Raw genomic sequence first — 282,052 nt, 5'->3', positions numbered from 1 at the left:
GCCAGATCTCATTACAGACGGTTGGGAGCCACCATGTGGTTGCTGGGAATTGAACTCAGGACCTCTGGAACCGCTGAGCCATCTCTCCAGCCCCAAGACATTTAATTTCTTATACTTTATTTTATTATTTAATTTTTTATGAATATCATTTCATACATACAATACAATAAGATACATCTAATGTTATTTAATTTTTAATTAAACAAGATTTACTTTTTTTCCCACATCACGACCACAGTTTCCCCTCCCTCCTCTCCTCCCATTTCCTCCCTCCAACCTCACTTGTTCCCACCCCTCAATCCACTGCTCCTCTGTCACCATCCAGGAAAGGGCAGATCTTCTGAGTATCAATAAAACATGGCCTATCAAGTTGCAGTAAGACTAAGCACCTCCCCCTGTATCAAGGCTGGGCAAAGTGACCCAGTATGAGGAGTAGGGTCCCAAAAGCCAGTAAAAGAGTTGGAGACAGCCCCTGTCTCCGCTGTTAGGAGTCCCATAAGAGGACCAAGCTGCACAACTGTAACATATGTGCAGAGTGCCTAGGTCAGTCCCATGTGGCTCTCTGGTTGCCGGTTCAGTCTCTGCGAGCCCCTAGGAGCCCAGGTTAGTCGACAGTGTGAGCCTTCCCATGGTCCTGGACCCCTCTGGCTCCTACACACTCCTTACTCCTCCTCCTTCACAGGATTTCAAATTCCCATTTGCCTGTGGGTCTCAGCATCTGCCTCCAGCAGGCGCTGGATGAAGCCTCTCTGATGACAATTGGACCAGGCACCAAGCTGGTCACAGGAGACAGCCAGTTCAGGCCGCTTATCCATGAGTGCTAGGAGTCTAACCTGGGATCCTCCCCCGAGCCAGGCTTCCACCTGACTGAAAGTGCCTTTCCCCCAGCAGTTCCCCTTAGTATTCTTCCCCTCTACTCCCCCACGCCCACCCCAACCTGATCGCTCATATTCCCATCCCCATCCACCCTCAGTCTACTCACAAAATCTTTTCTATCTCCCCTTCCCAGGAAGATCTGGGATGTGCACCCTTAAACCCTCCTTGTTACCTATTCTCTCTGAGTCTGTAGAATGTAATACAGTTGTCCTTTACTTTACAGCTAATATCCACTTATGAGTGAGTGCATACCATGTTGTCTTTCTGGGTCTGGGTTATCTCACTCAGGATAATTTTTTTCTAGTTCCATCCATTTGCCTTCGAATTTCATGATGTCACTGTTTTTTTTTTTACTGTTGAATAGTATTCCATTGTGTATATGTACCACATTTTCTTTTTCCATTCCTCAGTTGAGAGACATCTAAGTTGTACCCAGTTTCTGGCTATTACAAATAAAGCTGCTTTGAACATAGTTGAGCTCATGTCCTTGAGGTATGATTGAGCATCCTTTGGATATATGCCCAGAAGTGGTATAGCTGGGTCTAGTGGTAGATTGATTCCCAGTTTTCTAAGAATCTGCCATATTGATTTCCAAAGTGTCGGTACAAGTTTGCATTCCCACCAGCAATGGAGGAGTGTTCCCCTTGCTCCATGTCCTCTCCAGTATGATCTGTCACTTGTGTTTTTGATATTGGCCATTCTGACAGGTGCAAGATGGAATCTCAGAGTCATTTTGACTTGTATCTCCCTGATGGATTAGGATGTTGAACATCTCCTGAAGTGTTTCTTGGCCATTTGAGATTCTTCTGTTGAAAATTCTGTTTAGATCTGTACCCCATTTTTTTTTTTTATTTTTTATTTTTTTTTTGTATTTTATTTTTTTTGTGATATATATTTTTTATTTTACAATACCATTCAGTTCTACATATCAGCCATGGGTTCCCCTATTCTCCCCCCTCCCACGCCCTCCCCTTACCCCCAGCCCACCCTCCATTCCCATCTCCTCCAGGACAAGTCCTCCCCCGAGGACTGTGATCGACTTGGTAGACTCAGTCCAGGGAGGTCCAGTCCCTTCCTCCCAGACTGAGCCAGGTGTCCCTGCATAAGTTCCTTGTACCCCATTTTTTAATTGGACTATTTGGTTTGTTGATGTCTAGTTTCTTGAGTTCCTTATATATTTTAGAAATCAGCCTCCTATCAGATGTGGGGCTGGTGAAGATCTTTTCCCATTCTGTAGGCTGCCATTTTGTCCTATTGATGGTATCCTTTTCAGTTTCATGAGGTCCCATTTATTAAGTGTTGATCTTAGTGTCTATGCTATTGGTGTCCTGTTCAGGAAGTGGTCTCTCTCCTATGCCGATGCTTTCAAGGTTACTTCCCACTTTCTCTTCTATCAGGTTCACTGTATCTGGATTTATGTTGAGATTTTTGATCCTCCCTCCCTCCCTCCCCCCTCCCTCCTCTCTGGGCTCTAGTGTCCACCATTCTGGTCTCTGGTAGTTTCATTTTCTACACCATACAAGTAGTTTCTTAAAATGTTTGGAAAATGTTAAGAGGCAGATACACTGCAAACCATTCAGCCCAATGCAATACTCCCCCTTCAGGTTTTTCCTCAGATAATGTTTATACAATTATGCTTATAATATTTAGGCATATCTATCTCAGGGTATTTTTTTAGAGTAAAATTAAGGTATATTTTCTAGATTAAAGCCTAAAGTCCTTAATTACATTTTGTGTTTCTGGGTGTGGTAGTGGAAATCAAACCTAAGACATCAAAAATGGTAGGTAAGTGCTCTATCAAACAGGTATATCCCTGGAGCTTCATAACTATAATCCTGATGGCTGGCAATATCCCACAGTGTGCATGTAGGTACTACAATTTATTAGGTTCTATAGTGAATTGTCAATTGCCATGATATTTTTCAGAGACTAGTTAGGTGGTCAGCCATTAAGACCTTGTGAAATGTCTAGATATTAAATGGCCACAGCCACAGCCAGCTCTGTATGAGGGCAGGCTTGACTGGGAAGATGTGGGCCCATCTCAGTGGAGTCCTTGATTATAATCACATGGTAGCTTTTGAAGGAACAGCCCACTAATTTTCAAATGGCTTCGTGTCAGTTCTCTATTTTGGCCTTTGGAGGATTCTGTCCAGGACCATCCTGTGTACTGTTCTTTCTTGACAGCATATTGCCTCCAGTAAATACCAGCTCATCGGGCTGACTGGGCCTCACTCTTTGGAGTTGCATTCCTTGCCCTATATTCTTGGGTAACTCTTCCTAGGCTTGCTACATTCTCCTGAGAAAACCAGCAAGCACTTCAGAACAAATCCATTGAGAAAATATTTATTGAGTTCCCACCATGTGCTTAGGATTGTTTTAGTAGTGGGAGACAGCGCTGAGCAGGTCACGCAAGATCCAGATCATGCCACCTACATGTATGTCCTCACGTTGGAGAGCCTGAGAATAGCTACAGTACTATTGTGATATCAAAAATAAAGCACTCAGCAGCAAGTGACTAGCAGCAGAGCAGGGCGGGCAGGTGGATTGTTAACATTTGAGTGCAAATCTTCAGGATGAGAAGAATGTTCCAAAAAGAACAAATTACTAAGCGTAAAGGTCGGTAGGCACAAGTTTCATTGGTTCTAGAAACGTAAACCCCCGGTGTCCGGTGGGCAGAAAGCAGATGAAGAGATCACGATGTCAGGGGTTAATGGTGAAGTCAGGGCTCTCTGGTCCAGATGCTGCGGAAGCAGTGTTAGCTTCCTTCTGAGGTCCAGGGAAAGCTACCAGAGGGCTTCAACCCGAGAGGCAATTTCATCTATGTGTGGTACATACTTGGGAGGTTGGCGGAGGATGCCTCCCGGTAACAGAAAAACAAATATGGCAGCTTTAGCTGTGGCCTGATGAGGGGTGGTAGAAATTAGCAGATTCTGGACTCTTGGGAAAGTAGAGCCTACAAGACTCAGTGATACGTTGACTGTGAAATAAGCAGTCACAGATATTGCTTAGGGTTTTGTTTTGGTTTTTTTTTGTTTGGTTTTGTTTTGTTTTCGCCTTTGTAACTGCAGGGCCCCATTACTCAGGTGGGAGACACTAGGGTAGAAATAGCTTGGGGTCAAGGGACTCGAGATTTCTGTCTTAGACATTTTCTGTTCAGAGAATTGAGCCCAGGACCTTGCACATGCTAGACCATGGTGTCCTACAACTGAGCTATACCCCTAGTCCTTGTCCTAGACATTTGCAATTTGAGAAACTCCCTCTCCCTCCCAAGTGGCCTGTACTGCACTACCATAACCAGTTTATGTGGTGCTGAAGGTCAAGCCCAGGGTTTCTTCCCATGCTAGGCAAGCTTTCTGCCAACTGACCTACATCACCAGCCCCCAAATGCAAACGGCTTTTAAAGCCATGGCACAGGGTGAGATTTGCGATGGACTGGCCAAGGATAGAGGAGGCAGAATTCTGCACTCTCCTGGTGTCTACCATCAGACACTCGGCTGCAGAAAAATCATCACAAGAGACTGAAGGCTGAATGCGGTAGCACATACCTACAGTCCCGCCACTTGGGAGGCAGAAGCAGGAATGTTGGGAGTTGAAGGTCAGCCTCTGTCTATACCAAGACCTGTCCCAAACTAAAGCCAACAAACATGCACACGTAGAATGAAAAGACACAAACAACAAAGTTGGAATGAACCAATGAGGAAGTGTGTTGGGAGCCAAGAGGTCTTTTCTCCAAGCATTCCATCGCACACTGCTGTCTTCCTGGTGCAGAGGAGGTGGTCCAGAAATACTTTTAGAAAGCTACAACTCCAGGGCTCACACCTTCCCTATCACCCAGCAGGTGCTTGGGTGGCTGGCTGCTGTCCTAAGATGCTCCCGGCTTCCTACTATCTCTGACATCAAAGTACATATCTGCACCTGACTCCAGAGGCAACACCCCAGCTCCCACCCTGCAGGTTCACACCCCGTGGTCCACAGCTCACACCCTTCCCTCCTGGCAGGACCTGCCCAGCTCTGGGCCACCTACGCACAGTGAGGCAAGCTCATTCCACCACTTTTTCCGGATTCTGCCTTCCTGGAGCCCAAGTCTGTTCTCCACACCTTGCCGGCATGTCAATATCCAGCTCAGGGCTCAGTCACTCTATTAATGTCCGTTTTGGTACCTGACGGAGTTTTCTTCGGGACCATCCCTCTGGGTTACATCAGGTCACTGAAGCCCGATGGGTCCCTTCCTCCTCACCCTTCTGTCCATTCCATCACCGTATCTAGTAGGTTCTTCTCAGACAGTCTTGAATCCCTTCACTTCTCAGGACCCTGGACCCTGGCCTGAGCCATCATTTTGTTCTCTACCTGAGCCACTTCAACTCCTCCTGTGTTCCCCGTCCTGTCAAGCCTATGCACCCCCCAAGCCAGAATACTTTCACAGCATCTCTCTGCTTAGTACCTCAAAATGGCATCCATCCCTTATGATAAAAATGCAAAATTTTTTTTTTTTTTTACCACGGCTTTCCAGGTCATGTGTGAACCACCTTCCGGATTACTCACTCTGCCTCAGACACAGGTGTAGAGCTGCCTGCCAGGCTTTCCTGCCTCTCAACTCATGTGATGAACCCTTTGTCATGTGATGTACCCTTTGTCTGGGAGGCTCTTGTCTGAAACCCACACACAGCTAAGCGCTAACCTTCTCTTAGCTGCTGCATCAGGACTACCTGCTCTGGGAGGCCCCGATTCCTCCCCCAGTCCTTCCTGTTTTGGTCTTTCATGGCACCCTGCTCTCCTGCTTACTGCTTCCACAGCTGCTACTGATAATGCTTGGTGTTTATATCTAGTGAATCCACGTCACTGGGAGACGCAGCAGCTATCACATTAATTTTTATATCTGGACTCCATAAATACATAGTCCTAAGCGCTGGCAAGGCATTCAAATATCTTTGTCATCAATGACTGAAGCGTTCCCTAAGGTCTAGAGCCCACCTGAGCTTTACATTTCTTGCCCTTCAAGTTCTCTTACAATTATTTTTTTTTTAAACTAAGACATCTTTTTTTTAAGATTATTTATTTATTATGTATACAGAAGAGGGTGCCAGATCTCATTACAGGTGGTTGTGAGCCACCATGTGGGTGCTGGGAATTGAACTCAGGACCTTTGGAAGAGCAGTCAGTGCTCTTAACCTCTGAGCCATCTCTCCAGCCCCAATTAGTTTGTTTTTATTGATTTGTCCTGTAGAAAAATAATAATAAAGCCATCAATAGCTACATGCTACTAAGATTTGTTATAGGCAGATTCTGTATGGTAGTCATGCAACAAGTGGGTGTGTGTGAGCGAGAGACAGACAGAGACACAGAGAGACACACATGGAGACACAGAACATTACAACTAGCCTGTGAAATGAAAATTATTGACCTAGTTTTGCACATGGAAAAAATGAATCAGGGAAAAATGATTGCCTAATGCTACCTAGCTGGACTCCACGTGTGCTCTCCTTTAGGTGAGGACACCTCTTCTTGGTGAGGGTTTTGCCTCTCCAGCCATCTGCGGTTGTTTGTCGTTGCTGCAGGCTTTGGTGAGAGGTAACCTTGGGTTTGTTTTTCGGTGCCCTCCACCTCCACACTGCAGGTGCTCCCTAGACACCATTTGTGACACTGGTGAAGGTGTGTCTACCGGCAGGTGAGAGCCGCTGGGCAAAGGCTTCCATGTTTCTGCCAAGGTTGTTTGAGAGATGAGTTCTAGAGCTAACTCTGAGAAAGGTAAGTGGTCACCCCCAGATCCTCACTTACAGGGGCCCAAAGGCCTACCTTCCCCAAGGAACTCCCTCTCTGGGCTAGCTTGGCCCTGCCCTGTCCTGTCCTTCCTAACTGGTGAAATTGCTACAATTACCATTTGTCACATGAGGGATCCAAGATTAGCCTGGCTTTCAGAAGGCCTCTCCCACAGGTGCCATGGGCAGCTTTAAGGATTACAGTTGTCTTCAGAATCTGGGGCATGGCAAGAGAGTAACAGAACTCCAGAGCTGAAATAGATGGTCTAGATCAAAGGTCAGCCTTCTATACAGTGTCCAGATAAAGGTCAGCCTCCTATACATCGTCTAGATCAAAGGTCAGCCTCCTATACATTGTCCAGACAAAGGCCAGCCTCCTATACATCGTCTAGATCAAAGGTCAGCCTCCTATACATTGTCCAGATAAAGGCCAGCATCCTATACAGTGTACAGATAAAGGCCAGCCTTCTATACATCGTCTAGATCAAAAGTCAGCCTCCTATGCAGTGTCTAGATAAAGGCCAGCCTCCTATACATCATCTAGATAAAGGTCAGCCTCTTATACATTGTCCAGATAAAGGTCAGCCTCCTATACCTTGTTCAGATAAAGGTCAGCCTCCTATACATTGTCCAGATAAAGGTCAGCCTCCTGTCCAGGTAAAGGTCAGCCTCCTGTCCAGATAAAGGCCAGCCTCTTATACCTTGTCCAGATAAAGGTCAGCCTCCTTGCCCAGCACAGGAGTCTTCTCAGGGTTTTCTAGGCAGATTCCCTCTACACAGTTCCCAGATGGTTTGTCTGAGTATTGCTTGTTTTTGTTTTCAGGACTAAACTTCAGGCCTCTTGCACGCTAGGCAGGCTCTCTACCACTGAGCTTTCCCGAGACCTCTTCTCACTTTTATTTTCAAACAGTTTGACTAAATTTCCCAGGCTGGTTTTGAACTGGCCCTGTAGCTCAGATGGGCCTTGAACTTATCTGCCTACCTCAGTCTCTTAGATGTCTGGGATGCAGGCCTGTACCACCAGGTGTAAAAAAGGGTGGACATTTGTAAGAGAAGGAGAACTCAGATGGTAGATAATGGGTCAGTTGCTTCCTTCCTTGGGTGGAGCCACCTGATCTCACCCATGCCCCTCTCAAAGGATGAGACAGTCTTCCCATGGACTTCCTTTTTTTTTTGATTTTTCGATACAGGGTTTCTCCATGTAGTTTTTGGTGCCTGTCCTGGATCTTGCTCTGTAGACCAGGCTGGCCTCAAACTCACAGAGATCCGCCTGGCTCTGCCTCCTGAGTGCTGGGATTAAAGGTATGCACCACTGCCGCCCGGCCCCTGTATACTTTTTACAGGATTGACATATATAAATATGTGGCTTGGTGGCTTGGAATATGGTAGGCGTGAGAAAAAAAAAATAAGTAATCTTGAAAGGGCCCCAATTTCTAAATATATCATTTTTTGCTTCATTTATTTAGCATATAATAATTTTAATCTAATTTGTTTTGTTTTTCTGTTCATATATTTCCAATGTGGACATTATAACATTATTTTAAAAGTTTACTAAAAAAATAAAATAAAATAAAGATTACTGGTGATCTTCTCATCCAGGGAGGACTCATGAACTGTCAGTGCGTTTTCTTCTAGTCTTTTTCCTAGGCACATACCTTCATAGAAATCAATGTTGCTTTTGCATACACATATTAATTATGTAATATTAGATTTGTTTGGAAAACTAATTCTCCCTATTATTTCCCTCTGTTACTAAGAAGTAATATACGATTGAGGTATATTATTAGGTATATAAAATTAAATTTCTGGTTTTGAGACAGAGTCTTTCTATTTAGTTCTTTCTGGCCTGGTACTTGCTCTGTAGCCCAGGCTGGCCTCAAATTCATGTTAATCATCCTACCTCAACTTCCTAAGTACTGAGTTTACAAGTGTGTGCCAGGACATCCAGCCAGATTTTTAATTTCTGATGTTAATAATATTGCTTAAAGCCCCAGAAAATGTGCCATTAATATGCAAATTACAACAAGGCCTCTTTCTTCTGGCCAAGCTGCAGAAAATCCAACATGGTAGAGATGCCATGGGTGTACTGAGTGGGGCTGACTGCTGCTCTATCCATCTGCAACTAAGTTAGAACCAGGCAGACAAAACAAACACAAAAAGGTCAGGAGAGTAACGCTAAATTCAGCACCTTTGAGAGTGTGTGTAAGACTTCATATTCAACCAGTTCCTAGGAATAGAATTCCTGGGTCTAAAGTTGTGCAAGCTTTACATGTTAAGATGAGCAGGGCTGGGCAGTGATGGCACACGCCGTTGATCCCAGCACTTGGGAGGCAGATGCTGGTGGAGCTGTGTGAGTTTGAGGCCAGCCTGGGCTACATAGTGAGAACTTGTCTCAAAAAAAAAAAAAAAAAAAAAGGAAAGAGAGAGAGAGAGAGAGAGAGAGAGAGAGAGAGAGAGATCACGGAATCACCTGCAAATGTCTGCCCTCTCTCCGCTGGAGCAGTAATGCTTTGCCCAGTCTCCTCACCATCCCCACCCCAATCCTATCAACTTCTCCTTGCCAAGCTGACAGACGGAAAACGACATTCATTTTTTAAATTCTTCATTATTAGCAATACAGTCTTAAGAATTTCTTGGATGATCCATTTATTCCCAAACTTTTTGAACGTGATTCTCTAAGCAGAGCTTTTAAGTATCTTAGTGCCTGGGTCATACGTCCCACCAATAAATAAATACCTCAGAATATCAGGAAGCCAAGCAGAAAGCATTTTCTTTTAAGAGCTCCAGACCATTCCAGTAGGCAGAAAATCTTTCTTTAGTCTTTCTATGGGGTGCATGTGTGTTGGGGGAGGAGAGTGATGCATGTCAGGGTACAAAATTATAAGTGTGTGTACTCATGGACGTCAGAGGGGAACCCTGGGTAATATCTCAGGTGCCCTCCACTGTCTTTTTGAGCCAGGATCTCTCTCTCATTGGCTTGGAAATCATGAACTAGATTAGGTTGGCTGGCCAGGGAGCCCCAGGTATCCACCCGTCTCCACCCGCCCAGGCTGGGTAACATGTGCCCCTAGCACAGCCAGCTTTTTTGGTTTTGTTCTTTAGTGTGGGTTCTGGGGATTGAACTCAAGTCCTTATGTCTGTAAGGCAAGCACTGGACTGACTGACGGAACTATCCACCCCTTCTTTTCAGTCTGTTTGTTTGCTTTTTAGTATTTGTTTCAAAGAGATTTTTATTTGCTGGGAAAATCATCATAAATTTTGCCTTTTTTGTCTTTGCTTGTTTGCTTTCTTTTGAGACAGGGTCTAACTGTGTAGCCCAGGCTTGCCTCAAATTTATAGAGCGTTACCTGCCTCCATAGGATTACAGGAGTATGCCACCATACCCAGTCTCTTGACAAATATTTATAGAACTTAGTCTTATTCTGTATGGTTGTCTTAACATAAAGAAGCTTAGTATGTATATGTATATGGTCAGAATTATCTACTTATTTCCCTTTATTGTGTCCCAGATTTACTTTTTACTTTTTGTTTTGTTTTTCGAGACAGGGTTTCTCTGTGTAGCCCTGGCTGTCCTGGAGCTCACTCTCTAGACCAGGCTGGTCTCGAACTCACAGAGATCTACCTGTTTCTGCCTCCCAAATGCTGGGATTAAAAGTATGCGCCACCATCACCTGACTACTTCTTACATTTTTAAATAAATACTTTTTACACTTTAGTGTGGGAAGGTGGCTAGGTGATGGTTCCATGGCTCCAATGTGGAGGTCAGAGGAAACTTCCAGGCTGTTCTCTCCTTCCACCAAGTGGGTTCCCAATATCAAATTCAGGTCTTCAGGCTTGGAAGCATCTGGAGAAATGGTTTGATAAGACAATCCAGGTTCGATTCCCAGCACCAACATGATGGCTTACAACAGTTTGCAACTCCAGTTCCAGGTGATTCAAAGCCATCTTCTGACCTCCTGGGGCACCAGGCACACAAGTGTTTTACACACACATGCAGGTAAAAAAAATTCATACACAACACATGAAATAACAAAATAAATAAATCTAAAACAAAAGTTTTAAACTTTATTTTGTATTTTTCACCGATTTAAAAATATTTCAATAATTTATTTTTATTTTACATGCATTGGTGTTTTGCCTGTATGTGTGTCTGTTGGATCCCTTGGAACTAGAATTGTAGACAGCAGTGAGCTGCCACATGGGTGCTGAGAATTGGACCCAGGACCTCTGGAAGAGCAGCCAGTGCTCTTGACTGCTAAGCCATCTCTCCAGACCCTCCCTCCCTCCCCCGCCCCTTTTCTGTTGTTGTTGAGATAGAGTCTCATATAGCCTAGGCTGGTCTCAAACTCACTGTGTAGCCAAGAATGACCTTGAACTTCTGACCCCTGGGATTATAGGTATGTGCTACCATACCTAGCTTCATCAGTTTCATATCTGACTTCCTCATAAATGATAATTAAAATAATAATCAGCTGAAGAGTGAGATATGGTTTTAACTTATTTGTCTTCAAGTAGCAAAATGGGAACAGTGGTTATTTTTTCAATATAGTTTATCATATAAGCCATTATTTCCCTACTGGGGAAGCCATTGTTTTCCTGTGTAAATTTCCTGCATAGATACCAGTAAGATGGCTTTCTGACTCCTGAGGCTTTAGATACTATAGCTTTAAAATGCATTTATTAGAATAAATAGAATTATTATTAGAATTAATTTTTATCCTTAATTGTATGTATTTTAAAAGTTCACTGAATTTTTTTCTACATTTTCACTCTTCTACATATATTTTAGAATCTTTTGGATCAGTATTCCCCAAAGTTAGAAATATGATCATGTTAAACATATGGATTGATTTAGGAAGATGTTACAGTATTTTTTTTTCTTCAAGTATATGATGTCTCTATTTACCAAGTGTTGTGTCTGTGAGGAGCTTTATAGCCTTCTATGGAGTTTCTGTACATTTTTTATAGTTTGGATGGAATATTCTCTCTCTTTCTCTCTCTCTCTCTCTCTCTCTCTCTCTCTCTCTCTCTCTCTCTCTCTCTCTCTCTCTCTCTCTCTCTTTCTCCAGAGTCTTTTGTGTCCTTAGCAGGCCTGGAACTCACCATGTAGACCAAGATGGCCTTGAACTCAGAGATTTCATAGCCTCTGCTTCCCAACTGCTAGATTAAAGACATGCACCACCATGCCCAGCCTCAGAGGACATTTTTTCTCTTGTGGCTACTATTTTTATGGGAAAATTCAGAATGTTCACTTATTTTTATAAGCATCCATCTTTATTATACCATCACTAGTAAATGTTTTAGATTATGTGTCACTCATTACCATGGACATGAATAAGCCAGATTTGTACTTACCAAGGCATGTGACTCTCTCAAGCAGAGTGAGTGGAGAAGAAAATGTGTTTGTAGAAGATTGCACACTCAGCATTCCTGTTGGTGGTGGTTGTGGGACAGGATCTCACAGAGCCTGGGCTGTCCTTGAACTCTCTGTGGAGCTGAAGATGGCCTCAAACCCTCAATCTTCCTTTCTCTTATCTCTCAAGTGCTAAACTTACAGACATGGGACCCCACATTCCACCGTGGAATGCACAGTCTTAAAGGTTATCAGTTGTAGACCAATTAAAATACTCAAAATGCTACCTACCAACTGTAGCTTGGAAATCCACTCGTATGCAGAGAAAGAGTGAGGAGTTGGACATCAGGGCTGCAGCAGGTCGGGCTTTTCCTGGGAGGACACAGGGAATGTTGGCAAGTGGCTCCTTCCCCTGGGGGCTTCTGTTCTGTTCCAGGGTTATTTCTCAGGTGGGTAGTGGATTGTCCCCTGGGTGTTCGCTTGGTTGTTCTTTATCAACTTTCCATATCATTAAGGCTTAATACATTTTGAAAAGGAGGAACTCAGATTAGAGGATACGCAGGTAAGGCACGCTTTTCTAGGGGCAGAAAGGCAAGTCAGCTTCTGCTTCTTCTCCCTGACCTCTCCCTGACCTTTCCCTGACCACGCTCGGACCTCTCCCTGGCTTCTCTCCAGCTTCTTCCTGCCTGAAACCTTCAGAGTAGAAGGCATCCTGAAGCCCAATGTCGAGATCACTTGTGAACCCTTTTGGAACTTTGATTTCGTGTAATCAATATACATTTTATTCAACATGTAATAATTATCCGTACTCCTGGGGCATTTGGAAATCCTTATCTGACTGTCACAAGCCGGGACTTCATTTCCTGTGGCTTTGCTGCCCCCGGTGCCTTCTTTGTCCTGTCTGCTGATCCTGCCTCAGCCTGTCCTTTGCCCTTAACTCAACTACATCTTCCTGTGAGAGAGGCTAGCTGATCTCACACACATACACACACACACACACACACACACACACACACACACACACACACACACACACACACGTAAAATGGCGCCACCCTGTCTTCATTTCTCACCGTCCTTCCCACAGAAGCCAAAGGGAAGACCTGCCACAGAAGGGGGCAGGTGAGCGTAGCCGAACTGCTTCCACACAAGAGGCAGAGTAATTGAAGCCAAATTTGTGCAAGCTGAAACAAAAAGTGCCCCTGTGCTGTCCCTGCACCTGTGGCTTTACCCCTTGACTCCAGAGTCAGCAGCAAGGGCTGCTGGAGTGCCCTTGGTCATGATGCTCTTCCTGAAGAGCGCCTGCCCCTGGCTTTAGCTTAGCACAGCCTGGAGCCCAAGGTCACCAGAGATGGAGTCAGGAAGGCTGGGCAGGGACTGACGGGTTTGCACCAGGTGGCACCCACCGTCCTACAAGGTGTCACTGTGTTACTAGAGCCAGCTCAGCCGCTCTTCCATATCCTCGCCAATGAACTTGAACCTTAAGCCACAGGAAAATCCCCAGAGTGGTTCCTTCCCCAGGACCATTTATGAGGCTGACATCATCCCAAGTCTGGCTGGACCAGTGGAGCCAAGTCTTGTGTGGACAGTTAGAAACGAGCCTTTCCGGTCATACTCTAAGCCCCACATGCTAGTCACTCTTGTCTAGTCTTGTATGATGGGCTTATTCACCTGTGATACTGCAGAAGCCTTTTCTTTCCAAGGTCTGCATCCAGGGAAGAACAGGAGCAACCTCTGCATAAACCGAGGACATGACTGCCCCAGGGTATCTCGGAGGGGAAGGTTTTTATTGTAGCTATGAAGGAAGAACAGCCAGAGGCATCTGGAAAAGTCCAGAGCAGAGAGAGAAAGGAGTAGACTGAACGTGGCCAGCAGACTGGACCAGGCCATGAGAGAAGAGAGAGGAGATAAGGAGAGGGGAAGACAAGAGTGAGGGAGACCCGAGAGAGGGGGGCAAGAAAGAGGGGACCGAGAGAAGACAAAAGAGAGCACGTGACCAAAATGGTAGGAAAAGGGAAGGAAAGCCCATGAGCTGGAGAAGTTTAGGGTAGAGGCCAGGGTGAGAAACACTGAGAAGAGCCACAGGTAATTTTGATACCAAGGAAGCCTGGAGGCCAGCATGCACTTTGGTTAGGTACCACAGATAGCCATTTGTCCCAAGTTTCAGACTTGACAGCCTCCAGGTGCACACAGACATACAGAGAAATGATCACACCCAGACAAGCACACAAAACAGATGCACATGTGTGCACAAAGAGGCACACAGACATACGGACAAGCACACAAAACAGGTGTACAGAGACACAAATAGACTCACACTCACGCACACTGACAGACATACACATATAGATTTGCAGACACAGACACACATAGAACTATACACAGACACATACACCACACAAATACATATATACACTCCCACAGATATAGATACATAGTCACATACTCAGACCATGCTCACATACACAGACAGAGAAATACATGAATACATTCATATAACACACACACACACCACCACCACCACCACCACCACACATGTCACCACATGGTGTCCCTGTCTTAGAAACACCCTACCAATCTCTATCTTATCCCAGTCTATGCTAGTGCCCAAGCATGGCATGGCCCAACTGGGCACCAAGGAGCAAGCCAGACCCCAAGTCCAGCAAAAGGAGAGGTGTTTTAAAAATGATAAGCGGCGCTGTTACAGGGCAAAAAGGTCATGAGACACAACAAAGCCCAGTATCAGAGCTTTATTGGGGGAGGGAGGACGGACAAAAGAACCAGGCCTGGGGAAGAAGCATGTGCAGAGAGGAGAGAGAGAGAGAGAGAGAGAGAGAGAGAGAGAGAGAGAGAGAGAGAGAGAGAGAGAGAGAGAGAGAAACATGTTTTTAATTATTACCTGAGATAAGCTTTATCAGAGACATATAATTTTAAGACTTGTTTCCTTTATTAGTTTAGCACCCAGGAGACACAGATGATCACTTGCTGAGAGCATTTAACAGTAATAGATTGTTATATTAAAGTCTGTTTTTTTTGCAGTGCCCAGACCCTTTTTGGTCTGGGGGTGTAAATATCTTTTAACTGTTACTGTTCTTTACCACCTGGGTATATCTGATGGCCCAGCTCTATGGTGATCCTGTAACAATTAGCTGAATAGTTAATTAGAAGAGGGAACCAGGAAGAGAAAAGCTTGTGGGGTGAGACCTCATTCTTCTGGAATTGGTGACAAGGCAGTGGATCCTGAGGTCCTCTGGGACTTGAGAGAGCAGGGCCCTGTCTGTGTCCCTGTGCATGAGGAGGAGAAGCACTGCTGACAGTCTGGAGTGAGGCACATGGAGGGAGCAAATGAAATGAAAGCTCCTACCTTAGCCGGAAACTCTCTTCCCATTGGGTACCCCTGAAAGTACAATTAAGTCTGGTAAAGTGGGTAAGGCTGTCCCCCTCCCCCGACAATAGGGAAATGAGAAGGAGAGGTGGGGCCCCAAAACTCCCTCAGGGCTGAGTAAGTGGCTCGTTTTCCAACAGGAAGGAAACGGATCATCCTGTGCTGCATCCTGGGTTTCCTGCGAGCCTGTGGCCAAGCCTAGGAGGTCTCCTGGAGGTCTTAGTTTGATGTCCCCATGCCCTTGGGTGCACGGGGCAGTCAGCTGATTATCTCTGGGGTTCTGGACTGACCTAGTCTAAGAGAAGTCTGGGGATTGGAGCCCACAGCTCCTGCTCCCGGCCGGTACTCTGCCCAGCAAACCACACTGCCTTTCTAAACATTTGCCTATGCCTGCATGTGTTTTGGTTGGCCTTGAGTATCTTCCTCCATATTTTTCCACTTTTTTTTTTTTTTTATAAAAGGTCATACTATGTAGCTCTAACTTGTCTAGAACTCACTATGTAGACCAGGATGACCTTGAACTCACAGAGATCTTCCTGCCTCTGCCTCCCAAGTGCAGGGGATAAAGGCCTGTGCTAGCACTCCTACTTGGCTAGCCCACCTTAATTTTTTAGGCAGGATCCCTCATTGAACGTGGAACTTTTGACTAGGCTGCCTGGCCAGCTGGCCCCTGGGATCCACCTGGCTTTGTCCCACAGTGGTGGGGTTTCAGGTGCCCCCCACCACATCTGGCTTCAAAGCTGTTCATTCTTAAATACTATCTGCTCAAAACCCTGCTAGGAGTCACACTGCCAACGCCAGGGGGATCCAGACTTTTGCTCTCTAGCTGAGTCTTTAATGTCCTCTCTAAACCCTGCCTTTGTTGATGCCCCCTCACCTCTCTACTGACAGGGCTGCTACCCTTCCTTCAAGGGCAAGGTCACATGCTTCCCCTTCCGGGAAGCCTCTCTGGCCCTATTGGCCAAACTCTCTGAGAGCAGTTTTGAACTCTCATATATGGCCCAATCACCCTGACACCTTTGTGTCACTTTTCAATCCCACCCTTGGTGCAGGGGTGACGCCTCTGTGTCCTGATGTCCCTGCATTATGGATCACAGCACTCAACAGTCATCCATCACAGAGTTGGGATTAGTTCATTTTCATGCTGCTGTGACAAAGCCCTGGCAACAGTGACTTCAGGAAGGGTTTATTTGGCTCACGGTTTGAGGGCACAATCCCTCATATTGGGGAAGGTGTGGCCCTAGGATCCTGAGGCAGCTGGTCACAATATGTCCGTGGTCTGGAAGCGGAGAGAAGTGAGTGTTGGTGCTCAGTTCCCTGTCTCTGTTTTATTCAGTCTGGGACTCCAGCTCGTGGAATAGCTCTGTCCATATTCAGGGTGGGTCCTCCATCCTCAGTTACACCTCTCTGGAAACACCCTCACAGACATGTCCAGAGGTGTGTCTCCTAGGTGGTTCCAAAAGCAGACAAGTTGATTTAAAAAAAAAAAATTGACCACCATAGCCAGCCATGTGCCAACTACACCCTTTGTATCACCGAGCCTTGACAACCATTTTATGAGGGAGTTTTATTTGTGTCCCTCAGATGAAGAAATCTGACAGTAGGTAGACAGACTCACTCAAGTTCAGGTGGCTTGTATGTGACAAAAGCCAGAGCTTTCATCAAGACAGTGACAAGGCTGCCATCACCATGGAGACAGTGATGGAGTTGACACAATGTACAAAAGACTCCTAGCAATCTTGCCTCATCAACAAGAGAGTAAAGAGCAATAAATAAATAAATAAATAAATAAATAAATAAATAAATAAATAAATAAATAAATAAATAAAATAAAGCCAATTATCTAATTGAGATGAGGTGACAAGTTTTATTAGCAGAGACTTTCACAAGACTGAGAAATGTTGCTCTGCAGCCACAAGCTCTTTGCAGGGTGTTGAGTAGGCCTTTACTGCCTTGTAAAGACAAAGGAGGCAGGAAAATATTTGTGAGCCACATGCACTGCTGACACTAAGAAAATAAATCTGGGGGTGGAGGGGTGGGGTTAAGCAACAAGTGTGAGGATCTGAGTTCAAACCCAGGTACTCACGTGAAGCTGGGCATGGCCGCAAATGTCTTCAATCTCAGGGCTTCTGCAGGAAGATGAGAGATAAAGACAAGAGAATCCCTGGAAGCTCCAGAGCCACCCAGCCTGGCGTGTGCAGCAGTGAATGAGAGACCATGTCCCAGTCAAGACTGAAGGCAAAGAGCAACCACTGAAGTTGTCCTCTGACCTCTGTACCTGTGACACCTACACACACACACTCAGAAGAGAACACACACACTCAGAAGAGAACACACATACACACAATCAAAAGAGAACACACACACATACACACACTCAAAAGAGGACACACACATACACACACTCAAAAGAGAACACACACATACACATACACACACTCAAAAGAGAACACACACATACACACACACACACTAAAAAGAGACACAAACACAAACAAGCAATTGTAAAAAGAAAATTTAGGAAGCTGGGCATGGTGGTGCATGTCTTTAACCCCAGAATTTGAGAGGCAGAGGATCTCTGTGAGTTCAAGGTCAGCCTGGTCTACATAGTGAGTTTCAGAAGAGCTGGTCACCATGCCTGGCTCAACACATTAACTTTGATGGTTGACATTTTCAAATCTCTCACGACCTGAAGAGATGATAACACTTCGTCTTACTTTATGCCGTGAGAACTGCCTGTGATCGTTGTGTGTCTTAGGACCCAAAGGCTTGTATATCAAGGGAATGAAGGAGCATTGGAAAAGCCTTAGACAGCCAACCCAGGACCTGTGGTCTGGGCCTGGAGCTTCGTACCAGAGCAGTGCAGGTGGTCAAGACAGACTGACCTGTGTCATACTTCTGTCACCTGCCATGGTGATCCTGAGGGAGCCATTGATCCTCTCTGGATCCCTGTCAGTCTTTAAGAGGAGCTGATGACAGCATCTTCTCCACAGGAAATATAAACATTGGACCAGTCTCCATCACCCTGTAAATGATACATGTGAACCACCTTGTCTCGCTGACGTCTGTGCTGGGCCTTGTATTCCCGTGCCCTAAACTGTTGGCTTGAGGCATTTCCGATTAACAGCAAGACAAGCAATGGCCCTGAAAAGAGCTATGCTCAAGAGGAAAGTAAAAAAGGAAATAAACAAGGCCCAGGAGGAGGAAACAGAAAGATTGTACATTTGAGTGAGACAGTTGAATGATGGCCAATGTTGGTGGCCATGTGGAGACAGAGGTATCATTGTGTTACCCTGCGGAAGAGGAGACTGGTACTGTGGTTGACCTGGGACTGTTAGTCAAAGTAAATGTTGGTATAGCAATGTTAGTTCCAACATACACCCCAGGGGAGCCTCTTACAGGCCAGGGGGAAATGTGCCTCGTGGTCTTATCTATAGCCCAGTCTCCAGTGTTACAAACAGTAAAAATAGAAGCGGGAGGGATGGCTCAGTGTTTACGAGCACTTCTTGCTCATGCAGAGGACTTAGGTTCAGTTCCCAGCACCCACATGGTACTGCACAACCCTCTGTAATACAGTTCCCCAGGATCTGATGCCTTCTTCTGACACTCACATACACACGCACGCGCACACACACACACACACACACACACACACACACACACACACACACACACACACCAATCCCACACAAAAGAAAATGAGTAAGTTTGATAAAATATTTTAAGAAGAAAACAATGAAGATATACATAAGGACATTTGGTGTACAGCATCTTAAACTGTGGGCTGCAACCCCATATAGGGACACTGTATATGGAAGTCACAAAAATTTGGCAATAGTAGAAATCTAAATGAATTTGGTTTGGGATTAGGACAGAAATTCCAACAATTTCTTAAATATGCCAACATATGCCTGTCATTTTGTACTACGTAATTTTGAGAAGTGGCATGGCCTAGGAGGCATTGCTGATTAGAAAATAAAACATCAGTCTGTTGATTTCTTTCCTATTGATTTTCAAAGCAAAAAATTCATGATTTCGAGCATCTCTTCCAATACCTGCTCACTTTTTGGATTTCTCCTTCTGAAGGTTACAGATTCAAGTCTTTGAAATTTTTTTATGTTGACATCTTTTTTTAAAGATTTATTTTTATTTGTGTGGGGTGTGTGGGTGTGGGTGTAACATGTGTGTGGGTGTCCTCAGAGGTCAGAAGGTGGTGACAGATCCCTACTGGAAGTGGTGAATTGCCCAGCATAGGTATTGAGAACAGCAAGTGCTTAACTACTGTGACCCTCCATCTTCACCAAGGTCATCTTTTTCTTGTGAATTTCTTTGTGTATTAGATATTAACCATCTGGTGATGTGAAAATGCATTGCACATACATTCTGTCAGTTAACGTTTTCTGCTGCATGGAAATGTTTGATCTTTTTCTTCTTTGTTGGTGGTTTTTGTTGTTTCAGTCTCATGTAGTCCAGGCTAGCCTTGAATTTCAACTGTATCTAGGGACAACTCTGAACTTCAGATCCTCTGGCCTCTACCTCCCGAGTGGTAAGATTACAACATTTGGTACCATGCCTGGCTTAAAATGTTCAAATCTTATTCAGTCTAATTTAGAAGTGTTTTTTTTTATGGTTAATGGTTTCAAAATGTTAAAAAACAAAAACAAAAACAAAAAAAAAAAAACAAACTTCTTCTCCAGGGTCTAGAGGTGTCTGTCTGTCTCACTGTGGACACATTCTTAGTATGTATGAGGCTCAGTGCTCAATCTCCAGCCCCAATGAAAAGAACTGGGAAAGAAATCTTTTTGCGTTGCTAGAACACATGTACTGTCTTCTAGTTTGATATTTGATGTTCCATGTGTCGGTTTTATTTATCTTTTTGTGTAGCACTAAGTGAAGTACTCTTATTTTATTTCTGTGTAAACCTCCATGTTTGCATATCATCTGTTAGAAAGTTTGTGTTTTCCCTGTTGATCTTCATTGCCAAGTGTGTAAACTTGTGTGTATGCGTGTATAATTGTGTGTGACACACATACGTGTGCACCTCCCAGTATTGAGATTATTGGCATGTGTTTCTATGCTTGGCCTTTTATAATGATGTATTTTTTTTTTGCTTTTTAAAAAATTATGTATATATGTGTATGTCTATATGTGAGTTTGTGCAGGCTCCCAGAAAAAAGGTGAAGGACCCCTAAAGCTGGAATTATAGGTGGCTGGAAGCTGTGCTGGGAACCAAACGTGGGTCCTCTGTGAGAATAATACATTTCCGTCACCACTGAGCCATTCCTCTGGCCCTGTAAGGACATTTCATCATATATCAAGCTCCCTTAAATGACAGAGGTTTTCAGCTGGGGGGGGGGGTGGCGCACACCTTTAATCCCAGCACTTGGGAGGCAGAGGGAGGTGGATCTCTGTGAGTTCCAGGCCAGCCTGGGCTACAGAGTGAGTTCCAGGAAAAAGCTCCAAAGCTACACAGAGAAACCCTGTCTCAAAAAACAAACAAACAAAAAAAGACAAAGGTTTTGCTAGGCATGGTGGCACATATCTTTAATACCAGCACTTGGGAGGCAGAGGCAGGAGGATCTTTGTGAGTTTGAGGCCAGCCTGATCTACATAGAGAGTTCTAAGACAGTCAAGACTAAATACAGAGACCCTGTCTCAAAAAACAAAAACGAAACAACAACAAAAGACAAAGGTTTTTCTCCGATCCTTTTGTTTTGTTTCCACTGATCCTATTCTTGGTTCAACAATATTCCATTTGTATAAGTGTGGCTTTGTAACTGACCTTAGCATCAGCAGAGCAAGGCTCGCCTCTTCAACATTAGTATCTAAAGGTATTTATTGGGAAGAGAAAATTGGACCAGCGCTGACAGCATCTTTTTCTTTACTGAAGTTTTTCATTTCCACCCATCAAGTCAGGTACGATTTCCCTATTTACTTCTAGATTTTGAACCTTGTTTTGGAAGATCCTTCCCGCCTCAATATTATAGGAATATATTTTAAATCATCTATAGGTTTAATGGTCAGCTAGTTCGCCTCTCTGGGATTTATTTTGTCATTAGGTAGGCTGGCTCTAACTTTCCTCCAAACAGTGAACACCGCCCCCATAATGAATAGTCTATCCTTTTACCACTGATGCAAAAACGCATCTTTTATTGTACAGTAAAATTCCATATGTGCAGAGAGATGCTCCTAGGCTTGGCTTCCTTTATGGAAGGTGCTGGACTTGAGAGGTTGGGAGACAGCAGATGCATTTGAAAAAGAGAAAGGTTGATGGCCAGTCACCAAGCTTCAGCCTGGGGTGCAGGTGACATCAGATAAGATAAGAAGGCAGGGGCAGGCCCCTGAAGCCACGTGAAACGCACAGGTGAGGATCGTTTGGTTGAGATGGAGCGTGGCCAGCTGTGCTAAGAACATATAGATATACACTTGTCCATAGAGGGCCCCCAGGCCAAGAGGCTTCTCATGAGAGGCAACTCTTGGCCAACTCATCTATAGGAGCAGAGGACAGACCCTGAGGATCAGCTGAGAACAGTAGCCCTAACTGTAGCTACAGTTTTCCTGCCTTGCCCACAGTCAGGACAAATCTCTCTCACCGCCAGTCCCGCAGCCGCTCAGACCCAACCAAGTAAACACAGAGACTTATATTGCTTACAAACTGTATGGCCGTGGCAGGCTTCTTGCTAACCGTTCTTCTATCTTAAATTAACCCATTTCTATTAATCTATAAGTTGCCACATGGCTCGTGGCTTACCGGTATCTTAACATCTTCTCATGGCGGCGGCTGGCAGCATCTCTCTGCCTCAGCCTTCCACTTCCCAGAATTCTCCTCTCTCCTTGTCCTGCCTATACTTCCTGCCTGGCTACTGGCCAATCAGCACTTTATTTATGCAGAGGGATAGCCACAGAACCTAAGCTGGCCACTAAGGAGATTTGAGGCTCTCTGCTCACTGGGGAGGCGGGGAAGCCAGCTGGAAAGGAGCGGGATCCCTTCGTCTGTTTCCAGCATCACCTCCATGGAAGGAGACTATGGGAGGAACAGCTGGGGGATCTAGCCTGGAGTGGCTGGTGTGCCCCACAGCAGAGTCCTAGTCAGGGTTTCCTGAGCTGGTTTGGAGACTTGCTGGGTAAGAGCTGGGGTTAGCCAGACTTCACTCTGTCACAGGGTCCTAGGTAACAGTTCCTCTTTGCCTTGCATTCCTGACACATCTATGCTCACTTCCACCTTCTCCAGAGTCCTCAGAAGGGACGACTGACCACTGAATTCAGTTCCACCCTGAATGACCTCTTGTCTCCTTCCAGAACCTTCCTGGGTAGTCAGCTCAGAAGTTGACACGCAGCAGGCAACAGTGACTTTTTATGCCTCTGTCCACGCAGTGGGAGGTTATAGGCTCCACCTAGGTCAGAAGTTCGAGGAGGAGCGTAGAGGAAGAAACTTCCACCACAGCTTGCCTTAGTTTCTATTCAACTGGTTTAATCCAACTGAAAGTAAAGGCGTTGCTCTTGAGGCACTGGCAGATGATGAGGAAATTGCCAGAATGGATGGGGTGGCTGCAGTGTGCATGGGGATGGGACATATAGACGGGTGTCTGTAGCCAGAAGAGGACCAAATGCTAAACATGAAAAAGGTCTTGGAGTGGTGGGTCGGCCCTCAGCAGACCTCACTGGAAAGGATGGAGGGGCAGAGGAAATGGAGTCAGGAAGACTCCCTTGCTTTGTGGACTGCAAGGTACTGTGGTCAGGTTGCCACCGCACCTCCCGATCCTCTTCCTACTGTCCTGTCCTCTATTTTCTGATGTCCTGACTATTTCCCTCTGCTAAGTGGTTCCTACATCACTTTCCAATCACTCCTCTGCTTCAACATCAACCAAACTTTCCTTCTAAAAGTCCAACTCTGACCATATTGTTCTCCTGGTCAGAAACCCTGATGGCTCCCTATTGCCTGGAGACTAAGTCTAAATGTAAACTGCAGCCTTTGAGAGGCCGCTCCAAAGCCATGGTTTATAGAATGCTGTCACACAGCTAAGAACCGGCTTGGGGGAGCAGAGGAGGTGACAGGCCCTACTTTCCTTCCAGGTTTGTCCTTCCCGGCTCCTACATCCTCCCGTGTCCCCATCTCTTCCGCCCTCCTATATGAGATAATATACGGGAGATACCGCGTAACTCATGTAAGTCATTTGCATACCTAAGCATACCCTGCCCTTGTTCCTTCTGTTCCTGCCTCCTAGGGTGCCTTCCCTCCCATCATAGCTGTTGAAATCCTATTCTATAAGGCCCACTTCAGATGTTACCTCCTCCATGAAGCCTTCTTGGACCCGTGCTGTTCCTCCCTGTGTCCCCCAGCCAGTTACTAGCTAGTTGTATGTCACAACTGAGAACCACGGGGTTTCCCAAACATGGAGGATTTATGTTGATTCTTCTAGGACCCTTGCCAACCTAAAGAGATCTGGACCTTAGAACTGCTCAGGGCTTAGAGTATTTGGCTCCCCAGCCAGACTGTCTGAAACTTTTAGGCCTGGGGTTTCTCTGTTTAGTACCATGTATACAGCAAGTGCTCACTAGGAGCATGAACTTAGTTGAATTTGTGAAGTCTATTAAAGGATATGGGCATCGTATTTGCATTCATGACAGTGGGGTTTATGACAAGAGAAGCTTCAAGGCCATCGGGCTAAATAAAGGGCCTGTCCTCTCTGGGGAGCCAGGCAACCCAAAAGATACTGCCGACCACCTCCCACAAGTTCCTGTGTTCAGGTCTCACCTGTAGTTCCAAAATACATCCTATCTACGGGCCAGAAAAGCCGGTTGTTGGGCCTCCGGCAAGAGCCCAGACAGGAAACTCCCAGTGAGAATTCGGGCAAGCCAGAGGTGAGCCAACACCGGCAGAGAGAGATAAGAATCATGGAGGCGGGGCAAGGCATCCTCCAAGCTGTGTCGTGGAGACTAGCAGGGGCTGGTGCTCTCTCCTCACAGGCTGCCCAGGAGGCTGGTAGAGGTCACGGCCCTGGACCCTCCCTCTTCTCAGCATGGCTGGGGCAAGTGTTTTCTTTCTTCACCCTCTAATGTAAAGACCTGAATGTTGGCCCTTGTATCTTGAGAAGTTTCTGCCCACAGCTCCCGGAACATCAAGCCATGGTCCTGAGGCAGAGCATCTATTCACCTCCCAGAGGAGCAGCCATGCAGCCATCTGCATGAATTGGAGAGACAGGGCTTTCCTGCATCTTGGCAGAAACATGCCAAAATCCTAGAATGTTCCTTCTACCATCCTGTGCCCATAACCTGGTCATTCTGAGCAACTGGCGTTCAGGCTGCTGACCCCAGTGACCAGAGCCCTGACTGGATTCTGCATTTTCAAGATCTGAAGACCTCGGTGGTTCCTTTGGTCCTGAGACCTAGGCTCAGGCAGCACAAATGTCTACCCACTTTAACCCCTCCCTGAGCCGTCTCAGCCACTGCCCAGGGGCGGCCAGGAGGGTGGAGCTCTGAGTCAGAGTATAAGTTCCCAATTTTACCGTCCAGCTGGAGAGCCGCCACGATGCTTCAGAACCAGATGCCTGCTTGGGTTTCCCACTCCCTTCCAGACTCATGCCAAACAGAAGATGGCAGGTATTTGGCCTCCTGTGCCTTGAAGGTGAGAGTACAGTGATAGTGTTGGGGAGGCTTGGCCAGAGGCAGAGGGCCAGTGAAACATGCCCAGGAGATGAAGAGTCTGGGGCCAAAGGAAGCAGCCAGGTCCCAGGGAGGCTGGTGGGCATTGTAGACTAGAGCGGTTGTCTTAGGATCCTCTACCTAGCACCTGGTAAAGGTGCTTTACCCAGTCTGGATGAGGGCTCCTGGCTAGGAATGGAACAGCTGAATATACGCAGAAGCTTTACCAGCCGGCATGCAGAGACCTGGGGCCATTTAGGGCCAGCCAAGCCAGCATCCAGGATAGACAGCATCTAGTACTGCCAGAGAGAATCCACATGTGGCCTGTCTTGGTAGTGACTGGTTATTAACCCCGTGGGCATCCTAAACTTCTGTGCTTTGTGAGTGTGTGGCATGGGCTATTTTGAAGTATGAGAATTGATGATATTGCCAGTTTATTGCTATCAGTTGCCCCTCTGGGTGTGTAGTCAAGGACCATAGACCTAGACTAACTCTCAAAGTCTCTCAGGGAAATCCCTGGGTCTGGCAAGGTGTTACTTCTTGAGAACCAATCTGCCTTGGTTTTCCTGTCTGGGCAATGGGAAGATGCCCTCCATCTCTCTGTTGGCTATAGACACACTGTGGAGAGGACTATCAGTAGCAAAGTAGTGCCCTTCGCCAGCCCTTGCTAAACCACTTAAGGGACTGAATGAAACCCCAAGAAGGTTTTGTCCCTTTAGAGTGGGAGATGGAGCCACTGGTCAGTCTCCAAAGAGCCTAGGTAGGAGCTCGCTGTGGCTCTGGGACAGTCTGCCTTGCTGTTCTGAAGAGGACTGACATTGCCTCCTGGTTTTCCCCCAGAAGGCTTGGGTATCTAGAAGGGCTTCTAATCAGCACTTGTTCTTTGCTGACCCTCCAGAAATTTGGGCTAGGACAGATCTACCACAGATAGGACAGAGTTTACCTTGAAGAGGAGGAGTGAGGCAGCCAAGACTCAGAGTGGGGGCTCCAGGAGACAGACAGACAGACAGACAGACACACACACACACACACACACACACACACACACACACACACACACACACACACAAGCTATGCTGTTCCTGTTGGGTCCTAGATGGTCTATGTCTCTCAGCTGTATTTCTTGCCCTGACCACTCACCTAACATGAGTAATAAGCAAAACAACTGTGGGGATCCCTCTCATGTGACCCTCCTCCCCCAGTATGGGATGTTGCTCAGATCTGCTGAAACCTGTTCTGGAGTTTCAGATATCACTATCTGGATGGTCTGCTGGGAAGGAGGGACCATGTAGACCGGAAGCTATCACCGGCTTCTCAGAGCTCTGATACAATGTTTCAGGGAACCAAGAACTACACCCAGCTGTGAGGAGATGAGCTGGCCTCACCTGTGTAGCTTACCCTCAGATGCCCCAGGGAAGGGAGCTGCCATCCTCTCTCCAGGCATTCGGGCAATGGTTTAGTGAGGGGATGCCTAGCCTGGATAGGCACTGGACCCATCACTTCTGAAACTTTGTGGTCAGATTCTCCTTAGGCCCTGTCATCCAGAACCTTCTGGTAGAGATGAGGGGAAGCTGTCTGTAATGTAACTAACTAGCTTTGGACTGATTAGAAAGAGGTGGGCCCTTGGATCTGGGGAGAACCCCAATAGGGGGAGCTGAGGGTCTTATGGTTGCCTCTGACATTAAACTGCTTGGTCATGGCCATTCTTTATGGACAGCCAGAGCCACTCTCCAGCTGGAAAGCAAGCAAACCAGCCTGGCGAGGTGGTAGGTTCGCACTGAGTCCTGGGTCCTACCTAGCTTCATCATCTCTGGCTGTGCAAGCCTGGGTGATGTGTAACTTCCCTAAACCTGTCTGTGCTTCTGAAAGTCAAGGATTATGTCTTCCTTGGAGGCTGGCCAGAGGGCTAAGTAAGACCCTCTACAAGGCACCTAGTTCTAGGGCAGGGGCAAGCACTGGGTTGGCATACCAGATGACAGCAATATATTTCCCCCTTCGTCACCCCCCTAAGAGTCCTATCTATGAAATTAGGGAGAGGGGCAGCATTAAACTGTGTAACAGGCAATCCATAGCTCTCCTTCTTCCCCTTGTGAGCTGGCAATGTTTCATGTCTTGAGTAACTCTCAGGAGGAAAGTGGAATCCTGACAAGATCAAGCCAGAGGTCAAAGCCAGGGAGGAAGCCTGGACTGTGCATGTCTACAGCCTGAGCATCCTGGTTCCCTATCCCATATGGCTTCCCAGAAAGTTGCCGTCCATCCGTCTTCCCTGGCACAGCTGTGCTGATTGTTCCAGAGGCTGAATGAACCTCTGTACTGTTTGTCCCAAAGTTCCTGCTTTGACCTCCAAGCCCCTGAGTGCTCCCTGCTCCTCACCCAGGGCTTGCCAAGTTTCCTCTGAGCTGAAGGAGTAAGCCTGTCTTTACCCCAGGGATGTAGCCCCAAAGCACCTGGTGATGTGTGGAGTTAAATATTTTGACTTTCACCCTTATACCCAGTCCCAGGCAGGGGTGGCTTGTCCAAGTTTCTAAGGTTTTGGCTGGTGTACCAGGGCTCCTTAATCTGACCAGTTTCTGGTTCCCATTAGCATATTCCTATCAGCATATCAACTCAGAAACTGTACTGAGTTCTATGGCATCTATAAAAAAAAGTTTGTTTTTATTTTATTTGTAGGACTGTTTTGTATGTTGGTGTATGCATGTACAACAACTGCATGTATGTTGGTGTACCATATGCATGCCATCCTCTAGAAGGCCAGAAACAGGTGTCAGCTCCCTTGGAACTAGGGTTGCCGACAGCTGTGAGCTGCCATGTGGGTGCTGGGATCAAACTTGGGTCCTCTGGAAGAACAGCCAGTGCTCTTAGCCACTGAGCCATCTCTCCAGCCCCTCTATTATGTCTTCTTACTGTAGATCAGCTTCCTCTGGGGCTGTGAATGTTTGGTCATCTAATACCATTTGTGATAATCTTGTAACAGGAGGAGCAAAAGATGTACTTCTTTACCAAACAAAGGTGTGTGTGTGTGTGTGTGTGTGTGTGTGTGTGTGTGTGTGTGTGTGTCCCTGTTTTGCTTCCTGATTCCTGAGATCACAGGCTTTCATCACCCACCCCTGGGGGACTTCCAAAGTCATACACCTGGCTCTGTGAATGCACCTAGACACAGGCCTAAGCCCAGAAGTCTCATGTTCTTTCTCTGCATCTCTCAAACCCCTCCAGCGTTCCACCTCGGTGCTACTGAGATGTAAGAAGACATAAAAACTCCCTTTGAGGGGCTTTGGAGTTGGGGCTCTCCTAAAATTCTTTTGAGCCAGAAGGAATTTCTAGGTGAAATCTGAAGTTCAAGGTAGACCACAAGGTGCCCTCAGTGTCTATTAGTAAAAAAAAGTCTTCAAGGCCCCTGATGGTTGTATAGGTGTTCTGGGTGTTCACAAAGAGAATGACCGTGCGGTTTGTCTATACAAACATAGCCAGTAAGAGCACAGCCAGTAAAAGACTGCCAAGTTTGGGGGTTAGGAGAGGGCTCCATGAGAATTCAGCATGGAAAACAGGAATGGCCAGGAAAATTAGTCTTGAGGGAAAATCAAGGCAGTGGACTTGAGAGCAAGAAGCATCTCAAGGGAGAGTTGACAGTGGGTATGAACCCGGGACTAAGAATCAGAGGTGAATTCAAACTCTGACCCACGGAGAGCTGTGGGTCAAGGGACTCGGTCCCAGGTTCCCCATCTGCGACGCAAAGCGAGTGATAACTGCCTTGTTAGGTTACTAGCTGTAGCGCAGGACACTGCAGGATGCTGTGGGCTGTAGACTGAGGGGTGCCCCTGTTAGGGACCTCCATTGTGATGTGGCCAGCCTTGTAATGCAGGAAAGAACTTCAGGACAAATCGGCATGAAGCTGAGCTGGAAAAAGAGGAAGAGAGGGGGAGGACGAGAAAGACTTGAGATACTTTAAGTGCAAGAATTGAAAGAAAAATGTTCCTAAATGGTTGGGTGGCGCATGGCTATAATCCCAGCACTTGGGAGGTGGAGTCGGGGCAGGAAGACCAGTTCAAAGCTAGCCTGAGCTACATAGGAAGTTCAAGGTCAACTGGGGTTACATGAGATCATGTCTTGAAACACCAATTAATACTCTCTAGTGATTATGCACACACATAATGTAGAAATGGTTTGTGGCTTTTAAAGTGATGTTGCTTAAAGGATGTAATTTACAGGTTCAAAGACTCCAAAAAGTTTAAAACTTAGGTTAAAAAAAATGAGCTGGTTTACTTCTTTTCTTTGTTTTAAACAATGTCCTGTTACAAATAAAATTGTAAGACTTATGAGGTTCAGCGTTAGGGGCAAGAGGAGTAATAACTGATGTTTAATAACTGATGTTATTAAATCCAAAAACTGCTCACCTCCATTTCAGTTTTAAGCAAGCCTGGTCCATGGTAGATTTTTTTGTTTGGTTGTTTTGTTTCATTTTGTTAACACTCTTGTTTGAGATGTCTTTGGGGGACACTAATTCCATGTAGGCAAATCTCTACTGATTTTGTCAGTTGTAGTCAGACATAAACCAGATTCCGGAGCAAAGGGCCTCTTTTCTTTTCCCATGTCCCTTGAATTTTCCTCGTCTCTCTATCCTGCCTCAAGGTGGTAGTAAAACTTAGGCACAAAAATCCATAGAGAGCTGGATGGACATGGAGGTACGTGTCTGTAACCCCAGCATTAAGAAGGTAGAGGTGCCCGGCGGTGGTGGCGACGCACGCCTTTAATCCCAGCACTTGGGAGGCAGAGGCAGGCGGATCTCTGTGAGTTTGAGGCCAGCCTGGGCTACCAAGTGAGTTCCAGAAAAGGTGCAAAGCTACATAGAGAAACCCTGTCTCGAAAAACCAAACAAAAAAAGAAAGAAAGAAAGAAAGAAAGAAAGAAAGAAAGAAAGAAAGAAAGAAAGAAAGAAAGAAAGAAAGAAAGAAAGAAAAGAAAAAAGAAAGAAGGTAGAGGCAAGAGTTCAAGGCTAGCCTGGGCTACATAGCATCTTGCCTCAAAGAAGCTGTCATGGTCATCATCATCATCATCATCATCATCATCATCATCATCATCATCCCACCATGACCTCAACACAGCACCTCCCCGCTGTGGTAGCCCCATGGTCACTGCTGTGTTGGTATTGTAGGAGAGAGTGACAGAGGAGGAAGAAACAGCCACCCTCCCTGGCAGACACTGGAGGTAGAAGACAGGAGAGAATAGCTCCCACCAGGACTCTGGGTGCCCTCTGAGGAAGTGAGGAGTAGGGCAAGGCTTGCCAGGACCATACACTCCTTCTGAAAGGTGATGCTTGCCTCCACACTCAGCCAGTCCAGGACCATACACTCCTTCTGAAAGGTGATGCTTGCCTCCACACTCAGCCAGTCCAGGACCATACACTCCTTCTGAAAGGTGATGCTTGCCTCCACACTCAGCCAGTCCAGGACCATACACTCCTTCTGAAAGGTGATGCTTGCCTCCACACTCAGCCAGTCCATGACCTGCTCTGCCCTGGACAGGATGAGAAGTGAAGAGCTCATTTCCTAGAAAGGTCCTGCCACAGGCCACAGACCACAGGCCACAGGCCACAAAGAGTTAGTATTGTGTTTAATCTTCAGTCCAACTCACAGGGCTCACATCAGAACGCTGTTTGAGCAAGGTATTGGCCCCGAAGACTTCAGAGTACTCACAGAAGGGATCCTTGGACCCACATGCAACTTTAGGGTGGACTCTTGTTCTGTTCCCACAGTGGCAGGGGACCTGTGTTAGTGAGAATATGTGTCCTTGAAGATCAGCCATTCACAGGCAGAGGGAAGAATGAAACAATCTAAAAACCTGGGGTAGGGATCCTTGAATAGATAGAGGCAGACTAGGAAGAGAGACATGGTCCTTCCATGTGATGCAGGGACACGTGGAGAGTGGGGAAACATGGTTTGGGGACATCTGAGAAGCAAAAAGTAACAGGATGGAAAAGGACAAGAGAGGACCCGCAGCTAATAAGCAACTCACAGAGGACAAAGACAGCTGGCTGCTAAGAGAAGTGGGTCTGGCCTCAGGAAGCCACACGCTGGCTTCGGGTGGGTGGGATTTGAGATGAGGGCAGGGCTCTCAGGAAGTAATTAGAGCAAGAGCAAGACAGCTTCAGATGAGCATCGGGTGAGCAGCTCAGGGTGTGCCCCCAGTTCCAGCTACTGGGCTAAAGTGCTGAGCAAGAGGCAGAAACCTGAGGGCTCCAGTCCCTGGGGTTAGCAATCCTGAGAGAGGTATCTGACAGCCATCAGTCATCATGCTGAAGATTATCCACACTTTTGTCATTGTGAAAGACAAGCCACCACACATGAGCCAAAACATCACAGACATCTATAAGAAGGCACGGTGAAATGAAAGGCAGATGATGCCTTACTGGGAGAGAAGTACAATGTCCAGGAGTCCATGGAAGGGTTACTCTGAGGAAGGGGCCTGCCAGGCGAGGGAGAGACAAACACCCTGAGCCGCAACTATGACCCGGGGTGGTAAGCTCCTGGCATGATATGCCCGGGCTTCATAGATGTCTACCACCCCTCCTAGTCATACTGTGCCTACTACCTTCTGAGCAAGCGGCCATGTTGGGTGGGCAAGGGGAAATTTCATATCTGTGTGGCTGGAATAAGAAATTATTCATTGGGCAGGAGAATGGAAACAGAGAGTCTCTGGACTCCTTTAATATTTCTTCTGTGCTTGGGTCAGTACACTCACTGTCTCACAAACATTTATTATTGTACGCACATATCAGCAGAGAGGTAAAGAGATGAAAGGGCAGCACGTCTCAGCTCTAGAGACTTCCATGTAGGAGACAGAAATGAGCCAAACTAAACAATGACAGAACAGTATGGAGGTTGCAGTGAGGTGGGCCGGGAGACAGGTGTGGAGAGGTCTCCCCAGCAGCACTGGCCTCGAGGTGGTACTTGATGGGTGACTCCACTTCCTTTTTAATCCACAGGAGGGGCCGTCTCCATGCCATCTGTTGACAGTGAGGGTCATCGGCATGAAAAATGTCCGGCAGGCTGATATGCGTAAGTATCTTCCCCGCTCCGCCCCCCTGTTTTGGGGGTCCGGATAGAGAAAGACCTGGCTGCAGCCAGTCAGGCGTATCTCTGTGTATGGAATTCCATAGACCCTGAGCCATTGCTGAGTAGCACCAGTGAGTCTAGGAGCTGCTGTGGCCTAGTAGCAGAAGCCCTCTAGCGTCATAGAACTGTCCACCAGCTCCTCTGAGAGCCGTTTCTCAGGACACCAAACCGGAGCCGTTTCTCAGGACACCAAACCGGACTCTTGAGCCACAACAGAGTCGGTAGCATCCAGAGCTGCAGCCCAGCCTCCGCCATGTGGTTGGATATTGAAACCACTGGGCAGGGACTCCTGGTAGACCAGCTTCCCCTCCATCTGTCTCCTGCTGCATCTCCAGGCCACAGGAGCTCAGGGAGCCTCTGCTTTGAGAGGAAATGAAGCCCTTGGACTGGGCCAGAAAGGCCCTTCGTGTCTGTTATGGTGTGGTGTTTAAGAAATCAGTTCTCACCTCGTATGGACCTCTGCTTGCTTGTAGGGAGAGAAAGCTCTATGCCAAGGTGCGCATCTGTGGGAGCTGCAAAGACCAAAAAGGAGCATTGAGGTCCTAGGGTCTGAGTGGCCAGGTTATGAGCATCTGGGGGCCTGGTAGCCTGGGCTGAGGAAGAGCAGCTACAAGAAGGGACTCTGTCTTTGGAGCACCTGCTGTGGGCTGGCCACCAGGTATCCAAACACAGTTCAGTTCTCCCCACACCTGAGTGATCATCACGGGAGGCCCACTTTGTAGATGAGGGGTTCATGATTGCCTGAGCTAGAATTAGGGTTTGATTCTAGGCCTAGAGGGCTGGTGAGGAGAGGGGACCCTCTAGGGTAGTGGTTCTCAACCTCCCTAGTGCTGTGACCCTTTAGCACAGTCCCTCATGTTGTGGTGCCTCCCAACCGTAAAATTATTTCGCTGCTATTTCATAACTGTAATTTTGCTACTGTTATGAATCATAATGCAAATGTCTAATGTGCAGGATAAATGATATGATGTACGATATGACCCACAACTGAAAACCACTGTTCCCTAAGGGGAGGATGCTGTGGTCAGATCATAGACAATCAGAAGATAGATAGAGAAGGAATCTGCTGCATGATTTCCTGGGGATTGCATGACTTCCGGATACCCATGTGCCAGTCATGCTGGAGAGCAGATTGGAGGGAGAGCAGGTGTGGAGGAGTGACAGCCCTGTGGTCCCAGAGACTGCCGAGTGACAGACACGATTCAGCCTGAGCCTACAGAGCGTGAAGCATTCGGGGCCCGTGCCAGTGAGAACCGTGCCAGCAAGCATTAAGTTCGGCTTGTGCCAGCCAAGGGACCCACTACAGAGTGAGGGATCCTTAGACACCTGGGGACTTTCTCAGTACACTGTGACCTAAGGAGCCAAGAAGTGTGCCCAGGACTAGACCATCCAGCGTTCCCGCTCATCCCAGAACGGGTCTCTCACTCTATTTCTTCCTGGCAGAGGTCCCCTCTCCCCTCAGCCCTGCTCCCACACACCTTCTTCCTTCAGCTTCTCCAGAGGTGTGTCTGTTCCAGCCCCATCACCAGCACAGTCACCCAGGATGCTCATTCTCAGTTTTCATGCCTGCACCTGTATGCAAGACCTCCCATTGTCCAAGGCCCTTTCTTCCGTCATGTCCCTGCCACGCCTGTCCCCTGGAGGCTGGCAAGCAGTGAGGCAGCCTACGATCCGGCTCTACCAGTCTCTTTCCCCCTTCACCGCGTGCCCCTTGGCACACAGGCAGACTCTGGGGTTCTCTCCGAGATCCCCTGGTTTGTGTTTTTCTCGCCTCCCCTAAGGGACAAAAGGCAGATAGGGCATCTGATGGTGCTGGCAAGGTCACATTGCGTCTGGACTCCACAGTTGTCTCAGGCTAGGCTATGGTACTACCTTCTAGGGTTCAGTGGGGATTATCCTGACCACTCTTGCTCGGAATGACTGCCTTCTAGCTTAAATCCAAAAACGAATGGTTTAGACATCTAGCTCATGTCTGTTTTTCTGGAGATGTCAAGAGGCTGGTAGCAGGAAGTATTCGGAGGTTCAGGGATGACACCCCACTTGCCAAGAGCTGAAGAGTACCTGTCCCAGGCCAGAAGGCAGGCACTCCTAGAAACCCTCAGCCACCTGGTGTCTCCTGTGGTAAAAAACAAGTTGAAACCCCAACCAGTACCCCAGGGCCATCAGGCAGGTACCTCAAGAGATATTGGGGTATCTGCTGGTAACCACACAGGAATGTTCTGAGCATCTGCAAAGATAATTAAGTCATCTCTGCCACCTACAATTCAAGGAAGGGAACATGTCATTCACATGACCAAGCCCTCTGTCACTTCCTGGGAAACAGGGGCTAGAACCTGCTTTTGCCTAGGAAATCCCAGGCCTTGAAATTCCCAGCTTAGTCACCTCTTCCGTGTGGCCCGTGTGGCAGTGTTCTGACAGTTAGCTAATGTGCCTGCCTCAGACTGTCTGTCCCCTGTCACTCCTCTCTCCCCGCCCTTTGCGCTGTGCGCTCCTTGTTCCCAGCCTTTAAAGTACTGGGTAGAGGAAGCTTTCTGATGAACCCTAGAGTGTGGGCATCTGACCACCCGATCGACCTTGTCCCTTCCAGGAATGTTTTGTTGTTGCTGCTACTGTCTGTTTGCTTGTTAGTTTGTTAGACGAGTCTCACTGTGGAACTGAGACTGGCCTTGAACTCTGGTTCCTCCTGCATCTGCCCTCCCAGTGCTGGGGTTCCAGGCCTGCAGCAGCATGTCCTAACTTGGTTTCTGTTGCTGTGACAAAATACTGACCCAAAGCAACTCGGGGAGGAAAGGGTTGTCATCTTACAGAGTTCAGTCCTTCGCTGGGGGAGCCAGGGCAGGAACTCCAGGCAGGAACGGGGCAGCAGGAACCGGAGCAGAGGCCATGGAGTGGTGTTGCTTACTAGACTGCTTGCCCTGGCTTGCTCAGCTTGCTTTCCTGTAAAACCCAGGACCACCTGTCCAGGGGTAGTGCCGCTCATAGTGGGCTGGACCCTCCCATGCCAGTCATTAATCAAGAAAACACCCCCACAGACTTGCCTACAGTCCAATCTGATGAGGCAATTCCTCATTGAGGTCCCTCTTCCCAGATATGTCTAGTTTTGTTTCAAATTAGCTAAAACTAAACAACATTCACCACTATTATAACTGGAGTTTTCTCTCCGGGTCCCACCAAGCCCTGGCAGTCCCTTAGCTCACTTGTAAAATAAACATACAGATGCTTATATTATTTAAACTGATTGGCCATTAGCTCAGGCCTATCATTGTCTAGCTCTTACTCTTATATTTAGCCCATTTCTATTAATCTATACTTTGCCATGTCCCTGGCTTATTGGTACCTTACATCTTCCTTGTCCTGGCGGTGGCTCCAACAGTCTCTCCCTCTGCCTTCCTGTTCCCTCAATTCTCCTCTCTGTTAGTCCTGCCTATACTTTCTGTCTGGCTACTGGCCAATCAGTGTTTATTTATACAGAGTGATACCCACAGCACTTCCCCTTTTCTTCCTCTTCAAAAAGGAAGGTTTTAACTTTAACATAGTAAAATTACATATAACAAAACAATTATTGAGCAAGAATTACAGTTACAATATTAAAGAAAATATCCTATCTATCTTATATTTGTGAGTTTAAGGTTTTATATCTAACTTATCTTTTATCATAACTAAGGAAAATTGTAACTATCTAGCTTCAACTACATCAAAGACCTTACCTGAGAAACGGGAGGATGCAAGCAACTTTCAGGAGTTTTGCAGGGTAGCCAGAGACAGCTGACAGCCTGGACAGTCACCTCATGTTCCTTTGTAAAGTTGGAGCATCTGTCTTCAGCCCACAGGCCTAGAGTCTCTCAGTCATTTTTCTCTGTGTCCTGTAGAATGTCTGGCAGTTTTTTCTGTGAAGCAGGAACCTGAAGGACCATTTTGTCAAGCAAAGTTCAGTGGTCATCTTTCCACGGGTCCTGCATGTCCAGTCAATCAAGCAGTCCAGGCAAGAACAGTTTCTTGCCCAAATGGCTATTTTTGCCAAGGTGAAGATAAACTCCATATGGAGTGTCTTCAATGCCCATCCTCCTCTCTGAAGTAAATCCGGTGCTGTCAGAAGCAGATGTCTCACTGTCCAGAAAGTCTAAATTTTTAAAAATCTTTTAAATGCCATATTTTGTAGGTCTTTGAAGTTTTTGAAGATTACTTATCTATATGAAATATATTTATGTATACCTAGAAGACTTAACTAACCTGGCTATAAATATGATTATCATAAATGACTAATTATTAATATATTTAATTATCCATTCTAATCTAAATGAGTTACATAAACATAATACCTCAAACGAGAATAAAAATATATATACAGTATAACAAAATTAAGTTTAAATTTGTATCAATAAACTAAAATCTATACCAATGTAAAACATTTTAAACATAAACTAAAATCTACACCAAATGTAAAACATTTTAAACAAGTTGTTGCTCTTTAATAGTAGGTTCATTAATCTACCCTTTTATCCTATCATATCTATATCTTATATATTTATATCATATTCCCTTTTCTTCTTTAGAAAGAGATTGTATTTATAATCAACCTGTTTTAAATAAAAATATTGGGTTTTTTCTGTCCCACACCAGAGGGCTCTTTTGATATGGAACAAAAGAATCTTTTAACCTTTTATTTTAGGAATATGTTTGGGTTTAGAGAAGGAATGAGCCAACTCCATCTCCAAAGCCAGCATGGTATATTTGGAAATTTGGGCGTAGCTTCTCTTACTACTTCCTGCTGGAGGGGGGTACTGTATCTTATGGGGACACAAAGAAAATTTTAGGAGTAGTCTGTGAGAGTGTATCGTCTGAGCCAGTTGCCTTGAAACGGTTCTGGATGTTGGATCATCTGGGCCATGGTGTCATCGGAGACCTTTCAGGTGGTCTTGGCTGGTCAAACCTGATGTATCTTAATCTGGAACAAATCCATAGCCTCTGGCTTTCTGTGGAAACAAAAGCAGAGCCTCCTTTCCAAAGCAACATATCCTTACATCCAAATTTTGAAGTCAAGGTACCTTTAAAATATACATATTGGTTTAACTCAACATCTTTTACGATCAAATGTTTTTCTGCAGTTAAAAATCCCAAAGACAACACAATCCAGATTCTCTGTGTAATATTCATCTTTACGTGGCTTATTTTTATGTTAATTTTACTGTCTCTTTAAAGACTTTATTTTTTAAAACTATATATTTGCTTACATAACTGTATATATCACCTTTTTTGTCTCTTTCAAGCCTACGTATATTTTACACACATTGTAAACTATCCCTTCTGAATCTGTCTTATTGTGAATCTATTGCTTTAAACTGCAGCATTTATAAGACTGAAACGGTGCTATGGCTGCTGGCTCTGCCCACCTCAGCTTCCCAACATGGCGGTGATATGTTTACCGCCAGCTCTGGGAGCCATCATGGGTCTATGCTTTTATCCAAGCAGTGTGTAGCCCAGAAACCTCTTTTTTTTTTTATACTAGCAAAGGCTAAATCCACCACACAGCAGTGTAAAGTGCTGCTTACAGATGCCTCATTCCCACCATACTGCTGGTCAAACGCAAATGCCAGGAACCCGCCAGTAGCTCAAACCTATATTTTGCAGTGTCTAGCTGCCTGTATGAGACATGAAGCAGGAACTTGGTTTTGGCTCTGTTTAGAATTGCTTATTAAATATTCTCAGGTTTAAGGTAGAAACACAAGCCATTGGGCGCCATTTGTAGCTGGAGTTTTCTCTCCAGGGCCTGCCAAGCCCCGGCAGTCCAACAGCCCACTTATAAAATAAACACACAGATGTTTACATTATTTAAACTGTTTGGCTAATGGCTCAGGCTTCTAGCTATCTAGTTCTTACATCTTAAATTAATCCATTTCTATAAATCTATACCTTGCCACATGGCTCGTGGCTTACTGGCATCTTCACATGCTGCTTGTCATGGTGGCAGCTGGCAGTGTCTCCCTCCACCTTCCTGTTCTCTCAATTCTCCTCTCTATTAGTCCTGCCTATACTTCCTGCCTGGCTACTGGCCAGTCAGTGTTTATTTATACAGAGCGATATCCACAGCAACTATTCCTGGAAAGAATATTTTTTATCTTCACTTGAAATGTAAGCCGAAACACTGAGATACTATTTAATGGACTCAGTAAGAAATTTTTAGGCATGGGTTGACAAAAGAGGAGAAGTTTTAGAGAGACAAAGGCCTCTACAGGGTCCTTTAAGTCATACGTGCCGAGTGGCCTGACAGAACCAATAGGAAGGGCAGAATCCCATTGTACAGAAAGCAGAATTGAGAAGAGTGTTCCAGGCCCAAGGGGAAGGGCTTGGGACCAGGAAAAGTGAAGGGATGGATCCAAGAGGACCAAGAAGGTCTCTGGTGAGTCTCCCTTAAGGAGAGCAATTACACACACTGACTTGCCCACCTGATCCGCTCAGGATCTCTACAGCAGGAAGTTGTTATCCATCCATTTAAAAGTTGTCTAGTGAGTGCCTGCTCTGTCCAAAGGTTGTAGGTCCTGGCCTTCTCAGTGCTCACAGTGTGGTGAAGACAGTGACTGGACCTGCCCTGCTGGTACAGCAGAGCAAGTGCCCTCTCAGGAGTGGCACAGCCAAGGGGTACCTGGCAGGAGCTGGGCACTCAGAGGAAGGGTGCAGAGAAGATTCTAAAACCTTCTAAAGGGCTAGTGAGGAGAAGGGTGGGTTACAGTAGAAAAGAAGGAGCTGGGTGCTGGTGGAGCACACCTTTAATCCCAGCACTCGGGAGGCAGAGGCAGGAGGATCTTTGTGAGTTCGAAGCCAGCCTGGTCTACAGAGCGAGATCCAGGACAGGCAGCAAAACTACACAGAGAAACCCTGTTTCTAAAAAAAAAAAAAAAAAAAAAAAAAAAAAAAAAAAAAAAAAAAAAAGATCTGATGCCCTCTTCTGGACTCTACAAATTACTGCATGCACATTTTGCCATTTTGCATATCGCGTGCAGACAAGCACACATGCACATAAATGAAAGGAAGGAAGGGAAGAAGATGAAAAGGAAAGAGAAAGAAAGAGGGAGGGAGGGAGGGAGGGAGGGAGGGAGGGAGGGAGGGAGGGAGGGAGGAAAGAGCTGTCTGGCACAAGGAGCAGTAGGTTCAGGCCTGAAGTGAGACACACAACCCTTTGGAGACCTAAGAGTGACTAAGCTTGTCCTGGAGTCAGAGTGAGTGTGGATGGGTGTCAGCATGCGTGTGTAGGTGTATGAGTGTGAGCGTGAGTGTGTGCGTAAGCATATGCAGGCAGGGTGGGGAGTCAGGGAGGGTGGAGAGATGAGGCTAAAGCTGAGGAAACAGGAAGGAGAGTCATGATGGCTAAGGATGGGACTCCTAGCCAGGTGGGAGCCATTAAACTGGGTAGTGACAAAGTCATGTTTCAGAAGCCCCTGCTCTTATGAGGAAAGGCTGGCAACATAGGAGACAGAGAACCCGGTGGGGAAGCTGCAGAGATGATGGTGATCTGCACCCACGTAGTGCAGTGCAGATAGGAACTGAGTGTGAGAATCAGGCTCCTGAGTCAGTGGGAGAGAACGAGGTGGGCCTGGAGGGGACAGGCTTTGGATCTCACCAAATGGTGAGATCATCATTTTCTTCTCAAGAAAGTCAAGGTTTTGTCTTTCTGTGTGGATTAAGTCATGGTTAGGACAGGTACGGATGCCATCCTCTTACCTTTACTCGGTGGGAGGAGGGCTGGGAGTGTCTTTTCACCAAATGGTGAGCTATCAGAGACTAACTGTGACCAGAAGCCAGAAGACATGATGCAAAATGGGGTCACAGACACTGCAGAGGTCCTGGTGCAGCGACAACATGGGCTTCAGTCCCCCCCCCCAGGGGGTGTCTGCTTCCACTCACACAGCAATTACTAGTGAAAATTATGAACTAGTTCGAGTCCCAGCCTACCCAGCCTCACCACCGACAGGACTTCTGACGGTGGAAACCATCAACTTTCACTAAATTCTACAGATGTGGTTTGCACCCTAAGACTTACCCCAGCAAAGACAGTCCTGGTACCTCTTCCTCCCTCCTCCCAAGGATAATGGCATGAGGAAGCCACTTAGAGGAGGGGTGCAGAGAAGATTCTAAAACCTGTCCTTAGTCCTGTCTATTCTGCTACTCCTACCAGAAGAGTTACACTAGCTTCCATTTTGGAAAGCCTTATAGGAGTCAAAGCTGTTTCCCTTCCCCAGGACACATGGAGCAATATCAAACTTGGTTTGTTCATTTAAAGTGAAAGAAGGCACTTGGCCACAAATCTGAGGGTTCCCTGGATTGTACACCTCATGCCAGGAGACCAGTACCGTGTGGAGAACCCACTGAGGGCAGCTGCTTTAAATCATATGGAGACATGGCCCGTGCTCAATGTTTCATCTGAACCCCTTCCCACAATGGCCCTTTCGGCTGACTTGTGGAAAGCTATGCTTCTCCTCTCCACGGCTTCTCAGCTCAGCTCTACTTGGGTTCCCTTGGTGCTAAGACCACAGGTAAAGTGGACCTTTGGAGCAGGTCTTCTAGGCATTTCCCTGACATCTGGAGCACTGTGTAGCTTATCTTGTTCCAAATCAACAGGCATAGATTAGTCAGGGTTCTCTAGAGGAACAGAACTGATGTAATAAATATTAAAAGGGGATTTATTAGAGGGCCACACAGCATGTGATCTGAGTAGTCCCACAGTGGCTTTCTTGTGATGGGAAAGTCTGAGAATTCAGTAGTTAGTTGTTCAGTCCATGAGGTTAGCTGTGTCATAGTCCCAATCTAGTGCTGTAGGTCTGGAGTATTTCTGGAGAGACACTGGTCTTTAGTATATATTGGAATCCCAAAGAAATTGGTTCCAATATTGGTGTAGGAATGCGGTCTTGTCAGTGAGGATGAGGGCAAGCAGGCAAGAAGCAAGTTTCCTTCTTCTATGTCATTTTATATGGGCTGCCACCAGAAGATGTGGCCCAGAGCTAGGGTGGGTCTTCCTGCTTCAAATAATCTGATTAAGAAAATTCCTCACAGGAATGGTCCAAAGCTTGGGTTTTAGTTGATCCTAAATTAGTCAAATTGACAACCAAGATTAACCATCAAAGTGTTTGCTCAGAGCCTGGGGTACTTCCACTTTAGGTGACTCTTGTCCATGACAAGGTCAGCAAGACCTGTCCCCATCCCATGTAATGTCTAGCCCTCGGTCTGTGTCGTTCTACAACCAAGTCAGAGAGGTTGACCTTTGCATCGGGAAAAGATTAGCAACTGAGAGGAGGTCCTGCTCTAGGAGAGATTTGTCTGAGGTTCTTTTGACTTCCGTCTCCATCTCCTCTCCTTTCTCTTCTACCACTGTTGTCCTTGGACAGTGAGTCAGACAGACTGTTTTGTTACCCTCTGGCTGCCGACTGCCTCTCGGGAGAAGCTGAGGACCAGAACCATCTCCAACTGCCGACACCCAGAGTGGGATGAAAGCTTCACCTTTCAGGTCCAGACTCAAGTAAAGGTGAGCCGCAGAGGACCACACCTGTGTGTCCTGCCCACGTGTCTGCTCCTCTCTCCGCCACCTGTCCCTCCCCGACCCTGGGTCCCTCCTAAGGCTGTTTGTCTTCCTACATGTCCTACCAACCTGTCTTCCCACTCACCCACTACTTCCCTCTTCCTATGTGTGTTCCTCTCTGAGTCTGCTAATCCTTTTACCTTCTGACTTCCCCGTCCTCATAATTGTTGTTGGTCCTATCTCTTGTTCAGGAAAAAAAAAAAAATGTGTTTTCAGTACCTTCCAGAGCATTCTCCCTGCAGGAGAATATACAGTAGGGAAAGTCATTCTATTGACCAGGTCCAACCTGATCTAATTTCAGCCAGAGGGTTTCCTCTTAAATCTATTCTTAATTGCTTTAGTACTTTTCTCTTATTTCTATTTCCTCAGGTGTGCGCTCTTTCACTCATTAAGCCATTATTTCATGATGTTGTTTTTCTTCAGATATATGGTGGGTCTAAGTCATAGTCACATTTCTTATAGAATTCTCCTTGACCATCTTGAGTTGAGGCAGACTTGAGACAAAATTAGCCCGGTGATGAAGGCATCAATCCTGAGACAGTGGAGGCTTGACACTCCAGATAACTATAGTTCTAATCCTTGAAGAGTCCTTTTAGTTTTCAAGAGGGTTGTGATCATTATGGTTCTTAAAAAAATACCTTTAAAAAAAATACCTTTTCACAAGTTGTGGTGGATCACATCTATCATCTCAACACTCAGGAGGTTGAGACAGGAGGATTTCAAGTTTGAAGTCAGCCTGAGCGGCACAGTGAGACCTTATCTCAATAACATAAAGTACGATTCCTTTTCTATTGTGTACATGAGTTTGGTGAGGGAGGAAGATTTCCATGTGGATGTAGTGTGCCATCTTGAAATTAGTGTTTAATTTTTTGTTTTGCAGTTACTGGGTTGCTCTGGTACATATGTAAGTTTCTAGAAATTATAAGACCAACAGATCCTATATAGTTGAAGATGCCCAGAACCACACTTATATCCACTAGATAGAAATCTAGGAGGCGAACCTTGCCTTGAGTCACAGCTCCCGGGATCAGAGGTTAAGAGCCTTAGAAACTAGCCCATGCCACCTGAGGCCTTTGAGTACAGACCACTTGCCACTTGGAGAGCTGCTTTGGGATTGCGCATGAGATCTTATTAGGGGCTGCTGGATTAAAGAATAGAATTCACACAACTCACCCCAATCCCCCCAGTCACTGGTACCACAATAGCCTGTGCTGCACACTTCCCTTGGAGTACCAAATCTTAATTTCCTGGGCCTGCCTTTTCTAGCTCTCTGCAGCTCCCAGGTGTCCCCTGTCTTGTAGGACCTTGCTTAGCTCTTCATCCTTCCCCAGGTGAAATGAAAACCCTCTCTATTTTCCCCAGGCTTTTCAAGCTTTTCAAGGGACCAAAGTCTCCTGAAACCAGAGCAGAGGGGTGGCAGTCTCTAGAGAGCTGGAGAGCAGGGGAAAGATGCTTCCTCCCTACAAACATCTCTGGTATCCAAGCAGAAGAGTCTGTGCCCTGCTTCTGCAGACTTCTTTCTCTGCTAGGACTGAGGTCCTGTCCCCTGTCCTGGGAGTGGGTCACTGCAGCCATGGTAACCAGGTTTCCACTCTTCCCTCTCCTCTAGAATGTACTAGAACTGAGCGTCTGTGATGAAGACACGATGACACCCAACGACCATCTCTTGACAGTTCTCTACGACCTCTCCAAGCTCTGCCTTCGGAATAAAACCCACGTGAAATTTCCACTCAACCCAGAGGTGGGTGCAGATCGCAGACCCCCGAGCCTCTAACTTCATGGGGAATAGCCACTTACTACCTTGCTGCCCTTGCATGGGCTCTTCTCTGAGCACATACACAAGCTGGGAAAAGGACATGCTTCTAGTTCAAATCCTAGCACTCCCTTGCATGGAAACTTCTTAACTCCCCTCATTTCCCACTCTCCATCCGTGCAATAGTGGCAATAGCCCTCCAAGCAGGACTGCTGTGAGGCTTCAATGAGAAAGAGCAATGAAGACACCTAGCAGTGAGTGTTGGCGATACCAAATAGAAATGTGGGCTCCATTTCCGTTTTCTTACCCCCAAGTCCTATTTCTGGAACGCCCTCGAGGTAGAGAGGGCAAGTCAGAGAAGTTCAGAACTGCACAGAACCAAGGTATTCTAGATTCAACCATCCAACAAATACCTGGGTGCTTGGGGGTGAGGTGAGGTTCTGGGCTCTGGGCATACATCAGAGGGCAAGCATCTCTACCTTTGCTCTGTGTATTCGGATGGGGAAACTGAGGCCCAGTGAAGCTATGGTTCACCCCCAGTTACACAAGAGGTATGGAAGCAGAGGTAAGGGAACAGGCCTGCCTTGACAAAGCGGGGCTCTCTAAAGGCACCAGCTCAGAGCTCCCTTGCCCAAGCCCTGAGCCCCATGGGAAGACAGGCAAGCAGTGGAGAACCGTGAGCTGAAACAGAGAACCAACACTCTGGGACAGAAGAACGCATGTTCAGGGCCAGGTGTCACATCCACACCTGAGTCCCCTGCGTTACCAGCGCTGTACCTGGTGTCAGGGACTGAGACAAAGAGAGGTGGAGAGGGCAGGAAGAGCTGGGAGCAGCCATTCCTTCTCTGTGGGCCCATGGGCAGGGCATGCGGGTCTGCAGGGTTTGGAGAGGGAGGTGTGCGGACAGGGGTCGAAGAGAGAGGTGTGCGGACATGGCCGACAGCCTCCTTCCCCTCTCTCTCCTCAGGGCATGGAAGAACTGGAAGTAGAGTTCCTGCTCTCAGAGAAGTAAGTAGCATCAGCCCCGTGTGTCAGCGAAGATCCTTGATTCAGAGCTGTGTCTGCCTGCTGACCCCCCTCCCCCCCCCCCCCCGCCGCCCGTCCCAGACTCACAGCTCTCTCTGTGCTGCCCCCCCCCCGTCCCAGCCTCACTGCTCCCTCTGTGCTGCGCCCCCACCCCTGTCCCCCGTCCCAGCCTCACTGCTGGCACGTGTGCTGGTTTTCTCCATGTGTGCCGGGGCTCTTGGGAGCTTGTAAAGGGTGTAGGTGCCCAGGCCCTAACACTATTCTAGTTCCACTGACGCCAGTATTCTTTTAAAGATTTATGGGGTTGGGCATATAGCTCAGTTGGTAGAATATTTGCCTAGCATGGACAAAGTCCTGGGTTCAATCCCTAGTACTGTATAAATCAAGTATGGTAGCACACACTTGAGACCTCTCTCTCTCTCTCTCTCTCTCTCTCTCTCTCTCTCTCTCTCTCTCTCTCTCTCTCTCTCTCTCTCACACACACACACACACACACACACACACACACACACACTTCAGTGCTTGCCTCAAGTCCACAGTATTTCCAACAGGAGCTTCCTAGAGAATTCCTACCACCACCGTATGGGGGCAGGATAAGGGTTCTCCTCTTTGACCCAGAACTGTCAGAACAGAACAAACATAACCCTGGCCAGAACAGAAGAGGTGGGCGACAAACCCAAACCTGGAGGTTGGAGAAATGGCTTGATGGTTTAGAACACTTGTTGCTCTTCCAGGGGACCTGGATTCAATTCCTAGCATTCACATGGTGGCTCACAACCACCTGTGACTCTACTTCCAGAGGACCTGATGCCCCCTCTGACCTCTCCTGGCACTGCATGCATACGATATTCATACTTAGGTACATCCTGCATACATGCAAAAAGCCCATACACATAAAATAACAAAATAATTTAAATTTAAAAGCCAACCCTATTTGCAAAATGTATACATTAATTAAAGCACAGAAGCTTTGTTGGTATGAAGCGTATTTGTGTCTGTTCTAGGTGAAGGGCTGCAGTCTTACTGACCTCTAACCCGTGCATCTATTTTTCCCTGGACATTCTGTTTTAAATGTACATCAATTTCCTCCTCGACAACCTACAGCTCTAGATCTAAATTGGAACAGGTCACAGAGGCTGGCTTATGGCTCTGATCCCCCTGCCTCTGCATCTCGGGTGTCATTTATGGATAGATGCTACCAAGTCTGCTTCAAACCTAGTTTTTCAAGCAGATGTTTCTCATGATAACTGAAAAGGATCTGCTATTTTATGACTGATATGATTTACAGCTTTTGTCGCCTTCATAAGAAACCAGCCAAGAATATTGTTACTGACTGAGAGCTCTCTTATTTTTCAGTCTCTCTTCACCAGAGATGCTCATCACCAATGGCGTGCTTGTGGTAATTATCCTTCTGGGCTCTGGTCACTCCAGAGGCCACATGTGGCCGCTGCTCTCAGCAGAGAGGGTATTGGGCGCAGCTTGGAGCCTTGTCCTTATGCTGAGCCCAGGGAGAATTAGACTAAAAGGTTAACTAAATAAGGTGCACCCAGGGGTGGGGCTACACTCTGGATCAAGGCAAGAAGTATGAGGGTATCACCCTTGCCCAGCACCCTACATCCCCAAAAGATCACCCCTTTCCTAGACTTAGTCACTTAAAACTCCAATACCTCTGCAAGCATGATTTCATTACTAAAATTATTTCTTAGGCCAGGTATGACAGCACATGCTTTTAACAGCTCTCAGGAGGCAGAGACAGGCGGATCTCTATGAGTTTGAAACCAGCCTGGTCTACCTAGTGAGACCCTGCCTCAGAAAAAAAAAAAACAACAAAAACAAAAACAAACAAACAAAAAACTGTTTTAACTGAATGTACCCAATGTCCCAAGAAACCTCTCTCTTAAAAAGCAGTGTTTGGAATGTGTGGCAAAGGCCTTTACCCAGCCTCTGCTTCTTGGAGGTTATTTCATTCCAAGTTCTTATTTTCAAGGCTGAACACTGCTTTAGGTCAGCCCCGAAGCTCCTGTAAGCGTGAGTCCCAGTAAACTGTGATGTGTGCCCTGGCGTTGTCTCCCGCCTCTTGGAGTGAGGCACTGTGCCTTGATTGGGTTCAGAAAACGTCTGCAGCATGCTCAGTACCCAGCATGCTCAGCAGAAGCCCTAGGTTAACCAACACTGAATTCATCATCTGTGTCTTTGCCTCTTCGAACTGGAAGAGAGAGGCGTGGCTTGTGCTTCGAGTCCCAGTGATCCTCTTTGCTTTGTCACAGTCACGCCAAGTCTCTTGCCTGGAGGTCCACGCAGAACCCAGGAGGCCGAGGAAGAGGAAGAAAAGTGAGTTTCCCTGCTCTATCTAATGGCAGGTTTGGGCATGGGGGCGGGAGGAAGACGGCTTCCCAGCAGAGTCGAGGTCAATTTGGAGTTCAGGGAACCAGGTCAACTCAACCTAGTCTGGGCTGTCCTGGGTTGGGGAAGTAAAGTCAAAACTCTCAGAATCGTTGTGTTCTCAGACACCTAATCTCTTGCGCTGTCTCTGTGAAGAGTGTTCTTCCAGGGACCCAGATGGAAGTCCTCAGGTCTGCCCAGTGTCCTGGGGCCCGGGGCTCAGGGCTGCCCTGTGTACTCAGGGAATGGCAGCGCCTGGGGCAGGTGGACACCGCAGCTGCGGGGGGCCTCAAGCCAGACCTTCCCAGCAGCTCTCAATGCACAGCATTTTCCAGTTGAAAGAGTCCTAGCCACACACACCGCTGTCCACCACTCCCCACCTCTCTGATGCTGGACTTCCAGCTGTTCACAGGAGAGCGCTTGGCCCCACAGACACAGGCCCGAAGGGACTTGGAGGGGCTTCTGCTCCCATCAGACTGTCCGATGGGGGTCTGTTTTCTCTAGAGTGGGCTGGTGACTTTGACTTTGGAGGAGAGGGGCGCTCTTCTAACAAAGCAGAACCAAGAGGTCTAATCTTCACTCAACATCTTAGAGGGCTTTCTGGAGAGCATATCTGTCGGTATCCTCCGCCGGCCTTGTTAAAATACAGATTTCAGGGCCCTGTCTGAGGCATTTTAATGAGTGTCTGGTGATTGTGAACCCCTCCTGGCACTTTAAGATAGGATGTTTTTTTAATTTTTAAATATATTTTATCTGATGTGTCTGAGTGTTTGTTTGTTTGTTTGTTTTTTTCTGTGTGTATTTATGTACACCAAGTCCATTGGAGCCCCTGGAACTGGATTTAAATAGTTGTGAGCCACTGTGTGGGTGCTGGGAACCGTACCAGGGTCTTTGAAAGAGCAATAAGTGCTCTTAACCACTGAGCCAAGATAGGATTTTTGCTGGGCTAAATCGGAAGCAGAGACAAGAATCTTCTCACGGGTCTAACTGTATCTTCTTTCTCAGATAAAGACCTCCTGGTGATGGTGACAGACTCCTTTGAGAATACCCAGTGCGTCCCACCCTGCCTGGAGCCCTGCAGTGGGGATCCGGCCTGTTTCCACTACCCTAAGTACTTCCAGCCCCAGCTGCAAGCGGAGGCACCTGAGAGATATTGGAACTGTGGGGTAGGATGCAGCCACAGACGGAAGGAAGGGCGGGGGAGGGAAGCTGGGCTGGAAGGGCTCACGGAGCAGCCACTCGGCCCCTCACAGAGCCCACTCATCCTTCCAGCTTTGCTGCTGTGGAACACGCAGGAGCGGCCCTGTCTGCCAGCCCCTCGACGGCCTTTCTGATGGCCAGGCAGTGACCCTGCCTGTGGTGAGCACCTGGGTCTGGGAAGGGGTCCCAGAGCTGTCTAGCTCCTGCAGGAGGGAGAAGAGAAGAGCCCAAAGACACATGGGGAAGGTTGCACGTGGGGTCTCTCAGGCAACATGGAATGGCCTTGTAGGCTCCGGTGGGAACCGGGAAACATGTGGAGCCTGAGTGAAGGGGGTGAAATGGTAGTATCCAGAAGTGGGATGTGGGAGGGGAACATGCACGTACGTGTGTGAGCATGTGTGTGTAGATTGTTGTGACCATGCATGTGTGCTGACTCCAGCCCGTGAGTGAGTCATGTAGTAAGTCTCCACCTCTTTGGGTGGGCTTCTTTGCTCTCAGTGGCTGTCTCTAACAGGCATTTCCCCCTTTTCTCCTCAGGGGGAGAACTATGAATTGCACATGAAGTCCACGCCTTGGTAAGTACCCTTTTCTGTCCTACCCCTAACTCAGAGGAGCTGGGATGACTTGGTGTCTCGCTGTAGCTTGATTTGATTTTCTTCAGTGGCTAATGAGGTTGAGCATCTATTCCGGAATGACTTGGCCATTAGTAGATCATCCTTGAAACATCTTTATCCAAATCCTTTTTGGGTGTTTTGAGTGGGTTCTGTCTTGTTATTAACTTAATGAGAGTTCTTTGTATATTCTGAATGCAAGTATTTTGTTTTTACCCCTGTTCTGTGGGATCTCTTTGTATTTTCTCTGTGTATGGGGATGTTATTTTATATTGTGTGTGAGTGTTTGTTTACACATATGTATGTATGCCATGCATAGCTAGTGCCTACAGGGATCAGAAGAGGGCATTGGGGACCCCCGAAACCGGAGTCACGGATGGTTGTGAACCACCATGTAGGTACTGGGAACTGAATCCAGGTTGTAACTGCTGAACCTTATCTTCCAGCTCCTCTTTCCATTTTCTTTCTTTTTTAAAATTTTCTTTTATTTTTCAAGACAGGCTTTCTCTGTGTAGCCTTGGCTGTCCTAGATCTTGCTCTGTAGACCAGGCTGGCCTCGAACTCACAGAGATCTGCCTGGCTCTGCCTCCTGAGTGCTGGGATTAAAGGCGTGTGCCACCACTGCCCGGCCTTCTTTGCATTTTCTTGGTGGTGTCCTTTGGAAAAACAAAAACAAAAACAAAGGTTTTTAGTTTTGATAAAAATCTATTTTCTTTTTTGTCATTTGTATTTTTGATGCCAACTCTAAGAAATAATGCCTAATCCAAAATCATGAAAATTTGCTCCCATGTTTTCTTCTAAGCTGTCTTTAGTTTTAGCTCTCGTGTGTAGGTTATAACTGATTTTTGTGTACTGTACGTTTTACCTGGGGATAGCCAACTGCTCCAGCATCATTATTGAAAAGACTTTTCTCTTCCCTGTTAAATTTCAGCTTTGTTGAAAAATCAAGTGACTATATTTTTTATAATTTTTATTTTATGTGTATGAGTGTTTTTCTTGCACATAAGCCTGTGTGCCACATATGTGCAGTGCTAGCAGAAGCCAAGAGGGTATCCTATCCCCTGGAACTGGAGTTACAGACAGTTGTAAGATGCCATGTGGGTGCTGGGAATTGAACTCAGGACCTCTGGAAGAGCAGCCAGAGCTCTAAACCTCTGGGCCGTCTCTCCAGCCCCTTGTCTGTAATTTTTATTTATAGTTTGATTTGTTACTTTTCATTAGAAAAGTTACTTAATCTCACTTGGTCTCAGTTTTCCTCATCTGCAATTCAGGTTGTTCTTTGAATCCTATGAATTAATGCATGTGAAATACCAGTAATCTAGATGGTGAATGGGATTCTCAGCAAAAGTCCACCATTGCTACTATTATTATTCATTCCCATGACTGCCAGAAGAAGTTATTTCCTCATAGGAAGAGAGGTGCTGGGAGAGCCCAGGCTGTGCCTTCAAGGACACTCAGCTTTGTTAGTAAGCTAAGAGAGGCCAGAAACTCACACACACACACACACACACACACACACACACACATACATACATACATACATACACACACACACACACACACACACACACACACACACACACACACACACACATACACACCGGAGTCTTAAGGGAGCTGGGCCTCAGAGGATTTAGGAATACGGGTAATAAAAAGGAGGGTGGTTCTATGAAGGTAAAGACCCTAACCAAGGTTCAGAAGTCAAGCTCTGAGAATCCAGTGAGTCTCTTTCAGTAGGTAGCTTGAGGTGAGCTTGGACAGATCTGGCCGGGTCTTATATGCCAGGCCCGGACTTGATTAAAAAAAAAAAAAAAAAAGAGGCAAACTTGAGGTATGACATGGTAGCTCGTGCCTCATCTGCCTTGAAGAACTGTGGGCTGACACAGTGGGATCGGTGTGAGAGGCCTTGAAGAACTGTGGGCTGACACAGTGGGGTCGGTGTGAGAGGCTTTGTCGGTTGCACAAATACCAGGAGAATGGTGATTCTGTGGGCAGGAAGGGCTCAGAAGGAGCAGGGAGCCCCACAGGAACAGAGGGCGAGTTTGTGGGGCTCAGGGGAGTCCACAGTCTTTAGTCCTATCCAAGGGGGTTTACCAAAGGGATCTAAAGGACCCTTGTCACTCATATCCAGCTTTGGGATAGAGAAGGTGCCTAGGGAAACCTTTTGGAACTTTCCAGATCCTGCTGAGGAGGCAGGAGGTTCAGAGAGGCCCAGTAGTCGTCTTCAGACAAGTACCAGCTTATCGTGAGCCAGCTAAGGTTCAGGGGCTTTGTGCCTGATGTCTTATTAGGTACTGAAGGTTCTTCTAGCCAGTAAGTGTTTTGCAGATGAGAATGTAAATGCCCAAGGTCGAAGAAGAAATAAATGGCAGAAGTGGGCCCCAAAGCCACATCTGCCAATTGAAGGTGGTGGTTACAGGGTCCCCTTTCCCACAGCCCTAACTCGCTGGATGTGCGGCTCGGATTCAACCTGTGCCAGGAAGAGGTGGAGTTTCTGCAGAGGCGGAGGGTGGTGGTGGCCAAGGCACTAAGTCAGGTGCTGCAACTGGAGGAGAGCCTGCGTGAGGATGAGGTGGGTACGCAGGGCCACTGCCTGGCCTGAGGGTCACTCTGGGCTACACGGGTCCCCCAACTCCATGTTCTACTCTATCCCAGGGTGACTGCTCTACCACCTGGATTTCTGCGTTTGCTCCAGCTAGTGAGGGGGTAGTTCCAGGACACTGATGCTTGTGATTCAGTTGTGTGTTCACCAGGGTAGGGGTGGGGGCTCCTGGGGCTGCGCGCGCGCGCGCACACACACACACACACACACACACACACACACACACACACACACACACACACACACGAGGGGGCTGGAGAGAGGGAGATGAAGAGAAAGACTAAGCTGTCTTACTGACACAGCATGGAGATGGTATTCTCACCCAGCCAGGAGACATTTTCAAGTTCCAGCACCTCAGGCACCCAGCCCAGCCTTCACCCGTTTGCTCTTTCTTCCCTCATGTGCACATGTTCCCATCCCCACCGGAAACGACAGCTGAAGGAAGCTGAAGAGAAGCCTCTTTCCCTGGAGGCAGCCATAGCACCTCTGAACCTCCATCTGTTAGTCCGGGGAACAGGTTAGCCCCCGAGCACCTTGCTTCTGAAGCTAACGAGAATGTAGGCTGAGACAGGACCAGGACTGGGACAGGACTTCAGCTCTAGGAAAGATCTTACAGTCCCCACTAGATGGAGATAGGAAGCCTCCCTTAAGCCCATGTTACTCCCCGCATCAGAAATGTGGGTGGTTGTTGTTGCTTTCTCTTACTCTCACAAATACTGCATAGACTGAGCATGTATCATGTGCCAGTTCAGGGACCAGTGCCCCAACATCACTGCCAGGTATAGTTGTCAGTCAGTCGTCATCCATGAGCCACACATATTCCCCTCAGCCTCAGTCTTAACATCTATTAACAAGGAGCTGGGTTGAGTGCTCAGAACTCTTTTACTCTTTTATTTATTTATTTGTTTGTTTGTTTGTTTGTTTGTTTTTTTGAGACAGGGTTTCTCTGTGTAGCCCTGGCTGTCCTGGAACTCACTCTGTAGACCAGGCTGGCCTCGAACTCACAGAGATCCACCTGCCATGAGATCACTCCATGTCCTGGTCTGGGGAGGAGCCCTTTCCAGCAGTCTGTTCTGTGCCTACAGGTACCACTGATAGCCATCATGGCCACAGGAGGTGGCACAAGATCTATGGTTGCCCTGTATGGCCACCTGCTGGGACTGCAGAAGCTGAACCTTTTGGACTGTTCTACTTACATCACCGGCTTGTCAGGTGCAACCTGGTAAGGAACTGGGCACCCTTGTTGGTGGAGCCCAGAGGAAGTAGCAAATGGGTGTGGCCTGGGATCCGGTAGAGCTCTGAACTTTCCCATCCCAAGTAAAAGTGATTCATGATGCCTGGAAAGCTCGGCCATGCCCAGCTGTGGGAGCTGGGACATTCAGTTTAATTCCTTATACTCAGTTGCTGGATCTGGAAAGTTGGGTTGACAGTAGGCTTGGCCTTTCCCAGTGTTAAGCACATTGGCCATTATTGGCTATGTCCTTGGGGCTGTGACAGCAGCCCAGAAAAACATGGTGGCCAGCGATGAGTGAACCTGGTGTTGCCATCCGTCCTGGTGAGATGCAGCTACCCTCTTAGGGATGGGCCCAGTCCCTCAGGATGGGTGGAGCTAGCCCAATTGCTCTGGCTTGCTTCCCTGCAGACACTCAATATTATCCTTTCTCTGTATCTCTGTCCTGTCAGACCCCCTCAAGCGGCAGAAAGGAACAAGCAGAGCTTGCACAGGGCTGCCTCCTCCCATTCTGCTGCGACAGAAAAGAAGTGGGCACTGGGCCCCCCAAAAGGAAGCCAAGGAAAGTCAGCCTTAACAGTCGGCATAGCACCAGGAGCCAAAAAAAAATATGTTCGTTTATATTTAAATCATAAGGAATAAAGGAGCTTGTAGGTCAATGGAAGTATTTCCATGAATGTCATTAACACAATTATCTTTATATGACATAGTCATAGCATAGCCTTTTTAGTATTTTTTATAGTGGAAGTGGTTCACTAAAATCATCAAGCAGCCCTGTGACCACAGGAAGCCTCTTAGCCAGAGCTACACCTTACTCTGTCAGGGACTGAGCCCTGTTGTGACTTTTCTCTTGATGGAGCTCCAGGTAGCTGTTATCAGAGGGACTGGATGTGAACTTGTCCTGGGAAACCCCTTGGCTCACATCTACTCATCAGATGCCTTGGCTAGATGGGCCAGGAGGTTATCAGGGCTGCCCTCTGCACCACGCACAGCTGTCCATCAACATCCAGGAGGGAGTGGTTATAGGATATCCAGGGGGATATCACTGTCTGCTGATGTTCAAGCCCCTTGTGTACATGACATGGTATCTGCATAATGAAGCCCACACTGTCCTAACAGGTACCTTAAGTTGTGTAGCACCGAATCCAATGGAGTCTCTGTGTAAGTAGATACTTAGTTCTGTCTCAGTAATGACAGTCCATAGAGGCTCAGTAAACAGGAAGGAATTTCTGAATAATTTCCTTCTGCAGTTGCTTAGGTTTCTAGATGAAGAAGCTGCAGGTCCACCCATAACTTCCCTCCTGTGATTTTACAGACAGAGAAGCAGAAGCGCTTGCCCCAGGTGTCAGGAGGCCTGGGATTGGAATTCAGTCCAGGGCCCATGTTCAATGGCAGCTCTCAGCAACAAAGAAAACCGCAGCACTAGAGAAGCTCTCAGCTATTAAAAGCACATAACTGCTCCTGCAGAGCATCCAACTTCAGTTCCCATGTCAGGCAGCTCACAAGGGCCTGGAGTCCAGTTCTAGGGGGAGCCAATGCCTCATACAATTTTTTTTAAGATTTATTTATTCATTATGTGTACAACATTCTGCCTGCTTGTATGCCTGCACTCCAGAAGAGGGCGCCAGATCTCATTATGGATGGTTGTGAGCCACCATGTGGTTGCTGAACTCAAGACCTCTGGAACAGCAGCAGTCTGTGCTCCTAACCTCTGAGCCATCTCTCCAGCCTAGTCTCATATAATTCTTATAAATAATAATTATTATACCTGACATGGTGGCCCAGCACTCAGGAGGCAGAGACAAGTGGACTTCCATGAATTCAAGGCCAGCCTGGTCTATATAGCAAGTTCTAAACTACCCAGGGCTACATAGTGAGACCTCCATCTCAAACAAAATAAGTAATGATAATAAAATAAAATATGTTTAAAATGATAACTTGCTTCAGCAGGCCTGGTGGGGGCAGGGTGTTTTCTTGGACTGCTGTGTGTAGGCAGAACAGAGAGAGAAAGCTTCAGGCCCAGCCAGAATGTTAGGGGGAAAGGCTCACAGGTCCCCTGTACTAGAGAAAACATGGGGAACATACCTTTTAAAACAAAGATTAGCAAGCTGAGGGTGGTGGTGCCTGCCTGTTACATCAACACTCAGGAGATACAGGCAAGAAGATCAGGAGTTCAAGGCCAGTCTCAGCTACATACTGAGTTGAAGGCCAGCCTGATCTACATGAGACCCTGTTAATAAATGAAAAATAATAAGTAAATAAAGCACTAAATGAGTTAGGGTAGCTTTTTGAAAGTACAAAAATAACAGAGAAAACTTCATGGAGGGCAGGATGCTATTTGTAGAAGAAATCTGACCATCTTCCATCTCCTTTGGAACCAGTCCTGAGAAGGAAGAGGCTCCTGTTTGTATCATTAGGATCCTTAGGCAAATCCCCCCTGCCACCAGGGAGCCCTCTGGAACAGAATAAAGAGGGGCCCTTCCCTATGTTGACATACAGAAGTTTGGTCCAGGCCGGCAGAGTCAGAGAGATTCAGAACCCAGCTAAGGGGATCCCTGACCTGGAGAGAAGGGGGTTGGCATTGCTCAGGGTCATGGCCTGGATTTTTTTTAAGTTTTTTTAAAATTGTGTGTGTGTGTGTGTGTGTGTGTGTGTGTGTGTGTGTGTGTGTGTGTGTGTATGCACATGCCCACATGGAGGACAACTTGCAGGAGTTGGTTCCTTCTTCTCAGCACGTAGGTCCCAGGGATCAAACTCAGATGGTCAGGCTTGTCGGCAAGCACCTTTACCTTCAGAGCCATCTTACTGGCCCCAAACCCGGCCTTTGAACTCAGTCCAGGGCCCCTGTTCAAAGGCTGCTCCCAAACAGCTATAAAGTTAATGCACTTCAGCAGAGCCATGTCCCAGCTGGGCTTCCTTGGAGCAGGCAGGAAACAGAGAGGACCTTGGGCCCAGCCCTGCTGCCCACCCACCATAGTCCATAGAGATAGGTTAAGAAGAATAAGAGGGGCTGGAGAGATGGCTCAGAGGTTAAGAGCACTGACTGCTCTTCCAGAGGTCCTGAGTTCAATTCCCAGCAACCACATGGTGGCTCACAACCATCTATAATAAGATCTGGTGCCCTCCTCTGGTGTGCAGGGATATATACATACAAACAGAACACTGTATACGTAATAAATAAATAAATCTTAAAAAAAAAAAGAAGAAAAAGAGGAAGTGGAGAATGAGAAAGGGGGAGACAGATGTGGAGGAAGAGCAAGGAGAGGAAATAAATCATCTCAAAGATTATTTATGCACATGGGTGTTTTGTCTGCATGGTTGTCTGTGTGCCATGTGCGTGGCTGGTGCCTGCAGGAGCCGAGAGAGGCGTCGGATTCCCTAGATTTGGAGTTACTGATGGTTGTAAGCTGTTGTGTAGGTACCGGAGATTGAATCTGGGTCCTCTGGAAGAGCAGCCAATGCTTTTGACCCCTGAAGCCCAGGAAGTAAATCTTTAATTAGCATCCAAATCATGGGGATGAATATGGTACAACAGAAAGTGTCCAGGATCTGGAGTCAGCCATTCCAGGGACCAAGCGTTGTCCTCAGCCTTGTCTCACATGGTTCTAGTGTTTCACACAATGGTAACTTTGTGACTTTTTTTTTTTTTAAAAGAACTGTATGAGCTGGGTACATCAATCACAATTCTCACCGCTTCAGTTAAGGAAACAGAGGCAAAGAGTACTTAAGTAGTTTGTCTAAGACCACATAGCATGTGAGTGGTAGAGCCTGGTTTTGAACCCTGGAATATGCAGGCCCAGAATCCTAATCTCAACCAACAGGGGATTCCTGATGTACAATAGGGAGCCATCAATTATGAGAAGTGATGTTTGCCCTGCCTCTCACTACAAGGCCCTTCTCATACTGTCTCCTCCAGGCCCTCTGCCAGGCTGGGGACTCCCCATGATCTTCTGTCCTGTCTGGACATGGGGTTGATCAGATCAGGGCTGGGGTAGCTCTGTTAGCTGTGTGTGTCTCTCTCTCCAGGACTATGGCTACCTTGTACAGTGATGCTGAGTGGTCCTCCAAAAACCTGCAGCCTGCTGTCTTTGAGGCCCGGAGACATGTGGTCAAAGACAAGATGCCCGCCCTCTACCCGGATCAGCTCTGCAAATGGCAAAAGGAACTCCGCCAGCACAGCCAGGAGGGCTACAAGACCACTTTTACAGACTTCTGGGGCAAGCTGATTGAGTACAGTCTAGGAGATAAGGTGAGTGTGCAGCCTCTCCCGGGTTCCACCTGCCTAGACAGATATCAAGTCACATTCTTTCTTCCTCAGAGAGTCTGAACCTCCATGGCCAAAGATGCTAGGTTAGGCTTGCAGGTACATCTCAGGCTGGAAGAATCATGGGGTGTCCAAATACATATTAGAGGAAGATGGTGAGGTCATCTTTCACATCCTTTTCAGAGGACTGAGACTCCCATGTTGGGCCAATCTGGGTGCCCCCCTGCATAGATGGAGCATAGCTTCTGAAGCCATATCAGAACATCTGTGGGAGAATATTGGTTGTAGTATTAAGGCAACTCTACGTAGTTAAAAGGGAGGTTTATTTTGTGGGGTAACTTACAAGTAAAGGGATAGGTTACAGGGTCTGGGAAAGGTGTAGCGCAGTCCAGCGGTGTTCTCTGGAGAGCTCTGCTCGGTCTACACCAGCGTCCAGGATCCAGGAACCAAGCTAACTGGCACATCCGGATCTCAGGTCTTAAGGGCTCCTGTCTCAGCCCTGGCTTGTAGGCGTGACAGTTACTGAAGCCTCAATGGGGGTAGTACTTCCAGATCAAAGCTGGAATAGCTACCCACTACAGGAGAATATGAGAAAGAAGCTGGGCAAAGCTATAGAGCTGTCAATCATACTTCTAGTCTGACCCCACATGGAGGACAGAAAAGCCAAATAAAGCATGCACTGTGTGAGTGCTGTATGGCCTAGGAAGGCTCACAGCAAGGACTTCGTGGGTCCTTTAGTCAAAGCTATGTGCTGTATTCTGTGTTTCCTGGATAAGTCTGCCTTGGCATCTCATCACTAGGCCCAAGGAGATGTGGCCCCAGCATAGACAACCATAAATTTCAGGGAGCAGCAGCCAGGGCCGTTCAGTATTGTTCTTGGTCACTGGAGGTCTGCAGGGTTCATGTTCATGGCCACTAAAAGGAAAGAGACCTGGCAAGGTTCCTTCTCATTCTAAGAGTCAATAGCTAAGTGATACATGTCCCCCCAAAAGCCTGCCTGTGTGGGGTACAGCTGATGCCAGCTGTGTGGGATGTGGTAGAGGGGAGTGGGGAGTCCCTAAGAGATGTGATCCTGTACATCAGGGTGAATTCAGCCAATACCCAGATCTGTCACAGCAGGCTTTAGAAAAGACCCACCTCTGGTTGTTGCTTGGCTCCAAAGCAAGTCTCCCACTTGCCTCCATCCAGGCCACCAGATCTTGGCCCACTTCCAAAGGTGTCTTGGAGGCTCTGAATTCAAACCAGAACTTCCCAGAAGGAAGATGGACAGCATAATATCTTCCAACATGTTCCCTCGGTTAGGTAATCAGATATTGTGGGCTGGGGAAATAGCTTAATGAATCAAATGCTAAGTGCCCAAACTTGAAGACTGGTGTTCAGATCCCCAGAACCCACGTAAAAGCCAGGCAGACATAGAACTCCCTGTCATACCAGCACTTGGGAGGCAGAGACAGCAGCCCTGGTGCAAACTGGCTAGATAGAAATCGTTAAGTTCCAGATTCAGGGAGAGACCCTTAATAAACAAAGTGAGAAGCAATGGGGGAACCATATGACATCACACACACGTACATACACACACACATACACGCATGTACACAAGTCCCCACACACACATGCAAACATGGATAAGTATATGTGTGCATACCACATATACACACACATCAAAAAGAAAAGGGAATGAAGCGGGGCGGTGGTGGCGCACGCCTTTAATCCCAGCACTCGGGAGGCAGCGGCAGGCGGATTTCTGTGAGTTCAAGGCCAGCCTGGTCTACCAAGTGAGTTTCAGGAAAGGCACAAAGCTACACTAAGAAACCCTGTCTCGAAAAAAACCAAAAAAAAAAAAAAAAAAAAAAAAAAAGAAAAAAGAAAAAAGAAAGAAAGAAAAGGGAATGAGACATTTGGAGCATTCAACAATAACGATTCATTTTTGTTGTTGTTTTAAGATAAAGTCTCTTATTATATAGCCCAGGCTAGCCTGGGACTCACACTGTAGCTCCAGGCTGGCCTTGAACTTGTGGTAATTTTCCAGCTTCAGCCTTCCCAGTGCTGGGATTATCTCCCTGTGCTACCACACTGGGCCAGCTCTTACTCCTCTTTCGTTTGTTTAACTTAAAGAAGGTTATTTAGGTTTATTTTTTGTGTATGCGTGTTTTACCTCCTTGTGTGTATGTGCACCGCACGAGTACCTGGTGTCCACAGGGGTCAGAAGAGGAGCCCACAGATGTCCTCAGCGGGACCAACAAGTGCTCCTACCGGCTGAGCCGCCTCTCCAGCCCCCTCTCATTCTTTTAACTAATCACCCCCTGCACGCCAGGCAGGAGCGATGCTGGCCACGAGGATTCTGAGAGGAATACGATGTGGCCTGCCTTTGAAAACCCCTCTCTAGCCTGACCCCATGATGAAGCACGGGTCGGGGGCAGAGGTTAAGGGTCTTGGCTTCTGGATTCAGATAAAAGGGATTTGGGATTCTTGGCCTGCTCTGCAGGACCAGTATATCCACTGTTCCTTAGTGGGAATTCCACCAGGAAGTAAGTAACATTTTTAAGTTCAAAGCTGAGCATGGTAGCACATACCATAACCAGTGAGGCAGAGGATTGCCTCAAATTCAAGGCCAGCCAGAGCTACCTATAAAGACCCCATTTCAAGCCAGGCGTGGTGGCGCACGCCTTTAATCTCAGCACTTGGGAGGCAAAGGCAGGCGGACCTCTGTGAGTTTGAGGCAGGCCTGGTCTACATGTAGAGCAAGTTCTGGGACAGCCAGGCTATTTAGAGAGACCCTGACTCAAAAATAAACAAACAAAAGGACCCCATCTCAAAAAAGAGAAAAAATATATTTTTGAGGCGGATTCTCATTATGTGTCCTTGACTGCCTAGAACTCACGATATAGACCATGCTGGCTCAAATTCACCTCATGTGTTCTTGTGTTTCATCTCCACGCATGTACCTGGTGCCCACAGAGGTCAGGAGAGGGGCTTGGATTCACCTGCCTCTGCCCCCTACATGATGGGACTAAAAGCACGCAATACCACAACTGGCACCAAGAAATGTTTTGAGCAATAATAATAAACAGCAACCCACATGATGAGAAGAAAACGCCAAAGCGTTCTGGGCTAGAAGTCCGAGCGTGTTGCGGATCTGGAGTGCAGAAGAACTAGGGCAGAGGAAGAGAAGAAGCAAGGCTAGGAAGCTCTGAGGAGGCCTCTGCTCTTGCACTCTGGCTATGGCAGGAGCCTCTTACCCTCCAGCCCCCTTAACAGTAATATCTGGCTAGGCCCTTTCCTGAGTCTGTGGCTTTGTTTCTAGAATATTCAACTCTGTAGTGCCCAGATCTCTGGGTCCAGTTGTGATAAACACCCCGTTTTGCTTCAAAGAAGGCCTAAGGGATGTTGGGCGGCACACACGTTTGCCACGCCGCCCAGGTTCTGGAGTCAGTGCGCAGGGTAACCACGGTCCTCTGGGACCTCAGCTCTGCCCCATCTGCACTGACTGATGCCCTTTGGGACAGTGAGTGGCCCAGGCAGGGCTTGCCACACTGGTTCCACAACACAGGACTCTGAGGACTTGGGGCTTGCCCAGACTGTCACCTGGTTTTAGGTTTCTAAGCCTCCAGTTGAGAAAGGGGGTGGGAGAGGAAAGGGAAAAAAGAGAGAGGAGAGAGGGAGAGAGACTTGCTTCTTAAATTTTAAGAGAGCCCAACACACCAAGTTAATAAGACAGAAATTCCTGGCGCTGCTCGGGTTCCAGTGGTGAGTGGGAAGTAATGGCGATAAAAGGGGACCGTGGTGGCTTTTCTTACCGTTACCATATCCTCTAGCCCCTGAGGTGTGAGAATCTTGAGACCCCAAGAGACAGCCTTCAATTACAGAGCCAGCCCCACCCCACTTACAGCCTGTGTTGCCAGACAGCCCAAGATGACGTTATATATTCTCCAAGCGCATCTGAGAGTTGGCATCTGGAGTCACTGCCGCTTATACAGCTGCCCGGGGTGGGGTGGGGGTGGGGGGCTCTGGAGTCTGGATGTGGGTTCAGATAGCTCTCTCGTTCTTCACTGACTGCTTGCCAGCCACCTCTCCTAACCACTGGTGTCCCTACAGAAATATGACTGCAAACTGTCAGAGCAGCGTGCTGCTTTGTGCCGGGGGCAGAACCCTCTGCCCATCTACCTCACCATCAATGTCAAGGATGATGTAAGCAACCAGGATTTCAGAGGTAACACCGGCGGCTAGTGACTGGGGCGGGGTGGGGGTGGGGGACTTCTTGGCGGGTACAACACACACTTTGTCAATCTCCACATCAAGAAATAGTGCCCCACAGCTGAAGAACTCTCCTTCGTGAATGGGGCTGATTTCCCATGTTCCTTAGCTTGCTGGGGCTTATCTGATGGGTCCGTGGGAAATGGGTGAAGGATGAGACCCTAATTTTGTTTTTGTTTTTAGGCTGCCCAAAAGGGGAGCCTAGAAGGTTTAGTTTTTGTCCCTGTTTTTCCAGCTTTAAGGAGCAAGCCTAACAGCAGCAAATGCCCCCTTGTGTCCCACATCGGAATTGCGGCTTGCAATTCCAAGCTCCCCATGGCCCTGGAGCCAGCACTGGAGGGCTGGGGGAAGAAGGGCTGTGTTTATAGCTCCCCAACCTGAGACTGATATTGCTCCCTGTGTACAGAATGGTTCGAGTTCTCCCCCTACGAGGTGGGCATGCAGAAGTACGGGGCCTTCATTCCTACCGAACTATTTGGCTCTGAGTTCTTCATGGGGCGGCTGATGAAGAGGCTCCCTGAGCCAGAGATGTGCTACATGCTAGGTAACTCTCTAGGATACTCAGCCCCAGAGCTGGCCAGGCCGACCTTTGACAGGGCAATGACAGGGAGAATCTTGTCCCAGCGCTGATTGCCTTGGTTAGCCTTGAACTCTCGAACTTCCTGGTTCTGCCACCTCACATTAATCCAGGAGGGACTCCTGAACCTACTTCCGGTTTGTGACTGCCCTAATCTTCCTGCAGCCCTTTAGGCCCAGAGAGACATCAGTAAAGGGACCCTCCAGGACTCTCCCAGCACCCTGGTCTCCTGTGGTCTGTCTAGATCTAGAAGCAGCCTGGGTGTGGAAGGCTGTTAGAAAACCACGGTCCTGCCTTTCTCCCTGTCTGCCTCCAGGCAGCAGTGTGCCTGCGTCCAAGGAAGCCTCAGCCCCTCAGATCCCAGGCAGAGGGAGACCCCAGCAGAAAAGGCAGAGCCACTGGGAAAGCCTAGCACAGCTCCCTGGTCTTTGCTCCCTGGTTCCTCAGAAGCCAAGTCACTGAGTACAGAGGTCCACTGTGACATCCAGTCTTTGTTCTTCGCTTCAGAGTCTCATCTGGAAACAAAAACAAAAACAAAAACAAAAACCTCAGAAAATAAGTCTATCTTTATGGCTTCAAGAACAGCTATTTGCCAGGCGGTGGTGGCACACACCTTTAATCCCAGCACTCGGGAGGCTGAGCCAGGCGGATCTCTGTGAGTTCGAGGCCAGCCTGGGCTACAGAGAGAGCTCCAGGACAGACACCAAAACTACACAAAGAAACCCTGTCTCTAAAAAACAAACAAACAAAAACAAAAAAAGAAAGAAAAACAGCTATTTAAACTTCTTTTATTTAAACAGGATGTCTATATCCCACTTACCCCAAAGCAACCCATTCCAGAAAGTCTAACTCGAGTCCCATTTCTTCTACGAAGTCTACACAGAAGCCCATCGCTGTTGTTGGTTATTTTTTATTATTATTATTCTTTACTCTTTTGGGGAGCCCACCACCCAGCTCCCAAATAAATAAATCACATGAAGGCTTACTCTTTCTTAATGCCTGGCCTTAGCTTGGCTTGTTCTTGCCAGCTTTTCTTAACTTTAAATTACCCTGTCTACCTTCTGCCTCTGGGCTTTTTCCTTTTCTTACTTCTGTATAACTTAACTTTCACTCTCACTCTGTGGCTGGCTGGGTGGCTGGGTGGCTGGGTGGCTGGCCCCTAGAGTCCTCCTGTCTCTCTGTCTCCCTGTGTCCCCCACTCCCTTCCTCCCTCCCCCCTTCTCCTGCCCTTGCCCTTGCCCTCACCCTCACCCCCACCACCACTCTTAGATCTCTCCTTCCATTTGTTCTCTCTGCCTGCCAGCCCCGCCTATCCTTTCTCCTGCCTCACTATTGGCCGCTCAGCTCTTTGTTAGACCATCAGGTGTTTTACACAGGCACAGTAACACAGCTTCACAGAGTTAAACAAATGCAACATAAGCGAATGCAACGGATCTTTGCATCATTAAACAAACGTTCCACAGCATAAACAAATGTAACATCCACAACATACAGCATACAGTTCTTTCTCCCCCCTGAGGCCCTGGTCTAGAGCCCATGTGGTTCTGAAACCTGTAGTTCAACTTGAACCCTGGTTCCTCACTTGTTAGCTGTGTGAAGTTGCCTAAACTGCCTAATTCCTCTGGACCTGTTTTGTCAGGTCCATGTGAGAAATTTAAATAGAGAATATAATTGTTAGTATTGGCTTGTTATGATAGAGTCTCACTCTGTAGCCCAGGTAGGCCCAACGCTTATGATATAGCCTAGACTAGTTCCAAATTCTTGTCAATCCTTTGCCTCAGCCTTCCTACTGGGATTATAGATGTGAACCACCACATCTGGTTTTATTAATATTATTATTTCTTAGTATCATTATATAAATTTTTATATAACCTTATAGTATTATTATATAAATTTTCCATTAAAAAATAAGAGCTAGCTTTGTGTATATCAAGGCTTACTGAATGCCAGACACTGTCTTAAGTGCTTTCTCAGTGTGAGCTGATGCAAAGCTTCGAACTGGGTTTGAACTCAAAGCCTGCCCTTGCTGGCTGTCAGCCCCCTGCTGTGGCTGTCTTGAGCACCCTCCTGCTCCCTGCACTGAGGGAAGGGACAAAAAGACTGGCCCCATCAGACATTGCCTGGAACTGCTCAGTGGGAGACAGAAATCCAAGTCCGTCCCTCCCGCAAGCAGTCTGGCCTGGAGTAGGCATCGAGGCTAAGGCAGGACAAGTGGGATCTGGGTGTGGGGGCAGGGAGCCTGGGGAGAGTTGCTCATGGCTTCTCTGCTTCTCTAGGTTTGTGGAGTAGCATCTTCTCCCTGAACCTGCTTGACGCCTGGAATTTGTCCCACACCTCCGAGGAGTTTTTCTACAGGTGGACAAGGGAGAAACTGCATGATATCGGTGGGTGACAGCCTGGTTCCCCCTCTTGGGTAGTGGATCTATCTTGTATGGATCATGAACTAAGGACTGGTTGCCTGTCGCTGTTTCTACATCATCCCTGGGATCCAGACAAGGGAAGGCAGTTGGGCTACAGCATTTTCCTTCACTGGTGGCAGTGGGGGTGGGGGGGGTGGGCAGAGTGGCTACATGTGGTACTTATGCCGGGGCCCAGAAGGATACCTCCAACATTCGGAGAGCTGATGGTCCTAGGGATCTGTAAGCACAGAGAAAAAACAAAACTTCTGGGCTCACCATCCTCCCTGGAGCCTTCCTTTCTGGGTATCCTCTCTCTCCCTCTCCATGTCCTCCCCACCCTTGTCTCATACCTCTGTCCTGAGTCCTCTTGGGTTCAGAACCAGGGCTTGGACAAAGAAGGCATGAACTGCACTTAAAGTGGTTCACTGTCATGGGTCAAGCAGTCAGGCGCTACCCCAACTTCTGTAACCTGCCCTCCATCCATCCCTTCCCCCCTGCAGAAGATGATCCTCTCCTGCCTGAAATCCCCAAATGTGATGCTAACCCCTTGGAGACCACAGTCGTGATCCCAGCATCATGGCTGTCCAACACCTTCCGAGAAATCCTCACGCACAGGCCCCAGGTGTCTGAGTTCCACAACTTCCTGTACGGGATGCAGCTGCACACTGACTACTTGCAGAACAAACAGTTCTCTATGTGGAAAGGTACGCCCACTTGGGTGCTCCTCCGGGGCTGGCTCTGTTGGGGGGAAGAAGAAATCGGTATTGAAGTTGCCATAGAGAAAGATGGTCTCCTCCGGTCACGTTAATGGGTCGAGCTGGCTTGTGGGGAAGGCAGGGCTCGTCCACTTAAGGCTGAGGGCTTGAATGCATTCGGCTCTGCCAGCAGGGGGCAATGGAGGCATTAGTTAACTGACTAACCGAATTATGGGGCAGCAGTCGCAGCTGCAGAAGTTGGCCCCGTTGTACAAATGGAGAGATGTGAGCTCTTCTGGCAATACCTTTGGGGAACACCTATCACTGTGAGTGGTGCCCCCATTGTAGCTGAGCAAGTACAGCCTAGCTCAGCCTCACAGCCCCAGGCCTTAAACCATACTCTCATAGCTTTGATTATGTATGCCTCTCCTTGCTAAGGCTTTAGGGACAAGGTCTAGCGTGCCTCCTCTCCCACCACATGGATTAATCTTTGATGTTTTATTTGGCCACAGCCTGCAAAGTCTGAACTGTTATTCTTGTCCTTGCTGTCTGGAGCCCTGGGTCCATGGGTATCCCTAGTTGATAGGATGTTAAGCCCCTGCTTCTCCACAAGCTCTACAGTGGTCATGGCAGGCTGTGTGCATAACCCACAGAAGACTTGCTAGAGCCTCAAGAGCACGCTGCTATGTGTCAGCCCACCCAGAGATGTAGGACTCCGTGTCCTAGAGAGAATGTGGGAGGCTAGAGGCCCAGGCTGAAGAGAGCAAGCTCCAGGCAGGGTATTCTGGCCATATCAGTGCCTCCACCCGACCCGTAACTGACGTCAGGGCCCCAGGTACGATGTTAACTAGAAGGCTTGACTTTCAGACACAGTGCTGGACACCTTCCCAAACCAGCTGACACAGTTTACGAAACACCTGAACCTGCTGGACACCGCGTTCTTTGTCAACTCCAGCTACGCGCCCCTCCTTAGGCCAGAGAGGAAAATCGACCTCATCATCCACCTCAATTACTGTGCGGGATCCCAGACCAAGGCAAGTATAGCAGCGGCAGCGCCGGCCGCAGCTGCTCCCGAGCCGCCACAGAGCCAGTGGCCGGACCTTAGAGACCGGTGCAGCTGTCACGTGGGAGGATGTGCTCCGCTGGCACACTCTGAGGCTGCATGAGGGGAGCGTAAGTCGTGCAGCAGGATGCAGGGCCGGAGGACCAAACCTCACCAGCAACCAGCTGGCTCTCACATGCTGGGACTGGGGAGTTTGTTTGAACTCAATGATGGCAGTTTTATTATTGCTTTTAAGCATCTGATGCACTTGGCCATTTTTTTCAGCTGAAAACAATCTTGATGAATTTATAATAATATCTTGTTTTCCAAATAATCTCAGTGTCCATGTAATCACAGGGCCTCCATATGATTAAACAAGTGACCAGTGGTGGTATTATTATTATTATTATTATTATTATTATTATTATTATTTGTTTTCTCTTTAAGGGAAAACTCTGGTTTTCAGTTTTTCTTTGTTTATTTTAGATTGGGGGGGGGGTGACTTTGATACAATCCCATCCTGAAGCCAGGGAAAGAAAAGGAATTATAGACAGATGGCTGGTGTAAAAGCAATAATCATGTCCCAGGTTTGTCAATAAACAACAGTGTGCTTCCCTCCCCAGGCTCTCACCTGGTCCTTGCACCAGCTCTCTGTGGTAGACAGGACAGCTGCTGTTCTCCCGAGGTCACAGAGGAGGGGACCTAGACTAAGTAGCTAGCTGGAGGGGCATGCAAATAAACCAGTTGTGGGACTCAGGGCTCTTTGTGACTTTAAAGGTATTTTTCCAAAGTCCAGCCCTTGGACACTGTCACCTCCAAAATCTCTGAGTGGCAGTCAGGACTCCAGGCAGCCAGGCCCCAGCGTCCGTCCATCAATCTCACAGAGGCCACCCGTGTGTCCCCAGGTCTTTGGGTGAAGTGGCCGCAGCAGGGATTCTGTGTTTTCATTCAGGGAAGGAGCTTTCGTCTGTATGGGCACCAGCCTGCTCCCTGGGCCTTTTGTCCTGACCTGGCTTTCTTCTAAAAATACCACGCATTGGCAAAGCAGTTTGGGACCAGGGTTAGCTAGGAAAGATCAGGAAAACAGACCCAGGAACTCTGTGTGGCTCACCTACACCCAGTTCCAGTGCTCAAAGTGTCCTCCCATGACGTTACAGCCCCTGAAACAAACCTGTGAGTACTGTACGGAGCAGAACATCCCCTTCCCCAGCTACTCCATCCAGGAGGATGACAAAAGTCTCAAGGAGTGCTACCTGATGGAGAACCCCCAGGAGCCTGACGCCCCCATTGTGGCTTACTTCCCACTCATCAGTGACACCTTCCAGAAGTACAAGGCTCCAGGTAAAGCTCCCTCTATGGTGTGCTCCCAGCCTCTGCTGGAAACAGACAAAAGACCATTTTTAGACATGTAGAATCTTCTGATGACCCCAAAGGGGAGGCCTGGCTTAGTCCTAGTCTGAACCCAGAGAATTCCCTCCATCCTCCCCCATGAACTTACAACATGGTCTCCTGCTCTTTTAGTCATTTAACCATTTACTGATACCCAGCTATGTGGAATCCTGAAATGGATAAACTCTGTGTGTGTGTGTGTGTGTGTGTGTGTGTGTGTGTGTGTGTGTGTGTGTGTGTGTGTGTGTGTGTATGTGTGTGTGCCCATGTGAGTATGCATGCATATAAGTGTATTTGTATATGCAAACATGTCCTTACAACCTACCATAATAAGGATCTATAGCAAATTCTTCTGCCCCAAGGTGTGGAGCGGAGTCCTGAGGAGCTGGAACTGGGCCAGCTGAACATCTATGGCCCCAAATCTCCCTATGCCACCAAGGAGCTGACATACACAGAGGCCAATTTCGACAAGTTGGTGAAGCTCTCGGAGTATAACGTCCTCAATAACAAAGACACGCTCATGCAGGCTCTAAGACTGGCAGTGGAGAAGAAACGCACGAAGAGCCAGTGTCCCTCCTAGGCCTGGGGGAGCCCTGTTCATCCCGTGTCTGCTGCTGTCGTCAGGAGCGTCCGCCCACAAAGCCTGACCTCACCCACCTGCTCTCCGGCCAGGGCTTCAGGCAGCTTGGCCTGGGCTTTTGAGTGAAACATTACAAAAGGACAAGGAAGAGAGAGAAAGGGAAGGAGGAGTCTGTCGGGTTTTATACCCCGGGAGTTTCTCTCCACTTCCCAGCCTGGAAGGTGCCATGTGCGCAGGCTCCCACCCAGTCTCAAGTGTAGAATGTCAATGCGTGGCCACACCGAGTGGCTGGTTCCCAAGAGACCTCACCCTTAGAGCTGCAGGCAGAAGTCCCCTAAGCCTCCCTCCTCCCATGACCAGAGAAATGCCCGGGAAGACCGAGATCTGCTCTTAAGTTCCTCCGGAAAATGCTTTGTAAATTTAAGGTGATTGCATCCTTGGAATTTTTGTTGTCAATAGTATTTTGTGGTTTATTTTTATTTTTATATTTTACTGTGATGAAGAGAGTATTAGTAGAAAGCCTGGTCTCTGCCACATACGAAGTCAAACAGATGACCAACCCATGTCATTGATACCTCTTCAGCTGCCAGAGCCCTGGGCTGGTGTGCATCTGCCCCTGACCAGGACCAGGTCTAAGCACCTAGCTCCAGTGAAACCAGGCCCTGCCAACAATGCCGCAGAAACCCACAGAATAAGGATGTAGGATGCTGTTCAGGGAGGCCTGGGCATGTAAGCCCATTAAGCCCAGGCTGTAAGCAAGGGGCACCAGGTACCAGTCCAGTGCATGAAGCTGATATCTCTCTGGCTTCCCGGTGGAGTTAATCATTTCTAAGTATGGATCCTCTTATTTATCACAGAAAATGCCACAGCCGGTTTCTCTAAGTTCTTATACAGTGACTCGGAGAAAAAGGTTAGGAAGGACAGCCACACAATGGCAACTTAGGACTCTGAGGAAGACCTCAGCTTTGGAGGGGAGTCTCTGGGGGACCCCTGAACCCAGAGACACCCAGATCCAGGCTTCACGAAAGGACAGAATGGGAGCCCCTGGGGTGAGCAAGTGGAAGCTGAAGGGCAGCTAGGCATGCGGCCTGAATGGAACCCAGCGTGCCTGGGAGACAAGGCCCTCTTTCTGAGCCACATGATCCCTCCACAGTCCTTGGTTGTTGAGAGATGAATGGCACCCAAGATTTTCGTGTGTCTGTTTTAAATGGGCTCCTGTTTCCATCACTGCTATTCAGAGTGTGACTGGGGCCGGCTGTAAACCCAGCGCCACACTGACAGGAACCTGTACTGTGAAGAGCCTGGTACCCCCCTCTCCTGGCCCCAGGTGACTCCTGTGTGAGTCATGCGGGGAAGAATGGATTCACTGCACGTTTCCATCAGCTTGGAGAGCAGGAACCCACAGACTCCTTTGAGGTGTTGATAAGCTAGGCTTCCTGGCCTGCAGAGCTGGTCCCTACCCGCGTGATGCCAATGTGAGTGGGCCGCCCCTCACCTCCTCTAGCCCCACAGGAGGAGCTGGTTGCCTTAGCCTTTCCCTGCCTCATGCAGGGAGCATGAATGATCAGAGAGGGCTGGAACAGGACCTGCTCTTTGCCAGGAGACGGCAGCCGTGCCTTGGACTCGCCGTAGCCTGTGACGTGTGTAAGATCACTGTACCGTTTGAGCACAGAATAAAGTGGTCACGAGGGCGAATGTTGGTCCATTTGCTTTCATTGTCTGGCGCTCCCCAGCACTTCTGACCCGGACCCCAGCCTCTCTGACCCGGACCCCAGCCTCTCCCTGCCCTCACTTCTGCCCTCATCCTGCAGGTCTTCCTTCTCCCCGGCAGTAACTAGAGGGGGCCTGGTCCACCTGAGCCTCTTCGGGGAGCTGTGTTGCTGCTCCTCGGGTGGCCGCGCTTGGGTGAGGCCTCCCCTGTTTTTATGAAGCCTCATCAGCTGGGGAAGTATACCTGGAGCAGGCCAGGGTGCTTCAGGCCAGGGTGCTTCAGGCCAGGGTGCTTCAGGCCAGGGTGCTTCAGGCCAGGGTGCTTCCAGCTGGGTGCTCGGCAGGAAGAACGGAAGGAAGCCAGGTGACAGCCTGCACCAGAGGGTAGCGCGTGCTTGGGCACAGCCTGCATCAGTGGTGAGCAGGCTGGAAAGCGGCCCACCCTCACTCCCGGCGCCTGAGGAGTCTCCCCCAAGCTCTAGCACATTGGTTAGAGTCAGGCTGGGGTGCCTAGCTTCAGCACAGAAAGACTCAGGACGACCTGGAACTGTGAGCACAGCTGGTGTTTTCACGAAGGAGATTTTAACACGGGAGGTCCAGGGAAGGAAAGAAGACACACCCCCGTGGGAGCCTGGGCTCCTGGAGGGAGAGAGAGCAAACTCTCTTAGCACCGGCCATGCACACAGCTCATTGGCTCTCGAGTCACATCTCAAAAGGCTGCCGAGAACCCCCTTTTCCTTCTCCCTCCCCAGCCTCTTTTGAGATGAGACCTGAGGTGGCCCCAGAGGTGCCCAGGATAAAATTATAATCTGGTAAGGTAAAACCAGAAGCCAGGGCCAGCCAGATGATTCAACAGGTAAAGCCAAGTCAACCACACCAAACCAAACCTCGCACAAGCCTGGCCACCTGAGTTCAGTCCCCAGAACCCACATGAAGGTGTGGAAGTGTGGACTGTGGCACACGGCACATACACACAAATGTGTCATGCACACTAACGTGTTTCTATTCCATTAAGAGGATGGGGTGTAGGGGAGGGGGCACCCAGAAGCCACTAGGGTTAACAAGGAGTTGAATGTGCGTCTTTCCTTTGTAAATGGGGTTTCTGGTGAGATTCCATGAAAACTGCAGGTTTGTGGCTGGGAAGGGAGCAAGGTCTTAAGCAGTTGTTAATTGTGTTGGAATTCTTGCTCTGAGGCTGATTAGAGGCTTCAACTTGATGATCCTCACAGCCTCTGTACACAAGGGTACAGCAGGTGCAAACAGCAGGAGCAAAGAGGCCAGGCTAATGATCCCCTCCCTCCTGGTTTCCACTCAGGAAGAGGGAGTCCCTCTGTGGCTCCTCCTGCTCTCCTGGCCGCTGGTGTTCTATGAGGTCCTGTACCTCTGCTCCTCCCCCACCCCACCCCACCCTCTCCGGGCAACTCCATACTCTTCTTAGCAATCTCAGCTCCACCCACGTAATGGCTGCTTCTTTTTCAACAACTCAGCACTTGAGTACCAGCTAAGCTAAGGCAACTCTCCCTTCTTAACAAAGGCATTTTAAGTCTCTCTGCTAACGTCGTTTTTACTCTATAACCTAAAGATCTAAAATTAAGCCGCTCAAACAAAGCTGAAGCTCTTCGCTTCTCAGAAATCTGGGCCTCTTTCAGCTCTCCATGCCATCCTTAAGACTGCCTTTCGGCTACCATCACCACCCGTGCCCCACCCATCATGCCTGTCTTCTGAGCAGCAGGGAAGATCAGGGGTCTTGGGACTTTTGGACTATGACGTTACCAAATCAGGCCTAGCCTGTTTGCGTCTGAACGTCTTTTCTTTGAAAAAGAACTCAACTCTTATCTAAAGAGAGGAATTACCAGTTGTTCCAGTTCTGGTTTTCTACTCTCTAACTTTGTAGCCTATAGCCTAGCCTGGAACTTACAATGTAGCCCAGGCTGCCCTTAAACTCATAGCAATTCTTTGCCCCAGGATCCCAAGCACTAAGATTATAGGCATGTGCCAGCACACCCAGCCCTTTCCAGTTATCTATTTCTCTGAGTGAGGACATAAAATAACCACTGTGTGACTAGGGTCGGAGTCTGTTGGCTTAAGGATCAGGAAGGCAGATCAAGGACAGTTTCTCCACTCCGTGTTTGAGGCCTCATCATGAGTGACTTGAGGAGAAGACTGACGGCTTGCATCTGAAAAGAAGAACCCACTTCAAGATGGCTTCTTGGGCCAGTGTAGCTAGAGTTTTCCTGCCTTGCCCACAGTCAGGACAAATCTTTGTCACCCACCAGTCCCACAGCCGCTCAGACCCAACCAAGTAAACACAGAGACTTATATTGCTTACAAACTGTGTGGCCGTGGCAGGCTTCTTGCTAACTATTCTTATAGCTTAAATTAATCCATTTCCACAAATCTATACCCTGCCACACAGCTCGTGGCTTACCGGCATCTTTTCATGCTGCTTGTCAGGGTGGCGGCTGGCAGTGACTCCTTCTGCCTTCCTGTTCTCTCTTTTCTCCTCTCTGTTAGTCCCGCCTATACTTCCTGCCTAGCCACGGGCCAATCCGTGTTTTATTTACTAACCAATCAGAGCAACACATTTGTCAACAGCCCATCCCACAGCACAGCCAAGTGCAGACCATCTCAGACACCTGCACTCAGGCCCGTGGTCCTAATCATCCTCTGTGCAGACCTGTTGGGTAAAGCCACGAGGAACCCGAGAACGGGCTCCCACAGGACATACAGAACATCCCCCATCAGGCCAGTGAGCTGGTTCAGTGGGCAAAGCGCTTCTCATGTAAGCCTGACTGCCTGAGTTCAATCCCCATAACCCACATAAAGGTGAAAAGAGGGCTGACTCCAGAGAGTTGTCCTCTGACTGCCACAACATGCCAGGGCAGCCATGAACATACATGCATACATCATGCACATACACAATAATGTAAGTGAATAAATAGATTTAATAAGTTTTTTTTTCAGTTAATCTGGGTGTTTTTTTTTTTAAGATTATATTATAATGACATAATTTCTCCTTCCATTTCCTCCCACATACCTTTTCTTGCTCTCTTTCAAATTCATGGCTTCTTCATTTTTTTTCACTCACTTCCCTGACCTGTGTTAGGAAGTCCAGGAAGGTTGGACAGACTCACCGAGCTGTCAATCAGAGCACCTTCCCGTGATCTTCCCTGTGGCCAGTCTCCTGGGTGAGGTTGAGATGGTGGCATCTGCTGGTCTGTATGACTAGGAACAGAGCACAGAGCTGTGCTTCCACAGAAATCTATTGGGGGAAGTCATCACAAGTCAGGCCAGGGACCAGATAACTCACCTCCAAATAAGTGACAAGTCAAAACAAAAACAAAAACAAAAACAAAACAAAACAAAACGTGGCAGTGTTTTAAATCCTAGCCTGTAGTATTTGAATACTTAAACGTGGCCTTCGTCCTCACCTACCAGGTAGACATCATGTTCCAGGTTCTGTTGTTGGCATGGTCCATTCTACAGACAAGCTGTTGGTTAGGAATCGCAGCTTTGTCTCTGAAAAGTGGTGACTCTAATGAAGTCCACAGGGATGAGGTCTAAGGTCCCTGCACAGAGTTCAGGAGCCTGCTTCTGCTGGCTCTTTGCTTTTCAGTCCCCTCTACAGTTCTTGGCCTCCAAAACATAGGAGAAAAAAAAAATCAAGAGCCAGGCATGATGGCACACGCCTTTAATCCCAAAACCCTGGGAGGCAGAGGTAGGCAGATCTCTGTGAGTTCAAGGCCAGCCTGGTCTACAGAGTGAGTTCCAGTACAGCCAGAGAAACCTTGTCTCAAAACACCTCCTCCTTAAAGGAAGAGGGGGGAAAAAATCAATTTTCTTCCTGTTAAGAAAACTTCCTGGAAGCCCTTCACCTTGGGCTCAAATAACTCTGACTCAGAACTTAGTCTCATGACCACACTTGCCTGCAGGGAACTTGGAAAATTTAGTTTTTTACCTAGATGGCAATGTGCCCGAGTACAAAGTCAGAGTCATCCTGCTAAAGGTGCCTTCCCTTAAGTACCTGCAAGACACCTTTGCCCTCCTAACTACATTCCAAGTGACCTCAGTGACATAGAAAAGTGGCCACAGAGAAAGCAGAACAGGGGTGGAGAGGGATGGGGGCTTTCTTCACAGGCCAAAGGAGCTGCTCTCTCCTCCAAGGCCTTTACGGTGCTCTGCAGTGGAAGGCACTGGCCTTCATCAGCGTCCATTGAACACATTCAGCAGCCAGCCATTGAACACAACCCAAGACAAACCCGTGACCAAGGAGTAAGGACAAAACCCTTCCACGGGAATAACGATAGAACTTTGACAAATATTACATTTGTCTCCCACACACAGACTCCATATGTTTTAATTTATTTATTTTTGCCACTTTATGTGCATTGGTATTTTGCCATGGATGTCAGGTCCCCTGGAACTATAGCTACAGACAGTTGTGAGCTGCCATGTGGATGCCGGGAATTGAACTCGGCTCCTCCAGGAGGAGCAGTCAATGCTCTTAACCACTGAGCCATCTCTCCAGCCCCCAGAATGCAGATTTAGAAAGAAGTATGAAGGTAGACTAAGGATGGTTTAGGAAGAGGAAAGAGTGCAGTGGAGAGAAGCGGAGGGACAGGAAGGCAGGAGAAGATGAATGTGAGCCAAGTACACGCTGTGATGTACGGTGTGACAATGTCAGCTGAGGGCCTGGAGAGGCACCCCGGTAAATGAGGAGCCTGCTGAGCAAGCATGAGGACCTGATGTGGATCCTCAGGCTCCCCACAAAGGCTAGATGCTTAAGTGCACGACTGTAACTTCAGGCAGGGAACTGGCCAGGCAGCCTAGTGAGTCAGTGAGCTCCACGTCCAGTGAAAGACCTTGTCTCAAACACTAAGGTGGAAAGCAATGGAGGACACTTGACATCCATCTTTGACTTGTACAGACACATGCACACCTGCAGACATGCATCCACATGAACACACACACATACCCCACATACACAAAATATAATGGGAGGCATAATTTTATACAATGACCACTGTGCTAATAAAGTTGTACAATTATTTTTTTAAAAAACCATTTTCCCATACAGCAGAGAGAGTGGAGAATCTTATCATCAGGCTACGTTTTTTTCCAGGATTATCTAGCACAGCACGTGTCCAGGCCTCGCTGTAGAACCACAAGTTGTAGGATTAGCTTGAAAAAAACAACTGACTTCGGAGGAAAAGCTGAGTGGAGCCGGGACGGTTCAGTGGGAAGAAAGCACAGCAAAGGAGAACAGCAGTTTAGAAATGGATGCAAGAGGACGATGGGGAGGACCGGTCACCCCTCCTCTAAGTCAAGGACTTAGCGAGAGCAGGAATGCTGTGGGGCAGCTGCAGGAAGCAGAGGGAGAGAAGGGAAGGGCGGGTGCCATGGGTGCTGGGTGGGGAGCGAGGCATGCAAGCATGCACGGCAGGACTTCCTTTCCATTTCTTTTAAAGGACTAAAGGCAATTCATTTATGTTTCTTCCTTACTTTTCTTTCCTGCTTGTAAAGCAAGAATGCGATTGTTCTGTAAAGTTTGAAAAAAGTTCTAAAGCCCATAAAGACAAAACTAAGGTTATCTATTCCCACACTCTGGGAGCATTACAATTTGGGGGTTCATCGCTTCTATCTTTTTCTTGAGTACTTTAAAATTCTTTAAACAAAAATATGAAATCCTGTACAACCACTAAAAAAAAAAATTAAAGTTGTAGGTTTTTTTGTTTTGTTTTGTTTTGTTTTGCTTTGCTTTTTTTGAGATGAGGTTTCTCTGTGTAACAGCCCTGGCCAATCCTGGAACTCATGTTGTAGACCAGGTCAACCTCAAACTCACAGAGATCCACCTGCCTCTGCCTCCTGAGTGCTGGGATTAAAAGTGTGTGCCACCACTGCTTGGCCAAGTTGTAGTTTGTAAAACACCATACAGGGCTGAAGAGATGTCTCAGGAGCGAAGAGCATTGGTCATTCTTCCAGAGGACCCAGGTTCAATTCCCAACACCAACACCCACATGGTGACTCAATCATGTGTAACTCTAGTTCAAGGGAATTCGACACTCTCTTCTGGCCTTTGTGGGTAGCAGACACACATGTGGTGAACAAACACTCAGACAAAAACACCCATATGTATAAAATTAAGTTTTTTAAAAAAAGACCCTGAGCCAAAAAGCAAAATACGACACAGTACCATACAACACAAGATTCATCATCTTAAGCCAATTCTGAGTACACAGCTCGGCAGGAGTAAACATTTCACATTGTTGTGCAACAGCTTTCTGTAGGTTTTCCAGCTTACAAAATGGAAACCCTACCCACTGAACAACACCCTATTTCCTCCTCCCCGAAACCTCTGGTGACCACCACTCTAAGTCTGCTTCCTGTTTCTATGAACTTGACTATAAAAACTTGTCACAGTTGTGACATCCTACTCCAGTCACCTTCCTGTGGCTGGTGTCTTCACCACAGAATACCTTCGAAGATTCACCCATGCCACATCATCCTCTGAGCTACAACCCTAATCCAAAATACTCTGGGTTTTTCAGATCACTAATCTTTTTATGTGTCACAACATCCAATAGCTGCATAGGAAGCTGCCATTTGTTTAACTCCGTGGGGAGACAGCTAGTTGCAGCGTTTCGGTATTATAAATGACAATAAACATCCTCTCAGATAAAGTTTTATTTTCATTATTCCTCAGGATAAATACCCTCTGGTTAGTTTCTTCAACATGTAATTCCTGAGTCAAAAAATATACCAAGTTTTGGCAACTCATCAAGGAATGACTGACATATAATCACCTGCATCTATGAAAAGTCCATAATTTGGGGGTCTGGGGAGATGATGGCTCAGTAGTTCAGAGTATTGGTTGTTCTTGTCAAGTACCTCGGTTCGATTCCCTGCACCCACTTGGTGACTTACAACCGGCTGTTAACTTCAGTCTCTGGGGAGTCTCATGTCCTCTTCTGGCCTCCTCTTGGACTGCATGTGTGTGGTACACAGATGCACAAGCAGGCAAAACATCCATACACATAAAATAAAATGTTTTTAAAGAAACATAATATGATTAATGTCCTATGTGTACAAATGTGAAACTATAACCACAGTCAAGGTCATGAAGGTCATCTTTCATCCCCCAAAGGTTTCTCCTTTGCTCTTCTCTCTCCTCTTTATAACTCTGCCTTCTACTCCTCCCACTAGGTCATGTGATAGGTGTTTTTACCTTTCCAAGGAACAACCAAACATCTCACAAAGATGGCGGGTCATTTTCCATCTTATACAACTGCCTTGTATAAGGCAGTTACAACTTCTCACCAACAATTTGTATGGTCTTGATAATTTTACACAATCTATTAGGTATATTGTGATGTTTTTGTGGTTTTAATTTTCCTTTCCCTAATGACTACTTTTGTGGTGTGTCTGTTGAACCTTTTTCATTATTAAAATTTGTTTTTATCTTTAAAACTTTTTCCTTTATTTTTTATGTTTTGCCTTCCTGTATGTGTACTATGTGCATGCGGTGCCTGCAGAGGCCAGAAGAGGGCGTTGGTTCCCTGAGTCGACATGTGGGTGTGTGTAATTAAACCTGGGTCCTCTGGAGCTACTTCTCTTAGTCACCAAGCCATCTCTCCAACCCCTTGTTATTAAATGTTTAAAGGTCTATGCATTCTGGATATAAGCCTTTGTGAGATGTTATCTGTAAATATATTCTCCAACTCTGCACCTTACCTTTCCCATAGTTCTTAAGTTTGACGAAATCCAGTTTATCAACTAATTTTCTTTATATGGATGTCCCTCTAGGGTTATCTAGAAAAAAAATTCCCTACCTTACAACCACACAGATTTTCTCCTATGTTTTCTTTGAGGACTTTTATAATTTGTAAGTTTTACATTTAGCTCCAGAACTCATTTTTAGTTAATTTGAACATAGGGAATGAGGCCTGGATCAAAATTCATGTTTCTCTATACAGGTATCCTATTCTAGAACTATATGTGGGTCGTGTTTGGTGGTGGTGGGGATGGACCCCACTGCTTCATGCATGCTAAGCATCTACATTCTAAACTGTTTATATACAAGACTTTCTCAGCCAGTCTTGGTGGCATACGCCTGTAATCCTAGCACTTGGAGGCACAGGCAGAAGAATCTAGAGCAGTTCAAGGTTGTTCCCATGTCTCTGGTGAGTTCAAGGCCAGCTTGGGTGCATGGGACTCTGCTCCAACAAGAAAAGCAAACAATTTGAATTATCCACTAAATTGCCTTTGTACTTTGTCAAAAATCAGTTGGCCATGTATGTGTGGGTTTCTTTCTAGACTCTGTTCCATTGATATGGTGATTCGTCACTAAATGATGGCATGTTCTGAAAAGGCAGTGTTAGGCAGGCATCGTGTGAGCATCATGGAGTATACTTACATAAACTAAAATGTGACGTCCTAAGTCAAGAAAACCTTACAAAAGCTCGTTGCCTGCTGCTGAAATGTCATTAGTATATGCTCATTGGATAATTTTTGCATTAATACCACATTGTCTTGATTTTTTTGTAGCTTTATTAGTGTTAAAATTAGGTAATACAAGAGTTCCATTTTTGTTATATTTTACATTCTTTTTGTCCGTTCTGGGACCTTCACATCCACTATATGAAATTTAGAATCATTTTGTTAATTTTGACTAAAACAAAAACCTGCTGAGATTTTTATTAGGATTGCATTAAATGAATTGGGAAAAACTGGTTTATTGTTGAGTCTTCCGGCCCAGGGACATGATATAGGCAATGTATATCTAGGCCTCCATTTCTCTTAGAAATATATTGTGATTCTCAACATATAGATCTGGTACATTTGATTAGATTTAGCTCTAAACGTTTGTTAGTTTTGGTGCTGTTCCAAGGGATGCAGATTTTCCACTTCAATGTCCAAATGTTGTTTCTAGCATGTAGACAGAGCTGGCTTTTGTATCCAGAAACCTCACTAATAAATTCACCTCATAGACCAGCAGCTTTTTGTCTGGATATACCATAGTTTATCCATTGTCTACTGAAGGCCGCCTTGGTTGCTTCCAGGTTTTAGTGAACAAAACTGTCATAAACATTCTCGTGGCACCGGCTGCACCTGGACGATCGTTCAAAATGCGGTTTTACAACTACCTCACGAATCAACTCCGCATTTCTTCCAAGTTCAAGAAGTAATTCATGAGCCGGGTGGTTGTGGTGCACTCGGGAGGTAGAGGCAGGAGGATTTCTGTGAGTTCGAGGCCAGCCTGGTCTACAAAGCAAGTTCCAGGACACCAGGACTCGGTTACACAGAGAAACCGTCTCGAAAAACCAAAAAAAAAAAAAAAAAAAAAAAAAAAAGCAATTCATACACGATCTTTCTCCAAATTTTATACACACAAGAATCACCTGAGCTCCATCTCTCAACATTTTAATTTAGTAGGTCTGTAATGAGAACTAGGGGTCTGTATTTTAACAAGCCTCTCTGGTTATTCCTATGCAGCCGACCTCATTGACCACGCTGAAAAGGCGCTGGAGCATTTCTCGCCTAGGATACACAGGCCAATTATTTCTACCAGTGTCCAGGTTTTAAACTGGAAAGGGGGCGGCGAGGAGCTGACAACAGCTGTGGTGTATGCTAGTGCTGAAATTAGATTGTAATAATGAGGGTTCCATGCGATAGAAAATCAAATAAAACCAAGGAGAAAGGGGGCCTCTAATTGATCCAGAATTCAGTGGAGGCAGGAGAAATATCCACGCAAATAGACTGAAGTTTATTTCCTCGCCTTCAAAATTTGCCAGTTGTATCAGTGAGCCTCTGAGTCTCTTCGGCAGTAAACGGGGGTAATAACCTGCCAGCGGAAAAGGAACCTGTCCGTCAACTTTCTGAAATTTCCGTCTCCAGGATCCATGTCCAAACGCTTAGGATGAGTCGAGTTCCAGAAGGGAGGCCTCGGGTGGTTCATGCCTGCCAGCTAAGACTTGCCCGGAAGCCGACGCCACCTGGCCAGAAGGATGTACCCGGGCAGACGCGCCCGTGCCACCCAGCCTGGGCTACTCCCTCTCCTCGCCTAGCCCTCTAGCCCGATGTCGTCATCAATAATTCATTAAGACACGCCTTTCCATTGGCTGGAGCCTCCACTCCTCGCTGGCACACGCCCAATGAGGAAGGACCTGAGAGCGCTTCTGCATAATGAGCGCCCGCCCCGTGACGCAGCGGCTGGTGATTGGTCGTCGCGGCAGCGGAGGGGCGGGCCCGGGGGGAGCGGGCGGCGGCGAGAGCTACCCGGGCGCGGAGAGCGAGCGAGCAAGAGAGCCAGCGACGCAGGGTCTGCCTGGAGCGCGGCGGGCGGCGAGTCGGCGGCATGTTCAGCTGGATGGGACGGCAGGCGGGCGGGCGCGAGCGCTCGGGCGGCATGGACGCGGTGCAGACGGTGACGGGCGGCCTGCGCTCGCTCTACCAGCGCAAGGTGCTGCCGCTGGAGGAGGCGTACCGCTTCCACGAGTTCCACTCGCCGGCGCTGGAGGACGCCGACTTCGAAAACAAGCCCATGATCCTGCTGGTGGGCCAGTACAGCACGGGCAAGACCACCTTCATCAGGTAACTCGCCGCGCAGGCTCGCTGCCTCCCCGGCCTGGGCACCGTCTGCCCTCAGGTTACACGCAGAGCTCGGTGGCCCGTCGCCTCTCCCCCACCCCGACGAGCGTGCGGGGCTCCCCTGAGCACGGTGCTGCGAGCCCCCCTTCCTCGCTGTTGCAAAAAAGGCCTTCCTTGAGCCTGTCACCCTGGCCTGGGAGCCCCGGAGAGGGAGGGAGGGAGGGAGGGCGAGGCTCCAGAGAGCATCATCATCAGTACAGCCTAGGGCTGGAAGTGAGAATGGAGGTATGCGGGACCTAGTTGGAGAAGAAGTAAGCTTCCATCACAGTGGCAATGGATGAATGAATGAATGAATGCATGCATGCCACGGTGGAGGTATTGCCATGTCTTTACGTGCCACCCTCTGTCACAGCAGCTGCCATCCTTCAGCTTGATGGTCTATAGGAAGTTAGCCTCCAGTGTGGCCGCCTCACCAGCCTGTGGAACGAAGGGGAGTGTCGGGTTACTGTTTGCTAGTTTCCATTTCTTCACCCTTGACAAACTGAAAATAGTTGTCACGCTCGCTGTCCCCGGAAGCAATAACCGTGCTTGCCCTGCGGTTCCAGTCACGTAGCTCCCTCTGAAGTGACTCGATGAGAAATACTTTACAGTGAAACAGACTGCTCTTTTAATAAGACATCTTATTTCTAAAGCAACCAGCATATTAAAACTCCTTTTCAGCCGGGAGGTGGTGGCGCACGCCTTTAGTCCCAGCACTCAGGAGGCAGAGGCAGAAGGATCTCTGTGAGTTCGAGGCCAGCCTGGGCTAACAAGTGAGATCCACGACAGCCAGGGCTACACAGAGATACCCTGTCTCACAGAACAAAACAACTCCCCTTCTTTGAGAAGATTTGTGTTTTGTTTTGTTTGGGGAGGTTTTTTTTTTTATTATTTATTTATTTTTTTTTTAATTTAATTTTTTTTTTTTTTTTTGAGTTTAAAGCTCCTGTCAGTCGAAGCAAAGTGACTCAACATTTAAGATTTGGATCCAGAATTTTGGAAATCAGAACACTCTCTTCATCATTTGTTGTTCAACAGGTGTTCAGAAAACTGCACCTGTCTTTGGGGTGCATGCCATTTCTGTCATAACGGTTTTGTGACCTGCATGGTTCCAACAAATAGAGTAGTTGTTACCTTAAGAAATATGTTAAATAGAGGCCCGTAGATACACTGTGAATGAACTCAGCAAAGGAAATACACTGTGTTTTGAAATATAAAAGGAAAGTGGGGAAAATAATGTTGAAATTGTTTCATGTGATGTTTTTTATTAAGCTGAAGATAGTGTTGGATATATTACCTCAGAAATGAAGGTAGATATGTATTCGAGTAACTGGCTCCTTGAAAGATGACGAGTATCTGGCTGTGATGGTGCTTGCCTGTAATCCCAGCATTTGGGAAACTGAGGCATGGGGATTATGCCTTCCAGGACCGCCTGGGCTACATAAGCATTCTAGGCTAACCTAGGCTACACAACAAAAGATCCTTTCTTCAAAACAAAACAGCAGCGATAAGAACAAAAAACAAAACGTAAGAAACCAAATAGATGGCGAACAGCTGGTGCATTTGCGGTCTCAGTAGCAGCAGTTGTGAATGGTTGGGATAGTCAAGTACCACAAGCGTGGGAGAGAACTTCTTAAGCTTAGAGCAAGAAGAGAATAGCGTTGTTAAGAATGTTCTGAAGGCAGGTCCATAGCAGGTCCATTTCCTCCTCTTTATCTTTGCCATGGGCTTCACTGTACTGATTCATAGCTAGGGAGCCTCTCCTAGATGCTATCCCAGCCTCGCCTAAAGACGCTGTCTGTAGCCTGGCTAATAAGCAGGCCTGAGATAGTACAACTCGGAACGAAGGGATGTGTATTACTGTTTCCGCTTCAGATTATTTTGTTATAGTCTCATTCTTCTCTGCTTCATTGATTAGGAGGAGTTTTGTGGAATAGTGTTACGACAGGTTCTGAGATTTGACTCATGGCTATACTTCCCGGTTAAGCATTTCTTAGTAGCTGGAACTCCGTAGGAGCTACAACCCCAGGGGTAAGGGGAGAATAACCTTAACCAGAAGCTTGGGCCAAGTGGCTTTGTCATTAAACCAAGGGCCCAAAGTGGACCTGGGGCTTAGAAGATCACTGTGGACAGGGAGCTGGCTGAAGCGACACTTGTGGCATCTGAAATTGGTTGTAGGGTAGAGTAGGAAGAAGTGTTGGTCTCTGGGAGGAGAGCCCCAGAGGGCAGCTGTCCTGGAGACTTGGGCGCTTGGAGCAGCAAACAGGAGAGAGCTATGAGAGCCGGCCTTCCTGGACCCTGCTTCTGGTAGGTCCTGGGTGCCTGGCTTCTAGCTGTCAGCATAAAGTGCTCATTCAGACTTGGGGAAGGGACCTGTCTATAAAGTCACCGGTTCTTTTCCTTCCAACCAGCACAGGACTTGCTATCATGGAGGGAAATGTTCCTCTTCAATGTAGGGCACAACACCGACTTTGCTATGACCTCACACCTTTAATGAAACTCTGTTTCTCTCTCTCTTGCCTTGGAGAAACTAGGAGTCCCATTGTATGTGGTGGGCCAGGACATTCATCAGAACAGACAGCTAAGTGTGCCCCTTGCTTGATGGAAAGGTCTCCTAGGTGGGATGCCTGAAGAGCCTGGGGCATCAAGAAAATATGCTCACTCCTTGATGGGTGATCAGCAGGAGGGGCCGAGTGCCAGGAAGCGGGCAAATTAAAAGAGTGAGGTTGAGGTTGAATGGGAAGAACAGATTGGTACAATCTCCTGTAGGTCATCGCATTGAAAGGCTAGAGGAGGCGGCAGATGTGGTAGAGATATTTGTCAGTCTCTTAGGGTAAAGGCAGAAGAGCTGGCAGCGCTATTGTCTGCTTATTTCATTTCCCGAAAGACAGGATATAGAGTAAGGACTGTTAAATAGTCTGCTTCTGACAGGCAAGGAGGAACTGTCCAGAGAAGGGATTGGCAGTGGTGAAAGGGACCGTATCATCTTTGACTTTAATAGCCGAGGAAGGGCAGGTGTCGGCCTTATCCAGGATTATGTCCAAAGCTTGAAAGGAAAGGGAAAGTTTCATGGGTTGGTGCAGCAGTTAAGAGCACTTATTGCTCTTCCAAAGAACCTAAGTTTGGAGTTTGGTTCCCAGGACACACATCAGGTGGCTCACAACCACCTGTAACACCAGCCCCAGGGAATCCAATGACCTCTTCTGGACTTCATGGGCATCTGCATTCACAGGTGCACACACACCCTCATACACAATTAAAAATAAATCTATTAAAAATTCAATTTCAGAACTTCCTCCAGGAAAAAAAAAAATCACTGGGCCCAGCTGCTATAAAGCAAAATCATTCCACTGTGAAACATGGGAGGCTCCCCGGAAATCAATTAGAACTACAAACTGCAACTTCTGCTCTTAAGGGTTCTACTTCCTCTCTTCCTCCTGTACCCTGGCACCTTCCCCCAAGAAAATGTATTCTAATGAGGAGAAAAGAAGAAGTGACTTTAGAAACTATGTAGGCTGGACTGGGTGGGGCCAGCTCAGTGCTTACCTAGCATGTGTGAGGTCCTAGGTTCAATCCCCAGAGCTAAAAACAAAAAACAAAAAAAAAAACAGTAGGCTTTAAAGGGGCAGAGAGCAGGGCATTAGGTGGGGAAAGACACAAACTGCATCCTGCCTGGAAAAGAGTGAAGCCATTGGCAGACCACTTGGTCTTTTATATTTAAAAAATCTTGATAAGAAACAGGAATCTATTGCATTTCTATAGACTTGAAATGAACAGTTTCAAAGTGACATTAAGCAAGCAAAACTGTTTGTGATAGTATCTAAAACAGATGAAGTATTGACACCTGGGAATACACCCAACAAAAAGCAGTGCATTGAAAATTAGAGTCATTACTAAAAGAAATGAAGGAAGACCAAGTGGAAAACCACCCTTTCTCTGCAGATTGGAGGCCATGGTAAGATGGCAAGGCTCCTGGACTGCTGTTTGTTTGCTGAGGCAGAGTCTCAGTGTATATATTGGTGGCCTGGACCCATTATGTAGCCCAGGATAGCCTCAAACTTGTAGTAGTTCTACTTCTGCCTCTGGGCTTCTAGGATTACAGGGCGTGCCACCATACCTAACCGGTGTACCTGAACTGGTTGTCAGATTCAAAATAATTTCTATTAAAGTCTTTTTTTTTTTTTATTGTTTGTTTGGGGCAGCAATTAACAGGCTGACTCTATAATTCTTGGGAACTCAGGATTGCAAAAAAGCAGTCCTGAAGAAGAACTCACATTTCCTGATTTAGGATTTATCATGGAACTACTGACAACCGTACAGTGTGGCACTAGCAGAGGGACAGACAGATTAGTGGGACGCTGCACCTGAAGGCCCCAAGATAAACTATTTATTTCCTATTTATGATCAACTGATTTTTGACAGGATACTGTGACAGTTCAATGGGGAAAGAATAGCTTTTTCAGCCGGTGATGCTGGGACAACTGGATACCCATGTGCCAAAGCAGTGAAGAGAGATTGGTCAAGGGCATGTGGTTTCTTTTCGGAGTGATGGAAGTGTTCTGAAATTGGGTAGTGGCACTGATCATACAGCTTTGAGAGTGAACCAAACATGGATCTGCTCTTTAGGAGAATAGGTTTTCTGACATATGAATTGTATTCCAGTTGGGATTGAGGGGTAGCTCAGACGTGAATGCTCGCCTAGCCTGCACAGGGTGCTGGGTTCAATCACCAGAAATGAAAAATAAAAACAAACCAAAAAAACATTCTTCCAGAATGAAGCAGCCTGTAATTTCCATAATTTCCACTAATTTCCATAATTCTGTAATTAGTGGCAGTCAAGTAACTTGTGCATCTGTATGTGCTAATTTAAAACAAAAAACAAAAAAAACATATTTCAGAGAGAAAACAAAGTGGAAATGAGCTGAAGGAACAAAAGAACAGAGAGCTAGAGAATCGGTGGAGGCTGAGGAGCCAGACAGCTACCGAGGAGCCCGGTGGTTTATTTCTCCTGTGTGTCTCTTGTCAGTCAGTAGACATTCATCACTCATAATACTTAAAATAAATGTATGACAAGGATTTCTTTTAAAATCCTTAATAAGGACTGGAGAGATGGCTCGGTGACTAAGAACACTGGCTGCTATTACAGAGGAGCCAGGTGTGGTTCCCTGTATCCACAGGGTGGCTCACAACCATCTATAACTCCAGTTCCAGGGCATCTGACACCCTTTACTGGCCTCCACAGTATGCAGGTGGTATACTTATATTTATAAATGTAAAACACTCATACATAAAGGAAAAAATTAATGCTTAATATTATTATGTATTAAACTTTAAAAGTACTATTTTAGATTTAATGTATCAGTTGATAGAGTGCTTCTCTAGCATGCAAAGGCTCTGGGTTTCATCCCTGGTACCACCTATAATAGGTGTGATGATACATGCCTATAATTGTAGGAGAGAGAGAGAGAGAGAGGCGGCAGGAGCAGAAGTTCAAGGTCACCCTTCTCTGCCATAGCAAACTTGAGGCCAGCCTGGGCTGAATAAGACCCTCCCCCTCTCTCCACCCGCCCCCCACACTTACATGTATATGTAGGATTTAGTAGGGAGAGGAGGTGGAAACTCCAGCATTTTCAGCAAGTTTCTGGTTTGAATCCCATGGGTTCATATACCTATCCGTGTAGAGAGAGAAGACAAAACATGGAATGGGGTCGTCAGCCCCTCACCTACAAGGCTGAAGAGTAGGGAAAGGTGATGCCTCTGGATGCTGTTATCAGAAAAGGGAGGGGGTTGCTAAACAGGCAAAATATTGCAGAGCCTCACAGAACCTACAGAAAGCAAGGGAGGAGAGGGTCCAGAGAACCAGGTAATTCTTGGGGAAAAGGATCGAAACAGAGCATATAGGTGGATCAGCCATCAGGAGCCAAAGTGACCTTGGCAAGAGCTGTGTCAGAAAGTGGTGACGGTGGAAGCCGGGTGGCGTTGGGTTGAGGAATGTGTGGAAGGCATTCAGTACAGAAAATCCTCAGTGGCAGGGCACTGGAGTGGAGGAGCCACTGTCAGCAGAGACATTTTACCGGCTTGCTTAAAGAAGAGCATGACCTCAACACAGTTATAAGTGGACAGAAGGGGGAGGGCTGTGAGGAAAAAGAACTGGTCCCCGAGAACAAAGTGGAACTGGGGCTTGAGGAAGGGTGGGAAGGCTGTGGTGCGGTCGCTGGGTGACATTGGTGACAGTATTCAGCACAGCCACTCATTGTATCAACTGCCTGCAAGTGGCCGAGTATCAAGACAGGTGTTGGTGGAAAAAGGACTTTTTTGGTGGGGTGGCGGCAGAAGGTTTGTTTTGTGGCCCTGGGATTTGAAAGAAGGATGCTGCAGGTGCCAAGCAAGTAGTCTGCTGCCGAGCCATGACCTTAACCCAAAAAGAGATTTTTTTTTTTAAATTTAAAAATTCTCATTTAGACCACTACTTCTGAAAGACATCTACTATACATTTCAAACCTTGGGATTGTGACCAAGAAAGTGTTGGTTCCTAAGTCTGGCTGTATATCTGAATCACCTTTCAGTATAAAGATCCCTTGGTCCTGTCTGAGATATCACTTGGAAGGAGGCTGCCAGAAGCTCCCTCTGATTCTTCTGCAGCCTTATCCAGGGAACATCTGAGAACCGTTGGTACCAGCCAGTGGGATTATGACAGCTGACCCATCAAGCCTTAAGCTCAGCCTTGATCCAGCAGAGGGAGACTGACGCCAGTGAACTCTCCACCTGTTCCTGCTTTATCTAATCACATTTTTGGTAATGACTCAGATAAAGACACAGAGGTCCTGCTGGAGATTACATGATACATACAACTCAGCAAAGTGATGTTTTTTCCCCCACTTAATGTAACCTGTTGAAAATTTCTAATGTCACTAAATAGTCTTCAAAAGTAATTTCAGGGGCTGGGAAGATGGCTCAGTGGGTAGGCACACTTGCTCTTGTAAGCCTGAATGCCTGAGTTCAAATCCCCAGCACCACATAAAAAGGTGGACATGGCTCTTGGGTACCTCTGACCTCAGTAGTGTAGAGTAGAGATGGATAGCTGAAATGACTAACCAGGAAGCTTGTGGTCCAGTGAGAGACTTTGTCTCAAGTCAATAAGGTAGACAGAGGAAGACGCCTGAAGTACTGCATCTCACATGCATGTATCACCCACCCCAGCCCATGCAACATAAATGGTTGCATCTTTCTATATCACAGCTGGAAGCATTTGTTTCTAATCTTGCACTGTTGTGCACAATTCTATGATGAATACTTTTTTTTTTTTTTTTCCTTTCTGGACCTAAGGACCGAACCCAGGGCCTTGGGCTTTCTAGGCAGGTGCTCTACCACTGAGCTAAATCCCCAAACCCAAATACTTTTGATCAGAAGACTTTATTTCCAGTTTTTTTCCTAGAATAGCCTGAGCATAAATACTGCATTTGAAACAAAACAACAAAAAACTAGGGAGATAGCTTGGGCTATAAAGTGCTTGTCATGCAAGCTTGAGGACCTGAATTCCAATCACCAGAACCCACATAAAAATGTCAGGCATGCTTTTGTACATTTGTAATCCTAGGATTTAGAGGGGCAGAGACAGCTGGATCTCCAGGGCCAGCCAGCTTCCTCAGTGAGTGCCAAGCCAGTGAGAGAACCTGTCTCAAAACTAAAGGTGGATGCTCCTTGAGGAACGGCACCCAATGTCATCCTCTGGCTTCCACAAGCATATGCACACAGGTGTGCATGCACCTGTATACACACATGCACACATACCTATGTACACATGCAAAAACACCTCACTATTTTTCTAGGCTTATGTATATTACTAAATTGTTATATCTGCCAATATCCATGGATACATACTGTTTTTCAGAAAGGGTACTCCAAGTTAAACTCCCACCAGAAATGAGGATCAGGATCACAGTAAATTTGCTTTTTTTAAAGCTGGTAATGTTGAGCATACAAAATAGTTACTAATTTTATTTCTTTGTGAATTCTGTGAACTTTGCCCAATTTCCATTTCAAGTGCTAGTCTTTTTCATGTCAATAAGTTGGATATTTTCCCCAATTACACTTACCAATAACCTGTTATAATTATTATAAGTATTTTTCCAGTTAGAGGTTTGCTTTTACATTCTAATGAGAATTTGTATGTAAATGTATTTAATATTTATGATCAAATCTAGCAATTTATATTTTTGATATATTACTTTATGGTAAGAAGAATCACTTGGGAAATAGTCACTCATTATCTTTTATTTATTTTTTCAGTATTTGTATTTCTTTTTGCATTATTTGTTTTATGAGTCCCGGGAGGGTAGAGGGCATGCATGCCAGGGTACGGGGGTGACGTTAGAGGACAACTTGCAGAAGTTGGTTCTCTACCTTCAGTGTGTGAGTTCTGGGGATTAAACTTGGGTTCTCAGGCTTGGGGGAAAGTTCCCTTATCCACTTCCTGAGCCATCTCAGTAGCCCCTATTTTCCTCTTAAATAGGCTTGGTTTAAAAATTTATATATTTAAGGCCAGAAATGGTGGCACAAGCCTTTAATCCAAGCACTTGGGAGACGGGGCAGACAGATCTCTGAGTTTGAGGCCAGCCTGGTCTACAAAGTGAGTTCCAGGACAGCCAAGGCTACCCAGAGAAGCCCTGTCTCAAAGAAGAAAAAAAAAAATATGTATGTATGTAGTATGTATATATACACTCTCTGATCCATTTTAAAAGTAAAACTGGTCTTAGTGCTATTAGTTGTTTTTGTCTTTGGCCATTTTTAACACTGCTATTAAATAATACTAGCTCTTCCTCCTATTATGTGAGGCTTCCTCATAGGCTGTTATTTAATATTAGGTCTATTGAGACCTTTCTCTTTGTTAATTTATAATATCCCCAGCACCATACCATATCGAAACACTTTTTAACAAATGCTAACTCCGGATCCTTCTGAGTCTCTTTATTTTTCAACAACTGTTAATTGTCATTTTCTAGTACTTGTTGAGAAGAAATTTAAAATCACATTGTTAGGCGCTTCCTTGAAAAAAAAAAAATCCCACTGGGATCCATTTGCATGAGAACTGTATTTTATCTAAGTGAGACTTTCGTTTCCGCTCTTCCCACTTTGGTGGGACCTTCTCTCAAGGTGACTGCTTCACTTCTCTGGCCCTCTGCAGCTCTTAGAAATGTCACCCTTAGGTGCTCCAGCTGCTGCCGCTTTTGTAAGGTTTTTCCCTCTGTTATTTATGACCTGCTGTCACTAGTGCGTAGTAAGGTAGCTGTGGAGGTTTTGTTTTCATTCTGGTCATTTGGCTGAAGGAATATTCTGACATCTTTTGATTAGACAGGCCTGTGTCTTCTGGATCACAACTGTCAGTTACACTTGTGATGACGTTGTTTCCTCTTTTCTGAGGAACGCACTGAGACTGGAACATGCCTGTCAGATTCTCATTTTAGTGATTTTGCCTTTGTTATTTCATGTAAAGGTAGAGTATTCATATCTCATGAATTAATCACATGAAGAGTTTTTTCCATTATTAATTTTTAAGGAATTTTATTTAACTGAGTAGTGTGGTAGCATGCACCTTTAATCCCAGCACTCTGGAGGCAGAGGCAGGTGGATGTCTGTGAGTTTGAAGCCAGTCTGGTCCTTTCCAGTCTAGACCATTCCAGTCCAGCTAAGGCTATATAGTGAGATTCTGTCTCAAGAAAATTAGATAGAGAGATAGGTAGATAGGTAGATGGGTGGATGGATAGATAGATAGATAGATAGACAGACAGACAGACAGAAAGACAGACAAAACAGAATATCTGTGAGTTTCAGTTAAGACCATCTGATCTTTCCTTCATACCTGTACTCTGTAGAATGATTATTAGAGAGTATTAGTATTCACAGAAAAAGAAAAGTGTTCTGTAGTAAAAAAAAACTTTTGGAAATACTGTATTCTGCAGAGCCCTTATGAAGAACTACAGTGCTCTAAGATCAAAGAATTTACAACCTAAGTCTGTCAGATTATAAATTACAAATCATAACCTCGAAAACAATGTATGTTCATTGTGTGATTGAATGAAAAACTAGAAAAATCAACAGTGCTTCGAGAAATTGATTTGATTCCAAGAGATTTCTCCACCCTCCTGAGAGCATGGGAGGAAGGCACAGGTGCTGATATCATGTTGACAGCTGATGTTCAAAGCACAGCTCAACCCCAAGTAGTACGAATTCCACTGAGAGCTGGAAGAGCCATCAGAGGGGTAAGATTTCACCCAGCAAATTCCAGTTGTTTGGTTCAGCAGGGTAATGTCCATTCCATTGCTAGGCACAGCAATTTCTAAAATAATATCACCTAAATAAGCAATCCTAATGATAGTAAGGCAGATTTCATACTTAAGAAAGACAGTTTTGCCTGGTATGGTGGCACACACCTTTAATCCCAGCACTGGGGAGGCAGAGGCAGGCAGATGTCTGTGAATTTGAGGCCAGCCTGGTCTATGTAGCAAGTTCCAGGACAGCCAGGGCTATATATAGAAAGACCCTGGCCAAAAACAAAACAAAAACCCCTAAATAAAACAAAAATAATAATAAAACAGAAGTTTAAGGAACAAAAAAAAATGGAATTGGAGATTGAATTAATTTATTTATTTCCAGACTGATTTGGGTGTTGGGGACCAAGCCCAGGGCCTTATACATGCTAAGCGCCCGCTGTACCACTGAGCTGCTTCCCCTGGCCCAAGTGATGAAAGCTGCCTAGCTACCCGACAGTTAGGAAATGGCAAACTAAATTGATGCCACCTTAGAATAGCTTCAGCCATTAAGCTGAGAGAGAGTGATGGTTTATGCCTGGAATCCTAGCACCTAGGGGATTGAGACAGGAGGATTACTATGAATTAGAAGCCAGCCTGAGCTACAGAATTAAACTCTGTCTCAAATAAACAAAACAAAAGAAAAAGAATATAGCCTTTAAAATTTGTTCAAAGATTTTTTAATGGCATAAAGAAAAACTAATGGTGAAAAAAATCTATATGCAAAATTGTTTAGGCAGTTTATAATTTTAGAAGAAAAATTATATCCACAGAAAAAATACTGGATGGAAATATATCAAAATGTTAAAAATAGTGGTGCTGGAAAGATAGCTCATTGGTTAAGAACACTGCCTGCTGCTCCAGAGGACCTGGGTTCAATTCTCAACACCCATATGGCAGCCCACAACCAGTTCCAGTAACTCCAGTTCCAGGGCATCCAGTATCCTCTTCTGGTCTCCTTGGACATCAAGCACTCAAGTGGCGCACAGGCATGCTTTCAGGCAAGAGACCCATACACATGAATTAAAACAAACAAAAAACATGATTTCCAGTGTGTCACGGTGAAGCCCACCTGTAATATTAGCACCAAGGAGGATGAGGAGGCAGGAGGATTGCTGTAAATCAGAGTCTAGTCTGGCTACATAGTAAGACCCCATTTCAAACATAAAACCAAATAATTTCAAGTTCAAGACAAGTCAGAATGGAAGGACTCTTTCTTCCAAATCCCTCCCTTTGTGAAATAATGGGTCAAATATTAGCAATAAAAATACGTTATATGAGAATCCAAATATTATAAGTTGAAATGTTTTAAGACTCATTCTCTTGAGTTAAAAATGAAATTTTTCCATTGATCTCAAGATTGTATTTTCTTTTGTTTCTTTCACACTTGTGTGATTTAAAATTTTAGTATGTAGAGGGTAAGAGGTCCTTGTGCACGTAGATAAGCACTTGGGAAACCAGGCAAGTTAAACATGGCAGCCTTGTCTCTTCAAAGGAAAGAGATGTTTGCCTGTTTTCCACCTGAATGCTGGGAATGGAATATTTTATAACCTGGTGATCTTTGCTAACTGTAGGGCCAGTCTCACCCGAATGCCCCAGACTATTATGTTGATCCCAGACGTTCCCCTAGATCTTGAGCGTTGCTTCTCAGTCAATAAAACCCATCCTTGTGAGCGGGCCTTGGTGGAGTCTATGTTGTCTTAGGCCAGGCCGATCCTGACTCCCACAGGCGTTATGCTCACCTCAGTCACTCTCCCTAGACCTTGTCTGGAGCACTGTTTCTGAGTCAACAGAACCCATCTTTTGGAAGAGGCCATGTGTATTTGTAAAGAGTTTCAGTATGAATGTGTCTTAAACTTTGTTGTACACATGGGACTGAGTTAATTATCAGGAAACTTCTTTTCTGAAATTGTGCTATGCTTAAATATGGCTAAAATAAACTGCCAAGTTTAGTAAACTCTTTGAACCAGCACCAGCTACTGAGTCCTCTTGAACAAGAGTTTCTTCTTGCCTCTCATGATCGTTCTCTGCTGGCCAAAGCATTTGCAGAGACCCCCACATTAGTAGGGCTGGGCATGTAGTACAGTGCCAGAGGATTTGCCTGGTGTGTTTGAAGACCTGGGTTCAATTCCAAGTACTACTTACAAACGAATAAAACCTTAATAAGACTCAAAAGATTGAGGCAACTATTGGTGTTAGTTTAATTCTCCCTCTTTTCTTATAAAGATTTATTTTTATTTCATGTGTATGTTTTGCCTGCATGTATGTGTGTATATCCCATGCATATCTGGTACCCTTGAAGGCTGGAAGAGGGTGTTGGGATCCCCAGGCAGACAGTTGTGAGCCACTATGTGGGTGCTGCGAACAAAACCCCAGTCATGCAAAAAAAAAAAAAAAAAAAAAAAAGTAAGTGCTCTTAACCACTGAGCCATCTCTGTAAACCCCAAAATTAATTCTTTTTAAAAATGTTTTGGTAGGCCAACAAGATGGCCCAGTGAGGAAAGGTGCTTGCTACCGTAAAGCCTGATGACCTGAGTTCAATCCCCAGAACCAACAGTATGGAAGGAGAGAACCAATTCCTGAAAGTCTTCTGGATTCGATTCCACTTACACATGTGGCACATACTCATACACCACACACACACACACACACACACACACACACACACACACACACATACACACACACACACAGTAAATAAATTAATTTTAAAATGTGTTTAAAACATAATAATAATGAATTGAAACTGCACAGATGCCAGGATGTGCATGAATGTTTCTTTAAATACTTTGTTTTCATAAGCTGTGTCTGTAAATTTTAGCTTCAGAATGTAATACTCAAACAACACCTCAAATATGTGTGGAATATTTTTAGCATACTTAACTTATTGTATACCTGCTTAATAAGATCTTCTGTCTGAACATTCCTTGTGACTCATAGAGAATTTTCCTGTAAGTGCTCCCATTGGTGGCTGACTCAGCCTCTCTAATCCTGATTTAACTCAGTTAACCTGCTTGACCTGTAGTTTAGTAGTTTATTCACCTGTAAAATGGGGGTGAAAATAGTGCTTGCCCATAAGGTATTCACCAGTCGAGACTATGTAAAGGCGTCCCCAGTGTTAGGTAGAGTGTGTTGCTAAACAAAATAAAGAAATATGGAAGTACCAACCCAGAGAGAAAGCATGATAAATACCCACGTGACAAAGTTCACAGCTGGAATTTGGGGTATTGTTGAATAATGTACCTCTTATTTTTCTTTGTTTTCAGTCATTCTTAAACCCATCTTTGAGAAAATGGTGCTTGGGTTACAGTAAACGACTTTTCATTATCCTAAGGTTTTCTTTCTTCCCTTTGAAGTTAATTTCCCCCTCTAGCCTAAGCAGGAAAGGAAAGACACCATCTACGCGCAGTGACCTCATCAGACCAGGACACAGAGAGGTCGGATCTCCTGCCACCCTCCCCACTTCCGCCCAACCACATGGGATCCAAATGTCTGGACCTTTTCACGTTGATGGCTTGGCTCAAGACCTTGGAGCAGTCATCGCTAGACTTGGCAGGCCTCTCTGAGAACACAGGAAAGGGGGCAAAGTGGTGCCAAGGACAGACACCAAGCCTCTAGGGCACAGGATGCCTGTGGCGTGGCTGCGCGGCTCTGTACCACGCGGATTCTTTCCTGTCGTCTTCCTGTGTGGCCTCCTGTGTTCCTTTCAACTCTTGTTACCAGAGATAACACCTCAAGAGTCCCTGGAGCTCCTGCTTTGGTAAAGCCTCTGGCTCAGCCTCACATTAAAGAAAGTAGAAAGTCCTTATTCCCAGCACCATATCCTGGGGTGAGGGTCCTGAATGGTTCTGCTTGTCTGAGAAAGACACTAGTGCCACACCAAGTTGAAAGCTCTGAAGACGGCACACATCTGAGAATCCGACTGCTTGCATTCTGTATTCACTCACTCACTAACTTAGGCAAGTTGCTTGGCCTCTCGGATAATCTGTTTTCCTACCTGTAAAATGAAGATAATGTTATCACTCACTTGAGAGTGTTGTAGGAACTAAATGAAACAGTTTATGCATAAGGCACAATGAATACATAAGGCATAGTGCATCCATAAGGCACAGTGCATGCATATAGAATGTCAGTGCATGCAAATAGTACATGCATAAGGTTTGCTGCATACATAGGGCACATACATGCATATGGCATGGTGCATATATTAGGCATGGTGCATGTATAAGGCTTTATGTTTTCAGTAAATGATAGGAGTTATTAACCAGATTTTTTTTTTTCATGATTAGTCTCAACTTATAGGACATCTTAAAACAGTGCTTCTGTTCTGGGTTTCTGCAACTTCACAGAAATGTGAAAACTTTGGGTAAAGTTAAGTGGTAGTGACATACAGAAGAGGTTTAGAGTAAAGCCTACTAATATTGCTAACTAATTTTTATTTTGTTTGTGTAAGAAAGAAGTTTCACTTCTCCTCATAATGACGGCAAAATTGTGTTTGACTTCTGACATTCAGTTCTTTCTCTGTCCCCAGAAATAGTCACAGGCTGCATTTGACTAGTCAAGATGTCTAGAAACAAAGGTGGTGTACTGTTGGAGTGGGGAGCTGCAGAAACTCAGGTAGTTTCTTCCCTTGACCCTGGGTCATTCCCAAGACATCGGATGTACCCTGGTGGCTTCTTACACAAGGTGCCTGGGGACCACAGAGAAGGTGCTCCACGTGCAGACACTTTTCTAGGCGGGGAGTGAATTCAGCAGTTGTCCAGAATGTGTAGGAACGGTGAGGTAACTGAGTAATGCTTCTCCAAAGGTGGCACCTGTTACATCAGTGGGCCCGAGATGTCTACTTTTGGGTTTTGGGTCATTTTGTTTTGTTTTTTTGAGACAGGGTATTGTCGAACTTAGGTTGGCTTCAAACTTGTATGTAGTGGAGGATGATCTTGAACTCCTGATCCTCCAATATTTTAATAATTGCATCTGAGTTGGGTAACCCCGGGGGCAGCTTTTGGTCTCTTATTTTTGCCATCATGCTAAGCTTTTCCTTTCCTTTTCCAGATACTTACTGGAGCAAGATTTCCCCGGCATGAGAATTGGCCCGGAGCCGACCACAGATTCCTTCATTGCTGTGATGTATGGGGAGACCGAGGGAAGCACCCCTGGAAATGCCTTAGTCGTGGATCCCAAAAAGCCATTCCGAAAGCTTAGTCGCTTTGGAAATGCTTTCCTGAACAGGTAAGGACCAGCAGGCTGCAATCTTTGATTAGGTTGTTTAAACTTTTCTTCAAATTATTGCCTATCACTTATAGAGTCAAACAGGACAGAGCATGTGTTCTGAAAGAGGAAAGTGTGTGTGGGGGGGTCAGTCAGTCATATTCTAAGACTGTCAGGCGACATGATTACTTACATCTGTTCTGAGTGACTTCCCTGGGATAGCTGAGGCCCAAAATGGACATTATGGCTGCCCAGTATGAGGGCAAATGTCTAATGATGCGGTTTGCACAGGCTAGTTCAGGTTGTCCAGTTCCTGTCACTAGCAGTGTTCAATGGCAGTGGGACAGCCACTTCTCGGGTATGGCACCCAGGGCTTCCCACGCTCCAGAAACGAAGCCCAGAGAAGACCGACATCCAGATTCGGTCTTTTGATTCAGGATCGGTTGCCTCACCTTCCTGAATGTCCCTCTGACTTTTCATTCCTATGCTTTGTGCTATTTCCCTATTCCCTGGAGCAGAGCAAGGCTGAAATGGGTGAAAACAAAAAGTTGGCTTGTCTATGTGGCCATTGTTTCCTAGATGGGGATGGGTGTGGATTGCTCGGCCTGGATTGGAAGTGTGTTTTGCCCCGTTGTCTTTCAGGCGACTGCCCAGTAAGCTGAGGTGTTGGGGCGAACACAGGGCAGGTTTGCTGCTGCGGCTCTGCTGTAGGATGAGATCCACTGGCCTTCTTTCTGCTCCACTGTGTTCCTCCCTCTTTCCTCCCTTCTTCCCTCCTTCCCATCGCTCTTTCTTTCTCCCCTCCCCCAACGATTTTTCTTCCAGTTTTATTTTTAATTATTTTATTTATTTCTTTTTGTTCTAATATATATGAAAGAGAACATGCAAATCTTTTCTTTTTGTGTCTAGCTTATTTCACTTCACATGATACTCTGGTTCCGTTTTGCTACAAAGGACAGAATTTTATTTAATGGTCAACTAACACTCCATTTGTATGTATATATCTTTTTTCTCATTTGTACTGGAGCTAGGGATTGAGCGAGTGTAGGGCTTCCCATGTGCTCTATCTCTGAGCTGTCCAGTCCCTTTTTTTTTTTTTTTTTTTTTTTTTTTTTTTTTTTTTTTGCGGGGGTGGGGTGGGGTGTAGGGGGGATGGAGTGTTGGGGAGATGTTGCCCAGGCTGGCCTTGAACTCACTCTGTAGACCAGGCAGGCCTTGAACTTGAAGTCATTCTGCCTGTCTTCTAGTAGCTGAAATTGCAGCAGTACCACAGGCCTAATTACCGTATTTTCTTATCTCATTCTTTGTTGGTGGGTACATGAGCTGCTTTCATGTCCTAGCTCTAGGAATAGTGCCACAGTAAACCTGGCTGTGCAGATTTCTCCTGTGTACCAATTTCATGTTCTTCAGGTGTATTATACACACAGGAATGAGAGAGCTGGGTGATAGGTAGTTCTTGGTTATTTGAGGATACCATGTGTTTTCTGTAGTGGTTACCCCACCTGACATGCACCACAGTGTGTAAAGTTTCCTTTCTCCTCCGCATCATCCCCAGCATTTTTTAATAATATCCATTCTAACTGAGGTGAGGCAGGATCTCATCGTACTTTTGGTTTTTATTTCCCTAATGGTTAATGATACTGAGCATTTTTACATGTGTTTAACTGACATTTTTTATTTCTTTTGAGGTCATTTGGCCTTTTTTTTTTTATTGGATTCCTGGTTCTTTGGGAGTTGTTGTCTTTAATTTTGAGTTTGTTCTGTAGTCTGGATATCAATACCCTGACAAATATTTTCCCATTATGTTACATAGGTTGTTTTTTTTCACTCTGTTGATTGTTTCCTTTGCTGTGCAGAGGCTTTTTAGTTTGAGATAATGCTATTTGTCAATTCCTATTTTTGTTTTTCTGTGCTTTCATCTTTATTTGGACGATTAAGTTCATGGTTGGGACAGTTAATATTGTTAAAATGGGTCTGTTTTCTTTTTAAACCCTTTCCTCTTCTTTCCTGCCATTCCTCCACATCCCTCTTTTTCCTCTTTTCTGAGTGTGGCTTTGAAGAAGGGGAGCGAGCCTTCAGCTAGCAGTGGAGACCAAGTGCAGCCTGCTTAGGAAGAGGAAGTGGGGCTGGCACTGAGGAGACTTGAGCAGCACTTCTCCTTTCTAGATGTTTCTAAAAATAAGAACAGCCCTTGCCTCTGACTGCTGCCTGTCCAGAGCCCGAGAGCCTCCATCCGTGAGGACTCTGGGGTGAGCGCTTGCACAGTGCCTGTGCTAAGAGCCCAGGCAGCCTCCAAGTTCCGGCTGTGAGCAGATCCCTCCTTTGAAAGCTTTCTGATGCTGCTGTTGCAATCCAAAGAGAGCCGCTGAGGGGCGGCAAGAACGCTGGGTGGGTTAGGCGGAAGTGTGCAGGTGATGCAGATGGAGAGGTTCGTTCTTGTTGCTAACAGTGACTGACAGAACGCTGTCCAGAGGACCTCCCTTGCGGATTCTCTTCTTCAGGAGGGGCTTGTGTCTTAACTCCAGAGCTGCAGTGGGTGGCAGCTTTTCCCTGTGCAGAAAGAGGTTAAACCCAGGGGAAGAACCAAGGTCTTGAGGGTCTCAGGACAGTGAATGAACCAAGTCCAAGGAATTGGGACAACACACACACACACACACACACACACACACACACACACACACACACACACATCAGGCACTTTCTGAGAGCTCAGTACATGGGGCAAGCGACTGCTAGGCTTGTTCCAGCACTGATCTATCTAGAGGCCCAGGCATAGTGCTCTTCCTCCTGGGAGGCTGCTATAGAGTCCTGACATTCAGTGCTCTTGACTTTTCTTTTGTTGTTGTTATCATCATCATCATCATCATCATCATCATCATCATCATCCTGACAGGCCTTTAAAGAGAAATTCTCATTTAGCGAAGTGTATACTTTTAAGGGAATATGCAGGAAGAATGATTATTAGTTTGTTTTACTTTGTCAAATAACTTACTTTCCTAAAATAACAACTTGTTTTTAAACTCAAACTTGAAGCAGATGAATGTGGAAGGAAAGTATAGAGGAAAGATTTTGAATGAAAGCTTCAGTGTCTTAGAATTTAAAGTATGCTGAAAATAATCCATACATTATACAAATTGAGTATTAATTGAGTCCAGGATAATAGAAGAACAAAAAAATGATATAGCTTGTGTTCAACACTGCCCTAAACTTCACTTGTCTATGCAACATGGAAAGCTGAGATACGTTAATTTTAAGTCCTCATGAAGATGCATTATAGGGCTGCTATCATTATCCCCAAGCAGTGATGAGGAACTGATGAACAGCAAGGGTAAGATAATATCTTTGGGGTCACTCAGCCTAGTGGCAGTGTTGTGATTAGAACCCAGATCATCTGGCCTCAGTCCTGGAAACCACAGTGCTGAGCTTCCCAATGGTGCAGTGTTTAAACTCTGCCTACTACGACGCCCATTTAACTATAAAATAGCCCTGCAGTGAAGACAATGGAGAAGATACTATCTACCAAGGTACAGTTCACATAATGTTGTCAGTACTTGTGGGATTAATAGAGAATAAAGTGGCTGTAACGAGTCTTTTTCTGTCCCACCAGCCAGTTCTCAAATAATGACACAGAGACTTTTTATTAATTATGAAAGCTCAACCTATAGCTTAGGCTTGTTTCTAACTAGCTCTTATAACTTAAATTAACCCATTTATATTAATCTACTCTCTATCATGTGACATTACCTCCCTTCCATCTTGCACCTCCTGTTTCCTCTCTGTGTCTCCTGGCATCTTCTGCATGTCTAGATCCTTTCTCTCCCTGGAAATTCCACTTATACCTTCTGCCTAGTTATTGGCTGTTCAGCGTTTTATTACACCAATCACAGCAATATATCTTCACACAGTGTACAAATATCCTACAACAAATGGTCAGTTCACAAATAAGAAAGCTAAAAGCAAAGAAGTGATTTGCTGAAGAAAAGGTGATCAGGAAGAAGCAGAATTCAGGTCTCTCCCTCTTCATACCATTTGCCCTTCAAGCCATCCTGCGGGCTGTGCCTGTGTGAGGCTCACAAGTACAGGATGTGCCTCATGGAAATCCACAGTGCCATAGCCCAGTTAAGTGGTGTCTGCATGACAAGGCAGCTGCCTCACACAGTGCATAAGAAAGAGCATTAGTTAGGGTAGGGTATTCGAATATGCGTGTTCGTGTGTGTGTGTGTGTGTGTGTGTGTGTGTGTGTGTGTGTGTGTGTGTGTGTGTGCGCGCACGCGAGTGAGCACGATTATAGTGATTGTAGCAGCCCTCTGGGACACAGCAGGGTTAGCGCTAAAGGCGGGAACTCTTAGCATGACACATTTTCTGGAAACTAGGTCAAGACGTAATAGGAAGGAAAACCAGTTGTTTTCTGGGTAGAGCTTTCTCCCTAGGTCTTGATGACTTCAGCCACTGCTCCCCAGGGCATCTTTAAGAGTTAAATATCTCACAGAGTGCTTCAAGTCAGGTGATGCCTGGAGGATGAAACCAACTTCCCCATTAAGCAAACCTTGGGGACCTGAGTCCCCTAGGCTGGTTGTTGAGAGACTCAAAGAAATGGAGATGAATTCCTGAAAAGACAGGTTTGAATTAGGAAACAGCGTACTTGAACAGCACAAGGGGGAGTTAAGTTTAGAACGAAAAAGAGTTTGATGGAAACGAGGCTTTAAAAATTGGCCTGCCTCAAGTTCTTTCCACCAAGCTGCTTCATCTGAGGGAAGTCCCACAGCACCCAGTTTTGGAGCATGAGTTGATATTCCAACATGTATCAGGAGGCAGTTGACTTCACAGAGAAGGAACAGACACTGCCCACAGCACCCTACATGTGAGTCCTGAAAGACACCAGTGTCTTCAGTCAGTTCAGAAGCATCAGGGATTGGGGCCTGACATTTTCCTCCAGCAGTCTGCATATAAATTAGATGCTGTGAGTTTCCCTCAGTGTACTTTTCTAAAAATAGCAGTATTTTTAATACAGATAGCCTTAGATACTGTTTTTAGTTTTAGCATCTAGTATAATTTCAAATAACTTTTTCACAAAAGAAATTCATTTATTTTACACTCTTTCTCTCTCTCCCTACCTCATGCACACGCACACATGCGCACATGCATGCATTTGTCCATAGTTCCTTAAGTTTTTCCCAGTAATCTTTCACCTTAGTGATTCTGAGTCACAAACCATGTTCCTTTGTTTTTGTTGTTGTTGTTGAGACAGGATCTCACTATGTATCTTTGTCTGGCCTTGTACTCCCTTTGTAGACCAGGCTAGCCTGAAACTCAGATATCCACTTGCTTTGGCCTCCTGAGTGCTGAGATTAAAAATGTGTGCTACCATGTCCAGCTACAATCTATTGAGGTTTTTGTTGTTTGTTTGGGGTTTTTTGAGACAGGGTTTTTCTGTGTAGCCCTAAGTGTCCTAGAACTTGCTCTGTATGTAAGGCTGGCCTCAAACTCAGAGGTCTACCTGCCTCTGCCTCCCAACTGCTAAGATTAAAGGCATGTGCCACCACTGCCCGGCTTGTTTTTGGGTTCTTGTTGTTGTTGTTTTGTTTTATATATATGGATGTTTTGCCTGTATGTGTGTTTGTGTACCACATTCGTGCCTGGTGCTGGCAGAGTCCAGAAGAGGTCTGCAGATCCGCTGAAACTGGAGCTGTAGCCACCATCTGGGTTCTGGGATTCAAACCTAAGTCCTTTGGTAGAGCAGCCAGAACTCTTAACCACCAAGCCATCTCTCCAGATCCCAACCAGTGTTCCTGATTGACAGCTGCCTGTATGATTTTGGTTCTGCCATTTCAGAAAATGCACCTTTTTCCCTTGGTTTGGGCAGATCCTTCTGGCTTTCCTCCATAGCAGTTGAGAGAGGGACATTTATGTAGTCTAGATGTGAACATCACTTCTTCCTGGCACTAGAAAGTGAGATCAACCGTTTATAGTGGGGCTGTGTGATATTTAGTTGCTTGGGTCTTTTTGTAGATTTTCTGTTTGCATCCTGTAATCTCTGGGGTTGCACTCATTAGTAGAGCACACACAATCAAAGGAAGTATGGAATGCTCTGTGCCCCCTTCCTGTTGTGGTTGAGCTGGTGACAAACCTGGTTGAGTTGCACAGAGAGGCTTAGAGGCCTGTGCAGGTGAGATTGCCCAGTCCACGCCTCCTGTCTGCTGTTCATCACTACCTAACCCTCCACACCATCAGGTAGAACACCGGCTGACATGGAAGCTCCAGGGCAGTGGGCGTCAGTCCTTTCTTTCAGGACATTCCCCTGAGTGTGGTAGAGACTCAGCAGTGAGTCCAGTGTGTGCCGTGATAGTAACAGCCATGTGCTTAAGACGCGCCCAGGACTGCCAGCTTCCGCCTCAGCTCTGTCCCTTGTCACCAGTGGGCTATGACAAGTGAGAGCATGTGGCCCTCCCAAGCCCCGGTCTGCCCTTTTGTAAGGCCTCTCAGATCGCAGTAAAGATTTAATTCAGGAACACACAGAGTAGAGCAGGCCTGGCACATGGTCAATGCTGGTGTTATTATTATCACAATTACTACAAACCGTATTGTTCCATTGAAAAATCAGAATCAGTATTAAGATGCTGGTTAATTCTTTTACAAGTCTAGTTTTTTCTGTTTTGTTTTGTGCTTTGAAAAAAAAAAAATGGAGAGTCACATGTAGCTTAGGATGGCCACAAACTCAGTATGTAGCTGAAGATAATTCTATCTCCCAATTTTCCCCATTCTACCTCCCAGGTCTCCCAGGTGCTTGGATTGCAGGTGTGAATCACAATGCTCAGCCCACCAATTTAGTTTTCTAATTTTATATATATTTTATTTTATCAGGAGAGGGTTGGCCATACTTGCTACTGTGAATGTGTGGAGGTCACCGAACAACCTGTGGGAATCAGTTTTCTTTTTCTTTTCTTTTTTTCCTAGACAGGGTTTCTCTGTGTAGTTTTGGTGCCTGTCCTGGATCTCGCTCTGTAGCCCAGGCTGACCTCAAACTCACAGAGATCCGCCTGGCTCTGCCTCCCAAGTGCTGGGATTAAAGGCGTGCGGTACCACTGCCCGGCTAGTTTTCTTTTTCTACCATGTAGGTCTTGGGGATTGAACTCAGGTCATCAGAAGTGGCTGCAAGCACCTTTACCCACTGGGCCATCATGCCAGCCCAAATTTATTTTTTAAACATTAATCATTAACCTAGAATCTTAGCTTTGGGAGGCAATTCTAAGTAACCTGCTACTCATACCTCCTCGTCTTCCTGTGAGGCAGAACTGGTGACCTGCTTGAGACCCTCTGATGCCTGCCTTTTCTTCATCCTCTGCCCCTTTGCTACCCTTGACTTTCCCCAGACGTGGAGTTGGGGGTCAGGTGAAGGATCTTGATTGTGTCCTTCCTTTCCCTTGGGAAGCAAAATCCACCCGGTCAGCGGGAGGGACCCGTGGGAGCTGCGAGAGGCCCTGGATCTCTGCAGCACGCCTGTCTTCTGTGTGAAATAGAGAAGGCCAGGTGATTTAGCCACTCCAGGAAAGAGGGAAATCCGTCTGGAAATGTTCCAGCCCAAACCTGCAGCTGGGGACTGCCAGACCTGCCCTGCGGTGAGGCAGGACAGATCTTGCCTTCCACATGCCTTTCTCAGGGTGGAAAGGTTAGTGGCGATTGCCCTCCTGGTGTTAGGGGCTCCTGATTACGGTAGAATGTGGTTTTAGGAACATGCCCACGTGTGTAGACCTAACCTTGCAGTAGCTGCTGTGGCACCCTGAGGGCCCAGGGCCTGTTAGTACTCCCTGCCCTCCTGCCCCTGCCACACCCCTTCCAGTTTCTCTGATGGAGTGGAGCCTGGTCCTGCACACACGGCCTCCCTCAGCAGCCCCTTCCTTCTCTGGTCCCTTGGAGCCCAGCTAGTCTCTTGTCTTGGGCAGCTGCCCTTGCTGCTCTGTGAAGACAGACAGCTCAGCGGTACCCTCTCTAGCTCTGTGGCTCACACACGTGACCCGGGAGCTGTTGACATGCTCTTGCTCTACATTCCAGGGGTGAGCACTGAAGGAATTTTAAGTCCTTCTGTTAGCCTCACACTAAAATCTAGGGATTTTGTGTTTTGGAAAAATTGATACCGAGTGTGAGCTTGTGGTTTTGGAGAAATATCAGCCTCCCTGTGGGAACAGTTTGTGTAAAATAGTTTCACAGAGGTACAGCATTGCCACCTGTTTCAGGATAGACTGACAAGAAATGGTGTCCACCGAGTTGTGCTCAGATTTCTCTTTCTCCCTCAGTTCTAGAGAGCAGAATAATAAAGTCAAGTTCTCTCTGGAAACTTAACAAACGGTGTTGGTGGTCCCTGTGTGTTCTGCTCACATCCCTGCTCTGCTCATATTGGGCAGTTAGACTGAGGGTACAAGAGAGGCCAGAGGGAAAAGTAAATGAAAGGCTTCTCTTACATGTATTTGGCTTTATTTTTTACGTTATGGAGATTTTCACCTTTATGCACTGAGTTCTGCTCACCTGACTTAGGAGGTACTAGCTTGTCTCCTGCAGCCACACATTATTGCAAGACCCCTCGATGTCATAACTAATCTGTGCTTCAAAGAGCTGCCTTTCCTCCACCTCCTGAGCTGATTGGCAACTACAGAAAAAGATGTGTGACTACCTAGTCCAGAGCCCCTTAAAGGACAGTTCTCATGAATGTCAGTGATAGCACCTTGGGCCTGGGTGCCCTTCCTGCCCACAGGGCTGCTCTGACCACAGCTGTGGAGGCTGTGAGGCCTCCTTGTCCCGCATTCCCAGCATGCTTACTCTCTGAGTAATCTCCACCATTTCCACTGAATGGAAGAATTGAGCTGTTCCCAAGTGTTTCCAAGCCTCTGCCCACACAGATACAGAAGTTAGGCGCTTTTAAAACAGGAAGAGGAGAGGCACTGTTTCCCCCTTTAAAACATACACAAGCCTAACAAAGATCCAAACCAGGCTCTTGGCCTGGGGTGGAAGTAACAAAGTGCTTCCTGCTATTACTCATTGGTTCACAATGGGAGAGCTCCCAAGGACACGTCAGATTCTAGTTTAGTTGTCTCCTTTTACTTATAAGGAAACGGGCCACAGCGAAAGGCCTTTGTCTAAGGGCTAATAGAAGTTTACTGACAAAGCTGAACAGACTCTGAGCCCAAGTCTGCCAGAGCACAGCTCAAAATTTTCCTTCCAACCCACTCTGCTTCTCGGTTGTTAGGGCAAATGCCTGGAATCCGAGCAACAGGGACCATGGTCAGAAGGAGGAGGCAGGCGAGAGAGAGCTGGAAAGAACCTTGAAGATGCTCAGTCAGGACCTCCGCTGACTCTGCCCCTCACCTGTTCTCAGGGCACCCCTAGGACTCCTAAGCATCTGAGGGGTGATATTACCCCGAGGTACCTGCCCCTTGCTGAACTTGAAGCCCAGGGGGCTTTGGACTAGATGCTGGGTCCTTGGGGCATCAGAAAGGGACCTCGGCCCTAGGACCTCTAGCAATCTGCAGAACAGTATAGGGCGGACTCAGCTACTCTGGCCCAGAAGTGCACCCTAGAGGAGGCAGCAGAAGCTTAGAATGCTTGGGCAAGGTAGGGACAGGAGGCTCGTCAGACTGAGTCTAAGGCCCGGTTCGGAGGGACTCAGCTACTTAACCTCCCTGAAACCAATGGAAGGATGTTAATTAGGGACCAAAGTAGGTGATACTTGTAAAACGCCCAAGTGTTTGATAAATATTAGCTAAAACCACAATCGACAATCTGGCATCAATGGCAAGTAGCAATGGATTGCAGCAGTTCCCCCACACCTCTCTGCATGGTCCCAGTGAAGTTACCATCAATTTCCTGCAAGCCCTGCTTTACACTCCATTTCCTAGGCCTCATTGGCCTCTGTCTGTCCCCTCCTCATTCCCTCTTACAGATATCCGTGAGGACAGAGCCCACGGAGCCCCACAGTTAGAAGAGACTTCTGCAAGGTCCAGTTTCTGGCCCCAACCTTGTTCTTTCTCTTCCAGATTCATGTGCTCGCAGCTGCCCAACCAGGTTCTGAAGAGCATCAGCATCATCGACAGCCCCGGCATCCTGTCTGGGGAGAAGCAGCGCATTAGCCGAGGTCAGTGTCCTGGCGGCCCCACCCTCTCCAAAGCTGTCTGAGGCCCTTCAACTGTGAGCAGAGCGTTTCCGCTCCTGCCCCATCCTCCCCGCCCTCCAGGACAGCCACAGCCCAGGACCTCCCATTGTATCCTAGGCAGCCAAGGAAGCCCCAAGAAACAAGTGAGGTGGGTCATAGCTTCTGCCATTTTAGCTAGTACCGAGCTCAGGTCAATCTCCACACCCAAGAGGGGAATACCCCTTGGTAACTGTTCACTTGGACACTTGACATTCCTCTCTCTGGTGTGGATTTCACCCCAGGAGCCCTTGAAGCATCTTGCCGAGGGGAAGCTTTTCCTAGGCAGACACTGTCCTGTGCATGGAAACCCAGCAGAAACAGGCATGGTTCTGTCCTTGGGGAACTAGAAACGAAGCCGACATTCTTCATGTTGTCATAGAACTAAATGAGGATTGGGTGAAACACCACGACCTGCAACCCAATATGAGGGAGCCTGGCCTTGTATGGGAGTGTGGAAAGAGGCATCCCTGAGGCAGTGACATTTGAACCAGGATCTGAAGGATGAGTAAGGATTACTCAAAGGAAACTCCTGTGGAAAGAGCCGGTATGTAGGAAGGGCAGAAAGTGCTTGGACAATGACATGATTCCATTGGCCTTGGCAGACAAGGCCATGGTAATTGATAGTTGTTTCCAGACCTGGCCATTGTGGTTTCAGTGGGTATACTGCTGCCTTCTGGCCTCACTTCCAGGGAAAAGGTCATAGGACAGATCCTGGGACAGCAGCATAGACAAGAAATGCTTGGCCGGAAGAGTTCAGGGTGGATCCCAAGGTTATGGTTGTGAGGTGGGTCAAGCGAGCCCTCCCCCACACTGCCCTTTGAAGGAAAGCATGCTTCCAAGGTGCTCTGCTGCTGTCACTTCCTGCTAATGGCTTCCCAGCCCTTTGCACAGCATGCCAGTGAAACCCTGCATGCCAAACCTGATTGGCAGCCAGTCTGGAGTCAGCTATGTGTGTGACCAGCAGTGAACTCCTCACAGTCCAGGAAGCAAAAGCGTAGTTGCTCAGTCCATGCAAGCTGTTTGCTGGCATTGAAAGGGCTTCTGTGGCCAGTGATCCTCCTTCCTTTGGCATTCTGTGGACTCACAGAGAGCTGCGTCTGCCTGAGCTAAGGCCTTCCCAGCTCATCTTGTGGTTCTTTGCTGATTCTGGCAGGGACACTCAAGCAGTGCCATTAGCTACTTTGAGTCTTCACAGAATCTGATGATTAGAGAGAAAAGAAAAAACAAAACAAAACAACAAAAACCAGGCTTACACTGGTCTTCTCTCACAAAGATCTTTGTTGTTGTTGTTTTTTTCTATTATAAAAATTATAGCTATTACAAAGAATTCAAACAAGTTAGAGTGTGAAGAAACGCTATCACAACAGTCTTCATATCTAAACATATAATTTCTAGCGGAAATACAATGATCAAAAATGTTTTCTACAACTGACATTTTGCCATAGTGGTCTCCATGGGCTTAATGAAAGGAACATAGGTATTTTACTTAACTAATAATGTGGCTGTCACAGTATTAATACTTGTGCATTCTTACAAAGAGTATTAGGGTTTGTTTGTTTTTAGTGGAGCTTTGTAGCTCAGTACTCATAGATGATTTTGTTTTGTTTCATTTGAGACAGGGTCTTATGTATCTCAGGCCAGTGAGACTCTGGCTCAAAAAAAACAGGATAGATAGCACCTGAGAAATGACAGCCAAAGTTTCCTCTGACCGCCGCATGTGTGGGCATGCACATGCACATTTGTGACCAAGTGCATGTGCATATATGCTGTGGGATAATGCTTTTGTACATTGGTTTAATAAATCTCTGATTGGCCAGTGGCCAGGCAGGAAATATAGATGGGATAGCAGACAAGGAGAATTCTGGGAAGAGGAAGGCTGAGTCAGGAGATGCTAGCCTGCCTTCCAGGGAGCAGCATGTAATGGCACATGGGTAAAGCCACAGAACACATGGCATCATATAGATTAACAGAATGGGCTGAGTTTAAGAGCTAGTCAGTCAGTCGTAAGCCTGAGCTAATGACTGAGCAGTTTTAATTAATATAAGCCTCTGTGTGTTTACTTGGGTCTGAGTGGCTGCAGACCAGGCGGGACACACAGGAAAACTTTCAGCTACACACACACACACACACACACACACACACACACACACACACACACACTCACACACCAGTTTGGAACCACTAATCTAAAAGGCTGGTGAATTGTTTGGGGAAAAACCAAATGCTATAGTTTTTCTGAGCTATCCCATTTACTGCTTCCACATGACTGGCTTAAATATTCTGAAGAAATATGTGACCCTGATATACCACAAAATTTTAGGGGTTCTAGGGTGTCACCTCCACCTTATCCCCCCTTTTTCCCTACTGGCAGGTCTTTAGACAATGTTCACCTTCCATATTCTCAGCGTTTCTCTTTTGTATAATAATTACAAGTATCTTTCCAACTGTAACTCCCTCCCAGTGGTGCTGACGCTTGGCATGATGCTTCTAGTATGCTTTGAAGATCAGTTTCTTCCAACACTTGATATGATCTGACTCATATCCTGGTCTGACTTACTGTATACTCGCATGCTATGCACAGAAATAGCACATGTGGCCCAAGCCCACCAGCTGCTCCCTGCCATTCTGAGGGACACAGCAACTGTGGGGAAGGACCTTGGGCTCTGAACAACAGTGCTGTGGGCTATCGCCAGGGTCCCCAAGCATGTTGGCACATGGTGTTGGGGACAGTTGGTGGTTGGGGTCACTCAGTTGACATAGTCAATAGAATATATAGTGTCTTAAATCTGCTTCAACTTCAACAATGTGATACAGTTCACATGTGCTCAGACTCAGGCCCTTCTGTCCAGCTTGGCCCACAGCCCTTGGCTGGCAGTTAGGGTCAGCACAGCCAATGGAGTACTTACCAGCTGTGACTCCACGGTCATGAAAACATTCCATGTTGACTTTCCTGGTAGGTGTCTGACTCCCTCGCAGACACTTTGCCTGTGAAAGAGGAAGAAAGGGAGTGCTGATGTCTCACCCCACTCTCCATTTTCCTTTAGGCAGTGGATGGGTTAACCCTCAGCAAGCCTTGCGACTTACTCTCTTATGCAAAAAGGAGACTACTTGAAGCGGGTATTTGTAATAATGCAACAGCCACGGTGTACTAAACCCTTACTATATGCCACTGTAAACTCTGTCAGTCATTGGGATTTATTATTTAATTTAAACCCGAACATAACCATGAACAGATAGAACCAAAGACTCCTCACCCTCCCACCTCTGGGAAAGCAGCCTTGAAAGCAGTTATGAAAAATTTTCCCAGTTGCCAGGCAGATGTGTGACCAAGTTTGAGACCTGAGGAGCAGGGTAAAAATCACTGACAGTGTCACATTTGCAGAACAGGCTCAGAGGAGTGCCTGTTCCCAGTACTTGCTACCGGCCTAAGATGTTGGAAGCCAGCCCACTTTCCCAATTGTGGGGAGTCTGCAGAGGGCCTGCCTGCCAGGAAGGAGCAGTAACTATGGGAGGAAGGTTGTATGCTGACTGCTGAGCACCCCAGGAAGAAGTCCTGACTCCTGCAAACCCAGTGTCTTTCTTTAGCTTGGGACCAAGCAGATACTAAGGAGGCCGTTGAGCATTATGCTACTCTGCTGCAGGTCACATTAGACAGGATGGACCTGAACTGGAGAGCTGGCTTCATGTCACATTGGTAGTCCTCATGCACATTACCCAGAGTAATTACCAGGGTCCAGAGATTTAGGGACCAGGCAGCCTAGTGCCCAGTATATATATTCAGGAATGAGTCAGATACATTAGTGGTAAAAGCAGAAATGGGGACCCTTGAGCCTGGGGTTCAGTTTTGTGCCTCCCCTTGCTTGTGGCTCTGCACATCCATGTTAATTCTCACATTGCATTATAAGCCCGGCGTCTTTATTCTGTACGGGGTAGAAGGACAAGTGGAGTTCCCAGGGGAAGTGAGTGTTTTCCAGCAGTCACGGTGAGGGAAGAAACAGGAGGTTTCTGAGTGACATCTTGTATTTTACAGTGTTGGGCTGGAAGCAAAGTAGTCCAGCCCCACTCTAGGTTAGAAGCAGCCTTACCAGTTTTCTGCCTCTGCAGAATCGGACAGACTCGTCAGTGAGCCTAGAAGTCAGGACATTGTACTCCTTGCCTCCTGCTGGAGTGTTCTCTGCCCCAGAGTCAACAAGAATGTTGACAATTCGGTGACTGGTTTTGAAGTAACTGTTTTATACCTCTCCATATGGATCCTTTAGATGTGTCTTAGTTTAATCATATTTAGCAGAAAACCTGTAGGAACAGACAGTTTATTTACTGAATTATAGCTTTTCTTGGCTGGTATGAAGGATTGAATGCTTATAAATCATCAGGAATAAAAATATTCGGATATATTTATAATAATTTTATTGAGATCAAGTAACAGCTACCTATAAGTCCTTTTTATTTTGCCAATAAAAGAATGTGTGGTTTCTTCAAATTTTTTTTCAAATTATTTTTTGAAACGGGTGGGTAACTTCTGAGCTAGTTCACTCTTTGGAGCCTCCTTTGCCCCAATGACAGCATCCAGAGTGTTGACACTATGTGATGGGAAGGAAGAGCACACTTATCCACATGCACATCCTTGTTTTGACCCGCAGTCTGTTATCATTCTGGCTCTCGGGCTGTTTGCTTCCCAGACTACTGTTTATTCCATGCAGAACCTAAACATCACCTAGGATTTATTTCTGGACTTGGCATGGAAACCAGTGTGTTCTTAGCTGCTTAGGACAAAACCTCCTCAAGTCCAGCTCTAACCATAGCATCTGTGTCTGAGAAAACATGGAAGAAAATTGTGACGCGGTAGTCAGTGCTCTTGTCCATCTCTGTAGCCCAATGGCATTGAGGTGCTTTTTAGCTGCATGTAATTCTTCCTGTGGATTCCAGAGACTGAGGTTTGTCTCTAAAGACTTGATTATGGCAACAAACTAGAACAATTTTTCCATTATAAAAATGCAAAAAAACTCCAGGTGGTGGTGGCGCACACCTTTAATTCCAGCACTTGGGAGGCAGAGCCAGGCGGATCTCTGTGAGTTCGAGGCCAGCCTGGGCTACAGAGCGGGTTCCAGGAAAGACGCAAAGCTTCACAGAGAAACCCAGTCTCGAAACCTACCCCCCCCCCCAAAAAAAATAAATAAAAATGCAAAAAAACACCAGACATGATGGCTCATGTCTGTATTCCTAGCACTTGGTAGACTGAGGCAGGAGGATTTAGCAAGTTCAGAGGTGACCTAGGATACATAGTAAGTTTGAAGCCAGTGTGGGCTACAGGGTGAGACCCTGTCTCAAACAACAAAGTGAAGTTAAACCTCTGACTAGTCATGGTGGCTCACACCTACGGTCCCAGCACTCAGGAAGCAAGAGTTTGAGGCAGACTAGCCTGGGCTACAGAATGAGACCCTGTCTCAAAACAGAATAAAACAAACAAACAATGCAAAGAAGTCTAGAGGGAAAACCAACCTCTTGGCTTGACTCTTCTATCAAATCTACTCTCTCTCTCACCCAGGGCTCATAGTCATCAAATGAAAACCGGAATTTCTTTCTGTGATGTAGAACCCTTGTATCTGTTACTTTCCAGTCCATTTATTAAAACCAGTGACTGCTAGAACTGGCCAGATGGTGAAAAGATAAAAGGACAGAAAATGCCCTGCTAATAAAAGTGATACAGTGGTGGTGTATGAGACAGGGAGGATTGAACTGTCTTTCAGTGACAGCAGCCAACTTCAGAATCATTTCGTTATTGACAAATACCTTTGAGTGTGGCACCTGAATACTGGCAAACCCTGTGAACACAACCCTGAGGGCCTCAAACTTAACATCACAAAAGAATTGCCGGAGCTGGGGAACAGGGCATGGAAGTCCAAAGTGTGATTAATAAGGGCACAGAAAGAAAGAAAAAATAGAAAAGACAAAAGCAGACCGTAATCAGGGAAGCACAAACATCTACTTGACAAGTTTTTTGAACTTGAAAGACAAAAGACCGGATTTTGATGGCTGCCCAGGAAAAGAGAGAGAACATTTAGAGATATCCAGATAAGAGTAACTTCCCCTCTTGGGTTTTGGGAGGGAGAAGGATTTAAGGGAAAACACACACCTAAGTCTGTTCTGGAAGACTAAAAGGCCTGGAGCCGTTAGTGTTAGGCATCTTCTGCAGCAGCAAAGACTGTGGACAGAAGTGTAGGAGAGCTGCCAAGGCCCAGCAGTTCCCAGGACAGAGCAGTGTGGGGGGCATAGTGCAAGGCTGTGGGTGCAAGCCCCGAGTTAGAAGTGTGATGTGTATATATCACACTCTCCTATGCCTCAGTACAGGGTTCCATTCAACAGATACTTAACTGAACAAACAAGGTGGATACAATCATGCCCTGGTACAATTTATGTTACAGTGAGTCGGACAAAAAGAAACAGGTGAATGATTTTATCCATTGATATGAATAAGTATTGAGTACTAAGAAGGTGATATGAGACGTGCTCGGTGAGGAGCCAGTGAGGTGGGCTGGCTGCACTTAGGATCGTGCATACAACCCTTTAGGCAAGACCTGAATACTAAGGAGCTGGCCTTGCAGAGTTCGGGCAGGTCAAGACTACACATTTTGGCTGTCCACATTATTCAGATCTATCCCAGGTAGTGTTTGGAGGATAGTCTAAAGCTCTTGCCCAGGACCTCAGTTTGGTTCCCAGCACTCAGGTCTCATAGCTCACAACTGACTGTAATGCCAGCTCCAAGGGATCTGACATCCTCTTATGGCCTCTGTAGGCATCTGTATATATGTGTGCATACACATAAATAAAAATAAAAAACTATTTGAAAATGTTCAAAGGTCATATGTTCATTCATTGGTTTAAAATACTGCATATTCATTTTGTTCTGAGATTGTTTCGGTAACAGTCAGTATAAACCTATAATCAAATTATTTTCTTTGGTCTAATCAAAGGGTTGAAGTTCTGGAGTTAGCACCATGTATGTCTTAGTTTGCTTTCTATTGGTGTGATAAAGACCATGACCAAAAGCAACTTAGGAAATGTTTTTTTTGGGTTAACGTGTCCCAATTACAGTTTATCATTGAGGGAAGTCTATGTAGGAACTCAAGGCAGGGGTTGATGCAGAGGCCATGGAGCAGTCCTGCTTACTGGCTTGCTCAACCTGCTTTTAAAAACTTACCAGGGGTACACCCACAGGGAACCAGGCCCTCCCACGTTCTTCAAGAAAATGCCCCACAAGCTTGCCCACAGGCCAGTCTGATGGGGGTATTTTCTCAATGGAGGGTTCCTCTTCCCAGATGACCCTGGTGTGTACCAAGTTGACAAGAAAACTAGCCAGCGCAATGTAATAAAGGAAGAAGAGGCTGGGTGATGGTGGCGCACCCTTTAATTCCAGCACTCAGGAGGCAGAGGCAGGCAGATCTCTGTGAGTTCTAGACCAACCTGGTCTACAGAGTGAGTTCTAGAACAGGCTCCAAAGCTACACAGAGAAACCCTGTCTCAAAAAAGAACACAGAGGGAATTAAAAGTTCTGAATTCAAATTCAGCTCAGCTATTTTCCAGTTGTGTGGCCTTGGGAACATTGTTGCTTGCTTTATAAATAAAAAATTCCAATTGCTTAGGCTTATTGTAGATAAGTTAATATATTGAAAGTAGATAGTAGAAGCGGAGCTTAGTGGCACATGCCTGTTGGACTAGCACTTAGGAAGTAGAGGCAGGAAGATCAGGAGTTCAAGGCCAACTTCAGCTACATCCAGACTTTGAGGCCTACCTGGGCTATGGGAGTCTGCCTCAAAAATCCAAGGTGGGGTTGGAAAGATGGCTCAGAGATTGAATGCATTTACTGCTTTTGCACAAGACCGGGTTTGGTTCCCAGCATCTACATAGTGGTTCATAACCACCTGTAACTCTGTTTCCAAAGGATCTGATGCCCTCTTTGGCACTGCATGTACACGGTACACAAAAATACACTCATTCATACACACACACACACACACACACACACACACACACACACTCACACTCACACTCACACTCACACTAAAAATAAGTTTAAAAATTTTAAGTCATGAAGGAGGGAAGGTGAAGAAGGGAAGGACAGAAAACAGAGCAGAGAGTGTGGCCTAGGCCTATAATTTCCAACATACATGTCAATATGGGCTACATTTTGAAATTGTCTTAAAGCCCCAGGTGTGATGGCGCACACCTTTAATCCCAGCTCTTGAGAAGCAGGGGAAGGTGCTTTCCTGAGTTCCAGGAGGCCAGCCAAGACTATAGCAAGATACTGCCTCAAACAGGGCTGCAGAGATGGCTCAGAAGGGCCCTGTACAGGTGCACACACTTCATAGATACAAGCGCCCATAGGACTGGACCACCCTGGTATTTCTCCTGGTGTCTCTGGAGCTGTAGCCAAGAGGTGCACCCAGCAAGAGGCAAAGGTTAGCTACTGAGCAAAGCTTCTAAGAGGATTCCTCCTCCCTTTGGGGGCATTGTATTTTCTTTCTTGCCTTAAAAAGAAGTAATTCTAGCCTAGAGAGATGGCTCAGCAGTTAAGAATACTGGCTGCTCTTCCAGAGGACCTGGGTTCAATTCGCAGCACCCACAGGGTGGCTCACAACTGTCTGTAACTCCAGTTCCAGGGGATCTAAAACCTTCATGCCAATATACATAAAATAAAATTAACTAAATTATCTTTTTTAAAAAAATAATTCATTGGTTTTCTTATATTTAGAATTGATTCAGTCATCACCACAGTCAAGTTTGGAACATTTATCACCCCAGGAAAAAAAAAAAAAACGTATTCTTAGTAATCATACTAGTTCTCCTCTCAGCCCTAGCTAGGCGATCACTGATCTAACTTCTGCCTCTTTGGATTTGCCTACCCGTATATTTCATATTAGTAGGACCACCTAGGAAGTAAGTGTTTGTGTTTAAAACCAATCATATTTGCAAGGCTTATATGCACTGTAGTATATACCAATACTACTCTCTTTTATGGTGACATAATATTCTGTCATATGGCTATACATATTTTCATTCATCAGCTGATAGATATTTGAATTTTGTAATGTTTTGACTGTTAATAGTATCCTGTGAGTATTCATGTGTAAATTTTTTGAGGGCATGTGTTTCATGTAAAATTGCTAGATTGGATTGTAACTGAATATTTAACCTTTAAAAATTTTTTAGATTTATTTACTTTATTTCATGTGTATGAGTGTTTACCTGCATGTATATGTGTGCACCACATGTCTGCAGAGGTCAGAAAGGCAAGCTGTCTTGGAACTGGAGTTATAAATGGCTACGGGCCACCATGTGGATGCATGCTAGAAACAGAACCCTAGGCCTCTGCAGGAGTAGCAAGTGTTCTTACCTCTGAGCCATTTACCTGCCCATCCCATATTCCTTTTGGACTGGGTCTCACTATGTAGTCTTAGCTGGCCTATAACTTGTTATGTAGACCAGGCTAGCCTCCAATTCGGAGAGCTCTGCCTGACTCTTCTCCCTTAAGTATTGGGATTAAAGGAATATACCACAAGTTGACCTGACAAATAATTAACCTTTGAAGAGCTACTGAACTGTTTTCCAAAGCAGCTGCACCATTTCATGTCCCTACTATCAAAATAATAAGGAATCTGCATCCTCATCAACATTTGCTGCTCTTTATCCTCCAGCTGTGGTAGTAGTAGTCAGGGGGCTCATTGCCACTAAACTACAATCCTGGCCCTGAGTGTCTTTTGATCTCGGCTCTTCTGGTGGTTATGAAGCAGGATCTCATTTGGGGCTTTATTTGCATTTCCCTGCCAGTTGATGATGTTGAACATCTTTGTGACCATTTGCATATCTTCAGAGAAATGTCCATGCAGATTTTTTGCCTATTCTTTTTAACTGGGCCTGTTTTTATTGCTAAGTTGCAACAACTCTTTATATATGCTGTATTCTAGTCAGATACCTAATTTACAAGTCTCTTTCTTCTTCCACTGAAGTGTTTTCACTTTCTTCTCGTTGATATCGTCTAAGATACAGACAATTTTCATTTCAGTTTAGTTCATCTCACCTTGTTGTTGTGCTTTGGCATCTTAATCTGAGAAGGTCAACTCAAGGTCAGTAATCTCAGCATTTAGGAGATGGAGGAAGGAAAATCAGGAGTTTCAAGTCATCCTTGGCAGCCGGGCAGTGGTGGCGCACGCCTTTAATCCCAGCACTCGGGAGGCAGAGCCAGGCGGATCTCTGTGAGTTCGAGGCCAGCCTGGGCTACCAAGTGAGTTCCAGGAAAGGCGCAAAGCTACACAGAGAAACCCTGTCTCGAAAAACCAAAAAAAAAAAAAAAAAAAAAAAGTCATCCTTGGCTATAACCTGGACTACATAGATTTTGCTCATATATTTTTCTAATAGTTTCATAGTTTTAACTGTTACATGGAGTCATCGATACTTTAAGCTAATTGTTTTATATGGTATGAATCAGGGGTACAGCTTCTTTCTTTTGTGTGTGGAAATTCAGCTGTCCCTGTACCGTTTGTTGAAAGGATAATTATTTCCCCCATCAAAGTGTCTTGGTACCCTTGTTCTAAAACTTATTTAGTTCGGCAAGTATAGTGATGCATGCTTGTAATCCTGGCACTCAGGAGGCAGAAAGATAAAAAAAATCAGAGCCAGTCTGGGCTACATAGAAAGTTCCAGGCTAGTGCATGCTACATAGTAAAATTCTTTCTCCATCATCATCATCATCATCATCATCTATAGATGTGAGTTCATTTTGGGACCCTAGTTCTAGGCAATTGATCTATTAGTCTGTCCTTATACAGGACTGTTTTCGCTCAGCACCAGAACAGATGGGCAAGCCCACTCACCAGCTATTCTAGACAGACCAGGGTGAAGATGAAGGGAGCCATTGATATGAAGCTCTCACCACAGCGGCTGTCTGGACTGTAGGCAGGGAAGATAACCACGGTCACCCTTACTCTTACTTATCTCCTCTAGACTACAGAAAGAGGGTAGAAACAAGGATGTGGGAAATGGGGCCTGAGTGGTGTGTGTGCTGGAACCTGGGCACGTGGCCAGCAGGGGCACACACACACACACACACACACACACACACACACACACACACACACACACACGTCAGGAGACTTGGTTTTGTTTTGAAGGTTACGTGGGATACTGAGGATTGGGAAGTGGGTGGTAGCGTGGTAGAAAACCCTGTAAAGTGTGCGTCTGCAGGCTCGGGTCATGAAGCCATTCTTACATTTAGAATTGAGTTTCGTGACCTCTAAACTTTGTTTGGACTTGGCATCAACAGAAAAGCGTCTGTCCCCATAGCTGGGGCTGACCCCGATGATTTGTTGTCAGATCCTGTTTTCTGGCTGGCGCTAAGGCTGGTCAGGTGGGGCTGTGAGATGCTGGACGTCACTTGCCACTCAGGCCTCCAACAGGAAATCCTGATTTCTTTTTGTTTTGGAGAAGTTTGCTGACAAACACATTCATGTCTCCTTTTCCACCAATGCCTCAGGAAGCTCCACATCACCAGTGTGGCTGCTGCTGACTGGAATGTGAATGCATCACCACTGGGACTCACAGGGGTATCTGCCGGGCCCGGCAGATTTTACTAACATTTTTAACGCACAATCAATCGTGAGGAATGGCTGCTTTTTTCTAACCTTCAAGCCTGGACTCTGACTTGAAAAATGTATATGTATTTTGATAGTAAGCAGACGTTTTTCTTAGTTTATGTAGAGAGCAACTGATAATTATAAAACATTTCACAAACTGTTCCATAGACATGGAAAATGCTTCTTCCCCTGTGAGTTAGTATGAAGTAATGCCTGCACAGTGCAACCCTGAGTTCTTCCCATATGTTAATTCATTTGCTCCTTGCAGAAACTCTGTGGGGTAGGAGCAGTTGTCCCATTTTACAGAAGAGAAGACTCGAGTGAGGCACGGAGAAGCTAAGCAATTGAAAAATAACCAACCATTCACCAAGCACTTCTGACCACCACACTCCGAACTATGCCTCCAGTACTCACATCCTTGTGAAGTCTCCTCACCTTGAGTCCGGTCCATCTGACCCTCTCAGCTCACTCTGATGAGTAGAATGGAGTAGAAGGGATACTTCATGACGTCCAAGTCCAAGCCGTAGGAAGCCCTGCAGGTTTCACCTGGATCTCTTGGGGAGAAGCCAGCTGCTGTGCCCTGAGGCTCCTATAGTTGGGGAGGCCCACACCCGTCCCCTAGAGAGGCTCAGCTAGCCGGCCACTCGGCTGGCCTGACTCAAGTCTGAGTGAAGGCACCATGCATCACTCGACCAACTCAGTTAAGCAGCTGGGTAACTCCAGCCCTAGTTGCCATCAGACCTCATGAGGGACCCCCAACTAAGGACCAGTCAGCTCTCAGAGCTACCGGGGAAAATGAGTTGCTGTTTAAACCATGAAGTCTTATGGTGGCTTAAACAAAGCAGCTCAAGAGAAGCTGAGTGCGACCCTTGCCCGGCAGCCCTAGAGCACATGTTGGGAACTGCAAGAGATGTCCACAAACTGGGGCAGTGCGGTCCACCAGCTCCACCCTGGAGGAGGCAGCCTTGGAAAGCAATGTAACTGATGCTTTCCTCTTCGTGCTGACTAGTTTTTATGTCAATTTGACACAAGCTAGGGTCACCTGGGAAGAAGGAATCTCATTTGAGGAAACGCCTCTGTAAGATTTGCCTGTAGGTGAGAGAGCCCAGCTCACTGTGGATGATGCTACGCTTTGGCGGGAGGTCCTGGACTGTGTAAGAAAACAGGCAAAACGAGCCAGTAAGCAGCCCCGCTCCATGGCCTCTGCATTACCTCCCGCCTCTAGGTCTCTGCCCTGACTTCCTGTAATAATGAACTGTGATGTGGAACGGTGAGCTGGAATAAACCCTTCCCTCCCCAAGTTGCTTTTGGTCATGGAGTTTTATCACAGCAACAGAAGCCCTAACTAAGACACTCTCCAGGTACTAAATCTGTTGTTTGTTTGTTTGGTTGGTTTTTTGAGACAGAGTTTCTCTGTGTAGTTTTGGTGCCTGTCCTGGATCTTGCAGAGATCCGCCTGGCTCTGCCTCCTGAGTGCTGGGATTAAAGGCATGTGCCACCGTCGCCTGGCCTAAATGTATTTTTTCAGAGATTTCGATGGCAGTCTTGAGGAAGACTATAGACCACCTTGCAATTCTCATATCACGGACCGTAGAAAGGGAGGGAAGGAGGTTTTCTGTCATTGGCTGTCACATGGCACACTCTGCCAGCTGTTCCTGGCCAAGCTCTTATGCACCTCCTCTGTGTGCCTATTGCTTTAGATTTCAGCAACAAGTCAGTTGCTGGCTGATTCTGTAGAACAGGTGCTGTGGAGGTGGAGGATAAGCCAAAATACAGAACAAATGCAAGCTGAAACAGGGACAAAAAGAAAGTCTGGTATCCCACAACCAGTGGTTTTCCTACTGTAGTTGTCTAGGCGGGGGTCGTCTCTGAGGAGGAGACATAGGCTGGACATAACAGAAGGGCAGGTCAGGGTAGGGCTATGTAACACTCACTGGTAGACTGCTTGCCTCATATGCTCTTGATTTGATCCCTAGGACCACCAAAAAGAATGGGGAGTTTGCCTAGCAGAGTTGAGAGAGACTCTGCAGAAGATGCCGCAGTGGCAAAAGCTAGTGAGGAGGGGTAATAAGATCTGTCGAGTTCCAGTGAGTAACCAGGAATAGTGGATGAGGAGATCCAGGAAGGCCTGCAGGTGTGTGCCGGAGGCCTAGAGAAGAACCACATAGATTTTGCTCTGGGAATAACAGGAAGCCATTGAAGGGTTATCTTTTTAACCTTCTCTTGATTACCCAGAATTATCATTATGAACATCCGGGCATTCTTGCCTGCGGACTGCGGGTCAGTTTCTGTTGTTGATTGTGTTTCTCTTTGCTGGATACCAGGGTGTTTCTTGTATCCAGCCCTGTGTTCTCTGCTCCCCGGTTAATTTTGTTTAAGTGATACATGGCAGACTGGAGTGATGAGCTCCAGGCTGGGGCACAGTTGCCACCACCTCCTGGCACGTAGTTCAGGGAGCCTGGGTGGGGGACCAGAGGCAGCTGCTTGGGGATTCTGATATAGAGAGCCCCACTTTGAGGATTTGGGAGCAGCATTAGGCCGCTGCTTCTGAGTCAGACCCCCAGTACACCCTTCTACCCCAGATAAACGGAGGCTAGGATGCTGGCAGACTTGACAGCTCTCCTAGACGTGGAGCTGTGTCCCCTGGGGCCTGTCCTTCCTCTAGGAAAAGGCGGCCTGAGCCAGCACTAGGCTGGATTCTGAGGCGAACCAGTATCTCCCAGGGGAGACCCTCCAGTGAGAGCAGAGCTCACCAGGTGACCCGGTGAAGGGAATCGTGGTCTGATGCTGCTGTCCTCTGTCTGTCCTGTCACACCATGCAGAGTATCCTCTAAGCATTTCAGATCTCTTCGGGAGGTAGGGTTTTTACAAACCTCTAATGAATATAATTTTTTTTTCACATTTCTCATTTGTACTTTCAAATGTTTAATAGCCTCCCCTAGTAATGGGGCCTTTCTTTTTAGATTGCTTCAATCCCTACTGTGTGTGTGTGGGGGGAACATATAAAATCTCTGCCCCGCTCCCAGGGGTCCCCTATGGTGGGTGAGGTGATTACAAATGTAGGTTTCTGGGTGGTAAGGAGGAACAGCATGCTGAGAAATGCTTCCTGGAGTATCTTTATTTCCCAGACCCTCCCACAAACTGGGTGACCTAAGCTTCAAGCTTCCATACACCCTTCCACAGAACAGGAAGAAAATACCTTACCAGATAGTCCATGTAAATACATAGGTGCTCTATGGATGTTAGCTAGTCTCAGTATAAATCATTTAGCTTAAAGCTGTGGTAAATAATGGACATGGTGGTCACTGTTTATTGTATGGAGCTATGGTTAGACCCAGGAGTATATAGACTCAGGGTTAGCTTGGCCCAGTCTGGGACTCAGAGACAGACCAAACCTTTTGTCATTTGTTCATCAGGGAACAAAAGAAAAAAAGGGGAGGGATAAATTGGATATTAATACTTGACAGTAGAGCCAGGGAAAGCCAGGGAGTATTAGCAAGGTTAGAGTTGGGGAAGCCTGCCACAGAGAGCAGTCAGGAAAGAGGGATTATTTAGTGACCGCCCAGTTCCCTCACAATTCTAGTTTTTTCTCCCATGGTCCTCTTTTCCTGTACCTGGTGATATTTCTCACATGTGCCATGGCAGCTTCCTGGAGAAACCCACATTTCACGTATTTCCACTGGATTCTTTTTGTTTCTATTTTGAGACAGGGTCTCACTCTATAACCAGGCTGGCCTTAAACTCCTAGAGATCTGCCTGCCGCTGGCACCGCAATGCCTGCCAGGCTTTATTTGGCCATTTTGTACAGTTGGCATCTATAGCGGTACATGTGAACTCCACTTGGTAAAATAAGTGAGTCCTTTTTCTGTAAGAGCCCATTGTGGACTCACATGGTCCCCGCTGATTTGATCTGCCTATTCGTTTGTGACATAAACCCAGAAAATCTCTGAGTAATGGTTTGGCGAGCCATAACTTGGTTGCTGAAGCTGGTCGTCATCATCTGGCCGCTGTCCCATGCTCATGGAACACTCAAGCGGCAGGCTGGGTTGGGGGTCAGAAACTGCTTTCAAGGCCTTTCTTGATCCTATCATCTTGGTTTGACATTTCTCTTTAGAAAACCATAGCTTGGAGAATTGTTGTCTTTTTGCCCCTCTGAACTTGGGAATGACAAGATTCATCACCAAGGTCAAAGCCTTATTTGTCAGTGTTTGGCCTTATCACACTTGGGTGGAGCCTGATGATATTGGCATTTTGCCTCAAGAAAAACTCAAGTAATGTTTGCCAAACTGACTCTTGTGATTTATAGATGTATTGTGTAAGAGTTTTTTGTCTAATGAATACAAAGCCCACTCAAAATGAGAAATGGGTACTTTTCACGTGTGACATTGACTCCTTGATGCTGTTAGTTTTGATACAATATTGGAAGGCTGAGGCCGATCACTTTTTTTAAGCATCCTTTGACTTTTCCTCTGGTAATTTCTTTCAGTATAGAATTGTTTGGAATCAGGTCACAGGAAATTAAACTTTTAGGACAAACTACCTCGATGGACACATTCAAGGACCCTCAAATTAGCCCAAATGCTGTAGTACACAAGCTCCTTATGGAAAGAATATAATAAATGAGACTTGTTACTTGCTAATTTTATTAGAGTTAATTATTCAATACTCCTATAGCCTCCTTAGGCTAAAATGGGGTTCTCAAGCATCTGACTTTTCATAGTCTTCTATCTAGAACCATATACAAGTTAGAAACTTTAGATTCAAAAGATTCCTTAGTGATCACCAGATTTATCTCATAGATGTGGCAACTGGGGCCTAGCAACATGGAATCGTTAGCTGGTCCAAGTGACAAGACTTTTATATGTCGTATTGATAGATTCTTAGCAACTTCCCTCTCCAGAAAAGAACCTCAAGTGTCACATAGCATTCTGTCCTTTTCCAGTGCCCAGCTCTCTTTAAGTGAGCCTGCTTCTTGACCTGATTTTCAATCTGAGATGGAAAGATAGGAAACTATTTTCCTTTTCACTTGGCCACACTACAAGAAGCAGTAGAATTCACTGGTCTAGGGTTCACCCAGAACCTTCCTCTGTCCTGTGTCGACTGGACTGACCCTGCAGGGTGAGGCTTTTCCTGGTGGTCTGGACACACTCCCACAAATCTGCTCTACCTTTATCCTTACCACCTTCCTGAGGGCTGTAACAGTCACATCTGGGAGCAAAGGGGGCCCAATTCCAGGCTCTCGTGTCCCAGGAAGAAGGATTGCTTAGAAATAACAATGGAGACAGTTTATTAAGAAATAGAAAGTGCTCCCAAAGGGAGTACAGTCTTGAAGTTTAACCTCCATGGTCCTTATAGGACATTTAAATAGCACCTGCTTCTCCTACATTGGGGTAGGGGGAGCTTTTTTCCCACACATGCTTTGTTGTTACATAAAGCCCAGCTGAGGACGTGTTCCTGGTCTTCTGCTGACTGGCTTCTTTTATGTCTTGATCTTTTTAACTTGATTTATCCTGGGTGTGCATTCTGTAGGCACACTGTGCATGGCACTTGTGTGGAGGTCAGAAGACAGCCTCTGGGCGTGCGTTCTCCCCTCCACCATGTGGGTTCTGGGTATATCCGCAGCCTTGCTGTGTTCGTCTTGATGTAACTTTGTCTGGTCTCTATTCTCCTGCCACAGGATGGAGGCACAGGCTGTGAGGTTAGCTTGTTTGTTTTACAAGGAAACAGGCATAGACAATCTGATTTACAGGGTCTTGGACTGAATCCCAGAGGGAGAAGGATGGGAAGGGAAACAAAGTAAACAAGAGCTCCAAGCCCAGGCTTATCTGGACCTTGTTTGTATCTAAATTTTGGTCAAACCTCCTCCAGGCCAGGTTGTGCTAACGCAATCACCGCCCCTGAGCTCAGGAGCCTTATTCCAGCTAGTTGGGTTCCCCAGGAGGTAGCTGTTACCCTCGGAGATCTTTGAGGTAAAACTCATGTTGAACCTCCACAAAAAATAACTCTTGTCAGGAGATCTCCTTGTGTAGACAGGGTTACCACAGCATGTGTTCTCCCCGAGTCCTGCTCCTGCTAGCTTGTCCCTGCTCTGAAACACACAGCTAATGGGATCTTCCGGGCAGGGAGCGGGGTTACTACATGGTTGAGGAGATGCTGCTTGACCCTCAGAGTGGTGAAAGGTACACCAGTGCAGCCTGTATCTCAAAAGTGCTGGAAATTGGACACCCCTCACACACACACCCAGACATAGTATAGAAGGAAAAAGAATCCTCAGTAATGTCCCACCTTCCCAGCACCCCTGTGGTGCCACACAGCAGATAAAGACAGAGACTCTGGGGTCAGAACGCCTGGGATTAGCTCCTGTTGCTCTGGGAAAGTGCTGTGCATTGGGTAAGTTAGATGACCTCTCCAGTCAGTTCCTGTCTGGAGGTCAGGGGAAATGGTAGTACCCTGCAGGAGTGTTACAAGGCCTGCTGAGATGATTCTCTGGGAACCTCTTGGGCAAGATTGGAGCAAGATCCAGTAAATATGTCCAGCTATTGCATATTTTTAGCTGTCACTTTGCTGTCAACAATGAAATGTCCAGAAAAATACTTTGTTAGCTGTAAAGCAAAATCAGCCTGGAAACAATGAAGACTCCCCTCACAGGTCTAAGTGAAGTGGCCGTCATTGTTGACTCAAGTGCCTCTTTTTTTTTTTTTTTTTTTTTCGAGACAGGGTTTCTCTGTGTAGCTTTGCGCCTTTCCTGGAACTCACTTGGTAGACCAGGCTGGCCTCGAACTCACAGAGATCCGCCTGGCTCTGCCTCCCGAGTGCTGGGATTAAAGGCGTGCGCCACCACCGCCCGGCTCAAGTGCCTCTTTTTAAAAATATGATTAGAATGCCTGAGTGGACCCAGATAGTTGATGCTTATTTTTAGATCTTTACACTTCCTGTAGTTAAGAACAGCCCTTTTCTAGAACTATTTAAGCAACTGTATCATCCAAGTTGCCAAGAAAATGATACTTGTTCAAGTCGACCTATTTGGCTAAGACAAATTTATTTTATTTTTTATTTCATTGTGGTAAGAATATTTCACAGGCAATCTAGTCTCCTTATAATTTTCTTTCCTTCTTCTACCCACCGCTAACAAAAACAAACAAAAACGTACTTATTTGAATGTTTGAGTGGTGGGAGCTTGCACATGGACCACAGCACATATGTGGAAGTCAGAGGACAAAATACATTAGTTCTCTCTTTCTACCAAATGGGTTCCAGGGACCAAACTCAAATTGTCAGACCTGCTGACAAGTGACTTTACACACTGAACCATCTTGCTGGCTCCTCTTACCAAATTTTTACATTCAGTGTGGAATTAACTCTGGGCTTGGTGGTGTTGAGCCATTCTCTAGGGCTCCTTCGTCTGGCATGGCTGAACCATTCCGCCTGCTGGCCCTTCTTCCCCAAGCCCTAGCGGCCACCGCTCTCCTCTTGGAGTCTGTGGCTTTGACTGTTCTAATATTGCATAGGTAGAATCACACAGCGTCTGCATTTGTCTGCAGTCTGGCTTATTTCATTTAGCAAGGTCCATCCATGTTGTCACATTGCCGCATGCTGCAGAATTTCCTTTTTCTTTAAAGCTGGATTAGGAACGTACCACACTCTCCTCATACACTGTCCCTGCGTGGACACTGTATTTCACAGCTTGACTCAATAATGCTACATTTAACATGGACTGAGTGCAAAGCTGTCTGTCTCAATTTCAGTTCTTTGCCAGAAACAACCAGAAATCGGATTACCAGATCATGTGCTAGTTCCATTTTTACTTTTTTTTGAAAAAGCAGGCACATTTATGAAATTCTTACTATGTTCAATAGTAGATCCTGGGTGTGTAGTAGTGGACAGAATGAGAAGGGAGCCCCCCCCCCCATTGTGTGTGCTAAGACCAAGCCCAGGTCCTTTGGAAGAGCAGCATGTGCTAGTAACCACTGGGCCACCTCTCCAGCCCTGAATTTACATCTTCTAATCACCAAGTAAACAGCCCACTACAGACGAATACTATAAGGAAAACTATTGGTGCCGTAAGAACGTGTCAGAGGGAACCCGACTTAGACGGTGTGAAGCCCCTGCAATGGGATTTTGGGTAACCAACATAATGAAGACCTCTCCTGCTCTCTGACTTCCTGGGCCCGAGACACTCCAAAGCCTGAAGTAGAGAATAGGCCTATAGGGAGGTCACATGAGGGAAGTCCCACCGTGCTGTATTGGGGAGGGACCCCATGGGCGGTCAGATGGAGAACAGAGCCAGGCAGAAGGAAAGTACAGGTGCCTCTGACCCATAACAAAGAGCCTTATGTGTTTTGTAGGGTGGGGAGGGTGGGGTTCAGTAAGAGACTACTAGAAAGGACCCAGTGGTGAGGCACAGGCTAGTCATGGAGACTTTGCTTCTGTAAACATTGACTCTCGGAGTACTGAGGGTACTCATAGTTTTGAAGAGCTAGGGTTACTTGGGGGCTGCATTGGAGAGGAAGGCACCTGAGGACAAGAAGGGCAGTTTGCTTGGGTGGGAGCATCCTCAGTGCCTGTCTCTAATGGACACTCGCCAGCTGGGTACTGGAGGACAGGTTGACCAGGAGGCCCAGGAGAACTTGGGATCACACTAACAAACCAACACAGAAGTAGAGTATCAGGGCCCCAACTAGAACCAGAGCTGTTAATTCTGGGAGGTGGGACCAACCTTTGCAAAGAGGAAGAGTTGGAACAGGGAGTGAAGGCCACCCCAAGGCCACTTGAAGACCCAGGCAGGGAGAATCTGGCCTTGGTTCTGCCTGCCCTCCATTGTCTTACATCCTTTTATTGACACACATCTTGTTTAAAATTTGTGTAATTAGACATTTGGCTCTGGGGAGAAATTTAAGCCCCCACTCCTCCCTTATTAAAAATAGACTGCCAAATTTGCTTCCTCGGGTCCCCAATTTGTATTTACCTGAGCCAGGGAGCAACTGCAAACCCTAGCTGCCATTTCCTGGCAGCTGTTTCTTTGGCCCAAATGAGGCCACAGTTTCCACAGGCCCTGTGACGGGAAGCTCCTGATTGGATGGACGGGCCCCTTCCTTCCTGACCCTCCCTTTGTTCCTGGAACGTGGAGCCAGGAATGCCAGCTGGAATCTTCCGCAGGGCACATACCTTTCCCCAGCTCCCAAAGCTTTACAATTGGGCTGATTATATCTCTTTTGTTTCATATCAATAAAATTTCCACTGGAGGGTCTGAAGGAGTCGAAATGTTCATAATTAAATGAGTAGGGCTGAAGAGGTAGCTCAGTTGTGAAGAGCACAGTTGTGGCTCTTACGGAGGACCCCCACCCAGTTCCCGGCACCCACATGGTGGCTCACAACTATCCGTAACTCCAGTTCCAGGGGATCCTATGGCTGCCTTCTCCTCTGCATGGGCGCCAGGCTTGCACATGGTGCACACATGTACATGCAGGCAGAGCACCCATACACATAAAAATAAGTCTATAAACAATGAAATGAAATGTTTAAAAAAGCATCTTGAGCACCAAAGGGGAATGAATGTTGCTATGCAATTTCTGCAGGTTCCACACACGCATGCATATGTGCATGCTCGTATAACATAATAAAAAGTGTCTCTTGGTAACTGTGCAGTCTGGAGAGTTGTACCAAATCTGTGCACACATGTAGCCACTACCTTCATCAAGGGATAGAATTCCATCACCCCTAGGAAGTCCCTCTTTGTTCCGGTCATTTAGGGGTCGGTCCCAGCCCCTCCCCTGCTGTAGGCGGCACTCACGTGTCACCTAGTATTGCCTGTTCAGAAATTTAGGTAGATAAATTGCTTAGTGTGTGCTCTACAGTAGCTGGCTTCCTTCACCCCAGTTCATGTGTCAGGGTGGACCCATGTTACATGCATCACTCTTTACAACAACTGGGTTGTTTCAATTAGGGGCTGGACAAAGCTAGGACCTGAGTTTTATAAAATCCCTCAGGAACATCCTCTTTCCCTAGATCTAGACTGTATTTCACCCTAGCCAGGCATCTTTGGATAAACGTTTACTGTGGCCTCACTGTGCGTCAAGCCCTGGATACAAAATTTTGGTTTTTTACTATGACTGGTAGATAACATTTTGGACAATTTTCTGAATGCTAAGATGATTTTAAACGCCTCTTATGTTAAGACCGCAGCCCTAAAGGGTATATGGGTACTGTTATGGGCTCCATTTTACAAACAAGGTAACAGAGATGAGGCCCCTTGCACAAAGTCACAAAATTACTATGATATAGGCAGGATTAGATTCAAGGCCCCTCAGTGTCCAAACCCACACTGCCCACAACAATGTGTGCAACTATGGAGAAGATGGTCCCCGTGGTTAAAGAAGTGATAAGCCAAAGAAGGGTGCTGAAGAGACGGCTCAGTAGTTAAGAGTGTGTACTGCTCTTCCAGAGGCCCCGAGTTCTGCGTTCCCAGCACCTACCTCGGGCAGCTCACAACAGCCTAAACTCCAGTTCCAAGGACCTGACACCCTCCTCTGGCCTCCATAGACACCTGCACATATGTGGCATTCGCTTACACAGACACACTCACACAGACAGACACACATACACAGTCAGACAAACATAAAAATCTTTAGGACCATGCATGGTAGCACATGCCTTTAATTTTAGCACTCTGGAGGCAGAGACAGGCAGAGCTCTGTGAATTCCAAGACAGCCTGGTCAACACAGTGAGTTCCAGGCCAGCCAAGACTACATAATGAGACTCCTTCTTGAAAAATAAAATATAGTAAGGTTCAGTGAGAGACCTTGTCCCAAGAGAATAAAGCAAAAAATGATCAAGCAGGCAGGAAACCTTATATTGTCCTCTTGCCTCCATACAAGTTCACATGTACACACATGTACATATACCACACACACACCCCACACACACACTTGCTATAATCTGGATGACTTTTATTGTGCCATGTGAAACCAGCCAGTAACAAAGGACAAATACTATATGATTCATTCATATGCAGCACTAACAGTAGTCAGATTCATAAACCTAGAAAGGAGAAAGCTGTTCCAAGAAATTGGGGGGATCGGGGGTGCTGTATCCAGTACGGCTCCAGGAATGAACCTGACTGAGGTAGTGAGTGAATGAAGAAAAGACAAACAGCCAGATACACAGGAAACTGGGATTGGGTGGTCTGGACTCTTAGCTGGAGAAATCACAGCACCCTGGAAGCCCGGTGTGTTGATTATATCCAGGTTAGCAGAGACAAGAAGATGGGTTATTACATAAGATAAACAAGGAGGCAAGGCTTATGGTATACAGCTGGATCAAGGGGAGGGAGTTAGCTAATCTCAGTAGGAGCAGTCTCTGTAGGGAGCAGTCTTCAGGCCATAAACACTGGGTGGAGGGAGCTATGGTGGACATACTCTGAACATACAGTCAACACTTGTGCTTCTTCCCTCTCGTCCAGGGAAGGCCTTGCCATGCCTTTGAGCCTCGCCCCAGGAGGAAGGCTTTGCCATTCCTCTGTGGGTCTAAGGCTCTGGGGTCTTTGACAAGGCCGGCTCCTGTCAGTAGCACACATTCTCTCAAGACCTTACTAATTCAAGGCTCCCTATTCCCTACAGAGGAATAGAGAATTATTATTTGATGGGCTTAGCGTTTTAGTTGGGAAGATTAGGAAGTTTAGGAAATGGGTGGTAGTGATGGCTGTGCGACATTAAGAATGTTACATGCCAGTGAACTAGAGTCTTACAAAATGCCTGAGACGGTAAAAAGGACATGGCACATACGGGCACTCGAGCAAACCAACCTCGCCCTCTTTCGATAACTCTGCTCTCTTCTGAGATGTCCGGTTCTTTCTGCTCTTGATCGTGTTACCTGGTGTGTGACAAGCAGTCCTTTTTACCTGTTCAGTGACACAAAACTACAGCTCCACCTACCTGACTTCTTGATTCCCATTGTATTTCCCCATTCCTCCAGAGATGTGTAATGGCTTCCCCTGGAGTGAACTTGCGTAGCAGCTCTGTTCCCAATAGCAGGATCTCACTGTAGCACTGGAAGCTCCTCACTGCTTCTGTGCTTGATGGCTCGCTCTGTCTGTCTGTCTGTCTGTCTGTCTATCTCCCTCTCTCCCTGTGTGTGTATGTTTGCACCTGAGGATCCAGCCCAAGCCCTCAAGGGCGCTCCATCACCAAGCTACATCCCTAGCCCAGAATCGGATTGTTTACAAAGTGTAAATTGTAGTTCAGGCTGCACTTGAACACATGTTGCATCACGGCCGTCAGCTGAAGTGACCTGAGAGGAAGAGCCACCATGTCTGCATGGCTGTGCCGACATTGGCAATGCCGCTCTCTCAGCTCATCACAGGGGTGACAAGCTTCCTTTGGCACTTAGATAGCAACACCTACTTCAAAATCAAACAAACAAAACAAACCTATTACTAACTCTAGTTTGTATAGCTGCTCCCTTACACCCGTTTTTCAAAGGGCTGAAGACTTTAGTCCACAAGCCTCTTCATTTTTCCTACAAGATCATTCTTCCCTGGGTCTTTCCTAATCTGCCTTAGGACCCGTCCCCGTCCCCAGCTAGCATCCTGGGTGTGCTAACAGTTTGGGCTTTCACTGCGGTGGGTACCCATAGGATACTGAGCATCGCCTGGTGTTTAACATTTATGTGAATGTCATCAGTCTATATTCATATTTTTATGGTTTTTTAGATGAGGGTAACTCTGTAACCCAGGCTGACCTCAAGTTTATAGCAATCCTCCTGCCTCTGCCTCTCAAGTGATAGGATCTTGCATATGAGCCACCACGTCTAACATTATTCATCTCTTTGAAACGGATTTCTACCCAACACTTTCTTGTTTATGAAGGGTAGGGTTTTTCTTTTTAACATTTCTGTACTTTTGTTTTATATGTATGGGTGGTTGCTTGTGCGCAAGTCTGTAAACCATTGTATATGCAGTGCCTTGGAAGCCAGAAGAGGATGCCAGGTCTCCTAGAACTGGAGTTACAGACAGTTATTAGGTGCCATGTGGATGCTAGAGACCAAGCCCAGGTCCTCTGGAAGAGCAGCCAGTGCTCTTTACCACTGAGCCATCTCTCCAGCCATCTCTCCACCCCCGAGGGTGTTTTGTTGTTGTTGCGTGTTTGTGTGTAGAGAGTCACCTGTGCATACAGGTGAAGATCTAGTTTATTCTTTTGGCTGTCTGGTATTTTGTTATCTGAATAAACCAAGCTTGATTTTTAAAAGCGTTTGCAGTAAGCAAGGTAGTGTTACAATCGTGGTCGCTATCTGAACATTCATCGTATTCTTCTCCTGACTTTGACTGAGTTTGGAATGATTGGCAGTAGGGAGGCCGCAGGAGAGGGGCTGCTCAGGTACTGGACCAGATGGAGACTGCGGCCTGCAGCCAAGCATCCTGAGAGTAAGATAACCTTTGCGTGCTGGCCTCCTGTGTGCCTCTCCTGGGAACTTGCTTCCTTCGGGGAGATGGCTGGAAGTCTTGACCTCAGGAAGAGTGTTTACTTAACTGCTTGATTTGGAACAGATTGGTAGGTGGCCAAACACACTCAGTGGGATTTGTTGTGGCCCTGTCCATTTTAAAAAGGAAATTGGCAAGTGACCATATTCTGTGTGACAGATTTTTAAAATACTTTTTAAACACACTTCAGCTATAAACAGTCCTCATGATAAATATTAATCACAACTTTTCCCAGACAACTCTTGACCTCCTCAGCACTCTATAAATGGACTAAAAGAAATTCCTCCATTCCCATGCTTGCTGGACACCCTGGGAACTGCAGGTGACCTTCAGGCTCTCTTCCTTCTTCATCTCAGATGTTTTCTGAAAAGTAAGACTGGTCCAGAGAGCAAGGCCTATAGCCTTCGGTATCAAGACTGGAGGTCCGTTCTGCCACCGATCCAAAGACCTGTGCTGGGTGATGTCAGAACCATGAGTACCAAGTACATCTGCCTACATGTGGTGTTTCATCAAACTGACCAGAGACCCCATTCTGTTCCTTTCTGTGGAAGGGTACCAGATACCCAGCATTAACTGCATGCATCCAGCCCAGGGGCCCCGTGGGAGATGGTTTTTAGGTCATAGGCTCTGCTGCCTCAGATTCAGTGCTCTTCGCTGGAGCTCTCTCACAGCTGTGCCCCCCAAAGTGTTCAGCACACTAACAGACCCTTCTCTCCACTCAGGGTATGACTTCTGCCAGGTCCTACAGTGGTTTGCCGAGCGGGTTGACAGGATCATCCTGCTCTTTGACGCTCACAAATTGGACATCTCAGATGAGTTCTCAGAGGCGATCAAGGCCTTCCGGGGCCAGGATGACAAAATCCGCGTGGTACTGAACAAGGCCGACCAAGTGGACACACAGCAGCTGATGCGCGTCTATGGGGCCCTCATGTGGTCTCTGGGCAAAGTCATCAACACGCCTGAGGTGCTTCGAGTCTACATTGGCTCATTTTGGGCACAGCCTCTTCAGAACACAGACAACCGCCGGCTCTTCGAGGCCGAGGCACAGGACCTCTTCAGAGACATCCAGAGCCTGCCCCAGAAGGCTGCGGTGCGCAAACTCAACGACCTCATCAAGCGGGCAAGGCTGGCCAAAGTAAGCACCGGATGACAGGGTGGGCCCTGGGGCTGGTCCTATCTCCTGCACAGTGGGCTGTTCCATCCCGGAAGGCCCGGGGAGGGGGTGTGACTGGCGCACACCTTTAATCCCAGCACTTGACAGCAGAGACAGGTGGACCTTTGTGAGTTCAAGGCCAGCCTTGTCTTCATAGGAGTTCCAGGCCAGCCAGTGCTACATAGTGAGACCCTGTCCAAAAAAAAAAATCACCATAATATTGCCGCACCATTAATCCCAACATTCAGGAGACAGTGGCAGGTGGATCTATGAGTTTGAGACCAACCAAGGCTATACTGAGACACTATCTATAAATAAACAAACTAACAAACTAAACAAAAAAGAACATAGCCTTGGGATCAGGGATCGCTACTTCTGTCCCAGCCTGTGATCTCGGGCAAATGGCTGAGCCTTTGAAGTCTGAGCCAACAAGGACCTTTCATGCCATGCCTGTACGATTCTGTCGCACAGCACTGAGCGCAGCACCTGGGGCACAGGGTAGGATCAGTCAGTCCTCTAGCTACGTGGAGCTATCATGTTAGCATTATGTTAGGATGATGAGATCTCAGCTGGCCCAGTGTAAGAAGAGGTGGCATTGCCGGAGCCAGAGGGCGGCTGAGAGGCCACCACTAGTCATTGTGCACTTAGGGGTTGAACCCAGAACTGCCTAGGAGCTGGGGGAGGGCCACCGATACAAGAGCACATCAGATCCCTCCATCCTTATTGTGGCCTGTAGCCCATACCTCTAACTCACTCACTCTAGGCCCTCATAGCAAAGGCGCCTCATAATTGAGCCTCTTAGCAGACTTAGAATATCGGCCCAACTGGTAAGGAAGTGGTGTTCAGCTGAACCCCCACAGACAGCAGAGTCAAAACTCTGCCTGCCTCTGAAGAAAGAAAAACCAATCACTCCTCTAAGAGCATAGGGTCAGGGGGAGTTCTTTAGAAAATCTGTGCTTGTTTCGTTTAATTATGCCCACTACTGGAAGCATCCTCAGTCATTTGCCATATGTGGATCTGGCCTGGTTGGTCCTCAGAAGTATTCAAGAGTTGTAACCAAAGGAATTTCCAGGCCCTGCCCCATGGCTGTTGACATGACTCAGGAGGGTATGTGATCATGCACATATACGTACGGACATGTGTGGAAATGCACTTCTCAGGGGTCATTGTGATCAGCTGAGTTTGAGATCCAGAGGGCTATACTGACTCCCTAATTTTTCAGATACAAGGTACAATAAGTGATTTCTCCAGATTCCCCTAATCCATTCTTTGAGAAGCTAGGACTGAAAATCAGTCCCCCAGCTGTTAGTCTAGCTTTCTGCTCTGGGCGCTTGACTCCAGTACACAGGCTGATCTACACCCATTGAAGCTTGGTCTGGAAGTGGAGTCAACTCCTTCCTCTTGGTCTTCTGGTGTAAAACAAAAAAAGCATCCTGACTTTTGGTCTGGTCTGGGTGTACTGGGTCAGCCTTCTGGAGTTCACCACAGCTGTGCTTCATTTAGTAGACACAGATGTGGCACACCCAGGCCAGAGCTACAGAGTCCATCTGGTGGAGGAGGGGGCGCAGAGCACCCTTATAGAGTGAGGAAGTGTACTGATCAAGGATTGGGTACTTGCTCGTGGCACTCGGGATGGCGCCTAGGTTCCCGTCTGAGGAAAGCAGGGATGGCTGCCTAGAGGGTCACGAGCCTTCCAGTCCCTCTCACTTCTCCTCAGCTGTCCTCATGCCGAAGCCAAATGTGTGTGCTCCTGTCTGAAGAGACCTGCCCCTGGCTGCCCCTGGCTGCCCCTGTCCCGTACACACAGTGCCACAACTTCCTGGTTCCCTTTCCTACACCCCAGGGTGCATACACACTCTCCTCCCGGAGTCACCGAGCTAAGGAGTCTGCAGGGTGCTGTGTGAGTCACCACTCTAGCCCTTCTTCCTGGTATAAACCACTTCCTCTCAGATCTCGAAGCCACGCTGTTCCAGTCCTCCAAGGCAGTTAGTTACTCTAACTAGTTTGTGGAACCACTTACCTGCAGCTCTCCTGAAAGCCCCACTACCCTGGGCCTCATGCAGGGTGGCAGGAAGTCTGTCTGGTTTTGCCTGTTCAGTGACCCTTTGGCCATGGTATTTCTCTTTTCTAGCTGTTATAAATGAATTTAATTTCAGGGTATAGAAAAGTCTAAATTAGTTTTGTCATTGTTGTTGTTTTGTTTTGTTTCCGAAACAGGGTTTCTCTGTGAAGCTCTGGCTGTCCTGGAACTTGCTCTTTAGACAAGGCTGGCCTCTAACTGAGAGATCCACCTGCCTCTGCCTCCCGAGTGCTGGGATTAAAGGCGTGCGCCACCACACCATGGCTAGCCTAAATTATTTTCTAACCAAAGCTAGTAGCGCCCGTAGACTTTGCGAATTTCATGGAATTTCGTGTCCATGGACATTTTAAATTTGCCAGTCACTGCTAAGGGGCCAGTGACTGAATATATCTTCAGTCATAGAAAAAAAGGTAGGGCCGGGTGGTGGTGGTGGCGAACGCCTTTAATCCCAGCACTCAGGAGGCAGAGCCAGGCGGATCTCTGTGAGTTTGAGGCCAGCCTGGGTTACAGAGAGTGAGTTCCAGGAAAGGCGCAAAGCTACATAGAGAAACTCTGTCTCAAAAAAAAAAAAAGAAAAAGAAAAAAAGGTGGAGGGGAACAGGAATGAGAATGAATATGAACAGAGAGCTGGAGAGAGAGAGAGAGAGAGAGAGAGAGAGAGAGAGAGAGAGAGAGAGAGGATGAATGAATGAATATGAGCATGACTATGACTAGAGAGATGCTGAGCACCACAGCCTGTACTGCTCCCTGCCCTTCCAGCATGGCCTAGGTTCGTGAGACACAAAATGCCTCTGTGTTCTGACACTGAATAATGAAAACCCTTGTGCAGATGTGGGGGGCGGATGGTCAAATGTGCTGAGCTTACTTATAGGAAAAGAAACAGCATATTCTTTTCTTCCTAAGAATAGTATAGGGCTTGTTCCTTTCCACAGGAAGATGTCTGAGGCCCATCTACTTCCATCACCAGCTCCCCAGTTCCATTTACACGTGGTGTGTCACAATGCCAGCCGAGCATTAGGACAGGAAGCTGCCTGGGCTGGCTAAGAAGCAGAACTGAACACAATGGCCTCGGCCCCTAACATGGCAGCGCTGAGTGGGTGCTCTGGGGAGCTGGGCCCCTAGTCCTCCAGCTGCAGGTCTGTGTTCCACTTCTGAGCCTGTCATTCATTGTTCTTAAAGAAGCAGGGAGCAGGCTGGGGGGTAGCTCAGTGGGTAGGGTGCTTGTCTAGCATGCACAGGGCCTTAGACTTGATCCCCAGCACTGCACAAACCAGCTGTGGTGTCCCAGCAAGACAGAAGGCTCAGAAGCTCCCGGTCATCCTCGGCTACAAAGTAAGCGTGAGGCTAGCTATGTGGGCTATGTGGGATCCTGTCCTAAAACAAACAAACAAACAAACAGAAAAGCCACAAACAAAAATAAATGTGGAGAAGGAGAAGGCAAGAAACCACTGAGTCTCTCGCTTTGGATGGCTAATATTTCCTTATAATGCTTTTGTTTGGGTCATCTTTCCCTTGGCAGTTTTCCTTTTGCAGCTTCAAGTGCTGTAGAAGCCAAACCGTCTGCTTGATTGTGTATGTCAGTTACTTGACAGTTGGGCATCCTTATCCTTACTTCATACATGAAAGCCTGACATTCAGAAAGGCAATACTTCCTGGAACTGATTCACAGCTGGGAATATTACAGAATACACATCCCAAGCCCAAGTAGTCTGCTTGGTCCAGAAAGTCCTGATTTATATCCAATGTAAACAGCATCTGCAATATCTCCTTACTTTATACTCTTGCTTTATATATTAGTTTGTAATTCCACTTATTCTAGAAAATTTTCTATCCACAGAGAACCTACAAGGGACACTTTAAAATATATGAAGGATAAGTTCTCAGATATCACCTAAGAGATATGAGATCGGAGTGAGCTGATGGGATAACAGTTACAGAATTCATGGCCCACCTGAGGAAAGCAACTATATCCTCAGTTTTTTTAAAAAAAGCTCATAGCAGTTTCATTTAGAACAGCCAGAATGTGGCTCGTGTATGTAATGAGACGGTACTCAGTAACAGAGAAGAGTGAATATTGACATGCATAACGACATGGAAAAGTCTGAACAATGACCTTCTCAGCAGCAAGTGCCATCTCTCCAGCCTTCTCAGGGGGATGTCAGCCCATCCCTCCCCTTCACTCCTCTTCCCACCCCAGACTTGAACTCCTTATAAGTACAGACCACCGACAGGTGCAGTGCCCGTTGCGCCTGCTGCTGGGCCATGCAATGGTCAGTTTTAAGTTCACATCGAGAGGTACCCAGTGAACTAGTGATGGCACACACCTGTCATCCCAGCGTTTGGAGACTGAGACAGGACGATCACAGGCTTAAGGCCACCAGGACTATACAATGAGGGAGCAAACACCAAGGACCGAGGGTCTGCCTCAGTGGTAGAGCAGTTCTCTAGCGTGCTCAAGGTCCTGGCTTCTGTCCCCAGCATGGGGGAAAAGAAGAAAAAGGTCTACACAGAGGACCAGACTAAGGGGTGAGAAAAGGCTGGATTAGATAGCATGTATAAATGTCCTGTGGCTGCTTTACCATAGGCTGAATGACATAAATTCTCTCATAGTCTACAGACCAGAAGTCCCAAATCAGTGTGTTAGTAGATCTACACATCTTCTGAGTGCTTTAAATGTCCCATGGTCCTCGCCTGGCTTCCTTGGGGCTCTGCAGCCTGTGTTTTATTTTAACCACTCTCACAGTAGTATGGGATTCTGATAATACAAACAAAAAGCCTGGAGATTGGGTAATTTTGCTGTCTTTTCTATTTGGATGCTTTCAAAGGTGTCTTCTAAGGAACAGAGGCCTTCATGTGTTCTGGGTCAGGCTCCTCGCCTCCTCACCTTTTGTCTTGGGAGGTGGCCTGCCAGAAAGAAGTCTCTTTGCTCTGAGACGCCAGTCAAAGCTTACTGCGTGATTCTTCAGAGAAAGCTGTTTTAGAAAAGCCCACATAAGAGTCTGGGAATAGAACTTAGTTTTATTCTTCTGTAAACCCGTGTGGACCTCAGTCTTCCGTACGGGATAGATGAACAATTCAAAAGGAGGCAAGTGCACACTCTCCGAGCCCGTCCTCACAAGGTCAGGAAAGCCCCCCACCCCCGTTGGGAAATCTTCCCTCCACAAGGAAACAAAGCAGCTTTTGAGGAAGGAGCCGTGGGGAAGGAGAGGAGCTCAGAGACTTTCGGGGGTCACTAGAGTTCTGTGGAATTGAGTTTGCTCGTCAAAGACCTCTTTTCCTCTTAGTCACATGTGATGTGTGGGGCCTAGCTTTCCTGTTTGCAGTGTCAAATTCCTTTTTGGAGAAGTTCGGCATTTTGTAGCTCATCAGGCAGATAGAGGCTGAAGAGTGTGAGAATGGCTGTGCAGTGTGTGGTGATGAGCCCTTTAATGATTATCCACTGCAAGGCTTAAAAATAGCTCCGTCCCTGCCTGGGCTTTGTGGATGTCAGTGCTCAGGCCTATATATGGAAACCTGTCTCTCTGAAGGCTGACCTCAGATGCCTCTAAAGGCCCCTGTAAGTCCTCGTTAAGACTGCTAGAATCACTTGTGGTTTGGGTACCAGCTTTGATCCGAACAGAATAAACAAACTCTTGTTCAGTAGGACTTGGCTGCTTCTCTCTCAGTCTCACTTTTTTTTTTTTTTCACCTAAGGGTTTACCTTTTGGATCTTGGGTTTATTACAGAATTATTTTTTAGGGAAGGCAGGTGGGAGATAGGTTTCACTCAGTAGCCCAGACTGGCCTGGAACCCACTGTGTAGCCCAGGCTGGCCTGGAACCCACTGTGTAGCCCAGGCTGGCCTGGAACCCACTGTGTAGCCCAGGCTGGCCTGGAACCCACTGTGTAGCCCAGGCTGGCCTCAACCCACGGCAGGCCTCCTGACTCAGCTTCTAAGGGCCGAGATTACAGACATGAGTTACCATACCCAGCATTAACTGCACAAAATGTATTACCATAAACCCACAAGCAACAGTCTCAGTCTGAACAGAGGTATTTCAGACAGTTGATTGGCACCACATGGTGTGACGTGATGCGCAGTGCAAGGTACACATGTTGTACTGTGTGAAGGAAGCTGCTGTGAAGTCACACTGTGTCACGGGGCAAGTGGGAAACACCACGGACTCATTACAAGCTTGATTTCGAGTTCATCTTTGGTGGCTGTGCATTTAGAAAGCTCTAACAGTTGTCAGTTTTTTCATAGCCCCTACATTCAGTTGACCACCTGTTAAGAAGTTGGTCCCTAAGCGATAGCCATACAACCCAACATGTGCACATTTTCAGATGGCCTCTGCACAGCACACGTGATGGCGTTACTGTTCAAATTCTGTTGGCCCCACCCCGTATGTGTGCACAGCCAGAGGCCCTCAGCCGAGCTGTGGGATGTCTCTGCTCACTCTCTCCGACTTCCTTCTTCCCGAAGACTCTAATGAAATCTGCTTTCTTAGCAGCAATTTCCAGGCTACATAGCTGTTTTATTTTTTAAATCATTGCTGTTTGTCATCCTTCCCTATTTTAGCTGTTTATTTGGCTTCTGAATTCCTCTGTAGATTTGAAGTCCTGTAAAGAAAACGTTGGTAGTGAACACACTTACTAACCTGAAATAGGAAGTAAATGGAAGAATGGAAAAGCTGAGGGAAGGGCGGCCACAGGCCAGACAGTACAGTACCCTCCTGGGGAGATTGCTCGCCCTTAGGGGCTTGGGGGCTTCCCTCTCCTGTGTCTGGGTTTCCTCCCCAGAGAGAGCTTTCCATCCAGCTGGTCCAGTGCAGCTGGTCTCATACAGAAATGATTAGTGCCACTCACGAATACCTCAGCATTCTGCCCATCGAGGTATGCCCGGTGATCGTTCTTACTTCGTTGCTCAGTGCGCACTGTTCCTATACAGATAAACTACAGTCAGCCTCCAGTTTCACTTCCTGGTGCCCACAGGCCACAGGTGAAACTTTCTCTACATTTTCTGGTTAGTCACAGTGGAGATCCTCCCTACTCGGGGTCTGCCGGCTTCCTGCCCAGACACCAGAATCACCACTCAGAGGCTTCTGTTAGTTGCCCTTTCTTGGGAGTAGACTTGAAGATGCAATCCCCAAGGACATTCTCTGTGCAACTTCACCTCACCCCACCTGGTTCTCAGCCAAGTCTCACACCAGTCACCATTCCTCTGACTTCCCGACCGACCCTGGAGAACCTTCATTAGTGCAGGCGTTAGGTGAGCAAAGCCTCACTGCGAATCCTCCAGGGGCTCCTAATGCCTGCTAAGCAAGGTCTGGATGCAGCCCACCTCTCCCACCCCCGACCATGTGTGTGATACACCCCAAATACACCCCAGCTTGTTAGCGCCCTGTCTTACCCCCCTCACCGCGTTTCCTGCTGTTCTTCACAAGGCCCAATTCAGATGTCACCTCTTCCCTTGCCCTGTCATCATGCCATATCCCTTGACTGTCACATTCTGGGCCCTCCCCCTTACCCAGCCTTTGATGTTGGGGTTCTCTCTGCTCACTGTCCCTGTGTGGCCTCAGCACATCCAGTCCCTCTGGCCCTTCCTCAAGTCCAGCTCTCAGTTTACCTGGTCAGGCCAGCTCTCTGGAGCTCTGGAAGTACATTCTAGCTCCCCTTAGGCTGCCTGGTTCCTGGATCCTCACCTTCTCTTGTGGTTGAGGACCAGAGTTCTGCATGGGAATGTGTTTCGTCTCATTTATCTCTTCTCTCGAGTAGTGTGGTGTGTGCTCACCTGACATATCCCCCTCAGGTACATGCCTACATCATCAGCTACCTGAAGAAGGAAATGCCCAATATGTTTGGAAAAGAAAATAAGAAGCGAGAACTTATCTACAGGCTTCCAGAAATCTATGTTCAGCTGCAGCGAGAATACCAGATTTCTGCGGGGGACTTCCCTGAGGTCAAGGCCATGCAGGTACTGGGAGCCCTGTTGTAATGTCTTGAGGAAGTTGTGGGGACTATGATTCCCTGCCACAACACCTAGCTGGCTACAGGAAATATAAGAAAGACTCACAGTTTAATGAAGGAGAATGCAATGAAGTCATCTTCCTAATGATGACCCATGATGATGGCCTCCTATGACTAAAGCAGACATTGTTTGCCTTCCAAAATGTCTTTTTAAAGGGGAGACAATTAGCCAGAGGGCAGTGAAGCTTACATGAGAAAGCTTGCCGACAGCCTGGCCTCGTAGATGAAGTGACCCTGGCTTTCAGACTCCCAGAACCTGAAGGGAATTGGAGCTGGGCTTGCCTTTGAAGGTCACTTTGGATAGTTCCTGCAGCCATACAGCAGGGGAGGATGCTTGGACGGGCTGCTGCTGAGCGCTGAGCTGGGGCTCTGGACACAGATGTGCTTGGCTGTATTCAGCGACAGGTCTGCTGAAAGGCTAGTCTTGGTGGCCTCCGACCTGATTTCAGAACCTCCCTTCACTGCCTTTAGCTCTGGGCAGTTCAGGCAAGCCATACTAGAGCTGCCTTCAGCTGCTTTGGCCCAGCCGGTGTACACTGCCCTACAGTGATGGAATGTCCTTCCGAGCAAGGTCACCATCTTCTTATCCAGTGCAGTACACATCCGCACAGGGCCACAGGCCTCTCTATTTTAAGGCAGATGACATGAACTCAGGTAGCCATGTCATCCAACTGCTTGTGTCCTCACATCTAGTGGGTTACCAGAGTTTATCTCCAAGATCTGCAAGGAGGATGATTCTGCAGTGGCCCAGTGGGAGCTTGTTCGGGTCCTGTGGGTCAAGGAAGATTGAAGAGTGTGTGGCCCACCTCTGTATCTGGCCCAGGAGTCACCGCCCTATGGGAACATGAACCCTCATGGGCATAAGAAGCTAAAGTCTAGATTTGTATGTAAATCACATACATACATTCCAAATTTGGGCTCTAATTTTTAAAAACTCCTGGGTAGACTAAGCAAAGGTTTTCACTTGAGACCGATTGTTATATCATTCACTCCAAGCCACAGAGGATGGCCCAAGTGAGAGTATGGCTGAGCTTGGGCCTCAGAGGGGAGAAGAGGAGGAGGAAGAAGAGAGTAGACAAAATAACTCACTATTCTAGTGTCAGCTCTTTATGCCTGGGGTCAAGGTGGGTGCTTCTGGTGTGATCTGGTCACAGGATCTAGCCAAATTGTTTGTTCTGTTGTTTTAATTATTCTCTCACACAATACATTGTGACTGCAGCCTCCCTCCTCCCAGCCCCCACTTCCCTCCCCCAGATCTGCCGCTCCTCCCTTTCCCTTCAGAACAGAGTAGGCCTCTTAGGGATATCAGCAGAGTGTAGCATAACTAGGCACAGACCCTCACATGGAGGCAGGATGAGGCACCCAGTAGGAGGAAATTTGTTTTACGACAAATACAGAGATATCTTTTTTTCTTTCTAGCAATAAAGTGGGTATTCTGTTCAGAAGAGGAATTACTTTGCTTCTGGTCACAAGATGGTTAGTTGTCTCCCAGAGATGACGACTTCTTCTTCTTCTTTTTATTTTTTTTATTCTTGGTGTTTCTCTGTGTGGCCTTGGCTGTCCTGGAACTCAATCTGTAGACCAGGCTGGCCTTGAATTCACAGAGATCTGCCTGCCTCTGCCTCCTGAGTGCTGGGATTAAAGGTGTGTACCACCACTACCCAGCTGAGACTTTTTCTTTTATATTCAGGTTATGCCCTGCATCCCAGGGCCCAGCTGCAGAACAGCTGTTTCCTTGTACCTTTCAAAGGGAACTTAGGATCTTGGCTTAATTGAAACTATGAAGAAGCACCCACCATGCGCTATAGCACCACATGTGTGCACCCATTAGCTGTTGTTACACTTCCCACACCGCAGGGTGACTCTCCGAGACCCTGAAGCTCTGCTGAGGCCCTCCGGGCTCTCACGGGGCCCATAGGTGAGCTCCCATAACAGAGCAGACTCCAGAACTAGAGCTGTCTATGAAAATTGCCCATCTGGGTCAGAGGACACCCAGGCCTCCCAGAGCTGGGACAAAGGATAATCCCCGGGAAAGGAGTCAGGGAGTCCAGAGTCTCAGGAGCAGCCGCAGCCCAGTCAGCTGGAGTTGGGGTGAGTGGAAGCCTATGCTGAGAATCCCTGTGGTCAGGACCCACATTTAGTAGCTTCAGTGAGCCCAAGTGTCCCGGGCAGAACAAGGAGCCCCAACCTGAGAGCTGTCATGTTCATGTGTGCTCATTTAGTCACTCATCCAGGAAAATGTTAATTACTGGGGCCAAGCGTTGTCCTAGGCCCTGGAATACATCAGTGGGCAGACATAAGAGTGAGAATAATTTAGTCTTTGCCTTAGTGACACATCCCTGGCTGCAACATGAATGCTGTGGGCTTCAGTGTAATTAGTGATTTCATGGCTGTGAGTCAGTGTCTCTTTGTAAGGTGTAACTCCAGAGTCCAGTAGCCATGACATGCTCACTGTCCTTCCCCATCATCTAGGGCAGTGGTTCTCAACCTTGCCACTGCTGCGACCCTTTAAGACCTCCCTCATGGTGTGGAGACCCCAACCATCAACTTAATTTGTTACTACTTCAGAACTGTAATTTTGCTGCTGTTAGGAGTCATCATGTAAATATCTGATAGCAGCCCCTAAAGGGGTTGTGACCCACCGGTTGAGAACTGCTGATCTAGACTGCAGTAGGTACTCAGTAAATACATGCTGAGCTTTCCCTGAGGCTGTTGAGGATCTAGCATCCTCAGCAACAGGCATTCAGTTAACACCAACTGTGTATGGGTCAGAGGTAGAGGCTAAAGCTTGGTCTACAGAGCAAGATCCAGGACAGGCACCAAAACTACACAGAGAAAACCTGTCTCGAAAAACCAAAAAAAAAAGAGCTTGAAAATGATAGTCATGAACTGGGTATATGTCAGGGTCATGAGGGAGGAGAGTTCACCACAGCTGGCTTCCTGGTCAGGGGGTCTCACATCTGTTACACTGAGCCAAGTGTGTGTTTCCATTCCCTTAGTACCAGGACAGGCTGCCTGTGTCTCCTGTGCCCTGTCCCAAGGGACTGCGGCCTATTGTGCAGTACTGACCTGCAGCTTGAGAACACTAGAAATAAACACTCTAGTGGTATTGCTCGCTCGGTTGTCTGGAGAATTTGACTCCCATGTGGATGAGTGACCATGTTTTAACAGCAGAGGGCAGCAGAGCCATCCCTATCTGCTCGTCCCTACCACACATTGGAAAATGGGCTCTGGTGAACTTGGAGAGTCATCGGGCAAGGATAACCCAGCTTGAGACTGGGATAGGAACCTGCTCTTTGGAAGGAGCAGCCCCAGGATTCTGGACCCAGTGGTACAGTTGTTGATCTCTTTAAATCCTGACTACGTGACTATCCCAATAAAAAGACTGCTGTTTGGAGGGCAGTCGCTTGTCCTCCACACCCCTGCTCAGGTCTGTGAGTGCCACAGGGACCGGAGTTTGCTTTCTGGGAAGATACAGCTGCTGCTTTCTAGTCATTCCTGCAAAATTGTGGCCGCTCCCTTTGTTTGCTCCTACAGCTTCTGTCAGAATCCTGTCCTCCGCAGGCTGGTAGACAGTTTGGGCAGACATAATTCCACATGTCTGTTCGCCAGACACAGGGACCCTGTGTGCTCAGGGCTCAGACTCATTCCCCAGGGATGGGGTAGGTGTTCCTGCACCAAAGGGCATTCAGACCTCTTACCCAGTACCTTGGGAATGTTTATGTGGGAAGGCCTCTGTCCTTCCTCCTCAACCCCTTTGTCCCCTCAGCTGACTGTGACACCGTCAGCAGAGGTCCTGAGCACTGGTAGCATTGTACGGTGCTGAGGGTGGAGGTGATGCCCTGGTGCCTCTCATCAGATGCAGGACCCAGAATTGAGAACCCGTTTTAGGAAGCAGGACTGTTCTGCTCGAGTGCTCAGCCAGGTGCAGATGCCGAGTTTCAGCCCAGCAGGTCGGATGGTACAGTGGGTGGGGGGGGGGCTGCCTGCAAGTGTGCCGGGAGATCTGAAGCCATGATAGAAAGCAGTCACCTTCTGGCCGCTCTGCAGGCTGCGTGCTGTGGCTCCTGTCCGATAGGAACACAGAATTCCTGCCCTGCCACACACCCTGAAGATCACAGTTTTTGTTCTCTGCTAGACACAGCTGCCATATCTATCTACAAAATGACTTTGCTAGGTAATTCAGTGTTACGTAGCTATTCAGTGTTAGATCAGCCATGTGTGGTAGCACACGCTGATAATCCGAAAGACAGTAGGACCTGGAGTGGCGGAATTCTTTTTTATTTTTATTTTAGATTACATGTATGCATGTGTATCTGTGTGGGTGAGAGTGCAGTTATCTGCAGAGGTCAGAAGAGGATATCGGATCCCATGGAGCTGGAACTACAGGTGGTTGTGAGCCACACAACATGGGTGTTGGGAAAATGGGTGTTCTGCCGTTTTATATGGGCGTGCTCTTAACCTCAGAGCCATCTCTCCAGTCCCCACCAATTCCGTTTATTTATTTGCTTGCTTGTTTGCTTTTAGAGACAAAGTCTCACTGTCTAGCCCTACTGGCCTGGAACTCACAGAAGAACCCCTGTCCCTGCCTCCAGAGTGCTGGGATAAAGGTGTTTACCATGATGCCTGCATCCTCACCCCCACCCTGCATGAGCTCACCTTGAATTCTTGACCCTCCGGCCTCACCTCCTGAGTGCTGGCCTTAGAGGCACATGCTGTGCCTGGCTTAAATCTTCAATTTTCACTCCCTACTTCTTCCCCGTTTGTTTTACAGTGAAAGCACGCACTTGTCCATGCCAATCCGCCCTTAATAGCCCATCACACTCTCTGTCCAGAATGGCCAAGATTGGCTTCTTTCTGGGCTCCCCTGTCTCATCTCCAGGAAACTACATAAGTGAATAAATAGCCTCTCTGCCTCCACACCCTCACTCTGTCCACAACTGCCCGTGCAGAAACACCCACATGTAAAACCCACTGCAGTGAGAACTGGGAATACAGAGCTTGGTGGTAGAGTACTCACCCCAAGTTTAATTCCCAGCCACACACACAGACAAAAAATAAAACAAAACCCAACAACTCAGCCACTGGCTAGAGAAGTGATAGGTGGTTCTGCAGTTAGGAGTTCTTGCTATGCACACATGAGAACAGTGTTTGGACCTAGCACCCATGTGAAAGCTGGACGGACGCGGTTCTACTGAAAGAATGATAAATGGCGCTGCTGGTGGAGCTGGTTACCAGCGGAAAGGTCACGGTCACAACAGAACCCAGTTGCTTAGTATCGGAGAGCTTTATTAGGAGGAAGGGGAGGAGGGACAAAAGGACCAGGCCTGGGGAGGAAAGAGAGAAAGATGGCGGGGTGGGGGGAGAGCAGAGCAGAGCAAAGAGAGGGTGGGGTCTGCGTCCGGCTTTTAAGGGCTCCCAGGATGGAGCTACAACACACATACGCTGATTGCATGACCACCCCACACACCACACACACACACACACACACACACACACACACACACACACACACACACACACACACACACACACACAGTCGCCAACGCACACTAATGACGTAAGATGCAAGACCCTTGCTTAACTCCTGAACTGTGTATGTGCAGTCATGTAGCTGGAGTGAGGGCAGAATTCTAACATCTGCCCCTGCCTGTAACTCTGCCTCTTGAAGGGGCTGGAAATTGGAAGGCCACTGAGGCTTACTCCTACCCAAGAAATACAGGTTCAGGGAAAGACCTTGCCTCAAAAGTATCAACCAAGAGTGATAGAGGAAGGTGCCTGATAACTGCCCCTGGCCTCTTTGTGTGCTCAGGCATGCACCCCACCACACACACACCCCATTCACACAGACACATACACACACACTCTCAATGTTTCTGCATTTGCTAGGAAAAAATGTGGAAGACCATTTTTCATTATGTCTTTGAGTTTGCTGATGTTAGGGCCTAGGCAACTCTTTTTGTTCAAGGCCAGAGAAAGCTCAGCTCTAGTCCCATCTGTCACAGCAGTGAATAAAGGAGGTCCTCCCTGGATATCCAAGGAACCCAGAATTCTGAGTTCATATGTGCTTGCAGGAAATAGCCTTCCTTAACCTCAGACACCTGGTGTGATGTCCCTTCTCCCTTCCAGTTACTTGGTTCTTCCTTTCTACTGACTTCTTTATATTTCGTGTTCTCCTTTTTGCACAAGTCTTTTTTGAAAGTAGACAGACACTGAACAGCTGGTGTCTTCTTCCTCCCGTGGGATCAAGGCTCCTTTAAAGCAGGGCCCGTCCCTGGTCCCAGGAGAGTATCTGATGCATAGGAAGCGATAGGTGATAAGGTGTGGGTACATGATGGCTTCATGAAGGGTGGGTAAATGGTGGGCAAGTGGGGGATACAAATATGGATGTATGAGTAAGCAAAGACAAACGAGATAGAAAGGGCTCTCTCTCTATCCCCACCCATGAAGCCTCCGTGACCCTCCTCCCCAGCCCTCTCTAGAGCCTTTGATCTGCTGACAGGCCGCTTCTCCCCAAGAGATGGGGTAGAGACCTGTTGGGACCCGGCTTATGGTGCTCAGCCCTAGCTTTCAACTTGTGCTTATTTGTGCATACTTTTGAAATAACTAACTAGTCTACAGCTGCAGGACTCCCACAGCCCTGACAGGAACCTTCTTGAGGAAGCCTTTGTGCAGTAGGCTGTGCCTCTGTGGGGATTCCCTGCAGGTTTCCAGTTCTAGGCTCATTCCTAAAGAGGTTAAATCCAAGGAGCATGTGCCCCAGGCTACGTCAGTATTATTTTCAAATAATCCAAAGGCAAAGTTCATTTCATCAGAAGCTAGGGGAATTAAGACAGGGTGTTGCTATGTAGACCAGGCTAGCCTCAAGCTTGCAGCAACTCTACAATCTTTACCTTCTGAGTGCTGGGATTATAGGTGTGTGGTACCACATACAACCAGCTACAAAGTTCTCAAATAATAGTTTTTTTTAAGGGGGGGGTGTTTTAATTTTCTAAATATAGTCCTTAAGGGTCTTTTTCCAGTCTTCCGTGATTTTTTAATTTATTTTAACTCTTTACAATACATCCCAACTGTGGCCTCCCTTTCCTCCCTTCTTCTCAACCTCTCCCCACCCCCAGATCCACTGTTCCTCTATTTCCTTTCAGAAAAGAGCAGGTCTCCCAGTGATATCAACCGAACTCAGCATAACAAGATGCAATGAGACTAGGCATATACCCTCTTATCAAGACCGGGCGAGGCAACCCAGTAGAAGGAGAGGGTTCCACGAGCAGACAAAAGTCAGAGACACCCCCTCTCCCACTGTTAGGAGTCCCACAGACACCCCAAGCTAAAGAACCACAGCGTGTATGCAGAGGGCCTGTGCAGACCCGTGCAGGCTCCATGGCTGCCGTTTCAGTCTCTGTGAGCCCCTATGGCCCTATCTGCTGGATTCTGTAGACCGTGTTCTGGTGTCTTCAACCCCTCCGGCTCCTGCAATCCTTCCTCTCCCTCTTCTGCGGAGTTCCCCAGCTCCGCTTAAAGTTTGGCAGTGGATCTCTGCATCTGCTCCCATCAGTTGCTGGATGACGATTGGGCTAGGCACTGATCCTATGAGGATAGAGAATATCATGAGGGATCATTTTGTTGATTTTTTTTCATATTTGGTTCTACCCTAGGTCTCTGAGCCATCCAGCTTCAGATTCCGACCGTCTAGGCAGCGTCAGGCATGGGCTCCCTCTTGACCCTGAGTTTTTCAGCAAAGCATAGTAAAGAGTTAGCAGATGTGGACTGTAGTCTTAACTCCATCTGGATAGCCCATGTGATTGTAAAACAAGGTTAATACTGGCCTTTGTCATTCCCTTGATTGTTGTGAACATATTTGAAGTGTGGAGCAGAACCTTTCTGAGAACATACTGATTCTCTGGGGCATTAAAGACAGGTGAAAGGTTTTTTCCAAAGTCTCGGGATTGCTAAGTAGAGAGAGCAGCTACTGTACAGAAAGCCACTTTCAATCCTGAAGCTGTTTCTTGTTCTTAAGCCCCTCTTGCATGGGAGCTTGGACATGGGAGGCCCAGCAAAGAGTTCTGAAAGGCAGAGGGTGTGGTGGGATGTCTGCTTTAGGGGAGACCCAGCTCCCTCCAGCGCCTCCTGCAGAGACCATAACTCCGAATCTGGTTTCCCCTCCTGTAGGAACAGCTTGAGAACTATGACTTCACCAAGTTCCACTCGCTGAAGCCCAAGCTGATCGAGGCCGTGGACAACATGCTGAGCAACAAGATCTCCTCCCTGATGAGCCTCATCAGCCAGGAGGAGATGAACATGCCCACACAGATGGTGCAGGGCGGCGCCTTTGACGGCACCACAGAGGGGCCCTTCAACCAGGGCTATGGAGAGGGGGCCAAGGAGGGTGCTGACGAGGAGGAGTGGGTGGTGGCTAAAGACAAGCCCGTGTACGACGAGCTCTTCTACACGCTGTCGCCCATCAACGGCAAGATCTCGGGCGTCAATGCCAAGAAGGAAATGGTGACCTCCAAGCTGCCCAACAGCGTCCTGGGCAAGATCTGGAAGCTGGCCGACTGTGACTGCGACGGCATGCTGGATGAGGAGGAGTTCGCACTGGCCAAGCACCTCATCAAGATCAAGTTGGACGGCTACGAGCTGCCCAACAGCCTGCCCCCACACCTTGTGCCCCCCTCTCACAGGAAGTCCCTGCCGAAGGCTGACTGAGGGTGCACAGCCGGGGTGGGAGAGGAGGGGGTGCCTGGGCCTGAAGTCTGCCATGCTACTGGCTTGCACACCTCAGCTCCTCAGTGTGGGGTGGGGAGAGGCAGACGCCGACGCTTGATGAGGCCCTTTCCCCTCTAGCATCCCTAAGTTTCTGTCAAAATATTGAGAAGAGCACTATATATGGAGATTAAAAGTCTAAGAAGAAAAGAAAATTATCCAAAGAAAAATGTAGGTGTGGACACAGGCTGGCGAGCTCTGGGAAGTCAGGGAGTGAGCTGGGGACTGACTGGAGGCCAGGGCTGTGCTGGGCAGCGTGTTACTGTGAGCCTCAGTCCTTCCGAGGGCACTGAGGAGCAGCAGAGGTTGACCTAATTTATTTCTCTTTCTGTGTTTCCTGCTGTGTTTAGAGGGGAACAGAGCAGAGGGTTTCTGCTCTCTCTAGGCTGACACCAAAGAGAAGACTAATACGAGGTCTGCGAGAGGCTCTTCCACGTCTCTGGGTGCCCCTCCCTCCCGCAGCCTCCAGCAGAACAGGCAGCCAGGCCAGGAAGACCTGCCTTGACCCAGCACCTGCTGTATACACGGCCCTGCAAGCCTCTCTCCGGCAAAGCTGAATTCAGTTAGGAATTTGGAATCCACAGCCTCTGTCAGCCCCTGGCAAGACCTCTAGTTAATTAGTGTTTCAGATCGTGTTGAGGTCTAAGGATTGGCCTTTCTTCCCAGTTCACCCAATAGGTTGCAGCAAAGTCAATGTATCAGACTTAAGAGACAGTTCCCGTCTGTCACCAAGTGTGCCCTTCGACCATTGAATGTTCCCAAGGCTTTTTGGTAGGTGGCAGAATTTAAATTGAACAAAGCCTTGTCTTGACTTGTGTAGTACTAGAGACTGTGGACCCAGGTAAAGAAAGACTAGCTCCATCCTGAGCTGTCAATGGAAGAGATCAGTGTCTTGATGATGACACTATTGTTTGATTTTTAAAGAAAAATATGCATTTTATTGTGTCGAATTGTGTTTTCCTCACAAGATGAAGCTTTCCTGTAGAAATCTTTTGGGTAACACCTTTTCTCCCAAGCTACTCTGCTTCCCATCAGGAGTGCCTGACTGGGGCCAGGATTGGTCTGCGCACACACCCTTCTGCTGGCTCTTCGGTGTCCTTTCCAAGCCTTTGGATTTCCCTGACCCATTTATTCAGGTGCAGGGGCCACCTCCCACCACACCCCTGCTCTGGGGCACAGCTGATGAGCACTTTTCGCCGTCTTTTAGGCAGTAGGAGTCACGGCACAGCAGTGACCACATGGCCCGGCCCTGGCAGTACCACAGATGAATGAATCTGAACTGTGCCCCTGAATATTCAGAAAAACATAACCCCACCCCTAATTGCCTGCCTCTGGCAACCTCAGGGTCAGAACTGTAGATTTAAGAGAAAATGCTAAAAGCTCACATCTATTATCCCAGTACTTGGGAGGCTGATGCAGGAGGGTTACCGTGAGTTTGAAGCCTGAACTACATTGTTAGTTTGATGACAGTCTGTTTCAAAGCCAGGGAGAATGTCACCATCATGCTCCCTATCTTACTTTCTAAAGGACAGTTTTAAGAGGAACATGGTGTGCCTTTTACTTGGAATGAGTGTGTTTTGATTAGCTGGACACACATAGGGGGATGTTTGATCCTGGGGCTGTAACTGAGTGCAGGCATTCCTGTGGTGTGAGGACCCTGGTGTCCAACGCGTGGTGGTACCTGGGAGGGCAGCCTTCCCTCCCAGGGTCTTGCTGCTTTTCCTCTGCACAGTTGTCATGTATCTACACAAATACAATCACAAGCGTATGTCTCCTGAGTGTCTCTGAAGTGCGTCCGTGTGTTCTGGGTAGATAGGACCAAATGGCTTCTTTACAGAACCTCAGGCCTTTCTGGGGACAGCGGGCTAAGATTTCTGGGATCTCCCTGACCGCTCCTCTCCACCTTCTGCTGGGAGAAGCCTAGCAGCTGAGCCTCAGCCTGCTCTGACCTGGTGACGTTCCTGAACAAAAAGAAACCATGAGTCTACTTTTCATAATATTCTGTGGTTCATCTTGGTAAGTTGACCAGAAAGGAAAACACCAGAGAGGGTGAGCAAATGAAAGATTGTATCCCCAGAACCAACACGAGGTTCCCAGACTGTTCAGAATGCCCCTCTCCATGCCACCTGTCTGCTCTCCTTGCCTGCACTGCCCCACCCTCAAGCGTTAGTTCTGTGTCACAGAAACACTTGGCAGTTCAGTTTCTAGGAGGCAGGGTTCAGCGGCTCCATCGCTGTGGGGCTGAGGTGAGGCAGAAAACCACAGCAGCAGGAGCACACGGCAGAGGAGGCTGTCGCCTCTTGGCAGCCGAGAAGCGGAGGGAAGGAGAGCGGGGCCATTCTTCAAAGGCGTGCCTCAGTGTCCTGCTTCCTCATCATCCGCTCATCTTCATCCATGATAAAGTCAGAACCCTATGGTCCAATCACCTCTCTGTTGACCAAGCCCTCAGTCCATTTCATATCCAAAACCACATGCCACATCAGCCCAGTTTTCAAAGATGCCATCTCAGAGTGTTTACATACAGGAGGAAAGGCAGAAGCATGTCATCTGCGACTGCACAAGGACTTCGTGCCCTCCCTGGTTCCAAAGACCACGTTTGGAGCCACCACATGGCATCGGCTCGCAGGAGCCTCTGCGGGTGAGGGGAAGTGAGCATTTCAGCTAGGGCCTGCCATCCTCACCTGCCAGTGGAGTCCTGCTGAGCCCAGAGGAAGAAGCTGCCCTTGGCCATGTGGACATGCCCCAGTTCGTGGGGCAGGCAGATGGCCAGACAGGATCACCTCATGCGTCAATGTAACAGCAAGACCCCAGAACGGGGAGCCTGAGTTTATTCAAGTAACCCTGGGCCCAGTTCAAGAGCGTATCAGATTACGTAGTATTTAGCAACAGTAAAGACACAATGCCTCTTTTTTTAAATCTGTTTTAAAAATGTCGATCCACACTGGCTCTGGCTTCTTGTAACTGTGCCCACTTTTCAAGAGGAAGTGGTCCCTTGGTCCATTTTGAAAGGAGATGGAAGAGTCTGGAGAGTATGCCTCTTCTCCATGCCATCCCTGTGACCCCAATTCCTTGTGCATCCTCTCTGGGGAAGAGGTCTCACAGAGGCACATCACTGGACAAAGACCCTACATCACACCTTACCTGAGAAAGATTGAAAGCCCAGGCCGAAGGGACTGTGGGGGCCGGTCCTGCCGGGCTGTGTGGTGGGGCAATGCTGAGCACATTCCCGAGATGCAGCCCTCTCTCCTGCATGCACTTCAGGTTGCACCACCTGTGCAGACATTGGGCTTTTCCCACCTGTCACCCCTGCACCCTTGTGATGATGCCAGCCTGGGCTGTCATTCAGCACAGCGTATTCCTTTTCATTATCACCCTGAACCATGAGGTTTGGGTACAGTAGACCCCTCTCCTCTTTCCAGGATGGATCCTGTCTAGCTTAAGCCAATTAAAGTATTTCATCCCTCTAGTCAGAGACACCAGTTCAAAAATATAATCACGTTTCCTAACTCAGTTGTGAAGAGCCCCAGCACTTAGAAAGATGTTCCATCTTCCCTCTTCTCTAGAACTATAATGTAAAGCAGGGGCCTTATTGGTACAAGGCTATAAATGGCATTGAGAAGAGGGGGATAGGGAGGGCGTTGGGCTGGCCAAAAGGAGGCATTGAGCAAGGCATAGGACACCCAGATCTGCAGTGATGTCATTGGGGATGCTGGATCAAACAGCACCCGAAGGCTTGTTCCTGCTAGATTGTTCTTCAGTACACTCCATCTATATCACTCCATCCAGCTCGAATAGAAAATTCAGTCACTTGGCAAGGATTCCAAACCACACTGTCCTTTCACCAAGGGTTTAATCATTCACAGCCAAAGAGGAATTGGTCCTTGTACAATCAGTGGTGGCTCTGGCTGCCATTGGAGCAGGGGGAGAGAAGAGCAGTCCTCTAGTCCCAATCCAACAACTTCTATATTTTTTTTAAAGATTTATTTCTTTTTATTTTATGTGTCCAAGTGCTTGCCTGTAACTATGTGTGCTGTAGGAGTACCTGGTACCTGCATAAGCGAGAAGAGTTCAGATGCCCTGGAACTGGAGTTTTGGGTGGCTGTAAGTTGCATGTGCTGGAAACCGAACCCAGGGCCTCTGGAAGAGTACCCTTAACCACTGAGCCATCCCTCCAGCCCCACATCCAACAACTGAGCAGTTGTTCTTTTTAACCCTATCAACAAGGAGTCATATAGCTCTGTCTGGCCTCAGACCTCACATCACACAAACCCAGAGGGGCCGAGGATGGATCCCTCAGACCCGGAAGTCTCTTCTGAAAGCTTTCCCTTACAGATGAGACTGGGCACCTCCAGGATGGAATGGTGAAGACGAGGCTTCCCCTACAAAACAGGGATTGGACCTGAAAGACCGTGCGTCTCCTCCAGAGTCTTCCTTGGAGCTGACGGTGTCTGGGGCTCCAGGCAGGCCATGCAGGGGGTGTTCCTCCTGTACTGCAGTCAGGAAGAATGCACACCTGCCCCGGGTTGCATACAACTAACTAAACTTGGGCCCACAGTCTCTGAGATGGAGGCTCCGGGAGCGGGTACAGGGAGGTGTCCCTGGGACCAAGGCTTATGAAAGAGAGCAGAGTCTCTGGCAGACAGCCTCTGGGAGGGGGTTGTTGGTTACAGGGGAGCAGTAAGCGGGAGCTGCCCCCCGCCCCCCGAAGCTGTTTTTCCCGGTACCCTTGCCTGTCACAATTCAACAGTCACCGGCTGCCTTCTCAATACTTGGCTGAACTGAGCGTGTGGCCCAGATCTGGTCAGAGCCTGAGAAGCTGAGTACAGGATGTTACAGCTCCCTGTGGCTGTTCTCAGGTTAGGGAGGGGCTGTCAGTCAGTGCGTTCCTCCCGACATCCAGGGATGGGGTGCAAAGAGGAGGTGAGTCCACAGCTTTCATCCAGAAGCCCTGACCACTGATGCCTCATTCAGACTTCAGCAGCCTGCAAGGTTCTCCCCAGAGCCAACAAGACCATCAGACCCTCACCTGCTAAGCAGGGAAGCAGCCAGGGGATGGGGTAAAGAATGAAGGGGACCCCCTTCCAATAAGCCAAGCACATTCCTGAGCCACCTCCTCCTGTCTGGGCTCCGCCCTGTAGCAGGTGGGAGGACAATGCTGCCTGTGTGCCATTACCCCTGACAGGCGAAGGGGAGGGCCAGACTGTGGCCCCAGCTCCAGCCTGACTTTTCTGGTCATCTCTCTCCCTCACTCCCCAGGCCCTGCTGTCTTGTGTCTCAATCCGACAGTGGGGCACCCTAGCGAGGACCCAGACATCAACGGCCAAGGTGAGCGGCCCGTCTTCCTTCTGCCTGCCAAAATTAAGCCAAAGAACAGGGACCAGTGGCTGGGGCATAGGACTAGCGGCAGGGGTTCGGAGAAGAATCTGGAAGGTTGGGGGTGGGGTGGCTCTGGGTCATTCAAGTGCAGGCTACCAGTCAGGCTTCTTACCTGCTTGGGTTTCGACATAATTCCTACCCTTCACGGGGACCTTGGCAGAACAGGGCCCCAGACTTCTGGCAGGAAGCTCATCAGTACCCACAGCGCTCCCGAGCCTCCATGCCCCCACCACCTCCAGACACGGGGAAATGTCCAGTAGCCATTCGCCCTCAAAGAGCTATAGGTCCAGAGGCTGGTTGTCCTCTCAACCCTCCAGCTCCTTAGCAGCAGTGTCCCTGAGGAGGAGGCCCAGGCCCGCAGCTCAGCCCTGCCGAGTCTGAGTTTGGCAATGGACTCTGAGTATGAGATTAGCCATGTCCGCAAGCTCCAGGCTCAGCACGCACAGATGCAGGAGAAGACCTTTACCAAATGGATCAACAACATCTTCCGCCTGGGCCGGGTAAGTATGGCCTGGGTGCCTCCAGTTCTGGCCAGTGGTGACCTGGGGGCCTGTTGTGGGATCCCCGGCCTGTAGCTGTTCTAGCCTGACCTCCTGGGCTTTAAAATGGAGTGATGAGGGGCTGCTGGGCTGACCCCACATCTGCCCCAATCCACTCCCCAGGTGGGCGTCAGGATCCAGAACCTGTACACAGAGCTTTCTGACGGTGCCCACCTACTGCGGCTGTTGGAGCTTATCTCCGGGGAGGCCCTGCCAACGCCCAGCCCAGGCCGCCTGCGTGTGCACTTCCTGGAGAACAGCAGCCATGCACTGGCCTTCCTCAGGGCCAAGGTTTGTTCTGGGAAGGGGGTTCTGTGTGGACAGCTGGGTGAGCAGCATCCAGAGGTCATCAAATGAGGGCTAGGCCTCAGGCCGAGCAGGAGATCTGGGCCTGAATACCGGAGGTGCAGCCGAGGCTCAAGAGCCAGCAACAAAGCTCTCCTTGCACGGTGCACTTGACTTAGACGGCCACCAGCTGGCCACAGCAGGAACAATCTAGATCCCTATCAGGACTGAAAACATCCCTGTCTGATAAGGGAGGATTGCAGCATTCTTGGCTGAAAGTGTCTGGGTGTTCTTAATCTTCTCATTTCTTGACCCTGGACATATAGATCCAGAATGATTTATCAGGCAGGATCCATGGTCAGCCGGGCCCAGGTGTGCCCACAGGAGGCTGGCATAGAGAAGGGTTTCAGGAGGGCACCGGAGTCACCTGGGAAAGACACAAATCAAAGAGATGGTCATTAAAAAGAGGCAGGAGTTCCCACGGCACAGAGGGGCCCTCGTGACCAGCGCCACTGGGCTGTGCAGGACCCTTTTATATTGGCTCCTGGCCTTGGGAGCTGAAGATGGGAGGTAGTTGGCCCGGAAGTTGTGAAGCCATGGAGCTGGCTCAAGCTGGGCTGAGCCTAAGTGTGCCTGGCTCCTGTGTCCTGATGGAAGTGACATGCAGCACCCTGGAGCCTGGAAGCAAGGGGGACAAAAGCCATTGGAGGGGGAGCAACTGTGATTCCCCAGCACCTAGAGCAGCAGCAAGCCGGGCCCTGTTCAGATCCAGTGACAATGGCCGTCCCCTCGAGGAATCCAGACGGATGTGAGGCCTGCAGCTCTTCTTGCGCTGTTGGTAGTGGTGGTGGTGTTTTAGACAGGTCACGTGTGCAGCCTAGACTACTCAGAACTCCTGTATCCTATGCTGGCCTGGAACTCTTGACCCTCCTACCTCCACATCCCAAATGCTGGGGTTACAGGAATGTACCTCCACACCCAGCTTCCTTATGAGTTTGTTATACAGCAGGCCACTGACACTTGTGGAGGTGATAGCCTCGACTCTCTAGCCATCCGAGGCGACTGCAGTCAAGACTGGATGAGGGAGTCGCCCCAAGCCCAGCTCAACCACAGCTTTAATTCCCCTAGAGTCAGTTGTTGAGTAATTCCTAGGCTGGGTGTGGTGGTTCCCATCATTAGTCCCAGCACTAAAGAAGCTGAGGCAGGAGGATTTCAAGTTGGGGCTACCCTGGGTAACACAGAATAATAACATAAAATAATAATGTCTCAACACCTATATGCACAGACACCACCACCACTACCACCACACCAAAGTCTGTCCATTTGCTGATTTCCCCCATCATGATCAAGTTCATTGATCAGCTGATATTGCTAAACCTGAAGCTGGGAGAATTGATGCTGGCGAGCTGGAACAGAGGAGCTCTCCTTTAGCTGGGTGTCACACCTCCACGCTAAGGTGAATACAGAGGGCTGAGTGGGCCAGGGAGAGGAGGAGGTGCGGGCTGCGATCCTCAGAGACCTGTGAGGTACAGCAGAGTGCACCCACAAGGTGCAGCGCTGATGACGTTCCTCTCGCAGGCCCGGAGAGCCGCTCACAGCTGTTCTGGTCTTACAGGGCGTCTCTCCTTTGTTCGTTCAGGGTCATCGCAGCGACCTGGTATATGCCAGTAATAAAATTCTACGAAGAATTGAGGATGCAGTGGGGAGTGAAACCAGCACCCCCGCCATGAGAGTAGGAGTGTGTACTAGGTGTCTGTGTAGTAGGAGACAGAGCGGATGCGTGTGTCTGGGTAGGAAGGAAAGTCACGGTTTCAGCTTCAAATAAGATAGTTGAAATGGACCATGTGGGCAAAGCGATACCAAACTGGAGGCTGAAAGGATGAAAGGGGAATAATTGTGTGGACATCCGGGGGGTAATATTTTCAGACAGCTGAGACAGCCAGCCTGTGCCAGGGCTCTAAGGCCTGTGTTAGAATCAGGCACCAGAGTTGCCACAAGCAAAGCCGGAGTCCTGATCTCAGAACTCTTCTGCCTTGGTGCCACATGATTCGGTAGAGAAGATGGAGCCAGAGGGTACCAGGCAGATCCTGTGAGTCCCTGCTCTATCTGTCCTGAATTAACCAGTCCTCTCCTCTAAGGAACAAGATCTAGACCAGAGGTTTCACCCTTAGTGCTCACAGTGCCATCCACTGTTCGCTCAAATGCAGATTCCTGGGCCCGGGCTCTAGAGAATCTGGATGGATGGAGTTGGGAACCCTGAATTCCTAACAGTTCTATTGGAGTTGAAATACTGACTGAAGACTGAGGTTTGGGGTGATCCAGGGACCTAGCCACCCCCTTGAGATGCGGCGGCAATGGGAGGAGGAGGCGCAGACACTGGCTGTTGTCTGTTTAGCTCACTTGAGACCCCCCATTTCCACGTATGAGGGTCCACTGCCCAGGCTAGTTTACCTGCTTCGAGAACACCCAGGGAGACTTGGGCCAATGTCCCAACTCTTCAGAAAGCTGTCCTTTCCCTGATATTGTCCACTGCCTGTCTCCCTGGAGGACCTCTGGCTGGAGGAGGCTGGATTCTAGGACCTTCCCATCTCACAGCCTCCTGGACTCCAGGTTTCTCAGGAACATAGGCTTCACGGCTTAGTCCAATCACCCATGCCCACAGGTGCCCATACCTTTCATCAGGCCAGAGAACATTGTGGATGGAGACCAGTCACTCATCCTGGGACTCCTCTGGGTCATCATTCTGCGTTTCCAGATTTCTCACATCTCCTTGGACAGGGTATGTCTCTTTCTCCAGTACCTCATGGCCTAACCCAGCCCTGCCTTCACTTCAGGCCCCTCAGGACAGAGCGGTTCCACCCTTGGTGTTCATTAAATGAACATTCACTCTCCATCCGGGACAAAGAACCCAGGATGTTGCCATGTGCTGACTGACATAAGAAGTAGTCAGGACTTCATACTGACCTGGGACAAGTCACTCACTGGTGACAAGCAGTGGCTGGCCACCAACCGTTTCCGTTCCTGGTGTGTTGTTTGGCACTGAATCCCTGCCTTCACTATGCCATAATTCACCAGCAGAGGAGATTAGATATACAAAGGGACCCTCGCTCAGAGGTTTATGAAGTCCCCAGGATCTTGAAGACCACCGAGGCAGTATTTTCGATGTCTCCATCTTTCCCTAGCCCTTCTTTCCTCCTCCACCTGGGCCAGAAAATACAAGCAGAATGTCCTTATATCATCAAGTGTCTATTTAATGATTTCCAAAGTACCACCCCCAACTCCATGCCAATGGGTTGGACAAGCCAAGCTGGAGAGTGAGACCCTAATAAAAAAGTCACGAGTCTAAGACTTCCGGAGGCCTCTCAAACTCACCATGAATTGGCTCAGCGGGTAAAGGCACTTGCTGCTAAGCCCGACGACCTGAGTTCAGTTCCCAGTGCCCTCTGCAGCCACCTCAGGCCCTCTCCCTGATTCGCTGGGATCCTGGACAGTGTCCTGTTACACACTTCACCGGCCCCACCGGAGGAAATGGAATATATAAAGAGACTCCACCTCCGTGGTGTATGGAGGTGTAGACGTGCTAACAGTGGCCACAGAGGACAGAGAGCTGAGGTAAAAAGGCTTGTGCCTGGGGTGACAGGAGTGTAGTAGGCCCACCTTCTCTTCTGTGAGGCCTCAGTTCAGGTAGCTTCACGGCTGGCCCATCAGAAGGCTTGTTGGTTAGTGAAAGGAGCCGACACATAGTTACTCTTCAGGAATTAGCTTTATTAGGAAGGGCCTTGAAGTGGGGAAGTATGAAAAAGAAATATACTAAATATAGTACTAAACATAGTACATTACACTAAAAATACCATGGTAGGGCATTAAGGGGGGGGGGAGAGACTTTCTTTTAAAACCTGGAGGGGTAGACCATAGGCCTCCTCCTTAGACTTGATCTCATACCCTGAATCAGATTACACCTCCTGGCTGCTCGGTCTGGGACAGTTATGGAACAATCCAGGCTGTGTCTTGACAGCTCTCAGTATGATATGTGGCTCCTCTATGTTCCTGGCTGCATACACTAACGGAACTAAGTCACCTGCTGCCGATCTTCCCACCATCCCTAAAAGGTTTTATATATATATATATATAATGAATGTGTGTGTGTGTGTGTGTGTGTGTGTGTGTGTGTGTGTGTGTGTGTATTAAAACAAAACAGGGTTTTCCTTTGTCCTGGGGATCTGTCCGAGACCCCTTGGGAAGACTGCTTGGGCCTTTGGTCCAGAGATGAAGGCCGCTATCTGAAGAGGTTCCTTTGGCCTTCCCCATCATCCCTTCCATGGGGAGTCTCAGTGTGCCCCTGCCCCCCCCCCAATCTCTCCCTATCACTCGCATTTTCACTCTTAATAAAGCCCCTGTCCAGGCTTCAAAGCCTCTCCCTGGCTGCAGCCTGCAGGCGCTGATACCTTCCGCCCACCCAGCACATTGACCACACGGCCCTGTTCCGCCAGGAGGAGTTCGGGGCCAGTGCGGCGTGGCTGTCTGCTAAGGAAGCCCTGCTGGTGTGGTGCCAGCGCAAGACGGTCAGCTACCCCAATGTGAACATCACCGACTTCTCCCGCAGCTGGAGCGACGGCCTTGGCTTCAATGCCCTCCTCCACGCTCACAGGTGCATCCACACACCCTCTGCACCCCTGAGCCTGGAGAGAGAAGGACCAGTGGGCCATAAATGGAAAGTACCTGGGTTCGATCCCTGCTCTAGGCCTGCCCCTCCTCCTTCCCTTAGGGGCCAGAGCCAGGAGCTTTGCCTTTGACCCCTGCCTTCTCTACGTCCTGTGCTTTGTTTCTTCCCGGTCCTCTCTCTAGCTAATGTCTGCCCTTGGGGATGCTCTACCACATCCTGGGCCCTAGACCCTCTGCCACATTAACCCTCCCTCCCATCAAGCTTTCCTGTACTCCAGCCTGAGGCTCACAGAACCATCCGAGGAAAAACACTGTCATGATAAGCAGTGGATGGTTGATGTCAGCCCAAACATGCCGTTCTTCTGAGGAAGCTTCCTGCTCTCTGCCCAGGCCAGACCTGCTGGATTATGGCTCCCTGAGTCTGGATCACCCTCTGCACAACCTCTCCTCTGCCTTCCGAGTGGCTGAGCAGGAGCTAGGCATCGCTCAGCTGCTGGACCCTGAGGATGTGGCCGCCCCGCATCCAGATGAGCGCTCCATCATGACCTATGTGTCCCTGTATTACCACTACTTCTCCCGGCTGCACCAGGGCCAGACGGCCCAGAGGAGGCTGGCGAAGGTTGGTGAATGGGGGCGGGGGTCAGGGCTGTCTGACTGGCTGTCCCTGTGCCTTACTGGCTCCATGGCCCTGGCCAAATCACGTCTCTGTGCTCCATCTGTGACAGAGTAGTTACAACTCCTGACTGATGGAGGCTGTCCTGAGTGTCCAAGGGAGTGTTAATAAAGTACCTAGGCATCTGTGGTACCTGGCATACATGAGAAGCCAGGGGAGCAGTGGCCCTTTCTGGCCCTCTGCCTCCACTGCCCTCAAAAGCTGTTCAGCTTCTAATGGGATTAAAAGGCTTAGAGAACTAAATCTTCGAGGACAGGCGTAGCCGAGGCTCTGTCGAGCAGGCACTACGCTGAGTCCATGCTTTTGGGGGGCTCTCTCACACTATGGAGGCGATGGCAGAGTCTGAGACCCGGAAGGGCGGTCCTCAGGGTTAGTGTCCTAATGTTGGTGTGGGGTCAAGAACTGGGAGCTGATTTAGGGGGTGGGGGCACAGGGAAAATGGGACAAGAAGGCTGAGTGGGGGAAACGGCCTGTAGGGTCTCAACCTGCACATGAGGCTGAAGGGGCAAAATCAGATGGAGGAGGGCAAGATGTGGTCTCAGACCAGTTGTCGAGAGAGTATTGCAGACTCCTGGGTCTGAGTGTACAATGTGCCTGACACTCTGCGGGCTGCGAGGGGGGATATTTTTGTGCATCCTCAGCCGAGAGAAGGAGCGCCAGCCTACCTGGATGGCTCTGCCTGGCTCATAGCGCCCAGCAGTGGGGTTTTCGATCTGAAGCCCGCCCCAGGTGCAGCTGACCAGTGCTCTGCCCCTCACCAGATCCTGCTGCAGCTTCAGGAGACAGAGACACTACAGTCTCAATACGAGCAGCTGGCGGCTGACCTGCTCTACTGGATTGAAGAGAAGCAGATGCAGCTGGAGGCGCGGGACTTCCCAGACTCACTGCCTGCCATGCGCCAGCTCCTGGCAGCCTTTGCCTCCTTCCATACCCAGGAAAAGCCACCTCGGCTGCAGCAGCGAGGAGCCATCGAGGCTCTGCTCCTCCAGCTGCAGACAACACTCCGAGCCCAAAACCGAAGGCCGTTCCTACCTCGAGAGGGCCTGGGCCCAGCAGACCTGGCTCGGCGCTGGGCGGAACTAGAGAGGGCAGAGGCCTCCAGGAGCCAGGCCGTGCAGCACAGGCTGCTACAGCTAGAGCGACTGGACAGTCTGGCCCGCCGCTTCCGGTGCAAGGCAGCCCTCCGGGAAAGCTTTTTAAATGAGTCAGAGCAGATGCTAGACCAGGCCAGAGACTCCCTCACCAAGCCAACCACAGGGGAGGCAGCCACTCAGAGGCTGAGCATGTTAGAGGCTCGCATCCTGCCCCAGGAAGGGCGCTTCCAAGCCTTGGGCGAGATTGCAGACATCCTGCAACAGGAACAGTATCACAGCTGGGCAGATGTGGCCCACAGGTGAGTGCCCAGCAAGTGAAGCCATCCTCACAGCAAGCCCAAGCCTCCCCACCACCTACAGAAGAGTGGGGTGGTCTGTGGCTTCTGGGTTCCTGCTAAAGAGGTAATCCCAGGGATGCACAGATTCATGCCAGGTACCACTTACACTCTGCTCTTTCTGGCTAGCCTCTCAGTAGTCAGCACGCTCGCCAGACAGGCGTTTATTTAGTGTCTACTGTATCCCTACACACCATTATCAAACATTTAGCAGTGCCACGGGCAAGCAAAAAATCCCTCCTGCCGCTTACAGCATCCTCACGGAAAGCAAGAAAGAAAATAAATCAATTAAGTATGAGAGCACAGTTATAGGGCTGGACTGGGCGGTGGTGGCGCACGCCTTTAATCCTGGCACTCGGAAGGCAGAGCCAGGAGGATCTCCGTGAGTTGCAAGGCCAGCCACTTCTCTACAGAGCAGGTTCTAGGCCAGCCAGGGGGCTACCTACTGAGACCCTGTCTCAAAAACAAACAAAAAATTAGGGTCTGGAGTCTACCTCAGTGGTAGCATATGTGTAGCATGCACAAGGCCCTTGGTTCAGTCCTCAGAAAATAAATAACTAATGAAGGAAGGAAGGAAGGGAGGGAGGAGGGGAGGGAGGGAGGGAGAAAGGAAGGAAGGAAGGAAGGAAGGAAGGAAGGAAGGAAGGAAGGAAGGAAGGGAGGGAGGAAGGGAGGGAGAAAGCAAGCAACCACGGGACTATGAGAGGCCAAGGCAGGAGGATGTGAGTTGACTTTTGATTAAAGACCGGAGAGAAGTGAGCACGCTGGTTGTGTATATATGGGGGGCAGGCTGTCCTGAGCAGAGGGAATGGCAAGAACAGCACCCGAAGGCAGTTACACACCTTTCAAGATTGAAAAGTGGGGGTGGGCTAAGTGACCAGTCACAGGAGATGAGGGAGAGGAAGGGAGGTTAAGCTGGGCCTTAACTAGTAAAGCAAAAGCATTTTGGTTGATTTTTTTTCTTTTCCTGAGACCTGAGCAGAGAAGCACCACACTCTAAGTGTTGGCCTGTGACCCCCTGGCCTGCAGTCTGTGCTAGGGCAGGTTGAAGGGGTAAGGGTTGAAGCAAAGAGCCCATTATGAAGCTGGTGTAGAGTCCTGGGTGGAAGGCAGCGGGCTGATGAAAAGTGATGGCATTCTGAAGACGGCTTTCTAGTTTGCTCTTGAGGCCGGGTCTCACAGAGGCAGAACTCACAATGCTGGCCTCATAAAACTGTGGCAATTGGACTTCTCCTCCTGTGTCCCGGGATTACAAGTGTGATAGCCCAGATCGACGGATGTATTGGAAGACAGTGCCAAACAGGATTTGCAGACAGAGCCAGGGTTAAGACACAGAGCTGTCATAGTTTCAGTCTGTGTGCCCGGAAAGACAGTTTTCATCCATAGAGATGGGGGCTAGACGTGAGGGAGGTGAGGGTCTGCACATCTGGACCTCCTGGGCTCCCTCTGGCTGTGAACACTCTCCCAACCATCTGTGACAAGCTGTTCACACCCATACCCTACCCTGGCTTCCCAGGTGCCACTGTTCCAGGCCAGCCAAGCTCCCTTGTCCCAGCCTGCTGGAGCTCACCCTTTCCTCCTGTTATCTAGGCAGAAGGAGATTGCCCGGCGCTGGCAGACGATCCTGCAGTGTCTACAGGAGCACAGGAAACAGATCGTGGGCTCACGGGCTGTGCTGAGCCTACTGGAGGAGGTGGAGGCTGCCACTGACCAGCTGGGGGAGCTGCAGGTGGGCAGATCAGCCAAACTCTGGGAGTCTCCCCCACCCCACCCCACCCCGCACTGGTGCTGCTCACAGGTTGGGTACCTAGATGTGCACTGACCCCTCATCTCTGGCCAGGTGCTGGCCAGCTCCACAGCCTGTGGGCAACAGCCAGCAGAAGTAGTGTTACTGCTGCAGAGGCATGACCTGCTGGAGGCCCAGGTCTCAGCCCACAGGACCCAAGTGAACCGTCTTGCCCACCAGACGGCACAGCTGGACCCCTCCCAGGGCACCAGTGTGCAGATACTTCAGACTAAAGCCCAGGCACTGGCCGAGCTTCACCAGAGCCTCGTGTCTCTTGTCAGAGCCCGGTAAGAGGCCGCCCCAACTCCTCACCCGTCTGTAGAACTTTCCTTGAAACTTTAATATCTCCTGCCCAAGCAGAAATCCTGGTCTGGCAACCTCCTCTAGACTGCTCCTGAGCCCCCAAGCATCGGTCTTAACTTGTTAAGCCATTCTGGGGGAAATCCTGCCTAAGGGGCGTGTCTGATGCAGGTGGGCAGACCCCCTCCCCGTATTCTGCTCTTCCCCAAACCCTTCCATGGCCCTTCTGACCCTCAGACGCGGCCGACTGGAGCAGACTCTGCAGCTAGCACAGTTCCTGCACAGTTGTGAGGAGGAGGAGGCCTGGTTGAGGGAGCACAGACAGATAATGGAGAAGGCAGCCCTGGGCCGGGACCTCACTCAGATCTCTACCGCTCTGCAGAAACACAAGGTGTCCGCTCTGTGACATCCCGACCTCCTTGCTTGTCAGGCTTGGAACTCCGGGCGTCACCCTCTCTCTCCCTTCACAACCCACACCCCTAACCCTGCTAGGTTCTGGAAGCCGAACTCCATCGCCACCAGTCTGTGTGTGCAGATCTCATGCAGAGGGCACGCAACCTCAGTGTCAGAGGGCCCCCGACACAGCCAGATCCTCTGGAAAGGGCAGAAGCTGTGCAGGGAACTTGGCAGTTGCTCTGGACTGAAGCCACAAGGAGGCGCGCCCGGCTACAAAGTGCACTGTTGGTTGGACAGGTAGAACGTGTGGGGCGGGGCGGGGCGGGGTGCATGGGGCGGGGCGGGGTGCATGGGGCGGGGCGGGGCGCGCGGGCACCTGCTCTCTCTCAACCCTTCCCCACCTCCCCACAGTACTTTTCTGACTCAGCCGAGGCAGCTTCTTGGCTTCTCCTACGGCAGAAGCAACTGGAAAGCGCATCCTGCGGGAAGGACCAGGCCGAGGCCGAGGCCCTGCTGCAGCGCCACCTGCTCCTGGAGCGAGACGTGCGCGCCTTCGGGGCGGAGCTGCGCGAGCTAGAGGATCAGGCGCGGGCTGCTGCAGCCCTGGTCTCACTCAAGGTGCGTTCCTGAACCTGGAAAGGACTCAGACTCATGACTCCTACACTAAATGTGAGGCCCACGCTCCTCCCTCAGTGAGGGTCTTTGTGGTCCTGCCCAGAACTGGTCGTGCTCTCCACCCCCCACTCGACCCCACCCCTGCTCCCATCTCCAGTCTCCGGTGATTTGGAATTCTGTCTGTGTACACCAGTCAAAGGCATCAAGGATAGCTGGGCTTGGCTCAGTCTGCCCAGCACAGTTCAAGAAAGTTCTCCCCCAAAAGCCTTATTCTCACGACCCTTCACCCTGAAGTCCCTTCTGGTTCTCTGATTTGACAACCCTAAAGATACCCCACATCCCTCCCCCTTTCTCTGCCCAGCCCTGCCCCATGCACTCTTTAAGCTGCATTTAGGGCTTCCAGATTGCTTCACCTAACCTGGCCATAAAACTGGTAGATGGATGCAGGAAAGACCTTGGCCCAGCCTGCACAGAGTGCCTCACACTCCCAGACCTCACTGACCCGTGTCTCCCTATTCCTTTGTGTTTACTCCCAGATCGCATGATTAATAATTTTAAAGACAGATCTCTGTGCTAGCAAGTTTCTAGACCACCACCACTCTTTACAAATGTTAATCAAGGTGAGGTGGGGCAGGCGACTCCCTGAGGACCCGGTGATCCCTGGCAAGGAGGCTGTTTCCAAACATGCACACCCTCCCCACCCCTGCACCTGGGAAGCTTCACTCCTGGTACTTACATTACCCCAACACAATGCTTTTGGTACAGGGGATAGCGGTTCCTCCCTGCTCTGTGAATCCTGCCTTTCCAGTGTGTTACTTATTAAATGATGGGAGCTATCTCATCCCTTTTGTGTGTTCTCTGTCCCCATCTGATGCAGGCAGAGACAGAGATCCCAGGCCCAGCGTTCTGGCTTTGCTTTTCTCACCATGGCAGGAGAGGTTTAGAGTCTGCCCTTCTGCGTGGTGGGGAGCCACTTGGTCGCCTAAGCAGAGCCTTTGCCCCTCTCTACAGGAGGACCCCCCAGAAGACTGGAGGAAGCTTGACAGGGACGCAGTTGGAGAACCTCGGGGTGGGACCCGAGTCTTAGCAGCAACAGGCAGCCAGTATTCACACCAGCAGACGCCCCTCTCCTCCCGAGGTAGAAGGTCCTTTGTACCTTTGTGTGAGCCTGAAGTCTGTCAGTAATGAGGGCAAGCATCTTCCCTGTGGCTGTGTCTGGGGCATCCCAAAACCAAATGGAAGGAGTTCAGGGGAGGCCATTTGGAGCTCTGCAGAGAGAAGTAACTGGAGCTATCCAGAAACACGCTTTGTTGCCAGAGCAGCACGTTCCTGCTTCCAGACAGCCACAGGAAGGCGGCTCTCACACCAGCAAAGCTTAGATGAGATGGTCACGTCTGCTCTGTGGAGCTTGAAATTCTCTGGGTCCTCCTCTGATTTTTATTTTATTTTATTTATTTATTTATTTATTTTGGTTTCTTCCTTTTTCTGTACCTATTCTTTTACAGTATCCATAACCCATTTCTGAGTAGTCTGCTTGCTGCTGCTGCTGCCGCTATCCACACTTGCCCAGGAACAAAGAACAGAGAGATAGAGATGGGACGCTCATCCACTCACAGGGAGGGGTGCTAGCCCGTGCTTCCTCTCTGCCTAGCTGCTGGCCACCACAGTGCTTTGCAAATGCTCCTTCTTGGGCACACTCCAGTGGGCCTTGTCTTGCCCTCTTTAAACACCCAGACCATCTGGCCTTTCTTCCCCCTGGACACCTATGGTACTTCTTTCACACGACAACATACCTTGCCTCCCTAAGTATATCCCTGGATAGTGTCCTACCTGTTCTGGGTCTGCGAGCTTTGCAGTCCTGAGAGACTCGTGAGCCCCAATGGGAAGGTCCAGTCTCAGTCCTTTTAGCCTCTACAAGCTCTTCACACAGGACCGGGCACAGGGAAGCAGTGGGTACCGAACCACCTCGGGCTACCTTGTAGTGAGCCTGAGTAGGGAAGAGGAGGGACCCAAGCAGCCCTTGAATCCTGTCCTCTCATAACAGTGTGTGTCTCTTGGCTTCCAGAAGGGGCCCTGAATACTTGGGAGCCTAAAGACTTGGGGAACAGCCAGAGCAGGGCACCCGTCATCTGCAGCATAGAACAGAACCCCCAGGTATGACCACAGGCCCCATCTTGGTGGAGATCTGCTACTTGGTAGGAGCTGGGTGTGGACACACTGCTTTCCTTCTGCACAGGTGGAGTCTGCCCTGAGCCTTCTGGGGGAAGGCCCAAGGATGACTCTCCAGAATGAATATGACTTTGATGTAGACTCGAGCACCATACTCCAGGCACAGGCTCACTTGAGCCAGAACTATGAGAACCTACAGGCTCTGGCAAAGGTAATGTTCTTTGTTCAAGAAACGTCCATAGCTAAGCATGTGGCATATGTCTTTATTCACAGTTGCTTCCAAGGTAGGAAGATTGCATAAGTCCAGGTGTCCATGGCCAGCCTGGGAAACACAACAAGATGAAAAACTCAAAAAAGTGAAATCATGCTTACCTGGCAGACTTGAGGTCCTAGGGTTGAGTCCCTCTACCAAAAGAGAGAGGAAGGGATGGGAGGTTAATCATGCCTCTACCATAAGCTAGAGCAGTGTTCTCAACCTGTGGGTCATGACCCCTTTGGGGTCAAATGACCCTTTTATAGGGGTCACATATCAGATATCCTGCCTATAAGACATTTACATTATGACTCATAACAGTAGCAAAATTACAGTTATGAAGTAGCAATGAAAATAATTTTATAGTTGGGGTCTCCACAACATGAGGAACTGTAGTAAAGGGCTGCAGCATTAGGGAGGCTGAGAACCAGTAAGGCAGAGCCTGTCCATGATCCAGGAACAAAGCAGTGGCTGACCTGTTCCCTGCTCTAAAGGAGCTTACATTATGCCCAAGATGTCAACAAACCTTTAAATGGATGTGGTATGGTTGTGGAGCAAAGCCTTGCTCCTCCTGGTGGCTTGGGATAGGCAGGGGACCCCCAGGACCTCTCTGAGTGCCCTCCCTCCTGAGGGGATGCTGACCTTTCATCCTGACCCTGGGCTACCTCTTCAGCTTCACAGGGCCCGACTGGAGGAGACAGTAGCCCTGTTTAGCTTCTACAGCTCCTGTAGGGAGCTCCAGTCCTGGCTGGAGGAGCAGACAGCCCTGTTCCAAACATTGCAGCCCCAGGGTGACAACTTAGAGGTCACACAGCTCAAATGTGAGGTAAGCCGCTGAGCTAATGGAGACCGGAGTTTCCACCAGCCTGGCACTGCTTCTGCCTCCCTATTACTCAGTGTTTTGCCCCATTCTCCACATTTGGTCCTGTCTGGGGAGGGTCCCAAGGCAGCAGGCCCGACTCTGAGAGCTCGGGACTCAGATGCTTCCCGTCTCAAGGCGAGTGGGATGAGTGTCTTAGAGCTAAGCATCCCAAGGCCCTTTGTGGTCCAAAGGGAGGATGGAGTACGCAGAGCCTGCCTCCCAGGGGTCTGGGTCCTCTTTCTCCTCAGAACTTTCTCATGACCTTGGCCATTGGAAAAGGCCACTGGGCTGAGGTCATCCGCACTGCTGAACAGCTGAAACAGAGATGTCCAGGGCATGCCTCGAAAATCCAGCAACAGGAGGAAGACCTGAACCAGAGGTGACAGTGAGGATGGGGGTGCAGGTAGGGCAGGGCCCTTGCTTGGTGCCTCCGACCCTACCAGGTGGAGAGGCTGGATGGTGTCAGAGACAGTGAGGAGCGGGCAGAGGACCACCAGCCTAGAAGCCTCTGTCCTGCTGGGCGCTGCCTAAGGCCTCAGCTGGGTAGGTGTCCTTGGATGGATGGGAGGTGTCCTTGTGATGGATGCATCCCTGTATCCTCTGCTCAGGTGGCAGCAGCTGGAGGCTCTGAAGGAAGAGAAAGGTCTGCAGCTGACGCACAGCGCGGAGGTGCGCCATCTTCTACAGGAGGCTGAACCCACACGAGCCCAGCTGCTAAATGTGATGGGCAGGCTGGAGGCTCTGGGGCCAGGAGGCTCTGAAGACAGCCATCGTACCCTGCAACAGATTCAGCAGAAGGTCCTGGGACTGGAGAAGAGGATCTCCTACCTCCAAAGAGCATCCATAGAGTACGGCCAGCTTTAGGATGGCGATGGTGGCCGGGGAGGCAGTGAGGGCAGCGGGAAGCCCTCGTAACGTGAGGAAGGGGCAGGAACTGGGATGGGGAGAAGACGGCCAAGACGGGCTGTTGGAAGAGGGTTGGCATAGGCCAGAGACTGCGCTCATGACCAGAACAACGGGTCATTCTTCAGTGGCAAGCCTCAAGGGAGAGGGCGAGGAGGTGAGAACATACAGACGAAAGAGCTGGGGTTGGGAGGTCCTGCACAAACTGCCTCTGCCAAGCAAATTTATTAAGAAGTGCAACATCGCCGGGCGGTGGTGGTGGTGGTGGTGGTGGTGGTGTACACCTTTAATCCCAGCACTCGGGAGGCAGAGGCAGGCGGATCCCTGAGTTCGAGGCCAGCCTGGTCTACAAAGGGAGTTCCAGGAAAGGCGCAAAGCTACACAGAGAAACCCTGTCTCAAAAAACAAAAAACAAACAAACAAACAAACAAAAAGCAACATCTTGTATACTGTTTTCAGGCAGAGAATGGCCAGGGTTTGTGGAAAACTAAATCAGACCATGGTGACAAGAGAACCCAGGATACCCAACCCAACTGCTTTAGGACTGATAACCATGGTGTTTCAGAGGGGAATGCCAGGTTCTCAGGAACTTAACTCCTTCAAGACCCAGCCCCCCCCCCCTAGACTGGACCTTGCAAGGTCTACCCCTAGGCAAGGACACAGAATTAGCATTCTCCTTGTCCTTCCTTCAGGACCCGAGAAAGCCTTGGATTGGGTGTGGCTCCCAACTCTCAGAGAAAGGGAGAGAGCCCCCGGTCATGCTGCTTCCAGCTAGGGGTGGGGTGGACGTTCAGAATTGTCGCCCCTTTCCCAGGAGACACAGGCCCGGGATACTGACTGTAGTGGTTAACCTCCTGCAGGGTGATGGAGTCAGGCCCCCTGGAGGGCCAGCTGCTTCAGGAGCGGGTGCTGATGCTGCAGGGTCTGCTAACACAAGTACAAGAGCGAGTGGCCCGGCAGGTCCAGGTCCAGACTGAGGCTCGGGGCCAGCGAGGCATCCTCCAAGAGAGCCAGACGTTGCTCCTGTGGGCGGAGGCCATCCGGGCTCAACTGTGCAGCCAAGGGGAGCTGGAGGATGTGGCCTCAGCCCGGGAGCTGCTGAGGAAGCATGGAGGTCTACAGGAGGAGACCTGCCTGTGGCAAGAGAGGTCAGGACAGGCCTGGGGGGGCGGGGCGGGGGCGAGTTCATAAAAGGAAGGTCGAAAGCAATGTGATCTCCAGAGTCACGAGCTGGGCTGGTATCTAGCATGGCATTGCAGGCAGGTTTTCAGGAGATACCCTGGCCTACCTCAGGCAGCCTGCATACTTTGGGAAGGGCCCCCAGACACTCTCCTTCAGGTGTGACGATGGTGCCCCCCCCCCATCTAGCTTCCCATTCTGAGCAGTGCATACCCTGCTGGTCTCGACAGTCAAAGGGCCCAGTACCCACCAATGGGACTAAGATTTCTACTTCCTCACTTCCTTCAGAAGTGATGTGCAGCCGTATGAGCAAACGGAGCCACCATGTACAATCTTCAGGCTGTCCCCTGCTCTAGGGAGCCTGACAGGTATCAAGTGGGCCCTGAGAGACGGACACCTGCCTTCCCCTTGTCACACACACACACACACACACACACACACACACACACACACACACACACACACACACTTTCGGGTTGCAGCGCAGAGGAAACGCTGGCTTTTCCTGCCTCCCACACCCCAGCCACCTGTCTCCAAAATGCGGGGGCAGCATCCAGCCCAAAGGGGCACCTGTTCCGCTGGGTCAAAGGTTCCAGAGGCCCTGCCAGCAGGCATGTGTGGACTGAGAGATTTTTGTCGAGTTGTATCGCCCCAGCATGCCACTAGCCATCTACAAAGAGGACAGTGTGATGTGGGTCCTGGGCAATCCACCGGGCCCCTGCATTCCATCTTATTCACAGGCCAGGACACAGCTGTCCAGTGAAAAAGTGAACCAATAGGACTGACCGGCCCGTCCCCCTCACTGCAGAGCTCTGTGATGAAGGGCCGGAGGAGCTGGTGAGGAGCGTCAGCTGTGTTCTGGGGCTATGTCTCTTGTTTTACACAGGCTGCAGCAGCTGGAGGCTTGGGGCCAGCTGGTGGCAGCCTCAGACCCCCCACAGTCCCAAGAGGTGGCCAGTGCCCTAAGGCTCCTAGGCCGGCAGGGCCAGCAGCTGAAGGCTATGTGGGAGCAGAGGCAGCAGAAGCTTCGGGACAGGCTGGAGCTGCAGAGGTTTGGCCAGGAAGTGGATAGTTTCATCGACACCTGTGCCGGCCATGAGGCCTTCCTGCACCAGGACAATCTGGGGGTAAGGAGCTGGGGAAGTAGAACTGTCATCCTGCTGCCCCTGGAGGGAGCTGGCCTCCTTGGGTCTAGAAGCTAGGGTGGGCAGGAAGGCCCGGAGGATGAGCTGACCTCAGGTCTCTGCACCAGGAGGACCTAAGGGAGGCCCAGAGCCTGCTGCAGCAGCACCAAGGTTTTGGGTGGCTCCGGAGCACCCTGGGATCTCGGGCTGAGGCCCTGCGGGCGTGTGGTGAAAAGCTGCTTCTGAGCCAGCACCCGGCTGAGCACAAGTGAGCCATCTGCCTGCTGCAGTCTCTCTGCACCTGGACAGACTGCTGCCCCACGGCTGGGTGGGGCGGGGTTCCCTTGGGCTGGGGGGCTGGGGGCTCAGGCAGGGAAGAGCCTTCTCCTCCCCCTCTTCTCCAGGATCAGAGAGCTGCTGCACAGTGTCCAGACACAGTGGACCAGGGTCCAGGAGAGGAGTGAGCAGAGAAGGGAGCAGCTGCTGGCCTCCCTCCAATTGCAAGTGAGTCCCTAGGCTGCAGGAGACCAGCCCACAGCTGCACTGAGGCAGGAGGATCCTGTCTACTGGGCACTTTCCCAACCCTTGGGTGTTTCCAAGAGGACTCTGGAGCTGTGCTCACCATGCTTCTCAAAGGACCCTTGACTACCTGCCCCTCTCACCCTACTACATACCCGCCCTCACTTCTGACTCGCCAGGGTTTGCCTGGGTGAAGGGAAGTAGCTACAGACCAGCTTTGATGCTCGTTCAGGCCCTAGGGCCAGGCCAGGCCTCCAGAAAACCTCAAACCATTTAGATCAAGAACCACATGAGATCTGGTGTCATCTGTGGGGTGGGACCTGATAGGCATTTCTCTTTCTGGGCACAGTGTCCTTGCCCCATTTGGGGATAAGCAAAATCCAAGCTCTACCTCCCCTGTACCCAAGAATTGGCTCAGGGTCCTGTTTTTCCCCACGGTGCCCTGCTCTCCAGAGGTAGGTGTACCATCCCTCCCCCTGGACCCTGAGACCCACCATCTCCTGGTTCTCTGGCAGGAATGGAAGCAGGCTGTGGCGGAGTTAATGCTGTGGATGCAGGGGAAGTGGCCCACGGTGGCCGGTGAACCCTCCCAAGCATGCAGCAACATTCTGAAGAAACCCAAGTGGCACGAAATGACCAAGCGTGAGCTATTAGCTACCCGCGGGTACATGCAGGACCTACAGCAGGTGAGGATGCTTGGAAGAAGTGCAGAGCCCTCTTGTCTTCAGATTCCCAGCACACTGCTCTGCCTACTTCTATAGAGCACAGTCACTGGAAGAAGGGACCCCTCTGCCTCCTTCACTTAGCTGGGTGTCCCCCTAGATAGGCACCCAAATCAGCTCGGAAGGCTGCCACCATTCCAGGGAGCTGGAAGAAGACAGTTGTAGCCAGCAACCTGCCTTTTGCCCCTGGGTGCAGCATGCTGTGGTTGGTGGTGGTCCTGGCAGCTCAGCAAAATAGCCCGGGCCTTTGTCTCCACTCCAGGCTGGGAGAGAGCTGTTGCATGGCCACCCATATGCACAGGAGGACATACAGGACAGACTCCAGGGCCTGAGTCACAAGTGGGAAGAGTTGGACCACAGGATGGCAGAGCAAGGGGACAGGCTGCTGCAGACCAGACGGCAGGGCCAGCTCCTGGAGCTACTGCAGGTCCCTGGGGAATAGGGGGATGGGGGGCGAGGACACAGAGGGAAGACCAGGCTTGCCTGGAAACAGGCAGAACAGAAAGAGCTGGAAGAGTGGTCCCACCCCCCCTATGAAGTCCTGTACCAAGCTCTGGCCCAGAGTAAAGCATGGCTTTGCCCAGCAGCAGGCCACCACCAGAGTAACTTCCGTGTGTCTAGCATGTGATTATCACAACTTCCTCCAGAGAGGAAGGTGCACAAGGAGATGGTTTGCACACTATGAGCTGGGAAGACATGATGGGTCCCTGGTGAATCTGGGCCTAGGAGCTCTGTAGACTTCGAGCCCCGGCAGGGTTGCCTGCTGAGCTGCAGTGGAAAGGTGAATGCAGCCTCTTGCCACCCTCCCCAGGATGTCAGGGAGACGTTGGAGCAGCTGGAGGGAGCCCTGCAGAGAGCAGAATCGGGACAGGACCTGTACTCCAGCCTGAGGCTGCAGAAACAGCACTGTCAACTAGAGGACAAGAGCCAGGCCCTGGCCAGCAAGATGGCTGCCCTCATCCCTGAGACCCACAATGCGTTCACTTCCCTGGCCATCCTGGAGGAGAGCCAGAAGTGTCACCAGAGGTGGCCATTCCATCTTCATCTCGAGGGCCATGCTTCCCCCTCCACACACGCCTTGGGAACCTGAGTGGTACCTAAAGGACCTGAGCGCATCCAAACCCTTCTGAGTAGAGTCATTCTGGGGTGGGGCGGCCTCACAGGTTTCCCTCTGTTCCCTGACATTGTTCTTCATGGGTCCCTGGTGGAGATGAGGAAAGGACCATGACCTTGTCTTTATCCTTTCCCCCGGCCTCTTCATCTTTTCTCCTTCTACCAGGTTCAAGGCCCTGCAGAGCATGCTGGCCGCCCGGCGCATGCAACTGCAGGCCTCAGTTGAGCTGCACCAATTCAACCGCCTTAGCAACCTGGAACTCGCATGGGTGGCTGAGCACATGCCCAGCACCGGCCCCACCTACCCTGCCCATTGCTACCGCGATGTCCAGCGCCTTCAACGTAAGCACAAGGTAGTGTCACCTGTTCCAGGGCCCCAGTATCTCATCCCCAGAACTTAGAACCCCCTGCCACTACTCAGGGTATCCTGGCCTCCGAAATCCTTCTCCCTGGGTGTCCTGATTCCCAGATCCACTCTGCTCCAGTTGTCCTTAGCCTGGTGAGCCTAGAGACACATCGGCGGTTCTAATCTGGGCGTGTGTGACTGAGGGAATCCCGCTGTTCTGTGGCAGGTGCTCCAGGCTGAGGTGAAAGCTCACGTGGAACACCTGCATGGAGTACTAAGTTCTGGCCAGAGCCTAGCAGCCTCTGGGCACCCCCACGCTCAGCGCATTGTGGAGCAGTGCCGGAAGTTAGAAGGCCACTGGGCAGAGCTGGAGCAGGCATGTGATGCACGTGCCCATTGCCTGCAGCAGGCCGTCACTATCCAGCAGGTAGGAGACAAAGAAGGTGGGATCTGCAGAGCAGTGGAAGCTGGACCAGCTGTGGGAGGGAGAAATTGTGGGACCTTCATGGTGGGAGCTCTATGCCAAGTTAGCTGGTTCCAATAAGGGTCCAGAAGCCTCTCTGCCAGCTGCTGGCGACCAGGACGGGTGATGAAGGGTCCCAGCTAAGATCGCTATGGTGAGTCAACATCATTCTTTGCAGTACTTTCTGACTGTGTCAGAAATAGAGACCTGGGTGGAGGAAAAGTGGCCTCTGGCAAGCAGTCAGGAATATGGCGGTGACGAGACAGCTACCTTTGGACTCGCTAGGAAACACCAGGTACTGTGTCCTGATCACCCCCATGTGAGTGAGCAGACCACAAGGAAGCCTGCCACACTCCAAAGGGCGCATCCTGCTTCCTGAGACACAGAGCCCTGCTGTGTCCTTCCTGAACACATGGCTAACCCCGTCCGCCGCCCACCCGAGTCCTTATCACCCTCCTCCCCTGAGCACACGCTCTGCCAGGACAGCCCCAGCCTTGTGACTCAGGAGTGTGTTGGCCTTCCTGAACTTGCCTCTCATGCAGACTTGGGGTGCCTCTGTCTCCTCATCTCCTTCCCAGGACCTTCCTGCTCCTCAGAGTCACCCGCTTCAGCCTGCCCCCTGTCCTTCATATGTGTCCTGCTATAGGGCTCTGAACATCAACCTTTTGTTAACCCACTCGCCACCCTTAAATCCATCTCCTCCCACAAGCATCCCTGGTAGGAAGGAGGGAGGCCAGAGTGGATTCCTAGAACCATCAAGCTTCAAAGCCTCGGCCCCTCTGTATCCCTGCTTCTTGTCATGGAAATGTCCTCCTGTCCGGATACTCTCCTGCATGTTCCAGTGGTCACTCTTTCGTGGTGTCTCGTGGCTGAGGATTTTCAGCGAGCTATTCCTAAGGGTATACCTGCAGGCTTGGCCTCATGTAGCCTCCCTGTGCCAAGCATGCAGAGAGGCTTGCTCAGTTCTGTGTATTTTTACATTTTGATATTGGGGTCCAGTATGATGCCTCCTGGACCCCCTTTTCCTTGGCCCAATCTCCCCACCATTACTCTTTCTGGCTAAGTAGTGAGTCTTCTGAGGGTGGAGACCATATCTTCATTTTGTAAAACAGTAAGTGTGCCGTCAGTATTGGGTAAGTGGGTAATGTGTGGTGGGTGAAGCTGAGTGGGTGGAGCATGGATTGGTATGTAGATGGATGAGTATATTGGTAAGTCAGTGAGTTGAGAGGTAAACAGACGAGTGTGTGAGTTGTTGAATGAATGCCTGGGGGGGGATGAATGTATAGGTTGTATAGGGGTAGATGTATAGAGAGATGAAGAACCACCCAGTCCGGATTCTTACATTGGCAGATGCTGCAGCAGGAATTAGCTCTTTATTGGAGCTCTGTGGAGGATCTTGAGCAGAGATTCCAGACCCTCACTGGATTTGAGGCCTCTGAGCAGCTGGGTATGGTACGGGAGCGATTGCAGGCATTACAGACGCTGGCGGATGCACGGTGAGGGAGACTATGGACCCTCTCATCAGTGGGCACAGGGGCCCTAACCACAGCTGACTGTCCTCTGCCATGGCCCTGTGATGGCAGGGACCCAGGCCTTTAGGATGCCCCAGGAAAAGGCTGTTTTTTTGTGTTGCTCGCCTCTTTATAAGCTCCTCAGTAAAGGCTCCCATGGCAGGAACTCGGGCCCTCAATTCCCAGCTCTCCATCTCTTGCCAACCCCCTCTGTCCCCTACCCTGGCCTTCCTACGTCCTCTTCCCAAGTCAAAGGCTTGGGCAAAGATCACGAACAACCCCATTCTTCAGCACCCTCTCCCTCGGGTCCCCAGGGAGACGAGCAGACAGACAGCTCACATCTGGGGAACCCCTGGCTGTCACCATAGGGGCCGGGAGCTGGACGGGACCCTGAGGCTACATGAATTCACGAGAGAAGCCGAGGACCTGCAGAGGTGGCTGGCTAGCTGGAAGCAGGTGGTCAGAGGAGGGGACCACTTTGGGGAAGACCATGAGCGTGTGCTGGTGAGGGGCTAGGAGCAGGGAAGACACACGAGGCAGGGGCTGGATGGCAGGGGCTCGTCCTGCTGGGCTGGGTAGAGAAGGCACAGTGGAATCATGGAGTATGCCTTCGGGGTGGAGCGTGCCGGGACTGCGGCCACACAACCCCACACTGTCACCGAGTGCCTGGACTGGGGCCACCCTGTCATCTGCTCCCCTCTCTCCTCAGCAACTCTGCACTAAGTTTACCGAGTTTCAGAACCAAATTGAAACCGGTGCCCTGCGAGTAGAGACCTGCCAACAGCTGGCAGAGCGCCTCCTGGAGGGTGGGCACAGTGCCGCACCCAAGGCCCGCCAGCGGCAGCAGGAGCTACGGTAAGTGTGGCGGCCCAGGCAAGGGTCTAGGTTTGGAGGAGGGTCTAGAGAGGTAACAGAGGGTGTATGCTCTGCGGGTCACTGGGCCCTGCTTGCTCAGCCAGAGGGCCAGGTCCCTGCAATGTTAAAGCCTCCACTGTGGTCTATGGTGGAAGACGAGGCTGGGGTTACCAACCAGATTCTCCCAGCCCCCCAGGGGCACTTTTCCCGATTACTGCCTCCTTAGACGTGGAGGAGGAACTGTGGAAGGAACCTACCTCAGCCAGAGAGGAGGCCTTCCGTGAGCTCCGAGCTCCAAATTCCCATGCTCACAGGCCTTCCATTCGTTATTCTAGGTGTCCACCACCTGCCGGTATGGGTCCTTTTCTAGCCTGTGAGATTAAGGCGAGGTCAGATCTTCTCCTGACCCTCAGCATAAAGTCTAGCCTGGAAGAAGCCTTTGAGCACAGGGAGAGCATGGAAAGGGGGAAATGGAGGAAAGAGAGGGACTCTCTGCCCAAGGATCTGTAATGTCTTGTCTTATTTAGGGTTTCTGTTGCTGTGAAGAGACACCATGGCCATGGCAACTCTTATAAAGGAAAGCATTTAATTGGGGCTGGCTTACAGTTTCAGAGGTTTAGTCTGTTATTATCATGGTGGGACATGGCAGCGTGCAGGCAGACATGGTGCTGGAGAAGGAGCTGAGAGTTCTACATCTTGATCCCCGCCCCCTCCCCCCCCCCCCCCCCCCCCCGCAGAAGGAAGTGAACTGTCCCACACTGGGGCATATAAAAAGAGACCTCAAAGCCCGCCCCCACAGTGACACACTTCCTCCAACAAAGCCACACCTGCTCCAGCAAGGCAAAACCTTCTAATAGTGCCACTCCCTATGGGCCAAACATTCAAACACATGAGTCTATGGGGGCCATTCCTATTCAGATCTCCACAAATGGGGTTGATCGACATTCTGAAAACAGACACAAAAGATGGGAGCAGAGTTAGGACAGAGAGAGCTGTGACCGGCTGAGCCTGGCAGGACAGCGCACAGGGCTACACTTCCCGTGAAACGAGAGAGGCTCAGGGGAAGGGAGCCAGGTTTGGAGGAGGGGGGAGCCAGAAGCAGGAGGCTCGAAAGACACCCCTCCCCCATCAGGAGCTTTGGGCAATCCCTGGGTTCCACCCAGAGAGGAGAGAGCTGATCAGGCAGACCAGACAGGGATGCAGGCTGACCCATGGCTGCCCTTCTGTGTGGTAGGGCTGCCTGGTCTGAACTGTGGCAGCTGACCCATGCCCAAAGCCGCCTGCTCCATGACACAGAAACTGCCCTCCGAGTCCACAGAGACCTCCTAGAAGTCCTTACTCAGATTCAGGTATGAACTCTAGAGGTGCATCTCCCAGGCTCAGTGCCCCACCCTCCCTTCCTACCCTCCCCTGACCCTTTTCTACCCTAGGAGAAAGCTACAAGCCTCCCTAATGACGTGGCCCAGGACCTGCGTGGGGTAGAGAACCAGCTGCAGAGACATGAGAGGCTGGAACGTGAGCTGGCAGGCCTGGAGCAGCAGGTGAGTCGGCTGCTAGCACAGTCCCTCGGGCCCCTGCAGGCCGTCCAGCCTGGCCTGTTTGTCCTTCCCGTTGGGCCTGCCCTGCATGGCAGAGCATGGCCCAGGAAGTTCCCAGGCTTGAGTACTCAGACAGGGAACGTACCTTGGGATGCTCAGGTCCTTCCACCTCTTGAAGAAACTGTTCTCCTCTCCTATCCCTTACCTGTTAGCTGCAGGAACTGTTGGAGGCTGGAAGCAGGGTACAGGAGCTGTGCCCAGGTCCTCAGGCCCTCGCCGCTGTCCAGCAGCAGCAGCAAGCTGTGACACGATCCTGGGAGGCCCTCCAGCTGCGTGTGGAGAAGCGCAGGGCCCAGTTGGAACGCGCACACCTCCTGGTCCGCTTCCACACAGCGGTGAGGGCTTTCTCCTCTCGGGAGGGGCTCAGGTGTGCACAGATGTGTACACGCACCGAGGCCCTCCGGTTCTAGAGGGAAGATGAGTGTGGCCAGAAAGGGCAAGATCAAGGGTCTGTAATCCTGGAAGGACTGGGTTGGGTGACGACAGAGAAACTGAGTCACAGAGGCCTGCGAGCCTCACCAGAGGCCCTGTCTCAGACAGCTTGATGTGTCCATGGGTTCGGGCAGGCTACAGCTGTGTGCCACCAGCCCCATCTCAATGGGGCCTCGTTCTCTCCCGGGGTCAGGTGAAGGACTACACCTCCTGGGTGGCCAGCATGCGTCAGGAGCTGCAGAGGGAGGAGGCCTCCTGGGAACCCAGCCATACCCTGCTCAGGCTCAGGGCCCACCAATGGCTGCGGGCAGAACTGGAAGCCAGAGAAGAGCTGCAGCGGCAGGCTACTAAGCTGGGCCAGCAGTCACTTCTGGCTGCGGGGACACCCGCTAAGGAGGTGGGCACTCTGCCCATGCTCCCTGCCCACCCTGTCACCCCTTGGGCTGCCCCCTGCCCACCCCACCGCCTCTTCTCCAAGGCTTCCCTGGGGATGCATTAGTGGCCCTCCCCGACCCCACCTCTCCACATCCTCACCTGCAGGTCCAGGATGCGCTTCAAGCCCTACAGGAGGAGCGTGACCAGGTGTTCGAGGCCTGGGCACTCAAGCAAGAGAGGCTGCAGAGCATGCTTCAAGAACAGCGCCTCCTCAGACAGTGCGACCAGCTGGCGAAGATCCTCACAGCCCAGGAGGCAGGTCTTACAGCCTCGACTCGAACCCTCATCCTCTTCCATACCTCTGTTCCTCCCTTTCTTCCCGAGTCTTTGGCTTTTTCTTGGACATGGAGCCTAGGGGCTGTGGGTGAGTCCTCCCCGGTGGCTAGTGTAGATCACCAGGGCACCATGGCCCCCACTAGCACCCCCAGGCCAGATCTAGCCCTGCTCTTGCCCAGCCTAGACACTGGACTGAGAGCCCTGAGTCGGATAGAGATGGCCGATCATCTCCACTGTGTCGGAGGTTGAAGTGTGGCTGGCCTCCCACCTGGGCTCCTGCTCCCCTCACCTCTCCCCTGCCCACATGCGTGCGGTGTTCCCCTCAGCTGCTGAGGCCCCAGGGGTACCGCCTCGGTAACAGTGCTGGCAGCCTTCAGTGCCTCTGACCTTCCCGCATACTGATCTAGGCCTTCCTGAAAGCCGGTGGCCTGGGTTGCTCAGTGGAGGAAGTGGAACAGTTGATTTGCAAGCATGTGGTCTTCCAGAAAGTGCTCGCTCTCCAGGACGAGAAGGTGATGGGCTCAGGGAGTCCTGAACACGATGGTGGGGGGGTCCTCAAGAGGGGTACGGTGGCTGGGTGTACGCCCAGAAACAGCGCTTGTTTTTATGTCTGTGGAAGCAGGGCTGGAAGTGTTCCTATGGATCAAGAATAAGCCCGGGCTGCTTCACACTGGGGGGGCCCCAGGGAGCATTCACTGAGTGCGAGGTCGCCGGGGCCACCAGCCAGTCCTTAGCCGTGCAGAGCTGAGGGAAAGTCAACGGCCAGGTGGCCAGCATAGAGCTGCTGACTGCCCGTGTTCCACAGGAGGCCACCCTGCGGGAGCAGTTGAAAACTACCCCGAGCCCCAAGGGGCAGAGCCTGGTTTACCGCGTGCTGGAGCATCGGGCTCAAGTGAAGGAGCTGGCAGGGAGCCGGGGGCAAGCCCTGCACACCTCCCTGAAGATGGCCAACTTCACCAGGGCGGCAGCTCAGGTCAGAGGCCCGTCCCCTGCCCGTTGCCCAAACTTTGGAGTGCATTTGTGCAGTTTGAGGTGACACTCAGACCACAACACTGTGTCTGATGATAAAAACAGGTTTGGAGAGTTAAGTGGCTTCCTGGGGGCCGTGGAGCCCAGAACATTGGATTTGGAGCCCCTGTGGGCTGAGACTCATCTGTTTGCCGAGCCCTGGCAGAGCCAAGGCAAAGAAGAGTTATAGGAAGGGGGACAGGTTCCTGGAACAGGGGGCTCATACCTCTGAAACAGACTCCCATCCAAGTTCCTTGCTCAGCCTGGCCTGGGGCATGGCTTCCTGCCTAGAACCCTGGTGCTTGTTTACTAGATACTGCTAGCTCTGCCCTGGACTATACTAGTGTGGAGCGGGAGTGGAAGGGGGTGGGGATGGGGCTTCAGGATGGAGCATCATAGGATTTGGCCCCGTCCCTACCAGGTTGAGGACTGGATCCAGGAGCGGGTCCAGCAACTGAGAGCTTGGAGCCCTCTTGGAAACCTAAATGATTGTCTGAAGCACCTGTGGAAACACCAGGCCTTCGAGGCTGAGGTCCAGGCCCATGAGCAGGTCATGACCTCTGTTGCCAAGGTAACCCCAGCCTCAGCTCAGCCTAAAGTGTTGATGGCCAAGGTCTCAGATAAGAAGAAAGGGGCTGAGCGCTCCCCTATTCCTGTCTCCCAGCAAGGTGAAGGGCTCCTCGGACAGAGCCACCCTGGGACTGGAGAGGTCTCCCAGAAGCTGAAGGCCCTGTGGGAGCTCTGGGAGAAGCTGAGGCAGGCAGTGACCCTGCAGGGCCAGGCCCTGGAGGGCCGACGCAGCTTCCTGGAGTTCCTGCAGAGAGTGGACCTAGCAGAGGCCTGGATCCAGGAGAAGGTGAAGGCTCCGAGAGCCGAGCAAGGCATTTGGAGGCTGGGGGCTGAGGCTGGGGACCAGGAGCCAAAGGATGGGGTGGGGAAGAGCCAGGCACGTAGTTCTCTGTCTCCGTGATGGTAAGGGCTTTAGTGGGAAGCCCCAAGCCTCCGCCTGCCCTGACGCTGCCCCAGCTACAGGCCAGAGTTGAGCGCTGCATCCCCACCCTTGGCCTCCACAGGAGAGGATGGTGAACAGCGGCGACATGGGCCTGAGCCTTGAACACTGTCTACAGCTCTGCAGAGAGGCCCACAGGTTACAGGTGAGAGGCTGTGCTCGGGAGGGTTGGCACAGGATCTCCCATTGGGAAATTTGTCCAGTGGACTCCAGAATCCAGAGAAAGGCTCAAGCTTGGCTTTGCACTACTTGGCCACACTTAGGCAAGCTCCCTCATCTGGTCAATCCTTAGTTTCTTCATCTCTGAAATGAGTAGCATGCCTTCCTCAGAGGTGAGGGAATGCATGTGTGTGGTGGTGGTCACATGATTCTATGCCTGTAATTTGATGCCTCTCCTGGGAATCTTGGTTTGAGTGTCATGGTAAGAAGCAGAGGTATGCATGGAGCTGCTGGGCAACTTCTGCATTTAGACCAAGTTGTGATCCTAACTTACCATTTCAAGATTACTAAAAAAGATACAGCCTGTGCCTGGGTGTGGTAGATAATCAATGCCTTCCTTCAGTGTGAATAGTTCAGCATCTCCTCACCCACATCACTGACCAAAAACACCCGGAATCTATTTCTGTAATACAGAGGGGGCCTTGGCAAATACATTCATAAGCAGGTGATGGAGACAGTGTTGAAGGCGCTGACCTCGATGCAGGTGTATGGGATTTTGGTAAAGGCTGCAGTCTTAAACCCAACACGTCCTTAGCTGGTGATGTCATTTGCTGGATGCTGTGCCATATGGTACAGCAGGAAGGGGGGCCCTGGGCCCGAGTCCTGACCTGCCATGAGTGAGCACCATGACTCCCTGAGCCCCGCTGTGCTCCGGGATCACCTCTCAGATGAGTTAAATGGTACAAATATAGGGAGCAGGCAGCCTGTGATCCACCCTGCTGGGGGTCCCCTCCCTGAAGACCTGTAAGCCTGCCTGTGTCCAGGCTCCATTTTTAACTTTAAACACTACCCATGGGTCTGTGTCCACCTTCGCCCTCCTACCCAGTCCTCATTCTAAGAAGCCCGTTCCCCCACCTCAGAGCTGAGGGGGTGGTCTCCAGCACCTGTCACTGCAGAGGAAGCAGCCACCTCCCACTCCCCAAATCTGCTGTGGTTGCGAAAATTCCTTCCCAGGGGGAGACATAAGAAATATCTACCCCTTCTCCCAAGGCCCCAGTGACAAATCAAGACATGAGACGAAGTTCGTTCTGGGGTTTATTGGACTTCCTTACAGAGCATAATACAGGAATGTGGGTACTCCTCCCCCAACAAGCTGAAAAGCTTACTCAGAGGGCTCTGAAGGAGCCCCTCCCAAACTCTTCCCAGTTTATACGGTCTAGCCTCTTCCCTAGGCCGTGTGCAGTTAAGGCAGAATGACACACAGCAGATGCTATGGAGCACCTGGATATTCAGGTGCGGGTCCTGTGACCCTCCCACCCGTCCATGAGGGAATATAAAGGGTCAGCAAGCCCAGCTGGGGTGATCCTTGGCAAGAGGCACAGCTGGACTCCTCAAGATGGTGATGGCTTTCCCAGGGGACAATCACAATAGCTACTCCAGGAGGAGGCTTGAACAGGTGGTGTTAGTTAGTGTTCACACCTCCCCCTTCCCCGTAGGTCACAGTGGATGACACCTACATCGGGAGAATCAAAAACTTGTCACCGCAGCTCAAGAACCCGAGCCCCGAGGAATCTGAGACCATCAGCCAGCGGCAAAACCAGCTCAACCATAGGCCAGTCTCAGACGGGGCAAGGGGGACCAGTGGGGCTGGAAGAGGGGCTGGGGGCCACCTCGGGCTGCAAGGTTCACCCCCATCCTCTGGTCAGGTGGAAGACTTTCCATGGCAACCTGCTCCTGTATCAGCAGCGGCTTGAAGCAGCCCTGGAGACACACACATTGTCCAGTGAACTGGATAACCTCACTGAGCAGATCAGGGAAAAGGTAGGTAGTGAAAAGTCCCCTGGTGCACGGAGTTGGCAATGGCATGGAGTCTCCCATGACCCCAGTCCCTGGCCTACCTCTGCTCTTCATCTGGATCACACCAGGAGTCCACCAGGGAATCTGATGAGAATCGTACTACACCCCCCCCAACACCTCTGCAGCTCCCAAGCCAGCCCCCCTGCCTCTTTCCATCCCAGATGTGGGGTGGGTCTAGAGGTCAGAGCACACCTATTTTCCCTGAACCCTCAGCAAGTCTAGAGCCCAGAAGAGGTTTGGCCCAGGATGGTGTCAGTTCCCACAGAGATGCAGGTGGGCTGGAAGCTGGCATAAGTGCAGCTGAGGCCTCTGCAACCTGAGAAGTTCTGTGTGGGACAGCATCCCCTTCCACTGGATCCTGCCCTCACAGCTAACGCAGGCCTCTGGCCTCTGAGATCCCTCAGGGTCAAAGAGACCATGCCAGGAAGCACCACACACGTCTCACCAGAGGAAAGTCAAGGCCCAAAGTCCTGCCCCAGAACTGTTCCTCTGGCCAGGTGCAGGGCCCTGCTCCCACCCCATCAGCAGGAAGGGATTCATGCAGGGTGCTTGCATTCTGCACCGCCACCCTAGGTGACCAGGCTCCTGTGGCGAGGCGACAGCTGAAGCTGAGCCTAGCCAGTAATGGCTCCCCTCCCACCCTCCCAGGAATCCCTGATCCAGGCCCTGGAGAGCACAGAAGATTTGGAGAATGTACAGAGGCTACCATGGAAACAGAAAATGTTACAACAGGGGATGGGCCTCATCCAGACTCAGGTGGAGGTGTGCAGTTGGGGGACCCGGGCCCTAGGTACATCCGCGGGAGCCCTGGTGGATTCCTGAGAGCCATGTGCAGAGACCCAAAAAACCCCGGGGGCCCCTGCCGCCTGGCCTCTGACCTTTATCCCTGCAGTCTCTCGAGGGTAAGGTTGGCCGCCTCTGCAAGAGAAGTCCTGAGGTTGCCCACAGCCTCAGTCATAAGCGACAAGAAATGATGGACTGCTGGTGGAAGGTCTGGAGCAGGCTCCAGAAGTGGTATGAGCCCTTGGGCCTTAGTCCCATGCCGAATGGTGCCCTCCAGTTCTCAGTCTGCACTTCCCCTTGGCCCCAGCCCGCAGACCTTCTGTGCTGAGGGGTTAAAGGATACTGGGCATGAGGGAGGGGAGGTTCCATGATCCTAGAACTAACCCATGAGTCCTGTGAGCAGGAGGGAGTCACAGGATGTGGCCCATAAAGTTTGGAAGCTCCAGATGCTGCTGCGGGATCTGCAGGACTGGGCACAGGGACTGAAGGCTGAGATGGACACGCGGGGCAGCCCCTGCAGCCCCGAGAGAGCCCTGTACATGCTGCAAGAGCACCAGGCATACAAGGTGAGCCGCAGTCCCTGTCAGCCCTCCCCTTACTCTGCCCCCCTCCTCTGACCCCTTCCAGGACCTTTCTCTGTCTCCTGGCCAACTTTGCTCTTGTCCATCCTGCCCTCTCCTTCCTGCTGGACCTCTGGTGACCCTGGGAGGCCTCAGCCCACGGGGAACTGACCTCAGGCCTATTACAGGTCGAGCTGGACATCCGAGCAGACAGCCTTAGCCTGGCCCGGAGCATGGGCCAGCAGCTGCTTGCATCTGGATGCCAACTGGCCTCTGGGATTCAACAACCCCTGGCTGCTGTGGAGCAGGAGCTGAGTAGCTTGGAGGAATCGTGGCAGAGGCGGCAGCAGCGGCTACAGCAGGCCCTGGAGCAGCAGGTGGGCCCCAGACCAGCTTTCAGCCTACCCCACTATCAGGACCTATGACGTCTCCACAGCCCCGGTCAAGGCCAAACCCGGAAGGACTGCCTTCCCCGGGTATTCCTGCCATTCAGCCTGCTCCTATACCGTGGAGCCGGGCCCCTGGTTCTCCAACCTGAACCACCAGGAAGGTCACACACATGCCTGGGTAGTTCCTGGGCCCTCTCCTGACTTTCTCTTGTCCTTTTTTTTCCAGTCACTTCTGAGCTCTGTGGAAAAGGTGGAACGATGGTTCGACAGTGAGGAGGTCTCTCTAGCTAGTGAGGGACCGGCGGTAGGTACCCAGCAGGAGTGGGGAAGGATGGGCGAGAGCCCGCCAGAGCCATCAAGCTCTCTGGGTCAGGGTCTTCCCCACGGCTGAGCAGTTACCATCAGTCCTAAGAGTTCCGTGGCCCCTTGGGTAGGGCCCGTAGGGTGTGTCTGAGGAGCCGAGGGAGTGAGCTTATGGTTAGGGTGGTCGCTCCCTCGGATCTCTCTCTTTGCCTCTGTCCTCACTCCAACATCGTCTCAACCCCAGTAACAGGCAAGCATAACTCACAGAGACCTGGGGGAATAATTAGGGCTGACATAATCTTTCTCACAGGAGAGAGGGAAGCACTCAGCCTGCCCTGGAAATGGACACAGATGGTCCCCCTATCCTAAAGCTAGAAGCAGCCTGGTGGGGTCTGAGGAATGCCATTGGGAGAACAATCACTTTGTGGAGAGGGGTTCTAGAGGGAAGCAGATGGCCCAGGGTGGAGTGGGGGCAGCCCTGTAGTCCGCATCAGCACCCCACTTCCATCAGGGTCCCTTGGCCACTGTGGAGACCCTTCTGTCGAAGCACAAGAGGCTCGAGCAGCACCTGAAGGCAAGGGCTGAAGAGATCAGTGCGCTGGAGGCCACAGCCCTCCGCCTGCACCAGAGTGGACACCCTGAGGCCCGCAGCATCCTGGCCAGGTGCCAGGCCCTACTCCTGAGGTACTTGTGGCTCTGGGATGACGGGACCTGGGGGTGAGCTGGCTTGGACATCTATTATCCAAGCTCTTCCCTTCCTGGTCAACTTCTTGATCCAACTAGTAGCGTTTTCCAAAGCCTAGGGTCCGAGGCTGGGAGTATTCTCCACTCCTGACCTGGCAGTGTGTCTACCTGTTCTCCATTAGACAATGGCATCCATTTCCTTCATCCCAGCTTCATCCACTAAGAAACTCACACTAGAACACCGAGAGGAAGTGATTGCATGACATGGAAGGGACAGATCATGCTAGGTCAGTCCTTCACAACCACGGTCCTGAGCCTCCTCTAAGTGGTGGGACCTGAGGCAGACCCCACTGTCCTAAAGTCTTCAATCTGCCTCTGAGGGCCGTGCTGTCTTAACATGGTGCCTGTCCTTCTGAGCAGGCTGAAGATCTCTTAAGGAACTGAAGCTCAGCCGTAGACCTGCGTGGCCTGCCCATTTCATGACACTAGCCTTGCCTTCTCCCTCATAGCACAACTCCTCTGGCTCAGCTGGCCCAGCTCCTCCAGGGTAGAGACCAAGGCAGATGCATCCAAAAGCCACGTCCCAGACTGGCTGGGACTACCTTCCCGCTCCTGCGGCTCCTTGTGCTGATGCTCCAGCAGGAGCCAGTATATCTCCTCTCGTTTACTTGTTGATTTGTTTATTTATATTTCAGGTGTATGTGGGGTTTGCCTGCATGTATGTCTGTGCACCATGTGCATGCCTGGTACCTCTAGAGGCCCGAAGAGGAGATCAGGTTTCCTGGAACTGGAGTTATAAATGATTGTGAGCTGCCATGTGGGTGCTGGGAATCGAACCCAGGTCCTCTGGTTCTGCTGAGCCACTTTTCAGGCCCCATCCCTTTCCATTCTTGCAGGTAGATTTCCCTGGGTATCCATGGAGGTCTGAGTAGACAAACAGCAAGTTAGTCAGTTCTATTACCTTAGGTGGTTCCTGACAGGTCTAGTCAACCCCAGCATGACGGCATTGACCTCTTCCCTCTCCCCAGGCTTGGGCCATACTCCGGAGGGTGTTTGGCCTCCATCTAGCCTCAGGTTTCCCCCAGCTCCAGGCCCTTTGGTAACACCAGTGAAGGGAAAAGCCACCATGGGGTGGAGGTATTAGAACTTCATTCTGTGTGCATCTGCTAATGTTTTTAATACATTGTTTCAAAGGTACATATAGGGAATATATAAATTAATACATAATGTAGCTTGCATATATCAAATGTCTTAAGTATGTTAAATATTAAAGTAGGGTGTGTGTGTGTGTGTGTGTGTGTGTGTGTGTGTGTGTGTGTGAGAAAGACTCTTGCTCACAGCAATGCATAATCAAGAAAGTGGCTAAAGCCAGACATGGTTGCACACACCTGTAACCCAAGCACTTGTTGGAGGAGCACAGGAGGATCGAGAGTTGTGAGGCCAGCTGGGGTCGCACAGCACAGGCCACTCAGCCTGGCTGAGCTATATAGTGAGACCCTGCCTTAAAAAGAAACGGTGAGGGCTGGAGAGATGGCTCAGAGGTTAAGAACACCGACTGTTCTTCCAGAGGTCCTGAGTTCAATTCCCAGCAACCACATGGTGGCTCACAGCCATCTGTAATGAGATCTGGCGCCCTCTTCTGTATACATGATGAATAAATAAATCTTTAAAAAAAAAAAAAAAAAGAAACGGTGAGATTCTCAAGATGGCCTAGCAGGTGAGAGAGCTTGCTGTATAAGCTTCAGTTGCTGGAACCTGTGGAGGAAGGAGAGAGCCAGCTTCCGGGAGTTCCTCTGACCTCCACGTGCACTCTGTGGCATGCACACCCCCACACACACACATGCACACACACACACACACACACATGCACACACACTCCCCCACACACGTATGTATATATCAAATAAAATAGAAATGTAACAATGGCATAAAAACAAACCAGTTCTAGTGACTCAGGCCTATAATCCCAGCTATTTGGGAAACGAGGCAAGAAGATCACTAAGCTTGCCTGGGCGATGGAGTAAATTTATGGTCAGCATGGGCAAGTTAGCGAGACCTTGCCTCACAAGGTTTAAAAAGCAAAAGTAGGGATTGGGGTATAGCTCAGTGGTAGAGCACTGGCCTAGCAAGCATGAGGTCTTAGGTTCAATCCCCAGCACATTTAAAAAAAGAAAGAAAAAAGTTGCTTGGACACTACATTAGTTTGGACTATTATAACAGAGTGCTACAGGCTAGGTGATACAAACAGTAACCAATTATTTTCTCACAATTCTAGAGGCAAGAAGTTCAAGATCAAGGTGTTCGAAGGGTCTGTCTGTCTTTGGACTATGGCCTTCTCCCGTGTCCTTACATGGTCATCCCTTTGAGTGTGTCCTTCTTTAACCCCCTCATACAAGGACATCTGTCCTCTCAGATTCCAGCTGACTTATCTCCAAACACAGTTCCGTCCTCAGATTAGGGTTAGGACATGAACATAAGTGATCCTAATATACAGGGAAACACATGTGTCTTGTTTCAAATGAAACCTCTGACTCCGGGCCTTGTGGTATGGATCTTGAAAGGCTGGGCTACACACACACACACAGACACACAGACACACAGACAGACACAGACAGACACACACACACACACAGACACACTCACACAAACACAGACACACTCACACAGACACAGACACACTCACACAGACACACACACAGACACACACACACAGACACACTCACACATGGGGAGGGGAGGCACATGCACTCCCTTACACACACACACACACACACACACACACACACACACACACACGGAGTGGGGCCACACACTCTCCAGTCCTGGCAGTTGAGCCTGGGAGTCCACGAGACCCTCTTCTTGCAGGAGAGAGGCACTCACAGAGCGAGCCAGAGCACGCGGTTGCCAGCTGGAGGAGCTGCGGCAGTTTCGGACTTTCATGCAGGATTCCGATGAGGTTCCCACTGCTTGGGCTGAGAGGGTTGTGGGGTACACCTTCCTTGGGGGGCTCTCCGGAGGTTAGGGAAAGCAGAGCCCCGTTCTGTCCTTGTGTTAGGTAGCTACGTGGCTGAGGGAGAAGAACCTGGAGGCTCTGGACAAGGGTCAGCAGGACCCAGCCACGATACAAACACAGTTGCAGAGGCAGCAGAATTTCCAGGCCGTGCTGGATGCCAGTGTTCCTCAGCAACAGGAGCTGCAGACGGTGAGGTCCCCTGAGGCTGAGGGGCCACAGCCCAGCCCCCTACACCCCTGCAGCTGGCTCTGAGTCATAGCAGGGACAACCACTGCCTTTGTGTGCTTTCTGTGTGCTGGGCTGCCTACAGGTACGCCCTCTTCAAAGATGGCACCTTTTCGATCATTTTATAGATATCAAAACAGAGCACCATTTGTGTATTCGTTTGCTTGGTTTGGTTTGGTTTTAAACATCCCCTTCTCTACCCCAGGCTGGTTACTCCTGATGTCAAGTGCGTTGCTAAGTCATTCCGTGTTAGTTACCTCATTTAACCAATGTCATTGCTGCTGCATTGCACAGAAGAGGACGAAGAGAGTTAGCTTAAGAGGCTTGTGAAGCTGGGCGTGGTGGCACACACCCACAATGCCAGCACTGTGCGGCTGAGGCTAGACAGCAGTGAGTTAGAGGCCAGCCTGGGCAGTTCAAGCAAGACCCTGCCTCAGAAGGAAAAGGGCAGGGAGGCAAGGAGCAAGAGCCAGGCTGGTGTGCAGGCCCATCATCCCATCACTCAGGATTACAGAAAGCACTCCACAGCAAGTCTGAGGCCAGCCTGGGCTGTGGAGTGAGACCCCGTCTCAAAAAAGAAGAAGAAAAGGAAAAAGGATGGACGGTGGGAGGGAAGAGGGGATGGAAATTTGTCCCACATCACACAGTCAGGATGCAGGCTGGTCATTGGTACCAGGGTACCAGCATCCTTAGTCCAGGATGTATGTACAATGTATGGTGTAGGAGGGGCAGAGGCTGCTACACGGAGGCCACCCGGCCTCTGAGACCATCCGGGGGAGACTGCAAGAACTAGGAGACCTCTGGACCGAGCTGCAGGCCAACTGCCAGAGGAAGATGGCCGGACTCCAGGGGGCCCACAAGGTAAGGATGGACTATCAAGCAACTCACTAGACAGGACTCTAGGACACACCACCCCACTCTCTTATACTCACTTACATTCTGTCCCAGGCTCTGCATCTGCAGAAGATGCTGGAGAGACTGGAGAGCTGGCTAGAGTCCATGGAAGCGGAGCTGAGAGCCCCTGTCGAAAACCAGGACCTGCCTAGGGTGGGCGAGCTCCTGGGGGCGCAGGGGGAGCTGGAAGCAGCCGTCGATAGTCAGACCAGGCAAGTGCAGGAGCTGCAGGGCCAAGCCCAAGCCTGCTTCCAGGAAGGCCACTGCCTCGCCAAAGGTGTGGAAGAGCGAGCCCAGCAGCTACTTCAGAGGTAGATTACCCAGAGCGCTGGTTTGATGATACTTTGCCCTCCTTGGCCTGCCGCCTTGGAGGGGCATCCCGCCCCCCCACCTTCTCATAGTGAAGCGCACAGAATAGATGAGCACTGTATTATAGTCTATTTTTAACATGGATGGCTGTGGCCCCCTCTGGTTCTCTTTCAGGTTCCAGGGCCTTCAGGAGCCGCTACAAGAGCGCAGGGCAGCCCTGGAAGCCCAGAGCCTACTCTTACAGTTCTTCAGGGATGCTGATGAGGAAATGGCCTGGATTCAGGAGAAGCTGCCCTCTGCCGCAGCCCAGGACTATGGCCAGAGCCTGAGCACTGTGCGGCACCTGCAGGAGAGACACCAGGTGCTGGCCCATGCTGGGAGGGTGGAGAGGGGTTACCTCAGAGGTGCTGGGGCCTCACGGTCCAGGACAGGGCACTGTGATCCAGCAAAGCCTCTGCTTTGGGGATGCCTAGTTTCTTTGAAAATCCTGGGATGGGAATTCCTTGTAAGTATGTAGGATCTTTAGGCCCAACTTAGGGTGTGGGTTCCCCAATTGTTTGTACAATCCTGGTCCTTCCTCCTTTGCAGAATTTGGAGAATGAGATCAGTAGTCACAGGACTCTGAGCCAGGTGGTGATGGGTACAGGTCACAAACTTGTGCAGGCTGGACACTTTGCCGCTGAAGAGGTGGCTGCCCGGGTGCAGCAGCTGGAGGAGGCTCTGGACCACCTGCAGACAGAGGCGGCACAGAGGAGGAGGATGCTGCGGCAGGCCCTGGAAGCCCAGCAGATTTTGATGGAGGTGAGAGAGAGGATGTTGTGGGATGCTGAGATGTCGGAGCTGAGAACACGGGGAGTACATGGGACTGAAAGACGGCTCCAGGGGCAGGCAGAGCCGCGCATCCTCTGCTTCCAGTCTGGAGCACACTGGGCTCATTTGCTTTACCTTCACTGTTTCTTCCAAACCTGGGTTCTCAGCTAGAACTTTGTCAGAATCACCTGGAACCATCACCTTGCAACTACGCCTGAGCTACCCCACAAACTAAATGAGTAACAGGAAATGTGAGCCGTGTACTCTCAGCACCTAGAAGGCTGAGCCATATCATGAGACCCTATCTCAAAAAAATCAGAGTAACTAGAAACCGGGGTGGTGGCTCATGCTTACAGTTCCAGAATCAGGAAGCAGAGGCAGGAGGTCCACTTCGAGTTCCAGGCCAACCAAGGCCTACAAAGTGAGACCCTATCTCACAAGACAAAACATAATAAGAAATGAAAAGAAACCAAGTAAAGACTGTTAGATAAAATTTGCTTTTTTTTTTTAAACATGCTTTTATTGGACTAAATAGCAACCCTGTCCCTGAGAAGCAAAAATAAGTTGTCTTTATGTTACATGAGGAAAAAAGGAAAGAATCACATGGAACCCTTAAAAATATTGACACTCAGGGTCCTTCAAGTACAGTGAGAATCTTCTGGAAGGTGTTAGGAGCCACGAGAGTGCTCCAGTTTTCCCATGCAACCGACTGAGGACACCCTCCCCCAATCCCACCCCATGTCCCCTAAACCCACTCCGAACCCTCTGCCCATGTCTCAGAGTGGAGTGCCAGGCCCAGGAAACTAATTCCTGCTGTTACACTGCCTAGCTCCTGGAGGCAGGGTCCTGGCTAGCTGAACGGGGCCACGTTCTGGACAGTGAAGACCTGGGCCAGGATGCTGAGGCCACACAGGTTCTTCTGCGGCGCCTGGAAGCCACCGTAAGAGACTTGGAGGGGTTCAGCGGTCGCATTGAGCAGCTACAACAAACGGTGGCCCTTCTGGAGAGTGGGCAGAACCCGGGCAGGTATGTCAGAGCTACACCCCCCCTGGAGAGAAGCAGAGATGGGGGGCCCCTGTCACAGAGGCAGAGGATGCTAGTCCAGCCTGGAGAGGGAGGGCTGTAGTCCATGCTTGCCCTTTCCTCCTGTCATAGTCCTAGGGTGCTGTCCCAGCTGCAGGCTGTGAGGGAGGCCCATGCACAGCTGCTGCAGAGGGCCGAGAGCAGGGGACAAGCACTCCGTGAGCAAATGCACCTGCACCAGCTGGAGCAAGAGGCCCGGCTCCTGCATGCCTGGCTGACCACCAAGGTGGCTGCTGCTGAGTCCCAGGACGACGGACAGGACCCTGAGGGCATCGAGGTGGGTTAGTCCTTAGGAGACCCAGGGGAGAGGAGGGAGAAGCTTCTCTAGGTGAAGAAGGCATGTGTTTGAGGATGGGAGGTTCTGAGATGTGAACAAGGAAGCTGGAGGGTTGTCACTGGAAGAATCTGCAGTTCCAGAACTCTACGGCTAAGTGATGTTGGGGCCACTCATGCTGCCAGGCCTTTAATGAGCCTCCAAGGATGCTGGCAGAGGCTCACGATACCTGGGCTTCCATCCTTCCAGGTGACGGAAGACACGTTTGGTGCTTTCGGCAGAGAAGTCCAGCGCCTGGGCCAGGCCAAGGTGCAGACCCTGCGGGAGCTGATGGCCCCCCTGGAAAGAGGCGCACCCAGGTTCTACCCCCAGATTCAAGCCCAGAAGTATCGCGTCCAAGCCGCTTGGGAGAGGCTGAACAAGGCACTCGAAGTCCGGAGAGAGGTAGGCCCTGTCTCAGGGAGCATGGCGCCACGGAGCGCACACAGCACAGCCCCGAGCAGGCTCTCCCTCATTCTCTCCCAGAACCTGGCTGCAGCCCGTGAGCTCCGGAGCTTCGAGCAGGCCGCCTCAGAGCTCCAAGGCTGGATGCAGGAGAAGACCACCCAGCTGGAGGGAGAGTTCCGAGTCCACAGCCTGTCACCTGCACAGCTCCTACAACAGTACAGGTGCCTGCAGGTAAAGGCCTCACGGGACTGCTAACCCCAGCCCCACTCTTCCAGGCAGAAGGCAGGAGATCCGTGTACCTCGGTCCCTCATCAGGTGACAGGTAATGGTCGTTCACCTGGGACCTGCCCCGGAGCCACTTCTGCTGAATGTCAGACCACGCCCCCTCTGGCCAGGGACTTGGCACAGTGTTTAGAGCGGAGCAGAGGGGTCTCCGCAGGCCAGGAGCCACGGAATGGGGAGCATGCCCTCCCGAAGAGTGAGGCCTGACCTCGCGTTCTGGTTGCAGAGGGAACTGGCAGCTATGGAGAAGGAGATGGCGAGAATACAGGTGGAGGCCCGTCGCCTGGGCCAGCACGATCCTGTGGCTCCGGCGGGTCTGGCTGAGTGGCTCACCAAGGTGCAGGGAGCCTGGGCCACCCTGGAGGCCGAGGTCCAGGGACGGAGCCAGAAGCTGTCACAGGCTACCCAGGGCCACACCTTTCTTGGGCGCTGTCAGGAATTGCTGTAAGCAAGGGGTCCCGTCCGGACTGTTAGCTTAGCTCTGCCCTCTCCTTGCTTTGGGGGAGTAGCACTTTTGCCCTTGTCCCCCAGGCTGCCTCGCCGGCTCTGCTAGCAGCTCTTTCCTTGCCTGGCAGAGCGTGGTCTCAGGAGCTGGTTTCCTCAGGGGAGCTGGCTGGGGATGTGGTGGACCAAGAGATCCGGGAGTGCTGCCTTCAAGCCCAGAACACCCTGCAGGAAGGGCAGCAGCTGCTACAGCATGGCCACTTCATGTCGCTGGAGGTGTGAATGGAGGAGGGTGGGGTGAGCCTCACTGCTGAGGCCCGGGAGCCCCAAGAAGGAAGGGTGAGGAAGAGGGAGGTGAGGAAGGAGGAGGGAGCTAAGATCTGGGTTGGCTTGGCTCTCCTGCCCACCCGCCGGGGCGGGAGCTCTGCCCAGGCTTCCGTGGCCACAGCCCCTTCCTGCAGGTGGAAAGGTGTCTGCAGGAGCTGGAAAGACAGCTGCAGGAGCTTCAGGCAGCATGGGCCCTGCGTGGGCAACGCTTTGAGCAGAACCGGGGCCTGCAGCAGCTGCAGCAGAGGCTGGAGCTGGCTGAGGCCTGGCTGGCCTCCCAGGAAGGCCTGCTGCTGGACCCCAGCTATGGGGTAAGTGGAGGCAGATCTTGCTGTTCCCTGCTCACTGGCCCCTGAGCTAAGTGTGGAGAGCTGGCACCCCAAAACCGAGCCACATACTGACTCATTTCTCTCAGCACTCAGTGATGGACGTGGAACGTCTGCTCTGCAGACATGAGGGCTTGGAAAAGCTCCTGGCGGCCCGTGAGGAGATGTTCACCCAGCTTCAGACGCTGACAGAGGTTCAAGGGCTGGATGAGGGGGGCTGGGTATAGAGAAAAGGCCTCTGAGGTGGCTGGGTGGGACAGTTCCTCGGTCTCCAAGTTAGGGCTCCTCAGGGCAGTGAGGCCTCATGGAGTCTTCCTCAGGGGTTCTCCTTCAGGAAAACCACCACCCCTGCCACCCCAGCACCCTGGGGAGAGTGTACCCCTGCGGGCTGGCAAAGACGGAAGACTCCAAAGCTGAAACATAATCACAGAGGAGACCAGCACTCTTGGAGTGGGAGGAAACCGGGAAAGATTAAGGTTATGGTGTGTATGTGTGCATACCAACACACACACACACACACACACACACACACACACACACACACACACACACACACACGAATACACACAAACACACAAGCTGGAACAGAGCTAGCAGTCAGAGCCTTCCCGTGGAGGTTTTCTGAACTAGGGGTTGGTTGCATGTCTGGCTGAGATGAGGGACCTACTGTAGCCTGGTGTCCCCACCAGTCCACAATTATCTCCCTGGAGCATGTGGCCAGGCCCCAGGGGCTCAGGGTGTCCAGGGTCCACACTCCAGAGCAGACAGAGGGGCCAGGAGTGCTGGGGCCCACTGGAAATGAGGAATGGGGGGTCTCCCTTCTCGTGTGTGCTGGGCCTGACATCTGGACCCCCATCTTGTATTTTCAGGTGAAGGGCACTCGTGTCACGGAGGGGTCTGTGGAACTGACGCAGCAGCCGCCCACAGACGGGAGGCAGGTGAGTGCTGGTCCCCACTGCGGGCAACTCCCTGTTCAGTGGGCATCTGGGCCTGGCACTGTGCCTAGCGGTAGACTCCTGGGTAGCTTCCTCGGTGATCCCTGGGAAGGCTATAGTTCCTATCCACAGGAGAGAGGGTTAGGGAAGCGGGAACCGCTTCCCCATGAAGACCACGGGCGGCACTTCCCTGGAGAGGTCTGAGGCCTGGGCCCTTCTTCCCCACAGCTCAGCACCAGCTCCTGGAACAGTAGCCATGGGACCTTGGCAAGCAGAGCCCTGAGCCTGTTCTCGGATACGAGGAGGGCAGAAGTACCAGGTGGCATTGGGGTAAGAGACCTCGGGCAACCGGAGACCAATCTTGGGGAGAGGGGAGACAGAGGTCCCACAGGGGAAGAGCCGAGGTTGGCCCCTGTGACCCCTGCACCTCATCTCTCCCCAGGAGCTGCCTTCCGGAGCCCCCGCTGTGCCCGAGTGTGAGAGACTGGAGGGCGGGAAGCATACTTTCTCCACAAGGTGAGGACTGCAGGCCTGGCCTCTTGACGGCAAGCCTGGCTGAGGGCTGCAGGGGGAGGCCCTGAGCAGGAAGCAGGGAGTTGGCTGGGGTCCTTTGGGAGGCCGGCTGAGCGGCAGAACAGGGATCTGTCTGCAGCCCCGTCTGCAAAGCAGGCTGCAGACTGGCAGCCAGCCCTGGTAGCGTGGCAGGTGGGCTGTAGGGGAAGGAAGGAGGTAGTGGGTGGGCCCCAGGTTACTGGTGTTGCTTGGATTTTCTGTAGTTAACAGGTTTTCACAGCTGCTATCTCTAATGTCTGAAAGTGGGACTTGATGATTTTCTCTAAGAACTGAACTCGGAGAGGTTGAGGAACTTGTCCAAAGTGACACAGGGAATCTGTAGCAGAGGTAGATTCTTGCCCGGTCCCCTTTGGAGTGCACTGGCCCCACCCCCTCCAGCCAGGGACTTGGTGGGTTCTGTTCCTTTCTGGACCTCACAGGCTGGTAACTCTGAATGCTAAATCCTGAGAGGTCTGGACCGTGGCCAAGCTCCTGCTAGCAGTTAGAACGTGCAGAAAATACTCTGCCATTTGTGCCTCTCTGTGTCCGATGAGTTCTCTGTGGAGAGTGATGGGTGCCAGGGGCTCGGCCCCGTCCCTAGCTCCCCTCCTCAGAGTTATCACCTCCCTTAGTCTCCACCCGAAGCCTCTCTTCAGAATCCCAAAGGGACCCAGAGTTTCTCCAGCACCTCCCTGCTCCGGGGTCTTGGTGGGGAGACTTCAAGGAGTCTCTTGGGAGTGCTGAGTGCCCAGCCATACTGCAGGCCACAGGAGGCAGGCAGCTGAGCCTCTAGGACAGGGACACGGGCCGTGGCTTCCAGGACAACCCTCATCCTTCTGTCTACAGCCTAGAACCCAAGGCCAGGTTCCCAGCTGTGGGTGGGAATGCTGTGATCAAGTCAGATGCTGGTGGAGAGGGTTTTCTCTTAATGCTGACAGGCCAGGACTCTGCTGAGTGGGCCGGAGAGGCCCCACATGGGAGACCCTTGCCCTCACACCTCCACTTAGAGGTGATGGCAGGACCCAGGCCACGAGGCTCCCTTTCCCCACACTCCATCTCCTCCCTGCCCTCCCCACCTGGGGCGTCCCTGCTGGTGAGAGGTCCTGCTCTAGCTATCCCTAGGCAAGCGGCTCCCTGGGTGTCCAACCTGCTTTCTACTGGAATGCTCCCCTGAACTGACCACCCGTCCTCACTCTAAACTTCCATTACCCTTCCTCTGAGGCAGCAAAACCTCAGCCATTGCTTGTGCCTCTGCTCTTAACCTCCACCCCGACTTGATTCTGTCCCTGATCCCGGGGGATAGCCTGGGCCAAGGCATCAGCGTGTCCAGGCCAGTGACAAGAAGTGTAACGGCCGAGGGAGAAGCCGGTTGAATACAGGCGGCTCTTTGGCATCCTCAGCCTCTTGTGGACCCCGGCTTCATTAAGATGATCATCCATCTCATCCATGTCTTTCCTATCCCAGGCTAGCAGGCTTCAGGCCTCTAAAAATGGGGCACTTGGGGCATGTGGGAGAGGATTGAACACCACCCCCGTGGGTCCCCAGGTCCAGTATGACAATGCCATACATCTAGACTGATGCACAGCTGTGGGCCTGGAAGGCTCTCATACTCTAATAGGTGACAGCCACAGCTGTGGTCTCTGGCACAGCGATCCATCTCTCTTGCTGGACTCCTCAAGTCCAGCTTGAGTCAGATGCTGTGAGACCAAAGAACAGGGGCTTGTACTAGAGTTTCTGGTGGTCCTGGGAGTGAGCTGAGGGCATCATGCACATCCTCTACCACTGAGCTATATCCTTGGCTTTTCCTTTACAACTCACTAAGTTGTCTAGACTGGCCTTGAACTCATGATCTTCCTGCCTCAGTCTCCTGAGTAGCTGGGATTACATTTCAAGCATCCCAGCTCCACTTCCAGGGCAGGCCCTGAGAACCACTTGCCTGGCTGACTTGCTAGATCATGAGAATCAAAGTTGGTACATCCCACGGCTCCTAGTAGCCGCTCACACCCATGCTAGGAGCAGGTGGGATGTTCTAGAAGATTCTATGGTGTATGCTTCCGAATCTCTGTTCTCCCAACAGGTCTGAGCCTTGAAATGAGTCCTGAGACATCATCAAACCTCAGGCTACAACTGAAGATGCATCCTGGGGAACCCCTCGGCTCCTGGCCCCAGGGCACCTTCCTGCGGCTGCTCAGGACCAGAGAACAGCTCCTGACAGGATAAGCACTGCCATGTTGTTACCGGCTGGGCCCGAGATGAGCCTGAACCTTTTAACTGGACCAAGGTCTCTGTTTGGACAAAGATGGCAGTCTGTCCATCTGGACAGGGCTGGAACTTCCACGCTAGTGGCCTCTTGGAGAGGGTGACTTGGATGTCCTGCTTTTAGAGTGGCGCTCACGTCAAGTGTCCTGTGGAACTAATAGCCTGGCACAACAGATAATTAATCTTGGGACAGCGGCGCCCAAGTGCCTCCCGTTTATAAGAGCCCCTATAACATGTCACAGTGTCCTGTCATGTGACCAGCACGGCCCCATCTCTAACCTCTGATGAACCCCAAGTCAGTCCCATGGGTGAGCGAGGTCATTCCTAGTGCTAGGCCCCAGCAGCTCGCAGTCTGACTCTGTGAGGGCTGCCGACATGCCTAGTGTCACCTCTGGAGGTCCCAGACACATATCTTGTGGCGTTGTGCCTGGACATCGGAGTCCCCAGAGGCTCTGGAGCACGCGGTGGTGCTGATCTTCGATGCAGGGAGGGGGTGGAGGGTCCAAGGCCCCCAGGTGGGAACCCCGCGGCGCCGCGGCTGTCACTCAGGCCGGCGCTGCCGGCGCTGTCTCCGCCGCTGCAGGGCCTGGCGCAGGGCCTCTATCAGGCGGTCCCGGTTGTTGCAGATGTTGTAATGTGTCAGGCGCAGCAGCTTGTCCACATCCTCCTGGCTGTAGGTCACGTTGGTGTAGTGGTAGGGGGAGTCGGAAGGAGACAGGTTCACCTCTCCAGCCGCCTTCTCCTCTGGTGTCCGCGGCACCCCTGTGGAGAGAGGGCGGTCTGGCAGGAGGTTGGGGGACCCCTGCGTAGAGGAGGCAGGTCTGGGAGGGAGGGGGCCGGGGCTCACCGGGGGCCGAGTGGTTCTGGAAGGAGTCGTTGACCAGAGGGAAGTGTAGCAGGGCCGGGGCTTCGGGCTGGGTCGGGTCACAGAACACGTGGCACTCCTGAGGCCGGCGCTGCTCCTCAGGGCTGGGCGAGATGGGTGGGAAAGGGATGCCCTGCTCCTGGCAGAACCGGCCCACAAGCTGCAACTGCTGCTGGGCAGGCGGAGGGGGCATTAGAGGGCCCGGTGTGCTCAGCGCAAGGCCGGCTCTACGGAGACTCCAGAGGGCCCCGGGTGAGGCCCACGGTCTGACGGTACCCTCCCTTCCAGCTCCTCTAGGGCTCCCCTGGGTGAGTGGGAGCCATCTAGAAGCATCAGGTATGCCAGGACCTCTCCAGGGCCAGGCCAGTAAAGAGAACCATGGTACAATACAGATGAGGACCTCCCAGCTACTCCGCACCCCACTCCCAGAGCAGAGCTAACTTTCCCCAGTAGGGGGTGCCACTACCATACCCTAAAGGAAGCTGGGCCAGATGCTGGATCCTAAAGCAGGTCTCATTAGGTGCCTAGAAAACAGGCTACCCTAGATGGCCCGCCATCTCCCCAACCTGAAAGGCTCCATGGAGGTTGTAGTCCAGTGACAAGATGAGGTCCACATCCCGTGTTGGCTGCAGAAGGGGTGGGCAGCTGGTGTTGATGAAGTAACCAACGTCCAGGAGGCAGAGGTGGGGCTCCGTGGGGGTCAGCTGGTTGGGGAACCCATCCAGTTTGGTTGCTACGGAGGTTTGGGGTGGGAGAAGCGTCAGGAGCTGGCACTGTGGGTCCAGACCTCTTAGGCCCATAGAAAAAGGTCCGTGGTCCCCGCAAAGCCTGCCAGAGCAGCACATCCCAGGGAGAGGGGAAAGGGGGTGGGGGGGTGAGGGTGGGGAGTGTCCTAAGGCTAAGGGATGGTGGAGAGCCTGGACCGAGCAGCGTGAGACGGTGGAAAGGGTACCTTTCCAGGTAGAAAAGCAAGGGTGATCGAAGTAGTCCTTGTGGAAATGGAGGCCGCGCATGAAATTGTGGGTGGCCTGGGCAAGCGGCCGCTTTGTCAGGAGGTCAGTGAAGAACCCGGCAATCCTGCTACCGGTCGTTGGTGGTTCTGAAATCTTCAGATGGGGGACCTGCTCTCTGTCTGCACAGAGTGGGGGAGGTGATGGGGGGACATTAAGGAAAGAAGGCCGCTGGTCCTTTCTCCCAGTCTCCATGGTTACCCTAGAAGGCAAGCAGTTGAAGTCCACAGTGCCTCAAAGTCACCCCCAACTGGCTGCCCACCTCTCTCCTGCAGAAAGCCCAGGCACCTACCCAGGCTGGCCTGATCCTGAGCCCAGCGGTCCCAGAACTGGCTGGGTTCAGAGGCCCAGTACAAGCTGTCTTGGAGGCTGGCTGCAAACAGGTTGCTCCAGATACCTGAGAAAGGGGCGTCAAGTGAAAAGTCCTGACTGCTGTTAGTCTGAACCCTCCTCCCTCTGGATGATGTGGGCAAGGAGAGGCCCCCCTCACCCCGGCTCCCTCTCCCAAGCCCCCCATTATCTAGCCTCCTCACCTTCCAGGAAGCAGATTCGGGATTCGGGGAGCTGCTTCACCAGCCTCCCCATGAAGAACTCAGAGCCGAAGAGCTCAGAGGGGATGAAGGCCCCATACTTGGGAAAGCCGACTTCATAGGGAGAGAACTCACACCATTCTGTGAGGACAACGCACACCTCAGCCACGGAGCCTAGGGACCTTGGCCATTCCGACACCCACCAGTGACTTTATTTCAGGGTAGTCTGGGGACCAGGAGGCTCAGGCCTTGTAACCAGCAGGGGACTTGAGACCTCATCCCTCATCCCAAGGGTGTAAAGGCACTAGCTGGCGGGATGACAGTCTTTGGTACTTGGACCAGGAGACATGGGCATGAGATTCACCTCTTAGATATAGGACTAGATACAGGATGCCCTACCACCCTGTAAGAGCACAGGCCCCAGTTCTGAAGCCACTCACCCCCAAATTCAAAGGTGGTCAGGCCCCGCTCCTTGCTGTTGAGGGCACAGTAGATAGGCAGAGGATTCTGGCCTCGACTCAGGGCCTCCCGTTGATCCGAGAGTTTGTGTTCGTGAGGCTGAGGGAAAGAGGAGCTCGGCCTAAGCCCTCAGCTTCCTGATGCTGCGAGTCTTTCCCACAGATCACCCAGGGATGGGTCCATTTCCAGACGGCTTTGCCTTAGCTTTACCCACCCAGGGCCCACCCTCCACCTACCTCATCATGCAGCAAGGCCTCATTGATGAGGGCCCACAAGTTGGTGAAGCAGCTCGGGTAGCCCAGGCGGGCACGCTCGGCCAGCTCCTGCCGGTACCTCCACAGCTGGCTGGGGGCCAACGCGCCCAGCTTGCTCTTTGTCACCTGGGTCTTCAGCAACTCGGTGGGCCCCGTCAGGTCCTTCTGAGACCACTCTGGGTCCTCATAGAGGTTGGCCAATGCCCTGAGGAAAGCCAACGCTTAGGAGGAGGGGGCTGTGGTCACCGAAGGACCCCATCTGGACTGTACATGTCCTTGACTGTCTGGCCATCACTTCTGTCCCCTGGAGCACGCTGCACCCCACTGCCAGCATCTCCCCAGTCCATGCAGTGTGCACCGGGGTCTGCGGGGCTCAGGAAGTCCCTTCACTACATCCCCTCCCGATTCCACCAGCTGGCTGCGGCCTCCAGCACTCAGCCCCCAGCACGCTCACCAGGTGGACCCTGAAGCCCCAGTGATGTAGGAGATGCAGTCCAGGAGACCAAGCTCCCTCAGGCCAGCCAGCTGACCATATAAAGAAGTCATGGCCCGGATCCCACCACCAGTGGCCATGACGGCAATCACGGGGATCTGGAAGAGGAGAGGCAGGTTCAAAATAGGCCTGAGGAATAGAGGAAGTCACACTCTGGGAAGAGAACATGATAGTCCAGTGGCCAGCCAGTCAAGATGTGATTAAGTCTTGGGGCCAGTTCTGAGTTAGCCCTCTTGAGGACCTAGTCAGAAACATCCCCCCAAATGCCTTGCTGCTTCAAACATTAGGGATCCAGAAGAATGGCCTAACAAGTATTAGCCCACATGGAGCCTGAGATCACTTTCTGGAAGCCCCCAAGGCTCCTGCGGAAGTCTCCAAAAGGTCCTGCTCTCCGGCGCTGGGATTCATTCCCCTAGGAGCCAATAAGGCTGGTCCGAACCTCTGGGGACCATTCTGAGCCATCCTCATAGGTGTGTGTCATCAGTCAGGTGGGGGACCAAAAAACACAGGGAAACTGCCATCTGTGAGCTGCAGGTGCCCCATGTATCATCCTGACAACATCGAGGAAGAGGAACAGGGTAGGCAGGACCTGCCAGGGACAAGCCTGAGCTGACACCGGCTCTGGGCTGCACAACTCTCCCAGCACTGAGCCCTGGGCCTAAGCAGGCATGAGGAAAACTCCACCCACACGTGCTCAGCCCCCAGACCTCGTCATCTTGCAGGTCTTGGTCCAGCTGTAAGGCCTTTTTCAGGGCAGCGGCCACCACCTGCTTCCTCCTGCTTAGGAAGGCCTGCTCCTCAGAGCAGAGCCCACAGTCCAGCCGCACGGCCAGCTCCTTAGGTCTGGGGAGAAGGAAGAGACCCGGAAGCAGTTCTCAGCTCCACCGCAGAAAAAGAAACTGGTTCGCTTCACCTGCCAGACCCTTGCCCTCTCCTCCCTTCTCAGTCCTCACCACCACTTGCTGTGGAGTGAGGGGAAGGAGAACCCAGGGCCACGCACACACGTGATTGTGGTAAAGCAGACCATGGGACTGAGTGCACCCAGGGTCTAGGGCTGGTCCCCACTTCCAAGTCAAATCTCTCCCTCACCCACAGCTCCAAAAATGGCGGGGCAGAAAAGGTGGCCTATTGTCCACACCTATTTGAAAAGCGCCCTCCCTCTTCTGAAGGGCATCTAAAGGTCCTTTCTCAACAGCCCCCAGGCCAGGGGACATCCCTCCCCCTTGCCCACGTGCCCCCGCCTCTTATCTGGACAGACACTGCTCTTCCGGGGATGGTGTGCTAGGCAGGGCCCACCCCTACTGTAGCAATCCAAGCGGGGCCTGTCCACACTGATGCCGCCTCCTGATGCACCCAGGAGCGCTGCATCTCCCCTCCCCCTCCCCACCAGGCCAGACTGACCTTCACCCCCACCCCACCCACCCCCATCCCCGCCTGGGTGCCGTCCCCTGGTCCCCTGCCCTCCCATTCCCCAGGTGGGCTCTTACCCTTCTTCCTTCTTCAGTTCCAGCCTCATCAGTGGCTCCTGGAAACCATGAGTACCATGGTCAGAACAGCTGGCTACTTCCACCCCACTGTGGCCCCAGTGCACCCCAGAGCATCCCAAGAACCCTTGGGCGGGCCCCAAGCTCTTTTCCAGGGCCCACACTTCCACCCACTGACTGTCTGGGCATGGCCGGAAGGGGGAACCAGCCACAAAAGCAGGCCGATTGCTTCAAGGCTAGGCCAGTGACAGGCCCGTCCATGAACCTCGCCTCTCTGTGTGACCAGTACCTGGGACGTGGGGAAGACGAGTCTCACCAGCTCTGAAGAGGGTAGGGAGTGGAGCGGTACCTTCAGCTGCTCCTGGGGGTCATCCTTAGGGTAGGGGGAGAAAGGACCCCCCCGTCATTACTCCCCTCTTAGCGAAGACCCTGCCTCCTCCCTGTGGCGGGGCAGAAGAACAGGGAAGGGACAGGAGGCTGATGTCACCCCCAAATGCCCTGACGGGAAGCACGGCTCAGGGACGGGTGCTGAGAGGAGAGGAGGGCGCTAGGGTCTCAGGAGCAAGGCATGCTACCTGAAGATGAACTTTCAGGTCTTGCTCCCAGCAGGCTGGATAATGGAAGCGGTAAGAACCGGTGCCCACAGAAGCACCCTGTGGGCCCTCACAGGCCCCAGCAACCACAAGTTGAACTCTGCTCTCTGACCCTAGAAACAGGAACCAGAGTCAAAACTCAGGACGGGATCTCTGTCCACTAAATCCCGTATCAAGTCTGCAGGGCAGTGCCTCTCTGACATGGTCCCGGTGGAGAGATGGAGTCCAGGGGAGTCCCAGCAGGGATTTGCCTCCCAACTTTTGCTACCTGAAAACAGCCAGTACCAGGTCACCTCCTCAGAAAGGAGGAAGAGATGGGTAGGGCTGCCTAAGGAGGAGGGAACTCACCCTGTGGGTCTCCTGTCTTCTTCAGCTGAACATGCAAACAGGAGAGCTCCCGAGCCTGTGGCCAAGAGATCCCCTTAGATACATGCTGCACCCCCTCTCTGGGACCCTACATTGTGGGCTCCTGGTCCCTGCTCCCCAGAACATTCTTATATCACCCTCAGTCGCTAAGCATTTGCTTGAGGTTAATCCCTTGGGGAACAAGTATCCCAACGTCCCCAACTCAGCCCACATGACCCAGGCTGTGACGGGCCTACTTCAAGCCTGGGAGAACAGCGGAGAGCATGAGGGATGAGCTATCAGGGAAGTCCTGGGTCCCCACTCACCACTAGGATGCCATTGCTGATGAGCTGTTCCTCACAGCCTGTCCTGGAAAGAGGGCCCCAGTGACTCTCTGCAAGAGCCCAGGCACTCCTCCTCTACCAGGGAGGGGTACCAGCCTCGGCGAGCTGGCACTGCCCTTCCCGGAAGGAAGCTCTCCACGGCCACCTGCCAGACTCCCCCAGCCCCACTCACAGAGTCTGCAGCCGAAATTCAACTTCCAGGTGCCCGTCGTCCTGGAAGAGAAGCAGGTTAGAGGGTAACCGTCGGGCTGGTAACCCAGACGGCAGCGGGAGACGCTGAGGCCACAGTGGTGGAGAAGGGCCCCTGTCCCTTTCCCGGTCACTCTGTCTACACTCCTCGGACTGTTCCCAAGAAGCTGTGCTTCTGATCAGAAGGTGAGAAACAAGTTGGGGACAGGCCTGCTCCTTGGTGAGAAGTTGAGGGGATGCCTGGGCCACTCCCTGAAGCAGGGGAGCTTCCGAAGCCCTATCCTCAGAATTGGGGGGCCCCACTCCCTGAGCACAGCTTTACCTGAGTGTTCAGTGAGAAACTCTGGCGCCGAGATTCCCCCGCTCGCAGAGTCCCTACGTCAAACAGTACTGACAACATAGGGTCATCTTTGGTCAACCGGTCCTGGTCAAAAACTTTCAGTTCCACCACATTCTGGAGGAGGCAGAGAGAGAGGCAGCTCATATAGGAAGGAGTGGGGGATGACAGGTGGGCGGGGCAGGAGATGCAAACCAGGAGCCATGTGGCAGTGCGGCACAGGGAAAGGGCAGGGCCAGACTGGATGCCTGGGCTACCTTGAGCTGCCTGTGGATCCGGAACTGGAAGTTCTGATTCCAGACGGGGTTTCTGCTGTTCTTGACTGTGCGTGTCTGGAGCGTGTGGCTGGAGGCCGTGGGCAGATCCAGAGTCACATAGCAGTCAGAGGCTGTCACTGCAGGAAGGAAGGGCACGTGTCTTGTAATGATCAAGAACCCTTCCCGGGCCACCAATGAGTCTACTTCCTTCTTCCTGAGACATCCGGTCCCTAGGGCAGAGCCTTCTGCCACTTTGGGGACCCCTCTCTCCAGGAGACCCCTGCAGGACCGCCTGCCAGCCCAGTCTTCTTTACAGCCCCCACCACCACCACCACCGGTCCTCTGGGCTCAGCTAAGTGCCAGGGAAGCAGTGTGCTTACCTAGGTCCTTGGAAGGCAAGCCATTAGCCTGGAGGACACGAACAGTGAGCAGGCATGTCCCCGCCACCTTCGCCTGCAGACAGACAGGGCAGGTTGGCTATAGGTGGATGGGGCACACGTGACAGGGCCTCAGGGCAGGTTGGGACAATCTCTCAAGGTTTAACTCTCTACCAAAAGGACCAGGTCCACCTGCACCCATCAGAATCGAAGTGACAAGAGACATTGTATCTACACGATGACACCTTCTCATAATTAAACACCACACTGTGCCAGCTCCATAGCCAGGGCTTAGCATATATTTACTAAATTGTCACACATCCTCTGAGGGGTGCTATGATAATGACCAAGCATGAGAGGAAATCGAGGTCACTCTCTTGAGGCATGGTTAGGACCGGAACACAGGCAAGCTGGCTTGTTAATGGCCCACACTTTCTGGGTATGGGCTTTTGTCTTTTTAGGCCACTACCTCACCACCCAACCCTAACCCCACCAAGACGCTTTGAGGCTGGTCTGAGTGTCAAGGGGAAGAAAGGAATACATCAGGGCCTAGGCACCATGAGTGAGCTGCAACCTGTGCCGTCTGCCCCACCCCGGGAATGGATTCTGCAGGATCAGAACAGCAGCTACCAACCCAGACCACCCCACATAGCCATCCTCCAGATCTGATGGGCGTCTCCAGAGCTCCTTCCAAATGCCCTGCTTCTGGAGATGTGGACACTTGCCAGTGTGCCAGGGCAGAGGAAGCCTGTGCCACCTGGTCCTTCCTTTTGGTCTTTGGCCATATCTCTGGAAAGGTGCCAATGGTCAATCAAGTTCAGGGAGCTCTGTGGTCAGGAGCAAAGCCGAGGAAGTTCCCACATGCCAAGTAACCGAGGCAGAGGCACGGAGCGGCTACTTCTTCCTAAGCCCCCAGGGCAGTGGATAAGATCCTCAGAGTTCCCTGGGTCCAATCCCGGGATCTCTGCCTGGAACCCATTCCCAGGACAGACCTCCATCCCAGTTCTGGCCTTGCCCCTGGCTTCCACCCTGTCTGGTCCTGAAGCTGAAAAGCATCCCTCCCTCTGCTTAGAGAAACCCACAGCTCCTCTTAGAAACCACAGCCACCAGGTCCTGGAATGAAATGGGAGCCCAGTGCCCTATGGAGCCTTACCAGAGCCATGAGACCAAGTCCACCGGAAGAGGAATGATGGGGCAGTGGCCACAGGACCAACAACCGTCGGCTTTAAACCCAGAGCCAAGGTGAGCCAACTGCCCACACATTCCTCTCCAGTCCCTCCCACAGAGTCCTCCGCTCCACCCAAGCCCACACCCACTGCTGACCCAGCCACCTGCCCAGGAAGTGAGACACCTTAAGCCAATGCTGGAGTCAGTGACACCTCCTGGAGTTAGCCACAGTCTCCCTCAAGTCCTCTGTCCCAACCAGCCCTAACTTAGAGGAGGGCTTCTAGGTGAATTTGCTGCCATGGGCTGAGCAGGTCAGCAGACCGTGCCCCCCCCCCCAAACAGCAGTGAAGAGTGGGGCCGAGCATCATGTCGTCGTGGGTCCTTTCGCAACCTCCCCAATGCCAGTACGACAGGAATGCCCAGTCTGAACCGGAGCCCTGGGCAATCTCAGAAGAGTACCTCAGGCTCCATCACAACCTTGTAGGGGAGTGGCTTTCACATAAAACAGCCCTTCAAAGCTGTGCCTAGGCTGCCTCCACCCCTGGAGCTGGGTGGCCAGAGATGAGGCCTGTGGGTTGGCGTGCGGGGACAGGGGCTCTCCCAGCTCTTTAGCTGGGTGAGGAGGAGTCTGGGCGTGGAGATCCACTCTTTCCTCAGAGAACAGCTCAGGAGGAACATGGTTCCCATCACTTCCTGTTCATACTTGTAGAATAGGGGTTACCCTCAGGGCTCCAGACCCAGCAGCTTCCCTGGAACTGAGGGAGGAGAAGCAAACAGTTTGGGACCAAGCTAGAGACAGCATTGGTGGCCCCGAGCCCGTCAAGTCCCAGCCAGCCAGTTATAACACAACTGTCGTGGGAAGCATCCATCCCGGGCCTGGATCTGGCTTGTGCCCCTCCATCAGGACCACCTTGGAACCTTTACCTGAACATTTAAGCCCTCAGCAGGCCATGGAAGGCAGCTGTGACGGGGAATATGAGAACAGACACATCAACGCCACCTTTTATTGACTGCTTCCTCTATGCTGGTCCATGTCTACCCCACAGCAGACCTGGGAGCTAGAGCCATTATTATCTCCACTTTACAGCCGGAGGACCGATGCCGACATGCCCTGACTCACCCAAGGTCACAGCACTGCTGGACCTGATCCATGCTTCCTTGTCACCTGTGTGGCAACTTCCTGGGCACCCTCACCCAGACCTGCCTGGCATCTCCTGGTCCTCCGACTATATTCCAAGTTTCTTCAAGGCTGATCTAAGCCCACCAAGGAACCCAGGCAGCAGCCAGCGCAGAGTCAAACCCTAGGCTGCTTCTAGAATCGACCTCCCACATCGGCTGTCCTCTGCAGTGTCTGTGAGGGCCCCATCAGTCAAGGCCTGCGGCTCTGGTGAGGGAGTCCACCAGCTGGAAGTAACTGTACTTGAGGTCATACTCCATGTCATACCAGAAATTCACTGTGGGGAAGAGAGGAACCCGGATGTGAGGGCCCTTCTTTGAAGCAGGAGCCCCTCCCACCCAATGCCGTGTCGGGCCCCGGTGCCCTGGGTGCCCTGGGTGCTCCTTACCAGCAATGCAGCCGTGGGACTGCTGGACATGGTGGAACCACAGAGCCGGCAGGTACAACAGCTCACCGGCCCGCACCGTGCAGTGAAGGGCTCGTGCCCGGCTGTAACTGGGGTACCGGACTAGGTCTGGAGCCAGGGGGTCCAGTGGGATCCAGGGCACCTAGAGACACAGCAGCCGCCTGTAGGCCCTGAGGATCCCAAGATCTCTAGCTCTGGCCCCTCTCCTCCCAGCCTTGAAGAGCCACAGACTAGGGATTTTCAGAGTGGGATGTCACCTCCCCAGACGCTCTGTGCCTACTCCCCGGGAGCCTACCCTTCCCCAGAGCCCAAGAACAGAACAGACACCTTCTCCATGGCCTCCTCGTCCACCACCTTAAAAGTGCCCTCTTCGGTCAGCTGGTAGGTGGCTGGTGTGTACAAATCTGAAGGCAAGGTCAGGGAGATAAATGACCAACAGTCTGTCAGGTTCTCCCCCACCATAACCAGCCCAGTGTCCCCGCATGCAGAGACCAGAGGGCTGGGGCCCTGAGGCTACACCTCAGGCCTGGTCTCTCGGTGCTCGCCCACCCTCCACCACTGGCTACCAGCTCCTTTTAGGCCATGTTACCTACCATAGGGAATGAAGGGCCGGTCACTGGGTGGATGTAACAAGAAGTGTTTCTCACCAGAGACCACACAGTACAGATTTTCATAGTGGTCCTTGTGCACTGTCAACACATGGAAGACCTGGAGTTGTGGGGAGGAAAACAGCCCACCTGCCCTCAGCCCCACACCCCAACAGAACCTATAGTGAAAGGAAAAGCCCACACAGGGCCAGCATCACAGAACTTGGCTCCCCTTCCTCAGGAGGGGAAGCATCAGGCTCCGCTTCCTGAGCCCTGCCCCACTATCTACCTGACCTTGAAGAGGCTTCTCAAAGAGACCAGAGGGTATGGCGTGCCCTGTCTCCAATGCCCCCACCCGCAGGAGAGATCCTTTGTGGTGTCCTAGTCCCAAAATACCACAAGAAGTTTGAGGCCAGCTACGCCCTCTGGGGCCCACCTTTCTTCCCGCCAGCCCACCAGCTACCCCCCCCCCCCCCCCCCGACTTCAGGAGTCCCCACACCTACAGGATGTCACCGCAGCTGCCTCACCCAGCCAGAAGTTCACAGCATCAGGCATCTTTCCTGCGGGACAGAGTTAGTGCTGGGCTGAGGACCACCCTATGCTGGGCTGCACAGGGCAGCTATTCAGAAATCTGGGGGTGGGGGAAGGGGGCAAAGGAACGCCAAGGAGTCTGGGGGAAGGTGACATTGGGAATGTGACCCCTGGGGGTCCCCGTTTTTATGTCAAAGCCTGGGGTCGGCAGGTAGGTGGCACCTGACCCCTCTGAGCCAACACCAAAGACAGAGAATGAGAGAGGAAGCTGAACCCTTCCCCCCCCCCCCCCCCCCCCCCCGACCTCATCCCCATGCCCTGCCTCTTGTCCCCTCCGCTCACCCAGTGACTCAGAGGCCCAGGGCACGTGGGACTCGATGTCTGACAGAAGCTGAGGCAGTTCAGTGGGCAGATTGGAGCACTGCTTCTGCACGTAGAGGACTCCTGGGTGCCGGGCCTGACCCTCCAACACATCCACCACATGGCTGATGGGCAGGCGACGTTCGGCAGGCATCACAAACCGGTCCCCTCGCACAGCATCCGCATAACCATCTGGGGTCACGGCCACACTCACCTCCGTGGAGCCCACTGTGGCTCTGAAGGAATGGATGGAGGCTTGGTCTGTAGTCTGCTGCTAACGGTCCCTGGTCCATCCCCCCCCCCAAGAAAGGAAACTGTACCTCAGGTAGGAGAGGGACCACTTCTGGAGGGCCGGCCAGTGCTGCAGGGCGTTGCGGATAATGCAAGGTCTATTGGGGCACACCCAATCCCGGTAGAAACAGAGTGGACTTGGGGGCTCATCCAGGTAGGGCACAACACGAGGTACACTGAGGTCTTAAGAAAAAAACGGGGAGGAGGGGTCTGCAATCAGTGGTACCCAACTTCTGTAACACTGTCTGCACAGGAAATCCTCTATCACGGACATCCTAGGCAAGGCTGCTGCTGACCAGGAAGTCTGCAGCTGACCCCTCATTTCCTCACCCCAGAGAAGCAATCGCTCAGCAGCATCCATTAGGAAGGGGAGTCACTGAGCTGGTGGCCACAGGCTAACTAGGATGGAGCCTGGCTCTGGGATGCCCCCTCCAATGACGACATTCACTGAGCATCTGAAACAGGCCCAGCATTGGGCCTGGTCGGTGTGGGTATCAGAGGATGATCCCATCATCTCAAGCGGTTCCCGGCCCATCTATCCGGGGAGATAACGGACCAATGACAACAGCAGAAGACAGGCAGGGCCTGCACTGAGCTCTGGGTCTCCTGGGACAGCAGCAGCATCCTTAGCCACCTAGGGCCAACAACTTGGGCACTGTGCCACCTACCGAGACATTTTAAGCGGCTCTGAGTCACCCTTAAACTGGGTGTGGTGGCTCAATGTGTAAACCCAGCACCTGGGGGGTGGCAGCAGGGGGATCAGGAGTTCAGAGCCACCCTCAGCTACGAAACAAGTTCAAGGCCATACTGCATGTGTGACACCACAGCTGACCCTGAAATCGCCTTTGGTTTATCCTACCCAATCCTGCCCTTGGCCTGGCTATTTCTAAGGCCCGTTGATTCTCCCCCTTTTTTCTCTTAAAACCACCCTTCCCGTCCCTCTGCTGTTTTGGGTCCAATGTCACTGATAGGCCTCCTTCCCTGACCACCCCTTCAAACTCACTTGTTAGAAACAGTCCTTACCTCCTCGCCTGTTTAGTTTTTCTCACAGATTTATCATTACCTGGCCCTGTGTATTTTTCTCACTCATTTATTTATTATCTGTCTCTTTCAGCAGAATAGAAACATCACTGCAATGGCCGGGATGACTGCCATGTCTCCTGGCATTTCTAGCGCCTCAGCACGCAGTAGGTGCTCAGCACATAGTAGGTGCTCAACACACAGTAGGTGCTCAGCACACACAAAGTCAAAGGGAAGTGCCCCACGCTCTGGCTGGCTGGTTGCTGCAGTGAGCAAACTGGTCCTTCTGGTGGAATTCCACTCCCTTTCAAGAGCATCTATCATCCATCGGAAATGCCATCTCATCTTGTCATACACCTAGTGAAGCCTCCTCGGATGGCTTACTGCTCCCCCTGGCAGACCTCAGTCCCCCTTGGCATGGCTCAGGCTGCTCCATGACTAAGCCTAGCCCATTTCTTTCCCAGCCTGATTTGTTCCTGTCTCATGCCTGACACTGACCACATGCCCTCTGCTCTGGCTGGTTCCTGCCACTCACTGTCCTGGCTTTTAGGAGGGCAGAGCGCTTTGCTTTGTCAACTTTCAGCCTTAATGTCTGACCGAATGCTTTGGTCCCAAGCAGCAGTTACTGCAACCCTTGACAAATGTCTATGGCATTCATTTTTACTCCTGAGGTCATGCTCACCCACAGTTACAGCTCCATTCTGACTACCCTCCCTCGCCACCAGTCAGGAAGGGAGTATCTTAAAATTGGACACTGGAACCACATGGGAAGACACTGGTGGGCCCAGGAAAACTGCAGAGAGCTTGGCATGTACTTGCTGCCCTGAACAGGGGTAAGAATCACCAAGCAGACCTGGGAGGGAGGAACAGGAACCCCACAAAGCAGTAATCTTAGAAGGGAACTGGGGCTCAGAACAACTGAGTTGCTCTTTGGGATTGAACCCAGGGCCTCCTACCTGCTAGGAAAACACTGTCACTGTGTTACTGTACCCTGGAGTTTAAAAATGTGTAGAAACTGCTTTTTTTTTTTTTTTTGGAAACATGGTTTCTCCATGTATCCCTGGCTGTCCTAGAACTCTCTCTGTAGACCAGGCTGGCCTTGAACTGAGAGATCAGTCTGCAGCTGCCTCCTGAGTGCTGGGATTAAAGGCATGTGCCACCACCGCCTGGTGTGAAACTGCCCTTTTCTGTCCTTTGGATTTTCTTTAACTATACCAGTTTTATTTGCTCACCATTTCCTTTAGAGAATGCCTACATCTTTCCCTTAGAGCTTCAAACTGAATTCCAAATAATTCCTTTGACCCAGCAATTCTGTTAAGAATTTAACTGACAAAAATAAACATGAACACAGAGCCTGCTCCAGGCTCACAGCCCTTGCTTGTTCCCTATACACAGCAGGTACACACCTTAGCGGACCCTGCAACCATCCTCTGAACCACTTGGGACACAGCTGGGATGCTCACATAATTGTTTATTCCCTGAGAATTGAAGTTGTATGGAAACAGAGAACGTGCGCTCGCGCTCTCTCTCTCTCTCTCTCTCTCTCTCTCTCTCTCTCTCTCTCTCTCTCTCTCTGTGTGTGTGTGTGTGTGTGTGTGTGTGTGTTGGCTGTATATGCCTGTGAATGCATATATAGAGGAAATTGGCATCAGATGTCCACCATTTCCACTTTATTCTCTGAGACAAAGTCTCTCACTGAATCTGGAGCTCAGCAGTTGCTTGGCTGGCTGGCCAGCAAACCCCTGGGGTCCCGCAGTCTTTGCTTTCCAGCTCTGAACTGCATCAGACATAATCATCAGGTGGATCTGAACTCAGGTCATCATGTGCTTAAGCACTTTACCCACTCGGCCATCTCTCCAGACTGTTTCTTTAATGATGTAACCTAAATACCCTCGGGCTGGTGAGATGGCTCCGAAGATAAAGGCACTCATTGCCAAATTTAAAAACACTGAACACACATTCTGGCACATAGAGGTACTTCAATTTTGTTAAATGAACAGTCAAGTATTTGCAGCAGAATTATTGAAAACAAGAGGTTAAAATACCTGCATTCCTATCAATAAAGGGTGCACTGATTCACAGGTGTGAAGATTTGAGCCAGAGGCACTTGGAATGCCCTCTAGGACAGTGCAGCAAAGTATGCTTAGCGGGAACAATAAAACAGAGTCCTACTGGACAGACAAGGAGTGGGAGTGAATCTTACTTTATTTACGTTGCACAGAACTGCCCGTACTGCTGTCAGGAAGACATGACTTAGTAAAAAGAGAAAAAGAAGGAATGATGCAGTGAGGAGCAAAGAAGGAACCTAACACCTAGTAGTGGAACAGCCAATATTGCTTGGGTGGGTCTCTACAATCCTCAAAGCTTGGAGTTCGCTTGAGTGAACGAGGGCAGTCGCCTGCTTCTCTCCTCAAATGTCACCAGCATCCGAGATATTTGAGGTTAAAGAATCTTCTGTACCGAAAGTGCAGCGACGCAGAGCACAGGGGCTCAGCACCTGCTGGCTTTGAGAATGGCACTACGCCTCCCGCCGGAGCTGCGCTGGGCCTTGAACAAAACCACAACTGCTCCCCGTGAAGGCACCAGGACGTGCAACCATGAGCTGAGGACTCGTCCGCTAGCTAGAGAAGGGTAACATACGAGAATGTGTGGCCACCAGTCGGCTACTCGTGCACACAAGACCTGAGTGAGTTCCGGTACCCCAGGCTCTCTCCACGCTGTCTTCGCGCGGACGCCACTCACCGCGAGCCGCCGCCGGGAACTCTTGCAACGCCCTCCGCACCGTGTCCAGTGCCGCCTCCGCCATGACGCCCGTGGGAAGAGAGCCCGCCCCTATTTCCGCTCTAGGCTCGCAGCCCCGCCCCTATTTCCGCCCTCGCCCCGCCCCTCAGGAGGTGTGACAAGCGGCGCTTCCTTCGGATTTTGCTAGCCAGTTAACAAATGATTGTGTTTATTGACAATTTCATACATCAGTACAAACGAGACGTTAAAACAGCCCCACCCCGTACAGCCGGGGAGGAGACAGGCGCCACAGTATAAAAGTTATAAATAAGGGGCTTTTCAAAACTGGGATGGGACAAATCTGGACGTGGGCGGCAGTTGCCAGTGGCCTCAGACATGCAAAAGGAACTAAGCGCCGCTGGCCACAAGACCACATCCATGCAGGGTAGAGGCGCAGGGAAAAGCCCGGCTCCCTCGAGAAGGGCAGGCTGGCTAAGGCCCTCTAAGAACCTGGTGGGGGTCAGGGCAGCCCTATTGCTGGGGGCGGATTTCTAACCCTCTGGCTGACAAGGGGTCCACCCCCAGCCACTACTGTTCTTTGGGCTAGGAGTTTGGCCAGGCAGGTGGTACGGAAAAAGGGAATACATGGTTTGGATGTAGTTAGGGCACTCAGGTAGAACCACCAAAGCGAAGCACCCATTAAAACCGTTTCTTTCTAGCCTCTGCCTCCAGGGCTTGGAAGGCGCTTGTGCAGGTTTTTGCTGTCTAAACCTGGAGAAACGTCACTCTGCATTACCTGATGCAGAGGGAAGGAGGGCCCAGAGACACATACTCACTCCAGTTCTGCAACCACCTCACTCCTTGTTCCTTCCTACAGCCTGCCTATGCCCTCTCTCTCCCCTCTAACAATTACCTTAATCTGTCCCCTACCTCCTCCACCTACCTGTCCTCCTACACTTTTCCAGTGTCTCCGCCCCAGACCCTCCACTCCACAGTCTCCAGTCTCCAGTATCTCTGGGCACCCAGCACTGCCTTTGAAAACGACCTTCCCCCATGAGCCAGGAGCCCCTTAGCCATCTCCTGTCAGCCTGGCTGCGGACACCAAGATCCCAGAATTTTAGTGTGCTCCCGTTCATGTTTCTGGATAAGAGGTCTAACTAAGCCAGGCTAGTGAAGCTGAGGCCAGATGTGAAGAAACCAGGTATATACCAGCCAGGCAAGTATTCTAACAATGAACACTCAACTGTGTATACACTGTGTGTGTGTGTGTGTGTGTGTGTGTGTGTCCAAAGTCCTAGGAAGGTGGGCCAGTGCCCTGTAAACCATGAGGGAACTCCCAATACAGGTTTCTGATTGCGCATTGCCCAGGATAAAGGAGAAAGTGGTCCCTGGGGTCTCAGTAGTCCTCTAGGGACCAGGGTTAGAGAATAAGGAAGTCTAAGGTCTGAGGGAAGCAGGCCAGGCTTTGTGTTTCCAACAGAGGGCTTCACTGTCCGGCAGCAAAATCCCACAACTGGCTCCACAAGGGGGAAAAAAAAGGATGGGGGTAGAAAATGCTGGGGCTCTCTTGCAGGGAGAATGGGAGTGGAATGTGGGGGCTCAGATCCTGATACCAACTCAAGTCTTCTAAGGGCTGGGAATCCCCTGGAGGGCCAGGCAGCTCTACCTTCTCAACTGCCAGGAATTGGGGAAAACCACGCCTGCTTTGGCAGCCAGGAGAGTGCAGCTGGTGTGGGAGTAGAGGTAAGGGTCTTAGTTGGCTTTAGGGCCTAAATAGCACATCGCCTTTATCTCTACCCCAGAGTACCCTGTGTATGCTCCGCCCCAGGGAGCCGATCCCTGAAGTAACGTCAAATGGCTTCTAAGAAGAGAAGGCCAGCCCTTCCCAATGTCCCCAGATGAGGCAGGCTGTCCTCCTGCCCCTCACAGCACCAAGATGACATAGACTCAAGACCTGCCCTGCTATGAGCCACTGGAGGGGCTTTAGAGGCAGGAGTCCTCAGGAAGTGAGGCAACAGTCAGGGAAATAAATTAATAAATACAGGGGCCCCGCGAGGAGCAGCTGGGAAGGCTACTTTGCCTCTGGACACTGCTCCCTGCTCTCCACTCCGGACATGCTCACAGGTTCCCATGAGTGGAAGAGGGGTTACAGTTTGGAATGGGGAGCATTTCTCCTGGGACAGGCTTCTGGAACTCAGAGTCTGCGCTCCATACGCCGCTCCACAGCGCGAAGCAATAGCTCTGAGTACTGCTCCAACAGGGCCTGAGTTTGCTCAGCTCCCACAGCCCCAGGGCTGCCCCCCGGGCTGGACAGCGCAGCCCCAGCCAGGGCCTCTAGCTCCTGCCGCACTGAAGAGAAGGTGTCCCTCAGGAGCCGGGTGATACGACTGTGCTCGGCTGAAGGTGTCTTACAGCTGGTCACCTGCAACAGGAACACTGCGAGTGAGGTGAAGAATGAGTAGAAAAGGGGGATCCACCCGGGAGGGACTGGCTAGGGGCCCACACAACATCAGTACAATCCGTCACTCTGGCGGGTAACCCAGATGAAGGTCCCTTCAGGCTAATAAAACCATCTCCTTCTTCCTGATCACTTTTCCCAACAACTCACACAGGCTGCACTTTCTCTTTCAAACGTGGGCACTGTTCAATTGTTTCCTATATCTAAAGATCCCAAACCATTCTGGGATATGAAAAAGTATACTAATAATACACAGAGACAACAGGCATGAGTCGGGATTTTTTGAACTAGATGATGTTTAAGCTACAACCCTGTCTTGAGCGTTCCAGTCCTTAATCAGAGATGACCATAGGTCCTGGGGTGAGGCCTAGCCTGCCCTCTGCCCTCTCATCTCGTCTTCTCCGAGGACTTTTGAGGGCCCCGCCCAGGCTGCAGGAGCCCTTACTCTCCTGTCTGGACACCCGGCTGTCAAGCGTGAGCTCTGCCGACCGACCGGCTGTCTTCCTACCAGTTGCCGCCCGACACTCACCAAGCGGTAGAGCTGCACTGCCTGGCGAACATTCCCCTGGAGCTCGGCCACAAGCTGCTCACATTGTTGCAGGTTCAAGGCCAGTTCTGAAGGACAAACAGCAGTGAGGTCCAGCTGCTCTCTCAGGGCCCTCAGAGCAGTGCTGTAATCCCCACCAGCCCCCACCAGCCCCCACCAGCCCCCCACCAGCCCCCCACCAGCCCTCCCACCAGCCCTCGCTCCCTTCTCTTCCAACACCTTTCCTGACGCCACAGAGACAAAGCTTCGAGGAAAACGCCAGTCCTCGCTCTAGCCCCGGAGCCAGCCCCCGCCCGCATCCAGAACACACTAAAGGGTTGAGTAGGTCGTAGGGAGATCATGAAGGGGGGCAGGAGTGTCTCACCATCAGGGGTGTGACTTATGGACCAAGACAGGAGCAGACAGGACGGAAAACGCCAAAGGCTGGACGCACATACATGAGATGGAGCCAGAAGGTGGCCGAGAGACAGGAAAGAGGGTGGATGGAAGGTGAGACTGGGAGCTGTGCGCACCTGAGTCCTGGCTCAGGGCTGCCCCTGGCCGGGTGCATTCCATGGGGTTAGGAGTCTTCTCAGGGGATGGGGGCTGCGAGCTCTCAGGGCCGTGGAGGAGGTTGCTGACCGGCAGTTGCTGGGCACAGGGGTGGGCGGGGCCAGGATGGACCTGGCACTCTGTCCTAGGTTTAGGAGTGGTGCCCTCCCCTAAACAGGCCCGCCTTTCACATGTAGTGTGAGCCTTTCCTTGGCCCGCCAGGGAGCCGGACTGTTCTGCTCCGGTATGGCCTCGGCCCTTGGTGACAGGCGAGAAAGAGGTCAAAGCAGGACGGTCAGGCAGCGGTTTGGGGATGTCCAAGACGAGGTGAGCCCGGCTAGGCAGCGCTAGCTTGTTGAGTGGTGAGACTCGGACTGGTACAGGGGCCTGAGGTTCAGCCGCCAGGCCCGGGTTCTCCCCAACAGAAACGCTGCGAGCCAGCTTGGCCGAAGAACTGGAGGTGGGGTGCTGGTAGGCGTGGGGTTGAGGTGGGTAGCTGTCAGCTTGTGCCAGGGATCCTAAGCTGCCCTGGATCTCCACCTCCCGGGAGAGCAGTGAACGCGATGAAGGCCCCTCATCTGCATCAGAGACAGCGACAGATGCAGGTCAGGGTGTGAAGAAGGTAAGCCAAACTTTCCCCTGAACATGACCACTAAGGGACACACAGCGGCAAGCACGGGGACACACCAGGGCCACACCAGGCCCACGCTCCTCCAGCACGCCCATATACATGTCCCACGTTCCCCATACCCTGGAGCGCGCACACCAGGTTCCTCACCCTGTGGTACTAGACTGTGCACAGACTGGGCTTTCTGGAGTCCAGCTAGGGGGCGGGCTGGAGCCATTTTCTTGGGGGCCCAGCTGCTGTCCAGGTTGTTACGTCGTCGTGGCAACAGCACAGGAGCCGCTGCCTGGGGGCCGGAGTTGCCAGGAGAGGGTTCCACTTCTGGGGGTGCTCCTGGGGGAGTGGCACCACTGCCTTTCAGCTGCTCACCAGACACCTGTGACACCTGGTCAGGTCTTGATGTCAGGGCCACGCTTGGGGAGGGTAAAGATGGCTCCCTACAGGGAGAAAGGGTTCAGAAAAAGGTCCAGAGAAGGCTCGGTGTCTTCCTCCACGATTGCCAGATGCTCTCACAGACAGAAAGGCACCAGGAGAGGACAAGCACAAAGCAAGACAGGGTTCGGGTAAGGCCACTTGTTCCAGAGCCAGGAGTACAAAGCACCCTTAGGGGGAGGAGGGAAGAAGGCTACATACTGTGCCAGGTGCAGGAGCCCCAGGTCAGCAGAGCCATGGAGGGGGGGGGGTGTACCTGAGTGGGGAGGTCTGCACTTGCAGCAGGAATCGGGATGAGATGCTCCGAGACTCTGTCCTTTCTAGGACCCGTGCTGGACCCCCTGCAAGAGGCACAGAAATCATGAACTGAGTCAGAAGCTAAGTTCTTGCCCCAAGACTTGCCTCTCCAATAAAGAAACTTGAGGTACTGCCTGCCTGCTGGACCCTCCCTCTCAGCTAGGCACAGAAGGGAAGGGCCAGACTCCACTGGCTGAAGGGTGGCCCACTGACCACACCTGGAGCAGCCCCATTGGCCAAAGTCTCAAAGTGCTGTTTTAGAAACTGCTCCTGATCCGGGGTATGAGGGCTGCCTTCTTGTAGCCCACAGAGGCCAGTGCCTCCCTCCTCTTCCTCTTCTTCGTCACCCTCGGCTGGCTCTTCAAGGTCTGAGGAGATGCCATCCACACTTAGGGGCTCTGTGCTCTCAGAGTCTAGATGTGGGGGAGGGGAGAGCAGCACACTGTACCCGTCTGTCACAGGTCTGCCTCCCCTGACTTCCCCTCCTCATGTGCAGCCTCACCTTCATTGGGGTGTTCAGGGCTGGAAAGCCGGCTGCTGCTGTAATCCACAGAGCAGGCACTGTCAGGGCTGTGCTTTTCCGAGTCCCTGTGCCCTGGGTAGACTCTCCCTAGGGATGCTCTGGTTGGAGCCTGCACCTGGAACGCACTGCCAGGAAGCAGCAAAGGAAAGACAAGACAGTGAGCAGGGGTCCGCAGCTCCCCTGGAAGAATGGGGTGGCAGGCAACCCCTGATGGCCTGGAGGCTCACCACTGCCTAAGTGAAAAAACCCAGAGGGAAAAGACCGAGGCTGCAGGGCCCCGTGAGCTCTGGCCAGGGCACAACCCTTGCCTGGTATCCATGGTGGGGCTGTCACTGGGTTCCGGGTAGACAATACCATCTTCAATGGGTGCAGGCTCCAGATCTTGGGCAAAGACTCCTTCCTCTTGTGACAACAATTGGATAACGTGGGAGCAGGAACAAGCCTGAAGCCGAGGGGCCTTTTCATTCTGGAAACACAAAGAAAGAGGCACTTATGAGGGTTGCCGATGTGAGAAGAGGGTGCTGGGAGGAGGTAGAAGTTGGCAAGGATTTGGTGAACACCAATTCTGAGGAGGCAGAGTACTCCAGCTCTGGGAAGAGGCGGCAGGAAGCCAGGCTGGGCTCTGGCTAAGAAAGCTAGCTCACCTGGCCAGCACATGAGAGCTCCTGCGGACCATGCTTCACAGGACCAGATGGGGATGCAGCCAGTGAGTCCTGGCTCGGGCCTCGAGGGCTTGGGGCCAAGGTCTCCAGCTGTCTCAAGTCCAGCATGGAACGGACACTCAGCTCCACACCTGGCTGAGCCCAGCGTCCTCTTCTTTTGGGTCCCGTGTTGGCTGCAGGAGCTGGGCGCAGGAACTCCATGGTCTCTTGCTCCTGTGGTTGTAGGCAAAGAAGGAGCAGTAATTAGACTCACTGTCAACACACAAACCTCTGTGTACATAGAGTTTGCATGGCCGGCACCTTTCACGAACTAGCTCATTTTATCTTGACAACAGTGTTAGAGAGATGGCAGCATCATTGTCCCGGGTCTTACATGAGACAGAACCAGAGCACAGAAGAGTTCAGTGGTTAGCCCAAGTCCAAGTAGGACAGTAAGAGGCCTGCAGGCTAGGCTGGCTCTAGAGTACATTCCAGACCCTCAAAATAGGAACCTCCCTAGTTTCTGCCTTTACCTGGTGTCTTACATAGTCTAGAGCTAGGATTCTCAACAGTCCTGTCCTCTGAAGACACCCAACAGAACCCAGAGTCCCTTCACAGCAATAAGGACAGAGGAAGAGTGAAGGACTGAGGCCCCAGCATGGCCAGGGAGCACCAGGTTCCATATCGCCAATGCACAGTGCTAGACTCCAAACCCCAACTTGGACCGTGTGAGGACTGGGCTGCTTTGGAGCTTGCTGGTGTTGCCTGGCTCTCTGCCACTCTGAACGAGTCACAGCAACAGGTCTTCCTGTAGCCTTTGCCTCTGACTGTTCTGAACTCACTTCCTCACTGGGGTCTTCAGAACTATAGTCTCCTGGATTTCCACCTGCTGGACCCTTGGCTTTCCCGGACTTTCATTCTAACTACGTGACTCACAGCGCTTCTTAGCTCCTCCCCTCACGCTGCTTGTTTGTTACGGTTGCTTGGCTTTGTTGAAGCAGAGGTGGTGGCGCCCACCTTTAATCCCAGCCCTCAGACAAGGGCCTTGGGTCTCTGTGAGCTCCAGGCCAGCCAGGGCTACAGAGTGAGAGCCTGTCTCAAAACAAATCCGAGCTGCTCTTGCATGGGATTCCCCCCAGGCTCCTGGCAGATGAGGTGGACACCTCCTCTAGTGCAGCCAGCCATTTGATACAGGAAGAAAGTCTGGTGCTCCCTCATCCCAGACCAGACCAGCTGCCTGACCTCAATAAGGCCTTCCTTGGAAACAGGCTGGAGCATGTAGGCAGGTCCGATACCCAAATGCCTCACGAGGCACAAAGGACGCTGCTGCTACCCTCCTCACTTCCAATAAATAACCTTGGAAGCACATTTCAGTGATGGCCACTTACCCGACTCATTTCCCAGTGGGACAGGCTTCGGAGCAAGGCTGGACTAGAGACCGAGGCTAGACAGAAATAGGCAGTCAGAGTGTTTCCTACCACCCACCTCTGGGACCTTCCCTGTGTGATCCCTGTGATGGCCCAGTTTGCCTAGCCCATGGTCCAGATGGGGCTGATGTAGTCACCACACCAGCTGGTGCCTGCCTACCTCACACCCGACTGCCACAAACCTCGCTCTTTCTTGGCACTCTGGCCAAGAGTGGGTAGAGCTGGCAGCTCTTCCTCTTCGGTACCCTCATCTTCTCCCTCCTTGTCACTGTCGGATGAAAGAGCTGGTCCAGAAGGGGGTGCCACTGGGGCCTGGGGCCTGAGTCCGAGACAAGAGCGTGGGGAGAGGAGATTCACTAGGGGAAGAACCGAATGACGGGCTTGTGCATGAGAAGCAAGGTCTGGGGAGACGCGGTGAGGAGGAACAGCGGGGTCACACCACGCTATGCGGACAACGACGAGCCGGGCCGTCTCTGCCCACTTACCGCTCGGGTCCAGAAGCCCTCTGGGGAGAGGTCGGTCCTGGCGGCTTGGCCCCTCGCTGACGCTGGCGCAACTCAGCCAGCCGCTGCCTCATGCTGATGGTCATCTCAGAGCTCAGGCGCCAGACAAATATGCAGCTGGGGTGGAGCCACAGCACTGGGTGAGGGCTCGGAAGGGAGCAACCCCTCACCCCCACTTCCCACCAACTGGAAACGAGATCCAAGCCACCCTCCACTGCCAGGTCAGGCTCCACCAAGAAACATCCCTATTTAGACCCACCTCCCAGAGACATCCTGAGAGGAAGTGAGAGGAGGGCAGGGGGGCACAGAGGAGAATCTGCCTCTCAGGGAAGTTGGCTTCTGCTCACCTGTCCCCTGACACAGAGATGAGATGTTTGCAATCGTTACTAAATTTCATGCCAGTGACAATCTCTGTAAAGAGTAAAGAATGTGGTCTATGAACTGCCATGGAAGCCGAACCAAATTCCTGCCTGTTCTAGCAGTGAAGATGGGCACTGGCTGGAGGGAGGGTCAGGTCCTATCCACACTTAGGGGCTTTGTACTCTAAGAGTTCCGATGTGGGGAAGGGGAAAGGTACCAACCACACTGTCCCCTCTGCCAGGAGGGCTTCCTAGCCTTGCTTCAGTCAACTGAGCCCTCCCAGGGTAGATGGGCAGAGTCACGTGGTGACTAGATGGGCAGGCGGGTGCTAACAGACAAGGGAACAAAGGGGAAATCTGAATGGGGAGGCAGGAGCTGCACTCACCTGAGTGACCAAACATAGTGGCCACACACTCGCCTGAGGAGAAGTCAAAAATGGAGAGGTTCTTATCAGAACAGCTGGTGGCAATGTAGATCCCCGAGGGGTCTGTCTGCACCTGGGAAGGCACACAGAGGGAGGGAAGAGTAGGACACCACCACACCCTCTTCATTTGGTACCGCCCTATCCCTGAGCCGTCTGGCGCTGTGCTAGGCCCACGGGGCCCTTACCTTAATGAGAGTGCCGTCCTCACCCTGTGACCCTTTAAACAGCTTCTTCTGCTTCCCACTACTGATGTTAAAGATCCTGTAAAGGAAGGCACTTGTTCACATTAGGTGTGAGCAACACAGCACACTCACTCCCCATGTGCTCTGGGAGATCCCTCTCCCCACCCAAGGTCTACTCTCTCAGGTAAGGCAAAGTACTTTGTTGCCTCAAAGACGCTCAAAAGCCTGGACAAAAAGGCCCATGTGGGGACTGAGCTGCATGAAAGAATGTGGTCCAAACGTCTGAGAAGCGGAGGCCAGCAAAATGACCCCGAGAGTAAAGCTACTTGCTGCCAGGCCTGATGACTGAAGTTTGATCTCCAGAGCCCTCTGATGTCCACATGCTCCCCGTGGTACATGCACATCCCTTCCCTGCCGCCCCACACAAAATAGATGAAAAATGCATTTTTAAAAAGTCTGAGAAGGGAATGCCCACCGAATATTTCGGTCTTGGCAGCCGATGGCCGTGTACTTCCAGCTAGGCTCCACATCCATGTCATAGAGGGTTGTCTTCCGTACCACGTGGTGCGTCCGAGTAAACTGTACTCCTTCTCCAGACTGCAGTAGGGAGCACGTGGGCAGACCACCAAATGCATCACCAGGTCACAGAGCTTGCTTTGTCTCTCTTCACCTCTTGTAACCTGAAACCCCATTCCCACCCCTGCCCTGTCAGGGACACCCAGTGGCCTTACCTTCTGTGCGGTTCGGAAGTAAATGCTCTTGTCCGCGCCACAGCTGATCATGCGCACTTGCCCATCACTGGCTATGGGGGACAGGGACCTGGCTGCTTCCATCATCTGAAGGCAGTCTTTCTCCTGCCTCCCCTTATTTTCCCCAATCAAGCTACTCTACATGGTGGACCAATTAAAACAGAAGGCACCGCACTAAGCCTATGCCCTCCTCTTCAGCCCACGCTGTCTGGCTCAGAGTCCCCAGACTGAAAGTGTGTGTTCCACCTGTCTTCCGACCTAGCCTCATGACTCCCAGGCACTTCCCAGCACTTGCCCCCCACCAGCAGACCCCAGAAGTACAGCAGGTGGTAGGTGGAGGGAGGGGAGCCCCAACCCCCGCCCCACCTGCAAACTTGACCGCAGTGATGGACGATGAGTGCTCGTCCAGTGTCTGCTGTAGACTGTACTCCCGCCCAGCGTCCAGCACATGGATCAGACGGTCCCGGCTCGCTGATGCCAGCAGCTTCAAACCTGGCGTTGGAAGGACACCATCAGCTCACATGAGCAAGCTCTTAACTATGCCCAGTAAAGAGCCCCAAGGGGATGGAGTCTCATATTCCTAAAGCTATATGAACCATGGAACAGGGATAGAGCTATCCTGCAATAGTTTGAAAGAAAATGCCCCCCTCAAAGGGAATGGCACTATTAGGAGTTGTGGCTTTGTTGGAGTTTGTGTGGCCTTGTTGGAGGAAGTGTCTCTGTGGGGTTGGGCTTTGAGGTCTCCTTTGCTCAGCTTCACTCAGTGTGACACTCAGACCACTCCCTGTTGTCACCAAGATGCAGGACTCTCAGCTACCTCTCCAGCACCATGTCTGCCTGCACGCTGCCATGTCCCACCATGACGATAACGGACTGAAGCTTTGAACTATAAGCCACTTTGTAAGAGTTGCTGTGGTCATGGTGTCTCTTCACAGCACTAGAAACCCTAACTAAGACATACTCTCTCTCTTCTTACAATCCTACAAAGACAGAATGATCCCAAAGATTACAAGACTCAAGATTATCAGAAGCCAAGATAGGTCTAAGGGACAGGACAGGAGGGGCCTGTGCCAGAGCTCGGCCTTACCTGTGTCTGGCTTTGAGTACTCCAGGCACAGGATCTCAGAATCATGGGCTTCTACCTTTAGCATCTCACTCAGGGACTGCAGTTCATGTACCCTACAAAGATGAGAAACCACTGCAGGCTGCAAGCGGAGGGACCTCCTTCTGTTACACCCTCTCCCCACCTTTAAAAACAGACTTTTAAGCTTAAGGAACATTTGCAAATAGTACAGGTGTTCTGTATTTCCCTTGCCCAGTTCTTCTTAATTAACATGCATAACAACAGCCCATTATCAGAACCAGGGCATTTACTATTAACTAAATATCAAATTCACATGTCACCATTTTTTCCATACGTCCTTACTTCATCTAGGATCTTACAGAGTCCAAATTTAATTTTCACTCCTCTTTAGTGTCCTGCAGTCCGTGACAGTTTTTCCACCCTTCCTCACCCTTCATGACCTTGACATTTTTGAAGAACACTGACAGTTACTCTGTTGTATGTATCTCATTTGAGTCTCTCTTGAGTGAAGTGAGTTATATGCAGTTTTTTCAAGAACACCACAGAAACAGTATTATGTCCTTCTTAGGACCCTGTATCATGGGCTTCCTCATGCCAATGCAGAGCTGTTAGCTGTGCCCACTCGCTTGAGATGACTTTTCCTGAGCTCATTCTTTCCCTTCTAGGGAATAAATATTTTGTTCTTGAGGTTTTTGGGGGTAGACAACCCCTCCTAAAGCACTGTCCTTGAGGACTCAACTACCCCAGCCACCATGGGGGTCAATCAGTACCTAGTGCAGAACTAACATTACCTAAGCGTCCCCATGCGGTCTCCTGAAGCTAGATGTTGTCCATTGGGGCTGATACACACAGAACGGATGCCTACTCGGGGATCCATCAAGGACCCATCAACTTTGTCTCCTCCAGGAAGCTCAGTGTCCAACAGAGCCTGAGTGTTCCCATCCACATAGATGATCTTAATGAGATCCTGGTGGGGAGGGGGAGAAGAGATGGGTAAGGCAGTCTCAGGACAGGTACAAGCACAGAAGAATGCTGGCCAACCCATCAACCCGTGGCTCATGGAGCCCAGCCGAATAAAAGCTGAATGATCGAGACTGGGGGAGCCAGTTCCTGAAACAAGGTCAGAATCTGGGGGCACTCAGCATGAAGTGGGGGGCCCAGGCCTCTGGCTCACATTGCTGAGGATGTTCCGGTGCAGGGTAGAGCCATGTACTCCAGAGCTCTCTGTGTTCCACAGGCGGATGGTGTTGTCTGAGGAGCAGGTGATAAAGGAACTGGGGGGCAGACAGGCTTGATTACTGTCCTTTACCTCGGGGTAGACCTGGAGGGGCAGAGGGAAAGAGTTAGGCTTCCGTTTGGGGGCAGTTTTGCCTGTTCACCGATATGAAAATGGGAATGAAATCTAAGGGCACTAAGACTTCGCCAGATACCTGAGGCGTAAGGAAACAAGACAGTACTATCATATACACACATAGTGAGAAAAATCCCAAGAACCCAGTGCCCTCTATGTGCCATAAGGTCTCAATTACAACAGTTACATGAATTGGGTCCATCATTTTACAGTTAAAGAATCTGAGGCTTGGTCAAGTTTAGTAACTTGTCCAAGATCCCTGAGGCCAGGATGAGGCAAACCTCAGGCTAGGTAGAGGCACACAAGAAGAAACCTGAGACACACGGGCACTAACATTCAAACTCAAGCCCTAGGGTCTTAACAGGGAAGCTACTGAAAATAGGGAGGCAGAAACCTAAGACTGTACTTGGTGTTTTCTATTTTCTGTTCTCACAATGGTATTCCAGCAAACCCATCCCACATACCTCCACACTCCAGACACAGGAGGAATGATACAGAGCTGAGTACACCTTGCCCACTTTCTTGGGGTCCCTCACATCCCAAACATAGATGCTGTGGTCATTGTATACACAAGATAGCCACTGGTTAGCTGGATCAAAGGTCAAGGCAATGGTGTCTGGGTACCTGGCATCAGCCCCTCCAGAGAAGAGGCGACTGTGGGAAAGAGGACAGAAAGTTACAACAAGGAAGGGAAGATGGACAGGACACTGTCTCTAGATGGCAGACTTGGAAGTAGATCTGAGAAGATAAAAGCAGTCCCGAGGGATGCCACCCAGCAGTTGAGCCAACACCAGGTGCTGAGCATGGTGTTCTCCAGAGGAACACAAGTTCACAGACCACCAATATCAGACGAGGCAACTCTGTGGTCACAATGGGACACAAATCTAGATGGTTCTATAAGCATTTCTGCATAGAAATCAAAACAAGACCATCATAAAAATCACAAAAAAAAAAATCTCAGTGGTAGAGCACTTGTTTAATAAGGGAAGACCTGGGTACTATCTCCAGTACCTCAAAATCATCACCGTCGTCATCATCATCATCATCATCATCATCATCATGAGGGCATGTGCCTAACCATAAAAATGACGAAACATCACCCTTTCCTTTTAGCATGATTGCTGGCTGCGCCTTTACCATAGCACACTTTACCCTCCCAATTAGAGATGATCAAGGTGTCCAGTTGTAAAATTAACCCCATTTCCTTACATCATCCAACTAGAAGACTTCAATCCCTTGAGTCATTCTTAAGAGAACCTAAAACAAACCCAGATTTTATAACTGCTCTTCCCAAGACTCACTGAGATATTCTGTGGTCCTCTATGGTATTCAGTCTCCTTGGTTCTGACAAATACCCAGGAACCCAAATTTCTTTGTCTACAAAGGTGTTCCAGGTGATCTTTAAACACTGACATGCTCTTCATTCTGTTCCCTGAAGTACTAACTAAAGCCCTGAATGGGATAGTGGGCCCCACATTGCTCACCTGGCCTCAGTGATGCTGGCAATGTCTGTTCCCAGGGCATGGGGTCTGGGTAGGGTGCTCAGGAAGTGCAGGTTGGAGGGATTGAAAAGGCGCACGGTGCCGTCAGCACAGCCACAGAAGATGTATTCTTGGCTCACAGAGATGCAGTGGGCCACAGTGGTCTGTGGGCGGAGCAGCTCAGATCAGCGAGGGCCACCCGCCTAGTCAGCCTTGTTCGATCCTTGCCAAACCCTCTGCAAGGCCACTTATCAAAGGGGACAGGCCAAGGCAGGAGCAGGCCTCAGTTGTCCAGAGATGCCCTCCCTCGGTAGCATGTGCCCAGAAGGCCTATCGCCCTGCACAGTTGGGAAGTGGGGTGAAAATTGAGGACCCTTCTAGGCATCAGAGGGACCAAGATGCTAAGGTAGGAAAATCCCAGAAAGGAGAGAAACAGCCTGAGGAAGAGCGGAAGGCCTAGGGGCACTTACTGTGAAGCTGTCAGTGTTCTGAGCACAAGAGGAGAGCAGGGAGAGAGATGAGAAAGAACAAGAGGAAGTAGTCACATAGATCACGGGACCAGCCCCGGGTCTCCTGGAGCCCCTCCAGCATGCACAAAGGCCCAGCCCCAAGTCTAGAGCCCCAAGGCCCGCTCTCCCCTAACTTGAGATGTAAGCAGGCCCTGTCCAGGGGCCAGAGTTACTCACTCTCAGCTCCACCCATTTGTCCAGAAGCCTGCGGTCGCTGAACTCGCACAGCAGCCCAGACGACGTGATACAGAAAGTGCTGTCGGCCTTTTTCCCTCGGCCGCAGGCCACGTCGGTGAACAGGTTGTTCCGCAGTTCGCCCAGCAGCCCTGAGCGGCCCAGCAAGGGCACAGTGGCATTCACCTGTGGAGATATGCACTCCATCCATCTACTCCTGGAAATGAGGTGCTCAGGAGGAGAGGGCAGACACAAGCCCCCTGTTCTCTGAGACTACTCCTCAGCCCAGGCAGATCAGGCCCATCCAAAACTCGTGACCGTTAAGCAAGCCAGGGGCAGCTGGCTGGAGCAGTGTCCAGAGGGGCAGAGTCTCAGTCTCACCTTTGAGGTCTTACTGTCATCAAGATACCAGAATTTGATGTGCCTGTTGCCTGCAGTGACAAAGTAGCTGCAGTCTTCAGAAAAGGACACCGCTGTCACCCGACTAGATACTTTGTTGGAGGCCACAACGATGTTTTTCTGGAGGGAAAGTCAAAGGAAGAATCAAAGCTCTATCCCCCCCCCCCCCCCCCCGCCCCCCGGGACTAAGAAGGGTTCTGAGGATGGAGAAGAGCTAGCAAGAATTTCTACTTGGAACAAAACCAAACACCTTTCTTTCTAGTATTTACTAAAGGAACTCAACAGTTTAACCCCTCAGGAGTATGGGAAACACAGGCCAGGCCCTCTGGCAGCACCCTTGGCACCCAGTGACTCTCCTCTACTTCACACAGTTTTCAAGAATGAGATGGAAGTCACGGAAGTAAATGAAGTTGCATTTGAGTTGTAAATGAGGTCAGCCGTTTCCTGACTCCCCACTGACACAGGAACCCCACGAGAACCCCAAGGCCACGCCACCCAGCTCACTCACCTTCCAGGCCCACACGTTGACAATCATATCATGCTGGTAACCCACAGACACAATGTACTTGGCACTAGGGGAGAAGGCCACACAAGCCACGCCATACTTATGCTCCTGTAGCTCAGCCACCTGGCTACGTTCAGCCACATCCCAGACCCGCACGGCAGGCATGTGCCCACTCTGTAGGAAAGCAAGAGTGTGAGTGAGAACTATGGGAAGGAAGGTGTTGGGTAGCCTCCTTGGTCCTTAACCTCCTCAGCTCCGAAACACTGCTCCTCCAATGGCTCTCTGCTCAACAGCAAAGAGCAAGACAAAGACATAGAAGAGGCACAGTAAATATCCGAGGACACCAGTGCCTAGGATGAGGACCGGCCCAGGCCTCTGGATCCGGCCAACGCTCCCTGAATGACTGGTAAGCAGCCAGGCCTACAAATGAGTACTAGCTGTCTACTGCGGCACTGTCTCCTTGTAAGACCAAGGACTGTGTTCCTGGTGTGCCCAGCAGGGGGCATCTGGAGATAAGAAATATTTTAGGGTGGCGATTTTCAAAATGTGTGTCCCTAACCATCCTACCCTGTTAGAAGCTATAGGGAAGAGGAGGTAAGAGATGGCTTCAGCATGTAAAGGCATTTGACACCAAGCTTGATGAGCTGAGTGAGATTTCCATGCCCCCTTATGCACACAAATAAATGAATAAGGTTTTTTGTTTGTTTTTTTTGTTTTTGTTTTTAAGAAAAGCTATCTGGGGAATCCCAGGTTATAGAATAAGACAACTTTGGAGCAGGGGCCCAGCTGTGAGCACTTTAAAAAGCCTTCCCAGTGAATCTGATCACACCAAAGCTTAAGAACAACTATTTAAGACACAGTAGAAGCCGGGGTATCAGTCCAAGAAGCAAGAGTGAATGCCCCCTAACTGGACACAGGATTGTGGCTTTTTGCTGCGGGCAGGCCGTCCATAAGCCACAATATGGTTGCCTTGTTCCTCACTCACCTCTCCAGTGACCAAGTATTTGCCATCGGGGGAGAAGGCCAGGGCAGTAATGGTTTTCCTGCAAGAGACAGGGCAAGCTTGGTTGGACCTAGTCAACTAAGCACCTTCCCCACAGACAGACACACTCTCTCTCTCTCTCTCTCTCTCTCTCTCTCTCTCTCTCTCTCTCTCTCTCCCCTTCCCTCCCTCCCTCCCTCCTTCACAGTTTCCAAATGCAAGACCAAAAGACTCCAGGGTATATGTGACACTTCCCTATCTGGCCTCAGGGCCAAACCAGGTCCTAAGAGCCTCGGATCTCTGGCCAAGGCCTCCTCACAGCCCCCTGGAGCCATGCCCACATACCTGGAACTGTTGAGGATATGGTGCTGTTTGTGTTTCCTGGGATTGAACAGCACAACCACACACCTGAAAAGACAAGTGAGCCGTTAGGCTTACCTCCCAACCACAGCTCCTTCAAGGGCCCTCCTGGGACTTCTGGTCACCCAGCAGAGGGAAGAGGTCAGTCAAGCTCAGAGTTTCTCCACCTATCTCGGCAGCTTCAGGTGGAAAAAAGGGCTCCATGGAAGCCCATTCACCCAGACCCTAAGTACCAGCCCCATCTCTGATCATACCCACAAAGGACAGCAGGAATACAGGCCTTCCCACAACCTTTGCACATATCCCAGTGAAGGAGTAAAGATGGAAGAATAAATGTGATTTGATTAGCTCAGGCCTCAGCTTGCAACCAGTTCTCAGGCTTAGAGCCATGTCTTAATCATTGTTATAGATGGTGTGCCTCCACCTACTGAGTAAGAAAGGACATGGGGCTATGCAAGGCGTGGAACTGGAGGAAGGCCTAATAAACTGGAGGTGGAGGGAGCAGAGACAGCTTGAGAGGGCCTTGGGAATGACTTGAGAATGCTACAGAGCTCCCAGCTGAGCTAAAGGACCTCTGAGTTTCAGGGCCTAAGCAGGGCTTTCTGACCACCAGAACAAGGCAAGTGGAGATTCTGACCCCATTAAAAAAAAAAAAAGGGTTGGGACAACCTTTCCACCCAGGGGACAAGGCTTCCAGATGGGATCAGATCCAGACTGACTGTCCAGAGGCAGCTCTGGGGGTGGGGGTGGGAAAGCTGGATGGCAGGAATCAGCAGCAACAAGCTAGAGGCTAAGAGCCAGCTAGTGTTCTCAGCAGGCTCCTTGGTTAGGAGCAGGCCCTAGCCTGTTGTCCAGCTGTCTGATCTCTTAGCGGAGCAAGGCTGGAGGCTGTACACCAAAGAGCAGACAGAGACGCAGTGGGAAACTAAGCAGAGGTGCACGCCGGTAACAAGTACTCAGCATCTCAGGCTCAATAAGCGAATCCAATAGACAGAGCCCACATATTCTCTGGAGACGCTGGGCCTTTGATGGGACCAAACATCCAGAACTTCCAGCTGACCAACAGATTTGAAGTCCCGAGTCTCATCACCGCCAATCCCCTTTACCAGACCTTCCTCAACTGTTTTCCTTCTCCTACCTCATCTCCACTCTTTCCTGTTCCCTTTTCCCTGTTCCTCTCTCTTTTCACTTCCTACATCAACTCTAATCTCCCAAGTCTCCTTCTAAAGTGCTATGGTCAGGGTTTTAAGTACGACAAAAGCCATGTTCGGGGCATACCTGTCACCCCAGCATTTGGCAGGCTGAAGAATCAAGCTTTGATTTCTTCAAATGTGCAATATATCAAGTTTATGGGGCTCAGACAGAGTGGCACTATTGGAGGTGTGGCCTCACTGGAGTAGGTGTGGCCTTATTAGAAGTATGTCATGGGGGGTGGATTCTGAGGTTTCAAAGGCTCAAGCCAGGCCCAGTGTCTCTCTCTTCCTGCTGCCTGCCGATCCAGGTGTAGAACTCTCCACTACCTCTCCAGCACTGTATCTGCCTGTGTGCCGCCATGCTCTCCACCAAGACGATAATGAGGTGAGCCCCAGTGAAATGTTTTCCTTTAGAAGAGTTTCCGTGGTTGTGGTGTCTCTTCACAGCGACAGAAACCCTAACTAAGACAGTTTAAAGATAGACTGGGCTACAAAGTAAAACTCTGCCTTAAGAACATAAAACATGACAAAACCCAAAATGGCTCTGGAAATTTTGTACTCTATCTGAACAGGTGTATGAAAATATATGTCAGTTACAATTCAATACTCTTCAGTGTGTGCAAAATAATATCCTCTAGGCCTGCTATCATCGATTGATAACCCACAGTTTCCTGAACCCTCCTAACCTGCCCTCAGCTGGTCAAGAGACCTCTATAGGCTCAGCTCTAGTAAGGAGAGCTGGCCTGACAGGTTAGGGGCCACTGGCTTTCTGACTAGAAACAGACGAACAAGGCAAAGGACTTCCGCTCTCTGAGACAGAACTCTAACTGCAATGCTGATACAGAGCAGCCAACCACACTCCACATGCAGAACAAGTCGGTGTTGGGGCTCTGCCTGTGAGTGTTCCCTTAAGCCGATCAGCCTAGAGCAGCAGGTAGCTTTTAAAGGGCAGTGCGTCAGACTGCTTAAAACACTCCAACCTGGTGTGGTGGCATACACTTACAATCCCAGCACTTGGGAGGTAGAGGCAGGAACATCAGAAGTTCAGTCACCCTCAGCTATATAGTGAGTGTGAGATCAGCCTGGGCTGTATAAGATCCTGTTAAACAAAACAAAACACCAAAACCTTTCTAGTCACTGTGTACAAATTTGAGTCTTCATGGAATACAATTTCTTCTGTTTCCTCCATCTCCTAAGTTCAAGCTCACAGGGGAAAGAGAAAGGAGAGCAGCAGTGTGTGTGTGTGTGTGTGTGTGTGTGTGTGTGTGTGTGTGTGTGTGTGTGTGTGTGTGTGAGTGTGTGTGTGTGTGTGTGAGAGTGTGTGTGAGTGTGTGAGTGTGTGTGTGAGTGTGTGTGTGTGTGAGAGAGTGTGTGTGTGTGTGTGAGAGAGAGAGAGTGTGTGTGTGAGTGTGTGAGAGTGTGTGTGTGTGTGTGTGTGTGTGTGTGTCAGTGCAGGCAGAATGGTGAACAGCTACAGGCAGATGAGCAGACCCCTCCCCCTCCCCTCCCCTTGTCTCAGGTAACATGAAACTTTAAGCCATGGCAGGGATGGAGACACACAGAGCGCAGCCTTTCCTCTAAACGTTTTACTCCTATTTATTCAGACTGGAAACCAAGCCCTCAGAGAGGAAGAGAGCCACAGTGAGCACACGCCTATTTCCCTAGGAAGAGCTGTGCCCATGGGTTATACATGCCCAGCTCACTTAGGCCCTTCCAGTACACAGGAGGGCCTGTTCTCAACACCCCTAGGAACCTCTTTGGTCTTCTTAGTGACCTGTTAGCAAGCACCTCAGTCAGGAGGGAGAGGAGTGTGGGGCACAGCTGGCGTCAGCCATTGGCCTTCACTTCCAACGTCCTTGCCCAGCAGGCTAAGCCCTTGCAGCGATACTGAAATCATCGGCATACGGACTACTGGGTTGGGCTGGCCTAACAGGCTGACTCCTGTAACTTAGAACTTGAGGGCACAGAGAGATTGCTCATCCTCACAGAGGGAGGGTAAGCCCCTTAGGGCCTCAGTTCAGGACACTAGTGCCAGGAAGGGCCAAGCCCTTGACAGTCCCAACCCTGCACAGGCCCAGGCTTGCTCTATTCTCACAGGATCTATCTTCCACCATTCTCCACCTTCCAGAGGCAAGGCCAACTGAACATCAGGATGAGCCATGCGTGGAGCAGCACACACATGAACAGGCCAGGTTGTTCAACAAAAAACAATGTCTCTTCACATTTCTTTCAGGCTAAGCAAAATCAGAAGGAACACACGGAGGCATACTGAAGGTCCCTTCACGCATGACTCAAATGCTACCCGGTAATTCTATTATTAAATCTCACTCCCCATAGTCTTTCTCCCCACCCCACCCCCCCCCCCGCCCCGTCCCGAGACAGGGTTTCTCTGTGTAGCTTTGAGCCTTTCCTGAAACTCGCTTTGTAGATCAGGCTGGCCTCGAACTCACAGGGATCCACCTGCCTCTGCCTCCTGAGTACTGGGATTAAAGGTGTGCGCCACCACCGCCCGGCAGTAAATAAATCTTTAAGTCACTAATAAACCAGGCACGGGGGTACACGCCTATAATCCCAGCACTCAGGAGGCAAAGGCAGGAAGATCAGAAGTTCAAGGGCTACATAATGAGTTCGAGGCCAATGTGGAATACATGAGAGCCGAAGAAAGGAAGTGAGGAAGGGAGAGAGGAAGTGAGGAAGGGAGGAAGAGATAAAAGAGAGAGAGAGAAGGAAGTTAAGAAAGAAAGAAGGAAGAAAGAAAAAAACAAGCATTAAATCATAGTCACAGCCTCCAAACTCTGCTGAAAAGCCTGTCAGATCTATGACCTAGAGCCGCAGGCCAGCTCCATGGTTCTCCCATATTACAGCCAGAAGTCCCTGGTGCCCCAGGGGAGTAGAGTGGGAGACGATGAAGACCACTGCGGTCAGACAGACCCATCTGTGAAAATCCTGGGTGCCTGGAACTTGTTTCTTTCAAAAACCTCCGTCTCCTTATCTGTGAAGCAGGAGTCCCTTAACCAACCAGCACGGCGTCCACACAGGCTTCAGCCTCGCCAAGGGGCCATTTCTCTTGGCACCTCTGTGAGTTTCCAGAATGGTTTATCTGAGGAGGGCGGACCCACTCTGACTGCAGGTGGCATGAGCCCATGGGCTGAGGTCTAGAACTGAATAAAAAGAGGACAGGAAGCTGAGCATGGATTTCATCTCTCTGCAGTGTGCTCAGCTGCCTCACACCTGGTGCCATGGCTTCCCCGCCATGATGGGCTACAGCTTCAAACTGGGTCTAGAAATAAGCTTTCTTGCTGAAGCTGCTCTGTCATGTATTCTGTCAGAGCAACGAGAAGGATAGCTGTTTAGTCACTGTTCTGTTGCTGTGAAGAGACACCATGACCATGGCAACTCTTACAAAGAAAGCATTTAACTGGAGCTGGCTTACAGTTTCAGAGGTTGAGTCCATTATCATCATTGCAGAGAGCATTGTGGGGGAGTACGGCACTGGGTGTAGTGGATAGCTGTTCTATCGATGACCTTGAAGTACATGCCCCTGGGGCATGGCTGCTGGGGGTGGCGGGGGGCTTAAGACCTGGGATGCACATACACAGCTTGCAAAGAACAGCGTGTGCCTCGGCCTTCCAGGACCCTGCAATAATTCCTCTGTTCTGTATTGTGAGTTTTCTTTCTCTAATAAATTCCTTTGCCCTTTAAGCAGACTCCGTGGATTGCTAGCAATATCTTTACCCATTATCTGGTGCCCAACACGCTCCCACGTGGGAATGTGGGTGAGTCATTTGAGGCTCTTTACCCACGCAGATAGCTTCCACGATCCGGCTCACAGACTCCTTGAGCAGCCCGTTGTGACCTGCCATGGCAGCTCAGACCCCTGCTTTCTAATGGTGCAAGTACCTATATCCTGAGCCACAGGCAGAGAGACTGGGCCTCAAAGCCCACTGTCAATGACACACCTCCTAATCCTTTCAGCCAGTTTCATTCCCTGGTGACTCAGTGCTCAAATATGGGGCCTATGGAAGCCCCTCTTATTCAAACCACCACAGCAGTAAAGTAAACTGGGACAAGGGGTTGCTAGGGTGAGACTTCAGTGGTTCCTAAGGTTTGCCTGAGGACTGTGGAAGTGGCTAGAGCTGCAGGCTAGAGAAGCCCTGAGTTGCTGTAAGCAGACTTGTTAGATTAACCTGGGGAGTCGGGAAGATCAGAATGCTGAGAGAAACATGGCAGTTGTGGCCTGTTCCTAAGGATTGAAAGGGGAACAAGGAGTGTCTCGGGAACTGGGCTAGAGGCTATTGGTGTCACAATTTGGCAAAGAATCTAGCTTCATTTTGTCCGAATCCTGAGAACTTGAGTGCAGCTGAATTCAAAAGTAACGGACTAATTTGTCTTGCAGAGGACTTTCAAGACACGACAGTATTCAGGCTGTGTTCGGGTTACTGCTCACTGCTCTGATCCAGGTCTGCTGGGAGAGGGAAAGATAAGTATGGCAGAAAGGTCTAGAAAATGTGGTTTGGCAAAGGAACTTGAGAGAGCTTAAAGTTAGATACAAACAAAGGATGCAAAGAAAGCGCTGAAATGGTTACAGAATGTCCTGCTGCACCTGGAACACTAGCAAAGGTACCCTGAGGGCAAGACCTCACCCGCTAAAGGTCCACCGTGTAACTGCAAATAATGGCCACCTGGAGAACGTCTCCCCAGGCTAAGCTTCAAGGCACGCGAGGATCTGCAGCTGCGGTGGGAGCCTGGACAAGCCACACTTCACACCAGAGCGGAACCTGGCAGCATGGCTCCTGTGCTGCCGGCTTTGCGGGCATGGAAGAAAAGCTGCAAGGGTGAGTGGGTCATGGAGGCTTTCACCAGAGTTCCAGAAAACTACCAGGGCAAGCAATGTGCGGCAGGGCTCTGGTGCCTGCAAAGAAGCCCCTAGAGGCCACTGCATGAGCTGGGAAAACGAAGCCTAAATTCCAGTGAAGACCCTAGGATATGGGGGATATCAAGACTAAATGATATCTACCTAGAAGGGTAGCAGACACGGAGTGAAGCCGGCAGAGACAGCTGGAGAGTCAGGCGGGCAGCAGAGCTGGGGAGACTCTGGCGTTGGCCAAGCTGGTGGAGCTGAAGGGTTCCACCAGGAGACCCAGATGGTGGGCCTGTACCCGCACGCAGCGCTTGCTATCCGCCCTCCGGGCTTTGGTCTCGCCTGGGGCCTATATTTTCTCTCCTCCCAGGCTTCCCTTTTGCGATGGGAATATTTCTTCTGTGCCATTTATATTGGAGCATAAAAATTGCTTTTATTGCCAGGCGGAGGTGGCACACACCTATAATCCTGGTACTCGGGAGGCAGAAGCAGGTGGCTCTCTGTGAGCTGGAGGCCAGCCTGGTCTACAGAGTGAGTTCCAGGATAACCAGGGCTATTACACAGAGAAACCCTGTCTTGAAAAACCAACAAAGAAAATTGCTTTTATTTTTAAAGGGGCTCATAGTTAAGAGATTGTCTTGAGTCTAACAAGAGACTCTGGACTTTTGAAGTATATTAAAACTGTTCAAGTTAAAGACTATGGAATGTTTGAAGATGGACTAATAAATGTATTTTTGAAATGTGAGATTAAAATGAGACAGGGTGTCACGGTAAAATGTTATTATTTAAAGTGATGTGTTTGAGTGGTATGATAAGAGAGACAGGTTTAGAATCACCATGGTGACAGGTAATGAATGCCTCTTAGCATGTCTATGGGGGTGTTTCCAGAAAGATTTAATTTAGGGGAGGAAGCCTACTCTGAATGTAAATGGCACCATCTCCTGGGCTGAGGCCCTTGACTAAAGGGAGAAAACAAGATCCTGCCAGAACTGTCTCTCTGTGTCGAAGGTGACACAATGTATCCTGCCACCCCACTCCCGCCCCGTCACCATGACTCCCCTCCATTTTGGACTACACCCTCAAATATGAGCCAAAACAAATCCTGAAGTTGCTTTGTCAGGTTTTTATTTTAGCAATAACAGAAGTAACTAATACAGTGTTCTTGGCAATCCTCGTGAAGGGTAACAAGGAAAAGACTGTCTAAGAGGTTGCCTTTTGTCACAGGAAGCTCCCATGTATGGCATTCCACACAATGCTCTCTACAAACTGCGGGCTGCTAGTGCCATCCACAAGATGAATTCTAGACAATTCCCCCACATTTTCTTTAATCATTCCAAAAGATAAAGTGGCTAACACGTGACCTGGAGTACCCTGGTTGCTGTCCTCTTGATATACCTAGGATTCAATGCCTTCCAAACAAGTCCCTTAGGGTAGGCCATGCAATCCATTAATGTCTGTTTATGGGACACTTTACAAACCTCTCCTCAAACACATGTGAAAACCTAGTTGTGAAATGGGTAATGTGTCTGCACAGATCAGAAAAACACAAAAAAAGACTAAGTGTTAACTTCATGACTTAAATGGCTAGTGGTATACGTCTATCAGGGTCATTTCCTCCGCCCGGAGGACTCCAAAGATCTCTTTCCTCAACAAGGGGAAATCCGTGTGAGCAGCAAGATTTCAAAGCTGGGACATAATGATGCTCCTAAGTCCCCTGCTTCACATCCACTCTAGATTAACCCCTAGCTGACCGGCTCCTGTAACAGTCATTCCTCTCTCCCTTCTTCGAGTCTTTGCATCTGACACTCCCTCCGTCTGGGACTCTAACATCAGGTCTCACACACTGCTTTCTCCTTTCAACTACTATCAGTCCAATTACTCCCCACCGAGCCCCGACCACTCAGCTACATTTTTTCCATTTTTTTAAATTTGACATGTGTGAATATTTGCCTGCATGTGTGCATATGCACCACATACCTACTTGGTACCTATCTGCAGGGGCCAGAAGAGGGCACTGGATCCCTTGGAACCGGAAGTACAGACAGTTCTAAGTCACTATGTGCGTGCTAGGAACAAAACCTAGGTCCCACGCAAGAGCAGCCAGCGCTCTTAACCACGAGCCAGCTCGTCAGCCCCCCCCCAACCTAACACCAGCCTCCTCTTTAGCCCCCAGTCACTCCCGCCCTGACTCTTCCATCACCACCCCCCCCCCCACCCCACCCCACCCCCCCCCCCCCACCCCCCCCGATGATTCAGAGGCTCTAGCATTCTCTGATCCTCTCTTGCTCCCTAACTTCTAGAACTCAGTTTAGGAGGAAATTCTGTGACTTCTCACTCGTCCGTTTTATAATGCTGGGATCTCAGCATAAATTCCAATACGGGCACACTCAGGAGAGGAGTTTCCCTCTTCCCTCCACTGAAAAACCAAGAAGCTTCCTCTTCCTAGTGTGAAGGAAGTCCAGTCTCTGCAGTTACTACCCCAGTGGTCAAAAAGCACTCTGCTCAGAGCACTCACTCACCAGGCTATGCGGGCAGTGGGGCCCACGCCAACCAACCCAAGAAGTCAAAGAACTATGAAGCCAGCCGGGGTGGGGGGGGGTCCAACCAAACCAGCTCCCTCAAAGAGACCGCAGGAGAACTACACTGGCACGAGGTAGGGTATGTGATGGTTAATACTGATTGTCAGTTGGACAGGATATAATCACAATCTATAGGAGACAAGATCTATAATCATGTAGGAGACAAAACTCTGTGCAAGTCTGCAAGGACTGGGTAAACCGGGTTAGTTCACGTTGTCAGACCCATCTAACTGTGGGCAGTGCCAATCTGTGGGCTGGGGATCAAACAAATGGAGAAGGCAAGCTGGGCACTGCGCTCCTCTCTGCCCGACTGGCTGCACTGTGACTGGCCACCTTGTGCTCTCGCCGCCATGCTTTAAGAAGGAGGGAGGGTTTGTTTCAGCTCATAGTCTGCGGGTACCCCTAAGCTGTGCTTGTGACTTATTTTGTCACGGCGAGGAGAAAGGTGATAACACAGGAAGCTTCCAGCATGACGGGCGAGTGGCGGGCTTCCTGTGGGACAGTAAGTAAGTGAAAGCTCTGGAGAAGGGAAGCAGGAACCACTAAAACTGAGGGGTCTTGGCCCGGAGACACCATATTCACTCAAATCCCACCCACCTCTGCCTGACACATGCTGCCCACCGCCGCCCCTCCCCCTTCCCCGGGCTGTTTCATTTCCTCTCAGAAACTTTTGTTTTGGTTTGATAGTTGCTGCTAGGCCTCTGGGAGGATTCTGAGTTTTGTTTCTCTTCTTGTTTCTAGGATACCTGCGCTGGCTCCTAGAGCGAAGCAGCAGGAACAAGTGTGGGGGCTGAGGGTGGGGCCTGGCAAAGGAGGGGGAGTCTGCCTGCACTCACGTAGACTTTGGTGGTTCCCATGGGCCCTAAGAGCACAACAGTGAGTACCACCATCACCGCCACCACCACCACCACCACCGCCACCGAGAACCAAAGCTGAAGCCGCCGTTGGCAAAGAGAGAAACCAAAAGTCTAAGAAATGCACAGGTCAGAGAACAGTTTGGGAGTTTTGCCTAGGATTAGCCAAAGCCAAGCACACTCAGGAAACCTCCTGAGAGACACCATACCCAGCCCAGGAGGAGGATCTATAAAGATAAACACACAGTCCGAAGCTCCAGGCCTGGCATCCAGGGGTAGAAGGGGGCAGAATTCCACATTTCCCAAGGCCTTGACGCAGGGCTCAGCATACTAGAGGCAGCACCCCAAGTTTTCCTGCACAGACTCTATCTAGTCTCAGCCCCACTTCCAACAAGGGACCTGGTTTTCCCTGGCAGGGCAGGCAGAGAATGAGTGGAATTCCCCTGGGGCAGGCAGCCTAGGTTATTTAGCGGCAGGCTTTTCATCAAGTCACCTGGGGGAGGGGTGTCCTGTCTTCGCCAGGCTAAGCCATTGCAGCAACCACAGGGTCCTGACTACGGACACTAAACACCACAGGACCCCTTGGGAGAGACGTCCAACTCAGAACCCAGAGGCAGCAGTCTCCCTGCCACAGACTAACCTGTCCATAAACTCCAATGGCGGGCAGGCAGTTTGGAGAAAAAGCACAAAGTCTGCTCTTTTCCCACTCCGCGCCACTGAAGAGTCAGCGCTCTATGGTCAGGCTGCTTGGACTTGAACCCCAATACTGACAATATGATTTTGAAGAAACTGCTTCACCCTGAATCTCAGTTTCTTCCCCTGAACGATGGAGTCGATAACAGACCAACCTCAAGCTCCTGTGCTCAGTGCTCCTCCTGCCTCAGTCTCTCCGGTCCTTAGTACCACACAGCAGTGCACCCTACTATCTGGAGTTTCTGGTCTACAGTTGACTGTGGTGGTGGCTGCAAAGCTCTAGAAAATGACTCAAACCCATTGAGTTGGATCTCTATTTTGCTAGGAATCAGAACAAAGGCCTTGAGAACAGGCAAGCCCTCTGCCAGTGAGCTCCATCCCAGCCCCGAGTCAGACATTTTAAACGCTTGGTGTCACATCACAACAGAGCCATTAAAAATGAGAAGATAGTGTTAAAAATGGTGCTGGGGAGGGCCAATGGCGCAGTGGGCAATGAATCTGTCTATGGAGCCGAAGATGGTGCTGATGTGGCTGGAGACATGGCTCAGCAGTTAGGAGCACTGGCTGCTCTTCCGGGGACCAGGATTTGGTTCCTAGCACCACATGGTGGCTCACAACTGTCTGTAATTCCAGTCCCAGGGCACCGGATGTCCTCCTCTGGCCTCCATGGCCACAAGGCACACACATGGCTCACAGAGTGTAGGCAGAACACTCATACACATAAAATAAAAATAGTTTTTAACAAAGATGATGTTGGGAACCCCGTATAAGAAAAGTCCATATCTGCATGTGTGGATAGGAAGGAATGGTAAGATGCCCAAATACCAGTCAGTCCAGGCACAGCAAGGACAACACCCAATCAAAGAGTTTTCACTTAGACTGCATTTTCTTCACAGAAATGACATCAAAACATTAACATAGATATATCTCTCAGAAGATTCCAGAAACCTACTGTCCTCTTCAACTGCTTTAGCATAATTGTAATTGACATTCTTCTCCCAAGGCTAAGGGATGTCACAGGAAAGAGGGTGGAAAGACCGGAGGAGCCTGAGGCAGTGGATGACTTCAAGGAAACTGGTTTCTGGATACAACATGGCAACTGTACATGTGAACTCACATGCATTCACAAGATCTGAGTAAGTTCAAGCCAGACAAAATCCTACCACGACAGGGTGCGGAGGGGGCGGAAGTGGTGAGGTAGGTTCAAAGTCCCACTCCTAACGGAGGACCTATCGGCCCTTGATATCTGTCGGGGGGAGGAAGAATCCATTTTCTTTAACAGTATAACTGTCTGGTAGGTTGACCACATCCAAAGACAGGCCCCACACCCAAGAGTAGTTAGGCAATACAAATTTGACTTCATGGGTCTTTAAAGAGGGAGATGGAGGAGACAGAGAAGGAGAGGGCGGCGGAGAGGAAAAGGGGCGGGGCACATAGTTGGATGGATAAGAAAGTGGAGTGGATCTGGGAGTAGTGGGGGGAAGGGAGTGAATATGATCAAAATATATTATATGAAATTCTCAAAGGATTAATAAAATGTTACAAAAAAAAAGCTTTCATGCAACAAGATCTTTGAAAAGCACTTACCCAGCGGGGTAGGCAACTAACCCTGACCGGGGGTCACAAGCAAGTCCTCTGCCTCCAGATACTGTTATTCCCAGCACCTTCTCCAAGGTCACCTGTTAGAGCCAAACAGAGAAGTGACTTGTTATAGACACAGCAGGGCCGAGGGAGGTGGTAACAGCATCTCCAACACCTCTGCAGCACTGTGCTCTGACCACAACCTTAACTTCAGGAAAATGAGCCCATGACTTCAGACTCTGTTCCGACCCAAAGCCTCCTGAGTATCACCTGCACTTAACAGACTCCATGTGTGGTTGCTGTGGGACAGAACATGAAAGGGTTAAAGTACAGGTTCCCGACCAAAGAGGACTGAGCATTCTCTCAATGCAAGAAGATACTAAGGCTAAGCTAGGAACTGGGCTCTGGGGTCTATGGGATTCACGTGAGGTCAATGACCTTCAAGCCTTTGCAGGCCACTGTGCTCTACCTACCAACAGTCAGAAGAATGTTAGGTATCAATTAGGTAACTCGGACATCCTTGATCTTTGCATCCCATCACGTGCTAGCCCTCCATCAGAGGACTCCACCTCTTCATGTCTGCCAATTCACACAGTCTAAGAGTCTAGGAAGCCAAAGCAGGGCTTAATGCTGTGTTGTGCGAATCACAGATGCTCAGGGTACTCTGATTATTGTTATTAAGCCACAACTCCCACAGAGATGAAAGGGAAGCCTGTGTAAGATGCTGGGAGAGTCTGAGAAGACATGACACATGAGATATTCACCGCCTCCATCAATGGGGCTGCTGCCCCACTTTGTCTGCAGGCCACAGGACCCCCCACTAGACGGACCTCAAATTCATTCATCGGGCTTCCTGTGGACGCAGTCATGTGAGGTCACACTGCCCTAGAACCTCATCATCGTCACTCCATGGCACTCTGTCACACAGTTTTTCTGGTTACTCCAGATCCAGTCCCCTCCAGGGCTCCCTTGCTTCCTGCATGAGCCTTGCCTCAGGGATGGCCTTGTTCTTCCTGACTTGCACAATGGCCACGTAAACAGAGTGTGCTCTCCTGTGAAAACTCGGCCATGGAGAGCCCTAGGGCAAGCCAGAGTCCACTGTGACAAGCCAGTTTCTACAGCGGGGAGGCCCAGAATCAACTGGAACAGTTTCTGGATACACCTTTTTTTTTTTTTAAACTGGCCTAAAGAGAGGAATTTTTAAAAGCACTTTTAGAGATCATGTTTAGATTCTTACCTCCAGAGGTCCTCTGACCACACACATTCACTGTGGCACATATGTGCACACACAATTAATAAACATAACAACAACACAACTGAAGTCTTACCTCAAAAAGGCCATTTTATTTTTAATTAGGTGGGAAAGAAATGCCCTGTGGTTGATAAAGACTAAAATAAGTCTCCCAAGGTAGTACAGTTAAAACCTATAGTCCAGTACAGCCCAGTACAAAAGGCTGGGTTCAATCCCCAGCAACTGAAAATAAAACAAAACAAGGGAAAAAATCTGAAAGAATGCACAGGTATAATTACGTATCTGTAATTTCAACACTTGGGAAGCTGAGACAGGAGGATTACTATGAGTTTGGGGCCAGCCAGAGATATAGAGTGAGTTCCAGGCCAGCCTAGGCTAATGAGCTATCTCAAAAAAAACAAAAAACAAAGCCAGGTGGTGGTGGCACACGCCTTTAATCCCAGCACTTGGCAGGCAGAGGCAGGCAGATCTCTTTGAGTTCGAGGCCAGCCTGATCTACAGAGCCAGTTTCAGGACAGGCTCCAAAAATTCACAGAGGAAACCCTGTCTCGAGAGAAAAAAAAAAAAAAAAAAAAAAAAAAAAAAAAAAAAAAAGCAAACAAACAAACAGAAAACAGGCAAACAAAATTCTCTCAGAGAGTTCTCTAAGAGTCATTCAGGCTTCTTAGGGATATAGGTGAAGAATTCCAGCAGGTGTTTACTCACCGGCAGCTGTGGCTTAGTTACAGTACATCATCAGCCCAAGCACCCAACTGCTCACTTAGCCGTGGGCCCAGCTGAGGTACTACACCTAACATGACAGAAGCTAGAGTTAGCCTGCCTACGCTAGACATTCTGGAGAGTGAGTCTGAATTTCTCCTTCCATTCTTTTCCTCCGTCTATCGACTCACTGGCTCCAGTCACCAGGTACTGACTGCAGAGCACAAACTCACCCGAGGGGTCTACAGCTTTAGCATCCCAGATCAGGCTCTTGGCACTGTGCCTTTAATTATCCCAGAGGAAGGGGCGTTCTGCAACATTCCTATTGGACTCTCTGCCTAAGACAGAGTGGAAAAAGAGGAGCCTAAAGCCACTAAGTCCCACATGGAATGCAGAGGTCATGGAACCAAGTACAGGTCTACACCTCCAGCTCTCTTCAAACTACTATAATTTGAAGCAAATCCTTTCGATTCAAATGTGTACAATCCCTTACCTCCCTATGGTTCAGTGTTGGTCCCAAAGAATCAGACCAAGCCTGCTGGTTCTCAGCTGCCCTTCCCTCTCATAGGAATGTGGGTAGGTGTTCTGTGGGTAGAGAATCCAGTTCTATAGAGAATCTTGAAACTAGTTTGCAATTTTCAACAAGATAAAGCAAAAAGATTCAGTTTATGCAGACGCTAAGACAAGTTTTCATAGTAAAAAAAGAGAAACATTTTTCCCTATGATCCATTCATAGTAAGAAACACAGTGACCCTCTGTGAACATACATGTATGCATGTAGGTAAAGAAAACTGAAGTACAACTTTCATAAAGCAGTATTTAATTACGGTATATTAATATACTTCATATATACTCTAGTATATCCTTTTAATTTAATCATGTCCACTTTATCAACTCCATGACCGACACATGGGTTGGAAGATTAAGTTTGGGAAGCCTGCCACGTACCACTTCTTCCCGCCAGGCCTAGGGAACAGGCTAGCCACCGAAATCTTTCTATTCTGTCACTTTCCTCTCAGGGCTCTGCACAGAGGAGCATACTTCCTGGCTAGGAATCCCACAAGCAGGAGTTTGCCTGGGCTGAAATCTTGGCTCATTTTCAAAGGGTTTCCGGGTTTGGGTTTTTCTGGCATTCTAAAGTAGTCATCTAAGGGAGGGGAAGCAGTTTCCTGTGGCTCTCTGAAGGGAGGAGCAGAGGAAAACATTCAGGGGCATCAGCTGGTTTTTATTTTATGTTCTTAATTCAAACCAGCTTCCTGTTTGCAGGGAGGTTTGGGGCTAAGCTCCTCTCTCAAAGGATCGGAGAATCTCCCGTCCCTTTGAAGCCTGCGAGAGCCAGGCTCGCTCCGCAGGACTCCATCACAAAGGACTGCAAAAGGACTCTCCCCGTTGATAACGATTTGCCTTCTCCTCTCTTCAAAGAGGCAGCAGAGCTTCCTTCCCCTGCTCTACCGAGTGCAGGTAGACAGAGTGCAGGTAGACAGAGTGCAGGCAGGCCTGGACACCAACGCCTAACGCACCAGAGTGCCATCAGTGGTGAGCAGCGGTGGACCCGCACCAGCTCATCAACACTGATAGGCACAGCTTTCCCAGCCAGTAACAGCACTGGGAGTCTTAGGCCTCTCAATGGTGGGAGTACGTCACCATGGCAATCAGCCTAGGATTCACCCCCATTCTCAGGGACCCTGCAGTCTAAACCAGTGCCCCAATGAGTTCCAGTGACTATCATCTTTCAGCTAAATATGACTGTACCTCCCAAATGTTCTCCCAGCTTCAGGCCTTGCCTGCTACAGTCTTCTCTCAAAATGGCAGATCAGAGTGATTCTTTTAAACATAAATGAGACCATATCATTATTCAAATCCTCCCAATGACTCCTATTTCCCTTAAAGTTCAAATTCAAACACAAGATCATTTCCTATACTCTCCGCTCCCTCTACCCCAGCCACCTCAGACTCCACAAGCACCGTAAGCAGACTCTAGTGTACTCCTTCACGTCTGCTATTCCTTGGAGTCAACAGCTCTTCCCTTAGCTATTCTGAAGGCCTGAGTAGATCTGAGAATGATCTACTCAGGCCTTTGCTCAGAGGCTGTCTCCTCAGCAAGGGCTTTGCAGATTTGGGGTCATCGTTTCTGGTCTCTCCTCAGCTTCACTTCCACATAACATACACAGACAGGTAAGACAACCACCTCAGCTCTGCCCAGGTGCTTCCTCATCACACAGGAGCCCTCAAGGACAGGGATTAGATTTCCATCACTTATTCATGTATCCTAAGCACTTAAAAAACTAATTTAAAAGGCGCAAAGCTACACAGAGAAACCCTGTCTCGAAAAAACCAAAAAAAAAAAAAAAAAAAAAAAAAACTAATTTATTTTTATGTGTATGAATGTTTGCATGCAAGTATGTATGTGTAAAACACACATGCCTGGTGCCTGAGGAGATCAGAAGAGGGCATCAGATCCCCTGGAACTGGAGTTACAGACAACTGTGAACTTCCATGTGGGTGCTGGGAACTGAACCTAGGTCCTCTACAAGAGCAGCAAGTGTTCTTCATCACTGAGCCATCTCTCCATTTCCATCTGCAGCACTAACCACACCTCCCACCTAAGAGGCACTTGATAGTGAACCTACTCCTACTGTACTGCCAGACTGCAGGGCATCAGCTGCCTGCTAAACTCACATCTACTCCTACTGTACTGCCAGACTGCAGGGCATCAGCTGCCTGCTACAATCACATCTCTCTACCTGTTGATTAAGAGGAGCCCTTAGACCTCATAAGAGACCTTTCATTGTGCAATGGATGGTGATTAACTCAGAACTAGCCAGGCCGTGGTGGCGCACACCTTTAATCCCAGCAGGAGGCAGAGACAGGTGGATCTCTGGGAGTTGGAGGCCAGCCTGGTCTCATAGAGAGTTCCAGGACAGCATAGAGAGATGCTGTCTCAAGGAAAAAAAGAAAAAGAAAGAAAGAAACTCATAACTAGTCAAAGTACAGACAAAAAACAGTAGAGTTCTCAGCTACAAATGGTACCCCTAATATCACACACACTGGCCAAGACTAAGGGACCATCCTGAAAGGAGGTGCAAAGATTTTAAGAGCCAAAGGCTGGGAAAGATCAGAGCAAAACAATGCTTTCTGGACACAACAAAGGACTGTGCATGAGCTCGGAGCAGCTGTGGTGCCTACACAAGACCTGCCAAGATCAAGCCAGGCGACATTCTAGCACGTGGGAAGAGGGAGCTATTGATGATTAATGGCTTCTGTGGGAGGGAATTTCAGGGTTGTGGGTTTTTTGTTTGTTTGTTGTTGTTGTTGTTGTTAAGATAGAGTCTCTCTACAGAGCCTTGGCTATCCTGGAACTTACAATGTAGATCAGGCTAGCCTCACATTTAGAGATGCCTGCCTCTGCCTCCTGAGAATCAGTTTTCTTTAAGGGAGGTTTACCACATTTCAGTGGGTGGCCCCATACCCGTAAGTATGTGGGCAGCACAAAAATGACTATGGATTATCAAATAAAGGGGGCATGGAGAAATGGAGGATATATCTGGGAAGAGTCAGAGAGAGGACCAGGAGGGGAGTGAATAAAGGGAAAAAAAAGAGGCACTTGCTAGATTTGATGAATTGTGGCCATCTGGCAGAGGTTTCAGGAACAGCAAAGGCTCAGTCATGAAAAAGCCCAGAAAAATCGGGGTATTTCAGTTACTAAAGGTTCTACTCTACAACTGGCTGTGCTCCACAGTTTTTTGTTTTGTTTGGTTTTTCTGCCCCAACCAAATTCCCCTCCCCCATCCACTGCACTCTCCTCGCTGTTTCTCTTCAGATACAGGCAGGCATCCCACGGTTATCAGCCAGCCATGGTGTATCAAGTTACAGTGAGACCAGCACCTCCTCTTCTATTAAGGTTGATGAGGCAATCCAGTAGGAGGAATGGGTCCCCAAAGCAGGTAACACAGTCAGAGACAGCCCCTGCTCTCACTGTTAGGAGTCTCACATGAAGACCAAGTTACACAACTGTCACATATATACAGAGGGTCTAGGTCAGTCCCATGCAGGTTCCCTGGTTGTTGGTTCAGTCTCTGTGAGCCCAGGGTAGTTAGTTCTATGGGTTTTCTTATGTTTTTGTTTTATTTTATGTCTACTGAACAAGCAAGAATTATCTGGGAAGAGGAAGCTCAATTGAGGAAATGCTTCCATCCGATTGTCTGTAGGCAAGCCTGTTGGGCATTTCTTGATCAGTGACTGACGTAGAAGGGCCCGGCCCACTGTGGGTGGTGCCATCCCTAGGCAGGTGGTCCTATGTGGTATAGAAAGCAAACTGAGCAAGCCAGTAAGTGGAGCTCCTCCATGGCCTCTGCTTCAGCTCCTGCCTCTGAGTTTTTGCCCTAACTTCCCTCAATGATGAACTACAACTGAAAGTGAAGTAAACCCAAGCCGGCTGGGGAGAGGGCTTAGTGAATAAAAGAATGTGCTGCTGAGCCTAACAACGTGAGTTTGACCCTGAGACCCACAACTGCATCCAAGTAAATCACTGCTCCAGAAACATCCTACCCACAGAAGCAAAGACTCAAGAACAGAGCACCCACTGTATACCCTGCCATGGTCTCCATATCTACAATGCCGTCGAACGCCGGAAGGGCACCATGCAAGAGCCCGAGGCAGCTCTTGCTTCGGCAGGTGGAGCGTGTTGAAATGGAGAGAGCCTTCCTTTCCCAGCCCGAAACCAGTGTCCTCTTTCCACCGAAGCCACGCTCCTGGAGGGCAGGGTTCTGCAGTGGCTGACACACCCACCACTCCCAGTGTGAACTAGACACATCATATCCTCAAGAGAGAAGGAAGTAGGCAACATTTCCCTCACTCTAATAAGATAAAGGGGTAACTTTGTAAAAGCTTATGAGAGAGAGAGACAGAGACAGAGAGATAGAGAGATAGAGGAAGAGAGAACGAATAAAGCCTTGTGTTTAGGTGCCCTCCCAGCTCTGGTTAAGAGTGTGGGGGAACACATGGATCAGAGGTGTAAGTCTGCTCGCTAATTCATACTAGATAAAACTGTACTTTCCAACTGCAACTTAGGATTAAGACTTGAAATCAATTTAGTCAGTAATGAATAAACAGAACAAAAATAGATCATGCAGAATCAAGTCACAAAATAAAGTGTATTAATGGGTGTTTTCAAAAGTCTGAAAGCTGGGGCTGGAGAGATGGCTCAGCAGTTAAGAGAGCTGCTGCTCTTCCAGAGGACCCGGGTTAAACTTCAGCACCCACAGAGCGGCTCACAACTGTCTTCAAGAAGAGTTCCAGGAAGCCGGGCGTTGGTGGCGCACGCCTTTAATCCCAGCACTTGGGAGGCAGAGTCAGGCGGATCTCTGTGAGTTCGAGGCCAGCCTGGGCTACCAAGTGAGCTCCAGGAAAGGCGCAAAGCTACACAGAGAAACCCTGTCTCGAAAAACCAAAAAAAAAAAAAAAAGAAGAGTTCCAGGAGACCTGATGCTTTCTTCTGACCTCCAAGGGTACTGCACACAAATGGTGTAGAGACATACATGTAGGCAAAAATACTATGAGATAAAAATAAATCTTTAGTGCAGGTGTGTGTGCACAAGTGCAGGTGTGTGTGTGCATGAGTGCAGGTGTGTGTGCACAAGTGCAGGTGTGTGTGTGCACGAGTGCAGGTGTGTGCGAGTGCAGGTGTGTGTGCACGAGTGCAGATATGTGTGCGCAAGTGCAGGTGTGTGTGTGCACGAGTGCAGGTGTGTGTGTGTGCAGGTGTGTGTGCACGAGTGCAGGTGTGTGAGTGCAGGTGTGTGTGTGCACACGAGCGCAGGTGCCTGTTGAAGCCAGAGGTGTCAGCTGGCCCCAGAGTTGGAGTTACAGGTGGTTGTGAGTCTCCTGACATGGATGCTGGCAATCAAACTCGGGGTCTCTGAAGAGATCAGTGTGTGCTCTTAACTGCCGAGCCACCTCTCCAGCCACAAACTGTTTATTGTTTATTTATTTATAAGTCTGGAAGCCACTAGGATGCTATGGGGATCCCATCCACACTCCCCAAAACCATCAGGAATGGTCTACCAGAGTAATCCAGGGTGTGACAGATCACCAAAAGGACAAAGTCCTGACAGTGAGGCTGGTGACATCTGGACAGGTCCACAGAAGGTGGCCTGGCCTATGAGACAGAGTGGGGACTCGGGGGTTCCTCGGTATTTAGAGATGAGGTTTCCTTCAAGACTTTGAGGCTAGGCATTGTGGGACCCACAGAATTTATTTTATTTCATTTATTTATTTTGTGTGTACCTATGTACCATGGGTCACATACATCATTGAAAGGAGAACTTAGGGCAGTCTGTGCTCTCCCTCCACCATGGCAGTCCTAGGGCTCAATCCTGGCCCCATTAGGCTTAGCAGCAAGTGTCTATCTGCTAAGCCATCTTGCTGGCCTCCTCATGGGACTTTGACAGGTGAAAACACAGAAGGAATTCTCAGGGGAAGCTGTGTGAGGAAAAGTCTGATGGCAGGAGACAACAGAGATGGTAAAATCATGCTCCAGAGAATTCTACGTCTAGAGAGGTAGAATGCAAGGGGACCAGGAAGAATCTGCTTGTCTAAGGTAGATCCTGGCTGGCCTGATACTTGCTGCATAGTCCAGGCTGGCCTGATACTTGCTACATAGCACAGGCTGGCCTCAAACTCATGGCAATCCTCCTGCTTTAACCTCTTCAGTTTTGGGGGCACAGGCATGTGCCACCATGTCTCCCTCTGAAAGGGCCTTGAGTGCCAAACTAAGAGGGTAATCTTTAGGTCCTGGGGGACCATGGGAGGAACCCAGCAAAGCTCCAACGCAAACCTCCACAGGAGACAGTTCTGAGGCTGCCAGAGTAGCTCAGGTGAGAAGTAATAAAATCTAGACAAGCATAAAGACAGTAGCAGGCGAACAGAAATAACATCCAAAAGCCACACAGCAAATAAAACTGGCAATAAATGGCACTGTACAACTGTGGAGGGAAATAAAACACAACTCTGAAGCCCAGAAATAGCAAAGCAAAGCAGTGTCATGGTCAAAAGCAGGACCCGGGTCTACACAAGGGGCAGGGCATTATTCTGTTGTGGTGCTGGGTGTATTTAGGAGGAACCACAGAGCACTCCATTCAGCCCGTAAGCAGGACGAGTGCTTGGAGAGTTAGGACTAGAAATACTCAGTGGTAAGTGTTCACAACAAGACAGAAGACAGAAAACAGGGAGGAGAGAAACTAAGCAGAGCTTTGGGGGAAACCCACTTTTAGTCTGTGGGAAAGATGAGGTACCTGGCCGTAGAGAGGGAGAACCAGGAAGCCAGTGATGGAGGGTTCCTCCAAGGGAGCACCACCCATCAACACGAGTGCTAGGGAGGCAAGACTTGGATTCCTCAGATTTCAGAGCCAGCCACCTCAGTCCCAAGAAGCCCCAGGCTGTTAAAGGAAACACAGCCCTGAACTGTGGGGAGGGGAGGGCCTCAGCTGTTCCCAGCCAAGCTCTCAGTCGCCCTCCTCTCCGGCTTGCTCCCTTGCTCTGATAAAGAGGGACTCCTCGCCTGGACCAGGCATAGACTGTAAAGGTTTTCTGTAAAGGTTTTCACTTTCTTTCTCAGTGTGAGGGACCACCACACCCGGAGTCGGCCCATGCTATGAAGGGTCTGCCCCGTCATGATGGGGAATTAAGAAGCCAAAATGGCTTTGAAAAAGCCAGGGTCATCTAGGATTTGGCTGGCCTCAAACTGGTGAAATCCCCAACACCGAGAGGAAAATGATATCTGCTTTTGTGGTCGTCTTGGTGCCCAGCTTCCTTCTCCCTCCCCACCCCCCCTCAAAGCAAGTGATGAACCCGGGATGTAAGCCATTCCAGACAAATGGTGGCCTGTTGCTTTCATAAACAAGCACACCAGAGACGCTGCTACCTCTCCCCTGCTTCCTAGAAGTTAAGAAAAACTGTTTACAGTCTGCTGTCTGTTCTCTACACTCTAATCCCACAAAGCACACTTCCCACCTCCGAGTCTAAGAACTGCCACTTATACAAAAGCTACAGAGGAGCCCATGACCAGCAGGCTTTCTACAGAAACTTAGGCAGCTGCGCAGAGACCCAGTGACCTGACCTGGGAGACAGAAGGACTTTGGCGGCGATTCAGAGGCCAAAGTGTCATCTGGTCAGAGATAATTAAGAGCGAAAAGGATCCTTCCCGGGCAGGCAAACAGACCTGATCTTCACCCACCGTGGATGACTTAGAGTTGCACTATCTTCCACAAAGCCCACCAGAAACCAGTGGCTCCAGTACGACAGAAACCACACTTTCCTACTCAACAGTTCAGACCAGTGGGGCTGAGTCGATTCTCCTGTGCTGGGATTAAAGCAGCGTCAGCTTCTAGGGAAGGTCGGCCTGCTACTGCGTGAAGAGACAATTCTAGAGAACCTCTCTCTCAAGTCCCCGAGACCAGCACACCAGAACAAAGGCTGCCCAATCTTGGGCCAGCAATGGAATTACCTCAAGACCCCCCACAAAGCCCACCCCTCGCCTACATCCCTTGCCCCTGTCCTGTGAGGTTATGTGCACCCACATGCATGCGGCCTCCTCTTCTGTAGCTTCCCACCTTGTTTTCTGAGACAGTCTGCCATTGAAGCTGGAGCTTGCTGATCCGGCTGATCCGGCTGGCCAGCGAGTCTCAGGGAGCCAGTGCTGGCACAGTGTGTGCCAGTGTCCATTCCATCTTTTTAAGTGGGTGCTGGGATCAAACTCAGATCCTCCTGCTTGTGTGGCAAGCATTTACTAACTAACAGACTCACCTCCTCAGTCTCCACCTTTTTTTTTTTTTTTTTTTTTTGAGATAGATCTTCCTTTAGGTCTAGGATGGCCTAAAACTCTGGGACTCCAACAATCCTCCTACCTCAGCCTCCAGGCGGCTGGGACTACAGGTGGACAAACCATAGCTGCTTTGCAAGGTTCTGAATAAAACATGAGAAAGGGGTTATCCATCTACATGCTAAAGCTCTCCAGAGTCACATCTGAAGTTCCTGCTCCTTCTGGGGTTCAGAGAGAAATGCTTGAGGCCAGGAGCTGTAGGTCAGCCCCAACAACATGGAGGATCCCTGTGTCAAAAAAGAAAACAAAAAAAGAAAAGCTTCCCAAGTGGTTCAAAGAGTCAGGGTTTGAACCATAATATTTATTTATTTAGTTTTAAGGCAGGGTTTCTCTGTGTAGCCCTTGCTGTCCTGGAACTCACGCTGTAGACCACCTGGCCTCAAACTCAGAGATCCGCCTGCCTCTCAAGTACTGGGATTAAAAGTGTGTGCCACCACCACCAGGCTTGAACTATATTTAAAGCATTTTGCCATTTCCCCCCAAATCTTAGCCCCTGCTGGGACCAAGAGGAGAAACTAGCACTTCAGATCTTGAGCCCATACCTGAAGAGACGAAGGGTCTGTGTAGACCAGTTAGTTCGTTCTACTGGAACCAGAGCTACCACTCACTGAATACAACCTGCCCAGAACTGCTCTAAGCACTTCACACTGAGTATCTAATGTACCACTCTAGACAACTTTATGAAGGACTAGTAGTATACCCATGTCACAGGTAAGTAAAATAAATGGAAAAAAAATGTTAATAAATGAATGAATGGATGAATGGATGGATCAATGGATGGATGGATGAATGAATGAATGAATGAATCAGGTAAACAGTGAGTGTAGACCCAGTGTAGCTTGGTAGCAGAAACCACAGTGTCCTGAGCAGAGATTTGGGTTTTCCAACACAAACAGAATTTGGAGTTGCCATTTCTGTTAGAACACACTAGGGGTCAACTCACCTTTGAGTGCATAACAGGGACAGGCCTGAAAACCAAGGAGGCTGAGGGCACATGGGCACAATGACAGGCATGCGTCTGTGGTCCTAGCTACTTGGAAAGTTAAGAAACCCAAGAGTTCAAGTGCAGCATGGGGGTTGGGGTAGGGCCGAATATAGTGGATACACATTTGTAATCCTAGCATTTTAGAGACTGAGGCCAGGAGGACCATTGCAAGTTTGAAGCTAGCCTGGGCTACATAGCAAGAAGTGAGGTCCAGGCCAACCTGTCTCAAAACACAACAAAACCACTAGAAAAGAGAAGACAGAGGGTATCAGGATAAAACGGGTAAAATACATGCTTCTCATGCCAGGTTCATGCTTTTGTTTTGTTTTTAGAGATTTATTTTATTTTTTAATCAATCAGTTAGTTAAGTGTGTGTGTGTGTGTGTGTGTGTGTCGGGGGGGGGGGGGGCGGGGGGCGTTCCAGATTCTCTGGACTGCAGTCTTAGGTAGTTGTGAGCTGCTTGACAGTGTTGGGAACTGAATCCTATCCTCTAAAGAGCAGGGTGCCCTTTAACTACGGAGCTATCTCTCCTGCCCCGGCTTTAATGTTTTTTTTTTTTTTTTTTTTAAATCACTACTTGAACTTAATGGAGTGGCGCACGCCTTTAATCCCAGCATTTGGGAGACAGAGGAAGGTGGATCTCTGTGAGTTTGAGGCCAGCCAACTTACTACATAGTAAGTCCCGGGACAGCAAGGGCTATGTAGAGAGACCCTGTCTCAAAAAACAAAACAACCAAAAAACAAAAAAGTCACACTATCAGTAGCTGAGACGTCTATAAAAATGGGTTCTGGTCTCTCCTCAGGAGATGGCTGCAAAGAGATGAAAGGAGGGTTCCTAATGCCAGGCTCCAGATGTGGTCAGACCCTGGCCATGTCTGGACCGTGCTGCAACCTATGGTCCATCTGAAGACACCCGCTTCCAAGGTAACTGGAGTTGCAGTGTTAGGAGAGGGTGATTTTCTCTGCAGATGAGGGAGAAGCAAGGGAGCATCAGCCCAAGGCAGAGGGAATGAGCGACTCCTGCTAGAGCCCAGCGACGGCACAGTCACCGTCATGTGCCCAGTGAGCAGCCTTACGGCTCAGGGCCTGCGCAGAGGAAGCCTTCTGACCCTCTCTTACTTTTCCATGGTTACCAGAAAAGCAAAGACAGGAGCAGATAGTTCAGTTCAGACAGGATGGGGGAGGGGACTTTCCCCTCTAATGTCAGACTTCTCTATACTAAGACCAGAATCGCAAAGCTCTATGAACCGAAGTCCGGTCCTCAAAAAGGCCTAATTAAAGCCAGATGTGGTCATCTACACCTGTAATCCCAGGGAGTTAAAGGCAAGAGGATGAGGAACTCAGCTACGTAGTGAGCTTGAAGGCAGCCTCAAACTACAGGAGGCCCTGTCCAAACCAGCAACAGGAAGGGGCATTTACCAAGCCACACGGCCCCATTGTCTCCCGTGATCTCCTGGGTTCCCTCTGTCAGCAGGGAGAGTACTACAGTTCCTTGCCCAGATGACCTGGGTAGAGGGAATGTGTGGCTGAGAAGATGGGATGGGGGTTCTCGTGCTCCAGCTGCCAGGCAGACCTGGGCCTCAAGACTCCTTTCCATATCCCCAGGCCTTCCTCACTTTCCTGGAGGTAGCAAGGGCTTTCATATCAACCCCCTCCTGTGGACTTTGCCCTTTCTTCATGCTCAGAAGCTTTCTAGGGGTCCTTGTTGCCAGCTAAACAAAGTGTAGATATTTGCACTTAGCATCACCAGCCCCTAAATCTAATTCAATTTCCTGCTACTCACCTAAAAGAAACATTTGTCAATCCAGGTTATTCATTATTCCCAAAAAAGAGCCTTGGGGGCTTTAGCTTGTATTTCTTCTCCCAACACATACCGAAATCCTACCTTTCATGTACAGACCAGTTCAAAGGTCACACATCTCCTGAGTCTGAACTTTCAGTGGTCTCTCTGCGTGTTGCAATTATGGGACATTTCCTTCCTGATTCTCTTTACATTACCTATGAGTAAACTCTTTTTACAAAGCATGTGCCACTTAAAAAGCATCAAAACATTTTTGTCCATTTATTTATTTTCTGGCTTTTCAATACAGGGTTTCATTGTAGAGCCCTGGCTGTCCTGAAACTAGTTCTGTAAACCAGGCTAGCCTTGAACTCACAGAGATACACCTGCCTCTGCCTCTGCCTTCCGAGTGCTGGGATTAAAGGCATAAGCCAAAATATTTGACTCACATCAAAAGATTTTATTGACTAAACACCAACAAGAAAATATTTCTAAAGATATGAGAAGTAATGCATCTCAAATTCACAAGGATATCCCAGATTTTCAAGAAAAAATTCTGAAGAGTCTATTTTTATTATTTTCACGTGTGTGTGTGTGTGTGTGTGTGTGTGTGTGTGTATGTGTATGTGTGTGTGTGTATAAATTCTTTCTTCTTCTTTGTTGTTGTTGATCTGTTTTGAGACAAGGTCTTCCTGAGCCCAGGCTGGCCTCAAACTCTTGACCCTTCTGCCTAAGTCTTAGAAGTTCTGAGACTCCAGGGATGCACCACAGACATCAGCTCCACCAAATTGTTTCAACAGAAATTTCACTACAGTAACAAATTAGAAACTTAGTGGGCTATAAAATTAATATGTTTTTACACTGACTTCAAATTCTTAGACTGATGCTTTTAATTCCAGTCCTCAGGAGGAAGAAGCAGGTGGATCACTGAGTCTGAGGCCAGCCTGGTCTACAGAGTGAGTCCCAGGACAGTCAGGGCTACACAGAGAAACCCTGTCTTGAAACTACCCCCTACCCCAAAAAACTTCTTTGACTGAAATTATAGGACTGATATAATTCCCAATTATTTCACTATAATGAATTAGCCTCCCCTAAAGAAAAATTATTTCTCTGCCTTGTTGAAGGCATTGCTACTACAAAACACACTCATAACCACAGTAGCTTTGATCTAACATGGAAACTTAGGGCTCACCGCTACCCCTTGAACTCACTGGTTTGACTTACTTTCCATGTATGAGTGTTTTGCCTGAATACGTACGTGTCTCTGCACCACATGCGTGCCTGTGTGCCTGTGTGCCCAGAGGCTAGAGGTGGGTGTCAGATCCCCTGGAACCTTAGGAATTACACAGATGGGTGTGAGCTGATATGTGGATCTGGGAGTCGAACCCATGTCCTTTGACGAGCAGCCAGTGCTCATAATCAGAGAGCCATCTCTTCAGCCCCTAGTTTGGCTTTTAATTGTAACAAACATATATATAGAATAGCATAGAAATAAACGTAGTTAGTATCAAAGAGAAACTGTGGGTTGGAATGCTGACTTGGTGGGAAAGGATGCTTGCTGGACACGTATGAGGAGCTGAGTTCACACCCCAGCACCCACGAAAGAGTTGGTGTGATCCTGATCTTGTAATCCTGGCACCATGTGGGTAAAGAGGAGACACCTGGGGAATGCTGACCAGTGGGCTGGTTCCAGGTTCAATGATTTTGTCTCAAGGGAACAAGGCAGAAAGTGATAGCACAGGACACCTGACTTCTCAGGTCTCCAAGTGTGAGCATGTGTACATACATGTGCTCATACACTACAAACACAAAGAACACGACTAACCCTTTCAATTAGTACTGCTGACACAAGTTAAATCATTGGCAAGGAAAAGGTACTAAGGAAGTGTTAAATGTTGGAACAAAAGATACTGAACCTACAAAAGGGGACTTCTCACAAGTGGAAACTAGAAGGAACGGAATTTTACCAGCAAATTAGAACAAAGTTCCTTGACATTCTACAAATCTTTGTGCTCTGTTACTATTAGCAACCCCTTACAGCTGTGAAGTTATTTGGGGTCTTTTACATTTCTCTTTCATGGTCACTAAATCTCATTTAAGCCTCACGACAGCCCTGGAAGGCAGGCCTGGGTGTGAGCAATGCAGGGGAGCACGCCTTGAGACCCACGTTTTTGCACTTACAGTGTGGTCACACTTGACTACTTGAGAGAAGAAATCAAAACCATACAGATCTGAGGTCAGGTAAGGGCAGACATCTGCTCGAGGAAATGTATAACCCTGGAGCCCATGCAGATAAAGGGAGTCAGGTGAGCAAGTGGCCTCGTTTCTGCTTGTGTTCAAATTCACCCAGTTCTGTCATCATCCAGGTCAGTCTTAGCTTGCATGGCGCATTTGAGATAGTTTTTGTTTCTCACAAAAATAAAGATTTCACTCAGCATCCTCCATGATTCAAAAAATAAAGTTGGTTATAGGCTAAAATAACAAACAGGTACAGTTGGAGGGAACTATCCAGCATTACACTCGGCCCTCCTCAAGAACACGAGAGATGCGATTAACCTGCCAAAGTACATCAGAGGAAAACCCAGCCATCCCCGCTGCCACAGAGATGACCAAGGTCTCCACTCCCCACCAATGCTAAAAGCGGCAGCAGGTGCTTGTGGCTTCAGGCATCTGGAACCACACAGCTGCAATAACTTGCCAGTCAATTACCCACAGACCCACAGGTTAAATGCTTCCTAACAGTATCACCGGACAAGCTGTGGGAGAATCAGGAGAGTGGGGGGGTGGGGTGGGGGGGTGTCAGTGGGGGGGGAAGAGAAGCAAGAATACAAACAGGCAAAGGTTACTAGAGATGGCTGTAAAGCGGCAGCTGAGAAGTCCATTTCACTGACCTTTCCACAGGAAGTTATGGAAAAGAGTGAGCGTGTGTGTTCACAATTTTTTTTTTTTTTTTTGAGATTGGGTATTATGTAGCCCAGGCTGAATTCTCTATGGTCTTGATGATAAGATGGATGATCCTGAAGTCTCCAGCCTCCTGTTCCCACTTCCTAAGGGCTGGGATCACAGGCCTGTGCCACTATTCCTGGTAAAAATGTGTGTTTAAAACAAACAAACAAAAACACATCTTCTCCAACCCATACACTGTACGCTAGCTATAGCAATGGGACGCATCCTTCTGAAAATGAAGCTTCTTCTGGAAGGAATACAAACTAAAGATTAAGTTTGGGCTTTGAAGCTTCCTACTATCCACTCGAACTCCATCATGCATGGTGGAAACAATTATTCATGATATACTATTATGTCTCATAAACTTTTCTGTGTGCTATATTTCATGTATCCTTAAAAGTTTTGTCTCTCTGTTACATGCCAGCACCTGTAAGAGGTCAGATGAGCATATGAGAAATGGCCAGAAGCACCACTAAAGTCAGGCAGATCTCAAAGGCTGAGAAGCGTTATTGCCTCATCAAGTGGAAAGGAATGCTCAGCTCCCAAAGCACAGGGTGGGAGGTCTGGCTCCCAGGTACAGCACTTGCCTATTAGACCAAGGCCTTGGGTCCTAACCCCAGCACCAAAAAACAAAGTTTCCAAAGAACAACAACAACAAAAAGAAAACTCCACAAAACCTCCTTTCTCGTGAAGCCTCTAAAAGAGCATTTGACAACGTGTGTGGAGGGTAATATCAGCCATATGGCTGCAAGAAGTGTTCCAAGATCTTAAGTAAATTTAAATCTCAACTGTGAACGAAGGAAAGAGAGAAAGCATCCTCAGTCTCGTTTCAGTTAGGGGAGGGTGAGATGTGTGAGCTTATAAACCCAGTCTTCAACAAATGCTTCTTGCACACTAGGAAAGTCTGAAAAAGCATTGCACACAGTTTCGGCTGCAGTGAGATGGAGTACTCCCCAGCAGTCTCGGAGGAGACTGCACTGGGAACCCTTCTGATGTCCTTCAAGACCAGAGTAAGAGGCATTATGAATGCAGCTGGCATGGGGGTGCTCCCTGCAATCCCAACCCACAGGAAGTTAGAGCAGCCAGAGGGCTGTGAGTTTGAACCCAGCCTACAACTCTTAGCCAGGATTTGTTCCCCAAAAGTAAGAGCAGCCTATGGGCTCGCTGTTAAAAGTGCCGAGTGAGGATGGATGTAGAAAAATATCAACATTCAAAATTCCAAATCCTAAGGATCCACATTGCTCAGCATGGCTGTTAGGCTCACTTTTATTCTCCCTTTACCAACCCCTGCCCCCTTTAATCTTTAAATTTTAAATATGAGGTAATAGAAGTTAAGGGTTGGGGTAGCACAAGCCTCTAATCCCAGCAGTGGGAGGCATGGCTGAAGCATGAGAACTACCATGAGTTCAAGGCTAGCCTGGGCTACACAGGAAGTTCTTGTCGTTGAGAAAAATAAGGCAAAGCCAAGCAGAACAGCTGCCATCCCCAGGAGATCAGCCATGCTGGCAAGAGACCACCACCAAAGCGTCTGTGGTCTGCTGATGTCCTCTCAGAGGAGTGGGAAGGTCACTGCACCTTCTCCCGAGATTCCAGCTGCTTCGCTGCACCACCCAGACACTTGTACATGATTCTGCCTTAATTGCATGTGCACCATCGGGTGTCAAGGTGTCTGGGGAGGAGCTAGAACATTCAGGCTGGGCAAGGTTAGTGGGCGGACCTCCATCTAGGAGGCTATGGAGACGACATCATTCACGTTCTGTTAAGACTTTCTGGTATGGCAACTCTGGGCTTCCCCACATGCCTGTCACCCCTTCCCCATGCTCTGTAGCAAGCACAATAAACTTACTGGCTCCCCAGGGTGGATTCTGGTGGAATGTGACTTTGGTTTCTCACTGGGACTTTATGAGGAGGGAGTAGGTGCTGTTTATGTCTCCCCAGAGATGGAATTCTCCCAACAGTAGAACAGTAAACACCAAAAAAGGTGGGTTAGCCTTGGTCTGCACTATATGAGCACCAGGGAAGAGCTGAGGAACGGCAGCTGACAGAAAACCCCTTGCTCTGTGCTGAAAAAGGAGCAGAAAGAGGAGGCTTAGCTTGCGGCGGCAGCGCAAACAGATGTCTAACATAGCCAAGCCTATTGGAAACACTGTAGCTTTTCCTAACAACACGGGGCCTGAGCATGAAGTAAAAGCAAGATACTCTAAGGACAGCTTGATAGCCGATGTTCTCAGAGAAGCTTAGTTTGAATAAACACCATCCCGGATTTCAAGCCCTTGACTGTTCTCCCAAGGCCAGTGACAGCAGTTCCAAGCCCAGCTAGAGAGCCAAGGGGCTGGGGGTGGGGCAGAGAAGCAGGCCAAAGCCTCCCATCCACCTGTGTTTCCTCAGGCATCAAGAGATGAAAACACACAGGGGGCGACGGAGGTGAAGTGAGAAATTCCAAGGTCCAATCCCTAGGAACTCAAGCCATTCAATATGGTGAGGGAGGAGCTTGAGGACATGATATAGTGTGGTGGTAGAGTGTTTGCCTAACCAGTCTCTGGGTTTAATCCTGGCACGGCAAAAGAAAAAAAAAAATGACCAAAGGCTGATCCAACAGGATAACTTGGCCCAAACAGCAGAGTGAGAGGGGCCAAGGAGGTGAGCAGAGCCTCTGGAGACACTACTCAGAGCCTCTGGAGACACTCAGAGCCTCTGGAGACACTCAGAGCCTCTGGAGACACTACTCAGAGGCTCAAGAGGCCAGGATATTTTTAGACAGTAAAGGAAGAGGTGTCCTTCTCTCTCAGTGAGAATCACTATAAGGCTTGGGGCTCCAGAAGAAAGGCGAGCAGACAAAACCCAAGAGGAGCACTGTTCAAGCATTTCAAGCCACTTCACAAGCCTCAGTACCAGAGCATACCACAGCCAGGCATGGCGGCGGATGTCAACAACTCCAGCTCTGGGGAGGCTGAGGCGGAGAACAGAGTTGCAGGGAGGGATGCGCTAAGCTACTGGCTAGGAGACCTCTGTTCTTGGTCATCTATCACAAGTGGAGAGTTCAGAAAGTAGATGTCAAACAATAAAGTCTGTTCGCTCCCAGGAGTGAAAGTCAACCATCCCTGGAAGGGTGAGCTGCAGGCCTGCCTGCCTGGGCTCATCAGATGCCATCCTCTAGTTTCCTACTCCTGATTGGAAGGGAAACTCCTGGAGAACTGTCTCAGTAAGACAGCAGCTGACTCCACAGGTCTGACCTCCTGGCAGTGTGACTCTGTTAGATCCACGCCAATGCGGTTTACACAGCTATGACTCTACAAGACAGAGAAGAATAAAAAACGATTCAAGGAAAAGAGCATATGTCCCAAGCTGGACTGATGCACTGTCGATAAAGCTCAGTGCGAATTTGGGTATGAAACCAACAGATGTCAGTGATACAGTACTTAGGCCGGAAGTACTATAAATGACAGTGAGCTTCTGATAGAACTTAATAGATACACAGCTACCAAACTCCAAGAGGCTCTGACTCCCTACAATGAGAATGGGTCCTGGAACAAGGTTTACTTTCTTCATTTTTTGAGACAGGGTTGCAAATAATCCAGGCTGGCACCAACCTTCCATGTGCTGGGATTTCAGGTGTGTGCTACTCGGCTTGGTTTATATTGTGCTGAAAATGGGGCCTGGGATTTCATACATGTCAGGCAAGCATTCTAGCAACCGAGCTGCATCCCCAGGCCCCAGAATGCTTATTTTTAAAATGTTAATAGCCAGAGACCCTACTAACCATTCTCCCAAGCTGTCAGCATCAAGTTAGAGCTTATGATTCACCAATGCTTTGAAAATAAGTATGCTTCCCTCTACCAAAAAGGCAGAAAAGGCGTTTGATACTAATATCTGGGCTCAAATACTGCACAAAGGCTGAAATTAGATTATCGCTGGTCTTCACTCTTTTATGAATCCTACCTACACACTCTTAGAGCTACCACATATTAAAAGGCCCAAAATAGTACCATATAATTGTACAGGAAAAAGAACAAGAATAGCCATGCAATTACAAAGCTGGGCTAGAAGAAAATCTAAAGAAATAATATACAACCTAGACTAGATTAACAGTGACTAAGAAAGACGATTTTAAAACAACCTTTTAGTACAGGAATCCTTTTGTGTCCCTAACTTCAATCCTGCCTGCTCAGCCTAAGTCCATTTCTGTCTCTTGTAAAAATAGAACCACCCAAGCTCCCTCTACACAAAAATCTTCAGAAACTTTAGGAAAAGAGGGGGAGAGAAAAGGATTAGCTACCAAGAGCACACACATTTCATTCCTAAAGAAAACACAGCCTCCGCTGAGAGGAGGTGGGGGTGACAGCCGTACAGGGCTTGGGCTTGAAAGGTTCTTACAACTGAGAGCTTCAGCTTCTTCAAGGATCTGCAGACCTGCCGTAACACCTCAAACCAGTCTTCTGGAATTACACTACTCTAGAAAGCTCCCGTGAAAAAGCTTGATAAAATCTCGTTGCTTGGGGTTGGGGATTTAGTTCAGTGGTAGAGAGCTTGCCTAGCAAGCGCAAGGCCCTGGGTTCAATCCTCGGCTCCTAATTGAAAAAGAAAAAAAAAAAAATCTCATTGCTCATTTAATTTCCCTGTAGTCATTTAACCCAGCCTTTGCTACTGGCTCTCTTAGCTTAGCTTTAAGCCACATTTAACCATATTTAGTGGCTCTCTCCTGAATAAAAAGCCCGTAAGAAGCAGTGCCCTTTCTACTTCTTTTCAACCATTTCACTTCCTGGTTTTGACTTCTCAGGAGGACCCAGCTCTTCCTGATCACTTCTTACTCTTTTGGACGTCCAAGTTCATCTGCACGGACATCTCTGTCTCAACTGTGTACTCCTTTCCTACTTGTTATGTAGTTTATAGTGTGAAGAAAATGTTCGCTGTTGCCTTTAGAAAATGAAGGCATGGGCTGGAGAGATGGCTCAGCAGTTAAGAGCATTGACTGCTCTTCCAGAGGTCCTGAGTTCAATTCCCAGCACCTGCATGGTGGCTCACAACCATCTAGAATGAGATCTGGTGCCCTCTTCTGGAGTGCAGGCATACATGTAGACAGAACACTATATATATAATCAATAAATAAATCTCTAAAAAAATGAAGACACATAAAAGGACAACTAGAGATTAGTTTCAAAGTAGCAGAACTAGTCAGAGAAGTCCCTTTGTTCTGAGAGATATGGAAATGGAGCTAGAAATAAGTGGATATTTCTGTAATACAGAATGGTATGATCCAAAGTAAGAGAATCACAAGTTTGAGGCCTGCCTGGGCTACTAGATAGCAAGACCTTGTCTCAAGAAAAAAAAAAATTAAAACAGGAGGTTACCTGAGTTAACAGCTACATATAATGCCACTCTGATTCCTCCTTTTTTATCTCCCAAGTGGCATGTCTTTTTATCTTCAAGTTTTGTTTCAAGATTAGCTATCACAGCCAGATGCAGTGGTATATAATTGTCCCAGCACTCAGGAGGCTGAGGCAGGAAGACCTCCAATTTGAAGCTAGTCTGGGCTACACAGGAAGTTCCAGGCCAGCCTGGGCTATATTGAGACCATGTCTCATAAAACAAACAAAACAAAACCAAGTGTCCATGAATCCATGCCACAATTATCTTAGTTAGCAAGTATTAGGGAAACTCATGGGCCAGGTCTTATGTGGGTCATAAAGCAAGCTTTTAAAATAAAATAACTTCACTGAGGAGTATTTGGGAAGGTCATGTACCAGGTACACAAAGACAGCTCATGCTCTATCACACCATTTAAAAGGTCAGCCCTGACCTCCCACTTGGAACAAGGATGTTTAGCAGTGATGCCAGAGATGTTTTTCTTTCACTGTTTTCCTAGAGTAACCCTCTCTTGCCTCAGGACTCACAGGTCAAATATCCCTTCCTCTGTCAAGTCCTTCCTAATTTCCTGTCCCTGTAATTCCACTGACAACTCAGTGCATATTTCTAGAACAGCACTTACCAAACCTGGTTGTAATTATTTGTTTACATGTCTAATTTAGCTATATGCTCTTTGGTGGTGAGGATAATGTTTTATTCGTCACTGGTTATTCACCCAATAGGCACCCAACAAATGCTTGCTGAACGTTAACGGTGACAGTCACGGGACGTCTTTCCTGGGACATCTTAAAGAACGGCCATGGTACCTTCCAGAGTCTAGACCACTTCATGGTAAGCACTCACACTACAGGCTACACTCCCATAATGCATCCCTACTATGTGTACCAATCTTGGCCAGAAAAGAGCCCACAGACAGGAGGAAAATTGGTCTAATAGTGCTACCATGAATCAGCCAAGGTGCCCATCGTGGTGGCACATGTCAGTAGGATATGCTGAGGAGGCAGAGGCAGGAGGACCAGGTGTTGGAGGGCAGCTCAAGCTACATCTTTAGGGTCAGTCAGGTGGCTTGGCAGGTAAAAGTGCTCGCTATGTTGATCTCCACAACGACACCATGGCATATGCACACCTGCACTCACATAGCACAATATGATAATGATAAATAAAAGTTAAAAAAGAATGGGCAAAGAGGATTGTTTCTAAGTTGGAGGGCTCATTCTTCTGCCTCTAGAGAATAGGAACAATTATTAATAAGAGCCCTTGAAAGGGGTCCTAATTCCATCATCATAAAAACATGTGGCAAGTTTTAATTCAATAGAATCCCTGCTAGAATATACAGGAAAGCTGTTCACCTTACCGAAGTCAATTATGGCTCTGCTAAGGGACGATGTAAGTCCTCCCAGAACTCTGTCATGTTGTACATTAAACTCTAAGTCTTTCCTCAACAGGTTTGCTCATCTCTGCAGAGTCACAGACAAGGCAATAAAATGCTGCTGTCTCAAAGGACTCTGTGCTTAGCAATCCTGCACCACACAAAGCTATTGTGTTTACAGGCTGCTAATAAGACACAAAACCTAATCTGATCCCGTGGGAACAATGCTCAAGATTCCCTCAGGGGACTAAATAAATGTATTCCACTTTTGTATGCCCAAAATTGTGGGGCCCAGCAAAGCTGAATAAAGCATAAGCTGGGCATGCCAGAATCCCAGCACCCAGGACACTATAGCAGGAGTTTGTAGAGTCTGAACCTGACAGGACTATGTAACAAGACTCTGTCTTGAAACAAAACAAAACTAAAACCAAATAAATAAAAAACAAGCATAAGGACCCAAACCCAGACAAGTGTAAGAATGGAAGATGAACATCTGCCCAGAAAAGGATGCTGGCATACAGTAACCAGAAGCAATACACAAGCACAAACCAGGAAAGCTGTCTTTCTGGCACACATTTGGCTCCTTCATGTTATCATGAGAAACCAAGAAGTTCCAGCTAAGTAAATTTAGGTCTCTTAAAGAGATTAAAATATATATATATTTATTTCTTTGTGGATGTGCATGTGTGCATGCATGTGTGGAGATCAGAGAACTACTCCTAAGGGTTGGTTTGCTCCTTCCATCACGGGGGTCCAAGGAATCCAACTCAGGAGATCAGGCTTGTGGACAAGTTTCCTCACTAGCTACGCCACCTCGCCAGCCCAATCTTCTTCTTGTTTTTTAGACAGAACAGAGTCTCACTACGTAGCCCTGGCTGGCCTGGAACTTCTTATATAGACCAGGCTGAGCTTGCCTCCGATTCCCTAGTGCTGGGATGACAGGCATGCATCACCAAGCTTATCATAAAATTGTTTCCATATCTCAGATAAAGTGTTTTAGTATATTTCTTTTTGCAAGTATAGTATGGCATAACCCCAACTGTTGCAGTAATACATCCACATTAGTCGCAGCTGGGTCCTTTACAGGGTATGTGATCCAAGAAGAGAAACTGAGTCATAACATGCCAACTTGCTTCCCCAAGCACACACTTAGTTTGAACTGAGGTCCTGTGCACGTCTTCCCAGGGCTGAGTCTCAGCATGCCCACCCACGCCTGCTGTTCTCCAACTTCAAATCAGCTCATCATAGATAAGCACGTTGGATCTTTCAGAGCCAACAGAGGGATCTCGTTCTCTCTCTCTCTCTCTCTCTCTCTCTCTCTCTCTCTCTCTCTCTCTCTCTCTCTCTCTCTCTCTGCCCCCCCCCCCAAGAAACAAAAAGGTGAAAAAGGAACGAGGTGCAAGAGAGGGTAGACCTGGAAAGATGTGGCTCCCAGTAGGACTCACCTTGGAGCTGAGGTCTTCTCGCCGGTTTCCTGCTTTACTTCTGCGTAATTTGATGGACGGGGACCGCAGCAAGTTCTTGATGCGGCTAGTAATGGTTGACCCTTCCCCAGCCATCATAAGGAGGAGCCCCTAAGGACAGTCCCTGGCCTAGCCTTAGGACTTGTCTCAACAGTGGCACTGCCTTCTCGCTCAACACGGCCTTCGGATATGCACTTTCACTGGCCTGAGATGGCAGAAGCAACCTTGGCATCACAGTAGGTGTCTTCTGCCTGTCAACCGCTCTTACTCTGGGCATTGCCCTGTCCTTTCTCACTCCTCATCCCCACCCTAGCCTGCTAGATTTTTTAGGAAGGGAGGACGACCCCCTAGAGCGAAGAAATGTCAGGCCCACGCCAGCCAGAGGCGTCTAACTAAAGAATGGGATGGGCTCTAGGGGCTTGGCGCCGGTTATAGCCCAAGAGTTCCCATGGTGACTACGGTGTCCAAGGGAGGAGGCCGCCGAAGCCACCCGAGCAGTCCGCAAGGGGCCGGGGCACCGCGCTGGCCGCCGGGGCTCGTGCTGACCCGATCTGATACGGAGCCTCCCTCCCCCACCCTGGCCTTGGGAGCTCGCTTCCAGCCCCCCACACCCACCGCCCCCAAAGCCCCTAATACTCGTCAGCGCCCCCGTTCGCTCAGGCCCAGCTCACAGCTCCCTCGGGCATCACACTCAACGACTTCAGCTCCGCCGCAGCAGCCGCAGCAGTAGCAGCTATGGTGGCACCAGCGGCTCAAAACGCGAACTAGAGCCTGGGCCGAGCTGCGCCGGGAGGCGGGGCCTAGGCGAAGGGGGTGCGGCCTGCAGCAGATCGGTTCTTGATTGGACGAGCGACGCCTGTGGGGGCGGAGCCAAGAAATGAACCGTAGAAGCAGAGGGCTCGGGATTCTGCACAGTATAATTGTGGGTACCGCTCTTAAAGGAAGGTCAACATAACATAGCTTTAGAATTGAGAGAACCAAGCCTTTTACGGTATCATCAGGCCTGGTCCCCCAGAGAACTTCCCAGATCCCCAATATGATAACCACGCCCCCAGGCCCAAGGTTGATATTTGGTAGGCCTGAGACCATGGCTGAAATTTAATTCCTAACTCATAAAAAAAAAAAAAAAAAGTTGGGATGCAGCCAAAAGAACTTTCCACCTCAAGTGCTGGGATTTAACACGGTTGGAATAGTTTGTGATTACGGCCAGCCTGACAGGTGGAGTAACTCTACTCACACACTTTTGAACTGAAGACTCAAGCCTCCAATAGAGCCTTAGGTAGGCTGCGAACAGGGAAAGTCAATGAATGCACCTATGATACCATCCATCATCTCCTTAGCTGCCAACTGAGTCCTTACAGCACTTTATTCACAGCGTTAACGGTATTTTGCTATTCCAGATCTTTTCCCAGCCTTGTCAAAATTTGCAAGACACCCCTAGGATGACACCGATATCAAGCTTGCTGCTATCATTGTTGTTTTCTAGTTCATGGAGCTAGGAGAAATATTATCACATACTCATGCTTTACAGATATGTAAGTCAGTTTATTTTTAGAAGCCCTAGAATTTCCCATCTAGTTACTACTTTAATAAATTACCTGGAGGTGTGTGTGGGTGGGGTGGGGGGTGGCGCTGGACAGATGGACCAGAGATTAAGAGCACTGGCTTCTTTTCCAGAAGACTCAGGTTTAATTACCAGCACCCTCGTGGTATCTCACAACCACTCCAGGGGATCTGTCGCCCTCTCCTGGCCTCTGTAGACACCAGGCACATGGACGCACAGACGTAAGAGTAGGCAAAACACCCACCTGTTTACTTTTTTTTTTTTTTATTTTTTTAAAGAAACTGCCCTCTGAAAAGCCTGAGTGATGTATCTCTCTCCCATTCCAGACTTGGAGAATTCCTGAAGATGGTGGTTTTGCAAGAGGTAAAGATCCCTAATATCAGTGTTTAGCGGTATTTGCACAACCACAGTTCAAACAGGAAGGTACCTGTGTACTATATAGCTATGTATTAAAAGCAAATGTATAAAGCTCACAGATTGATATGGGCATCAGGGATGCTACCAATTTGCAATAATAACCAGAGGCCTAAGGCCTCTATCCTTTCAACCAAGCATTATAGCTCTAATGAAACTAAAATGGGTCTTCCAAATTTATTGTCTAAACCTAAGTCAGGAATGATCATGTAACTATAGAAACAGCTGATTCTCGGCTGTGACTTGGCCTCTCCAGGGAAGCTGCTGTAACACTAGCAAATGGCGCCACCTGGTGTTTTCATTTGTGTTCTACAGACTCTGGTCTTCTCTGACCACATCTTTAAGCAAATATCTGTTTACTAATAGGTAGTCGCACTTCTCATTCAATGCTAGTAAATGGTGTTCAAGATTCCAAAAACTCCAGATGTTTGGGAATTTTATAGTAGTCTTGCTTAGAATTATTAGATTTTAAAATTCATCCTAGGCAAATAAGGTGCAGAGGTCCTGGGATATTAACATGCTGGAATAAGCATTTGCTCATCAACTCAAGTATTTATAGAGCACCTTTACATTCAAGGCACTGTGAGAGAGCTGAGACCAATGAATGCAGTTGGAAACAAAAGAGATTTTGAGTCAGTGCTTCCAAAGCTGTTTTTTGAGGGGAAAAGCAGTTTTGTTTTTTTTCCTGGAGCTGAGGATCGAACCCAGGGCCTTGCTCTCTACCACTGAGCTAAATCCCCAACCCCAAGAAGCTATTTTACAAGCAGGTTACAATGACAGAATAGTTTAGATTTGCCTCCAAATTTCCACCTTCTTGTTATGGTTTAGCCTCCTAATCCATATCCATTACTGCTGCTTAACATTGTGAGTCTGTCAGTTTTAAATACACTAAAATTAGTTTTTTAATTGTATATGAAATTATTTTAATTCCCAATATGCATAACTTTCTTCATCAACAGGCAATAATTTATCTACCTTAGCTTCACTATGTACCTCTGGCTAGCCTGAAACTCACTATGTAGACTAGGCCAGCCTTGAATTCACCTGCCTCCATTCTAAGTCCCGGGATTAAAAGGCTTTTTCTGTTTTGAGACAGGGTCTAACTGTGCAGTCCTGGCTGGTCTAAATTTCCTAGAACAGACTATAAAATGTGGTTTTGTTGTTATTTCTATGTTGAGGGGTTTGCATATACCATGGCATAAGTTAGTTCATGGTAGAAGTCAAGTTCTCTCCTTCTACCGTATGTCTTCTTGGGATGTGAACCGAGGTCATCAGGGTTGAAAGCAAGTACTTTTACCTAGTAAGTCATCTCACCAGCCCTAGCTTTAATTTTCTATGTACTAAGTTATCCATGTATGTGCATATTTTTATGTGCATGCAGGTGCATCTGCACTTGTATGTGGGTATGGAGACTAGAAGACTACCTCTAGTGCCATCCTCATGAATGCCACCAAGTTGCTGGGACAGAATCCTTCACTAGCCTGGAGCTTACCAACTTGGCTCTATTGGCTGGGCAGAGAACCCCAGGGATCCTCTTGTGTCCCCACCTTCCCAGTGCTGGGATCACACACCTGGCACTTTTACTTGGGTTACTCAATTCCAGTCATACTTGGGAGGAAAGCACTTTTCCTAACCGAACCATCCTACTAGCCAATGTGGATGTGAGTTTTAATTAGCAATGATACAACATGGGTCTATCGAAAGGTCCTTATATAGCATTTTCTTCAAAACCAACAATTCTATGCAATCAACTTTATTGATTCCTTGAGTACCAGTGACCCTCTATGAAATGAAGGCATGAACCTAACTTCCTGAAAATGAGCTGCCTACACTCTCCATAGATTAATTCTAGAAGAGACAAGGACTAGTGATCACACAGTTCTGCTATAACTTACTATAGTCAGGAAAAATGTATGAAACTTTCCCAAAAATAATCTATAAAGATGTGTGTGGTGGTACACACCTTTAATCCCAGTGGGCAGAAGCAGGCAGATCTCTGTGAGTTCAAGGCCAGCTTGATCTCCATAGAATTACAGGGTTGCATAGTGAGATCGTCTCAAAAAAAAAAAAAAAATCAAAGTATAGATGTCTACTGTCTTCTGTATTCAAAACATTTTCTAACCTGTAAGAAAGGCCTACTATCATTTTCATCCATAATTTTGGGGGAACAAAAACAAACTGCATTTATCATAAAACTATACAAAGAAAGCACTTCCTATGAAGCTTATATAACTAACTAAATTTGATCTATTAATTATCTTAACTTATCAGGAACACCAACAGTTCAATGTTTAAAAGACTCCCATAAGAACACTTTGTAGTCAGGTGGTGGTGGTGGCATACGCCTTTAATCCCAGCACTCGGGAGGCAGAGCCAGGTGGATCTTTGTGAGTTCGAGGCCAGCCTGGTCTACAGAGCGAGTTCCAGGAAAGGCTCAAAGCTACACAGAGAAACCCTGTGTGTCTGTGTGTGTGTGTGGGGGGGGGGGGGGGGGGGAGACACGGGACACTTTGTAAAATGATGAAACCCTTGAACACCTTGTCTGAAGAACACCTATCAGGCTGTCAAGAGGGCTCAGTGAGTTTAACTGTTTGTCGTGAATGCTTGACAACCTGAGTTCAATCCCTGGGAGCAGAGAAGTGAATCCACAAAGTTGTCGTTTATCTCCACATGCATGTCATGGCACACGTATCCAATACACATACACATATTTTAAAAGAACACCTATATTCTCTAGCCAGTACGATTGTGTTTATGTCCTGTTGTTCCCCACAAGGCAACAGCGGTACTAGGAAACTAACTCTTCACTACAGAATGGCAAATATTTGTCATCCAATTATATGTAATTTTGAAGTCCTAAATAAGACACCAAAGGTCTTCCCAAATGGCACATAAAAAGTTTAAGGACAAGAAGCTTCTGAAAAGATCACTTCAATAGCATTCTCTTTCAAATATATCTAAGGACATTGAATTCTCTAACCAGGCAAAAACCTCCCAACACCAAGTTCTGATTTAATTAGTATAACTGGTTTATTTCAGGTTCACATGTCTTGCCTTCCAACTGCCAAACTTCTGTTATTTCTAAAAAAATAATCACTTTCAAAAGCAGAAATGAAAGATATATATTTAATATATAAAAGAAAATGCTAAATCTGACATAATTATATTCTTAAAAACATTCCATTTATTTACAGGTGTATAAAAAGGCGAGTTATTGGTCTACTGAGATCATGCTTCTTAGTTAGGGTGGGAGCTTTTTTTTCCAGGTTCCTTCAATGTTCTCACTTAAATTCACCTTTCATAATCATACATGTCATTTTCATAGACCAGTTTCTCCTAATGTAAGGTTACCCTAATGCAAAGGGTAGGAGTTTGGGGAGATTTTGGATTTCTGTCAAGACTACAAGATTGTTCTGAAGACTAAGCCCTCCTCAAATTAGCCCTGATATCTCCTAAATCTGTCTTAAGAACAACGTATCTTGGGAGTTTGTAATAACATCTGCAGCTTTCCCTGAACACCTAGAACCAAACCTCATTTCTATCTTTCTACATCTCTCATAAACACAGCCAAGTATCTTCCAATCAAGAATAAACTCTGAACTATATTTTTTTCCAAATTAAAAAAAAAAAAGGGGGGGGGGGGAGAAAGTCTTCAGAAGCTACAATGGTCCTTCTTTTCCTGAGGATTATTCACTCCCTTGTCTGCTTCTTGTCTGACTCTCAAAAGCCAGAAGGAAACATGGGAAAGAGACAGGCAATAAAACCACTGGAAATTGCTATGCCCGTGCTAAAGAACTAGGTCTCCGAGGACAGCTGTTAGCAAGGGCAACAGGTGCTGCACTCCTTGGCTAAGGCATTGGATGAAGTCAGTTGGGTAAAGGACAAAAAGGACAAAGGAGAAGCTGAGGAATCCTGTTTTACTATGTCAGGCTTTTGTAGTAAACAGGAAGGTTAAGTGCTGATGAGCTGTCCAGGAAGGCAGGCAGCACAAAACCAATGAAGAATTCACTTCCACTGCAGTGGAAATTTCTTCATCTTTGAATCTGATGATTATCAGAGTTAATCTAAAAAGGGAATCAAACACAGAAGTCATAATTCACTGGCTAGATTCATTCCAAAGTTGGTCTCACAACCCAGGTCTGAAGATACACTGAGTGGGACTTGAGATAGAGAAGGCAGGGATGTAAAAGAAACAGAATCATTGCCCAGGCACAGCCCAGGCACCGGAAGCACTTGTGTTCAAGTGTTGTACAACACAAGCAGAGCCTGTCATTGCAGACAGGACGGTTACATTCCAAAATATAATTATTTAAGAAAGGCAAAATGCAGCAGCTAAATCTCAGTCTATACATTTTCACAACAGTGATTCTTGCCCCAGGAGTTTCCAAGAGACCCCTCAAATGCACCATGATTATTTACAAACTAGATAGGAAACATTTCTATACTCAATACAAATCTCTTCTAGGTTGAAAACTTCATCCTTTGAGAAATCTATGAAAACAACTATACAAAAATATAAATATCTTCATCTTTACAGGTTGTCAGTCCTTCATATCCTGACAGTTAATGAGTGAAAAAGCTCTACACATCATTGATGCCATGGTAGCAGATAAAAAATATATCTTGTGACTCAAATACTGCCTTACTTCCCTGGTCAAGAATGCCTACAGTGATTTGCCTTTTCTTTACATCCTGTGAAGGTAACAGTGAATGAAACCTTCAAGCACTTAGAGGCTGGTTCCATTTAGGAAATATCCAGCTCCACAAATTTTTATTTTGGCTATGGTCTCTGGTTTGGGAAGAAACTGCTTTTTATTTTAGCTGTTTCTGGAGTGACATGATTTTGGAAAAAGAAGGAACTGTCTCTATGTCTACCTCCAAAAAACTAATGGGTAGAAATCCCTGGCATTATGAACAAATCTTTCAATATCCCAAAAAAACAGTAAGGAAGTATCTCTTTTTTAGCCTCTCAAAATAAGTACATTAATAGTAAAAGTTAAAAGTATATTCCTACTTTACCAAAAAGCTTAAGTTTATAATGATGACTGAAAGGGTAAGGGAACAGCTATTCAGGATGTGAAAGAACAGTCTGCTGAATGACAAAACCCTTCACTTTGGTATTCCATAATATCCATCCTATCTAACATAACATTCTTCCCTCCTTCTTTCTCCCCCAATTTGTGTGTGTGTGTGTGTGTGTGGGGGGGTCTTTTATAGCCAGGCCAGACACAGCTTGTAATCCTGCTTTCGTCTTCTAAGTGGTAGAATTACAAGTGTGCACTATCATGCCCAGTTCTATCATGCCCTATTGTTGAAACAGTAACTAAAAATTCTTTTTTAGCTCCCTTTACACAACTGTATCAAAATTCTCAGATTTTAGAGCTAACAACTATCACCTGCAGTTTAGTTCATAGTAATTCCAAGTCTCAAGCATTTTCTCAGGGGGAAAAAAAAGGTACTCGAGGGAGCCAGATTCTTGTTATGAATTCCTTGGGCAAGAGGGATCACACCTTCTTAGAGAAGATGGGGGACCCAGCACCACAAGTGAGGTAACATTTTTAACATGATCAGAATTTCAAACACCAGGACCAGCACCCTACGCCCCCTTTCTCCATCAATATCCACACATAATCAAAGTCAAAGATTATAGTTCAGTAAGACAAACACACAGATGCCTGCAGAGAAAGGAGGTGAAATTCAGTTTCCCCTCATAGCCTGGCTTTTGCATGAGGATGAATGAGTTCATTTCCCTGAAGAACTTGATGGAACCCCGGAGCTGCCCAATTTAGCCACAACAGGTGCCAATGTAGGCATCACCTTGTTCTCCCGCCCTTCCTGGTCATTATTCCCTGTTAAGTTCACTTTGTGTCCGACTTTGGCAGCTATAGGTGCCAAGGAAGGCATCACCTTGAGACTCTGACCATCTGTGTCACTAGGAGGATTAGCCACTTTTAAACCCAAAGGGGCCAACTTTGGCATAGGCCTCCACAAAGTATCTGTGTTGCTGTTCTCTGGGCCAGTCTTCATGTGTAGGATGGGAGGTGAGGATACACTTTCAGGCTCTGCAGGGAGACCCGAAGTACTCTTCCCTCTATCACCAGATTTCCTATGGGGAACCAGAGAATCCTTTATCTCAGAGTCGATAACAATCTTAAGGACATCTGGCTCAGAAGCTGTGTCCCCAAGTTGTTTTTCATTCTCAGAAAAGTCATCATCTTCCAAGTGCAAGAGGAGGGGGCTGATTGATTCACTCTCCTCTTGAACATCAGGCAACTCTTTCAAACCCGTTCCCAAGTGTCCAACTTGGAAAGCTGATCTGTTCCCAGGAGCAAGTTTACTGATAAAAGCCCGATGAGCATCCTCTGGGAATTCTGTATCCATTGAGCCAGGCAGTTCTGCCAGGCCGGAGTCATCGTTCAGCTGCTGATTGAGAAAGGCAATCTCATTGAGCAGTGAAGTCAGGGTCTCATCAGTGTCATCCTCATCCTCCGTGGCAGTCAGCAGCTCACTGGGATCAAGGGCTGCATCCTCAATAGCTGACGCTACCTTCCTCAGTTCCATCTCTATGCTTGAGTCTTTGAGATCCTTCATCTTTAATTTATGAAACTGCGATTCCTTTGACTTCAGTCTCTCTCCTCTCAACTCACACTCTTTCCATTTATACCGATGTCCTCTCACATCACCAGAAATCTTCTTAGGTACAAACTCCTGTGCTGCCTGCACATTGGAAACATCGACTACATGTGGAAACCCAGAATCTTTATTTGCCAAAAACACTTGTGTTGCACCCCGTGCCATTCTGCCGTCTCTATGGCTTCCTCTGGAAGAGATCCTATCTGTATCTTTTAAGGAGCTGGCTTCATTCCCAACAATGTCTCTCAGGTGGTCAAGTGGCTTGCCATCAGGAACTTCATGAGGATATTTGCTGCCACCCACATCTACCAAATTGTCCTCTGCAGCCAATGATGTCACATTAACAATTCGTGGCATCATAAATAAGTCATCATTCTCTGAAAATTAAAAATTAAAGACAGAATTCATTAGATTTACATAATGAGAATTTCTTATATCCCCCTCTCTTTCCCAAGTCATTCTATCTGAATTCCCCAGTCCACTTCTATCAGAACGATGGATGAAAATCTAGCCAAGACACTTGAGATATTTCATTATTAGTACTACTTCCATTTAATTATTTTTTAGAAATCTCCACAGGTAATTCTTTTCTTTTTCTGGATTGGGAGAACAGTGATAGAGACAGAATCCAAGGCTTTGCCTATACTAGGCAAGTATTCTATCGCAGAGCTACATTCCCAGCTCTAGATTCAGACAGAGTCGGGATCTTCCTATGTAGTCCAGGGCTGGCCTCCAACTCACAAAGTCCTGCCCTAGTTTCCTAAGTGCTGGAATTATGGGCACAGGCCACCATCAAAAGTCCAGCCTGCCAAGCTAATTCTTGTCCTGAGGTAGAAATACATCTTGACTGGGTTCACCCAATTAACTGCTAGTTAGAAGGGAAAATGGAAGTGAAGGATCAGCAGAGCGAGGGGAAAGGGAGTACTCCAGAGTAGACCTGGCAGCAGAGACAAGGAACTGTTGCTGTGCTGGCAACAAAACAACTTCAATTCTAAGAGTGATAAGAATACACTTCCTTAGCCGGGCGGTGGTGGCGCACGCCTTTAATCCCAGCACTCGGGAGGCAGAGCCAGGCGAATCTCTGTGAGTTCGAGGCCAGCCTGGGCTACCAAGTGAGTTCCAGGAAAGGCGCAAAGCTACACAGAGAAACCCTGTCTCGAAAAACCAAAAAAAAAAATAAAAAAATAAAAAAATAAAAAAAATAAAAAGAATACACTTCCTTAACAGGGGTTTGGATGTCTAGAACCCAAACTACCAAAACCATACTTTAGTCTTTGCTGAGAAAAGGAGCTGCTCAAACAATACATTGGATTGGTACCATGGGAGTACACCCCTTCTAAGTACAACACAAAACAATGAATGATCATTTATGAAGAACATAAATATTGGCCCTTCCACATCATCATTTCATTTTGACATCGTTTTAATTCTTCTCCTGCTTAGAAATTTCACTAGAGTTCACAAAACAGTTTCCAATCCCAGGTAAAACCACCCATTAAGCTAGGAGGGCCATTTCTTACCAAGGCAAATACCAACAGATCAGCTCTGGATTACTACAGAACAGATCCAAAGGCTTCCTGTCACTGAGATACCATGATACTTTTTCCTAACAGTAGAGGATACCACCACATACCTGACTGAGCCATAGGACTACTTGCAACTTGAGGCTTCAGATCAGCATCTAAGAGAGCAGGAGAGACAGCTACCACTGGTCCTGAGAATAGGGGGCCTTTGAGGGTAAGTAACTGGCCTTGTGGAGTCATCACCAGGTTTGCAGAGGAGTGTGGAGTACTAGAAGGCAATGCACTTTCTGCAAAGAAAATGAAAAATTAGTAAAACAAACTTTCAATTAATGTTAGTGTACTCAAGAGAGGCAGTCATAAACCCTGACTTGAAAGGTACAAAGCAAGCTTAGATGAAGGCATACACAAGTCTATTCACAGGCTTCTTGTCCTATACACTCATATAAAAGTCATTTAAGTTTCTAGGCCATAGTGTCTTTCCATTTGTGAATTCAAGTAACTGGTCATTCAATTCTTTTCTTAAAATACTATTATTTTACTCTGTAATGTTAAAACTAGTTCTTATTTTAGAATCCACTTAGATATAAGTCAGATTTTTCTGGTCCATACACTGAGCTATTTTAAGAGTCAACAAGAACACTCTGGAGCTGAGTGGTGGTAGCACACACCTTTAATCCCAGCATTCGGGAGGCAGAGCCAGGTGAGATCTCTGTGAGTTCGAAGCCAGTCTGGTCTACAGAGCAAGATCCAAGACAGGCACCCAAGAAATCCTGTCTTGGGGCGGGCGGCAGTGGGGGTTGGGGGAGACGCTGTAGTGGTATTTGCTCCACCCGTGACCTTGGGCTATACAGCCCAAAGGAGGAGGTGCTTCCTGCTGTTGTCATGGCCTCTTATAAGGAGTGGGAGAAGGGTCGCTTGACCCATCTCCCTGCTCCTCCCTTTGAGGTGGATTCGCTCCCGGTCAGATCAGAGGACGACTTCTGCTGTCTACTCTGTTCTGTAATTGTGAGATGGGATGTGTTTCATTTCACAGAATTTGGAAGATTAAAGTTTATACACCATACCATTGACACCTATTCAGGATTTCAATGGGCAACTCCTATGAGTTCTGAAAAGGCTGATTCTGTGATTATACACCTATTAGAAGTTATGGCCATCATGGGAATACCTGTACAAATTAAGACTGACAATGCCCTATGTTGGGCGCCACTTATTACGATCAATTCACATGAGTCTATTAAATGGGTAACAGAATTTATTAAGATATACATTGAGGAAATACAGTCACGATTACAGAACGGAGTAGACAGCAGAAGTCGTCCTCTGATCTGACTGGGAGCGAATCCACCTCAAAGGGAGGAGCAGGGAGATGGGTCAAGCGACCCTTCTCTAACTCCTTATAAGAGGTCATGACAACAGCAGGAAGCACCTCCTCCTTTGCGCTGTATAGCCCAAGGTCACGGGTGGAGCAAATACCACTACAGCACTCTCTCTAAGAGACCAGCAAGTAACAATGAACCAGTGTAGCCACTTCCAAAATCAACGATAAGAAAGAAATTAAAGCCAGTTTCCTTTGTTCCTTAATAGAAACAATGAAAAATTGACTAGTTCAAAGAAATTAAAGTATTCCTTTTTAAAAGAAACAAGTCTCACTATGTTACCTAGGCTGACCTAAATTTTGAGCCTTAAACAATCTGCCTGTACTAGCCTCCCAAGTAGCTGAGACTATAGATACATATCCCCATGTCCAATTTAACTTAAAAAAAAAAAAAAAAAAAAACTTTTAAAAGTTCCAATTTATTTCTTAACCAATAATAAATACAAGAAAATCAAGAGTTCACATACAAAAGCAATCATGCACTTACTAGAAACATGTATTGTAGACTGCTATCACAACTAGGATTCACACATCAGAATACCAATGTCTTAGGACTTATCTGTATGTGTAAAGCCAACAATTGAAATGTACAACTTAAAAGTTCTATTTTTATTTTTCTTTTCTTGTTTTTACTTTGTTTTGTTTTTGAGACAGGATTTCTCTGTGTAGCCCTGGCTGTCCTGGAACTCACTCTATAAACCAGGTTGGTCCTGAACTCACAGAGATCAGCCTGCCTCTGCCTCCTAAGTGGTGGGATTAAAGGCGTCCACCACCACCACCACCACCACCACCACCACCACCACCACCACCACCACCACCACCACCACCACCCAGCTATAGTTCTTTTTCTTAAAACTCATCGCTAATTCATTTAATAAGAACTATAGGTAAGAAAAGATGGTCAGTCCACTAAAATAAATTGATGTATACCTATATTAAGGAAAGCAAAGGATGTCCCTCCTACCTGTAGCCTGGTCTCTTTTTCTGGAAAGAATCAAAGGTTTCCCCCTCCTGTTATTTAAGAACATTTGTCCAAGATCTACAGATGATGTAGACGATCCCTCCAGCTGTTTGCTAATTCTGGGAGAGACACCAAACTCATCTGATCCCATCTTCTTTTTTCTTTTTTGTGCCTCTAGTGCTTGTTGTTTTGCATAAATATACTCTAGCTTCTTCAGGACCACTTCTTCCGTCTTACCTACAGGTTGATAGGGAATAAAGTTACCACTCTCTGTATGACCCCACATAATAATGAGAAATAGCTGAAATCTAGTTGATTTAATTATATTCCCCAAAATTAGGAAGGCAAGAGTGATTACAATTAAGAAGATATAACCCACTCAGTCAGAGGTAACTCTGCTATAAATCTGAGATGCCTTAATCTAAACAGACTCTGAAAGACCCAGTGAGCATTTCCCCTTGCTAAAGATTTATTGTGCTCTTTCCCACATTTACACAGCTTACCTGAAAGAGATGATACCTTCCGTATCAAAACATTTCGTTTTCGACTCAGGAGATTTTTCTGTCCTATCAATTTATCTGCCTGGTCTGTTAGTCCTTGAATTTCACTGAATGCCTAAAATAGAAACAGTAATGTCAATAGACTACTCACTCCTAAAAGTACAGGAGGCTTACATAATTTCTTTAATAAAAATAGTTTAAGCTAGCATTTTAGAGAACATTATAGACAACTACTGATGTTTCAAAAATTGGTTAAGGACCGAGCCGCTGACCGTAGTGCTGGAAACAGAAACTTTGGGCCTTGTGCATGCTAGGCCAGTGTTCTACCTCAAGCTCTATCACCAACCCAAAATTTTTTGTTCAATTGTTTTCTAGCCTGTATTTTTAGGGAATGTAGATAATGATTATTCCTAAAAATCATCACTGAGTGTTTTCAACTACTGCAAGCAGATATAAAACATTCATGTTGTGCTTTATATTTAAATTGAATTTTAAAATAATGTTTATAAAATCTGTTTCATTTCAATAGAGTATGAATGCTAGATGTATACTTCTCCAACTTTTTTTTTTTTTTTTTTTTTTTTTTTTCCCATTTTTCGAGACAGGGTTTCTCTTGTGTAGCTTTGCGCCTTTCCTGGAACTCACTTGGTAGCCCAGGCTGGCCTCGAACTCACAGAGATCCGCCTGCCTCTGCCTCCCAGTGCTGGGATTAAAGGCGTGTGCCACCACCACCCGGCTACTTCTCCAACTTCTACTTAAAAGTAATGAAACAATATTATCTTAGATGGTCTATGCATAGAGCTAAAACTTCTGCTAATTTGAGTATTTCATTGTTTTTTTTTAAAGACTGTCAACTATTAAGAAGTGTGTTAAGGGTTATGGATATAGTTAGTTGGTGGTAAAGGACTTGCCTCACATGCATGAAACCTCATGTTCAATTCCTACCCAAAAAAATGATGTGTGCTAATATTCTTCTACTATGCATTTTACACTATGATAAACTGTTATAAATGATATAGGGACTAATCTAAAGAGACCAGCACACAGACTCAGAGTTTCTGACCTGACAGTGCTATCTATCTTCCTTTTTTTGACACGCTCTCTAACAGTCCTGGAGCTCACCAAGCAGGCTAAGCTGGCTGGCCAGTGAGCCCATGGAATCTGTCTATTTCTACCTACCCAAAGCTGACATTAAAAGTATGTGCCACCACATTTAGTTTTTTGGTTTTTTTTTTTTCCTATTTTTTTGTCCATGTGTATCTGTCACATGTGTGGGTGTGCTGTAAGAGGACAGAGTATGTTCGATTCCCTTTGAGCTACAGGTGGTTGAGAGATGCTCAACAAGGATGCTGAGAATTAAACTGGGGTCCTCTAGTAGAACAGCAAGTGCCTTTAACCACTGAGCCATCTTTCCAGCCCCACCCAGTTTTTTTCTTTTGTAATGTAGATTCTGGAGTTAAGGAACTCAGGCCTTCATGTTCGCAAGGTAAGCACTTTGTTGACTGAGCTATCCCTCTCAGCCCTTAGCTCCTGACTTGAAGAACTTCAAACATCTGGGGCTAGGGAGATGGCTCACTGGGTAACAACAGCAGCACTTACCTTACAAGCATGAGGACCTGAGTCTGAATCCTCAGCACTCACATAAAGCTAAGCATGGC

General features: G+C 49.3%; 7 protein-coding genes across 29 annotated transcripts in view; 3 read left to right on the top strand and 4 right to left on the bottom strand.

Moving 5' to 3' along the window:
* Pla2g4e (phospholipase A2 group IVE) overlaps positions 1-69,387 on the top strand; it is a 72,184-nt gene extending 2,797 nt beyond the window's left edge. The window contains exons 1-20 of one of the 2 annotated variants that reach the window (XM_076570452.1): positions 24,781-24,995; positions 31,992-32,064; positions 41,499-41,635; positions 43,299-43,430; positions 44,410-44,450; positions 45,825-45,867; positions 46,736-46,799; positions 47,856-48,016; positions 48,123-48,209; positions 48,588-48,625; positions 51,098-51,233; positions 52,349-52,485; positions 56,521-56,743; positions 60,854-60,968; positions 61,419-61,556; positions 63,866-63,973; positions 64,489-64,692; positions 65,551-65,717; positions 66,883-67,066; positions 67,477-69,387. In XM_076570452.1, the coding sequence (XP_076426567.1) occupies positions 24,900-24,995; positions 31,992-32,064; positions 41,499-41,635; positions 43,299-43,430; positions 44,410-44,450; positions 45,825-45,867; positions 46,736-46,799; positions 47,856-48,016; positions 48,123-48,209; positions 48,588-48,625; positions 51,098-51,233; positions 52,349-52,485; positions 56,521-56,743; positions 60,854-60,968; positions 61,419-61,556; positions 63,866-63,973; positions 64,489-64,692; positions 65,551-65,717; positions 66,883-67,066; positions 67,477-67,694 (2,502 nt within the window). In that variant the 5' untranslated portion in view covers positions 24,781-24,899 and the 3' untranslated portion in view covers positions 67,695-69,387. Of the gene's footprint in view, positions 1-24,780; positions 24,996-31,991; positions 32,065-41,498; positions 41,636-43,298; positions 43,431-44,409; positions 44,451-45,824; positions 45,868-46,735; positions 46,800-47,855; positions 48,017-48,122; positions 48,210-48,587; positions 48,626-51,097; positions 51,234-52,348; positions 52,486-56,520; positions 56,744-60,853; positions 60,969-61,418; positions 61,557-63,865; positions 63,974-64,488; positions 64,693-65,550; positions 65,718-66,882; positions 67,067-67,476 lie in introns of those variants that run through there. The other variant, XM_042275989.2, reaches the window with a different exon arrangement.
* Positions 69,388-79,642: 10,255 nt separating this feature from the next.
* Ehd4 (EH domain containing 4) lies at positions 79,643-150,596 on the top strand. 3 transcript variants are annotated; one of them, XM_006991238.4, is made up of 6 exons: positions 79,643-79,994; positions 95,390-95,566; positions 105,571-105,668; positions 131,550-131,962; positions 139,848-140,012; positions 148,235-150,596. In XM_006991238.4, exons 1-6 carry the CDS (start codon positions 79,759-79,761, stop codon positions 148,769-148,771), a joined length of 1,626 nt encoding a protein of 541 aa, XP_006991300.2. In that variant the 5' UTR covers positions 79,643-79,758; the 3' UTR covers positions 148,772-150,596. The 3 variants fall into 3 exon arrangements, with proteins under 3 accessions (XP_006991300.2, XP_076426537.1, XP_076426536.1); XM_076570422.1 differs by lacking the exons at positions 139,848-140,012; positions 148,235-150,596 and adding exons at positions 132,568-132,569; positions 134,993-135,206 and having other exon boundaries at positions 79,680-79,994; XM_076570421.1 differs by lacking the exon at positions 79,643-79,994 and adding an exon at positions 93,699-94,296 and having other exon boundaries at positions 94,869-95,566.
* A 139-nt stretch (positions 150,597-150,735) lies between these two features.
* Sptbn5 (spectrin beta, non-erythrocytic 5) lies at positions 150,736-198,818 on the top strand. The gene is made up of 66 exons (XM_076570423.1): positions 150,736-154,704; positions 154,867-155,034; positions 157,691-157,807; positions 159,519-159,676; positions 160,081-160,309; positions 161,125-161,756; positions 163,383-163,521; positions 163,633-163,865; positions 164,116-164,269; positions 164,371-164,571; positions 164,686-164,892; positions 165,901-166,027; positions 166,955-167,043; positions 167,126-167,269; positions 167,985-168,137; positions 168,422-168,552; positions 168,782-169,021; positions 169,937-170,224; positions 171,142-171,382; positions 171,508-171,647; positions 171,784-171,883; positions 172,414-172,584; positions 172,883-173,047; positions 173,432-173,646; positions 173,900-174,086; positions 174,306-174,506; positions 174,721-174,837; positions 175,893-176,038; positions 176,422-176,557; positions 176,763-176,908; positions 178,143-178,257; positions 178,339-178,449; positions 178,659-178,841; positions 179,132-179,335; positions 179,479-179,628; positions 180,057-180,161; positions 180,455-180,622; positions 181,079-181,228; positions 181,322-181,513; positions 181,731-181,811; positions 183,322-183,437; positions 183,532-183,646; positions 184,331-184,444; positions 184,575-184,696; positions 184,869-185,031; positions 185,214-185,402; positions 185,641-185,718; positions 186,229-186,401; positions 189,267-189,357; positions 189,457-189,603; positions 190,363-190,500; positions 190,588-190,844; positions 191,017-191,203; positions 191,431-191,643; positions 192,482-192,678; positions 192,808-193,012; positions 193,259-193,453; positions 193,535-193,687; positions 193,965-194,182; positions 194,314-194,458; positions 194,644-194,820; positions 194,925-195,029; positions 195,705-195,773; positions 195,999-196,100; positions 196,213-196,286; positions 198,400-198,818. Exons 1-66 carry the CDS (start codon positions 154,594-154,596, stop codon positions 198,410-198,412), a joined length of 10,701 nt encoding a protein of 3,566 aa, XP_076426538.1. The 5' UTR covers positions 150,736-154,593; the 3' UTR covers positions 198,413-198,818.
* On the bottom strand, positions 198,760-208,627 carry Pla2g4b (phospholipase A2 group IVB). 2 transcript variants are annotated; one of them, XM_076570420.1, is made up of 20 exons: positions 208,490-208,627; positions 206,122-206,194; positions 205,742-205,878; positions 205,470-205,601; positions 205,131-205,171; positions 204,941-204,983; positions 204,618-204,672; positions 204,252-204,382; positions 203,966-204,049; positions 203,680-203,717; positions 202,900-203,035; positions 202,154-202,290; positions 201,682-201,904; positions 201,427-201,544; positions 200,990-201,127; positions 200,749-200,853; positions 200,399-200,578; positions 200,013-200,179; positions 199,429-199,615; positions 198,760-199,343 (listed from the first exon to the last, which is right to left on the bottom strand). In XM_076570420.1, exons 4-20 carry the CDS (start codon positions 205,545-205,547, stop codon positions 199,123-199,125), a joined length of 2,082 nt encoding a protein of 693 aa, XP_076426535.1. In that variant the 5' UTR covers positions 205,548-205,601; positions 205,742-205,878; positions 206,122-206,194; positions 208,490-208,627; the 3' UTR covers positions 198,760-199,122. The 2 variants fall into 2 exon arrangements, with proteins under 2 accessions (XP_076426535.1, XP_076426534.1); XM_076570419.1 differs by lacking the exon at positions 208,490-208,627 and adding an exon at positions 207,272-208,127.
* Positions 208,276-214,507, bottom strand: Jmjd7 (jumonji domain containing 7). Of its 2 annotated transcripts, none has more exons than XM_006991240.4 (8): positions 214,401-214,507; positions 210,668-210,821; positions 210,330-210,583; positions 209,960-210,016; positions 209,462-209,557; positions 209,196-209,272; positions 208,851-209,010; positions 208,276-208,739 (listed from the first exon to the last, which is right to left on the bottom strand). In XM_006991240.4, the coding sequence occupies exons 1-8, from the start codon at positions 214,462-214,464 to the stop codon at positions 208,651-208,653; spliced, it is 951 nt and encodes a 316-aa protein (XP_006991302.2). In that variant the 5' UTR covers positions 214,465-214,507; the 3' UTR covers positions 208,276-208,650. The 2 variants fall into 2 exon arrangements, with proteins under 2 accessions (XP_006991302.2, XP_015865006.2); XM_016009520.3 differs by having other exon boundaries at positions 209,984-210,016.
* An 84-nt stretch (positions 214,508-214,591) lies between these two features.
* Mapkbp1 (mitogen-activated protein kinase binding protein 1) lies at positions 214,592-268,187 on the bottom strand. Its single transcript, XM_006991243.4, has 30 exons — positions 267,404-268,187; positions 242,691-242,782; positions 230,909-230,971; positions 230,567-230,624; positions 229,585-229,755; positions 229,059-229,196; positions 228,681-228,863; positions 227,998-228,158; positions 226,978-227,167; positions 226,337-226,483; positions 225,954-226,129; positions 225,166-225,257; positions 224,445-224,570; positions 224,061-224,131; positions 223,805-223,926; positions 223,333-223,408; positions 223,109-223,220; positions 222,711-222,774; positions 222,346-222,480; positions 222,043-222,179; positions 221,822-221,877; positions 220,437-220,667; positions 220,101-220,258; positions 219,772-219,917; positions 219,488-219,682; positions 219,229-219,313; positions 218,694-218,977; positions 217,897-218,493; positions 217,367-217,452; positions 214,592-216,801 (listed from the first exon to the last, which is right to left on the bottom strand). Exons 1-30 carry the CDS (start codon positions 267,518-267,520, stop codon positions 216,574-216,576), a joined length of 4,497 nt encoding a protein of 1,498 aa, XP_006991305.1. The 5' UTR covers positions 267,521-268,187; the 3' UTR covers positions 214,592-216,573.
* A 4,324-nt stretch (positions 268,188-272,511) lies between these two features.
* Positions 272,512-282,052, bottom strand: part of Mga (MAX dimerization protein MGA) — an 82,228-nt gene continuing 72,687 nt past the window's right edge. For all 18 annotated transcript variants that reach the window (XM_076570399.1, XM_076570401.1, XM_076570414.1 and 15 more), the window contains 4 exons: positions 280,398-280,509; positions 279,898-280,131; positions 277,666-277,842; positions 272,512-276,409 (listed from right to left, as the gene is read on the bottom strand). In XM_076570399.1, the coding sequence (XP_076426514.1) occupies positions 275,142-276,409; positions 277,666-277,842; positions 279,898-280,131; positions 280,398-280,509 (1,791 nt within the window). In that variant the 3' untranslated portion in view covers positions 272,512-275,141. The remainder of the gene's footprint in view (positions 276,410-277,665; positions 277,843-279,897; positions 280,132-280,397; positions 280,510-282,052) is intronic.

Source organism: Peromyscus maniculatus, chromosome 4 (genome assembly GCF_049852395.1).
Source record: "Peromyscus maniculatus bairdii isolate BWxNUB_F1_BW_parent chromosome 4, HU_Pman_BW_mat_3.1, whole genome shotgun sequence".
Classification (NCBI taxonomy): Eukaryota; Metazoa; Chordata; class Mammalia; order Rodentia; family Cricetidae; genus Peromyscus; species Peromyscus maniculatus.
This window is presented reverse-complemented; position numbering and strand designations above follow the sequence as displayed.

Excerpts from the sequence above, each read along its gene's own strand:
- Ehd4 (XM_006991238.4), top strand. The coding sequence starts at position 79,759 with ATGTTCAGCTGGATGGGACGGCAGGCGGGCGGGCGCGAGCGCTCGGGC. Across the intron at positions 79,995-95,389 it reads GGCAAGACCACCTTCATCAG|ATACTTACTGGAGCAAGATT; the intron begins GTAACTCGCCGC and ends TTCCTTTTCCAG. Across the intron at positions 95,567-105,570 it reads GGAAATGCTTTCCTGAACAG|ATTCATGTGCTCGCAGCTGC; the intron begins GTAAGGACCAGC and ends TTTCTCTTCCAG.
- Sptbn5 (XM_076570423.1), top strand. The coding sequence starts at position 154,594 with ATGGACTCTGAGTATGAGATTAGCCATGTCCGCAAGCTCCAGGCTCAG. Across the intron at positions 174,087-174,305 it reads GCCTTCAACGTAAGCACAAG|GTGCTCCAGGCTGAGGTGAA; the intron begins GTAGTGTCACCT and ends GTTCTGTGGCAG. Across the intron at positions 192,679-192,807 it reads AGTGGGCAGAACCCGGGCAG|TCCTAGGGTGCTGTCCCAGC; the intron begins GTATGTCAGAGC and ends CTCCTGTCATAG.
- Pla2g4b (XM_076570419.1), bottom strand. Across the intron at positions 205,879-206,121 it reads CTTGCCTTCCAAGGACCTAG|TGACAGCCTCTGACTGCTAT; the intron begins GTAAGCACACTG and ends TCCTTCCTGCAG. Across the intron at positions 203,718-203,965 it reads TCGTCTTCCCCACGTCCCAG|GAGCCACTGATGAGGCTGGA; the intron begins GTACTGGTCACA and ends CATGGTTTCCAG.
- Jmjd7 (XM_006991240.4), bottom strand. The coding sequence starts at position 214,464 with ATGGCGGAGGCGGCACTGGACACGGTGCGGAGGGCGTTGCAAGAGTTC. Across the intron at positions 210,822-214,400 it reads GTTCCCGGCGGCGGCTCGCG|ACCTCAGTGTACCTCGTGTT; the intron begins GTGAGTGGCGTC and ends TTTTTTCTTAAG. Across the intron at positions 210,584-210,667 it reads TGGTCCCTCTCCTACCTGAG|AGCCACAGTGGGCTCCACGG; the intron begins GTACAGTTTCCT and ends CCATTCCTTCAG.
- Mapkbp1 (XM_006991243.4), bottom strand. The coding sequence starts at position 267,520 with ATGATGGCTGGGGAAGGGTCAACCATTACTAGCCGCATCAAGAACTTG. Across the intron at positions 221,878-222,042 it reads GAGTGCCAAGAAAGAGCGAG|CCTCGGTCTCTAGTCCAGCC; the intron begins GTTTGTGGCAGT and ends ATTTCTGTCTAG. Across the intron at positions 219,918-220,100 it reads AGCCCCACCATGGATACCAG|TGCGTTCCAGGTGCAGGCTC; the intron begins GCAAGGGTTGTG and ends GCTTCCTGGCAG.